Source organism: Chiloscyllium plagiosum, unplaced genomic scaffold (assembly GCF_037043375.1).
Source record: "Chiloscyllium plagiosum isolate Xiang-an unplaced genomic scaffold, Cpla_swu_hap1 HiC_scaffold_9, whole genome shotgun sequence".
In the NCBI taxonomy this organism is placed as follows: Eukaryota; Metazoa; Chordata; class Chondrichthyes; order Orectolobiformes; family Hemiscylliidae; genus Chiloscyllium; species Chiloscyllium plagiosum.
Genome location: NW_028270147.1, coordinates 96,917,922 through 97,206,279, shown reverse-complemented (window position 1 = coordinate 97,206,279; position 288,358 = coordinate 96,917,922). Strand labels below are relative to the sequence as shown.

General features: G+C 46.7%; 3 long non-coding RNA genes across 4 annotated transcripts; 1 reads left to right on the top strand and 2 right to left on the bottom strand.

Annotated features, from left to right (window-relative positions):
* Positions 1 to 81,837: 81,837 nt before the first annotated feature.
* On the bottom strand, positions 81,838 to 201,268 carry LOC122545898 (uncharacterized). Of its 2 annotated transcripts, none has more exons than XR_015758223.1 (3): positions 201,209 to 201,268; positions 200,695 to 201,022; positions 81,838 to 82,704 (listed from the first exon to the last, which is right to left on the bottom strand). It is a non-coding gene; the product is annotated as an uncharacterized LOC122545898 (long non-coding RNA). The 2 variants fall into 2 exon arrangements; XR_015758222.1 differs by lacking the exon at positions 81,838 to 82,704 and adding an exon at positions 188,296 to 188,583.
* On the top strand, positions 132,576 to 138,977 carry LOC148149196 (uncharacterized). Its single transcript, XR_015758220.1, has 2 exons — positions 132,576 to 132,610; positions 138,102 to 138,977. It is a non-coding gene; the product is annotated as an uncharacterized LOC148149196 (long non-coding RNA).
* A 48,830-nt stretch (positions 201,269 to 250,098) lies between the features above and the next one.
* On the bottom strand, positions 250,099 to 262,186 carry LOC148149195 (uncharacterized). The gene is made up of 2 exons (XR_015758221.1): positions 262,072 to 262,186; positions 250,099 to 250,974 (listed from the first exon to the last, which is right to left on the bottom strand). It is a non-coding gene; the product is annotated as an uncharacterized LOC148149195 (long non-coding RNA).
* Between the last annotated feature and the right edge of the window lie 26,172 nt (positions 262,187 to 288,358).

The following is a 288,358-nucleotide window of genomic DNA, read 5'->3' as shown; positions in this document are numbered from 1 at the left end:
AGAGCGAGGGGGGCGAGCGATGGTGCAAGAGAGAGAGGGGGAGAGAGAGTGGGGAAGAGAGAGAAGGGAGAGAGAAAGGAGAGAGAGGGGAAAGAGGAGGAGGCGAGAGGGGAGACAGAGTGGGAGAGAAGGGGTTGAGGCTGGGGGCGGTGTTGGACGGGGTTGGGGATGGAGCGCTGTTGGATGGGGTTTGGGAGGGGGCGGTATTGGACAAGAGTGGGAAGGGTGTCGGTGTTGGACGGGGTTGAGGGACGGTGTGGTGTTTGATGGGATTTGGGAGGGGTCGGTGTTGTACAGGGTTAGGAGAGGGGGCAATGTTGGACAGGGTTGGGGAGGGGACGGTTTTGGATGGGTTTGGGGAAGAGTCAGTATTGGACGGGGTTGGGGAGGGGGCGGTGTTGGGGAGGGGATGGTGTTGGACGGAGTTGGGGGCAGGGGGCGGTATTGGATGGGGTTGGGGAGGGGCGGTGTTGGACGGGGTTGGAGGGGGCGGATTTGGACAGGGTTGGGGAGGGGGCAGTGTTAGATGGGTTTGGGGTGAGGGGGCGGTGCTGGTCGGGGTTGGGGGAGGGGGCGGAGTTGGACAGGGATGGGGTGGGGGCAGTGTTGGATGGTGTTATGGGAGGGGGAAGTGCTGGACAGGGTTCGGGAGTTGTTTCAGTGTTGAGTGGGAGCAGCGGGCATGGGTTTGGGTGTAGGGTGTAATGCTGAGTGCGGTAGGTTGGGATCCGTGTTGGACAATGGTGAGAGACAGGCTGGGGGCGGTGTGTGGATGGCGGTGAGTGTCAGCCTGGGGATGGTGCTGGATGGCATTGAGGGTCAGGCTGCGGGCGGTGTGTGGACGGTGGTGTGGGTTAGGCTGGGGCCAGTGTGTGGACGATGGTGAGAGTCGGGATGGGGGCGGTGTGTGGATGGTGGTGAGCATCAGGCTGGGGGCAGTATGAGGACGGCAGTGTGGGTCTGGCTGGGGCGGTGTGTGGAATGCAGTTGGGTTCAGGCTGGGGCAATGTGTGGATGGCGGTGAGGGTGAGGAAGGGGTCCGTGTTGGATGGCAGTGAGGTCAGGCTGAGGGTGATGCTGGATGGCAGTGAGGGTCAGGCTGGGGGCAGTATGTGGACAGCGGTGAGCGTCAGGCTGGGGGCGGTGCTGGACAGAAGTGAGGATCAAGCTGGGGGCAATGTGTGGAAAGCGGTGGGGATCAGGCTGGGTGCAGGGTGTGGGCGGTTGTGAGGGTCAGGCTGAGTGCGTTGTGTGGGTGGTGGTGGGGTTCCAGATGGGGACGTTGTGTGGACAGCAGTAGGGGTCAGTCTGGGGGCAGTGTATGGCCGGCTGTGCGATTCAGGTTGGGGGCAGTGTGTGGTTGGCGGTGTGGGTCATGCTGAGAGTGGCGTGTGGGCAGCATTGTGGGTCAGGTTGGGTTGGGTGTGTGGCCGCCGGTGAGGGTCTGGGTGGGGGTGGTGTGTGGACGGCAGTGGGTTTCAGGCAGGGGGCGGTGTGTGGATGGTGGTGAGGGTCAGGCTGGGTGTGGTGTTTCGACAGCAGTGAGGATCAGAGTGGGGCGGTGCTGGCCGGCGGTGAGGGTCCAGCTGCGGCAGTGTGTGTACAGTGTGAGCGTCAGGCTGGGGACGGTGTTGGACGGCCGTGAGTGTCAGGCTGGGGGCAGTGTGTGGAAGGCGGTGAGAGTCGGGCTGGGGGCAGTGAGTAGGCGATGGTGAGTTACAGTCTGGGGGCCGTGCATGGGCAGTGATGGGGGTCAGGCTGGGTGCAGTGTGTGGGCGGTTGTGAGGGTCAGGCTGAGTGCGTTGTGTGGATGGTGGTGGGGTTCCGGATTGGGGCATTGTGTGGACAGCAGTGGGGGTCAGCCTGGGGGCGGTGTGTGGCCGGCAGTGCGGTTCAGGTTCGGGGCAGTGTGTGGTTGGCGGTGAGGGTCATGCTGAGACTGGTGTGTGGGCAGCATTGTGGGTCAGGTTGGGTTGGGTGTGTGTCCGCCGGTGAGGGTCTGTGTGGGGGTGGTGTGTGGATGGCAGTGGGGTTCAGACTGGGGCGGTGTGTGGACGGCGGTGAGGGTCAGGCTGGGTGTGGTGTTTCGACGGCAGTGAGGATCAGACTAGGGGCGGTGCTGGCCGGCGGTGAGGGTCTGGCTGGGGAAGTGTGTGGATGGCGGTGAGTGTCAGGCTGGGGACGGTGCTGGACGGCCGTGATTGTCAGGCTGGGGGCAGTGTGTGGACGGCGGTGAGAGTTGGGCTGGGGGTGGTGAGTGGACGGTGGTGAGTTGCAGTATGGGGTGGTGTGTGGACAGCAGTGGGGGTCAGGCTGGGCGTGGTGTGTGGCCGGTGGTGGGGGTCAGTCTAGGGGCTGTGTGTGGACAGCAGTGGGGGTCAATCTGGGGGCAGTGTTGGACGGCGGGGAGGGTTAGGCTTGGGGCGGTGTGTGGTTAGTGGTGAGTGTCGTGCTGGGGGCGGTGTGTGGGCAGCATTGTTGGTCAGGTTGGGTTCGGTGTGTGGAAGGCGGTGAGGGTCAGACTGGGGCAGTGTGTGGACGGCGGTGAGGGTCAGGCTGGGGGTGGTGTGTGGATGACAGTGAGGATCAGGATTGGTGCGCTGTTTGGATGGCGGCGAGGGTCAGGCTTGGGGCAGTGTGTGGACGGTGGTGAGCGTCATGCTGGGGACGGTGCTGGACGGCCATGAGTAGCAGGCTGGTGGCAGTGCGTGTGGACGGAGGTGGGGTTCAGGATGGGGGTTGGTTTTGGACAGTGGTGAGGGTCAGTCTGGGGCAGTGTGTGGATGGCAGTGAGGGTCTGGCTGGGGCTGGTGTTGGACGGCAGTGAGGGTCAGGCGGGGGCGGTGTGTGGACGGCTGTGAGGGTCGGACTTGGTGTGGTGTACAGACAGCAGTGAGGATCAGGCTGGGGGCAGAGTGTGGACGGAGGTGAGAGTCAGTCTGTGGGCAGTGTGTGGACAGCAGTGGGATAAGGCTGGGGGTGGTGTGTGGACAGCGGTGAGGGTCAGGCTTGGGGCAGTGTGTGGTTGGCAGTGGGTTTCAGGCTGGGGGCAGTGTGTGGACTGTGGTGAGGGTCAGGCTGGGAGTGGTGTGCAGATGGTGGTGAGGATCAGGCTGGGGGCGGAGTTTGGACGGCCTTGAGAGTCAGGTTGTGGGCAGTGTGCGGACAGCAGTGGGGATAAGGCTGGGGGTGGTATTTGAATGGTGTGAGGGTCAGGCTGGGGGCGGTGTGTGGACGGTGGTGAGGGTTAGGCTGGGGACAGTGTGTGGACGATGGTGAGGGTCGGGATGGGGGCGGTGTGTGGATGGTGGTGAGCATCAGGCTGGGGGCGGTGTGAGGATGGTGGTGTGGGTCTGGCTGGGGCAGTGTGTGGAATGCAGTTAGGTTTAGGCTGGGGGCAGTGTGTGGATGGCGGTGAGTGTGAGGAAGGGGTCCGTGTTGGACGGCGATGAGGTCAGGCTGAGGGTGGTGCAGGATGGCAGTGAAGGTCAGGCTGGGGGCAATGTGTGGACGGTGGTGAGGGTCGGGCTGGGGACGGTGTGTGGACAGCAGTGTGGGTCTGGCTGTGTGCAGTGTGTGGATAGTGGTGGGGTTCAGTCTGGGGCAGTGGGTGGATGGCACTGAGGGTCAGGCTGGTGGCAGTATGTGGAAGGCGGTGAGGGTCGTGCTGGAGGTGGTTTGTGGACGGTGGTGGAGTTCAGGCTGGGGGCGGTGTGTGGACAGCAGTGGGGATCAATCTGGGGGCAGTGTCTGGATGGAGGTGTGTGGACGGCAGTGAGGGTCAGGCTGGGGTGGTGTTGGTTGACAGTGAGGTTCAGGCTGGGGGCGGTGTGTGGATGGTGGTGTGTGGACAGCAGTGGGGATAAGGCTGGGGGTGGTATTTGAATGGTGTGAGGGTCAGGCTGGGGGCGGTGTGTGGACGGTGGTGAGGGTTAGGCTGGGGACAGTGTGTGGACGATGGTGAGGGTCGGGATGGGGGCGGTGTGTGGATGGTGGTGAGCATCAGGCTAAGGGCGGTGTTTGGATGGCGATGAGGGTCAGGATGGGGGTGGTTTGTGGACGGCGCTGAGGGTCTGCCTGAGGGTGTTGTGTGGATGGTGGTGGTGTTTAGACTGGGGGCAGTGTGTGGACGTAGTGAGGGTCAGGCTGCGGGAAGCATTGTACGGTGGTGAGGGTCAGTCTGGGGGCAGGGTGTGGATGGCAGTGAGGGTAAGGCTTTGTGCGTTCTGTGGATTGTGGTGAGAGTCTGACTGGGAGTGGTGTGTGCATTGCGCTGAGTGTCAGGCTGGTGGAGGTGAGGGTCAGGCTGGAGGCAGTGTGTGGACGACAGTGAAGATCAGACTGGGGGTGGTGAGTGGATGGTGGTGAATTACAGTCTGGGGGCAGTGTGTGGACGGTAGTGAGGGTCAGGCTGGGGGCAGTGTGTGGACTGCGGTGGAGTTCCGGCTGGGCGCAGTGTGTGGACGCGGTGGGGATCAGTCTGGGGGCAGTGAGTGGCCAGTGGTGAGGGTCTGGCTGGGGGTGGTGTTAGATGGCAGTGAGGGTTTGCCTGGTCGTGGTATGTGGACAGCAGTGGGGTTCAGGCTGGGTGCAGTGTGTGGACGGTGGTGGGGGTCAGTCTGGGGTGGTGTGTGGCCGGCAGTGAGGGTCAGGCTGGGGATGCTGTTGGACGGTGGTGAGGGTCAGGGTGGGGGTGTTGAGCGGTTGGCAGTGAGGGTCGTGCTGGGGGTGGTGTGGGCAGCATTGTGGGTCAGGATGAATTCGGTGTGTGGACAGTGGTGAGGGTCAGGCTGGGGGCGGAGTTTGGTTGTTGGTGAGGGTCATGCTGGGGTTGGTGTGAGGGCAGCATTGTGGGTCAGGTTGGGTTCGGTGTGTGGACAGCGTGAGCATCTGGCTGGGGGTGGTGTGGATGGTGGGGGTTCAGGCTGGAGGCGGTGTGTGGACGGTGGTGAGGGTCAGGCTGGGGGCGGGATGTGGATGACGGTGAGGATCAGGCTGGGTGTGGTGTTTGGATAGTGGTGAGGGTCAGACTGGGGGCGGTGGTGGACAGCGGTGAGGGTCAGGCTGGGGACCGTGCTGGAAGGCCGTGAATGCCAGGCTGGGGGCAGTGCGTGTACGGTGGTGAGGGTCGGGCTGGGGGTGGTGAGTGGACAGTGGTGAGTTACAGTCTGTGGGTGGTGTGTGGACTGCAGTGGGGCCAGGCTGTGGGCGGTGTGTGGCCGGCGGTGCGGTTCATGCTGTGGCGGTGTTGGACGGCAGTGAGGGTTTGGCTGTTGGCGGTGTGTGGACTGCAGTGGGGTTCAGGCAGGAGGCGGTGTATGGCCGGCAGTAATGGTCAGGCTGGGTGCGGTGTTGGACGGTGGGGAGGTTCAGGCTTGGGGCGGTGTGTGGTTGGCAGTGAGTGTCGTGCTGGGGGCGGTGTATGGGTAGCATTGTGGGTCAGGTTGATTTCGGTGTGTGGACGGCGGTGAGGGTCAGGCTGCGGCAGTGTTTGGACGGTAGTGAGGGTCAGGCTGGGGGCGGGGTGTGGATGACGGTGAGGGTCAGGCTGGGGCAGTGTTTGGACGGTAGTGAGGGTCAGGCTGGGGTCGGGGTGTGGATGACAGTGAGGATCAGGCTGGGTGTGGTGTTTGGATAGTGCTGAGGGTCAGACTGGGGGCGGTGTGTGGACGGCAGTGAGGGTCAGGTTGGGGGCAGTGTGTGGACGGCGGTGACGGTCAGGCTGGGGGCGGTGTGTGGATGACAGTGAGAATCAGGATGGGTGCGGTGTTTGGACGGTGGTGAGCGTCAAACTGGAGGCTTTGCTGGATGGCGGTGAGGGTCAGGCTGGGGGCAGTGTGTGGACGGTGGTGAACGTCAGGCTGGGGACGGTGCTGGACGGCCATAATGGCAGGCTGGGGGCTGTGTATGTGAACAGTGGTGGGGTTCAGGCTGGGGGCGGTTTTGGATAGTGGTGAGGGTCAGTCTGGTGGCAGTGTGTGGATGGCAGTAAGGGTCTGGCTGGGGCTGGTATTGGACGGCAGTGAGGGTCAGGCGGGGGCGGTGTGTGCACGTCTGTGAGGGTCGGGCTTGGCGTGGTGTACCGACAGCAGTGAGGATCAGGCTAGGGGCAGCGTGTGGACGGAGGTGAGAGTCAGGCTATGGGCAGTATGTGGACAGCAGTGGGGATAAGGCTGGGGGTGGTGTGTGTACAGCGGTGAGGGTCAGGCTTGGGGCAGGATTGGACAGCAGTGAGGATCAGGCTTGGGGCAGTGTGTGGATGGCAGTGGGTTTCAGGCTGGGGGCAGTGTGTGGGCGACGTTGAGAGTCAGGCTGTGGGCGGTGTGCAGACTGCAGTGGGGATAAGGCTGGGTATGGTATATGGACGATGTGAGGGTCAGGCTGGGAGCAGTGTGTGGACGGTGGTGGGTGTCAGTCTGGGGTGGTTTGTGGCTGGCAGTGAGGGTCAGGCTGTGGGTGGTGTTGGATGGCGGTGAAGGTCAGGCTAGAGGCTGTGTACGGTTGGCAGTGAGGGTCGTGCTGGGAGTGGTGTGTGGGCAGCATTGTGGGTCAGGATGAGTTCAGTGTGTGGACAGTGGTGAGGGTCAGGCTGCGGGCAGTGTTGTACGGTGGTGAGGATCAGGCTGGGGCGGTGTGTGGAGAGAGGTGAGGGTCAGGCTTGGGGGATTCTGTGGATGGCGGTGAGGGTTAGGCTGGGGACAGTGTGTGGACAATGGTGAGGGTAGGGATGGGGGCGGTGTGTGAATGGTGGTAAGCATCAGGCTGGGGCAGTGTGAGGACGGCGGTGTGGGTCTGGCTGAGGGTGGTGCTGGATGGCGGTGAGCATCAGTCTGGGGGCAGTATGTGGACAGCGGTGAGCGTCAGTCTGGGGACGGTGCAGGACGGAGGTGAGGCTCGGGCTGGGGACGGTGTGTGGACAGCGGTGTGGATCTGGCTGTGTGCAGTGTGTGGACAGTTGTGGAGTTCAAGCTGGGGGCAGTGGGTGGATGGCACTGAAGGTCTGGCTGGGAGCAGTGTTGGATGGTGGTGAGGGTCAGGCTGGGGTGGTGTGTGGATAGCTATGAGGGTCTGTTTGGGTGTGGTGTGTGCACGGCGGTGGTGTTCAGTCTGGGGGCGTTGTGTGGACGGCAGTGAGGGTCAGGCTGGGGGCAGTGTGTGGACGGTGGTGAGGGTCACGCTGGTGGCGGTATGTGGAAGGCGGTGAGGGTCGTGCTGGGGGTAGTTGTGGACGGTGGTGGTGTTCAGGCTGGGGGCGGTGTGTGTACGGCGGTGGGGCTCAGTCTGGGGGAGGTGTGTGGACAGCAGTGGGGGTCAATCTAGGGGCGGTGTGTGGATGGCGGTGTTTGGACGGCAGTGAGGGTCAGGCGGGGGGCGGTGTTTGGATGGCGGTGATGGTCAGGATGGGGGTGGTTTGTGGACGGCGCTGAGGGTCTGTCTGAGGGTGGTTTGTGGATGGCGGTGGTGTTTAGGCTGGGGGCAGGTTGTGGACGCAGGGAGGGTCAGGCTGCAGGCAGCGTTGTACGTGGTGAGGGTCAGTCTGGGGGTGGTGTGTGGGTGGCAGTGAGGGTCAGGCTGAGTGAAGCGTGTGGACTGCGGTGGAGTTCTGGCTGGAAGCAGTGTGTGGACGGCAGTGGGGGTCAGACTGAGGTCAGTGTGTGGACGGCAGTGGAGGTCAGTCTGGGGGCAGTGTGTGGCCGGCAGTGAGGGTCAGGCTGGGGACGGTGTTGGACGGCGGTGAGGGTCAGGCTGGGGGCAGTATGTGGACAGCGGTGAGCGTCAGGCTTGGGGCCGTGCTGGTCGGCAGTGAGGGTCAGGCTGGGGGCAATGTGTGGACGGCGGTGAGGGTCGGGCTGGGGGCGGTGTGTGGACAGCAGTGTGGGTCTGGCTGTGTGCAGTGTGTGGACAGTGGTGGGGTTCAGGCTGTGGCCAGTGGGTGGATGGCACTGAGGGTCTGGCTGGGAGCAGTGTTGGATGGTGGTGAGGGTCAGGCTGGGGTGGTGTGTGGATAGCTATGAGGGTCTGTTTGGGTGTGGTGTGTGCACGGCGGTGGTGTTCAGTCTGGGGGCGTTGTGTGGACGGCGGTGAGGGTCAGGCTGGGGGCAGTGTGTGGATGGTGGTGAGGGTCAGGTTGGTGGCGGTATGTGGAAGGCGGTGAGGGTCGTGCTGGGGGTGATTCGTGGACGGTGGTGGAGTTCAGGCAGAGGTTGGTGTTTGTATGGCGGTGGGGGTCAGTCTGAGGGCAGTGTGTGGACAGCAGTGGGAGTCAATCTGGGGGCGGCGTCTGGACGGCGGTGTGTGGATGACAGTGAGGGTCAGGCTGGGGGCGGAGTTGGTTGACAGTGAGTTTCAGGCTGGGGCGGTGTGTGGATGGCAGTGTGTGGACAGCAGTGAGGGTCAGGCTGGGGGCGGTGTTGGATGGTGGTGAGGGTCAAGATGGGGGTGGTTTGTGGACGGCGCTGAGGGTCTGCCTGAGGGTGGTGTGTTGATGGCTGTGGTGTTCAGGCTGGGGGCAGGTTGTGGACGCAGTGAGGGTCAGGTGTGGGCAGCGTTGTATGGTGGTGAGGGTCAGTCAGCGGGCGGTGCGTGGATATCAGTGAGGGTCAGGCTTTGGGCGTTCTGTGGACGGTGGTGAGGGTCTGACTTGGGGTGGTGTGTGCATGGCATTGAGTGTCAGGCAGGTGGAGTTGCAGGATGGCGGTGAGGGTCAGGCTGGAGGCAGTGTGTGGACGACGGTGAAGATCAGGCTGTGGGTGGTGAGTGGATGGTGGTGAGTTACCGTCTGGGGGCAGTGTGTGGACGGTGGTGAGGGTCAGGCAGGGGATGGTGTGTGGATGGCGGTGAGGGTCAGGCTGGGGAAGGTGTGCGGTTGGCAGTGAGGGTCGTGCTGGGGGAGGTGTGTGGGCAGCATTGTGTGTCAGGATGAGTTCGGTGTGTGGACAGTGGTGAGGGTCAGGCTGGGGGCAGTGTTGTATGGTGGTGAGGGTCAGGCTGGTGGCGGTATGTGGAAGGCGGTGAGGGTCGTGCTGGGGGTGGTTTGTGGACGGTGGTGGAGTTCAGGCTGAGGGCGGTGTGTGTACGGCGGTGGGGGTCAGTCTGGGGGCAGTGTGTGGACAGCAGTGGGGCTCAATCTGGGGGCGGCATCTGGATGGCAGTGTGTGGATGACAGTGAGGATCAGGCTGGGGGCGGAGTTGATTGACAGTGAGTTTCAGGCTGGGGATGGTGTGTGGACGGCAGTGAGGGTCAGGCTGGGGGCGGTGTGCGGTTGGCAGTGAGGGTCGTGCTGGGGGTGGTGTGTGGGCAGCATTGTGTATCAGGATGAGTTCGGTGTGTGGACAATGGTGAGGATCAGGCTGCGGGCAGTGTTGTACGGTGGTGAGAGTCAGGCTGGGGGCGGTGTGTGGATAGAGGTGAAGGTCAGGCTTGGGGGATTCTGTGGATGACGGTGAGGGTCTGGCTGGGGGCGGTGTGTGGACAGCGGTAGGATTCAGGCTGGGGCGTTGTGTGGACGGCAGAGGGGGTAAGTCTGGGGGTGGTGTGTGGATGGCAGTGTGTGGTAGGCAGTGGGGGTATGTCTGGGGGTTGTGTGTGAACAGCGGTGTGTGAATGGCGGTAAGGGTCAGGCTGGTGGTGGTCTGTGGATGGTAGTGAGGGTCAGGCTGAGTGCAGTGTGTGGACTGCGGTGGAGTTCCGGGTGGAGGCACTGTGTGGATGGTAGTGGGGGTCAGACTGGGGGCAGTGTGTGGACGGCAGTGGAGGTCAGTCTGGGGCCAGCGTGTGGCTGGCAGTGAGGGTCAAGCTGGGGGCGGTGTGTGGACAGCAGTGGGGGTCAATCTGGGGGCGGCGTCTGGACGGCGGTGTGTGGACGACAGTGAGGGTCAGGCTGGGGGCGGTGTTGGACGATGGTGAGGGTCAGGCTGGGGGCGGAGTGTGTTTGGTAGTGAGGGTCGTGCTGGGGTTGGTGTGTGGACAGCATTGTGGGTCAGGTTGGGTTCGGTGTGTGGACAGCGTGAGCGTCTGGCTGGGGGTGGTGTGTGGACAGTGGGGGGTTCAGGCGAGGGGCGGTGTGGACGGTGGCGAGGGTCAGGCTGGGGGCAAGGTGTGGATGACGGTGACGTTCAGGCTGGGTGTGGTGTTTGGATAGTGGTGAGGGTCAGACTGGGGACGATGGTGGACAGCGGTGAGGGTCAGGCTGGTGGCGGTATGTGGAAGGCAGTGAGGGTCGTGCTGAGGGTGGTTTGTGGACGGTGGTGGAGTTCAGGCAGAGGTTGGTGTTTGTATGGTGGTGGGGGTCAGTCTGGCGGCAGTGTATGGACAGCAGTGGGGGTCAATCTGGGGGCGGCGTCTGGACGGCGGTGTGTGGACGACAGTGAGGGTCAGGCTGGGGGCGGTGTTGGACGATGGTGAGGGTCAGGCTGGGGACGGAGTGTGTTTGGTGGTGAGGGTCGTGCTGGGGTTGGTGTGTGGACAGCATAGTGGGTCAGGTTGGGTTCGGTGTGTGGACAGCGTGAGCGTCTGGCTGGGGGTGGTGTTTGGACAGTGGGGGGTTCAGGCTGGGGGCGGTGTGGACGGTGGCGAGGGTCAGGCTGGGGGCAAGGTGTGGATGACGGTGAGGTTCAGGCTGGGTGTGGTGTTTGGATAGTGGTGAGGGTCAGATTGGGGGCGATGGTGGACAGCGGTGAGTGTCAGGCTGGGGGCAGTGTGAGGACAGCGGTGAGTGTCAGGCTGGGGACCGTGCTGGAAGGCCATGAGTGCCAGCTGGGGGCAGTGTGTGGATGGTGGTGAGGGTCGGGCTGGGGGGTGGTGAGTGGACGACGGTGAGTTACAGTCTGAGGGCGGTGTTTGGACAGCGGGTAGGGTCAGGATGGGGGCGGTGTGTGGACGGCGGTGGGGACAGTCTGGGGCAGTGTGTAGACGGCAGTGGGGCTCAGTCTGGGGGTGTCTTGTGGCCGGCAGTGAGGGTTGGGCTGGGGTTGGTGCTGGACGACGGTGAGCGTCAGGCTGGAGGTGGTGTTTGGATGGCTGTGAAGATCAGGCTGTGGGCGGTGAGTGGATGCTGGTGAGTTACAGTTTGGGGATGGTGTACAGACGGCGGTGAGGGTTAGGATGGGCGTGGTGTATGGACGGTGGTGAGGGTCAGGTTGGGGGGTGTTGTGTGGACTGTGGTGGAGGTCCGGCGGGGTGTGGTGTGCGGAGGGCGGTCGGGGTGAGTCTGGGGGCATTGTTTGGCCAGCAGTGAGGGTCAGGCTGGGGGCGTTGTTGGATGGCAGTGAGGGTTTGGCTGGTGCCAGTGTGTGGATAGCAGTGGGTTTCAGGCTGGGGGCAGTGTGTGGACGGTGGCGGGGGTTAGTATGGGGCTGTGTGTGGCCGGCAGTGAGGGTCAGGCTGGGGATGGTGTTGGTCGACGGTGAGGGTCAGGCTGGGGGCAGTGTGCGGCTGGTGGCGAGGGTCATGCTGTGGGTGGTGTGTGGGCAGCATTGTGGGTCAGGTAGTGTTCGGTGTGTGGCCTCCGGTGAGGGTCTCGCTGGGGGTGGTGTGTGGACGGCGGTGATGGTCAGGCTGGGTGTGGTGTTTTGACAGCAGTAAGGATCAGACTTGGGGTGGTGCTGGCCGGTGGTGAGGGTCCGGCTGGGGCAGTGTGTGCACGGAGTGAGTATCAGGCTGGGGACGCTGTTGGACGGCCGTGAGTGTCAGGCTGGGGGCAGTGTGTGTCCGGCGGTGAGAGTCGGGCTGGGGACGGTGAGTGGACGGTGGTGAGTTACAGTCTGGGGGCGGTGTGTGGACAGCGGTGGGAGTCAGGCTTGGTGCAGAGTGTGGGCGGTTGTGAGGGTCAGGCTGAGTGCGTTCTGTGGATGGTGGTGGGGTTCAGGCTGGGGGCGGTTTTGGACAGTGGTGAGGGTCAGTCTGGGGGCAGTGTGTGGATGGCAGTGAGAGTCTGGCTGGGGCTGGTGTTGGACGGCAGTGAGGGTCAGGCAGGGGCGGTGTGTGGATGGCTGTGAGGGTCGGGCTGGGGGTGGTGTACAGACAGCATTGAGGATCAGGCTGGGGGCAGAGTGTGGATGGAGGTGAGAGTCAGATTGTGGGCAGTATGTGGACAGCAGTGGGGATAAGGCTGGGGGTGGTGTGTGGACAGCGGTGAGGGTCTGGCTTGGGGCAGGTTTGGATAGTGGTGAGGGTCAGGCTTGAGGTAGTGTGTGGATGGCAGTGGGTTTCAGGCTGGGGGCAGTGTGTGGACTGTGGTGAGGGTCAGGCTGGGGGCGATGTGCAGATGGTGGTGAGGATCAGGCTGGGGGCGGAGTGTGGACGGCATTGAGAGTCAGGGTGATGTGGAGACAGCAGTGGGGATGTGCAGACAGCAGTGGGGATAAGGCTGGGTGTGGAATGTGGACGGTGGTGAGGGTCAGGCTGGGGGTGGTGTGTGGACGGCGGTGAGGGTGAGGCTGGGGTGGTGTGTGGATGGCAGAGAGGGTCTGGCAAGGTCAGTGTATGGACAGTGGTGGGCTTCAGGCTGGGGGCATTGTGTGGACCGTGTTGGGGTGAGTCTGGGATGCTGTGTGGACGGCGGTGTATAGACGGCAGTGAAGTCAGGCAGGGGCCTGTGTTGGATGGCAGTGAGGTTGAGGCTGGGGGCGATGTTTGCATGGTGGTGAGGGTCGAGCTGGGGGCGGTGTGTGGATGGCAGTGAGGGTCAGGCTGGGGGTGGTGTGTGGGCAGCGTTGATGGTCAGCTTGTGGGTGCTGTGTGGACGGCAGTAAGGGTCTGCCTGGGGGCGGTGTGTGGATGACGGTGTTGTTCATGCTAGGGGCGGTGTGGAGGCAGCGGTGGGGGTTAGTCTGGGGGTGGTGTGTGGATGGCAGTGAGGGTCAGCCTGGAGGCAGTGTTATATGATTGTGAGATTCAGGCTGGGGGCGATGTGTGGACGGCTGTGAGGGTCAGGCTTGGGGCAAAGTTGGAGACTGGTGAGGGTCAGGCTCGGGGCAGTTGTGGATGGCAATGGGTTTCAGGCTGGGGGCGGTGTGTGGACTGCAGTGAGGGTCAGGCTGGGGGCGGAGTGTGTGGGGGCGGAGTGGGAATAAGGCTGGGGTTGGTGTGTGGACGGCGGTGTGGGTCTGCCTGGGGGTGGTGTGTGGATGACGGTGTCGTTCAGGCTGGGGGCAGTTTGTAGGTGGCAGTGGGGGTCAGTCTGGGGGCGGTGTGTGGATGGCAGTGAGAGTCAGGCTTGGGGTATTCTGTGAACAGTGGTGAGGGTCCGGCTGGGTGTGGTGTGTAGAGGGCGGTGAGGATCAGGCTGGGGGCAGGGAGCTGACGGCAGTGAGTGACAGTCTGTGGGCGGCATGTGTACGGCAGTGGGGGTCAGGCTGGGGGTGGTGTGTGGATGGCATTGGGGGTCAGTCTGGGGGCAGAGTGTGGCTGGCAGTGGGGGTCAGTCTGGGGGCGGTGTGTGGCTGGCAGTGAGAATCAGGCTGCAGGATTTGTTGGACGGCGGTGTCAGGCTGGGGGCAGTGTGTGGATGGCAGTGGGGGTCAGTCTGGGGGCAGTGTGTGGCTGGCGGTGAGAATCAGGCTGCAGGCTTTGTTGGACGGCGGTGTGTGTCAGGCTGGGGGCAGTGTGCAGACAGCAGTGAGGATCAGGCTGGAGGTGGAGTGTGGACGGTGGTGAGGGTCGTGCTGGGGTGGTGATTGGGCAGCGTTGTGGGTCAGGTTGGGTTCGGTGTGCGGACGGCAGTGAGGGTCTGGCTGCGGTTGGTGTGTGGACGGCAGTGGGGTTCAAGCTGAGGGCAGTGTGTGGACGGCAGCGAGGGTCAGGCTGGGGGCGGGGTGTGGACGGTGGTGAGGGTCAGGCTGGGGGCGGGGTGTGGACGGTGGTGAGGATCAGGCTAGGGGAGGTCTGTGAATGGTGGCAAGGGTCAGGCTGGTGGTGGTGTGTGGCTGGCGGTGACTGTCAGGGTGGGGCCGGTAATGGATGGCGGTGAGGGTTTGGCTGGTGGCAGTGTGTGGGCGGCAGTGGAGTTCAGGCTGTGGGCGGTGTGTGGATGACTATGAGGGTCAGGCTTGGGGCAGGGTTGGAAACTGGTGAGGGTCAGGCTCGGGACAGTGTGTGGATGGCGGTGGGTTTCAGGCTAGGGACGGTGTGTGGACTGCAGAGAGGGTCAGGCTGGGAGCAGTGTGCAGATGGCAGTGAGGATCACGCTGGGGACGGAGTGTGGACGGTGGTGAGCGTTAGGCTGTGGGCGGTGTGTGGGCAGCAGTGGGGATAAGGCTGGGGGTGGCGTGTGGACGGCAGTGAGCTCAGGTTGGGGGCGGTGGGTGGACGGCGGTGTGTGTCAGGCTGGGGCGGTGTGTTGATGGCGGTGAGGGTCAGGCTGGGGGCGGTGTGTGGATGGAAGTGAGTGTCTGGCAGGGTCAGTGTATGGACGGTGGTGGGGTTCAGGCTGGGGGCAGTGTGTGGACAGCAGTGGGGGTCAGTCTGAGGGTGGTGTGTGGACGGCGGTGTGTGGACGGCAGTGAGGTCAGGCTGGGGGCCATGTTGGATGGCAGTGAGGTTCAGGCTGGGGGCCATGTTTGGATGGCGGTGAGGATCGGCCTGAGGGCGGGGTGCGTGGATGGAGGTGAGGGTTAGGCTGGGGCTAGTGTGTGGGCAGCATTGATGGTCAGGTTGGTGACGGTGTGTGGACAGCAGTGTGGGTCTGCCTGGGTGCGGTGTGTCGATGCCAGTGTGTTTCAGACTGGGGGCAGTGTGTAGGCGGCAGTGGGGGTCAGTCTGGGAGCGGTGTGTGAATGGCAGTGAGGGTCAGGTTGGGCAAAGTGTGTGGATGGCAGTGAGGGTCAAGCTTGGGACATTCTGTGAATGGCGGTGAGGGTCTGGCTCGGTGTGGAGAGTGCACGGCGCTGTGTTTCAGGCTGGGAGTGGTGCTGGACAGTGAGGACGTTCAGCTTGGAGGTGGTGTGTGGATGGCGGTGAGGATCAAGCTGGGGGCAATGCATCGATGGCAGTGAGTGACAGTCTGTGGGCGGCCCTCCTCTCTCTCGCACTCCACTATCACGCCCACCCCCTATGTGCCCTCCCCTCTCTCACCCTACCGACTCCCTCGCCCTCCCCTCTCTCACGCACCCCACTCTCGCCATCTCTTCTAACGCTCTCCCCTGTCTCTGCCCTCTCGCCCTCCCCTCTCTCTCACCCTCCCCACTCTCGCCCTCCAACTCTCTCACCTCCGCACTCTCACTGTCCCATCTCTCGCCCTCATCTCTCTTGCCCTCCCTTCTCTCAACCTCCCTCTCGCTCTCCCTCCCCTCTCTCAAACTCCCCTCTCTCTCCCTCCCCTATCTCACCCCCTCACTATCCGCTCTCTTTCACCTTCCTCTCTGTCGCCCTCCCCGCTCTCGCACCCTCCTCCCTCATTCTTCCCTCTCTCATCCCACCCTCTCTCACCCTCCACTCTCACGCCCTCCCCTCTCTTGCACATCCCACTCTTTCCCTCCATTCTCTTGCCCGCCCCTCTCTCTCGCCCTCCCCACTCTCGCCCTCCCGTCTCTCTCCCACCACTCTCTTGCCCACCCCTCTCTCTCTCACCCTCCCCTCTCTCTATCCCTCCCATCTCTCTATCCCTCCCCTCTCTCACCCTCCCCTCTCTCTATCCCTCCCCTCTCTTACCCTCCCCTCTCTCTCGCCCTCCCCTCTCTCTCGCCCTCCCCTCTCTCGTCCTCCCGTCTCTCTCGCTCACCCCTCACTCGCTCTCCTCTCTTCTCTCATGCCCTCCCCTCTCTCGCCCTCCTGTCTCTCGCCCTTCGCACTCATGCCCTCCCCTCTGCCTATCCCTCCCCTCGCTCGCCCTCCCTTCTCTCTATCCCTCCCCTCTCTCGCCCTCCCCGCTCTCGCCCTCCTCCCTCTCACACCCACCCCTCTCTATCCCTCCCCTCTCTCGCCCCCCTCTCTTCCTTCCCTCTCTCTCTCCCCTCTCTCGCCCTCTCCTCTCTTGCCCTCCCCTCTCTCCTTCCCCACTCTCTCGCCCCCCTCTCTCGCTCTCCCCATTCCTGCCCTCCCTTTTCTCACTCCCCCACCCCTCTCTATCCCTCCCTCTCTCTCTCGCCCTCACCTCTCTCGCCATCCCCTCTCTCCCTCCCCTCTCTTGCGCTCCTGTAGCTCTCGCCCTCCCTCTCTCTATCATTCCCCTCTATCGCCCTCCCATCTCTCGCCCTCCCCCTCTCGCTCAACCCTCTCTCGCTATCCTCTTGTCTCATGCCCTCCCCTCTCTATCCCTCCCCTCTCTCGCCCTCCCCACTCACGCCCTCCCCTCTCCCTATCCCTCCCATCGCTCGCCCTCCCTTCTCTCTATCCCTCCCCTCTCTCGCCCTCCCTTTTCTCGCTCTCCCCATTCCTTCCCTCCCCTTTCTCTCCCCCACCCCTCTCTATCCCTCCCTCCCTCTCTCGCCCTCAACTCTCTTGCCATCCCCTCTCTCCCTCCCCTCTCTTGCGCTCCCATCTCTCCCGCCCTCCACTCTCTTGCGCTCCCCTCTCTCTTGTCCATCCCTCTCTTTCTCTCCTCTCTCATGCCCACCCCCTCTATCCCTCCCCTTTCTCACTCTCTCCTCTATCGCCCTTCCCTCTCCAACCCTCCCATCTCACGCCCTCCCCTCTATTGCCATTCCCTCTCGCGCGCCCACCTCTCTTGACCATCCCGCTCCCACAGACCCATCTCTCGTCCACCCCTCTCTTGCTCTTCCCTCTCTCGCCCTCCATTCTCACACCCTCCCCTCTCTCACCCTCCCTACACCCCAACCCCTCCCCTCTCTCTCCCTCCCCCCTGTCGCCCTCCCCTCTCTCGCCTTCCCCGCAATCTCCCCCTCCCCTCTCTCGCCCCCTCCTCTCCTGCACTTCCCTCTCAAGACCTCCCTTCTCTTTCTCCCTCCCATCTCTCGCCATCTGCCTCTCTCGCCCTCACCCTTTCTCGCCCTCCCCTCTCTCGCCCTCCCCTCTCTCGCCCTCCCCTCCTCCCTCCACTCTCTCTCCCACTGCCCTCACACTCTCCACGCCTCTCTCTCCCTCCCCTCTCTCCCATGTCTCTCTCACCCTCCCCTCTCTCACCCTGCCCCCCTCGCCCCTCCACTCTGCCCTCCCCTCTCTCGCCCTCCCCACTCTCTCGCCCTCCCCACTCTCTCGCCCTCCCCACTCTCTCGCCCTCCCCACTCTCGCTCTCCCCTTTCTCTGCATTTCCCCTCTCACCGTTCCCTCTGTCCAACCCTCCCCACTCTCGCCCTCACCTCTCTTGCCCTCCCCTCTCTCGCTCTCCCCTCTCTCGCCCTCCACTCTCTCACACCCTCCCACTCTTCCCCCCCCCTTTCTCTCGCCCATGCCCCTCTATCCCTTCCCTCTCACACTGACCTCTCTCGCCATCCCCCTTCTCTCCCTCCTCACTCTCGCGCTCGCCTCTCTCTCGACCTCCCCCCTCTCTCTCTCTCTCCCTTCTCTCCCTCCACTCTCTTGCCCTCCACTCTCTCTCGCCCTCCCCTCTCTCGCGCTCCACTCTCACGCCCACCCCCTATGTGCCCTCCCCTCTCTCACCCTCCCGACTCCCTCGCCCTCCCCTCTCTCACGCACTCCACTCTCGCCATCTATTCTAACGCTCTCCCCTGTCTCTGCCTTCTCTCCCTCACCTCTCTCTCACCTTCCCCACTCTCGCCCTCCCTCTCTCACTCTCCGCACTCTCACTGTCCCATCTCTCGCCCTCACCTCTCTTGCCCTCCCCTCTCAACCTCCCTCTCTCTCTCCCTCCCATCTCTCAAACTCCCCTCTCTCTCCCTCCCCTATCTCACCCCCTCACTATCAGCTCTCTGTCGCCCTCCTCTCTGTCGCCCTCCCCTCTCTCGCACCCTCCTCCCTCACTCTTCCCTCTCTCATCCCACCCTCTCTCACCCTCCCCTCTCTTGCACATCCACTCTTGCCCTCCATTCTCTTGCCCTCCCGTCTCTCGCCCTTCCTGTTCACGCCCTCCCCTCTCTCACCCACCACTTTCTTGCCCACCCCTCTCTCTATCTCTCCCTACTGTCGCTCGTCCTCCCTTCTCTCTATCCCTCCCCTCTCTCGCCCTCCCCTCTATCTCACCCTCCACCTCTCGGCCTCCCCTCTCTCTATCCCTCCCCTCTCTCACCCTCCCTTCTCTCTCGCCCTCCCCTCTATCGTCCTCCCGTCTCTCTCGCTTACCCCCTCTCGCTCTCCTCTCTTCTCTCATGCCCTTCGCACTCACGCCCTCCCCTCTGCCTATCCCTCCCCTCGCTCGCCCTCCCTTCTCTCTATCCCTCCCCTCTCTCGCCCTCCCCTCTATCTCGCCCTCTCCTTTCTTGCTCTCCTCCCTCTCACACCCACCCCTCTCTATCCCTCCCCTCTCTCGCCCCCCTCTCTTCCTTCCCTCTCTCACTGTCCCCTCTCTCGCCCTCTCCTCTCTTGCCCTCCCCTCTCTCCTTCCCCACTCTCTCGCCTCCCTCTCTCTCTACCCTCTCTCGCTCTCCCCATTCCTGCCCTCCCCTTTCTCTCCCCCACCCCTCTCTATCCCTCCCTCTATCTCTCGCCCTCACCTCTCTCACCATCCCCTCTCCCTCTCTCGCCCTCCCCTCTCTCGCCCTCCCCACTCTCGCCCTCCCCTCTCTCTATCATTCCCCTCTATCGCCCTCCCTTCTCTCTCGCTCTCCTCTTCTGTCTCATGCCCTCCCCTCTCTATCCCTCCCCTCTCTCGCCCTCCTGTCTCTCGTCCTCCCGTCTCTCGCCCTCCGCACTCATGCCCTCCCCTCTCCCTACTGTCGCTCGCCCTCCCTTCTCTCTATCCCTCCCCTCTCTCTCACCCTCTCCTCTCTTGCCCTCCCCTCTCTCGCCCTCCCTTTTCTCGCTGTCCTCCCTCTCCCACGCACCCCTCTCTACCCCTCCCCACTCTCGCCCTTCCCTCTCTCTCCCCCTCCCCAGTCTCTTGCCCCCTCTCTCTCCCTCCCCTTTCTCACTCTCCCCTCTCTCGCCCTCTCCTCTCTTGCCCTCCCCACTCTCTCGCCGCCCTCTCTCTCCCTACCCTCTCTCGCTCTCCCCGTTCCCGCCCTCCCCTTTCTCTCCCCCACCCCTCTCTATCCCTCCCTCTCTCTCTCGCCCTCACCTCTCTCGCCATCCCCTCTCTCTCCTTCCCCTCTCTTGCGCTCCCGTCTCTCTCCACTTCCCCTCTCTCTCGCCCGCTCCTCTCTCTCCCCCTCGCTCTCTCTCCCACTCCCTTCTCTTGCCCTCCCCTATCTCTCACCCTCCCACTCTCACCCTCCACTTTCTCTCACCCACCCCTCTCTTGTGCTCCCCTCTCTCGCCCTCCCCTCTCTCACTCCCCCCATGCCCTCCCCTTCACGCCCTCCCCTCTCTCACCCTCCCCACTATCCCGCCCTCCCCTCTCTCGCCTTCCCTCTCTCTCACACTCCCTACTCTCGCTCTCCCTTCCATCGCCCTCCCCTGTCTCTGCCCTCCCTTCTCTCGCCCTACCCTCTCTCTCACCCTCCCCACTCTCGCCCTCCCTCTCTCTCACCCTCCGCAATCTCACCGTCCCCTCTCTCGCCCTCACCTCGCTATCCTCAATCTCGCCGCCCCATCTGTCGCCCTCCTCTCTGTCGCCCTGCCCTCTCTTGCCCTCCCCTCTCTCGCCCTCCGCTCTCTCGCCCACCCCACTGTCGCCCACCCCACTCTCGTCCTCCCTTCTCTCTTCATCATCCCTCTCGCCCCCTCCCCTCTCTCCAACACACGTCTCTCTCGCCCGCCCCTCTCTTCCTCCTCTCTCTCCCCCCTCTCTCCCACTCCCCTGTCTCCCCTCGCCTCTCTCGCCCTCCCCTCTCTCGCCCTCCCCTCTCTTGCCCACTCTGCTAACACCCTCACCTCTCTCTCCCACCACTCTCTCTCCCTCCCCTCTCTCTATCCCTCCACTCTCTCATTCTCCCCTCTGTCTTTCCATCCCCTCTCTTGTCCTCCCCTCTCTCTCACCCTCCCTTCTCTCGCCATCCCCTCTCATGCCCTCCCCTCTCATGCCATCCCCCTCTCACCGTCTCCTCACTCATGCCCACCCCTCTCTATCCCTCCCCTCTCTCGCTATCTCCTCTCTCGCACCCTCCTCCATCACCCTTCCCTCTCCTTCATTCCCATCTCGCACCCTCCCCTGTCTCACCCTTCCCTATCGATCCCCCACATCTCTCACCCTTCCCGGTGCCACCCTCCCATCTCTCGCCCACCCCTCTCTTGCTGTTTCCTCTTTCGCCCTCAATTATTTCGCCCTCTCCACTCTCATCCTCACTCACCCTACACCCCAACCCCTCCCCCCTCTCTCTCCTTCCCCCTCTCTCGCCCTCCCCTCTCTCGCCTTTCCCTCACTCTCTCCCTCCTCTCTCTCGCCCCACTCTCCCACCTTTCCCTTTCAAGTTCTCCCCTCTATCTCCCTCCTTTCTCTCGCTCTCCCCCTCTCGCCCTCTCCCTTTCTCGCTTCCCCTTTATTGCCCTCCCTGTCTCGCACTCCTCTCTCTCACTCCCTCCTCTCTCACCATCCCTCTCTCTCTCCCTCTTCTCTCGCCCTACACTCTCCCGCCCTCCCATCTCTCCCCCTCCCCTCACTCTCTTCCCTCACTCAACTGCCCCTCTCTATCCCTCCCCTCTCTCTCCCTCCCCATCTTGCCCCCTAAGCGTCCCCTCTCTCGCCCACCCCTCTCTCCCCCTCCCCTCTCTCACACTCCTATCTCTATCCCTCCCATCTCTCGCACTCTCCTCTCGCGCCCTCCCCTCTCTACCCCTCCCCTCTCTCGTCCTCCCCTCTCTTTCCCTCCCATCTGTCGACAACCCATCTCTCCCTCCTTTCTCTCACCCTCCACTCTCGCCCTCCTCTCTCACACCCTCCCCTCTCTATCCCTCCCCTCTCTCTCCCTCCCTTCTCTCGCCCTCCCCTTTCTCACTCTCCTATTTTCCATCCACCCCTCTCTTTTCCTCCCTTCTCTCCCCACTCTCTCGCCCTACAATATCTCGCCCTCCCCTTTCTCACTCTCCTATTTTCCACCCACCCCTCTCTACCCCTCCCTCTCTCGCCCTCCCCTCTCTCGCCCTCCCCCTATCTGCTCTCTCTCACCCTCCCCTCTCTTGCCCTCACCTCTCTCCCTCCCCACACTCTAGCCCCCTCTCTCCCTCTCCTCTCTCGCTCTCCTCACTCTCGCCCTCCCCTTTCTTTCACCCACCCTTGCCTATCCCTTCTCTCTCTCTTGGCCTAACCTCTCTCGCCCTCCCCTCTCTCTCCCTCCCCTCTCTCGCCCTCCCCTCTCTCTCATCCTCCCCTGTCACGCCCTCCCGTTCTCGCCCTCCCCTCTCTCACCCTCCCCACACTATCGCCCTCCCCTCTCTCTATCCCTCCCCTCTCTCGCCCTCCCCGTCTCTCGCCCTCCCCTCTCTCGTCCTCCACTTTCACAATTACTCACCTATCTCGCCCTCCCCTCTCTCGCCCGCCCTTCTCCCTCGCCCTCCCCTCTCTCACCCTCCCCTCTCTCACCCTGCCCTGCAGACGCCCTCCCTTCTCTATCCCTCACCTCTCTCACCCACCCCTCTCGCTCCATCCCCTCTCTCTTGCCCTCCCCTCTCTTGCGCTCCCCTCTCACGCCCTCCCCACTCTCACTCTCCCCTCTCACGCCCTCCACTCTCTATCCCTCCCCTCTTTCGCCCTCCCCATCTTTTGTGCACTCCTCTCTTGCTCTTACCTCTCTCGCCCTCCATTCTCACGTCCTCCTCTCCCTCGCCCTCACCCTCTTTACACCCTTTCCTCTCCCCCCTCTCTCCCTCCCCCTGCCTCGCCCCCTCCTCTCTCGCCCTCCCCCTCACACTCTCATCTCTATCCCTCCCATCTCTCGCACTCCCCTCCCTCTCTGTCACTCCCCTCTGTCGCCAACCCATCTCTCCACCTCCACTCTATCGTCCTCCACTGTCTCTCCCTCCCCTCTGTAGCCCTCCCTTCTCTCACCCTCCCTTCTCTCACCCTCCCTTCTCTCTCGCCCTCCCCTCTCTCACTCTCCTATCTTCCACCCACCCCTCTCTATTCCTCCGCTCTCTTGCTCTCCCCTCTCTCGCCCTCCCCTCTCTCTCACCCTCCCCACTGTCGCCCTCTCTCTCTCTCACCCTCCCCTCTCTCGCCCTCCCCTCTCTCGCCCTCCCCAGTCTTTCGCCATCCCCTGTCTCACCCACCCATTCCCCCTCCCTTCTCTCGCCCTACCCTCTCTATCCCTTCTCTCTCTGTCCGCTCTCACGCCCTCTTCTCTCTAGCCCTCCCGTCTCTCGCCCTACCCTATCTTGCCCACCCCTCTCTCTCCCTCCCCTCTCTCACCCTCGCCACTCTCGACCTCCCCTCTCTTGCCCTCACCACTCTTGCCGTCCACACTCTCTCCCTCCCCTCTCTCACCCTCCCCTCTCTTGCCCTCCCCTCTCGCGTCCTCCCTTCTCTCGCCCTCCCGTCTGTCGACAACCCATCTCTCCCCCTCCCTTCTCTCGCCCTATCCTATCCCTTCTCTCTCTCTGTCCGCTCTCACGCTCTCTTCTCTCTAGCCCTCCCGTCTCTCGCCCTACCCTATCTTGCCCACCCCTCTCTATCCCTCCCCTAACCTTTCTCTCCCTCCCCCACTCTCCCCACCCTCACTCTCGCCCTTTCCTCTCCCGCCCTCTCCTCTCTCGCCCTCCCCCTCTTTCGCCCTCCCCCTTTCTCGCCCTCCCCTCTCAAGCCCGCCCCTCTCTCACCCTGCCCTGTCTCTCACTCACATCTCTCCCCCTCCCCTCTCTCGCTCCCTCCTCTCTCTATCCCTCCCCTCTCTCTCTCACCCCATCTCATCCCCTCACTGCCCTCTCTCTAGCCCCCTCCACTCTTGCCCTCCCCTCTCTCGCAGGCCCCACTCCCCTCCCATCTCTGCTCTTCACAATCTCTCCCCCCTCTCTCGCACTCCCCTCTCTCCCCCTCCCCTCTCTCTAGACCCCTCCTCTCTCGCCCTCTCCTCTCTCGCCCCTTCCTCTCTTGCCCTCCTTTCTCTCGCACTCCCCTCTCTCGCCCTCCACTCTCTCCCCTCCCCTCTCACGCACTCCCCTCTCTCGTCTTCCTCCACTCGCTCCTCTCTCTCGCCCTTCCCCTCTCCACTCCGCTTCTCACCATCGCCCCTCTCTGCTCTACACTCTCTCGCCCTCCCCTCTCTCGCCCTCCCCTCATTCGCCCTCCTCCTCTCACCCTCCCCTCTCTCACCCTGCCCTGTACACACCCTCCCTTCTCTATCCCTCACCTCTCTCACCCACCCCTCTCGCTCCATCCCCTCTCTCTTGCCCTCCCCTCACTTGCGCTACCCTCTCACGCCCTTCCCACTCTCACTCTCCCCTCTCTCCCTCCCCCTTTCTCGCCCTCCCCTCTCAAGCCCGCCCCTCTCTCACCCTGCCCTGTCTCTCACTCACATCTCTCCCCCTCCCCTCTCTCGCCCTCCACTCTCTCTCGCCCTCCCACCTCTCTTTCCCTCCCCTCTCTCCACAACCCTTTCTCTCCCACCCCTCTCTCCCCTTCCCCTCTCTTTCGCCCTCTCCACTCTTCCCCTCTCTCACCCTCCCCCTCTCTCTCCCTCCCCTCTCTCTCCCTCCCCTCTCTCGCCCTCCTCTCTCTCGCCCTCCCCTCTCTCCCTCCTTTCTCTCGCCCTCCCCTCTCTCCACCCTTTCTCCCCTCCCCTCTCCCTCCCTCCCCCCTCTCCCCTCTCTCCCCTCCTGTCTCCACTCCCCTCTCTCCCCTCCTGTCTCCACTCCCCTCTCTCCCCTCCTGTCTCCACTCCCCTCTCTCCCCTCCTGTCTCCACTCCCCTCTCTCCCCTCCTGTCTCCACTCCCCTCTCTCCCTCCCCCTCTCTCCCCTCCTGTCTCCACTCCCCTGTCTCCCCTCCCCTCTCTCCCTCCCCCTCTCTCCCCTCCTGTCTCCACTCCCCTCTCTCCCTCACCCCCTCCCCTCCTGTCTCCACTCCCCCTCTCCCTCCGCCCTCTCCCCCCTCCTGTCTCCACTCCCCTCTCTCCCTCCCCCTCTCTCCCTCCCCTGTCTCCACTCCCCTCTCTCCCTCCCCTGTCTCCACTCCCCTCTCTCCCTCCCCCTCTCTCCCTCCCCTGTCTCCACTCCCCTCTCTCCCTCCCCCTCTCTCCCTCCCCTCTCTCCCTCCCCCTCTCTCCCTCCCCTGTCTCCACTCCCCTCTCTCCCTCCCCCTCTCTCCCTCCCCTCTCTCCCTCCCCCTCTCTCCCTCCCCTGTCTCCACTCCCCTCTCTCCCTCCCCCTCTCTCCCCTCCTCTCTCCACTCCCCTCTCTCCCTCCCCTCTCTCCACTCCCCTCTCTCCCTCCCCTCTCTCCCTCCCCTCTCTCCACTCCCCTCTCTCCCTCCCCCTCTCTCCCTCCCCTCTCTCCCTCCCCCTCTCTCCCTCCCCTGTCTCCACTCCCCTCTCTCCCTCCCCCTCTCTCCCCTCCTCTCTCCACTCCCCTCTCTCCCTCCCCTCTCTCCACTCCCCTCTCTCCCTCCCCTCTCTCCACTCCCCTCTCTCCCTCCCCTCTCTCCACTCCCCTCTCTCCCTCCCCTCTCTCCACTCCCCTCTCTCCCTCCCCTCTCTCCACTCCCCTCTCTCCCTCCCCTGTCTCCACTCCCCTCTCTCCCTCCCCTGTCTCCACTCCCCTCTCTCCCTCCCCTGTCTCCACTCCCCTCTCTCCCTCCCCTGTCTCCACTCCCCTCTCTCCCTCCCCTGTCTCCACTCCCCTCTCTCCCTCCCCTGTCTCCACTCCCCTCTCTCCCTCCCCTGTCTCCACTCCCCTCTCTCCCTCCCCTGTCTCCACTCCCCTCTCTCCCTCCCCTGTCTCCACTCCCCTCTCTCCCTCCCCTGTCTCCACTCCCCTCTCTCCCTCCCCTGTCTCCACTCCCCTCTCTCCCTCCCCTGTCTCCACTCCCCTCTCTCCCTCCCCTGTCTCCACTCCCCTCTCTCCCTCCCCTGTCTCCACTCCCCTCTCTCCCTCCCCTATCTCTCTCCCTTCCCTCCCCTCCCCCCACCCTCCCCTCTCTCACCCTCCCCTCTCTCGCCCTCCCCATTCTTGCCCGCCCCTCTCTCCCCCTTCCGGCTCTCCCCCCACGTCTCTCTCACCTCCCTTCTATCCCTCACCACCCTATCCACGCCCATCTCTCTCCCCCTCACCACTCTCTCCAACTCCCCTCTCTCGCCATCCCCTCTCTCCCTCCCCGTCTCCACCTCCCCTCTCTCCCCTCCCCACTCATTCCCTCCTCTCTCTCCCCTTTCCGTCTCTCGCACTCCCCTCTCTCTCGCCTGCCCCTCTCTCACCCAAACATCTCTGCCCCTCGCTTCTCTCGCCCTACCCTCTCTATCCCTCCTCGCACTGTCTACTCTCTCTCGCCCTCTTGTCTCTAGTCCTCCCGTCTCTCGCCCTACCCTATCTTGCCCACCCCTCTCTCTCCCTCCCCTCTCTCATTTACCCTTTCTCTCCCTCCCCATTCTCCCCACCCCGCACTCTCACCTTTCCCTCTCCCACCCTCTCCTCTCTCGCCCTCCCTCTTTCTCGCTCTCCCCTCTATTGCCCGCCCCGTTCTTGCCCACCCCTCTCTCTCCCTCCTCTCTCCCCTGTACCCTTTCTTTCCCTCCCCTCTCCCCACAACTCCCTCTCGCCCTGCCCTTCCCCCCTCTCGCCCTCCACCTTTCTCGCCCTCCTCTCTCTCTCTCCCCTCTCTCGCCCTCCTCTCTCTCTCTCCCCTCTCCTCTCCAGCCCGCCCCTCTCTTGCCCTTCCCTCACTCTGGCCCTCCCATCTCCTGCCCGCCCCTCACATGGCATTGACTTGCTCGCCCTGTCATGTCTCTCACTCCTCTCTCTCTCTCCCACCCCTCTGTCTCGCCCTCCCTGTCTATCACCCTCCACTCTCTATCCCTCCCATCTCTATCTCTCCCCTCTCTCGCCCTCATCTCTCGCTCCCTCCTCTCTCGACCTTCACTCTCCCACCCTCCCATCAATCCCACTCCCCTCTCTCGATTTTCCCTCTCTCGCCCTCCCCTCTCTAACCCACCCCTCTCTCCCCCTCCCGTCTCTCCCCCTGCCTTCTCTCTCACCCTCCCCTCTATACGTCACCTCCCTCCCATGCCCATCTCTCTCCCCCTCCCCTCTTTCTCCCACTCCCCTCCCTCCCTCCCCTCACTCGCTCTCCCCTCTCTCACCCTCACCTCTCTCACCCTCCCTCTTTCCTCCCCTCTCGTTGCCACCTCTCTCCTCCTCCCCCGTATCACCGTCCCCTCTCTCGCTTTCCCCTCACTCGCCTTCCCCTTTCTCGCCTTACCCTCAATCTCACCCTTCCGTCACAAGCCCTCCCCTCTCTCTCCCTACCCTCTATCATTCTCCCCTATCTTGCCCTCCCCCTCTTGTCCTCCCCTCTCTTGCCCTTACCTCTCTCTCGCCCTCCCACATCTCGCCCTCCCCTCTCTCGCCCGCCTCTCTCTCGCCCCTCTCTTCCTCCACTTTCTCACCCTGCCCCTCCACTCTGCCCACCCCTCTCTCCCCTTCTCTCTCTTACCCCCTCCTCTCTCACCCTCCCCTCTCTCCATCCCCTATGTCGTCCTCCCGCTCTCTCTCCCTCCCCTACCCTCTCTCTCCCTCCGCCACTCTCCCCACCCCTTTCACTCGCCCTTCCCTCTCCCACTCTCCCCTCTCTCGCCCTCCTCCTCTCTCTCTCCATCTCTTGCCCTCCATTCTCTCGCCCTCCCCTCCCTTGCCCACCCATCTCTCACCCTCCCCTCTCTTGCCCTCCGCTCTTTCTCGCCTTCCACGCTCTCTATCCATCCCCTCACTCTCGCCCTCCCCTCTCTCGCCCTCCCCTTTCACGTCCTCACCTCTCTCGCCCAACACTCTCTCACCCTCGCGTCTCTCTATCCCACACCTCTCTCTCGCCCTCCCGTCTCTCGCTCTCCCCTCTCCCACCCTCCCCTCTCCCACCCTCCCACTCTCTCGGCCGCCCCTCTCTCGCCGTACCCCCACTCTCGCCCTCCCCTCTCTCCCTCCTCTCTCTCACCCTCCCTGCTCCTTCCCTCCCCCCTCTCTCACTCCCCTCTCTCACCTTCTCATCTCGCGCCCTCCCCTCTCCCGCACTCCCCCTCTCTCACCCTCCCCTCTCTCTCACTCCCCTCTCTCTCACTCCCCTCTCTCTCACTCCCCTCTCTCTCCTTCTCATCTCTCGCCCTCCCCTCTCCCGCACTCCCCCTCTCTCGCCCTCCCCCTCTCTCGCCCTCCCCTTTCTCACCCTCCCCTCTTTCTCTCGCCATGCCCTCTCTCGCCCTCCCCTCTCTCTTATACCCCCTCTCTCTCACTCCCCCTCTCTCTCACTCCCCCTCTCTCTCGCCCTCCACTCTCTCGCCCTCCACTCTCTCGCCCTCCACCTCTATCCCTCCCCTCTCTCGCTCTCCCCACTCTCTCGCCCACCCCTCTCGCCCAACCCTCTCACCCTCCACTCTCTCACCCTCCCAGCTCCTGCCTTCCCCTCTCTCACCCTTCCCTCGCTCTCGCCCTGCCCTCTCTCGCCTTCCCGTCTCTCTCTCTCACCATCCCTTATCTCGCTCTCCCCACTCTCTCCCTCCCCTCTCTAACCCTCCCAACTCCTAACCGTCCCTTCTCTCGCCCTCCCATCTCTTACCGTCGCCCTCCCCTCTGCAGCCCTCTCCCTCTGCAGCCCTCCCCTCTCTCTCGCCCTCCCCTCTCACCCACTCCCCTCCCTCTCAATCTCCCCTCTGCAGCCCTCCACTCTCTCCCTCTCCCATCCTCTCTCCCTCCCCTCTCTCACCCGCCCTTCTGTCTCCCTCCTCTCTCTTCCTCCCCTCTCTCTCGCCTTCCCCTCTACCTCACCCTCCCCTCTCTCCCTCCTCTATCTCGCCCTCCCCAATCTTGTGCTCCACTCTCTCGCTTTCCACTCTCTCACCTTCCCCTCGCTCTACTTCCCCTCCCTCGCCCACCGCTCCCTCTCTCTCCCCTCTCTCTTCCTCCCATCTCTCAGCCTCCCCCCTCTCTCCCTCCCCTATCTCGCCCTCCCCCTCACGTCATCCACTCTCTCTCCCTCCTCTTTTTCTCCCTCCCCCACTCTCCCCCCTTCTCTCGCCCTCCACCCTCTCTCGGTCTCCTCACTCTCGCCAGCCTCTCTCTCGCCCTCCCCTCTCTCCCACCCTCTCATCTCTCTCTCGCTGTACCCTCTCTCGCCCTCCCTCTCTCTCCCACCCTCTCATCTCTCTCTCACCCTCCCTCTCTCTGTCCCTCCCCTCTCTCTCCCTCCCCTCTCTCTTCCGCCCTCCCCTCTGTCGCCCTCCCGTCTCTCTCCTCTCTCAATCTATTCCCACTCTCACGCCCTTCCTCTCTCTCCCTCCCCCCTTTCTCGCCCTCGCCCTCCACCCTCTTGCCAGTCTCTCACGCCCTCCCCTCTCTCCCTCCATCCCCACATTCTCTCCCACCCCTTTCTCACTCTCTCTCACCGTATCCTCTCTCGCCCTCCCTCTCTCTGTCCCTCCCTCTCTCTCGCACCCCCACTCTCCCCTCCCTTCTCTCGCCCTCTCCTCTGTCGCCCTTCCCTCTCGCTTTTCCCTCTCTCACCCTCCCCTCTCCCGCCTCTCTGCCGCCCTGCCCTCTCACCCCTCCCTTTCTCTGTCCCTCCCCCTCTCTTGCATTCCCTTCACTCTCGCCCTCCCCCCTCTCTCACCCTCCCTTCTATATCCCTGCCCTCTCTCTCCCTCCCATCTCCTGCCCTCCCCGATCTCTCGGCCCACCTCGTGCTTCCCACACTCTCCCTCCCCTCTCTCGCCCTCCCCCTCTCTCGCCCTCCCCCTCTCTCTCGCCCTCCCCCTCTCTCTCGCCCTCCCCCTCTATCCCGCCCACCCATCTCTCTCGCCCTCCTCTCTCCTGCCATCCCCTCTCTCGCCCACCCCTCTTTCGCTCGTCCCTCTCTCTCCCTCACCCCTCTCTCGCCCTCCCCTCTCTCTTCCTCCCCTCTGTCGCCCATGCCTCTCTCTTGCCCACCCCTCTCTCTCCCTCCTCCCACTCACCATCCCATCTCTCTTGCCCTGCCCACTCTCTCACCCTCATCTCTCTCTTTCTCCGCTCTCTCTTCCTCCACTCTCTCTCCCTCGTCGCTCTCTCGCCATACCCCTCTCCCGCCCTCACACCTCTCTCCCCTCCCCTTTCTTCCCTCCCCTCTCTCGCCCTTCCCTCTCACCCTCCCCGCTCCTGCCCTCCCCTCTCTCTCTTCCTCCCCTCTCTTGCCCACTCCCCTCTCCCCCTGCCTCTCTCCCCTCCCCTCTCTCTTCCTCCATTCTCTCTCTCCCTCCCCTTCTTCTTGCCCTATTCCTCTCCCGCCCTCACACCTCTCTCCCTCTTTCTTTCCCTCCCCTCTCTCACCCTACCATCTCTCTCCCTCCGCTCTCTCGCCCTCCCCTGTCTCTCGCCTTACCCTCTCTCTCGCCATCCCATCTCTCGCTCTCCCCTCTCTCTCCCTCCCTTCTCTCACCCTCCCAGCTCCTGCCCTCCGCTCTCTCGCCCTCCCCTGTCTCTCGCCCTTCCCTCTCTCTCGCCATCCCATCTCTCGCTCTCCCCTCTCTCTCCCTCCCTTCTCTCGCCTTCCCCGCTCTCTCGCCTTCCCCGCTCTCTCGCCTTCCCCGCTCTCTCGCCTTCCCCGCTCTCTCGCCATCCCATCTCTCGCTCTTTCCGCTCTCACCCTCCCTGCTCCTGCCCACCCCTCTCTCCCTCCGCGCTCTCGCCCTCCCTCTCTCGCCCACCTCCTCTTGCCTTCCCCTGTCTCTCTCGCCATCCCCTGTCTCTCCCTCCCCTGTCTCGCCTGCACTTCTCTCACCCTCCTCTCTTTCTTCCTCCCCTCTCTCTCACCCTCCCCTCTCTCCTCTCTCTCACCCTCCCCTCTCTCCTCTCTCTCACCCTTCCCTCTCTCGCCCGCACTTCTCTCACCCTCCTCTCTTTCTTCCTCCCCTCTCTCTCACCCTCCCCATTTCTCGCCTTCCCCTCTCTCTCTTGCCATCCTGTCTCCCCTTCCCACTCTCACCCTCCCCTCTCTCGCCCACCCCCTCTTTTGTCCTCCCCTCTCTCACCCTTCCCTCACTCACCCTTCCTTCTCTCTCCCTCCCCCTCTCCCTCCCCTCCCTCTCCTCTATCTTTCTCTTGCCCACGCTCTCCCTCTCTCTCACGCCTTTTCTCCCTCACTCGCTTCCTCTTGCTCTGTCTCTCTCCCTCTCTCTTTCTCTGTCTTGTCCTCTTCTGCCCTCTCGCGCTCACACTCGCTCTCTCACTCTCTCTCTCTCTCTCCCGCTACCCTCTCTCTCGACCCTCTCTCACACTCTTCTCTCCTTCTTGTCCTTCCTCTCTCTCGTCCCTTCTCTCGCTCTGTCTCACTCTCTCTCTTGCCCCCTATCCCTATCGTCCCTCTCTCTTCTCCCGCCTCTATTTCTCTCTTTGCCCTCTCTCTTTCTCTCTCTGTCTCTCTCTCCTTCCTCTTTCCTCCCTGTTGCCCTCTTTTCTCACTCCTCTCTCTCTCTAGGTCTTGCCCCCTTTCTTGCTCTTGCTGTCTCTCTCCCTGCTCTCTCTGTCTCTTTCTTTCTCGTCACCTCTCTCGCTCCTCTCTGATTCACGCTTTCTCTTGCCCCTCTCATTATCTCCTCCCGTCTCTCTCTCTCCCTCACCCACCCTATCTCTCTCGTGCCCCTTCTTTCTCCCTGCTCCTTCATTCTCTCTCCCCGTTCTCTCACTCTCGATCCCTCTCCCTCTGTGTCTCTCCTTCTCCACCTCCTTCCGTTTCTCTTTGACTGTATCGGTCTCCCTCCTGTCCCTCCCTCCCTCTCTCTGACACACTCTGTCTCCCTGATCCTTCCCTCTCCCTCTGACCCAGAGACTGGGGGTGGTTTGTGGGTGAGGCTGCTTGTGTGTTTGCGTGGGTGGGGTGGGTTGGGGTGAGATGTGGGAGAAGGGGGAAAATGGGGTAGAGACGGAATTGCAGGAGGGAGACAGAGACGGCAGGAGAGAGAGAGAGTGAGGGGAGGGGGAGAGGGAAGAGTGGAGGTAAGTGGAGAAACCGGGGTTGGGGGTGTGCGCGATAGAAAGGGGGATGATGGAGAGTGAAAGGGAGGGGTGGTGGAAGAGAGAGAGAGGGAGAGAAATGTGGAGTAAGAGTCAGGGAGAGGAAATGGGGAGGCCAGGTTGGAGTGGGGGGGCAGAGGGAGTTAAACCCAGCTCCTGAGCTCAGGGTGCGGTGCCCCCCGCTTCCCTGAGGACCAGGACTTGGGGCTGAGTCTGTCTCTCTCCAGTTCAGCTTCTCCAACACAAAGACAGACAAAAACATCGTTCACTCTGCTGCTCGGCATGTTTTAATTGACATTTTTATTGTTTAAAAATGGAAGTGATGGGCACAGTCAGTGGGATGGTGCCTTTTCTCACTGGCCCCTGAGTTATGAGAAACATTGAAATATTTCCCTATAACCCCCCTGTGGGATAAGGATGGACAAACCAGCTCTACCCTCAGTCTGTTACCACAGTGATAGGCTGCTCCATCGCTGAAACACTGAACTGAAATGAGAAAATCCCGGCTTGATTAATGAGGGAATTTGATTGGTGGATGGATCTGGGTGAAGGGATATTTCAGCACATTCTTCAGCTGCTGCCTGAACTTAGTCTGGGTCACGGCATAAATCGCGGTGTATGTGCAGCAACTGAGGAGCTGCAGCATGAAACCCAATTCCCTCACAAAGCAATGGAGAATCACAGACCGATACCCAATATACAACATCCGGGCCCATATAGAATACAGCATTAACGTTGACCATAACAGGATGAAATTGGTCAAGATCACAAACAGTAAAATGATGGATATTTTCGGTTTCTCATTTCAGTGTCAGGTTGAGCGTCCCCATTGGTGTGAGTGCGGAAGAATTCCTGCGGGCTCTGTTGGTCACCAAAATGTGTCTGATGGTGAGAACATTGAGCAGCAGAATCTGGAGAAATGGGACACACGGGGTTAGAATGTGGTGGAAGAACTCGATTGTGACCCAGGCACTGGAGAATAAAACAGCGTCTGTTACATCACAAAACCAGGGGCAGTTCACCAGCCAATACCGAGCCGTGAACATAAAATACCAGGAAATGTTCTTTAAACAGCTCAGCACAGTCACTGCTCCCAAAACCAAGCCGCCGTTTTCTCACTGCAATATTTACTTTTCAGCTTCTGGCAACAAATGGCCACAAACCGATCAAAGGTGAAAGTGACGGTGAACCAGACAGAGCAGTCAGTGGTTGCATAAAGCAGGACGGCGTGGATGTTACACACGGGGACGGACACCAGGAAATAAAACTGTTCCCGATAAACATTGGGAATGTGTCTCAGTATTAGGTCGAGGATAATGACCAGGAGATCCGCCGCTGCCATGGCCCCCAGGTAACGTCTGACACATGGAGACAACCCACAATCTTTATAAAGCAGGACGTAGATGGTCACTACGTTAACTGTGAGGAAGGAAAACAAACCCATTATCCATCAGCCTGGAGGCAAAGGGACCCGTTTGATTGGGGACCCAGTGGGATTTTCAAATGTGTCCCTGTATTCTGGGATTTATTAAAATAATTAGAGCTGGAATAACAAATGGGAAGGTCGGAATTACTGACAAAAATTTGACAAAAAACACAAGAAACCCTCCCTCCCCAAACACAGAGAGACACATCCATAAGGACAGATGGTTTCTAGAACATTCCCACACACTCGATCACTCGAGAGCAGACACAGGTCACTCCTTCCCAATTCCTAATACGAAGGGTGAAAACGTTGCTGTCCTGAAGAATTCTCTCTCAGTTTCCTGAAGACAAACGGAGTTTGGGAATTTCTGTATTTTGGTCTAAATTGTGGTCGATCCTGTGTCGTGAAGAAATGTAAACGCATGGGAAACGTATTCACCCCTTTAACTGCCCGAGGGGCTTTCGAAACAGTGTCTCCTTCTCCCGGGAACAGGATCTCTTCCCTCGGGATCTTATAGTTTATTCAATTCACTGATGTCCGGCCGTTCACAAACAATGTCAGGGATAGAACGTTACGGGGAATGTCAGTTATAGAATGTCGGTGACAGAACGTTCCGGGGAATTCCTTGACCTGTCCATCACCTTTCCCCCCTATCCACCCCACCAACATGATGTACTGCCTGGGCTCTCTGTAACATTAATGGGGTGAGAGACTGATGGTCCAATCACAGGAATGGGAACTAACGGCATTGCCAGATCAGCTGAAATGGTTAAATATTCCACAATCTCAATCCACCTCACAGAACCATCCAAGACACCATCAACCCATAGGACATAGAACATACAGCACAGAACATTTGTTCTAGCTTAAGCACCTATCCATGTACCTATCCAATTGCCGCTTAAAGGTCACCAAAGATTCTGACTCTACCACTCCCACATGCAGCCCATTCCATGCCACCAAAACTCTCTGGGTAAAGAACCCACCCCTGACATCTCCCCTATACCTTCCACCCTTCACCTTAAATTTATGTCCCCTTGTAACACTCTGTTGCACCCGGGGAAAAAGTTTCTGACTGTCTACTCTATCTATTCCGCTGATCATCTTATAAACCTCTATCAAGTCACCCCTCATCCTTCGCTGTTCCAACGAGAAAAGGCCTAGCACTCTCAACCTATCCTCGTACGACCTATTCTCCATTCCAGGCAACATCCTGGTAAATCTCCTCTGCACCCTCTCCAAAGCTTCCACATCTTTCCTAAAGTGAAGTGACCAGAACTGCACACTGTACTCCAAATGTGGCCTAACCAAAGTCCTGTACAGTTGCAACATCACTTAACGACTCTTGAATTCAATCCCTCTGCTAATGAACGCTAATACACCATAGGCCTTCTTACAAGCTCTATCCACCTGAGTGGCAACTTTCAAAGATCTATGAATATAGATCCCAAGATCCCTCTGTTCCTCCACCTCACTAAGAACCCTACCGTTAACCCTGTATTCCTCATTCTTATTTGTCTTTCCAAAATGGACAACCTCACACTTGGCAGGGTTGAACTCCATCTGCCACTCCTCAGCCCAGCTCTGCATCATATCTAAGTCTCTTTGCAGCCAACAACAGCCCTCCTCACTATCCACAACTCCACCAATCTTCGTATCATCTGCAAATTTACTGACCCACCCTTCGAATCCCTCATCCAAGTCATTAATAAACATTACAAACAGCAGAGGACCCAGAACTGATCCCTGTGGAACTCCACTTGTAACTGGGCTCCAGGCTGAATATTTGCCATCTACCACCACTCTCTGACTTCGACCGGTTAGCCAGTTTTCTATCCAATTGGCCAAATTTCCCTCTATCCCATGCCTCCTGACTTTCTGCATAAGCCTACCATGGGGAACCTTATCAAATGCCTTACTAAAATCCATGTATACTACATCCACTGCTTTACCCTCATCCACATGCTTGGTCACCTCCTCAAAGAATTCAATAAGACTTGTAAGGCAAGACCTACCCCTCACAATTCCGTGCTGGCTGTCCCTAATCAAGCAGTGTCTTTCCAGATACTCATAAATCCTATCCCTCAGTACCCTTTCCATTACTTTACCTACCACCGAAGTAAGACTAACTGGCCTGTAATTCCCGGGGTTATCCCTATTCCCTTTTTTGAACAGGGGCACAACATTCGCCACTCTCCAGTCCCCTGGTACCACCCCCGTTGAGAGTGAAGACGAAAAGATCATTGCCAACGGTACTGCAATTTCCTCTCTTGCTTCCCACATAATCCTAGGATATATCCCGTCAGGCCCGGGGGACTTGTCTATCCTCAAGTTGTTCAAAATGTCCAACACATCTTCCTTCCTAACAAGTATCTCCTCTAGCTTACCAGTCCGTTTCACACTCTCCTCTTCAACAATACGGTCCCTCTCGTTCGTAAATACTAAAGAAAAGTACTCATTCAAGACCTCTCCTATCTCTTCCGACTCAATACACAGTCTCCCACTACTGTCCTTGATCGGACTTACCCTCGTTCTCGTCATTCTCGTGTTTCTCACATATGCATAAAATGCCTTTGGGTTATCCTTGATCCGATCCGCCAAAGATTTTTCATGCCCTCTCTTAGCTCTCCTAATCCCTTTCTTCAGGTCCCTTCTGGCTATCCTGTATCCCTCCACTGATCTATCTGAACCCTGTTTCCTCAACCTTATGTAAGCCTCCTTCTTCCTCTTTACAAGACATTCAACCTCCCTCGTCAACCAAGGTTCCCTCACACGACCATTTGTTTCCTGCCTGACCGGTACATACATATCAAGGTCACGTCGTATCTGTTCCTTGAAAAAGTTCCACATTTCCACGGCATCCTTCCCTGACAGCCTATGCTCCCAACTTATGCTCCTCAGTTCCTGTCTTACAGCATCGTTATTACCCTTCCCCCAATTGTAAAACCTACCCTGTTGCACGCACCTATCTCTCTCCATAACCAAGGTGAAAGTCACAGAATTGTGGTCACCATCACCAAAATGTTCACCCACTAACAATCCCGTCACTTGTCCCGGTTCATTACCGAGTACCAAATCCAATATGGCCTCCCCTCTGGGTTTGACATTTTCCCTTGCCTAAGACCGAGACTGAGAAATGAGTAATTATTCACTTATCAATTCACTGCATTACGTGGTTCAGCACTTTGCCAACAAGTGCTGGCCTCTGCTCTGTCAAATTCCAAAAATGTTCTGCCTTTAATAGACTGTTGGCAGACAACTGAAGATCAGTGCTGTGGGAGGTCTCACAATAAATATTGGGGCTGACGTGGATTCATACAGTGATCTCAGCATTTCAGGAAGGTCAAATCGTTCTCAGTTTAACAGATGAGTTCATCAAAGCTATATGACCTAGCCACTGACCACTGCCTCACATGGCTCCAGGCAGGAAGATTTTGATAGGTTTCTCGGCTAACACCGTCAAAGGCAAGTAACATGCCCAGAAATGTTGATGTGGGAAATAGTGCAGATCAGACTGAAGACACATTACAGTCGAGTTATAAAGACAAAGCAAAGGAAATGAACAGGGAATGAAAAGCTGATTTACACATGCCCATTCTCAGTCCCTGGCAAAGTGCAACACTTCACAAACTGTGCTCAAAGGGAAGTCAGGCTAGACAATGAGTTGCTTGATGTTGACTTTAGACCGTGGTAAAAAGTTCACATTGCAGTGTTGCAAGTCTGAGTTACTGGAAGGAGTGATCCAGTGTACACTTCAATGTCAGTGCCACAGTAAAATAGAAGTTGCATTGTTGCAATAGTAAAGAACTTGGTCTTCGTGCTGGACAATACTTTGTCACCAATGCTCAAGTCATCCACCTTAACCTCAAATTGCCAAAAAACTTGCAATATATATAACTTTTCACACTTGTAGCATGTTGTTCTCAGCCTTTGAAGTATAGCCACTAATTATAATATCGTCAAAAGCTGCAACAAACTTTCACACAGCAAGTTCCCATAAATTAGACAAATGGTTCAGTAAACGTTGAGCCATACTGACTCATGTAGTAGATTGACCAGCACCATGAGGGAGAACTCCACTCCTCTTCAACGTCACATCAAAACGCTTTTAAAAAACTCACCCAAGGGGGAAAATGGGGCCTCACTTTGAAAACAATACTTCAGTACTGCACCAGGACCGTCATCCAGGATTTCACTTCAGCGTTTGCTTAATCCCGTCTGCTGACTGAGGAAGAGTGCCACTGAGCCATGGCTAACACTCAGAGCTATTACATTGTGTCTCCAGTTGGGAGTAAAATGAGGTTCCTCGAGGATCACTGGGGAGATCAGAGTAAAATGGGGCTCCTCAGTTCCTGACCTGACTTCTATCATAAGGTCAGAAGTGCAGATTGTTGCACAATTTTCAATACCATTCATAGACTGCTTCAGTATCTGAGGAGTTATGTTCAAAGGCAACAAGATCTAGACGATATGCAGATTTGGACTGGTAAGAGGCAAGTAATCTTCGCATCAAAACTGCCAATTAATGACCATCTCCAGTAGGAGGCCTGTGACCAGTGGTGGCCCATAAGGATCGGTGTTGGGTTCACTGCTTTTCGTCATTTACGTAAATGATTTGAATGTGAACATGGAACATAGTATGGTTAGTAAGTTTGCAAATGACACCAAAATTAGCGGTGCAGTGGACAGTGATGAAGGTTCAGAATACAACAGGATCTCGAACAGATGGGCTGAGGAGTGGCAGATGAAGTTTAATTCAGATAAATGTGAGGTGCTGCATTTTGGAAAGGCAAATCAGGTCAGGACTTATACACTCAATGGTAAAGCACTGGGGTGTGTTGCTGAGCAAAGAGACCTTGGAGTGCAGGTTCATAGTTCCTTGAAAGTGGAGTGACAAGTAAGCAGGATTGTGAAGGTGGTGTTTGGTATGTTTGACTTTATTGGTCAGAGCATTGAGTATAGGAGTTGGAAGGTCATGTTGCGGCTGAATAGGACACTGATTCGGCATCTTTTAGAATACTCTGTGCAATTCTGGACTCCCTGCTCTTGGAAAGATGTTGTGAATCTTGAAAGGATTATGCAAAGATTTACAAGGGTGTTGCCAGGGTTGGGGGGGTTTCTGATATAGGAAGAAGATGAATTGGTTGGGGTTACTTTTCCTGGAGCATCAGAGGCTGAGGGAACTGTGAAAAGATTTATAAAATTATGAGTGGTATAGATAGGGTAAATAGACAAGTCTTTTCCCTGGTGAAGGCAAATCCAAAACTAGAGGGCAGAGGTGAGAGGGGAAACCTTTAAAAGGTACGTAACGGGTAACTATTTCATGCAGAGGGTGGTGTGTACATGGAATGAGCTGCCAGCAGAAGTGGAGGCGGCTGGCATAATGACGATATTTAAAAGGCATCTGGCTGCGTATATGAATAGGAAGGGTTTAAGAGGGAAATGGACCAAATGCTGGCAAATGGGACTAGATTTTATGTAGGATAACTGGTCTGTATGGACAAGTAGAACCGAAGGGTCTGTTTCGGAGCTGTACATCTCTACGACTCTAAGAGACAATTTAACCAATGGCCCTTGACATTCAATGGTGTTACCATTACTGAATCTTCCACAATGAACATCATCGGGGTTACCATGGACCAGAAACTCATCTGGACTCATTATATAAACACTGTGGGCTACAAGGGCAGGTCAGAGGCTTGGAATACTGTGGTGTATAACTCACCTCCTGATTCCCCATAGCAAATCCACCGAGTGAATAAATGCTGGCCAGCCGGCGATGCCCAGAGCCTGTGAGTCATTTAAAAAATGTTCATTGAGGAGTTTAGAGTTAAAATGGGGTTCCTTGGTACTCAATGGGCATAGAGGAATTTTTTTTGTTCATTCATGAAATGAGGGCGTCACTGGCTGGCCAGCACTTATTGCCCCTTCCTAGTTGTCCTTGACAAGATTCCTGAAGAAGGGCTTATGCCCGAAACGTCGATTCTCCTGTTCCCTGGATGCTGCCTGACCTGCTGCGCTTTTCCAGCAACACATTTTCAGCTCTGATCTCCAGCATCTGCAGACCTCACTTTCTCCTCCTTGACAAGATGGTGCTGAGGTAGACCCACAATCTCATTAGCGAGGGACTTCCAAGATGCAGTGGCAGATTTCCAAGTCAGGATAATGGCCACTGTTTACAAGTTGAGTCACTCACTTACTTAATCCACATATTTTAACTCCAACCAGCATCACGTTTGCAACATTATTACTGACAAGTAGGAAAAAAGGATTACGTGGAGTTATTACCTTTACTTCATTTAAATTCTGTGGGTTCCTCACTCGTTTGAAGAATGAAGAGCTAATTCGGCTTGGCTTCATCCACAGGGCTGGGCTGGCATGGAGGTCGTCAGAAAAGATGTCAACAAAAATTTCTCTTGGAACATTAAGGACAAGCTGGAAGAAGTAAAAGACTAACAGAGAAAAGATTATATTAGATGCGTCCTCTCCACTCAGCAAAAAGCTTATGAGATCATTACAGTGAAAACAAAAGGGAATCCTGTTCAAAATATATAAAATATCAACTGTTTGCTCCACAATCTGAACCAAGGATACATTTCGAAGTTCATTGATTGCAGGAGCCAAGGCAAAAGAGAGATTAGAGAAGGGGTTTAAAAGGATTGCAGAACTACCAAGGGTAGGTGCAGATGTATTAGACAAGATTTCCTGCATAATACTGAGGAAGGCACCACAACATAAAAGGAGGCAAATCTTTGAAACAAAATGAATGACATCTGTGGGACATCATGGCTCCAATTATTAAGGTGAATAATAATCAAATATTGCATTATCAACCAATGGAAACAGCAATAGAAAATCAGAAACGATAGAGAAGAATTTGAAAAAAATACTGAGTGGCTGGAAGGAACACCATATATTATGTAAATAGAAACAGAATCTATAGATTCTCAGATTGGGCAAAGTTATGACAGATGGGATTTAACGCATAACAGTATGATGATGATGAGGATGATAAATTAATAATGGGAGAGTACAAACAGTGGAGGAGAAAGTGGTTTGGATTTTTAGGGAAGGGGCAAAATGGTAAATTGAATTTAATGCAGTCATCAGGATCGAGATAATGTTTTTAACATGCTCTGTTACACATATCATCAATCAGAGCTGCTGTGGAGCACTCTTCACCCATACCTTTCTTGCTTAACTAAGAAAAAATAATTTTGTTTTCAAATGCAAAATCTGGGTCTCACCTCACAATAAACTCTTCTGCTGACACTCTCGTCATCCTTCCATTTATAATTCCCAAAGTCTGGGGGTATTTGCAAATCCCCCAGATCATGGCCAAGTTCCTGCCATTTGCACAGCTCCTCAGCTGCTGCATGAACCAATGTCTCAATCTCTACAGCATCTTGAGCGAAAGCAAAGTTATTTTCCCCTTGGATGTTTCGGGGCACATCTTTTAGGGACTGGGGCTCCTGCACTGGGCTGCCCTGTTGCAAAGTACACAAACTGTTGGTCAATCTAGATACTGAAGGTCAGGAACAAAAATGATGGAATTCATTTCAAAACATTAATGAACAATACATGGTTTTAATAAACTGTGAAATAAAAGCATGAAAACAGGAGACAAACAAATGAGAACCTTTGTTTTATATCTCAGAGTATGTCTGACGTGTCAGACACAGGCTGGAATTCATTTTCAATTTATTCTCAGCCATGTAATGAAAGTCAAGGTTTCCACATGGAGTGAGATCCAGAACATTAAACAGTATATTTTATTAGACTGAGTACTCAAACTCAATACAAAATTTACTTGATGGAGTCAGAACAAATGTTTTATACTCCCTTTTAAGTTTTAAAAGTTTTTGGCCTTAATCAAGGTGGTGAAAATAATCTTTACAAAATTTCAAAGTATCACAAGTTGTTTCCCTGAGCTTGAAATATAAACTTAGTATGAAAAGAACACGTCACAGTTATCCATTAGGTGGAATCAATATTCCATTCGGCTCACAAAGGGAGATATCATGGACAATCATGGAGTGTGGTGGGTGAGAAGAATACAGTTATTGAATTGAAAAGAATACTTTTGGACAGTTCAGGATCAGATACATTGTGATGAAAACAATGAATATTCTTCAAAGTATGCAATCAAAAACATATGGCTTGTTACAAGTAACCATAGAGAAAGTAATGGCCATTTTAAGAAACTGATATAGACTGTTCAAATCTTTCCTGGTTCACAGTATAAGTATGGAGAATCTCTTTATCTTCTAACTGTTGTGTACTTCGGGGAATGAACAATTTCAGACTGAACGTTCGGAGCTTCAGCTTTCCAAAATCAGATCACCTTCAGTTGACTGCTGCACCCCTTTTTATTCCTGCACTTTACAGGGAAACACAAATATTTACAAATCAGAAGAGCACGTGTCAGTTTAGTCAGGATGTTGCTGTGTCAAATTAAAGTGACCCAAACACCTATTTCAGTGATTTCCGATATTGAAAGGAATGGATAGCATGAGAACTTGTCAAGCACTTTTATGAAAGAGCTGCTTGTCCAATCAATGTTAATATGTGCAAACCATAAACCCTTCTGTTCTTCTTATCAGATGATCATTCAGTCTCAGGACTTTGCTTCAGAATACTACGCTGGAAAAATTGCGTGCGAACTGAAAAAGCCAGAGATGATTCAAAACTTAGTTTTAAAGATCCTCTTTAAAAACACTGCCTCCCTTTTAGGGAAGGACAGAAAAGTGCGGTGGAAAAGGTTTGAATTTCAATAGCAATCCATCAGTTCTAAACTCAGTCATTACACAGTGGAAATAGTCACTAAATCCTTGAGAAATAATCAGGCGTACTTACACTTATTTTGAGAATTGATGGGCAAGGTAGAAAATACTGAGACAACAGAAATTTTAAGACTATCCCCCACAGCTTGGTTTTATCACCCACAAATATATTAACAATTTATCAAGATATTCCTCACAACAGTCTTTTGGGAAAGTGTCCTTGGTAAAGGGGAACACTCAGGGAAATTTATGAAAATGTGACTTGCAAAATGTGCCTAAATAAAGTGGAGTTGTATTTTGACATTTGTGACGGAAACAATCACAATCCGACAATTATGTTAAAATATGGGAATTTAATATGCTCTGGGATTATTCATCAAACAATCACATCAATGCTTCAAGACAAATAACACATCTCCAATTCTTAAAATTAAAATCCATCCCAAAACTGGCTCAAAATTAATACTTACAGGTCGAGGACAAGGATCTTGAGATAGTACTTCCTCTTTATCATCAACACTGTCATCTCTTTCAGATGTCTCCAATTGGATGACAGTCTTCTGTTCCTCCTCAAGATCCTTGGAAGATGACCTGGGTGAGGATTCAACATCCAATTTGAACTTTAATCCTTGATTAGTAAACTGGATCTTCTCAGCTCTTCTCTTCTCTAATATCCCAAGTTGCCAGCATTTAGCCCATATCCTTCTCAACCCTTCCTTTTCATATATCCAACTCAAAGCCTGTTATAAGTTAAAAGTTGTAATTGTACCCCTCTCTACCACTCTGGCAGCTCATTCCATGTATGCAGCACGCTCAGCCTGAAAATGTTAATCCTCAGGCCCTTTTTAGACCTTCCCCTCTCACCTTAAACCTATGCCCTCTAGTTTTGGACTCCCAAAACCTGAGAAAAAGATCTCGGCTATTCACCCTATCCAACCCCCTCTACAAAAATCCTTCAGCCTCCAATCATCCAGGGAAAAAATGCTTCAGCCTATTCAGCCTCTCCCTGTAACTCAGTCCCAGCAACATCCTTGTAAATCCTTTCTGCACACTCTCAAGTTTAACATCCTTCCTGTAGAAAGGCGATCAGAACTGTGTGCAGTATTCTAGAAATGGCCTCACCAATGTCCTGTACAGCTGCAACGGAATGCCTCAAGCCCGACAGTCAATGTTCTGACCAATGAAGGCAAGCATGCCAAATGTCTCCTTCGCCACTCTTTCTACCTGCAACTCCACTTTCAAGGAACAATGCACCTGCATCCCGAGGTCTCTTTGCTCAGCAACACACCCAGGGCCCGACCATTAACTGTATAAGCTAGTGACCGGATAGAGAACTTAAAAAATAAAATTTGATAGAGAACTTTAAAAATGAAGCAGCCCAAACTGCATGGAGGGAGAATGTCTTCACTTGTGAGGCTGACCTGGACAGGAAGTTAACATTAATGAATCGAATCAGAAACTAAAAACAAAACTTTCTTCCTTGGAAAGGGGACAACATGGAACAACATGACAACCAGTACTGGGAATGCTGAAGTTCAATAGCATGAATATGTTTCGGGGGAAATTGGATAAGTACCTCAGGGGGAAACATACAGAAGGACGCACTGATGGAATGAAACAAAGTGGGAATAGACTTGCATGGAGACGAAATAACTGCACAAATCTGTTGGGCCAAAAGGCACATTTCTCTGATGTAAAGTCACTGCAAAATGTACTGGTCTCCTTAATAAAAGAACAATTTAATCACCAACTAATTTGGACAAAAGGGGTCCCTCTAGGGTATAAAAGACAAATACAAGAGGCATCCCTTCAGAAGGTTACGCAATTAACATCCATTTCTGAAAGTACCTCTGCAGAGAGCACGGTTTAACCTTTGCCTTCTCAGTTTCAGTGGTGCACAGAGTTTTATTTTGTGGTTTGGTGGAGTTTGAGCTGCCAACATCGAGATCTCCACTGACTTCAGCTTGGGCCTTTGCAATAAACTCATCATAGAACTGAAAGAAACATGGAGAGAAGGTGAAATCAAACATTGGGATGATAAGAAGTACACATAACACCACTTTAGTAACTGCATAAGACAAAATCTTTTTTGAATGAACAAATCTAATTTTAGCAATCTGTAAAACAAGTTAACCACAAAATTTAGAAAGATTAACAGGGAGACCAAGAAGCCCAGTTGGTTGAATGCGATCAAAACAAGTTTGTTTATTCCTCTCAAGCCACTGCACACACCATTCAACATTACAACAACCTATTTATGCAGCACTTAACAAGTAATAGGCCCCAACGCTGTTTTAATAAAGAATACTGGGACATTGCTCAGGAAGAAGTATAAGGACAGAATACCCAAGACACCATTGGAAAAAGGAAGCTCTTGAAAGTCGGATGAGATGAAGATATGAAGAGGAAATTGGGATGAAAGGTTTGAATGAATGTTTGGAAGAATATAAAAACTCTTATAAATGGCAGAGAAAAAAATCAGACAGAAAAAGCAACCCTGCTCAACCACTTTTCCTTAAGATGGCAAGAATAAAAGTCAACAGCCCCCAACAATTTTTAGTTCAAGGAAATGGATGCTGATTTGGTTTTGAGAACGCAGTATGCAACATGTGAAATGCTCTGAACTCAACCTCTGCAAGGTCACATGTTCCAACCATCCCCAGCTGAAACCTGCAGGGCAGTGGAGGGTTCAATCTCACCTCTAGCTGTTTGATGAGGCTGGCCTCCTGTGCTTTCAACCGCTCCTGTTGACGTTCCTCCTGCTCTTTCTTCAGCTTGTCCACTAAGGACTTGCGCTTCTTAAGTTCGTCCTTCAGTGCATGGATCCTGACCTCAATATCACTCTGGTCTGACGTAATTTCTGTTGAAGATCCACCCAATGGATGTTAACAGGTCTCCTTACAATCAAATTCAACTTGGACACTAACATTAGCGGATAAGAGATATATGCAAACCTGCATAACTCTTGGTGACACTTCTCACAACCTGTTCAACAACTTTAATCAAACCTGCTGAACCTCGTGCAATGGACACATTGATCACTTGGGAGCCACAGTGTCACCAAACACATCAACTCCTCAGACCTACAGTATCACCGTACACACCGGCCGATCACACAGCAGGACTATCTGGGCAGTTAGTAACGGTGAGCATGGTTAGAACCATTTTGAGGAAAAAGCCAAAATGAGAAGCTGGAGACTAAAAGCTTGCAAAAGATGTGCATTTGAAGGACAGGAGAGGTATGGGCTTTGGAAATGAATTCTGCCATCGGGCTACTATACATGGCCATTATTTACGTTAACTCTGGAAGGGATGCAACAGTCAGAGAAATTAAGACCACAAGAGGTTGAAGGATGATGTTAGACTAAAAGTCACAAAGAGAGACAGGGATTCATCGTGAAGGGCTTTCTTAACTGTGAAAATTAGATTGGAGATGTTGAAAAATTGGGAGGCAAAGTTCAATAAAGGATAAAATGATAATTTTCAGATAAGCGCTCTTTCCAGACTTTTGGAAGTGCTCACATTCATGGAGTATTCAGAAATCTGACCAGAAGAGGATGGAATGGTCAAGTCTCTGGGTGAGAGTTGTGGATGATGAGGCAGGAGGCCTTGTAACTTTACAGAGACAGGTTTGTGATTAGTAAATGTTGGGTTTACTCGAGGCTGGAATATACTGCTGAGATATAAAGGATGTGGACCAGCTGGGGATAGCAAATGAGAGGCTGGAGTGGCAAAGGAACACAGCTGGAGAGTCAGAAACAGGCAAACCTGTTGGAGTTGACTTTTCTTTGTTGAATACTTCAGTGGTGTGCATTTTTTTCTGAAAGGCTGGTGACATTCTTTCTCCAATTTAGACAGGTGTAACATGACCGAAGTTACAGACCAATGAAATCAAACTTGCACAGGCATTCAGCTCTTACTGTTTCAACTTCAGAGATTCGAAAGGAAACTGACAGAAAGAGATGTTAACAGACAATCTACCACACCGATGCTGACTTAACTCTGGGCTGTCGGCCTCAATTACAGTGACAATACAGTAATAAGCAAAACTAGAGGGAAAACCTCCTGTGACAGAACTCATGTCATCATCCCACCATGCAAGATGGTGGAACTTGAATTCAATAAAATAAAAAGTCTGGAATTAAGATTCAAATGATAACCATAAATTCATTGTCGATTGTCAGAAAAATCCCATCTGATTCATTAATGTTCTTTCAGGAAGGAAAGTGCCATCTTTACCTGGTCTGGTCTCCATGTGACTCCAGACCCACAGCAATGTGGTTAACTCTTAACTGTTCTACGGACAATCATGGATGGGCAATAAATACTGGCCACCCAGCAATGCCCACATCCCACAAGTGAATTAAAACAAAATTCCCTTAATAAATCCAACAGCAAGGCCATTTGAGGCGTTATTTTCACTTTCACACAAGACAAAGTCTCAAGAATCACCACCCCTCGGTGTTGTGCTATACTCTCAGCCAAGCAACATTTTTAAACAAAAATTAATACACATCGTGTTTGAGTTTCGAAGCACATCAAATAATTTGAAGAACCTCTGTGAAGCTTGGTCATGTTTGAAATTTCCTACCTGACTGTGTCTCAGAAACAGTTTCATCAGACCAGCTGCCAGATGCTTGGTGGGATTTTAGAATAGGTCTGTCATGCACACGGATGCTGGAGCTGATTTTCTGGCCATCTTGCTTCGATGTACTCTCAGTCACTTTTGAGGAAGGAGACTGAAAAACCAGAGAAGAAAGCAAACATTAGTCCCAGTCTGACATTATTTTCCAAGTTTATGAAAAAGGAAGGAGGTAGGATAAGCCAGGAGATTGATTGTCAGCCGCCCTCTGGGTGTCACGATGTCTCAGTGGTTAGCACTGCTACCTCTGAGCACTATGTATCTGGGGACAAATTCCTCTCTTTAGCAACTGTGTGTGTGGAGTTTGCACATTTTCCCTGTGTCTGCATGGGTTTCCTCTCGTTCCAGTTTCCTTCCACAGTCCAAAGACGTGCGGTTAGGTGGATTAGTGACACCACCACTAGGCCATCTAGAATTATGGGAAGAATGAACAATCTCTCTTCCCAAGTTCTAGAATTCTACTTGCTCCATAATTAATAGCACAGCTTTTAAGGTCAAGCCTTTATTGCCCTTTGAACCTGCTTTTACAAATCACCATCCTTCATAGGCCTGCTCCCACTCAAATTACAATTGCTGCTAGTACGCTTAATCTAAAATTAAAAAAATACACTGCCACACACATACCCGCCAACCCAATTCTACCTGTCATCTTTAAACCATTCCTGCTTCTTATCAAACCTCCTCACAGCTTCCTTAACTTTTCCAAAACACTCATCATTCTTCTTATTTTACAATATTCTGATTTTCAACACCTTATGCTCTTGGCACATAATCAAATTATTAAATGAACACTGAAAATAAAAGTGCCCCCAGAAGCAAACCCAGAAACCACGACTTACTTGAACCACTCTGGAACTTCCCCAAATCCTTTCTATATTTCCACCCTTCTATCTGTTTAAATCCCGTTTGCTACCCCTGCCTTAATTCCTTGCCAATTAATCTTATGCATGACACCCATCATATCTCCACATCTGAAAGTTGGGGTTTTTAAGCATAGTCATCACTTTTGAAATCTGCTCTGACGCTTTATTTCACAGTTACCTGTTTTCTTCCTGTTTTATCTTTAAAAACTTGCATTTATAACAAATCTTTCATATGATAAAACAAACCAAGTCGCTTCACAGAAATAGAATAAAACATGATACTGAGCCTCAGAGATCCAAGGGCAGATGTGAAATCTGTCATACAGTTCTAGTGTCTTGAAGGAGGAAAGTGACATAGACAGAAGTAAAGTTCAGGGAGAGAATTAAAGAGGTCACTGTCTTAGTAACTGAAGGCTTTTCCATTAATGCAGCAATTAAAATTGAAATTCTCAAAGATTTAATTAAAGGAATACAAATAGCTTGCCTGCAATGTATAATCATGTAAATTAATTTAAATGGTGCAAAGACTGGTTCTGGTATTACCCTTCACCACCCGGCTTTCTGGAATAGAACAAGTAGTATAATACAATCGTCAAGTCTGGAAGTAAGACAGACATTGATGAGGCTCCTGCAGTGGAAGAACGGAGGTGGGGCAGAGACAGATAATCGGAGATTCCATAAAGTGCCGAAGCAGGCCATTTAGCCTTTTAAGTCCACATCAACCCTCCGAGGACCAGCCCACCCAGAGCCCCCTCCCCTCCAGCTGGATTTCCCATTGCTGATCCACCGAGCCTGCACATATTTCACATGCCTTCACAAAATTCCTATTCTTTCCCACATTACATTTCTCATTCCCCCTCAGAATTCCCATTCTCTGCCACTCCTGTTTCCCATTCCCCTCAGAATTCCCTTTCCCCCAACACCTATATTTTCCATTCATTCTCAGAACTCCCATTCCCTCAGATCTCCCACCCCCTCTCCAAACTGTTTCCCATTCTCTCCACTTCCTGTTTCCCTAGGACTGATTTTGAGCGAAGCCAATGATTTTCTATTCACTGCAGCCTTATATGATATTCTTTACTCATTAGAAATAGTTTTTGTAGAAAAAACAATGCAAAACATCTTTTTACCATTTTCCTGTGTGTTGCGACAAAATCCTGGGAATAAACATCATCTATGAAAATACGATGGTCAGGACTGGTGGTCATCCGAAGGGCTGCTGATGGTGATTCCAGAGTCTGAGCAGGGGAACATCTAACCTCCTCAGGAATTGAACTGTCACTGTGGGGCTGGGAGCAAAGTGGCGCAGGACATTCTTCCTCACTGGCTGTGTCTAGAGAAAATACCAATACTTAGAACATGTATACTGCAATAGGTTAACAGTGCTTAAAGTAGGATGCACAATTCAGTATGTCTGTCTTACATGTCCGTCCTCCTTTCAATGTATTCTTTATTTCAGATGCATGTAACAATATCATAAGGAGAGTAGGTTAGAAACAGTTAACCAGAGAAAGTTAAGTTTGCACAGGTCACTGATGAAAAGCACCTTGAGCTAATTCAGATTCTATCAGACATAACTGCTCATTGTCAAAATACTCCGATACAACATTCTGCGCAGTACTGCAGTTACATTCTGCTGCTAATGGTGAGGAATGAAATTAATTATCAATATTGCAAAGAAAATTAGATTTTTCCATGTAAACAAAGTGGCCACATAGTCTTGTGTAAACAACATCCAAGCTCTCTCACTGATTACAACTTTTGCTGCTTCTCAACTCTGCAAGTGATATGTAACCACCAGCAGTGAAAGGAATTAAAATCTGAAACTTCAGCCTCCCTGAGAGGGTGAGTGGGAAATTATACTGTGCTATTGTGTCAAGGTACCATTGAGAAAGATGATAATTCCAACATCTGACCTATGCTGATTAAATGGATCACGGCAGATGCTTGGGAAATGTGATTTCCTTGAATGAATGAGACAGGCAAAGTAAAAGGCCAGGTTTACACCTTGCTTCTTCTGCATTAATCCAGACTGATGACATTTACACATCAATATATCACCTCACACGTGCCATGACAATCAGCGATACCAAAGTGCAATTGAAAGTAGTCAGAACCACAGTAAATGCATTACTGCCTGGAAGAGAAAACAAACAAACAAGAAACAGAGGCTAACATTACCTTTCGATTCGGGAATCTTCTTCCTTGCCTCTCTCTTTCCCATGAGCTCCTTGTCCCAAGCAGCCAGAGCCTGATTTTCCATTCGCCGGATCGCAGCTTCCTCAGCATCGAGCCGCCGCTTCCACTCCAGCAGCTCCTCTGCATGTCGTCGCCGATGCATCAGTTTCTGCTCCCGTTTAGTGAGGAACCTGATGGACATGCAAGCAGGACGGGGGAGAGAGAAAGGAAGTGTCAGCTAGCTGCTGATATTCATTTCTAAAATCGGACATTAACCTGCAGCTCAAAATGTATAATTCTTACTTTTTAAATTCAACACTGTTTGGGTTATAGTTTCACAACACAAACAAAATTCAGGGCAAGGTCTCCTTGTACACTTCACACATCGTAGAACATTGCAGCACTACTGCATGTAAATAGGCTCAGTGCAGTTAATCAACACATTCAAAAGGATTTCCTCCAAGTTTGCTGACGCAATATTAGTCAAAACAGTCAACTTCAATCTGCAATGTTGATCTTCAAAAAAACTTCAATCTGTCATAAATTTCCCCACCCCACTGCAATTGGTAACCTGGCCCGGCCCAGGGATTGGTACTGGGACATTAGTGAACTGTGATCTCAAAGGAAGCGAGCAAACAAAATTCTGATAGCCTGGTCCTCAAAGTTTAGTAAGAGGTTTGAGACAAGTCAGATGCTATACCTTCTTGCATTTAGCTCAATATCATTTCCTATTTACAGTACAGTGTTTTGCAAAGTATAAAGAATTATGTGCTTTTTTTGCCATGGTGGGGGATTTTTATCCTAGTTTATCACAGTTGCTGCCTCTCGCTCCCCAACAGACACTGAGAGAAGCCCAGTGATGAGACGTAAAGACAGAGAAGTAGTGGTGACAGGAGATCAATGTTTACAAAAAAAGGAGCAAAACAAGAAAAACAAAACAGCTGAGTATCACCCCAAAATTGCTTTATCTTTAGATACTCAAGAAAACCTCACATTATTAAGGAGAAATTCCAAATATTCCATCAAACATTTCTAGCCAACTTCCCTACATCTCTACCTCAACACAACTTGAGGATTCATTAACTTCAAATGGCAACAGAGCTCATCAAAGCCAACCCCAGCTCCATTTCTCTTTCTGACTTAGATAGTGGGAGAATCTCAAGCACTGCCTTCCCAACAGTCCATCCAGAGCTTACAAACCCATCTGATGTTTGTTTAATGTTGTCATTATTGCTGCCTTCACCACCAACTCTGACAGCTCATTCCATACATGTGTGAAAAAATTGCCCCCGAGGTAACTTTTAAATTTTTCCTTTCTTACTTAAGCTCTCTAGTTTTTGACTCCGCTATTGGAACAAATCATAGAATCCCTCAGTGTGGAAACAGGCCATTTAGCCCATTGAGTCCATAATGACCCTTCGAACAGCAACCCACCCAGACTCACTCCCCTACGCTATCAGTGTAACTCTGCATTTCCCATGGCTAATTCACCTAGCCTGCATATCGCTAGGCACTATGGGCAATTTAGCATGGCCAATCCACCTGACATGCATATTTATGGACTGTGGAAGGAAACCCATGCAGACACAGGGAGAATGTGTAAACTCTACACCGTTGCCTGAACGTAGAATCGAACCTGGGTTCCTGGCACTGTGAGGCAGCAGGGCTCGCCATTGAGCCATGGTACTGCCCTCATAAGACCTGTTTACATCCTCTGTAGTGTACGCAATTGCCTTCATAGGATAAAAAAGCTTACACAATGATGTCAAGCTGATAATTCCACCAGGAAAAACAATTCCTGCAACATTGCATGTACCTCCAGTTTCCCAACACACTCCACTGAAAGGCAAAGCAAGTTTTGTACCAGTGAAAGTTTTCACATTGCAATCCCATTCTGAGACTGTTACACCAGGGCAATGGGTGTAAATAAAGAAGATGAGGGTAAGAAAAAAGCTCCACCACTTGGAGACCAGTAGCAGTGAGGCCATATTGATGTTTTGCTGCCCCAGTCACAGGGTCAAACATGACAACACCTCAGGGGGGATAATTAGAAACACCATATGCAGCAAACACACTGCCTTTGAAAAACACAGTTAAATGGACTTCTTCTATTTATCTCTGTTCAGAGCCACTCTGTCTCTCTCTTTCTCATCCTCTCTGTCACATCACCAGCTGACAAATGAGCTGGTTGGCTTGCCAGCCTTTCACAGCAATATGCCTTATAAGGGACCATAAGAGATATTACTTTTCATCCATCTGACTGCGCATCTTCTTCAGTTTTTGCATGATGCTGCTGGTCTCACTGCCTGAAATCGAAACAGAGGAGGGACTCCACATCTCCGTATCTGTTTGCAGGAGACTGGAAGTGGGGCTCACTTTGGAAACATTCTCCACTACTGGTTGTTCTGCATCCCGCTGCTCCTGTCGAGTTGGAACCTGAGAAGATACCAAGATGAATGCATGGAAAGTTAAGTTTGTTCCTAAAAGGAAACAGCTCTGGAATTCGTTGCAGTGAAACACAGATGAGATTCAAAGACTGGTTGCTGCAACTAAGCAACATCATTTCCTTTCAGGCAGGCAGAGCGTTTCATTAGTTTTGAATTAATTGAGCTTTAATTAATTGAAAATTTCAAAAGTGAGACTGATTTTTTTGATTGTTGGGAATGTTTATTCAGGGAAACTGATTAAGGGAGGGAGATGTAGATCAATTATAATAGAAGTAAGTGCAAACAGATGAGTGGCTCAACAACCTAGTCCCATTCCTATGCACATGATCAAGTGCAAAAATGTTTTGACACCTTTGTAGGATATGCTGATAACAGGTAGGAGCCAGATTACAGGGAGTGAAAGAACAGAAGCACAGATACATTGGGCTGAAAGCTCCATTTCTTGTGCTGTCACTTCTACAGAATGCAGAATAAAACACGATAGCGATGAATACAGAGGATGGTATTCTCGGCAGCAGCAGGTATTCCTGCATATACAGCTTTAGGTTGCAGAGATTCGGACTCTACATAAGGGAACATGTGAACATATTATCAACTTAATAAAAGTACCGAGGCTTAAGTTGATGTTTCTCAGTGGCAGACAAACCATTCTTACATCTTTTCTGTAAAATATTAAAAGTTTTATTTATATTGCAATGATAATATAGACCAGAAACCTGGCTGATAGCAAGCTTGGATTGAAAGTGATCACCCATCATTCATGCTGCTGAGTAAGTAATTCCTTACTTTAATAGTAACCTTGCATTGAAAAGTTCAGGAGTTTGCAAATGGTGGGATACGAACCAACTTGCTCTCCCCAGCGGATTTGAGTTTCTCCTGAATTTTGATGGTGGTCTGGAGCATATGTTGAATCTCCTCCTGCTGTTTCAGAATCAGCTGCCTCGCCCTGTGAGCAGCCTTGTTGGCTTCTTGAAGATGCCTGATTTCAGCCTGTGATGAAATTGGATGCAATGTATTACCATGTTAGAGACCAACCAAACCCGTCTTTACATCGTCAATAAATTTATTTTGACGACAGAGTACAGACAAAAATGAAGTCAGGGCACACAACTCCATAACCCATTAAGTTCTAAGTTGCACAGTTTCCAGGTGGCACTGTGCAACTTTTACAACTTATAATGCTTGGTCTTGATGAAAACTTTGTGTTTTTCTTCGACAAAATGTTTTGTTAACACAAACTCAAACAGTCAAGTACTCCAGGTGGAAAATCATCATGAAAGAGTTACTCACATTCTTTTTCGACAACTGATGCCTAACTTTGAGTGAGCATTTCTGATTTTATTTCAGGAGGTTGCTTCCTGGTCTGTGGTGAGTTAACCTGAGTTCTCAAACCTGAAAAACTGTCCTCAGCAGCCAAGTACTTTGCAGAAGAGAAAGATGATGAATAGCAGATTTCCGCTTTCGAGAACTGCACATTAGCTCTTGCAACTGGGCAAGTTGGAAAGTGTTTCTGGATTAGTGGTGCTGGAAGAGCACAGCAGTTCAGGCAGCATCCAAGGAGCTTCGAAATCGACGTTTCGGGCAAAAGCCCTTCATCAGGAATAAAGTTGGAAAGTGTGCCTCAGTTGAGTGAATACAGAATCTGGCAAATCTGTAGTGGGTCCAACAGCAAATAACGTAACATTCCAAGTCTGCGTGACACTGCCTGACACTGCGAGATTGGTAAAACCTCTGCCAACAAAAATCAGCAACTTGTTGAGACCATCACTATATTTTTCTCAGTTTTGGTTTGGAACTGTGAGCTGAAGTTAAGAATTGAACTTTGAAAAGCAACTTGTTTTAAAACAACCGAATAAGGCTCAGTCATTTATAATACCAGAGTTGATTTTACTCCCCTTCTTGAACAAGGGGACAACATTTGTTATCCTCCAGTCTTCTGGCACTATTCCTGTAGACAATGACAACATAAAGATCAAATCTCAAGGTTCTGCAATCTCCTGCCTCAATCCCGTCTAGTCTAATAGCCTGCATCGCAGTATTCTCCTCGACAACACTATCTTTTTCTGGTGTGAATACTAACAATATTCATTTAGTGCTTCCCCATCTCCTCGGACTCCATGCACAACATCCCACAACTATCCTTGATTGGCCCTGATCTTTCTCGTCATTCTTTTCTTCCTGATATACTTATAGAATGCTGTATGGTTTTCCTTGATCCTATCTGCCAGTGATTTTTCATGTTTCTTCCTGGCTCTTCGTAGCTCTCTCTTTAGGTCTTTCCTCATTAACTTGTAACTCTCAAGCTCCCTAACTGAGCTTCACGTCTCAACATAAGCCTTTTCTTCCTCTTGACAAGAGATTCAACTTCTTTAGTAAACCACAGCTCCCGACACATGTTATAATGATGCTGGAATTTACAGACAAACTTGGATAAATCTGCCCAAGTAGATCACACAGTTTCACCACTGCTGAATTAGCAACTAAACCAGAAAGAGAATGATCAAGGTTTTAAGATTTTATTAAACAGCAAATTCCTCTTAATATTTTATAACTTTAATGCCCCTCCATGCTTGTCATACTCAATTTGGAGAAAATTTCTTTCAACAAGATATTGCTTATGCTCACAAATTCAATAAGGGTATTTTAAAAGAAAATCTGGAAATAAAAGGTTGGTGTCAGTAAAAGTGTCCACAAAGATGTTGAGCAGCCATAAAAACCCAACTAATTCATGGAGGGACTTTGAAGAAGGAAATCTTCTGCCCACAGCTAGTATGGCATATGTGACTACAGTGTTACGGCAGCATGGATGGCATGCACACCATACCTACCAAGCATTGACCATCTCTTGCAATCCTTTTGATATGAAGTGGTATTATCATCACTGCTTCCCTCACAATTAACACATTAGAGTTACCCTCGACCTGAAACTGAACCTGATCAGCTATACAATACTGTGTCAACAAAACCAGGTCAGAAGCTGAAAGTTCTTCACTAAGTAACTCACTTCCTGTCTCCCCAATACATGCCCTAGAAACATAACATCAAATAGAATGTAGCAACCTGCTTGATCAGCATCACATTCACCAATCTCGACATTCACGTCCTTCACCAATAAACAGTGAGAGCTATGTGCACTACATGATGCACTGCAGGAACTCACTCAATTCCTTCAACAGCATCTTCAAAGCCTCTGACCTCTACCACCTAAAAGGACACAGACAATAGATAACATGGTAACACCATTACTTGTAAGTTCCTCTCCATGCCACACAACATCCTGACTTAGCAATATACCATTCCTTCACTGCTATCGGATCAAAATCCCAGGTACTCCTTTCCTGTCAGCATTGTGGTTGTACCTGTAGCAGGTGAACTGCAGATGTTTGAGGAAATGGCTCACTATCACCTTCCCAAGTGCAATGAAGGATGGACAACAATACTGGCCTTAACAGCGGCGAAGAAATCCATTGAAATAATTTGTTTAAATCTGTTCGCCGAGCTGGAAGTTTTTGTTGCAAACGTTTCGTCCCCTGGCTAGGCGACATCATCAGTGCTTGGGAGCCTCCTGCGAAGCTCTTCTTTGATGTTTCCTCCGGTGTTCATTGTGGTCTGTCCCTGCCGCTTCCGGTTGTCAGTTTCAGCTGTCCGCTGTAGTGGTTGGTATATTGGATCCAGGTCGATGTGTTTGTTGATGGAGTTTGTGGATGAATGCCATGCCTCTAGGAATTCCCTGGCTGTTCTCTGTCTGGCTTGCCCTATGATAGTAGTGTTGTCCCAGTCGAATTCATGTTGCTTGTTGTCTGCGTGTGTGGCTACTAAGGATAGCTGGTTGTGTCGTTTCGTGGCTAGTTGATGTTCATGTATGCGGATTGTTAGCTGTCTTCCTGTTTGTCCTATATAGTGTTTTGTGCAGTCCTTGCATGGTATTTTGTACACTACATTAGTTTTGCTCATGTTGGGTATCGGGTCCTTCGTTCTGGTGAGTTGTTGTCTGAGCGTGGCTGTTGGTTTGTGTGCCGTTATGAGTCCTGTAGTGTACAACATACAGTCTTGCATCAATCTGTTCCAGAGCCCTGAACTCCAAACCTAACAGCACTTGCAAGTTGATATGTTTATATTGACCAAGCAGACTGCAGTGGCTCAAGGCAGCTCACCACCATGACCATTTCGAGGATGAGGGATAGTAAATAAATACCAGCATTACCGGAAACATCCCAAATTCAAAGAACAAACTTAAAAATTCAAAAAAAATGTCAAAAATGCATTCATTTTACTCATTCCAAACAGTGATAAGGAGAAAGATGATGTGAATATCTAGATTCTGCACAACAGCCTCACTGCAATGAGAAAAGACAACAGCTTTCCCCCTTCTCCGGAAAGTATAACTAGAAGTATCTGCACATTCTTACATTGCATTTTTGAAAGGCTATTCAGCCTAACATCACTGCATAGGTCAGCTACTCACTTTTTCTGGTGCTCCAACCAGGCCAGCTGTGTTTGGTCTATTCCTTCAAGGCTTGTTCTCGCAGTTTGAGGAGTGATACCTGGTGCTGTGCACGCATCTCCTCCCCCTCCATGTATTGTCGCACCATCTCCATGGTGAATTTAGAGAAACTGTCTTGACCTCCTGAGAAGGGCATGCTCAAATCATGCTGAATAGTGAAAGACAGGAGAACAAACAGTACAGACTGAGGTGATCTGCTTCCCCTGACCCAAGCAAAACTTGCTCCATAATCCACGAAAACTCAGGACTGACTGCAGACAACAACAATTAAAAGTAGCTGGAGTATCATGAGACATGCCAATCATGCTGCATCACAAGTGATCCCATCAAACTATCCCAATATTTATCAGGATAAGTAAATGCTGACTGTCTTATTTCATCATCTGTAAAACACATTAAGACTGGCAAAGTCCCTCATACTGATAATTTTCTGGTCAGGACTCCAGTTACCAAATTGCTGCCGATAAAAAAACCAAAAACAGAATAGGAGTTGCACATACAGAGAATAAGGGTGTCATGGTTACATCAACATTAACCAGGAGGAGGCTATTTAGCTTCTTGAGCCTATTCCACCATTCACCCAAATCATGGTAATCTTCAACATCATGACAAATCCCTGTCTTTGTCCCATAATCCTTCAGCATTTTGGTTAAAAATCTACCAAGCTTGGAGTTAAAATTTGTAACTGATTTCATATCAATCACTGTTTGTGGAAGGGAGTTTCAAACTTCATCCATTTCCATGTGCAAAAGTGTTCCACAATATCACACCTCAATGTTCTGACTCTCACATTTTATCTATTCAATCTCTCTTCTTAAATTAAGCCTCGGAGCCCAAGTATCACTTCAGTAAGTCTACATTGCACTTCCACCAAGAGTGATACTCTTCTTAAGCCATGGTGCCCAGCCCTGACGGCTTGGACTGACTAGGTTTTGAACTGCTGAAGCATGACTTCTAATCCTTTGTTTTCGAGTCTTCTTTGGACATAAATGTCAACATTCCACTGGCCCCTTGATCACTTTTCTGAGCCTGTTTGTGACATTTTCATGAACTGTATGCAGCTGGATCACCCCCATCAAGTTTCTTTAAACTCCACTGTCTCTCAATTTTTACAATCAAGAAATATCCTATTTTGATCCAACCTCTCACTTGCCGACACAAACTCATCTGTAGATTTTTCATTTACTTAATCTATCAAGATTGCTTTCTGATTTTATGCTTCCATCTACCGACACTCGAGATCGCTGCTAATCTGTAGAGAGGCCCCAAATTTTGAATGTGGCTTTCCTTTCATTATGAATAGTGAATAGATAGGGCACCAACATAGATCCATGCAGAATATCACCAACCATATCCTTCCAATTAGAATATCTCTTATTATCTGCACAAATGTCTCTTGTTCAAATCAAATTCCTCTGCAAGCTCCACTTGTCTTTTACATCTTATTACCCCCACCTTTAATGGACAGTAGAAAGTTGTAAATTCAGGGACATTCTTAGCAATCAAATTTAGCTTGTGTTTACCTGACGAGGTGAGCAAGGAATCCCAGTAAATATTAATCTCTGTCTTCACTACATGGTAACTTGATCACAAAGATTAACAATGCAAAAGATTTATTCCTCTTCAAGATTTATAAACTCTGGTAATATTGTTAGCGAGTGGTACTTATCTTTTAAAAAAAACAGCCCCTGCCCAACACTTGCCTTACACTCATTGCCCCATCTACTCCTCATCCTCTACATCTGAATCTCATGGCAAGATACCTAGAACATGGAGAGGAGCAACTATTCCAAGCACTGAGATCCCACTAATTGGCACCACCACTCACCCTTGGCTAACCCATGGGAGAACTCACTTTTACAGCTACTGAAGCCGATTGATCCTGCAGTATGTCCTCATCAGAACCATCCAGCTGGCTGCGTTTCTTCCCCATATTAAAGCAGCGATGGCTCTTTGATGGCAGAAGGGAGATGGAAGGATTTCTCTTCAATCTCATCTTCAGTCATTGACTCATCGAACTTAAGGGAGTATTCAGTGGCAAGAGAAGCAGAGTCTGGACAATAAATGATTGACATTGTTCTTTGTTATTTTCCATTGCTCACTGAAAGATTTAGAACTTGAACATGAAGTTAAAGGCCGAGCTAGAATCCTTGGATTCGTTATCTGCTCAAGGAGCAGAGTTGGGTTACAATTATTGATTCAACACAACTGTTATGTTGAATCACACATTGTTTAAGGGGACATGAGGAAGTTTCCGTATGCATAACCACAGATCCAAGGGGAACACAAGAAAGTTGGATTGAATAGCTTAAGCATATGACTGAATAAAGGAATCTTGAAATAAATCAGTGCAAGACAGGTTACTATTTGACCCACATATCCTTTGGGTATGGAAGGGGTGCTTACGTGACAATTGATTTGGTTGATTTGAATCACCTAACTGAAGAGATACCATTCCCCATTTAAGTCATGAGATCAGGTGAAGGACAAAACATCATTTAGATTTGATTAAGTCTGTTTTTTTCCCACTTGTCGCACATTGAATGGGCTTCTTTCTCTCGGGGGACTGTGGGCTGTAGTGTGCGGTCATGGCTCGCAACTTACTGTCCCCCGGTGCATCCTCTCAAATTTTTAGTTGATGCAGTCTTTAAATTAATGGCTCCTGGGGTACGCCATATATTTATAGAAGGAGACTATAATTGTCTCATGGACCCTGGGGTGGACAGGATGCCAAGGGGGCTGTTGGGTACACCTCTGCAGGCGAGACAGTTAGTGGACTTTGTGAGGAGTTGGGGCGAGTGGATGTGTGGAGGTGCCCCCACCCAAATGGGAGGGACTTTACCTTTTACTCCAACCCACACAAGTGCCACACAAGAATTGAAATGGTCTTTGTACCATCGGTTTGTTTGGACTTGGTGTTAGCCTGCAGGATTGGGAACATAACTATTTCGGACCATCTGGCAGTATATTTAGATGTTAAGATTAAAGGTAGTGCAGGAGACACATGACAATGGTGCACGAATCCATTTCTGTTGAAGGATGACAACTTTGTACAGTATATCACAAGAGAGTTCAGGGTTTTTTGGGTCTTCAATCAGGCTACAGCGAGTCACCCATCAGTGCTCTGCGAGACCACCAAAGCATTCTTAAGGGTATGATTATTTCACACTTGACAATAAGAAGGAGGCAGAGAGGAGAGCAGCAGCTGATACTTGAGGCCTGGCTGAAGGCAGCCAAATCGGCACATTAACGCAGACCTTCCGGGTTCAAATTGCAACGGGTCACGGCTCTCCGGGCTGTTCTGGACTCAGCGCTCACACAAGTGGCTAAGAGAGGGGTCTCCTTTGCAAAGCAAAGGCTGTTTGAATATGGGGATAAGCCAGGTAGATCCCTGGCTTACCTGGCTCGGAAGGAAAGTGCTCCACAGTCCATTGTGTTTACCAGGGAGAGAACTGGCAATATCACTCGTGAACTGAGGAAAATCGATGCAAGATTCCAGGAGTTCAATGCAGAGTTATACCGGTCAGAGGGTAGGGGGATGGAGAAGTGAGAAGGGAATCCTTTTTTGAAAACTTGGACCTCCCTGGTATAAACACAGATCAGGCCTCCCTTTTAAATGTACCTCTGACAGTACAAGAGGCGGTAAGGCAACTCCAAGGTGGTAAGGCACCTGGTCCAGACAGATTCCCATGTGGATTTTATAAGGAGTTCATACACATGCCAGCTGAACCACTGCTGGAGCTGTATAGTCATTCCTATGGCCAGGACTGTCTTCTGCTCTCTCTTACAGAGGCTAATATCGCTCTTATTTTAAAGAAAGGAAAAGATACTGAGGATTGTGTATTGTATAGACCCATCTCGTTGTTGAACGTGGATTTAAAAATTCTATCAAAGGTGTTAGCTCTGAGACAGGAGAAGGTGCTGCCTGTTATTATAAATTAGACGGGTTTTATCAAAGGCTGCAGCTCCTCCAACAACATCAGGCGGGTATTGAACATAGTGCAACTATGTCAGCAGAGAATGATTCCGGGTTTGGTGGTCTCCCTGGAGGCAGAAAAGGCTTTTGATCGGGTGGAATGGTCGTATCTCTTTGCTGTTCTAGATCGTTTTAGTCTGGGAAGGGCCTTCGCCAGGTGGGTGGCAGTGTTATATAAAGACCCCAAGGTGGCAGTTATCACGAATGGGGTTAAATCGAGCAATTTTCATGTGGGGAAGAGCAGCTGACAGGGATATTCCCCTGTTATTGCTACTGTTTACCTTTGTACTTGAAGCACTGGCGGAGGCTGTCCAAAAAGACCCTGAAACACTGGCACCGACGGTGGGATTTGGGGATCAAAAATCACTCTCTATGCAGATGATGAGAGAGAAAAAGACCTTGACTATTTACACTATCCATGCCCCTTCTTGATTGTATAAACTTCTACAAAAACGCTTCAGTCTCCAATGCTCCATGGGAAAAATGCTTCAACCTATTCAGCCTCTCCCTGTAACTCAGTCCCAGCAATCTCCTTGTAAATCTTTTCTGCAACCTCTCAAGTTTAACATCCTTCCTAAAGAAAGGCGATCAGAACTGTATGCAGTATTCTAGACGAGGCCTCACCAATATCCTGTACAGCTGCAACGTAACACTTCAACCACTCCAGTCAATGTTCTGACCGATGAAGGCAAGCACGCCAAATGCCTTCTTCACCACCCTCTCTACGTGCAACTCCACTTTCAAGGAACTATGCACCTGCATCCCGAGGTCTCTTTGTGCAGCAACACACTCAGGGCCCGACCGTTAACTGTATAAGTTAGCGATTGGATAGAGAATTTTAAAAATTAGATTTGATAGAGAACTTTAAAAATGAAGGTGCTTGAAGTATATGGAGGGAGAAATGTTTTCACTTGCGTAGCTGACCTGAATAGGAAGTTAACATTAGTGGATCAAATCAGACATTCTTCCCTGAGAAAGGTGACAACATGGAACTTGCTAGTACCAGGAATGCTTTAGTTGAATAGCATGAATGTGTTCAAGGGGAAATTGGATAAGTACCTCTGGGAGAAATGTAATGAAGGATGCACTGATGGGATGAGACAAAGTGGGAGTACACTCACATGGAGACTAAATAACTGCACGAATCTGTTGGGCCAAAAGGCACTTTTCCCTGCTGTAAAGTCTCTGCAAATGTACTGCTCTCCTTCACTCAAGAAACATTTAATCACCAAATAATTTGGACAAAAGGGGTCCCACTCAGGTATAAAAGAGAAATACAAGAGGCATCCCTTCATAAGGTCACACAATTAACATCCATTACTGAAATTACTTCTGCTGAGACAGCGGTTTAATCTTCAGCTTCTCAGTAGCAGTGGAGTACAGAGTTTTAATCGGCGGTTTGGTGGAGGTTGAGCTGGCAACATCAAGATCTTTACTGAGTTCAGCTTCGGTCTTCTTCACAAATTCACCATACGACTGAAAGAAACATGGAGAGAAAGTGAAATCAAACATTGGGATTTAAAGTAGTACACATGACACTACTTTGCCTACTGCACTGAATTCAATGTACTTGTGAATATTCTTAAACTTTTGTGGCAACTAAGGAATAGTAGGCCTTGATTTTCGGCAAATTACTGCAGTGAGGACAAGTTTTCAATTCAACCAGAAAGTTGAAGATAAAGCCTTTGCCATTTGAAATAATAGAAAATTCAGATGTAGGACGCAGTGTTCATAGTCATGATGCAGTGGTACAATATAAAACTGAACAGTTGCTAAACTGAAACACTTACCAAAATATGGTCCATCCAATCACGTTTTCTCCTGTCAAATGTCTTCATCTTCTGTCAGCCTGTTTTCTGATATTGCTCCTGGTAGAATCCAAACAACTTCATAACCTCATTAGAAATGAAGAAATGGATAAAAACACCGGAGAAATGGCAGTTGTTGCACACACCCTAAATACACAGACAAAACAACCCACAATCCATTATCCTTGCCCAAAACTGCTCAGTCAAGCCTTTGACTCTTGGGCCTTTGGACTCTTTCCCCCATTCTGAATGATGTAAAATTGGATGAAACTCAAAGCATGTTCTATTCAACAAAAATCTACAGAATGCTTGAAAATGTAATTATAATTGAAGTGAACAATATCAGTGAGATCCAAAAGCATATTCTAAACAACTCTAAGGGAATATGCAATACTCCCAGACTGTGAGAAGGTTTGACATTTTACTTTGCCTCAGACCTAGACTGAGAAATGATTAATTATTCACTTAACGATTTACTGCATTATATGGTTCAGCACTTTGCCAACAGCATCTTCTAAGAGGTCTCTGCTCAGGCAAATTCCAAAAATGTTCCGCCTTTATAATAGACTGTAGATAGATAACTCAACATCAGCGCTGTGGGAAGTCTCACCATAAACATTGGGGCTGACATGGATTCATACAGTGGTCCCAGCATTTCAGGAAGGTCAAATCATTCTCAGTTTAACAGATGAGTTCATCTTAACTTCAGGAACTGAAGTTGAGTGAGATGAAGTAATACATTGAGTGGATAAGAAAAGGAATTACACCTGAAATTGTAAGTTCCTAATCAGGTCAGAGAAAAATGCCACAAAGTACTCAAACATACAGGCCATTTAAAGTGACAGATATGGCCATGAAAAGAAACCTGGCTCTTCTAACTGCACACAAACAATTTAAGCCACATTAAGTTGCATAAGATCTGAGAATATTTTGGTCAATTTTGGGAACCTCAACACATTACAAATTCAGACTGAAAAGTGCAACCTTTAAGGCTTTCTTCATCTGAAAATTATGGAGTGACCTGTGGAAGATAAGATTCTGGAGAGTTTTAAGATGATTAATAATCATATAGTGTATTATCAACCAAGAGAAAAACAGAGATGATACAGAAGAATTCAAAAAAGAGTGACTGGAAGAGACACCATATATTATGTAAATAGAAACAGAAAATATAGATTCTCAGAGTGGGCAAAGTTGTGACAGATGGGATTTAATGAATAACAGGATGATGATGATGATGATGATGCTAAATTAATAATGGGAGAGTACAAACAGTGGAGGATAAAGTGGTTTGGACTTTTAGGGAAGGGCAAAATGGTAAATTGAATTCAATGCTGTCATCAGAATGTTTTTAACATGCTCTGTTATACATATCATCAATCAGAGCTGCTGTGGAGCACTATTAACCCATATCTTTCTTGCTTAACTGAGAAAAAATAAGTTTGTGTTCAAATGCAAAAGCTGGATCTCACCTCACAAGAAACTCTTTTGCTCACACTCTCTACATCTTTCCACTTATTTTTCTCAAGATAGTCTGGGGGTATTTGTAGATCTCCTGGATCGTGGCCAAGATCCTGCAACTTCCTCAGCCGCTGCATGAACCATCTTCTCAACCTCTAAAGCATCATGATGTGCAGCAAAATGAGGTTCCCTTTGGATTTTTAGAGGCACATCCTTCGTAGACTGGGCCTCCTGCACTTTGCTACAGCGCAACCCAAAGTCCTCATCAAACCAATCTTGGTCATCTACCAGGTCATCGAGCATCTCACGACTCAATTCCAACTCTGCCAGGCGTTTGGCCAATTCTTCCTGCCCACGTGTGCCAAACATCAGGCTGCCTTGTTGCAAAGTACACAAACTGTTGGTCAATCTAGAAACTGAAGGTCAGGAACAAAAGTGATGAAATTCATTTCAAAACATTAATGAACAATACATGGTTTTAATAAACTGTGAAATCAAAGCATGAAAACGGTAGACAAACAAACGAGAACCTTCTTTTTATATCTCAGAGTATGTCTGACGAGTTAGACACAGCCTGGAATTCATTTTATAGGTAAACACAAATATCAACAAATCAGAAAAACGTGTCAGTTTAGTCAGGATGTTGTTGTGTAAAATCAAAGTGACCCAAGCTCCTCTTTCTGTGATTTCCTACACTGAATGCTCAGAAAGGAATGGACAGTATGAGCACTTGTCAAACACTTTCATGAAAAATGATACTAGTCCAGTGAATGTTAATATGTGCAAACCATAAACATTTCTGTTCTTCTAATCAGACGGTCATTCAGTCTCTGGACTTTGCTTCAGAACACTACACTGGAAAAACAGTGTGTGCACTAAAAAAGCCAGAGATTGAAAAGCATGATTCAAAACTTAGTTTAAAAGATCCTCTTTAAAAACACTGCCTTCCTTTAACCGAAGGACAGAAAAATGCAGGAGGAAAAGGGTTTGAATTTCAATAGCAATCTTTCAGTTCTGAACTCAATAATTACACAATGGAAATGGTCACTAAATCCTTGAGAAATAATCAGGCTACTCACACATATTTTGAGAATTGATGGGCAAGGTAGAAAACACCGAGACACCAGAAATTTTAAGAATATTCCCCACAGCTCAATTTTATCACCCTCAAATATATTTAACAATTTATCAAGATATTCCTCACAACAGTCTTTTGGTAAAGGGGAACACTCAGGATAATTTGTTAAAATGACGACCTGCAACATGTGCCTGAAAAAAGTGGAGTTGTATTTTGACATATTGTCTGGGAAATAATGATAATCCTAAAAGTATGTTAAAACATGGTACTTACAGGTCGAGGACAAAGATCTGAAGATAATACTTCCTCCTTATCATCATCACTATCATCTCTTTCAAATGTGTCCAATGGGATATCAGTCTTGTGTTCCTCCTCTAGATCCTTGGAAGGTGACCTGGGCCAGGATTCAACATCCAATTTGAACTGTAATCATTGATTAGTAAGCCAAACCTTCTCAGCTACAGACTTTGTGATTTCTTGCAATTGTTCAATAGCGGCCTTGACAAAGGAAGATAGTATCATATCAACCAAAGAATTGGCCTTTGAATCACTGCTCTTCAGATCATCTCCTTTAAAGTCTTCACTATCCTCACGATTGTCCTTGGGTTCCTCTGCTTTAATGTCCATGTGCTCCTCATGAATTTCCTCAGATTGAGGCTCGAGGAATGGTACTTTAAATTGAGCCTCGAGTTGGTCCTTTTCCCTGTTCAGTAAATCCAACAGAGGAGTTGAAGAGTTCTTGTGGATATTTAGTGAAAATCCTCCCTTTGTGTACTGGAAGAACACATCAGCGTTAATATTGGTGTCTGTCTCCAGTGCTGCCTTGGATGCCTTCTCTCTGAACACATCAGTCCGTTAATGCTTCCTTCATTCTTGTCTTTATTCAAGTTTGCCAATCGGTCCTCCTTACCAGATTTGGGCAAGCTCTCTTAAGTTTTGTTTGAGAAAGTCTATAGCCTTAAAACTTGTCCTGAAACTTTTAGACTAAAATGTAATGTTGAATTATAGAACACATTTGCTGTCCACCAGAAAATAGAGAGGCAGGAGGGTAAGGCAATTAAGAACATTTTCCTGAGCATCAGTGAATCTGCATGAAGAGGACACCAAGTGATAACATTCACAGCTGTCCCTTTGTGAAATTAATAACTTGGTATCAATTAACTTCTCTCCCGAATTATTGTCCTTCACTGTTATCTGTCTCATTTAGAACAAGCAGTGCTTTTGTTAACTTTTTGTCTAAAGAAAGCATATTCTTGACAGTACAGCATATGTAAACATTCGTATAACAGTAGCCTGTTTGTGATAGTACAACAGAGTAACCTGCCAGGGCTCTTGAAGGAAGAGCGATATCCTACTCTCCTGGGATTTTAGAATCCAGTCAGCCTGGCTTATAGGTGTCAGTGTTATGTTGTAACAGTGATGCTATTAGTAAATTAAGGGGATGACTAAAATTAAACTAAACTGTCTGGAAGAGGTTTTTGTTTTATTCCAGACTTCCATAAGTACGATCTCCAGGATGAACCGAGAAGGTTACAGGTTGAGTTCACAAGGGATTCCCTGGGCAGTCTCAAATCTGTACTTTACCAATTTGGCACTGCAAGCAGGGTTTCCAACAAGGGATACGTTTGAATGAAACTGGAAAAGAGGAGCTTCACCTAAGGGTCGGACTCGAGACCAATGGGTCCACGAGGTAAGATTATACCTCGATTGCTCTCGGTCTGCACCTTTATGTGCTGCTTCCCCCATTTCATTCTCACGGTACCCGGACGGAACCCTAAATGAGATCGTTTAAATAGGTACTAAAAACAGAATCTTGTGGGGTTAGAGGCCCCTGTGTTTTGTGAGATTGGAGCCCCTGTAGATCAGTCGTTCTGTGAAAATTTAAAATAAATAGGATAAATATGGGTGCACATTAAAAGTGAACAAGGGATTTGGGGGAAAAAAGGGAAGTAAACAGAAAGAAGCCATATCAGCTTGGAAAAAGGTAGATAGGGAAAAATGGGAAAAAGCCATGCAATCATCATGGAGACAAAACTGTATTAAAAGGGGAATTAGTCCATTAACTGAGGAAGGATCTGAACTAGATTGGACAGAACTAAAATGCAAATGTGAAGCACATGATTTAGAAGCAGAACTGGAATTGGCTAGGGAGAAAATAAAACAAAGTAAAGATTCAGAACCCTTGCTGAAATGTCAGGGGCCCCAAAGAAAAGGGAAACCGGTGAATAAACAACAGACTGCAACTGTAGCCGCGCAGGACCAGACTGACAACAAAGACAGTTCCTTATACCCCACCTCTCCCAAAGACCTGTTACTAAAGAATCCTGATCCATCTGTGGATGAGGAATGGGACACTGATTCTGAGGAGGAAATATTTTACGCCTCCCGTCCTGTCAGCCGACTTCCTCCGGGTCCCCCCTCAAAACTCACCCACAGTATGGCCAAGGCGAACACACTGCATAAAACAAAACATCGCCTGAACTCCCCACCCCACTCTGAGGATCAACGTGCCAAGGGCCATACACGTCCCCCAAGGAATCATTTGTCCCTGTGTGTTAGGAGTGCTACAATTGCACTGATAAGTGAACTTAAGGCCATTGATTTTGATCAAATCTAACTGGTGCTTTTAAAAGCAGCTCGTACTCTTTAACCAGATGGTGAAAGGAATTGATGCCCTGCTGAAAGAACCGAAACCTTGCTAGTTTTTCAAAAAAGAAATATTTCTGTTCGACTTTAAAACAACCAGAAGTGCAAGTTGAATTCAAACTAATACAATTTAAAATTCCGATGAGAAGGATTAGGCCAACGTACAGGCTGGCAATTCCAACCCTGCCTCCTAATTAGTAATTACAGACAGTCTGTGGCATTCTACTGGCACCGTGGATTCACAACATCCCAATGGATCTTGGGGTCCTCCTCTGTATCCTCCCCAACAGTCCACGATGTCCTTTACTCCCTATACATCCTCTCACTAGTCTTCACTGCCTCCCCCAGCCCCTCGAGTTCCCCAACAATCACACATTTGTTTCAACCGTAATCAACCTGGACATTGGTCCAAGAACTGCCCTTTCCCAAAGCAGCCTCCGGTTGATCGCTGGAGTGGAAGCAGCTGGCAACCTCTTGGTCACCCTCCCCAGGGACCTCAGCAGGTTTGCCCTTTTATTGCACAAAACCCTTTTCTATCCTTGACACCTGTGTTACAGCGGTTCTTACCCAGCAACATGACTCTTCTTGGTGCCCTGTTGCCTATTACTCCACTAAGATTGACCCTGCTTGCTCAGGATATGCCTTCCTGCACCCAGATTCTCCCCACTATCCATCCTATGGTATTGGCTGCCTCTAATAAAACTTTACATCAAAATGTAGAAGTCTGTACCTCGCATTCCATGGTATCCTTGCTTACTTCTAAACATACTCAACACCTAACTGCGGCTCATCTAAGTTGCTATGAGATTTCATTACTTCAGAATCCACTTCTCCCCTTTAAATACTGCTGTAACATTAACCACGCTACATTCGATGGTTCTTCTATATCTCCAGAGGGCAAACACATGTCAGGATATGCGATTGTCACTTTGTCCCATACAACAGAAGCTTATTCCGTCGATCCACCCTGCTCCGCCCAGCAAGCTGAACTCCTTGTTCTCACTTGTGCCTGCATACTTGCTGAAGGAAAGTCAGCTCATATCTATACTGATTCCCTTTGGATGTGCCCATGATGAACTCTGGCAGCAGCACAGCTTCCTTACCTCATCAGGAGCCCCGATCCTCAATGCTGTCTATGTTGCTAATCTCCTCAGTGCTCGTCAAGTTCCCTTTCAATTGGCAATTATCAAATGTTCGGCTCACTCCTCTGATGCTGCCAATGTCACTAAAAGCAACAATGCCGCTGACACAGCTGCTGAGAAACCAGTTTTTGAGCAAAGACATGGTTACTCAACTGACAAATCGGAAACCAAAGGGAGACTCTCCTATTTCCTCTTCTGACACCGAGAAAAATGCCTGACCAAGAAAAAATTCGGATCCATTGGGGGACGCCTCTGATTAGGGAAAACAAAAATGGATGAACCACGGTTGTTATGTAAATAGCTACAATAAGCTTTGGGTTGCGCTGGTAGAATAGACATGTCTGCCCGATTCACTTCTGCCTATTCTAGTTGATTGTGTTCATACACATACACATGTGGAGAAGGAGGGAATGGTGGACAGAATTCTCCAAACTTGGTGGAATCCCCAGCTGCAAGAAAAAGCAAAACAAGCAGCTTCAAATTGTCAAATTTGTCAAAACATTAATCTCAGGAAAGGAGTGAAGTGTCCCCCAGGTGAAATGCCCTTGCAAAGGGCACCTTCTGACACTATCCAGTGAGATTTTAGACAGTCACTTAGATGCCATTGTTATAAGTATTGCTGAGTGGTAATCAATGTATTTAATAAATGAGTTAAGTTTATCCCTTACTGACTGACAGCAACAACTACTTGTAAAATTCTGTTAAGGGAAATCATACCCAGATTTGGAATACCATTAACGGTCTTTTCCGATAACAGCTCCCACTTCTGCGCGGAGCTAACCAAGCCACTATGTAAGAGTTTGAATACGAGTCAGAAATTCCATTGTGCCAACCATCCCCAAGCAGCGAGAATTGTAGAAAGAGTCAAATGTAATTTAAAAGGTCAGCTAAGCAAGTTGGTAGAAGAAATTGGCCTTCATTGGCTGCAAGTACTCCCAAATGCTCTTTTTAATATGAGAAAACCATGACATAGAAAAAGACAGGATTCTCAGCGGCTGAACTGATATATGGAAAGCCCCTGAGGACTCCCTGGTCTGCACCATTAACTCCCCAACACCCTGTTGATGGGCATGTCATGGCAGAAGAAATGCACATGTACCTGATTAAGCTGACCAAAGCATTGCAGTCATATCATCAACAGGTCAAAGCAGCCTATCGAGTACTAGGGAAGGAAGAAGAAAGAGTTCCAACATTTAAAAACGTCAACCCTGGTGACTACGTATGATTGAGAGACTTTAATCATCAAAAATTGGGCCCTTGCTGGAAAGTCCTTATCAAGCTCTTCTGACAACTGAAACTGCAGTATGAGTAGAAGGATGTTCAACATGGGTCGATAAAGGACATTGCAAGCGTGTATCCCCCTCACAGTCCTGTGTTAGTACTGATACAGGTATCCGACGAAAACCCAACCCAAGTACATACGTCCAGATGTAACCGACCCATCTGTGATATCTCAGACTGGCTAAACTCCAATGTTACTGTATAAATGAAACCTGTACTGATACCATTGGAAGTTATGAATGCAGCTGCCCAGCTGAAGCTCAGTTAAACTGCTCACATTTCGTATCCAAACATCACTCTCGACCTTATTGTCATCCTCGCAACACTTCCATGCCAGCCGTCATGAGATGGCACAATTCCATAACCTCAGCCACTCCATCAACCGAAAACTGTTACTTTGAAATGTTTGTCTGTTCCCCTCTCAAAATGAACCGTACAGATTGCAGTATTGAGCACGTAGTACCGAAATCACCAAACCTTCAGCCACCTATTCCCATGAGACAGACAACCTATGCCTTCTCGATGGCATCTTCTCCTATCTGACCTACACCACTGACAGAAATACCTTTACACAGGTTCCTCAATTATCCGAATATCAGATTATCCGAAGGTGATCTTAAGGTCCCGATAGAAACATTACGTCAAAGAGCGGTTTCAACCCTGATCACGTCTTCTGTTTACAGGTACAATGATTAAAAGCAAACCCGGCTCACTGAAATGCTGCCGAGGACAGTCCTGACCAGTCCCGGCACCATCTTCAAATGACTGACCTCCTGCTCTCTCTCTCTCCCTCCCAACACTCTCCCTGGAGTTCTACACAGGGGTGAACCCCAAACCCCTCCATCCCCAGATTATCGCTCCAACATTGCCCTGTACAGGGCAGAGGCGGAACCTGTCAAAAAGTTGGGCGCTATTTGGAGATTTATCCCACAAAGGCAGCAGCAGTCTTCCTGTTGGTATACAGTCTGGCTGCCCCACGGCGGGGGCATGCTCAGGGATTCGGACGGTAGGTAGGGATCGATGGGAGTGCAGGGTTCGGGGAGTGGGATTGGGGCCGGGCGGTGGGACGCGGACAAGGTTGGGGGCGGCAATGGGGCTGCTGGGTGGGATCGGACGGGGTTGGAGTTGGGTGGAGGATGGGGTTGGGGTTGGGCAGGCAGGTTCCCACATGCAATGTGCTTTTGCTGAGTCTCCTGAATGGGGAACAGACTTCACAGAAAACTCCGCGCCCCAGAGGAAATCACTTAACCGAATAATCAATTATCCGAATGAAATAGCGCCTGCCCATCTCGTTCGGATAACTGAGGTTCCACTGTATACAGTTCCTATATTCAGTAGCTACTGTAATTAAGACGACAAGCTGGAAAGATGAACAAAGACCAAAAATACTATGTACTCCCAATCTCCCATCTGTTACCAATGGTTTCTTTATTCAAGCTAAACTCTCGATCCATGTGTTATTTGCTCACTCTTCCATCATTCTGATGTCCAGTGTATAAATGGGACTCTCACACTTATGCAACCCCTCACTTATGATGGCAAAACCCATTCGGTAGAAGTAGCACATCGCTGGGTGAAGTGCACTGACAAACGTCAAGGATTCAACGTTAAAGTTGTTCCGCTGTTAGAATGGTGTGTGGAAAAAAACTTCCGGTACCCACAACATGGGGAAAGTGAAGCCAGCACTGTGTAAAAAGGTTATCAAAGACACTGGTCATACTCCTGCTCTTCATCCATTAATACACTTGGACAACCAAACGTTTGATAGCACCCGCTGTTTACAAGATTCAGCTCTAGCCCTGAGTGGACTCATCATTCACTCACAGAAGTGCGCCTTTGGAACTCCTTTTAGCCTTCGTTGGCGATGTGAAAACAAAGGCGACCCATATTTACCCAGTACTGGTACGAATGTTGTGCCCCCGTACAAAATTTACCACTTTTTACCCTCCACCATGAAGTACCTGAGGTAGACAATGAATAGAATACCTACCAACATGTGAAGCAGTATGGAACAAAAAGGAGAGGAAAAACAAATGGGACTTAGACAACTTCTTCCATCAACAAACCTGGTGATCCAAGTTGCTGGGAGGACTTATTCCTGGCTGGGATGTTGAGGTGGCCCGAGATCAGATAAGTGACCTTGCATACGACATCGAAAAACTTGCTAACTCAACTTCCCACGCTTTGAAGCTGGTGAACAAAGAGTTACAGGAGACCCGGATGGTAACACTTCAGAATTGGCTGGTGCTAGATTTCCTCCTTGCTAAAGGAGGCGCTTGTTCTGTTATTGGCCCGCAATGTTGCACCTACATCAATGATTGCTCTGAAGACGTTTTGGACAACTTAGATGTTATCAACAAAACAGGTCAAGATGCAGGGAAGACACCTGCCGCACCATCGTCCGATCCATATGGATGGAGTATTACTTGCTAGCTTTGGTCGCTGTGTGGAACGTACTGATAGTCCCCAGTCTCATCCTAGGAATATACAGTGTCGTCCACTTATGCATGGAATGGACCGTACATTGCTTTTCGCCTAACCAAAGAGGAATCTTGTTAATCGACCCTTGTCTATCCCTGTAGCTCCAAATCCGAATGTCTATGCTGAAATCCAATATCTTTCCAACTCTGATCCTCTGGACAATGACTCGCAAGAGGAAGCACTCAAATTATTGACAATACAAATCGACTGAATGGACTAATTATACTTGTATAAGCTGTGTAGTTGCCATGAAATGACAAAAGGAGGGAATGAGAAAGTTTATAGCCTTAAAACTTGTCCTTAAACATTTTGACTAAATTTAATGTTGAATTATAGAACACATTTGTTGCACAGTAGAAACTAAACAGTACAGCCAGGGAGGTGCCAGGCCACAAAAGGGGGAACCCATGATGCAGAAGATAAAAACATCTGCTCTCACCAAGTGGTAACAGGATGCTCCAAGGCAATTAAGAACATTTGCCTTAACAGCAATGAATCTGTGTAAACAGGACACAGAGTGATAACATTCACGGGTATTCACTTGTGAAATTAATGACAGTGTTTGATTCTGATCTCCGATTTGGTATCATCCTGCAAGCATGTCAAAAGCCTTGTAATTAATGGTCAGGTCATATCAATTATACTGGATTCTTATTACCCTTGCAAAACAGGCAAACAGGAAGGGAAAAACATTATTCTGTTATAGTCCCTAACCTGGGCGTTCAAAAAGACACTAGAGAGAGAATGAGTGAAGAACATTTTAATGCTGAGATTGCCAAAGCCAATAGAAAATTAACTCTTTGTGATTTGGTTCAAATGCACGCTTACTTGCTGTGGATTCAATACAGAAAATAGGTGCAGGAATAGGCTATTCAGCCCTTCGAGCTACCACCACGATTTATTACGGCCATGGCTGATTATCCACAATCAGTAACCTGTTCTGGTCTTATCCCCATAATCCTTGTTTTAAATTTAATTGCATTTTGGGACTCTATGATTATTTTGAGTAACCAGCGCTGATTATGAAATGCAAACTCTGTAAAAGGTAATATTGATGAAGCTTTAACTTACTTGCTGTTCTTACAGACCAGGACTGCCCCACTGTCAATTCTAACGAGTCGGATCTTATGTCCTATTTGAATTTGAATCACAACTCTGAAAAGAAAAAATGTCTAATTCAAAACAAATGAATCATTTAAAATACAACCTTATAATAACAATTCAGCCTCAGGTTCAAAGTGATTCTTTTCTTAAGATAGAAAGCAAGAGTCTGCTCCTAGCTTAAAAATTATTCTCACCCTAATGTTGAAGAGATTCTGACACAATCTATGAGGAAGCCATTTTTTACGGTCAAAGTTTGCCCTCCTCGCTAAGAAGCCATTTTGTAAAACATGATACCTGACATGCGAGCAATGCAAGGTTACCTTACAACTTCTCCCGCTTAGACTGGTGCCTCCTTATAGTAGGGACTTGTCTCACGAACAAGCACCTGACTCGGCTGAATCTGTTTTCCCACCTGATGAATGGCTACAGGCCTGTAGGAGTGATCAATTAGGCACACACAGACCTGTCAATTAACTTCTCTTCCTTATGAATTATTGCCTTTCCAATGTTGTCTGTCTAATTAAGTGCTTAAATCTAATTAAATGCAGTGTTTTTGTAAAAGCTTGTATAAAGGAACCCTGTTGGTGACAGAAGGAGAAAGTAACCTGCGAGGGCTCTTCAAGGCAGAGCTGGTCGCTACTCTCCTAAGGTTTTAGAACCTTAGCTAGCCTGGCTATTAGGTACCAGTGTTATGTTGTACCAGTGATGCTTTTGGTAAATAAAGGGGAAGACTAAAATTCAACTAAACTGTCTGTAAGAGGTTTTTATTCCAGACTATTCCAGACTCAAAGAGTCCGATTGCCAGGACTATCCAAGAGAGACTTACAGGTCTGAGCTCACAAGGGATTCCCGGGACGATCTCAAATCTGTATTTTAACATCAGTGCCTGCTTACTTTCATATAACATATGTTGTTGCCTCAAATCTGTGCTCATCTTTCCCAAATTCTATGTGAATCCTTCCAATCAAGTTTGCGATTTGCCACATTTTTTAAATGACTCTTATCCAAATCACATCCAACATGATGACAGAAGTAAATTGTTTTTTTTCTCCGTTTCAATCTACACACATCTCCGTCTACCACACAATTCTCCTAAAATACCTCTCCACTAGTATCCAGCTGGCAGCTCTGGGGCTGTTCTCATTTAGTCCTAATTCTACAGATGTGATTGTAGACCAAAGAAGCCAATGAATTTAACCTTTATTCCCTCCTCCTCCTCAACTATGACAGTTAGTGAACAGCTCCTTCAAAAAAAAAACCTTCCATCTAAAAGAACAAAGGAAGATATATGGGAACACTACTACCTGCAAATTCCCCTTGTGGGAAATAGAACCCACTCACTTCAATCATTTCAGTCCGAGACAAGATCTAAAGCAGCAGTATCATTTATTATACTCTTGCAAGAGTGGTGCCTATAAGGTAGGCACATCGAGTTTACACAATTTATACAATTTATATACAATTCATTTAGGGCGGCACGGTGGCACAGCAGTTAGCACTGTTGCCTCACAACACCGGAGATCCGGGTTCAATTCCCGCCTCAGGCTGACTGTGTGGAGTTTGCACGTTCTCCCCGTGTCTGTGTGGGTTTCCTCCGGGTGCTCCGGTTTCCTCCCACAGTCCAAAGATGTGCAGGTCAGGTGAATTGGCCATGCTAAATTGCCCATAGTGTTAGGTTAGGAGTATGGGTGGGTGGCGGATCGGTGTGGACTTGTTGGGCCGAAGGGCCTGTTTCCACACTGTAATGTAATAATAAAATTTCTCTTTCCCTCCTCCCATTGTTCCTCCCCTGTTTACATCTCCCACTACTCTAAACCCGGCTGTTTACCTCTTGCCTCATTCGGCTTTGGGCATAACAAAGTACAAGTTTTGCTTGGCCATTTCATCACATCCTACTGTGGTCCACTGTTATATATCCTCCTCCAATGCCATCTGCTTCTTTGCTTGCTAAAGCAACATTTCCTTCCATACTTTGCCCATACTGAGCCTGTTGACCTCTTTTTTTTTTGCAGATGCTTGTAACTGTGTGTACAAGAAAATCCAGCTTAACCTACACCCCCTCCTCTCACAGCACCTTATCTATTTGTCTGTACTATCTACCATTGTTTGCAGGCACATTTCATTCTTGTATGCACATTTTAGCTAATGCAAATGCAATTATATATTTCCTTTACATAGTTTTCATTCTTGTTAACTCAGCTCTTGGCTGAACAATTATACACTAGTGTGAGTTCATTTACCTTACATAAGCAATTATGATTGCCAAAGTAACACTGCTTTACCTATATTCCACACCCTTCAAGCCACTCATCATCCTGACTTAGAAATATACTGACACTCCTTAACTATCACTGGTTCAAAATCCAGGAACTCCACCCAAGGGCACTGAGGGTCAACCTACAGCACACATACTGCAGTGGTTCAAGAAGGCAGCCCACTACCACCTATTCAAAGGTAACTGGGTATGAACAATAATGCTGGCCCAGCAGCGACACCCACATCCCCTACATTTTTGTTTTCCGTAATCACAAATGAGCAGGGATTTCCTGCAACTGTAGATTAAAGTAATTGCTTTGAATCCAGTCTCCATTGCAATAGCAGGTGAAGCCAGTCTGGACAATCTTGGTGTCAGATTTGACTCTGAGAGGAGCTCCGAGCCTCACAGGGCTGTTCTCTCTGAGACTGAGCCGTTCCATTTTGAATTGCCCGCGATCCAAAGACTCGTGCACCGTGGCCGGCCATACCGCGCCTGCGCACGACACCTTGGCCAGCTGCGGCGCGCCTGCGCATGACACCAGGCCGGTAATCCCACATCTGCGCGATGACGCCGCGGTCCGGCCGTACCGCGCCTGCGCAACGACAACAGGACGATCATCCCACGCCTGCGCAATGACACCGCCGCCGGTTGTACCGAGCGGCAAACCCACAGCTTTCTCTCAAACGTAATCCCCGCTGTCGCGGTCAACACCGGAGCCGGCATCGGCGGGTTCCCCACTCAAACCCCCCAACCGGTATATCCGACACCCGCTCGAAAAAAACGCGAGCGTATGGAAAACCCTCCCCTACTGAGGTAAAAGGGGGAATTCGTGCAAGGCAACGGAATTGGTCGCACTCCAATTATTATAAATTTTAAATATAAGTACAACTTGAAGACGCGGTTTCACTTCAGTCTGTTGAACTTTCTTTTACCGAATAAGCGGTGCAGTAGTAAAGTCAGAGGGGGGTGGGTTACTCCTCAGAGGGTCGGTATGGACTTATTGGGCCGAAGGGCCTGTTTCCACTCTGTAGGGAATCTAACCTAAAGTACCAAGCCACGGCCTCATTGCCGCCATGTTGAGGGGCAAGACCAGGAGGGGCGGGGCTCTGACCACGTGAGTAAAGACACGTGATGGACGGCATGACGTCAGTGGCTCCACCTCCAGCAGCACTGATGAATCAATGAACTCTTCCCTGGGAAGTCGTGACCATAATATGATTAAATTCTACTTTCAGTTTGAGGAGTGAAAAGTGATTAGTGTCTGCAACTTCGTTAAGACAGTGATGAGGGTATGAGAGTTAGGCTAGCTAAGGTGAAGGGGCAATAAACCGGAGAGGAATCTATTAGCAGCAATCATGGGAGAGAAATTGTGAATTGGAAAATCGTATAAAAGCTAAACCTTGCAGTCACATTTGCCTGTATCTTGTACAATGGCCTGATGGCTCATATGTTAGTAAAGCCTCCCTTAGTATCTACAAGTAAGATATAGGTCAGGAAAAGTTTGGAGAAAGGAACTCAGCGAGTTTTGAGAAGATTTGTAGCTCAGGTTGAGGTTCTAGATGTAGGTTTGCTCACTGAGCTGGAAGATTTGCTTTCTGCCATACTAGGTAACATCATCAGTGAACCACCAGATGAAACACTGGTAGAATAGCCTGCTATCTATTTATGGTCAAAGTTTGTGCGAAGATTTGTAGCTCGGGTGATCGTTGTTGTGGTTCTGTTCGCCGAGCTGGAAGTTTTTGTTGCAAACGTTTCGTCCCCTGGCTAGGCGACATCATCAGTGCTTGGGAGCCTCCTGCGAAGCGCTTCTTTGATGTTTCCTCCGGTGTTTATAGTGGTCTGTCCCTGCCGCTTCCGGTTGTCAGTTTCAGCTGTCCGCTGTAGTGGTTGGTATATTGGGTCCAGGTCAACGTGTTTGTTGATGGAGTTTGTGGATGAATGCCATGCCTCTAGGAATTCCCTGGCTGTTCTCTGTCTGGCTTGCCCTATTATGATAGTGTTGTTCCAGTCGAATTCATGTTGCTTGTTGTCTGCGTGTGTGGCTACTAAGGATAGCTGGTCGTGTCGTTTCGTGGCTAGTTGATGTTCATGTACTGCGACCCCTAGGACTCATAACGGCACACAAACCAACAGCCACGCTCAGACAACAACTCACCAGAACGAAAAACCTGATACCCAACATGAGCAAAACTAATGTAGTGTACAAAATACCATGCCACATACGCAGACAACAAGCAACATGAATTCGACTGGGACAACACTACTATCATAGGGCAAGCCAGACAGAGAACAGCCAGGGAATTCCTAGAGGCATGGCATTCATCCACAAACTCCATCAACAAACACGTCGACCTGGATCCAATATACCAACCACTACAGCGGACAGCTGAAACTGTCAACCGGAAGCGGCAGGGACAGACCACTATAAACACTGGAGGAAACATCAAAGAAGCGCTTCGCAGGAGGCTCCCAAGCACTGATTATGTCGCCTAGCCAGGGGACGAAATGTTTGCAACAAAAATTTCTATTTATGTGTTTAGGTTTTCTTGGGTTGGTGACATAATTTCCTGTTCTTTTTTCTCAGGGGGTGGTAAATGGGATCCAAGTCAATGTCTTTGTTGATAGAGGTCCAGTTGGAATGCCATGCTTCTAAGCATTCCAACTGGAACTCTATCAACAAAGACATTGACTTGGATCCCATTTACCACCCCCTGAGAAAAGAACAAGAAATGACATCACCAGAGGAAATGACATCACCAACCCAAGGAAACCAAAACACAAAAATCGAAAGCGGACCATGACACCAGTACTTCATCTCGAGGCTCACTGCTGATGTTACCTAGTATGGTGATGAAATGTCTGAAAATGAACCTTCCAGCTCAGCGAGCAAACCTACACACAGAAAGGAGCTCAAGAAAATTACAATCAGTGGAGGAAGAAGTAACAAAAGGATTGATGAGGGCAGAGTGGTGGATGTGATCTATATGGACTTTAGTATGGCATACGACAAAGTTGCCCATGGGAGACTTGTAGCAAGTTTAGATCTCATGGAATACAGGGAGGACTAGAGTATTTGGATACAGAACTGACTTGAAGGGAGAAGATAGAGGGTGGTGGTGGAGAGTTGCTTTTCAGACCTAGAGGCCTGGGACCAGTGGAGTGCCACAAGGATCAGTGCTGAGTCAACAGCTTTTCATCATTTATCCAAATGATTTGAAAGTGAATGTGGAAGGTGTAGTTAATAAGTTTGCAGATGATACCAAAATTGGATGTGTAGTGGACAGCAAATAAGTTTACCTCAGATTACAATGGGATCTTAATCAGATGGGCCAATGGGGTGAAAAGTGGCAGATGGAGTTTAATTTAGATAAATGCGAAGTGCTGCATTTTGGAAAAGCAAGTCAGAGCATGACCTAAACACTTAATGGTAAGGTCCTCGAGAGTGTTCCTGAACAAATAGAGCTTGAAGTGCAGGTCCATAGCTCCTTGAAAGAAGATTCACTGGCAGATAGGGTAGTGAAGAAGGTGTTTGGTATGGTTTCCTTTATTGGTCAGAGAATTGAGTATAGGAGTTGGGAGGTCATGTTGCGGTTTTACAGGATATTGGTTAGGTCACTTTTGAAATATTGCATGCAATTCTAGTCGCCTTCCGAACGGAAGGATGTTGTGAAACTTGAAAGGGTTCATAAAAGGTTTACAGGGATGATGCCAGGATTGGAGGGAGTTGAATGGAGTTGTCCTGCTCGCCTTTAAACAATCCCCAAACCTCAAGCAGATCATTGTTCGTAGCAAACTGCCCGGCTTTCAGGATAACTCCATACGACACTGTCACGGTAGACGCTGCAAGACGTATCAGAGTGTGAACATGGATATCATCATTACACGTGGGGACACCTCCCACTATGTACATGGCAGGTACTCGTGTGACTCAGCCAATGTTATCTATCTCATACGCTTCAGGCAAGGATGCCCTGAGGCATGGTACACTGGTGAAACCAAGCAGAGGCTACGGCAACGGATGAATGGGCACTGCACAACAATCAACAGGTAGGAGTGTGCCCTTCCGGTTGGAGAACACTTCAGCGGTTCGGGGCATTCGACTTTGGACCTTCGGGAAACCATCCTCCAAGGCGGACTTTGGGCCAGGCAGCAGCGAAAAGTGGCCAAGCAGAGGCTGATAGCTAAGTTCGGTACCCGGAGGGATGGCCTCAACCGGGACCATGGATTCATGTCACACTGCAGGTGACCACCATTGCACTATATGCACACACACATGCACACACATATGCACGTTCTCTCACAGACACTCACAAGGCCCCCCACTCACCCACACACACACACACACACACAAACCCACATGCATACATACACATGTACATTTGTGGGGTGAATTTGTACTTGCAGGGCTACATCGTACTTTGCTCAAAACCTGCATGAATCTATGTAAGATTCTGTTAATTCATTTTTCATAATGTTTAGAATCAGTCTAAACATTATGGCACAGATAGCAGCACACAGGGAGCTAACACCTTCAATACATTATCTGAGCTGACACCAATTGTTAAATTCACTTGAGAATGTAACTTTTAAAAAAGGCTTTGCAATTTACAAATGAAAGAAGTGAAACTAACATGGTCATTCTAACAGACAAGAGACTTAACAAACAATCAAGGTATTTTTCAATGTATAATTTCAGTTACATCACAACTGTAAACTTTTTCTATAAATTCTGTGTGTTACAATCATGTACTCTACAACCATCTGATGAAGGAGCAACACTCCGAAAGCTAGTGCTTCCAATTAAACCAGTTGGACTATAACCTGGTGTTGTGTGATTTTTAACTTTGTACGTCACAGTCCAACACTGGCATCTCCAAATCGTGTAAATATAAATTCAGCATTCTCCTGTATCTCCACAATGAAGTGTGCTAAACACAGAGGAGCTCTGGGGCGGCTTTCGTTGCAGCATAAGTGGGGGAAAAAGAGAAAAATTCACCTAATCTTTCTTGATCAGTATTGAGTGTTTCAAGAAATCGCAGAATTGTTATGGGGCAGAAAGAGGCTGTTCAGTCCATCCAGTATGCACATCTCTCTGAATAAGCATCATGACTCAGTGCCATTCCCCTCTGTTTTTTCCTGTGCCCTTACACATTATTTTCATTTAAATAACCATCTGATGCTTCTTGCCTGCCTCATTGAACCTACCTCCGTAACATTTCCAGGCAGCGCATTCCGCTGTGTGACACTTGCTTTCGGTCTGCTGTGTGAGAGAAGTTTTATTTTGCAAGTCACGTTTCCTTCTTTTGCAAATGACCTTATATCCCTTCCCCCAGGTTCTCCATCCTTTTATAAGGGGTAACAATTGCTCCCAATCTACTTTATCCTGCCCACTCATGACTTTGAAACCTTTTATCAAATCTCCTCTCAGTGTTCTTCTTCTGAGGAGGACATTGGCAACCTCTCTGATCTATCTGACACTGATGTGGTGATGTTTGCCAATGGTTGCACAGTGTTCAGCCACCAGTTGCGACTCCTCAGGTACTGAAGCAGTCCATGTTCAAATACAACACGATCTGGACAATATCCAGTCTCTAGCTGATAAGTGGCAAGTAACACCACACTGAACAAGGTGCCGCACAGGGCACTGTGACACAAGATAAACCCCACGGTGTAAGGGACAAGATACTGGCAAGGGTAGAGGATTGGCTGGTCGGAAGAAGGCAGAGAGTGGGGATAAAGGGGTCTTTTTCAGGAAGGCAGACTAGCAGAGTACCACAGGAGTCAGTGTTGGGACCACAACTATTCATGCTATACATTAATGATCTGGATGAAGGAACTGAGGGCATTGTTAGTACATTTAGAGATGACACCCATAATGTCTATCTCCTTTTGCATCCTAGGAGCACTGAATTTGTTTTCCCTAGCTGCGGATAGATCGCTCTGAATGTGCGTGTGTTACACAGTGCTGCCTGTAGGTGTCTCTCTGAGTGTGAGCATGTCACTCAGTGCTGCCTGTCGGTGTCTCTCTGAATGTGGGTGTGTTACTCAGTGCTGCCTGTAGGTGTCTCTCTGAGTAACATACCCACACTCAGTGAGACACCTGCAGGCAGCATTAAGTTAAACACTCACACTCAGAGAGACACAGCTGACAATTTCTGTGAATGGTCGAAGATTTTTTCAGGGGCTACCCAACAAGCAGCAGGGATTGCACAGTGCGATCCCTTCAGCTGGGCTTGGACCAACTGATTGAAGAGGGAATGTGTCAGATTGTACTTATTAAGTCCTAACAGCTTTCAGTTTTTGTTCTTTTCACCTGATGAAGGAGCGTCGCTCCGAAAGCAAGTGTGCATCCAATTAAACCTGTTGCACTATAACCTGGTGTTGTGTGATTTTTAACTTTATACACCCCAGTCCAACACTGTCATCTCCAAATCATGTTCGTATTGGAATCTTATAACCTACTTAAATTCCTGATCAAAGGGTTTATTTGAAAAGGATTGATGATTGATGATTATAATTGATGGACAGGCCAAGCAACCAATTGTGACAATGACCTACTGAAATGCAACCAATCAATAGGGGGAGGGGGAGGTTGTCTATTTTCAAAGCACACAGAGACAAAGACTGAATTTTCATCTTTATTCCCTTTTCCACATTCACATTGACAGAAAAAAAACAATTGGAATTAATAGCCCAGAGAGTAAGCTGCTCAAATTCACAGCCACAATGGAGCTTGAGGAAAACACTTGTGGAGATTTTCTCAACAACATGAGAATCCTGTCCCTTTAAACAGTGATAAAACCTTAAATTGGAACTGGCGGCTGAGCAGGAAGAAGATCTGGTCTACTGAAGCAGAGATTTCTGAGGTTCACATTGTTTTGTACAGCTGACAGTCTTCAGCAACTTCAAGTAATTTTATTTAGCATCACAAGTCAACCCTGTCCCCACCAAACACTCCCAGGACAAGGACAGCATGAGGTTTTTTTACAGCATTAAGCTCTCTCGACACTGTCCAAAGACCTGCTTTAACATCCAAACCTCGGGAGTGTCTCCAAGTCAGTCCCGAGAAGGAAGAGAGTTGAAATTCAGTACTAACAATGACCTTTGTCCTGCCAGCTCTGCCCTGTTCTATTTAAAGTTGTGTCGCCTCTGTGGACTGTCTCAAACACTCTACACACATTCTGATCTCCTGATGCTCTTGCTGAGGGGAGAGGAGAGGGTCACGTGGGTGAGGGCACAGGAGAAGTGAGCGTTGGACTCCCAGTCAGACCCAGAGAAGGTCAGCAGGCTGCTGACACTGTAGGTGCTGTCCGAAGCTCGCAGGTAGTTGCTGGTCTGAATCCCGTCCGAAATGACTGCACCGTCCTTCTTCCACTGCACCTCCAGCTCATCAGGATAGAAGTGATTGGCAAGGCACACCAGAGTGGCAGTGCCCTTGGCATTGACCTGCTCCGGGGAGGGAGGCAGCAGGGTCAGCTTGGGCTGAGAGTTCTCACAGCCTGAAAGACAAGAGAAATAATTTTAATCCCTGCCATTTGAAGGGAATTCAACCCTCACAATATTCACTGGCAACACAATCTTTTTGAACATTTTTGGTCAATACAGAATAAACACGACAAAAGTATAGGCATTGTTCACATTGCTTCTTGGGATGTGAGTGTCACTGGCAGGGCCAGCATTTATTATCCATCCCTAATTGCTCCTGAGAGGGTGATGATGAAAGAGAAGGGACAGTTTTAAACCATCGTTTATGGAATGAAAGAGGGCAGCTGGAAGGGCGATCAATGGGGGAGCATTTCAGTGACAGTGATCAGAACTCAGTGAGATTGAGAGGAGGGATGGAAATGGAGAATTATGGAGCAAGTGTAAAAGTTTTCATTCTATTAAACTGTGTGGAGCTTTGGTAAAAGTGGACCGGAAGCAGTGACATGATGGGAAATCAGTGTCAGGGCAGTGGGAGCCCTCAAAGGACGAGACAGAGATCGTTCAGAATCTGTTCCCACAATGAGTAAGGGTGGGACTCCCAAATCTCGACCGAATGAACAAAGGGATTAGGGGTCATGCACTGACATGGATTGGGAACTGGTTGGCAGACAGGACAGAAAGAAGGAGTCTTTTTCTGAATGACAGGTAGTTACAACTTAGAGTACCACATGTGTCAGTCCTTGGTACCCAGTTATGCATAATATATAATCATAGAGTCATCGAGTCAGAGAGACCCAAAAGGCCCATCAGCCCATTGCGTCCATACTGGTCAAAAAACAACAACTCAATAATTGTCATCCATTTTTCCAGCAAGAGGAATTAGATATAGTTCTTCGGATTAAAGGGATCAAAGAATGTGGGGAGAAAGCCGGAAAAGGGGAACGTGTTGGATAATCAGCCATGATCATATTGAATGGTGGAGCAGGCTTGAGGGGCCAAATGTCCTACTGCTGCTCCTAGTTTGGACGTTTCTATCTTTTTCTCACACAATGAAGGAATGTCTCTCATCAATTTGAAGCTGGAGGTCACATGAGTGTGGAGGTGGAAGATGTGGCCATGGTGATTAATGCGGGTCAGTAAGGTGATCAAGAAGACACATGGGAGAAAGTGTTTTTCTTTTACCCTTAATGGAATGAGGACATTGCTGGATCAGTAGCATTTATTGCCCATCCCTAATCACCCAGAGGGCAGTTTAAAGTCAACCACATTGCTGTAGTTCTGTAGTCACATGGTAAGGATGGCCGTTTCCTTTGCTAAAGGACATTAAGGAATCAGATGGCGTTTTTCTGACAATCAACAATGGTTTCATGGTTGTCATTAGACTCTTAATTACAGATTTTGTTTGATTGAATTTGAATGCCACCGTCTGCTGGATCCTAACCCTGGTCCCCAGAACATTATCTGGATCTCTGGATTAACAGCTCAGCAATAATACCATTAGACCATCGCCTCCCTTATCTCATTTTCGGTTGACAGTGAAAGCAAGGAGTTTGTTTATTCTGGAACTGTATATAACCCCAGTTAGAGCACAGTGAGAGAACAGTGTACGGTTCTGGTCACCACATTACAGGAAGGATGTGATCTCATTAGAGACGGGGATAGAGGAGGATTTTGTCAGGAATGGGGAGTTTCAGTTTTGAGGAATGATTGGATTGGCTGGGACTGTTTTCTTTGGAACAGAAGAGGCTGAGGGAAGATTTGATCGTAGTGTGTAAATAATGGGGGGCCTGGATAAGGTGTGTAGGAAGGACTGATTTCCACAAGCACAGAGGGCAATAACCATGATGAGAGATTGAAATAATTTGGGGGCAGGGTTTGAGGGGAGTTGACGGTAATTGTTTTCCACCAGAGGCTGGTGGGATCTGAGACTGTCTGTCTGAAGGGGTGGGAGAGGCAGAAACTCTCATCACATTGAAAAACACTTGGATATTCACTTGAACAGTGAAACCTCCAGAGCTATGGAGCAAGAGCTGGAAAGTGGGATGGAGCTCGATACGTCTTTAACAAATCTCCGATCACCCACAGATCAGGAGAACTTTATCCGAGAACATTGGAGCAGACTTGGATCTACACAATTCAGGAAAGAGTCACATTGGGTGTCTGTGTAGAAGGTTGTAGATTACATTCCAAGCCTTGCTGCACACCACTAGGCTGACGTCAAGGGTGAGGCTGCAAAGAGTCTCAGTGTCCTGGGGTCAGATATGGTCACTGCTCCTAATGAACCCTGGAAGGTGAGAGTGCGCAGACAATGGGTGAGGATCCGGATCAGGAGACTCAAACCTTAATGACAGACTTGCATTTGTGTAGGACCTGTCCCCATCTCAGGATGCCCCAATGGATCTTTCCAGCAGACTGTGCATAGCAAGATCCCAAACACGGTATGATAATTAACAGAGGAATATATTTTTAGTGATTTTGACTGTGGGATAAATATTGACCAGGGACACCAGGGGGAACTGCCTGCTCTTCATCCAAAAGTGTCATGGAATGGCATCTTTCACAACCGAAAGACTCCCAGTTCATCCAAAAACAAAAATAATAGTTCCTTGAATGTGGAGTTGCAGGCAGGTGGGGGGGGGGGAGTAAATAAATAATTTGGTTTGCTTTCCTTTATTGGTCAGTGCATTGAGTATTGGAGTTGGGAGCTGTTGCGGGTGTACAAGACATTGGTTCTGGAACTTTTGGAATACTGTGTGCAATTCTGGTCGCCTTGCTGTAGGAAAAATGTTGTGAATCTTAAAATGGTTCAGAAAAGATTTACAAGGGTGTTGCCAAGGTTGGAGGGTTTGAGCAAAAGGAAGAGGCTGAACAAGCTGAGGCCATTTTCCCTGCAGCATTGCTGGTTGATGGGTGACCGTATAGAGGTTTATAAAATCATGTAGGGTTCAGATAGGGTGAATAGAGAAGATCTTTTCTCCAGAGTGGGGGAGTCCAGAACTGGAGGGCATAGGCTGAAGGTGACAATGGAAAGATTTAAAATGGACCGAAGGGACAACGTTTTCATTCAGAGGGTGTTAATTGTGTGGAATGAGCTGCCAGAAGAAGTGGTGAAGGCTGGTACAATTACAACATTTAAAAGGCATGGGTATATAAATAGGAAGAGTTTAGAGGGATATGGGTTAAATGCTGACAAACGGGACTAGATTAATTTAGGATATCTGGTCAACATGGACAAGTTGGACCGAAAGGTCTGTTTCTGTGCTGTCTATCTCTCTGACTCTAATTGTATTTCAATGCAGCCCTTAATACTTCAGGCTCGCCCAAAGACATTTACAGACTGTTTTGTTTGACAAGCAGTCACTGTTGCAATGCCAGTAAAGTGGCAGCCAGTTTCTACACAGCACGATCCCACTAGAAGCAATGAGATCAAAGAGCAATAATGATGTTGGCTCAACGATAAATATTGGCCTGAACTCAACCCAAAGAGAAAGTAATTTGGTTCAGTTGGATGGAAAATGAGAAAATGGAAGGTAAAGGAGAAGGGAGGATTGCTGGTTAGTGATGGGATTGATTATTACCAGAAAATAAAAGGAAGGGACGGAATTTTTGAATATCAAAGGAACCATAAAAGTGCAGGGAAAATCAATAATAGAACAAACTTAAAGAGTTTGTATCTAAACACACGAAGCATTCCGAGTAAGGTCAACAAAGTGATGCCACAAATTGAGATAAATTAAGTTTCCAAAGTTAAAGTGGAGGAGGGCTCAGGAGAGGGTATTCAAGTTTTTAGAAGATGTAATAAGTTTGAGAGGATGGAAAGGATCAGAGATCAAATATCAAGCACAGCAGATAAGAGGACAATGATGAGAAGGAGCTTAAAAATGTGTTGCTGGACAAATGCAGCAGGTCAAGCAGCATCCAGCATCTGCAGTCCTCACTTTCTCCTAATGATGAGAAGGAGGGCAGTCAATGCAGGACTGAGGGTGTTGTACTTAAAAGCACACAGTATACACAATGAGCTTGTAGTGCAGATTGAAACTGGCAGGTACGATGTTGTGGGTATCACAGAGACATGGCTGTAAGGGGATCCGGGCTGGGAACTAAATATACAAGAATGCATGTCCCATCAAAAGGACAGGTAGATGGTCAGAGGGGGGAAGAGTTGCCTTGTTAGTGAGAAATTAAATGAAATCAATAGCAAGAAGTGATAGAGAGTCAGAAGGTGTAGAATCTGGGTGGGTAGAGTTGAGGAACCGCAAGAAATAAAGAATCTGATGCAAGTTTTGTTCAGGTCTCCAAGCAGTAATCAGGGTGTTGGGAAGGAAATATATCAGGAGACAGAAAAGCCATAAACTAAATGTCAGGGCAGACTTCAATGGATAGGTGGACTGGGTAGCGCGTCTCAAGGAAAGGATTTCATGGAATGTCTATGAGATGGTTTTTGGAGCAGCTTGTGGTTGAGCCATTATGGAACAGGCATTTCAGGATTCAGAGATGTGTAATGAGGCAAACTTGATTAGTGAGTTTAAGGTGAAAGTATCCCTATGGATACGTGACCATAATACGACAGAATTCCCCCTGTGGTTTGAGAGGGAGAAGCTGCAATCAGATGGAACAGGATTTCAATTGAGTAAAGGGAACTACAAAGACATGAGGAAGGAGCTGGGCAGAGTTGACTGTAAGGGGAGCCGAGCAGGTAAGATGGTGGGGCAGCAAACAGCAGAGTTTCTGGGGTTAATTCAGGAAGCAGAGTAGGAATTCATCCCAAAAAAGAAGAAACATAATAAGGGGAGGACAAGGCAACCATGGCTGATGAGGGAGGTCAAGGACAGCATAAAAGCAAAAGAAAAAGCACACAATGTGGTGGAGAATAGTGGGAAGTCAGAGAATTGGGAAGCCTTTAAAAACCTGTAGAGGAAACTGAAAAATCATTAAGGGTGGAGAAGGTGAAATGTGGGGGTAAGCTAGCCAGTAATATAAAAGAAGGTTGCAAGTGTTTTATCAAATATATAAAAAGGAAGAGGGAGGCAAAAATAGACTTTGGATCGCTGGAAAATTAGGCTGGAGAACGAAGAATAGGAAATGAAGGAATAGCCGAGGAATTGAATCGATACTTTACATCAGTCTGCACCATGGAAAGCACCAGCAGCATACCAGGACTTCAAGACTGTCAGGGGGCAGAGGGGAGTGTAGTGGCCATCACTAAGGAGGAGGTACTGGGGAAGCTGAAAGGTCTGAATGTGGATAAATCACCCAGACTGGATGAACTACACCAGTGTGTTCTGAAGGAGATCGCTGAGGAGATTGTGAGGGCATTGGTGATGATCTTTCAGGAATCAATGGAGTCAGGGTGTGGAGGTGGGGTGTGGTGGGATGTGGTGGGGGCAAGGGACAGGAAAATGGCTCACACAATATCACTGTTTAAGAAGGGAGGGAGGTAGACGATGGGACACTATAGGCCAGTTAGCCTGGACTAAGTTGTTGGTAAAGTTTTAGACTTCAATTTAAGGATGAAATTGTAGAGGACTTGGAAGTGCAATGGTAAAATAGGGCTGAGTCAACACAGCTTCATCAAGGGGAGGTCATGCCTGGCAAATCTGCTAGAATTCGTTGAGGTGGCAATGAGCCAGTCAGACAAAGGAGAGTCAGAGGAAGTAATCTACTTGGATTTCCAGAAAACATTTGACATACGATAAGCGCCCATAGTTTTAGGGGCAATGTACTGGCATGGACTGAGGACTGGCAGGTTAGCATAAAGCAAAGAGTGAGGAACAATGGCAGCTGGTGACCAGTGGAGTTCTGCAGGGGTCAATGTTGGGACCATAACTATTCACATTATACATGAACAATCTGGATGAAGGAAGTGAAGACATTTTTGCTAAGTTTGAAGATGACATGAGATAGGTGGAGGGACAGGTAGTGTTGAGGAAGTGGGGAGGCTGTAAAAGGTCCTGGATAGGCTCAGAGAGTGGGCAAAGAAGTGGCAGATAGAATACAATGTGTTACAATGTGAGGTTATGCACTTTGGGAGGAAGAAGAGATGCAAAGACTGTTTTCTAAATGAGGAAAGCCTTTGGAAATCTAAAGCACAAACCTCATTCAGGTTTCTCTTCAGGTTAACAGGCAGGTCCAATTTGTGCTTGGGAAGGTAAATGAAATGATAGCATTCATTTCAATAGGGCCAGAATACAAGAGCAGAGATGTACTGCTGAGGCTGTGTAAGGCTCTGGTCAGACTGCATTTGGAATATTGTGAGCAGATTTGGGACACATATTTTAAGAAACAATGTGTTGGCATTGGAAGAGTTTACAAGAATGATCCTGGGGATGAAGAGCTTGTCATAAGAGGCATGGTTGAGGACTCTGGGTCTGTACTCAATGGAGTTTGGAGGGATGAGGAGAGATCTTATTGAAATTTGCAGAATACTGATAGGCCTGGACAGAGTGGATGGGGATAAGATGTTTCCAAAAACAGGAGAGACTCGGTAACCAAGGCACAGCCTCAGAATGAAGGGCCGACCCTTTAGAGCTGAGATGAGGAGGAATTTCTTCATCCAAAGGGTGGTGAATCTGTGGAACTCATTGTTACAGAGGGCAGTGGAGGCCAAGTCACTGAGTGTACTTAAGACAGAGATAAATAGGTTCGTAATTGTTAAGGGGATTGAAAGTACCTGTGAGTAGGCAGGAGAATGGCGGTGAGAAGCATATCTGCCAAGATCAAATGGCAGAGCAGATTCCATGGGCTGAATGGTTGATTTCTGCTCCTGTTTCTTAAAGTCTTCTGGAGAGTTTCCCCAAACCCCTGGAACACTGAACCCACTGGACTGTGAGCCCTGCTGGAGCTGTTTCTCATCAGAAGTTTGTCAAGAGATAACCAAAGAGTGGAAGAGTGTGCATCCATGTGGGAACTTCAGAATGCTTCCCAGCTTCTGGAGTACCATGAGTACAGAAGTGTGATCAGTGACAGCAGTTGGAGCTCCAGGTTTCAGAGCTTGAGCAGCAGCTGGTGTCAGTGTGGAGCATCCGTGAGGCTGAGAGCTGCGTGGAGAGCACGTTTCTAGATGTGGTCACTCTGCAGCTTCAGAGTATGCAGGGAGAGAGAGAATGGTGGAGCAGCAGACCGTCCAAAAGGACCAAGCAGCTAGTGCAGGAATCCCATGAGTGCATCTCACTCTCCAACCAGGTTTCAGTTCAGAATCCTAATGAGAATGATGGTTCATCTGGAGAGTGCAGCCAGAGCCAAGTCCCTGGCACCACGGCGGGGGGGGCTCAGCTGTCCAGGGGGGCACAAGGAAGACTGGAAGAGCGATAGTGAGAGGAGATTCGAGAGTGAGGGCTATCGATAGGTGTTTCTGCAGCTGCAGATGGGAATCCAGGATGGTGTGTTGTCTCCCTGGTGCCAGGGTCAAGGATGTCACTGAACAGCTGCAGAGCACCCTGAGGGGAGAGGGGGAACAGGCAGCAATCGTTGTCCACATCGGTCCCAGTGATGGATGGAGAAAAAGAATGTGGTCCTGCAGTCAGAATTTAGGGAGCGTGGAAAGGAATTAGGAGCAGGAACTAAAAAGAAGGAATCTGCGCATTACTTCCAGTGACCCACGCAAGTGAGAAGAGGAACAGCAGGATAATACAAGTGACGGTGGGGCTGGAGAGAGGGTCCAGAAGGGAGAGCTTTAGATTCTTGGGACATTAGGAGTGGGTCTGGGAGAATAGGAACCTGGACAGACCAGACAGCATTGCTCCTGAACAGAGCTGGGACTGAGTTCCTTTGGGGTGATTTACTGGTGCTGTTGGAGCGGGTTTAAATGAACTTGGCAGGGCTGTGGGAGCCAGGAGGGAATATCAGAGAGGAACACCAAGGTCCACAGAATCCTCACCACCCATTGGGAAGGATGTGGATAATACAAATTCAAGGAATTTACAGAGACCTGCAAATATAATGGAGTCGGTATAAATGGGGTGACGGGGTCTTTAATTTCTGAATATGGACTGGGGTAGTAGCAATGTAAACAGGCAGAGAGGGGCCAGAGTTGTGAGAGTGTGATCAAGTGAATTTTCAGGTGGCATCGTGGCCAGTGAAGAAGGCTGTCTAAGAGTACGATGGAATCTTGACCAACTGGGCTGAGGAATGGAAGATGGAGTTTAATTCAGATAAATGTGAGTGCTGTATTTTTGTAAGACACAGGAGATGGGTGAGATCCTAAACAAATATTTCAGGTCAGTATTTATTGGGGAGAAGGACATGAAAGCGAGGGAATTTGGAAAAATAGTGATGTTTTGAAAAAGTCCACAATACAAAGGAGGAGATGCGAAAGATCTTAAAACATATAAAGGTAGATAAATCCCTAGGACCTGATCAGGTGTATCCCAGAACATTGTGGGAAACTAGGGAAGAGATTGCTGGGCCCCTTGCTGAGATATGTTTATCATCGACAGCTCCAGGTAAGGTGTTGGAGAACCAGAGAGGTTGGCTAATGTTGTATCATTATTTCAGAAAAGCTGTCAGGAAAAGCCAGGGAACTATAGACCAGTGAGCATGATGTCAGTGCTAGGTAAGATATTGGAGTGGATTCTGAGGGACAGGATTTACATCCACTTAGATAATCAGTGTGATTTTGTGCATGGGAAATTGTGTCTCCCTGATTTGATTGAGGAGGTGACAAAGAAGATTGATGAAGTCAGAACAGTAGACAGTGTCTGTATGGACTTCAGTAAAATGTTTGACAAGGTTCCACATGATAGACTGGTTAGTAAGGTTAGACCACATGGGATCCAGGGGGAGCTAGCCATTTGGGTAAAAAAATTAGCTTGAAGATAGGAGAGAGGGAGTGGTGGTAAAGGGTTGATTTTCAGATTGGAGATCTGTTAATATCTGTGTGCCGCAAGGAGTGGTGCTGGGTTCACTGCTTTTGGTCATTTAAATAAATGATTTCTCTGTGAATATAGGAGTTAACACAAGTTTGTAAATGACACCAAAATTGGTGGGACAGTGAATAGTGAAGAAGATTATCTCAGGGTACAGCGGGACCTTGATCACATGGGGCAATGTGCAGAGGTGTGGCAAATGGAGTTCAGTTTAGATAAATGTGAGGTGTTGCATTTTGAAAAGGCAAACCAGGGCAGGAGTTATACAGTTAATGGTAGGGCCCTGTGGAGTGTTGCTGAAATAGGAGACTGAGAGGTGAAGGTGAAGGTGAAGGTGAAGGTGAAGGTGAAGGTGAAGGTGAAGGTGAAGGGTGAGGGTGAGGGTAAAGGTAAAGGTGAAGGCAAAGGTGAAGGTGAAGGGTGAGGGTGAGGGTGAGTGTGAAGGTGAAGGTGAAGGTAAGGACATTATTCCTTAAAACTGGATCACAGGGAGACAGGGTGATAAAGAAGGTGTTGGGAACGTTTGCCTTTAGTGGTCACTGTATTGAGTATAGGAGTTGGGACATCATGTTGTAGCTGTACAGGAGATTGGTGAGGCCACTTTGGGAATAATGTGAACAAATCTGATCATTCTGTGATAGGAAAGATATTGTTAAACTTTAAAAAGGTGCAGAAAAAGATTGACAAAGATTTTGCTCGGAATTGGAGGGTTTGAACGATAGGGAGAGGATGAATAAATTGGGGTAATTTTCCCTGCAGCATCAGAGGCTGAGAAATTTATAAAACCATGAGGGACATGGATAATGTGAATAATTCAGGAAAAATGTGAATGTTTTGTGAGATGACAAATTATATTCTTAAAGATCATTCCAGAGATGATGAACATCAGTTATGAATATCCACTGGAGAATTTGGGACTGTCTTCTTTGAAGAAGGCTGAAAGGAGATATGTTCGAGGAATTCAAAATCAGGAGGGGCCTGGATACAGTAAATAGGGAGAAAATGTTCCCATATGAGAAAGGATTGAGACCGAGAGACCACAGATTGAAAGTAATTGGGAAAAGTAACAAAATGAGATGAGGAAAAACATTTTCGGCCAGTGAGTGGTTAAGGTGTGGAATTCGCTGCCTGAGAGTGTGGTGGAGGCAGCTTCAATTGAAACATTCCGAAGGGAATGAGACTGTTATTTGAAAAGGAACAATGTGCAGGGTGACAGGGCAGGAGAATGACACTCAGTGAATTGCTCATTCAGAGAGCCAGTACAGACAGGATGGACAGAATGGCCTCCTTGTGCACAGTAACAATTCTATGATTGTGTGATTGAGCAGAGTTAAAGCTGGGGGAGGTGGGAGCTCGGTGTCTCACTGTGCTGCTGCTGCTGCTGCTGCTGCTGCTGAGGTCAGTGAGATCAGAGACTGGGACAGGGAGTCAGAGCTCACATCAAACTCTGCCCGTGTCCGTCACACTGAGACTGGCAGGAGGCTACTCACTGATTTCACTCCATGCTGCAGGAATGGGACCACAGGCTGCAAATGGACAGAGCTCCTCCACACGGTGAGTAAAACTGACTGACTTAGATCTTGCTGCTTAAAGGGACAATGGAACTAAAGAAGTACAGCTGGACACCCTGTTAGACACAGTGCTCCTCAATCAAACATTTCATTCACTGCAGCTCCCCACTAACACCTTCAACAATTCAGCATTTGTGTTTTAGAAATTGTGTTTCAGTATTGACAGGGATAATACCGGAGGATTGAGGTTTATTTACTCAGTCTGAGCTTGGTTCCTTTACCGAACGTAAACCACAGTGAGAGCTCTCAGTGCAGAGGCTGCACAAAAACCTCTGCTCTCTGCTTCCCTCCATCACTCTCACCCTCTCCCTACCCTTCTCTCTCTCCTTCACTCATGGCTTTTGCTCTATCTGTCAGTGTATCTCTGGGTTGTGTCCAGCTAGGCTTGGGCAATTTGTGAAATTTATTTTTTGATGTTAAATCTTGCAGCTGCTCTTCAAGTGTGGCCATGGAGTGCAGGTGGAAACATGAGGCCTTCAGTGAGTGGTGAACACCACAGGGACTGGAGTGTGTTGTGGACAGTGACAATTCTGGCATGGGTTAGTTTATTCACTTTTATTTATATGTAACTGTGGATGTGTCAGTGCAGGTGGTGGGACGGTGTGTCCATTATTATACATTATATACAACTGTGGGTTGTGTCAGTACAGGAGGTGGTGCTGTGCACATTGAGGTTTTTGTACGGCTCTGTATCACCGTGAAGGCCAGCTGTAATACTGCTGACAGTAATAGTCAGCGACATCCTCATTCCGAACGTTGCTGATTGTCAGGGTGAAACTGGTCCCTTATCCACTGCCGGTGAATCGTTCGGAGACTCCTGTGATTCGAGTTGTTGCATTGTAGATCAGGAGAGAGGGTTTCTGACCTTCTCGCTGCTGGTACCAAGCAAGGTAGCTGCTAATACTTTGACTGGCCGTACAGGTGATGGTTGCAATCTGGCCCAGTCCCACTGACAGCACCAGGGAGACTGGGTCATGGTGATGTCCCCACTGATACCTGAGGGGTCAGAGAGAAACACAGTGAAGTCAGAACTGTCACAGAAAGAGCCGGTCAAATGAGAGATTGTTGGAGACACTGAGCATTCCTCTGGTTTCAGCATTTTCCCTTCAATCACAAGTCAGTGGAATTGGAGTGAAATGGAGAGCAGCTAAAGATTCAAAGCGGAAGGAGAGAGATTTGTACCTGCGACACAGAATGCCAGGGGCCAGATCAGCTGGATTTGTGAAATCATGGTGTGTGCTCCTGTCCCTGTGCCTGGTTCCTGATAAACTCTCCCTTCACTGGGCTCCGCTTTATAAAGCTGCAGCCTGTGAGAGTCTGACTGGGTGTTCCTCAGTATGTAAATGGCATCAGGCAGAGAGAGCCACGTCAGCCCCTCACACTTCCTCTTCTCTCTCTCTGTCTCTCTCTGTGTCTCTGTCTCAGACAGTGATTGATGTGAACAGCACTGACTGAGGCCATTTGGCCCATTGTGTCTGTGCTGGTAAACAGCGATCTGATGACACTAATCCCATCCTCCAGCTCTTGGCCCATTACCCTGGAGGCTACAGCAACACAAGGGAATATCTAAACACTGCTCCAATGTCACGACAGTTTGTGACTCAACCAGCCTTTCACGCAGTGATTTCCAGACTCCCACCACCCTCTGAGTTAAAACATTTGTCCTCAACTCTCCTCTCTCTCTCCAACTCGACTGGGCCTGGACTCACTCAAGTTTAGAAGGATGAGAGGGGATCAGATTGAAACATATAAAATTCTAAGAGGGCTGGGCAAGGAGGAGGTTTCCCCTGGTTGGGGAGTCTGGAACCAGGGGACCCAGTCTCAGGCGGATACCGGGTAGATCATTTAGGGCTGAGATGAGGAAACATTTCTTCACTCAAAGGGTGGTCAATCTATTGAATTCTCTACCACAGATGGCTGTGAAGGACAAGGAACTGAATATATTCAAGAAAAAGAGAGAGATAATTGTTTTGCATTTTAACAGCATGAAGGGAATGGGGAGAAAGCAGGAATATGGTTTTGAGATGGAGGGTCAGCCATGATCATACTGAATGACAGAGCAGACTCAAAGGGTTGAATGGCCAACTCCTGCTCTAGTTTCTGTGTGTCCATGTCTGTGTTACCATCAAACTCTGTCCCTGGTTACTGAGTCCCTTACTCTTGTAAAATGTCCCTTCCTACCCACCCTATCACTGCCCCAAATAATCTTATACCCCTCTATCATGTCCCCTCTCAACCTTCACTGCTCCATGCAAAACAACCCCAACCTTTCCAATCTTTCCTCACAGCTGGCCCTCCATCCCAGGCAGCATCCTGGGAAATCTCTGCACCGTCTCAAGTACAATCACATCCTTCTCAGAATGTGGTGACCACGACCTGTCCACCTCTCTCTCTCTATCTCCCTTTCTGACTCACATCTGCCACTTGTTTCTCTCTACTACTATCTCTTTCTCCCACTGTTAATCTCTTTCATATTCTCTCTCTCTCTTTCTTTCTCTCTTTCACTCTGTCTCATAACCACTCTCTCCAACTCACTCACGCTTCCTCACTCCGTCGGATATTCTCTATTTCTCCATCTCTCTCTGTCTCCGTCACCCGCTTCAATTGAAAGCCTCCAAATGTTAGCTGCCCCTTTCTTTTCCTCCCTCTGTCTCTCTCCCTATCTCTCCGTATCCCAATCTACAGTCTTTCTCCCTCCCTCTCGGTCATTTTGTCTCTAACCATACTCTTGTCTGTCTCTCTCTCTCTCTCACACACACACACACACACTCAACCCTACCCTCTCTCTCCCGATTCCCTTCATTCTTGGTCTCACTCCTCTTGTTCTTTCTGTCACTCTTTCCCTCACTCCATCCCTCTCAGTCACATCTTGTTTCTCTCCCTCTATCCCTCAACACCACCATTTCTACCTCTCTCGACCTCTCTCTTGGTCACCTCACATATCTCACACTGTCTCAGATGCTCCTCCCTCTATCCCTTGATCACACACGCGCAGACACTCTCGCTCTAACTCTCTCTGTCTCACTTCTCTCTCTTTCTCACAGTGTCCCGGGTGGTGATAGTTGAATGCAGGATAAATCTCCCTCTGCTCTGCCCCACTAATGGATGTTAACCCTTGACCCCAGAAGCATTTCTTCTCCTGGAGTAAGGCCCTATTTCTCACATTGACCAGGGTTTGACCTCTCTCAGGAAGATGAACAGATTCTTGTCAAATGAAGGGCAGTTCTGCGCTGTTGGCCTATTCTCACTGGGGACTGGTTTGGACACAAACCTCATTCCATGAAGGCCCAGCAGAGAGAGGAGATCCTCAGGCCATCAGTGTGAGCTGGAGGGACAGGACAGGCTCTGACCCACTGACCCATCCTGTCCATTCAAAACATTTCCAATCCCTTCCCCTCTCCTTTCCCTTCCATGATCAGTCTCTGAATCAGGGTGTTTCACTGGGATGAGTTACAACAGAAAGGAAGTGAACCACACAGCAACCATGATGTCTATGATACACTGAGCACTCCAACAGAGACCAGTAAACATGGGCCTCCTTCTGACTGGATCCTGCAATAGAAACCAGTAAACATGGGCCTCCTATTCACTGCACCTTCCAATGGAGATGAGCAGATGACTGAGTTTTTGACAAAGTAATCAAGAAGGTAGATTAAGGTAGAGCAGTACACATTGTCTACATGGACTTTAGCAAGGCTTATACATGGTTCCCCCTGGTAGACTGCTTAGTAAGATTATATCACATAGGATCCAGGGAGAGCTAGCCAATTGGATATAAAATTGGCCTGATGGTGGGAGGCAGAGGCTGGTGAGAGAGAGTTGTTCTTCAGACTGGAGGCCAGTGACCAGCCGTTTGCCACAAGAATCGATCCTGGATCCACCGTTGTTCATCATTTATATGAACAATTTGGATGAGAAAATAGTAGGAACGGTCAATAAGTTTGTGGCTGACATTAAAATTGTTGGCATCGTGGACAGGGAAGAAGGTTATCTAAGAGTGCAATGTCATCTTGATCAACTGGGCCAGTGGGTCAACAAATCCAGATGGAGTTTAATGTTGATAACTGCAAGGAATTGCATTTTCGTAAGACATACCAGGGCAGGAGTTACACAATTAATGGTAGAGCCATGGGGAGTGTTGTTGAACAGAGAGACTGAAGGGTACAGGTACATAGCTCCTTGAAAGTGGTGTCACAGATAGACAGGGTGGTGAAGAAGGTATTTGGCATGCTCACCTTCACTGGTCAAAGCAGGGAGTACAGGAGCTGGGACATCATGTTACAGCTGTACAAGGCATTGGGAAGCCACATTTGGACACTATGTACATTTCTGCTCACCCTACTATAGGAAGGAAGTTATTACACTGATTTGGGTAAAAGAAAGACTAACAGGGATGTTACCAAGATTGGAGGGTTTGAATTATAAGGCGAGGATGGATAGGCCGAGATGTTCCAGAAGAGACCAGTGAACAACAGCCTCCCTCAAATAGGACTGTCCAGTACCTGAGCTGCAAACCCACATCCTCTCTGTCATGTAGGTCTCTTATTTCATTCTCAGCAACATTGTCTGTCTCTCCACTACCTCAGCTCTTTGACCACAGAAACCCTAATTCCTGCTTGTCCCGCCTCCTAACTATATGATTCCAATGTCCTCTCCCAGCTTCCTAAAGCCATATTCCATAAACTCCGACTTGTCTGATATGGAGTGGGCCCTTCACTGTCTTACCTGTATGTCATTGCAGAATGACCCCTGACCTCACCATCAGCCAATTGCCTCCATGGCTTCCCTCCTCCCTCACTCTGTGTTCTACTGCAGACTTAAGTTCCCTCCCTTCCCCTTCCATCTCCTGTCTCTGGTCTCCTGTCCATTGCTGCTTCCTCCATCCCACCATTGACAGCAGAGCCTTCAGACCCCTAGAGCATGCTCTCTGACCTCGTGCCCTTCATCCCTCCCCCTCTCAATGGTTGTGCTGTTGAAGATATTGTTCAGTTCCTTCACTTTTGTTTCACGGTTCACTTGCCATGGATTTTTTTTAGATTAGATTACATTACAGTGTGGAAACAGGCCCCTCGGCCCAACAAGTCCACACCGACCCGTCGAAGTGCAACCCACCCATACTCCTACATTTGCCCCTTACCTAACATTACGGGCAATTCACCTGACCTGCACATCTTTGGACTGTGGGAGGAAACCGGAGCACCCAGAGGAAACCCACGCAGACACGGGGAGAATGTGCAAACTCCACACAGTCAGTCACCTGAGGCAGGAATTGAACCCGGGTCTCTGGCGCTGTGAGGCAGCAGTGCTAACCACTGTGCCACCGTGCCGCCCACTAATTTATTCCAGTAAATCTAGTCTGGCCTATTCCCTGAGTTGGTTCAAAACTGTTTTGTTTGAGAAAACACTCTTCTGTAAACTGGGTTGTCTGTTTCTCCCAGTCATTGTGTAAAGGTGAGTCTAAGAGTGTGTAAGCTCTTATACAACGCAGACAGAGGTCACTGGGCCTATTGTGACTGTTAGTCAAATGAGTCCAATGAGTCCCATTTACCCAGCCCTTCCTGTATAACCCTGCAATTGTTTCCTTTTCAGCTATTTCTCCAAATGCCCTTTTGAAAGTTGCTGTTAAATCCACTTCCACACACCTTGCAGACAGGCATCATGAACTCGCTGGATAAAAATGTTCCTAACTTCTCTCTTGTCCTTCAGACCCTTTCTGAAATGTGTGCCCTCTGGTTACTGACCCTCCTGCCTGGAGAAACAATTTGTCTTGTGTTTACTGCATCCAAACTCTCTAATTGTGAAACCCTCATTGAGTGAGACCTATTTTCAGCACAGGGGGAGAACATTCAGCCTGTCAGGTAAATGCTGTCATTTCATGGAGCAATCCAGTCAGTCCCACCCCCTCCCCTACTTGATCCCCAGGGCCTTGCAGGTTTATTTCCATCAAGAGCCCATCCAATCTGCCATTGCAATAACTGAGTGTCTTCACCTGCCTCACCTGAATGGGCACTAATTTCCAAGTCATTACCAATTGCTGGTAAAAACAAAGTTCTTCCTGACATCCTGTATCTCTTACCGAACAAAATGTAAGGTAATCTCAATGTGAAGATAGGATTTTGTCACCACACGGACTGTGCGGTGGTCACTCTTACTGATACTGTCATGGACAGATACACCAGCAGCAGACAGATTGGTGAGGGTGATAGTGAGTATGTTTTTCCCTCTTGTTGGTTCCCTCACCACCTGCCCTAGGTCCAGTCTAGCAGCTGAATCAGGTGGAGTGTGACCACCTTGCTCAGTAGTGATGCTTCTGAGCAGGTCCTGATGGTGGACTTTGAAGTCCCTGACTCAGAGTATATCCTGCATCCTTCCCACACTCAGTGCTCCCTCCAAGTGTTGTTCAAAATGGAAGAGGACTGACTGCTCAGTTGAGGTTGGAGGGGAGGGCGGTGCTATGTGGTAATCAGCAGGAGGTTTCCTTCCCCATGTTTGACCTGCTGTCATGAGGCTTCATGGGTTCCATAGTTAATGGTGAGGTCTCCCAGGGCAACTCCCTTCTGACTGTACACACCACTGTGTTGCCTCCCCTGCTTGGTCTATCCTGCCAGTTAAAAACTGAATGAGGGAACAATTCTGTGCAGGTTTCACAGCTTGGAGACAGAGCTGCTGCTGGATTCTGTTTCTGATCTCCGAGTGCAGGTGTGTGTGTTTGTGAGAGAGTGACTGACACTTTTTCCATCACTGTGCTGTTTCTGCAAACAATAAATCCCAGAACCAGCCTCCTGTGCTGTCAGGTTCCAGGGAGTGCAGACAGTTCACAGTTTTCTCCCATCTCAGTAATAAACGTCCAGCTGCTCCGAGCTCCTTCTTTCACTTCCTCTCTTGGTGAAGTTTCAACCTTGCGATCTGACAGTCTTTGCAGTTATTTTTTACACTGGGGCTTTCTGCTGTGGTCAGAATCTCTAATAATAAGTGTCCAATCAGTGACAATCACAGCAGCTAAGAGCAGTCAGGACTGAGGAGCCAGGCTCACTGGGAAACACATTGGGAAGATGAAACCCATCCTCTTCAGATCCCGGTACAACCTCCATCCCTCTCCCTGAGCATTGTCTGCTGCTCAACCAAACTCTTCATAAGCTTGGTCTCATCTTTGAGGTTGATTTGAGCCCCACATCCTCCACATCACAAAGATCAGTCACTGAAAATCTCAGCCATATCATGGGGACTCCAAGTATGACCATTCCAATGTTGTCCTGCCCCATATCACAGCCACCACACTCTGTAAATGTCAGCTCATCCCAAACTCTGCTGCCCATATCCAAACTCACACCGAGTCCCTTCCTCATCCCCCACCCATCCCTCCACCCCCCCCACCAATGCTCACTGACCTATATTGGCTCCCGGTCTCGCAACATGTCAATTTTCAAATTCTCATCCTTGTTCTCAAACCCCTCCTTGTCTTCTCTGCACAACCAGATCATGCTTCCTCAGATCAGGGGACCAAAACTGCACAGAATAGAATCATAAAATCACACAGTACAGAAGAGGCCCTTCAGCCCATTAAACCCATACCAGCCAAACAACACTAAACCTACATGAGTCCCGCTTTCCAATATTAGGCCCACAGCTTTGAATGTTATGACATTTCAGTGTTCACCCAATTACATTTTAAAGGTTATGAAGTTTCCTGCCTCAACTACCCTCCCAGTCAATGCATTCAGACCCTCACCATCTTCTGGGTGAAAATTATGTTCCTCAAATCCCCTCGAAAGCTCCTGCCTTTCACATTGAATGTGTGCCACCATGTTATTACCTCTCTGTCTAAGGAGAACTTTCTATCCACCCTATGCATTCCCCTCATAACCTTATATATCTCTATCAGAGATCCCCCTCAACCTTCTCTGCTACAAAGAAAACAACCTGAGCTTATCTAAACTCTCTTCATCATTGAAATGCTCCATCCCAGGCAACTTTCTGGTTAATCTCATCAGCACCCTGTCCAGTGTAATCACATCCTTCCTATAGTGTGGTGGCCAGAACTGCACACAGTACTTCAGCTCTCGCCTCCCCTCAGTTCTGTACAGCTCCAACATAACCTCCCTGTTTTTATCACCCACCCCTGAAATTAGAAAGCTAAGTGTCCCATATGTCTTCATTCCCGCCCTGTTGTGTCTTCCACAGTGCTTCACCTGACATTTAGCAGGGTTAAATTCCACCTGCCTTTGCTCTGCCTATCTGACCAATCCACTTATATCCTCCTGTAACACCTTCTTCCTCACAGTTAACCATCCTTCAATTTTCATGTCACACACAAACTTAGTTATCATTCACTGACCCCACCCCTCACCCCATCACATTCTCATCCACATTGTTTCTAAGTTTCACAAACAATAAGGGACCCAACAGTGATCCCTGTGGTATCCCACTGCACACTGGACTCCAGTCACACAAACAGCTTTCTGCCTCGACCCTCTGTCTCCTGTCACTGAGCGAAATTTTGATGGAATACTCCAGGTGTGATCTTACTGACACCCTGCAAAATTGCAGCAAGATATCCCTGCCCCTGTACTTGAATCCTGTCACTATGAAGGCCTCAATACCATTGGCCTTCTTCACTACTTGCTGCTCCTGCAATGCTTACTTTTAGCGACTGGTGTATAAAGACACCCAGGTCTTATTATACCTCCCCATTCCCAATCTATCCCCATTCAGATAATAACCTGCCTTCCTGTTTTTGATACTAAACAGGGTAACTTCACATTTATCCATATGATACTTCATCTGTGACTTACTCAACTCATCCAAATCACACAGAAGCATCTCTGCATCCTCCTGACAGCTCCCCCTCTCAACCAGCTTTGTGTCATCTGCTAACCTGGAGATATTAATCTTAATTCCATCATCTAAATCATTAACATATCATGTGAATCATTGGTATCCAGGCTTGCGGTCCAGACCTGAGCTCATCCAGCCCTTTCAGAAAAAGGCCCATTTATTCCTACATTACATCTGTATCAATGATTTGGATGAGAATGTACAAGGCATGATTCGTAAGTTTCCGGATGACACTAAAATAGGCGGTATCGTGGACAATGAGGCAGGTTATCAGAAAGTGCAGCAGGACCTGGGGAAGTAGGCAGAGAAATGGCTAATGGGGTTTAATGTAGACAAAGGTGAGGTCTCGCATTTTGGAAAGTCAAATCAGGGTAGGGGTTTCATGGCGAATGGTGAGGGAGTATAGTGGAGCAGAGGGACCTTGGAGTTCAGGTGCACGATTCTCTGAAAGTGGAGTCACTGTTGGACAAGGCAGTGAAGAAGGTTTTTGCCACACTGGCCTTCACAATTGAGTATAGAAGTTGGGAAGTTACGTTACAGTTACACAGGATGTTGGTGAGGCTGCACTTGGATTATTGTGTTCAGTTTTGGTCACCTTGTTATACAAAGGACATTATTCAGCTGGAAAGGGTGCAGAAGAAATTTACAAGAATGTTGCCAGAACTCAAGGGACTAAGTTATATAGAGAGGTTGGATAAGCTAGGACCTTTTTCTCTGGAGCATAGAAGACTGACAGGGGATCTTTTAGCAGTGTGTAAGACCATGAATGGCATGGATAGGGTGAATGCACTCAATCCTTTTCCCAGAGTTTGCGAATAGAGGACTAGAGGGCATCAGTTTAAAGTTAGAGCGGAAGGAATAAAAGGGAACCTGGGGTGCTCTTTTTAATACAGATGGTGGTCTGCATGTGGAATGAACTGCCAATGGAAGTGATTGAGGTGGGTGCATTGACAACGTTTAAAAGGCAATTGGCCAAATACATGGATAGGAAAGGTTCAGAAAGACATGGGCCAAGTGTATGGAAATTGGGTTAGTGTGGTCGGACATTTTGCTCGGTGTGGGCCAGTTTCGGCCGAAGGGCCTATCTCTGTGCTGTAGGACTCTATGACTCCATTACTTTGTTTTCTGTCTGCAATCAGTTTTCTATCTATGTCAGTACATGCCCGCAATCCCATGAGCCTTAATTTTATACGCAATTCACTTTTGTGGGATTTATCAGAAGCCTTTTGAAAGTGCAAATGAAGCACATTAGTCCAGAATTAAGAATCTAATGATGACTATGAATCCACTGTTGATTGTTGGAAAAATCCATCTGGTTCACTAATGTCCTTTAGGGAAGGAAACTGCCATCCTTACCTGGTCTGAAGTACATGTGTCTCCAGACCTACAACTATGTGGTTGACTTTAAACTGCTCTCTGGGCAATTAGAGATGGGCAATAAATGCTGCTGATCCAGTGACACCTTCATCCCGTGAATGAATAAAGAAAAAAGAATTCACTATCTCCCCTTATTAAATCTAATCCTTACATCATCAAACAATTCCAGTTGATTTGTTAAATATGATTTCCTTTCCCAAAATCCATGCTGACTCGATCCAATCCTGTCACTGTTTTTCATTCGCTCAGCTATTAAATCTTTTATAACGGACTAAAGCATTTTCCCCAATATCAATATCAGGTTGACTGGTCTAAAATTCCATGTTTTTTCTCTCCCTCCCATTTTAAGTGTGAGGTTACATCAGCAACTCTCCAATCTGAATGACCTGTTCCAGGATCAATAGAATCTTGGAAGATGACCACCAATTTTTCCAAAATTTTTGAGCCATTTCCTGAATACCTAGGATGTCGATTATCAAACTTTAATCCCATCAATTTTCCCAAAATCATTTCCTTTTAAAAACTGATTTTCTCCAGTTCCTCCCTTGCTCTAGACCCTGTGAACACAACAATCTGGGGATGTTTTAGAGTCTTCCTTTGTGTACAATAGTCCTGAATATGTATTTCATTATACTGCCATCTTTTTGTTCTCATTATAACATTGTAAATTTTGTGTGCAACTTTCTTGAATGCCTTCTGGAAGTTCATGTGAACAATACCCATTGACATTCCCTTATCTCACCTCTTTAATAAAATGTAGCCAGGTTAGGTGTTTAACCCTGAGAAATTCCATGCTGACTTTCTCGAATCAGTTCATATTTGTCAGACATTCTATCTCTAAAAAACAGATTCAATCACTTCCCAACAAGAGACATTCAATGGAGAGGTTCATTGTGAATGAATTAGTAAACAGCTAGCACTAACACAAGGGACTGAACAGCCTCCTACTGTGCTGGATCCTTCTCTGTCTCCTTGACTGAAACATTCCGATAGGAACAGGAGCTGGGCTGCAGCTTCAACAATAAGTTCAATGTGGACGGATGGAGTGTCATTAGTGGGGAATACACAGTGTACATTGTGTTCAGGAGCCCCTCGAAAAGACGTCTTTCTCTTTCTACCTTTTCAGCTCCAGAGCCATTATGAAGGAGCTGAAAGGATCTTTGGTGAAGGTGTTTCCGGACGGTGATGGCTGTGTGAAGGGTTTCAACAGTGATTAATGATTGCAGCTCGTTGTTAAGTCTGCTCCTCCCCCACTACTGATCAAACCATGTAACCTCCTGTCACACTGAGTGACATTGCAATCAATATCATAGTGTCAGTGCCAGCAAACAACAGCATCACAGTCTGACCCACTGGGACAGGCATCACTGCCTGACGTCAAAGAACGAAGCCTGTATCCCCTCCCCCACCACAATCATAAACCGTACAGCATCAAAAACATAATGAGACCCAATCCCTTCTATTAAATACTGACTCCCAGAGAACCCCAGTCAGCACCAAGACAGAGGGAGGGCTGGGGGGAGGGGAGTGTAGGGCGGTGAAGAGAGAGAGAGAGATGGAATGTCCTCCTACTGTCCCTATTCCTTCTGTTCTGATGATGGTGTTGGTGTGTGTTAATGAGAAATTGGGTTCCTCTGTTGAAACTGCTCCTGATTTAATGATGGAGCTGGAAGCCAGGAGAAGCTGCAGAAGCTTACATTTTCCCGGTTCTGGAGGAGATTCCCCCTCTCAGATTCACCATTTCCACTCACTCCCAAAACCTGACCCGAGATCTCCTATGATCCGGAGTGCACCTGTTCCTGTCCAATATCAAGTCGAATTATGACAATTGCTGTGGGGAAAGGATCTCTCTCTCTCTCTCTCTCTCTCTCTCTCTATCTCTATCTCTTTCTGCCCCCCCCCCGCCCCCCCCCCCACTCTCTCTCTCTCTTTCTATGAGCTCTATCCCTCTCTCCATTTGAGCTGCTGAGGGTCTGATCTGAGCGAATTCCAGTGAATCCCATGGAAAATAATGTGAGATATTTGGAGTGTAAGTGTGATGAAGTAAATGTGAACCATTGCAGCAAAGACATTACAGATGGTTTGTACAGACAGCAAAGCCCAAACCAGAGCATTGTGTCAATCAACACAGAACTAATGAAAGCTTCAATAAAAACGGTTATTAATGTGATTCTCAGAGATGTGTCATAATTCTCGATTCAAACAACTCTTACCCAGTGAGAGTCCTGAAAGGCCTCCTCCTGTTCCAGAGATCTGTGGAATGTGTTCTGAACTCAAATTTCCATACTTCAAGAGATATTCCCAGATCTGAATCCTGGGATCACTCAGATAGTTTACACACATACACACGCATGCACGCACACACAAACACACACACACCCCACATCAGAAGTGGTCCCTCGCAGATAAGGACGACCCTCAGGGTGAGTCCATATGTGGCTGGACAGACTGATGTGGCGACTGCAGGTTCTGCTATATGTGGGGCACGTGGCGATCACGGGAAGGGGTAGATGGGGCATTGGTGTCGCAGAATGTTCCTTTCCCTGTTTTCGTCTGGCTTCCATTGTTTCTCCCGGTGGCGAGTCTCAAGGTGCTCGATGCTCATCCTCCACTTTAGACAGTTTTGGGCCAATGAATCCCAGGTGTCTGTGGGAATGCTGCACTTTGCCAATGAGGCCCTGAGGGTATCCCTGAACCACTTCCTCTGTCCACCTGGGGCTTGCCTGCAGTTTCAAAGCTGGGAGTAGAGCACCTGCTTGGAGAGGCTTGTGTCGGTCATGCAGACGACATGTCCAGCCCATTGTGGCCAATCAAGGGTGGTCAGTGCCTCAATGCTGGGGATGTTGGCCTGGTCGAGCATTAACTGGTATTTGTGTGTCTGTCTTCCCTGCTGACTCACAGGATCTTGTGAAGGCAGCATTGGTGATACTACTCCAGTGCCTTGAGGTGCTTTCTCTGACAGTCCATGTCTCAGAGCCATATTGGAGGGTGGGAACCACCACAGCTCTGTAAACCATAAGCTTGGTGTCAGAACTGTTTTTGTTGTCCTTGAACACCCTTTTCCTCAGGCGGCTGAAGCCTGCGCTAACGCATTGGGGGTGATGTTGGATCTCTTCATCAACAAGTGCTTTGGCTAACAGAAGATTTCTCTGGTATTGGAAGTGGTGAACATTTTCCTTATGGACCTTGATGATCAGGAGTTTGCTCCACAATGCCAGGCCAGGTTGGTGTAGGACCTTCATCTTGTGAATGTTTAGGGTGATACCCATGCTCTCATGTGATTCACTAAAGATGCTGACAAAGGTCTGGAGTACATTCTCTGAGATTACACACACACACGCATCATCTACATACTGCAGCTCGATGACACTGGTTGAGGTAACTTAGGTTTTGCCTTGAAGGCAACAGAGGTTGAATAATTTCCAACACTCTCTGTAAGTTAGCTCCATTCCAGCAGAGTTTGCTGGTGGTGAGGTGAATCAGTGCAACGAGGTAGAATGAGAATAGTGTTGGGGCGATAATCCAGCCCTGCCTGACATTGGTCCAAATGGGGAATGGGTCGGCGATGAAGCCATTTGTGATTGTGGAGCAGGCAACGGATGGTGACAAATATAATGGTGCAAACAAAGTGGAGAATGTAGGGGTCTCTCCCTCTCACACATACACACACACACACAAACTCTCCTAGATTCTCTCACACTCTCTTCCACATACAGTGGGATAAGTGGAAGCAACAACTTGATAATAGACCACAGGATCTTTTCCAGCTGTAAGATGCAATGAATCCAGTGATGACTCTGAAACATTGACAAACGTCATAAAAACTCATCAGGTTCACTCATGTGCTCTGGGGAAGGAAATCTGACATTCTTATCTGGTCTGGCCTCCATGTGGTACCAGAGCCAATGATGAAGCAGGAGAAGCTCCTTGCAGGAAAATCTACATCAGAGCAGTGGGAGTCTTTCCAAATGAAATAGTGAGAGTGCAGGGCCAAAATGTTCCTGTAAAGGTGAAGAGTAGGACCAAGGCCAGAGAACCTTGGATGTCAAGGGATGGACAGGATTGGAGAAGGAAAAAGGGGAACGTTTATGGCAGTTGGTGAGGACTCAGCATTGTACTGAAGATTAGAGGGACCTCAGTGAGTATATCCAAAAATCTCTGAAGGTAGCAGGACAGGGTGATATGGTGGTTCAGAAGACAAATGGGATACTTTCCTTTATTAGAATATAAGAGCAAGGTTGGGGGGGAGGGGTGGGGAGGGAGATGGTTGGTGGTGGGGGGTTATGCTAGAACTCCATAAAACACTGGTTAGGCCATAACTGGAGTATTGTGTTTAGTTCTGGTCACCATATTATAGGAAGGGTGTGGTTGTACTCCAGAGGGGGCAGAGGGAATTTCCCAGGATGCAGCCTGGCCTGGAGGGTCTGAGCTATGAGGAAAGATTTGAAAGGCTGTGGTTGTTTTCCTTGGAGCAGTGAAGGCTCAGAGGGGACCTGATGGAGGGCTACAAGACTATGAGGGCAGAGAGAGAGTGGATAGGAATGCATTCTTTTCATAAATTGGCTAAACTGGGATTAAAAATAGGTTAATTACACGAACATCTGTTGTTTGAAAAATATTGGAATTAATTATTAAGGGAACAGTAATAATAATAGAAATATTAAGGCTGACTAATTTTTTAGAGTTTATCATAAAAGACCCACCAGAGTGGATAGAGGGGATCCAGTAGATGTGTTGTAATTGGATTTCCAGAAGGTGTTCAGCAAGGTGCCCAACAGAAAGTTAAATGATAAGAGCCCATGGAGTTTGAGGTTGTGTATTGACATGGATAGAGAACAGGCAAATGGACAGGAAACAGAGAGTGGGAATAAGGGGGTTCCTTTTCAGGTTGGTGACCTGTGACCAGTGATGTTACACAGGGATCAGTGCTGGGACCACAACTGTTTACAATATTTTCAATGACGTGGAAGAAGCAAGTGAATGTACTGTAGCCACAATTACAGGTGGCACAAACCGAGGTGGGAAAGGCAAGTTGCAAGAGTGATACAAACAGTTATCAGATATTTATTGGTGAGGTCAGTGAGGAAAGGTTGGCAGATGAAGTTTCATGTGGGACAATGTGAAGTTGTACCTTTTGGAAGGGAGAACAAAACAACAAAATATTATTTAAATGGAGAAAAACTGAGAAAGGTGCAACATGAACATGCCTGAAACACAGAAAGTTAGCGCACGGGAGCAGCAGGGAATCAGGAAAGCTATTGGGATGTTGGCCCTTATTTCAAGGGGATTTCAAGGGGAAGTGTAGGGAATTCTTACTGCCAATGTACAAGATGCTGGTGAGACCACAGCTGGAGTGGTGTGAACAGCTTTGGTTGCCTTTTTTATGAAACATATTATTTCACTGGAGGCAGATCAGAGAGTGTTCACTGGGATGATCCTCAGTGTGGAGGGGGCTGTCTTATGAGCAAAGGTCAAAGGTTTGAAATCTGCTTGCTGGAGTTTAGGAAAATGAATCGCAATCTCATTGAAACATATAGGATTCTTAAGGGTCTTGACAAGATAAACAGTAAGAGGATGTTTCCCTCATGGAGGGTAGGGTCTCCACAGACAGAAAAGCATTAGGTAACCACCAGGGAGACATAGGCAGGATACAGAACATGTGAGGACCTGAAAGCTAAATAGTATCTATTTTAAAACAAGGAGCTTGACTGGTAAGACAGATGAACATATAACATTGATCAGCACATGGGAATATGACATTGTTGCAATCACTGTGACACAGTTGGAGGAAGGACAGGACTGGCAGCTTAACATTCCAGAGTATAGAAGTCTCAGGTGGGATGGGGGGATGCAACAGGGAGTTGGGGGCATTGCATTATTCATAGAGGAAACCATCACTGCAGAAATGAGGGAGGATGTCTTAGAAGCGTCTTCAAATGAGGCCATCTGGGTTGACTAAGAAATAAAACAGGTGCCATCACTTTGCTGGGATTATACTGCAGGCTCCCCAATAGTCAGATGGAGATAGAAGAGCAGATATGCAGGCAAATCACAGAGAGATGTGAGAGGAATAGGGTTATATTAGGAGAGAATTTCAACTTTGTGAACATTAGCTGGGATCGCCTTTATGTGAAATGTGATTGCATTTGTGTGAAAGGATAAGAAAGAAGCATATGTCACATACAGAGAATTAAAAGCAGGGGAGACTCTTCAGAAGTATAGTGGGGTGCTTAAAAAGGAAATTCTGAGGACAAAGAGGGATCATCTTTGTGAGATAGGATCAAGCAGAACCCCAAAGAATTTTATCTGTATGTTAAGGGCAATAGGATGACTCGGGAAATAACAGAATCTATTAGAACCAGAGAGGCAATCTTTGTGTGGAGCCAATGGACATGGGTGAGATCTTAAATGAAATTTTCTCATCTGCATTCACAACAGAGAAAGACATTGTAGCTGGAGATTTTACTTCTGGTAACGAGGTTCTAGAGCATGTTAAGATTAGTAAGAACGAAGTATTGGATGTTTTAGCGAGCATAAAGGTGCGTGAATGCCTAGAGCCTAATGAAATGTATCCCAGGCTGCTCTGGGAGGCAAGGGAGGTGATTGGTGGAACCCTGGGGGAGATATTCAAATTTTGCTGGCCACAGGTGAAGTGCCAGGTGACTGGAGGATTGCTGACGTGGTTCCTTTGCTCAAGAAGAGTGACCGAGATAGGCCAGGAAATTACAGGCCAATTCGTCTGATTCCGGTGGGAGGGAAATTATTGGTAACAATTCTGAGGAACAGGATTAACCGACAGTAGAAAAGACAGGGATGCCAGCACAGATTTGTTAGAGGGCAATCCCCTTTGAATAAGTTAATTGAGTGTTTTGAAAAGGTGAATAAACATATTGATGAGGTCATGAAGTTGATGTGTTTTATATGGACTTCAGTGAGGCCTTTGACAAGGTCCCATGTGGAAGGCTGGCCCAAAGGCTAAGAGCCCATTGGAATCCAAGGCAGGTTAGGATCCAAAACCAGTTTCCAAATAAGAGCCAGAGAGGGATGGTGGAGGGGTGGAGGATTTGAGGCCTGTGACCAGTTTTGCACCGTAGGAAACAACGCTAGCACCCTTGTTGTTTGCTGTATACATTAATAACTGGATGTGATTGTACACGGCATAATTTGTAGATTTGCCGATGACATGAAAATTGTTGGTGTTGTTAATAGTGAAGAGGAAGGCTTCAAGCTACAGTCTGATATTAATCAGCTGGTAAACTGATGCAGCAATGGCAGATGGAATTTAATCCTGATAAGTGTGAGGTGATGCACGTTTGGAGGCCTAATACGTGAAGGATATACACAATAAATGGTAGGTCCTTAGGGATTGCTAAGAAACAAAGGGAACTGGGAGTACAAATCCATAGATTCCTGAAGGTGTCAGCACAGGTAGACAGGATGGGGAAGAAGGCATATGGGATGCGTGACTTCATCAGCCAGGGTGCAGAAGTTAGGAAAAAGGAAGTTTATTGATGCTTTACAGAGCCCTGATCAGGCCACAGCTGGAATACTGTGTGCAGTTCTGGTCACCACACCATCAGAAGGACATGGTTGCACTGAAGAGGGTACAGAGGAGATACACCAGGACGTTGCCTGGGATGGAAAGTCTCAGTTATGAGGAAAAACTGGATCAGCTGGGTTTGTTTTCCCTGGAGCAGGGGAGGCTAAGGGGTGCACCTGATTGAGGTACACAAAATTATGAAAGGCAAAGACAAAGTAGATCATGAGATTCTGCACTGGATGAATGGTGCTCTGGCTGGAGACTGCACTGAATGAGTGAGCCTTGACAGCAATCACTGGGCCCTGACTGATTCTTTCCCTACAGGAAGGGATCCAGTGGATTGTCATCATTGGACTCGATATTGGCCCGGAACAGGTCCACTCTGGGTCAAAAGGAAAATCAGGTCAGGTTTTGGGAATGACCGGGATGTCTGGATCTGAGAGCCAAAGACTGGCCGGATGTAAGAAGGAAGATTGTGGTTTTAGGTTCCAGGATGATGTAACCAAATTGGTCAGATGGGCATATCATGGAAGATGGAATTTAACCCTGATAAATGTGAGTTGATGCATTTTGGAAAAAGTAACAATGAGAATCCAGGAAAATGTAACAATGAGAATCCAGTCAGACAGAGACTCGTTAGGAAGGGAGGTGCTGGGCACAGTAAACCAGCTCATGATGTCCAAGAGGATGTGTGGGCAGTTTCTGGTTAGAAACTGAAGCTTCTGCATCTTCTCCTGGCTTCCAGCTCCATCATTAAATCAGAAGAAGTTTCAACAGAGGAATCCTATTCTCATCAACAGACACTGACATCATCATCAGAACAAAAGGAATAGGACAGCAGGAGGCCATTCAGCCCCTCTCCCCTCTCTCTCCCCCATTACTCCCTTGCTGTCTCCCTCTCTCTCCATGCTCTGTCTCTCTATTTTGTTGCTGAGTTCTATGTTTATGGGGATTCAGACTCTCTTCTTTGATGTCAGGCAGTGATGCCTGTCCCAGTGTGTCAGACTGTGATGCTGTTGTTTGCTGGCACTGACACTATGATATCGATTGCAATATTACTCAGTGTGACAGGAGGTTACATGGTTTGATCAGTGGTGGGGGAGGAGCAGACTGACCAAGGAGCTGCAATCATTAGTCACTGCTGAAAATCTTCACACAGCCCACACCGAGAGATTCAGTATGGATATAAAAGGGGTCAGACATATTTAACTCACTCAATTACATTTTTAAATGAGGTCACCAATGTGGGAGACAAGGGAATGTCATTGCATGCTTTTCCTATGAACTTCCAGAAGACATTCGAGCAAGTTTGGCACCAGAATGATAATGTTATAATGGGAACAAAAAGATGGCAGAATAATTAAATGTATATTCCGGATCTTTATACACAAAGGAAGACTCAAATATATCACAAACATGTTGGAATCACAGGGTCTAGGGTGAAGGAGGAACTGCAGGAAATGAGTTTTATTAGGTAAAAGGTTTTGGGAAAATTGATGGGATTAAACTTTGACAAATCCACAGGAACCAACAAGCTGCTTCTTAGAGTACCTGCGTAAGTGCCCAAGTACTGGACAGTCCTGACAGATTGGAGAGTTGATGATGTAACATCGCTATTTAAAATGAGAAGAAGAGAGAAAACAGGGAATTTTAGTCCAGTCAGCCTGACGTTGATATTGGGGAAAATACTCAAGTCCATTGTAAAGATTTAATAGCTGAGCATGTGGAAAACATTGACAGAATTGGACACAGTCAGCATGCATTGTTGAAAGGGAAATCATGCTTAACAAATTGACTGGAATTGTTTCAGGATATAACTAGTGGATTTGATAAGGGGGAGCCAGTGGGTATGGTTTATCTGGACTTTCAGAAAGTTTTTCATAAATCCCTGATAAGATGCCAGTGTGTAAAATTAAGGTAAAATTAATCGTATACAATGTACTGATATAGATAGAAAACTGGTTGAGGAGAAATAAAGAAGCCTTTTTCTGAAAGGATACTGCATGCCTTGACTCCAGCTATTCACAATATCTCCTACTGATTTAGATGAAGGAACTTCAGTATAACAGCTCCAAGTTTGCAGATGTCACAAAGCTGTGTGGGAGGGTCAGCTTTAAGGAGGATGCAGAGATGCTTCAGTGTGATTTGGACAAATTGAGTGAGGGACAGATAAAATACAATGTGGCTAATATGACATTAACCAGTTTAGTAGCAAAAACAGTGAGGAAGATTATTATTTGAATGGTGACAGATTGGGAATGGGATGTGCAATGAGACCTGGGTGTCCTTGTATATAGGTCGCTGAAAGTAAGTGTGCAGGAGCAGCAGGCGGTGAAGAAGGCAAATGGTACATTGGATTCGTCACAAGAGGATTCAAGTACAGGAGCAGGGATGTCTTGCTGCAGTTATACAGGGCTTTAGTGATATCATGCCTGGAGTATTCAATTCAAAATTAGTTCGGTGACAGGAGGCAGAGGGTGGAGGCAGAAAGCTGTCTGTGTGACTGGCTCCAGTGTGCAGTGTGATACTATAGGGATCAGTGCTGGGTGCCTTATTATATGGAAACAATGTTGATGAGCATGTGAGGGGGGAATAATCAGTAAATTTCGAAATGATGCAAAGATTGGCCAGTTGTACGAAGGAAGAAAGAAGGTGGTTTTAAGTTCCAGGATGATATAACCAGATTGGTCAGATGGGCACATCATAGCAGATGGAATTTAACCCTGATAAATGTCAGTAGATGCATGTTGGAAAAGATAACAAGATAAGGCATTACTCGATGAATGGCAGGACATGAGGAAGCTCACAGCAACAGAGGGAACCTGCAATGGCTGGACATGTTAATGGGACAATTAAGAAAAGAGGTGGGAGACCTGCCTTCATCAGTTGAAGCATAAATTAAAAGAGCAGGGAGGATGTATTAGAGCTAAACAGAACTTTGGTTAGGCCACAGCTGGAGTAGTGTGTGCAGCTCTGGTCACCACACTATAGGAAGGATGTGATTGTACTGGAAGAGGTGAAGAGGATATTCACCAGTAAGTTGCCTGGGATGGAGCAGTTCAGTATGGAAGAGAGGGCGGAGAAGCTTGGGTATTTTCTTGGAGCAGAATGTTGAGTGGGGACCTGATAGAGATGTATAAGGTTATGAGGGACATGGAGCAGATGGATAGAAAGCTGAAGGGTCAATAGCAAGTTGGCTCACATTCACTATGAAAGGCAGGAACTTTACAGAGGATTTGAGGAAATGTTTTTTCAACCAGAGGGTGGGGGTCTGGAACACACTGCCTGTGAGGGCAGTTGATGCGGGAAACCTCAAAATCTTTAAAAAGTACTTGGCTGAACACCTGAAATGTCCTGCCATTCAAGGCTATGGGACTCATGTTGGAATGTGGGATTAATGCAGGTTTAGTGCAGTTTGGCAGATACAGATTCAATGGGCTGAAGAGTCTCTTCTGTCCTGTATGATTTTATGATTTGATAGTGTGTGAGCACAGGTCTGAGCTGAATAAACGGCCATGATCATACTGAAGGGCAGACCAGGCACGAAGGGCTGAATGTTCAACTTCTGCCTCTAGTTTCAATCCTGACTGCTCTGAGCTGCTGTGATTATCACTGAATGGACACTTATTATTAGAGATTCTGACCACAGTAGAAAGCCCCAGTGTAAAAAATAACTGCAAAGACTGTCAGAGCGCAAGGTTGAAACTTCACCAATAGAGGAAGTGAAAAAGGAGCTCGGAGCAGCTGGATGTTTGTTACTGAGACGGGAGAAAACTGTGAACTGACAGCACTCCGTGGAATCTGACAGGACAGGAGGGGGCCATTCACCCCATTGTGCCTGTGAGTGGCCCAAGTAGTCCCACTGTCACTCTCTCTCCCCATAACACAGCAAATCTTTCCTTATCAGCTTGATTTCTAATTCTGCCTTTTAGATCTGGGTCCAAGGCATGATGCTATCCCTAACCTGGGCTCTAAATTTGCATCTCATTCATTCACTGGGAGCAAACTGCATGGATTTGGGAAATGGAGCTTTGGACTCTGAACATTTTCTCTTGTCGCCTGAAAGACATGGAGTCATACAGCACTGGGTCCAAATCATCCATGCTGAACAAGCATTCAATTTCACCTAGTCCCATTTGCCAACATTTGTCCCACATCTCTCTAAAAGCTTCCTATTCATATAACCATCCAGATACCTTTTAAATGTTGTAATTCTACCAACCTCCACCACTTCCTCTGGAAGCTCAATCCAGACATACACTGTGTGAAAAAATGGTTTTCGGTCTATTTCAAACCCTTCCTCTCTCACCTTAAGCCAATGCTCTCTTTTTTTGGACTCCCCCACCCTGGGGAAAAGACCTTGCCTATTTACCTTATCCATGCCTCTCATGATGTGATAAACCCCTGTAAAGTCACCCCTCAGCTTCAGCCCCAGTCTATTCAGCCCCTCCCGATAGCGCAATTTTGATGTCATCTGCAAATTTACTGACCATACCTCCTTATGTTCACATCCAAATCATGGACAGTTGATACGGCAAAGTTGCAGTAAGTATGATGGTTTGAAGTGTGGCTACCAGGTATTTTAATGCAAGAAGTTTCAGGAATAAGGGCGATGAACTTTGAGCATGGATCAGTACTTGGAACTATGATGTTGTGGCCATTATGAAGAGTCAGATATCACAAGGGCAAGAATGGTTGTTGGATGTTCCAGGGTTTAGATGTTTCAAAAAGAATAGGGAGAGAGGTAAAAGAGGTGGGGAAGTGTCATTGCTAATCAGGGATAGTATCACAGCTGCAGAAAGGAGGTTGGAAAGGAGGGTTTGTCTACAGAGTTAGTATGGGTGGAGGTCAGAAACAGGAAAGGAGTAGTCATTTTATTCAGAGTTTTTAACAGAACGCCCCAATTGCAACAGAGACACAGAGTAGCAGAGTGGGAGGCAGATTTTGGAACGGCGCAGAACTAACAGGGTTGTTGTCATGGGTGACTTTAACTTTCCAAATATTGATTGGAACCTCCTCAGTTCAAATAGTTTGGATGCAGCTGTTTTTGTCAGGTGTGTCCAGGAAGTATTCTTGACTCATTATGTAATTAGGCTGATTAGAGGGGAGGCCATATTGGATTTGGTTCTTGGCAACAAACTCGGCCACGTGTCAGATCTCTCGGTGGGAAAACATTTCGGTGATAGTGATCACAACTCCCTGACCTTTACTATCATCATGGAGAGGGATAGGAGCCGACAGTATAGAAAAGCATTTAATGGGGGAAGGGGGAATTACAATGTTATTAGGCAGGAACTAGGGCACCTAAATTGGGAACAGATGTTCTCAGGGAAATGCAGGACAGAAATGTGGAGGTTGTTTAGGTCGCACTTGCTGATTATACTGGATAGATTTATCCCACAGAGCAATGATGGGATAAAGGAACCTTGGGTGACAAGGGATGTGGAGCATCTAGTCAAGAGGACGAAGGAAGCTTACTTAAAGTTGACGAAGCAAGAATCAGACAGGGCTCATGAGGGTTACAACGTAGCCAGGAAGGAATTGAAAAATAGACTTAGGAGAGCGAGAAGGGGGCATGAAAAAGCTTTATTGTGTCGGATTCAGGAAAACCTCAATGTGTTCTATACTTCTGTGAGGAACAAAGGAATGGCCAGAGTGAGGGTAGGGCCAATCAGGGATCGTGAAGGGAACGTGTGCCTGGAGTCGGAAGAGGTAGCAGAGGTCATTAATGAATACTTTGCTTCAGTACTCACTACTGAGATAGACCTCGACCTTTGTGAGGACAGCGTGAAACAGGCTGATATGCTCAAATACGTTGATGATAAGAAGGAGGATGTTCTGAAATTTTGAAAAAAAATATCAGGATAGATAAGTCCCCTAAGCCCAGATGGGATATACCCAAGATTACTATCGGAAGTGAGAGAAGGGATTGCTGCACCGTTGGTGATGATCATTGCATCCTCACCGTCTACTGGAGTAGTGCCAGATGGTTGGAGGGTGGAAAATGTTATTCCCTTGTTCAAGAAAGCAATGATCCTGGGAATTATAGACCAGTCAGTCTTACATTTGTGGTGGACAAATTATTGAAGGGAAATCTGAGAGACAGGGATTTATGATGACTTGGAATACCATAGTTTGATTGGAGTTAGTCAGCATGGCTTTGGGAGGGCTAGGTCATGCCTGACAAGCCTTAGTGAATGCTTTGAGGATGTGACAAAACACACTGATGAAGGTAGAGCAGTGGATGTCGTGTGCATGGATTTTAGCAAGGCATTTGATATGGTTCTCTATGGTAAACATATTCCAAAAATAAGGTGGCATGGGTTACATGGAAATCTGGCTGTCTGATTATAGAATTGGCTGGCCCGTAGAAGACAGAGAGTGGGGTAGTAGATGGAAAATATTCAACCTGGAGCTTGGTAACCAATGGTGTTCTGCAGGGATCTATTCTGGGATCTCTGCTGTTTGTGATTTTTATAAATGACTTGAGTGAGGAAGTGGAAGAGTGGGTTAGTAAGTTAGCTGATGACATGAAGGTTTGTGGAGTGGGGATAGTGTGGAGGCTTTTGGAGTTTGCAACGGGATACTGACAGGATGCAGAGCTGGGCTGAGAAGCGGCAAATGGATTTAAACCTGGAAAAGTGTGAAGAGATTTGTCTTGGAAGGTTGAATTTGACTGCAGAATACAAGGTGGATGGCAGGATTCTTAGCAGTGTGGATGGACAGAGTAATCTTGGGGTCCATGTCCATAGTTCCCTAAAAGTTGGCACCGAAGTTGATAGGGTTGTAAAGAAGGCATATGGTGTATTGGCTTTCATTAGCAGCGGGATTGAGTTGAAGAGCCATGAGGTTATGCTACAGCTCTATAGAGCCGTAATTAGACGACACTTGGAATATTGTGTTCAGTTCTGGTTGCCTCATTATAGGAAGAATGTTGAAGCTATAGAGAGGATGCAGAGAAGATTTACCAGGATGCTACGTGGACTGGAGGGCATGTCTTATGAAGAAAGACTGAGGGAGCTAAGGCTTTCTCATTGGAACAAAGAAGGATTACAGGTGATTTGATAGCGGTGTATAAGGTAATGAGAAACATAGATCGAGTGAATCACCAGAGACAATTTTCCCAGGGCAGAAATGGCTATCATGAGGAGGCACAATTTAAGGTGATTGAAGGAAGGTTTAGGGGGGATGTTGGAGCTTAGTTCTTTACACAGACAGTGGGTGTTTGCGTGGAATGCACTGCCAGAGGCTGTAGTAGAGTCAGATACATTAGGGACATTTAAGCGACTCTTGAATAGGCACATGGATGATAATAAAATTAAAGGTATATCGGATAGATTGATCTTCGAATAGGAGAAAAGGTTGGCACAACCTCGAAGGCCAAAGGGACTGTACTGTGCTGTACTGTTCTGTGTTCTGTGTTCGATGTTCTACAAATGACAAAAAGCACTTTATCCTTCACTGATCCTTTTGGCACACCACTGGTCACAGGCCTCCAGTTCAGAAAGCATCCCTCCATCACTACCCAGTCTTCTGTTGCCTTCAAGCCAGTTTTCTATCCATGTGGCTTTTTGTCCCTGTATTCCATGTGATATAACCTTGCTCAGCAGAATATCAAGAGGAATCATGTCGAACACCTTAATGAAGACTATATAGACCACGTTCATCACTCTGCCTTCATCAATCCTATTACTTCTTCAAAAAGCATAATCAAGTTCATGAGACATGATTTTCCAGGCACAAAGCCATGTTGACTATCCCTGATCAGTCTTTGCCTTTCCAAATACATGCGCAACCTGTCCCTCAGGATTCCCTCCAATAATTTGGCCACCACCAAGATCAGACTTAGCAGTTTATAGTTCCCTGGCTTATCCTTCCCAACTTTCTTAAACAGTGGCATCAAGTTAGCCAACCTTCAGTCTTCCGGCACCTCATCTTTGGCCATTGAAGATACAAATATCTCGGCAAGGGGCCCAGCAATCCCTAGCTTCCAACAGTGTTCTAGTGCACACTTGATCAGGTCCCAGGGACGTATCCACCTTTATGAGGTTTAAGATTTCCAGCAGATCCTGCTCTGTAATATGGACATTTTTTCAAGAAGTCACAATTTATTTCCCCAAGTTCCCAATGTTCCATATCCTTCTCCATGGTAAACACTGATGCAAAATACTCATTTGTGATAGAAAAGGCTAAGTGATTCCCCAACCAGTTGCCCAGATCTCTGCTCTGTAGTCCTGCCACATCCACTCATGGATGGTTGCGGACAATTAAAGAACTCAGTGGAGACGGTGGGGTGGGGAGGGGGCACAAATCTCCCCATCCTCAATGATAGAAAAACCTCACACATCAGTGCAAAAGATAAGGCTTCAGAAACCGCAGCAATCTTCAGCCAGAATTGCCCAGTGGATGATCCATCTTGGCCTCGTTCAGTGATCCCCAGGATCACATACATCAGTGTTCACCCAATTCGATACACTCCACGCAACATCAAGAAATTGTTGGGGGCTGCAACCATTGGAGATGGTTGGAGACTGCAAAGGCTATGTGCCCTGACAATATTCTGGAAATAAGACTGAAGACTTGTGCTCCAGAACTTGCTTCTCCCCTACGCAAGCTATTCAAGGACAGCTAGAACACTGGTATCGAACTAACAATGTGAAAAATTGTCCAGATATGTCCTGGACGTAAAGAGTAGGACAAATCCAAATTACCACCTCATCAGCCAACGTTTGGTCATCAATAAAGCAATGGAAGGTTTCTCAACAGTGCTATGAAACAGGATCTGCTCAGCAATAAACTGGACAGTGATTCTCAGTTGGGTTCTGCCAGGGCCACTCAGCTCCTGACCTCATTACAGCCTTGGTGCAAACATGGGCAAAAGAGCTGAATTTCAAAGGTATGGTGAAAGTGACAGCCCTTGGTATCAACATCAAATTTTATTGAATGTGGTATCAAGGAGCCCAGGAAAAACTGGAATCAATGGATATCAGGGGACAAACTCATCACTGGTTAGAGTCCTACCTGGTACATAGGAAGATGTGGTTGTTGGAGGTCAGTCATCTCTGCAGGCGTTCCTCAGGATAGTGTCACAGGCCGAATCATCTTCAGCTGCTTTATCAATGACCTTTCCGCCATTATATGATCAGAGTAGCAATATTCGCCACTGATTGCACAATGTTCAACATCACTCATAATTGCTCAGATACTGAAGCAGTCCATGTTCAAGAATGTTAGGATCTGGACAAGTGCCAAGTAACATTCACACAACACAAATGCCAGCTAATGGCTAATCCAACAAGAGAGAATGTATCCGATATTTCTTGAAATTCAATGGCGTTACTACCATTGAGTGCCTCACCATCAATGTCTCAGCTGTAAACAAAAACCTGACTGATCTCACCAAGTAGTTAGAATGGCTTCATAAGGTGTGAGGTTAACAATCCTGCAGCAAGTAACTCAGCTCCTGCCTCCCCAAGGCTTGTTCACCATCTATAAGGCACAAGTCAGAGTGTGATGGAATATTCTCGATTTGCTTGGATGGGTGCAGTTCCATTAACATCCAAGAATCCTGACACCACCCTGGATATAGCAGCCCTCTTGATTGGCACCACATTCACAAATAAGTACTCCCTCCAAAACCAATGCTCAGTAACAGCAGTGCATACAGTCTACAAGATGCACTGCAGAAATTCATCAATGCTCATGAGACAGGATCTTCTAAATCCACAACCACATCCATTTAGAAGCTCAAACACATCAGATAAATGGGAACTACCTGAAAATTCCCCTCCAAGTCACTTACCATCCTAACTTGGAAATGCATCACATTCCTTTACTGCTGCTGGGTCAAAATCCTGGAATTCCCTCCCTAAAGGCATTGTGGTTATACATACTGCACATGGACTACATCTGTTCAAGAAGGCAGCTCTTCACCATCTTCTCCAAGGTAATTTGGGATGGTGAATAAAGATTGGCAGAACCAACAATATACTCATCCAGTGAATGAATTTAAAGAATTTATTAAAACAGAGAAATATGATTGGGAAATGGAGCTCAAGGTTCCAAACTTATCCTCTGCTGTTCTCAGGTCCATGTTTACTGGTCTCTGTTGGAGGGTCTAGTGCGACGTGGACACCATGATGGGTGTAGTGTTCAGTTCATTTATGTGTACTTGTGTGATGATCCAGCCCTCATCCCGGTAAAACAGTCTGACCCGGAGTCTAACCATGGAAGGGGAAGGAGAGGGGAAGGGATTAGAACATGTTGTGAATGGAGATAATGGGTCAGTGGGTCAGAGCCTGTCCTGTCCCTCCAGCTTACACTGATGGCCTAAGGATCTCTTCACTCTGCTGTGCCTTCATAGAATGAGGTTTGTGTCCAAACCAGTCCCCAGTCAGAATAGGCCAACAGCACAGAACTGCCCTTCATTTGACAAGAATCTGTCCATCTTCCTGAGAGAGGCTAAAGCCTGCTCAGTGTGGGAAATGGGGCCTTACTCCAGGAGAAGACATGCCTCTGGGGTCAAGGGTTAACATCCATGAGTGGGGCAGAGCAGAGGGAGATTTACAGTCACCAGCTGAGAGACTGTGGGAAAGGGAGACACAGGGAAAGAGAGAGGGAGAGAGAGAGAGAGATGGAGGGCGAGTGTGTGAGGGAGTGGAGGAGGAGAGTCTGGAAAGTGTGAGATGGATGGAAGGAGCAAGAGAGAGGTAAAGAGAGGTAGAGATTGTGGAATTGAGGGATAAAGCGAGAGAGAAATAGGATGTGAGACAGTGTCACTGAGAGGGACAAAGAGTCAGAAAGTGTTAGAGAAGGAGAAAAAGAGATATGGCAAGTGTAAGACAGAATGAGCGAGGAAGAGAGATTGAAAGTTATGAACAAAGGCAGGTAGAGAGGGAGGAAGAGAGAAAATGGGAGGAATAGAGAGGGACTGATATCCAGGTAGAAGTTTTCAATAGGAACAAGAGAAGTGAGATGGTAAGCGATGGAGAAATGGAGATTGTGAGACAGACTGAGGGAGAGTGAGGAAGTTGGAGAGACTAGCTATGGGACAGAGTGTGTGAGATGGGGAGAGAGAGAGAGAATGAAAGAGAGACTGAGAGAAAGGGAGAGAAAGAGATGGAAGATCAGAAACAGAGTCCACCTCGTCAATGCCGACCAGGTATCTGGAATTAATCTCGTCTCATTTGCCAGCATTTGACCCATATCCGTCTAAACCCTTCCTATTCATGTATCCACCAAGATGTATTTTAAAATATTATAATTCTACAAGCTTCCACCACTTCCTCTGGCATCTCATTCCATACAGGTATCACCCTCTGTGTGAAACAGTTGCCCCTTAGGTCCCTTTTAAATCTTTCTCCTCTTACTTTTAGTTTTGGTCTCCCTTACCATGGAATAAACAAACCATGCTATTGACCCTATCCATGCCCCATGAGTTTTTACACCTCTATAAAGTCACCCTTCAGCCTCCAATGCCCCGGGAAAATAGCTCCAACCTATTCAACCTCTCCCTAAAGCTCAATTCCTCCAAACCCTGGCAACATCCTTGTAAATCTTTTCTGAATAGTTTCAAGTTTAACAACATCTTTCCTGTAGCAGGGAGACCAGAATTTAATGATGTATTCCAAAAGTGGTATAACCAATATCCTCTACAGCCACAACATGACATCCCAACTCCTATAAAGTCCAAAATTACTTTGGATGCTGGAAAATCGGAAAATAATAGAAATTGCTATTGAGGGATGGTGTAGGAGAGAGGGGTTCAGATTTGTGGGACATTGGGACCGGTTCCGGGGAAGGTGGGACGATTACAGGTTGGACGGTCTACACCTGAACCGGACTGGAACTAATGTCCTTGGGGGAGTTTTTGCTACTGCTGTTGGGGAGGTTTCAAACAAATGTGGCAGGGGATTAGGAATCCGAAGAGAAGACTAGTAGACGGTGAGGTGGAAAGTGGAGACTGTAAGGATCATGAAGTTAGCATTACCAAGGGGAAGAGTAGGCAGAGAGCAGATGAATGCAAAAGAACTGGCAGCCTGAAGTGCATATACTTTAATGCAAGGAGTGTAGTGGGTAAGGCAGATGAACTTAAGGCTTGCATTGGTGCCTGGGCATATGACATTATTGCAATCACAGAGACTTGATTGAAGAAAGGACATGATTGGCAACTAAATTTTCCAGGATATAGATGCTTCAGACAGGACAGGGAGGGAAGTAAAAGGGGGGGAAGACTTTCATTACTGGTCAGGGATGATATCACAGCTATGCTAAATGAGGACACAATGGAGGGTTTGAGCAGCGAGGCATTATGGGTGGAGCTGAGAAAAAAGAAGGGTTCAATTACTTTGTTGGGGCTGTATTACAGGCTTCCCAACAGTGAGGGTGAGGTAGAAGAACAAATAGGTAAACAGATTATGGAAAGATATAGAGGCAAAAGGATGGTGGTGATGGCAGATTTTAATTTTCCCAACATTGACTGGTATACACTTAGTGTCAGAGGTCTGAATGGGGCAAAATTTGTAAGGAGCATCCAGGAATGTTTTCTAGAGCAGTATATCAATATTCTTATGAGGGGAGGGGCCATATTAGAGCTGGTGTTGGGGAATGAGCCAGGCCAGTTGGTAAAAGTTGCGGTCGGGGATTTCTTTGGGAATAGTGGCCACAATTCTGTAAGTTTTAGAATACTCCTAGACAAAGATGAGACTGGTCCAAAGGGAAGAGTACTAAACTGGGCCAAGGCCAATTATATCAAAATTGTGCAGGTACTGGGAAATGTGGATTGGACACAGCTATTTGAAGGGAAGTCCACATTTGATATATGAGAGGCTTTCAAAGATAGGTTCAAGATTGTGCAAGATAGGCATGTTCCTATGAAAACAAAGGATAGAAAAGGCAAGATTTGTGAGTCGTGAATGACAGGAGAAATCGTGCGACTAGCCAAGAGGAAAATGAAAGCATACATAAGGTCCAAGCAGCTAAGAACAGAACGGGCCTTGGAGGAATATCAGGAGAGTAGGAATTTTAAATGAGAAATCAAGCAGGATAAAAGGGATCATGAAATAACTTTAGTGAGCAGAATTAGGAAGAATCCCAAGGCCTTTCATTCTTATATAAGAAGCAAGAGGGTAACTAGAGAAAAGGTTTTCCCACAAAAGGATAAGGAAGAAAAGTTGTGTCGAACCTGAGAAAATGGGTGAGATTCTCAATGATTACTTTGCATCAGTGTTCACTGAGGAGAGGGAAATGATGAATGTTGAGATAGAAGTTTGTTTATTCTGATCATGTTGACATAAAGAGGGAAGATGTGTTGGGTAGGCAAAAGGATATTAGCCTACCCAGGACCAGATGTTAAAGGAGGTGAGAGAGGAAATAGCTGGGGCCCTGACAGATATCTTAGTAGCATCCTTAAACACAGGCGAGGTGCTGGAGGACTGGAGGGTTGATCATGTTGTCCCCATGTACAGGAAGTATAGTATGGACATTCCGGGTAACTACAGACCAGTGAGCCTGATGTCAGTGGTGGGAAAATTGCCGGAGAAGGTACTGAGGGATAAAATCTATTTATATTTGGAAAAGAATGGGCTTATCAGTGATAGGCAACACAGTTTTGTGCAGAGGAGATCGTGCCTTACCAAATTAATAGAGTTATTTGAGGAAGTAACCAAGTTGTTAGATGAAGAAAGGGCTGTCAATGTCATATACATGGACTTTAGTAAGGCATTTAATAAGGTTCCCAATGGTAAACTAATGGAGAAAGTGAAGTCACATGGTGTACAGGGTGTTCTAGCTAGGTGGATAAAGAACTGGTTGAGCAACAGGAGACAGAGAGTCGTGGTTGCAGAGAATTTCTCAAAATGGAGAAAGGTGACCAGTGGTGTTCCACAGTGATCAGTGCTAGGGCCACTGTTGTTTGTGATATATATACATGATCTGGAAGAGGGCATTGCTGGTCTGATCAGTAAGTTTGCAAACGACACGAAAATTGGTGGAGTAGCAGAAAGCATAGGAGACTTTCAAAGAATACAGGAGAATGTAGATAGGCTGGAGAGTTGGGCAGAGAAGTGGCAAATGGAGTTCAATCCAAACAAATGTGATGTAATGCATTTTGGGAAGTCTAATTCTAGAATAAACTGTACTGTAAACGGAAGAGCTTTGGGAAAATTTGATGACCAGAGAGATTTGGGAGTTCAGGTCCATTATATTCTGAAGATAGCTGCACAGGTGGATGGAGTGGTCAAGAAGGCATATGGTATGCTTGCCTTCATAGGATGGAGTATTGAGTAAAAGAGCTGGCAGGTCATGTTAAAATTGTACAAGACTTTGGTTCGGCCACATTTAGAATACTGTGTGCAGTTCTGGTCGCCACATTACCAAAAGGATGTGGATGCTTAGGAGAGGGTACAGAGAAGGTTTATGAGGTATGGAAGGTGCTAGCTAAGAAGAGAGGTTGAGTAGTCCAGGATTGTTTTCATTAGAAAAAAGGAGATTGGGGGGGTCTGACTGAGGTTTACAAAATCATGAAAGGGATAGAGACGGTAAATAGAGATAAGCTTTTTCCCAGGGTGAGGGATTCAATAATGAGAGGTTCCATGTTCAAGATGAGAGGTGGAAAGTTTAAGAGTGATTATACACAGCAAGTACTTCACACAGAGGGTGGTAGGTGCCTGGAACGTGTTGCCAGCAGAGGTGGTAGAGGCAGGCACGGTAGATTATTTAAGGTGCATCTTGACAGATGCATGAGTAGGTGGGGAACAAAGGGATACAGATGTTTAGGAATTGGGCGACAGGTTTAGACTGTGGATTTGAATCAGCTCAGGCTTGGAAGGCTGAAGGGCCTGTTCCTGGGCTGTAAATTTTCTTTGTTTTTTTGTCTTTGTACTTTGCTGGAAAAACTCAGTAGATCTGGCAGCATCTGTGTGTCCAATGACCCTTCCTCAGTTCTGAAAAAAGGATCACTGGACTTGAAACAATAACTGATTTCTGTCCACATATGCTGCCAGACGTGTTGAGCTTTTCCAGCAATTTCTAGTTTTGTTCCAATACTCAATGCTCTGACTAATAAAGGCCAGTATCCCAAATACCTTCTTCACTAACCTGTCAATCCATGACTCCGCTTTGAATGAACTATGAACCTGCGCCCCAAGATCTCTTTGTTTGGCAATACTCCCTGGGTCCCTCCCATTAAGTGTATAAGTCCTGCCCTGGTTTGTCTTACCAAACTGCAGCACCTCACATTTATCTAAATTAATCACCATCTGCCACTCCTCAGCCAATTGGCCCATCAGATCAAGATCCCATTATACCCTGATGTAACCTTCTTCACCGTCCATTACACTACAATTGCCCAAGGCTGGCATCAAACCTGGGTCCTTGGTGCAGTGAGGCAGCAGTGATAACCACTGAGCCACCATGCCACCCTGAATAGCTTCCCACCACGGCATGGACGAGGAAGATGGTCAGGAATCAAAATTGGCAGGAGAGCAGAAGAGAAAGAAATTGCTATTAAATTTCTTCCCTGAGTAACAAAGTATTCATAAACAGAACAATAACAAACCAGGCTAAAAATCTCCTTTCTCCTAACTATTTTTTAACCTCAGAACTTTCCTTAGTTACTAGTTCAAGTCCAGTTGCAAGAGTAATTTAAATGTGCAGCATTTCCATTTACAAATGAACCAGCCGCAACATAAAGCAATTTGCCAGCTTCCAAGTAACACTCATGTCCCTGGATGTTTAAGTTTCTTGTTAAATAGGGTCTCTTTTCACCTTTTGCATCTTTGGATTCAATTTTATTCTTTTTTTACTTTTCTTTTAAGAATGCACCATTTTGGTCATAGTTCATGTAACTTTTCAATGAAAAGTTAATTTTAAAGATCAATAATTAATTCCTCAAGAAGCACTGAATTAACCTCCAATACACTTCTCTAGCAGGAGTGTTGATCAAACAGCTCAATGTAACTGATAAATCAGCATGATATTCACATTGACCAGGATTGATTCTTTTTTTAAACAATGTTGTAGAGTCAATTTAACTTGAATTATCTGCAAGAGCATGAATATCTGCAACCATATATGAGCAGCTGCAAGTGTAAGTTACAAATACAGTTCCAAGAGACCAAAGTCGCTTCAGACCAGGAACATGAGTGCACTTCAATTTCTTTATCATGACAGAAGGTCGAAAATACTGAAACAATTCTTTTCCCTTTCAAATTGCTTTTCTGGGGAAGAAACGACATGAGACAGAAATGTCTGTATCAAGGCAATTATTCCTGCAATTTAAATGATAAAATAGTACAGGTTGTACAGCCAAAAAGAATATGGCATGATATTCGAGCAAGTCACAATGTTTGTGAATTGATTACAATGTTCCCAAAAAAGACATTTTCAGGCTGCAATTACTGCTATGAATGGAATTTATAAAAATACTTAATTGAGCACCAGAATTTTTTTTAAAAAGTCTACCATGGATCCAGCACATGAAGTCACTGCAAAAAATGCTAAATCTGAGACTCGGGTTCAATTCCCGACTCAGGCGACTGACTGTGTGGAGTTTGCACATTCTCCCCGTGTCTGCGTGGGTTTCCTCCAGGTGCTCCGGTTTCCTCCCACAGTCCAAAGATGTGCAGGTCAGGTGAATTGGCCATGCTAAATTGCCCCTAGTGCTAGGTGCAGGGGTAAATGTAGGGGAATGGGTGGGTTACGCTTCGGCGGGTCGGTGTGGACTTGTTGGGCCGAAGGGCCTGTTTCCACACTGTAAGTAATCTAATCTAATCTAAAGTCAGAGCAGTGCCAGAGGCCAAGGACAAATAGCTAATGAGCTTAATTGATCACATTACTCAATCATGAAAGAAAATAAAATTAAAATTAATTGAACATAGGATACTAACATTAAAGAGACACAATTTTACATTAAATTATCTCACAGCACCAGGGACCCCAGTTCAATTCCAGACTTGGGTGACTGTGTGTGTAGTTTACACATTCTGCCTTTGTCTGCGTGGGTTTCCTCTGGGTGCTCTGGATTCCAAAGTCCAGGTTAGGAGAATTTGACATTCTAAATTGCCCATACTGTTCAGGGATGTGTAGGTTAGGTCCATTAATCAGGGGTAAATGTATAATAAAATGGGGTAATGGGTCTGGGGAGGTTGCTCTTCGGAGGGCATTTGTTAGGTCGAATGGCTTGTTTCTACACTGTACAGATTCTGTAATTCTAAAACTTAAAATTTATAAATAGGAATTGAATAATAAAGGAATGAGTAACCATAGGAATCATTCCAGCTTAAAAAGGAGCCCTGAATTTTAACTTAAATTTTAATTCAATTAAATAAATAAAAAAGGATTGTTCAGAGGGTGGCAATGCAGGTTGGTATTTTATAACGGCAGCATGTGTGAGTTTGCAGAGAGCATCACAATCGTGTATTATTCCATGACATAACCTTAGCTATAAATACAATAAGTTAATTAATCAAGAAACTTTAACATGAAGCTGCTGAACTGGAATCCAGCATTTTAATAGATTAGCAGCCAGTTGGTGAGGTTGAAATCAAAACATATTTCCTTTTGTGGAAGGAGTTTACTGACTTCCTCAACCTTTCCCCTCTGATCCCACACTGATATGAAAGATGCTTTCTATTTTCATTTGCTCAATTAATAGCCATAACCTGTTTCTTCTGAGGCTTAAATAAATGCAGGGGTAACTTTAATGGTGTGATCCACCAGACATTAACAAGGCAGTCATATATTTTGAATCAGGGCTCTTATGGTGCATTGGTAATGTCCATATTTCTGTGCCACAGCCTTTGCTTTTATCTGAAAGGTACAGGATTCATGTTGCTTGTTGGATGAGGATAAAATCTTCAAAGTGGATGAGGAAAATAACTATAGTACAGTGGTCAGCATGGGATGAAATACAGATGGGGAAATGTTCACTGTATTTATAGCTAAGGTTATGACAGGCTTCTTGCAGCTGGAGAGAGCAAGGTAGAGAAGGGGGAAGATGCAGTTTCCATAATCCACATAGGAACTATCAGCGAGGGGAGACAGAGGTAGAATTAGTAATTGAGACCCCCCCCCCCCCCAGGTTAATCCTCTAGAGACATGGGATTGCATCCTCCCACGGCAGGTGGCTAAATTAATAATCTCAACTTAAAAGCTAATGTAATGGCAACAACAAAATCATTGTTAACAGTCATCATTTTTTTTTTTAAAAATCTGGTTCACAAATCTCCTTCAGGGAGGGAAATCTGCCATCCTGATGGAAATCTGGCCTACAAGTGACTCCCAACTGATAACAATGTGGGTGACTCTTAAATGAGCTCTGAAATGGTTGAGCAAGTCACTCAGTTACAGCAAACTGCTATGAGTCAAAGAAAAGGAATGAAACTAGACAGCATAGTAGGCATTGATCAAGACACTAGAAATGACAATAACAAACACAACCCTGTCGACCTTACAAAGTCCTCACTAGTATCTGGAGTGCTTATATCAATATTCGTAGTGCTGCCTCACAGACAAGTCAAGCAACAGCCTGACTGTACCTTCCTCTCAGAATCATAATTTGCAGACAAATGTCCCAGACACCACCATCAACAGTTGTTACTCTTACTGACAGATATACACATATCATACTTAGCTATCACAGGCATGCTTTATTCCAAAGGCAGGACAGACACTGCAGAATGTTGGCAGTGCAGTATACAGTTGGGAGGGAAGAGCAAGGAAACCCCTTGTTGTTTACCAGCTAATGCCTTCTCTTGGCTGATGAATCAGTAGTCCTTCATGCTGACCACCACCTGGAGGCACAAGTGAGAATGTACACTGTGCAGCAACAGAATTGTATTTACCCAAAAACTGTGAGTTGATCACCTGGAATATCCCACTCTACGATGACCATTAACTGCAGAGCAATCAACCCTGGTCTGATGAAGAGTGCTAGAGGCATGCCTGAAGTAGCACTGAATACTTAGAAATGAGATTTCAATCTGGTGATGTTAGGATTACTTGCATGCCAAACAATGGAAGCAGCAAGTGGTAGACAGCGCTAAGTGATCCCACCATGAAAAGAGCAGATCGATTACATTATGGGAAGGTCGTGATTGTCCTCAAGAGGGTACAGAGAAGATCTACCAGGATTCTGCCTGGTCTGGAGGCTCTCAGCAATGAGGAAAGATTGGAAAGGCTGGGGTTGTTTTCATTGGAGCTGTGAAGGTTGAGTGTGTACCTGGTAGAGGGGTGTAGGTTATGAGGGCAGAGATAGAGTGGGGAGGAAAACACATTTTCCATGAATAACGGGGTTAATCACCAGGTGCAGAGATTGAAGGCAACATAGGCATAAAACATAGAAACCCAGAGCAGGAGTAGGCCATTCAGCCCTTTGAGACGTGTCTATCATTACATATGATCATGACTGATCCTCTCTCAATGCCATATTTCTGCTTTCTCCCATCCTCCTTGATCTGTCAAAATGTAAAAATATTACCTCTTTATTTTTCTTAAATATATTCATCATCTTGTCCTCCACAGCCTTCAGTGTTAGAGGATTCCACAGGTTGACCACCGTCTGAATGAAGAAATGTTTCCTCATCTCAGTCCGAAATGCTCTACCCTCTATCTCTCTGAGCCTGTGTCCCCTGGTTCCAAACTCCCCAACCAGGGGAAACTTCCTCCCGGTCCAGCCCTGTTATAATTTTATATGTTTCAATCAGATCCCCTCTCATCCTTCTGAACTCGAGTGAGTCCAGGCCCAGTCGAGACAGAGGCTGAGAGGAGAGTTGAGGAGAAATGTTTTCATCCAGAGGATGTAGGAGACTGCAACGCACTGCCTGAAAGGCTGGTTGAGTCACGAACTCTTGGAACATTGGAGCAGTGTTTAGATATTCCCTTGTGTTGCTATAGCCTCCAGGGCTATCAACCAAGAGCTGGAGAATGGGATTACTGTTGTCAGATCTTTGTTGACCAGCACAGACACAATAGGCCAAATGGCCTCAAACAGTGTTGTTCAGGTCAATGATTGTCTGAGACAGAGAGAGAGAGAGAGAGAGAGGGGCGCATGTTGTGAGTTTGAGATAGTGAGAGAGGGAGGCATTTAACTGCTATCTCAGGACTCAGTGTTGCAGTACTATAGAGATCAGATCAAGAGTGACAGAGAAGGAGAGAGGGAGGCAGACAAAGAGAGACTGAGACAGTGAGAAACTGGAAACTCAGAGTACAGGGAAAAAAGGAGTGAGCAAACAGATCAAGAAAAGGGGGAAGGATAGGAAAAGATGCTAAGAAAGAGAGAGGGGGGCAGACAGACAGTGACCAACCAACATTGAGGGAGAAGGAGAGAGAGAGTGGCATCAAGACATGGAGAAAAAGAGACAGAGATGTGAAGTGACAATGTAACTGGGAGAGAGGGAAATGGAGAAAGAAAATGAAGCAATGAGTCAGTGTAAGACAGGCATAGATATAAATGGAAAGAGAGAGAGTGAGTGCAAGATGTGAAATGGAAAAGAGAGGGAAGAGGAAGTGCGAGGTGATGACGTGGCTCTCTCTGCCTGATGCCATTTACATACTGAGGAACACCCAGTCAGACTCTCACAGGCTGCAGCTTTATAAAGCAGAGCCCAGTGAAGGGAGAGTTTATCAGGAACCAGGCACAGGGACAGGAGCACACACCATGATTTCACACATCCAGCTGATCTGGCCCCTGGCATTCTGTGTCGCAGGTACAAATCTCTCTCCTTCCACCTTGAATCTTAAGCTGTTCTCCATTTCACTCCAATTCCACTGACTTGTGATTGAAGGGAAAATGCTGAAACCAGAGGAATGTTCAGTGTCTCCAACAATCTCTCATTTGACAGGCTCTTTCTACAACAGTTCTGACTTCACTGTGTTTCTCTCCAACCCCTCAGGTATCAGTGGGGACATCACCATGACCCAGTCTCCCCCGGTGCTGTCAGTGGGACTGGGCCAAACCGCAACAATCACCTGTACGGCCAGTCAAAGCATTAGCAATAATATTGCATGGTACCAGCAGCGAGAAGGTCAGAAACCCTCTCTCCTGATCTATGAAGCAAAAGATCGATTCACAGGAGTCTCCGATCGATTCACCGGCAGTGGATCAGGGACCAGTTTCACCCTGAAAATCAGCAATGTTCAGAATGAGGATGTCGCTGACTATTACTGTCAGCAGTATGACAGCTGGCCTTCACAGTGATACAGATCCGTACAAAAACCTCAATACACACAGCACCACCTCCTGTACTGACACATCCCAGTTATATATAATATATAATAATGGACACACAATCCCACCTCCTCTACTGATATGTCCCACAGTTACGTGTAAATAAAACTGAACAAATTACCTCATGCCGGGTTTGTCACTGCGCACTACTCACTCCAGTCCCTGTGGTGTCCACCGCTCACTGAAGGCCTCAAGTTTCCCTCTTATACTCCATCGCTACATGTGAAGAACAGTTGCAAGATTTAACATTGAAAAATAAAGTTCACAAACCTCCCGAGCTCAGCTGGGCACAACCCAGAGAGACAGAGAGATAGAGAGAGAAACAGCCTGAGAGAGGCAGAAAGAGAGAAAGACATGACTAAGTGAGGGAGAGTGGCAGGGAAATGGCAAGAATGAGTGAAAGATACAGAGAGACAGGGAGAGGGTGAGAGTGAGAGAGACAGACAGACAGTAAGAGACAGAGAGGCTTAGAGTGACAGAGGGAAACAGCTGAGGTTTTTGTACAGCCTCTGCACTGGGAGCTCTCCCTGTGGCTTATGTTCAGTAAAGGAACCAAGCTCAGACTGAGTAAGTAAACCTCAATCCTCTGCTATTAACCCTGTCAATACTGAAACTTTCTAAAACACAAATGCTAAATTGTTGAAGGTGTTCGTGGGGAGCTGCAGTGAATGAAATGGTTAATTGAGGAGCACTGTGTCTAACAGGGTGTCCAGCTGTATTTCTTTAGTTCCATTATCCCTTTAAGCAGCAAGATATAAGTCAGTCAGTTTTACTCACCGTGTGGAGGAGCTCTGTCCATTTGCAGCCTGTGGTCCCATTCCTGCAGCATGGAGTGAAATCAGTGAGTAGCCTCCTGCCAGTCTCAGTGTGTCGGACACGGGCAGAGTTTGATGTGAGCTCTGGCTCCCTGTTCCAGTCTCTGATCTCACTGACCTCAGCAGCAGCAGCAGCAGCAGCAGCAGCACAGTGAGACACCGAGCTCCCACCTCCCCCAGCTTTAACTCTGCTCAATCACACAATCTCAGAACTGTTACAGTGCACACGGAGACCATTCCGCCCATCCTGTCTAGACCGGCTCTCTGAATGAGTAATTCACTGAGTGTCATTCTCCTGCCTTCTCCCTGTTACCCTGCACATTGTTCCTTTTTAAATAACAGTTTCATTCCCTTCGGAATGTTCCATTTGAAGCTGCCTCCACCACATTCTCAGACAGTGCATTCCACACCTTAACCACTCACTGGCTGAAGAGGATTTCACCATCTTACTTTAGCTTCTTTACCCAATTACTCTCAGTCTATGGCCTCCCCCTCTCAATCCTTTCCTAAGTGGGAACATTTTCTCCCAATTTACTCTGTCCAGACCCCTCTGGATTTTGAATTTCTCGATCAAATCTCCTGTCAGCCTTCTCTTTGTAAAATATCCACATCCTTCCTGAATTATTCACTTTATCTATGCCCGTCATCCAATTTGCCTGGGTTAGGCCCATATCCCTTTAAACCTTTCCTAACCATGTACCTGTCCAATGGACTTTTAACTGTTGCAATTGTACTCACCTCTACCACTTCCTCTGGCAACACATTCCATATATTCACCACTGCCTGTGTGAAAAAGTTGCCCCTCAGTTCCCTTTTAAATCTTTCCTCTCTCACCTTAAACCTATGCCCTTCAGTTTTGGACTCCCTTACTCTGGGGAACAGACCTTGGCTATTCACCCTATGATTTTATAAACTTCAAAATGGTCACCCCTCAGCCTCCTACACTCCAGGGAATTTAGTGCAAGCAATAATCAGCCTTCCTCATAACTCAAATCTTCCAGTCTCAGAAACATGCTTGGAATTTTTTAAAATCCTTTCCAGTTTAATAACATCCTTCCTATAGTAGAGCGACCAGAATTGTATACAGTACTCCAAGTGTGGCTTTACCAATGTCTTGTACAGCCATAATATGATATCTGAATTCCTGTCCTAAATGCTCTCACTGATGAAGGCGTGTGCCAAATACTTACTTTCCCACTCTATCTATACCCGTGGTGCCACTTTCAAGGAATTATATACCTGCACCCCTAGGTCTCTGTCTTCGACAACACTCCACAGAGCCCAATCATTAACTGTGTACATCCTGCCCTGGTTTGTCTTAGAAAAATGCAATATCTCGCATTTATCTGAATTAAACTCCACCAGCCATTCCTCAGCCCACTGGCCCAGTTAATCGAGATCACATCGTACCCTTCACTGTTCACTGTGCCACCAATCTTGATTTCATTGGCAAACTTACTAACCATGTACAATGATTAGAACCAGGTGGATATTATTGACTATGAGATCCTTGATTGGGGTAGTTAACCTGGATCAATCATGGAGCTGTGGCTGACTGATATAAACAGGGGATTCAGAGAGTCTCCTGAGTTCAGGGACTGACTCCAAGCTGGCTGGCTGCAGCCAGTGTATTCTGTAAATAAAGGGTGACTTGGTGACAGGATACCAGCCTCTTCGTAGTTGTTTCACCATACCTCCAGGATTCTCATCCAAATGGCTGACGTATATGATGAATAATGGTGAAGTCAGAACTGATTCTGGCAGCATACCGCTGGTCACATGCTTCCAGTCTGAACAATACTTTCTACCAACACACTCTGGTCCTACTGTAAAGCCAACTTTGCATCAAACTGGCTAGTTGTAGCCATCCCTCGATTCAATGTGATCTAACCTTATTATCCAGTCAACCATATCAGACCTTCTTCCCTAAATGTCCTCTCACTGACACTTGATCTACTTGGGCCTCCTCATTCCCAAGATCCAGTTCTAGCAGAGCCGCCTTTCTCATTGGACTGGAAACAGACGGCTAGAGAAAATTCACCTGAACACACTCTCACAACTCTTGCCCCTCTCTGCCCTTCACAATGCTACTAACCCAGTTGAACTTTGTTTAATTAAATGTCTCCATTGTAATGACTATAATGTTTGCAACTCGTCGTAAATTTCTTGCAGATTTGTCCCTTGAATAGTCGGTGAGTTACAGACTGCACTGAACAATCTAATTGCACTTTTTTTGTTCCTTATCTTGAGCCAAATCGATTCTGTCCTTCACCCTTCTGGGGCATCCTCTTTCTCCAGCTCTGCACTGATCTCCTTAACTACTCCCACCAGACACCATCCTTTTCCCCCTTTTCTCTCTTTCCTGAACACCTTGTATCCAGGAATATTGAAGACACTGTCCTGCCCTTCTTTTAGTCCAATCTCTGTTCGAGCCACAACATCAGGTTTCCACTTGGCACTCTTTGTATGTAACTCCCTAGTCTGATTCCCTATACTTGGTGTAGGCTCATATATGCAGTCACCCAGAATTAGAATTTATTGCTCATTCCCTCACTCTGCCTGCTCAGTTACTATTCCTTATTCTGGTGTTATCTATCTTCCCAGGATTCTGTAGGCCTTGGTGTTCCTCTGTAATATTATCTCCTGGTTCCCACAGGCCTGCAAAGTTAGTTTAAACTCTCTCCAAAAGCACCAGCAAATCACCTACAAAAAACTCAGTCCCAATTCTGTTCAGGAGCAAACCCTCCAGTCTGTCCCATACCTCTTCTGGAGCCAACTCCAACTCCATAGAATTTAAAGCCTTCCCTCCTGGATCCTCTTTCCGGCTCCACATTCACATGAGTTATCCTTTGGTTCCTATTCTCACTTGCATGGGCCACTGGGAGTAATCCAAAGATTTCTACTTTCGTGCTCCTGCTGCTAATTCCCTGCTGAACTCCCTAAATTCTGACTGCGGGACCACGTCCTTTTTCTCCATCCATCACTGGGACCGGTGTGGACAACGACTGTTAACTATTCCCCCTCTCCCCTCAGGATGCTCTGCAGCTGCTCAGTGACATCCTTGACCCTGGCACCAGGGAGACAACACACCATCCTGGATTCCCATCTGCAGCTGCAGAAATACCTATCGATTGCCCTCACTCTCGAATCTCCTCTCACTGTCGCTCTTCCAGTCTTCCTTGTGCCCCCCTGTACAGCTGAGCCCCCCGTGGTGCCATGGACTTGGCTCTGGCTGCACTCCGCAGATGAACCATCATTCTCATCAGGAGTCTGAACTGAATCCTGGTTGGAGAGTGGGAAACACTCAGGGGATTCCTGTACGAGCTGCCTGGTCCTTTTGGACGGTCTGCTGCTCCCCCATTCCCTCTCTCCCTGCATACTCTGAAGCTGCAGAGTGACCACATCTAGAAACGTGCTCTCCATGGAGCTCTCAGCCTCACGGATGCTCCACACTGACACCAGCTGCTGCTCAAGCTCCGAAACCTGGAGCTCCAACTACTGTCACTGACCAGACTTCCTACTCTCATGGTATTCCAGGAGTGACTCTGGGAGTGCTCAGCATTGACTCTGGACCCCGTGAAGTCTTATAGCATCAGGTCAAGCATGGGCAAGGAAAACCAATCTGTCTCACATCAGTGGTAGGGATACGAATGGAGGAAGTTTTGAAGACAGAATGAATCTCCATTTCAGGGATAGTCCTTGTGGCTTTGTCAGAGGGAGACCAGGGCCAACAAATCTGGTGGAATTTTGTCGAGGTCACTAGGTGTGTAGATGCGGGTGGTGAAGTTGATATAGTATGCTTGTATTTCAGCAAAGCCTTTGACAAGGTCCCACATGGGAGACTGAAAAAGAAGGTAAAAGCAAATGGGATTCAGGGTAACTTGGCAAGTTGGATCCAAGCTTAGCTTTGGGACAGGTGACAGAGAGTGATGGGAAAAGGCTGTTTATGTGACTGGATCCAGTATGGAGCCGCATACCACAGGGATAAGTGCTGGGACCCTCACTGATTATAATATATACAAGCAATGTCAATGAGAATGCAGGAGGGGATGATACTGAGTTTGTGGACAACATGAAGATTGGCTGGATGGTTGAAAGTGAGGAAGATGGTCTTAGGATTCAGGATAGATCAGATGGGCAGATCAGAGGCAGCTGGAATTTAAATCTGTTAAATGTGAGATGTCACACTTTGGAGGAATTAACAAGACAATGGAGTACTCAATGAATGGCAGGACACTGGGAATCTGTGTGAGAACATAATCTTGGATTGATTGTCCACTGATACCTGAAAGTGCCAGGGCAGGTTATTAGAGCAGTTATGAAGGCATATTGGATAGCTGTCTTTGTAATTTCAGGTATAGATTATAAGAGCAGGAAGGATATGTTCGAGTGATGCAGAACTTTGGTTAGGCCTCAGCTGGAGGACTGTGTGCAGTTACAGTCACCACACTGTAGGAAGGATGTGATTATGCTGGAAGGGGTTGCAGAGGAGATTGACTAGGAAGTTGCCTGGGATGGAGTATCTGAGACGATGTGGTGAGAGGCTGGATACACTCGGATTGTTTACTTTGGAGCAGAGAAGGTTGAGGGGGAGGATCTGACAGAGAGGTGCAGGGTATGGGGGAAGTGCACACGTTAGGAAGATCATAACTGTTCCCCTCAGACAGAGGGGCAATAACAGGATGGCACACATTCAATGTGCAAGGTTTAGAGGGGATGTGAAGAAATGTTCCTTCCCCCAGAGGGTGGGGGTCTTGGATACATTGCCTTGGGAGTGTAGTTGAGGCAGCAAACCTCACAAATTTGAGCAGTACTTGGATAAGCACCCGAATTGTCATAATATTCAATGTTATGGGTCCAGTTCTAGAAAGTGGGTGGAGAGTAGATTTCCAGTATCTTAGTTGTAAAGACTTGATGGAGTGAATGGCCTCTTCTGTGCTGTATGATTGTATGGAACCACCTGCTTGTTAAAACATACTGCCCTCTCTTGTCTGATACATCAACCTCTCCTCCACGTTGAACACTTGGAGGAAGCACTCAGGGTGTTGATGGCACAAAATGAACTCTGAGTGGGGGACTTCAATGCCCAACATCAAAAAGAACGTTTAATAAATGTGCATTCGTTTGTCGGCTTTGTAAGTATTGTCTGCAAATGTTCAAATGAATTGTTTTGCCAATTAACGTTCTGAGAGTTGAAATACCTTCGAATGGCAGGGATTAAAATTGTTTCTCTTGTCTTTCAGGCCGTGAGAACTCTCAGCCCAAGCTGACCCTGCTGCCTCCCTCCCCGGAGCAGGTCAATGCCAAGGGCACTGCCACCCTGGTGTGCCTTGCCAATCACTTCTATCCCGATGAGCTGGAGGTGCAGTGGAAGAAGGACGGTGCAGTCATTTCGGACGGGGTTCAGACCAGCAACTACCTGCGAGCTTCGGACAGCACCTACAGTGTCAGCAGCCTGCTGACCCTCTCTGGGTCTGACTGGGAGTCCAACGCTCGCTTCTCCTGTGCCCTCACCCACGTGACCCTCCCCTCTCCCCTCAGCAAGAGCATCAGGAGATCAGAATGTGTGTAGAGTGTTTGAGACAGTCCACAGAGGAGACACAACTTTAAATAGAACAGGGCTGAGCTGGCAGGACAAAGGTCATTGTCAGCACTGAATTTCAACTCTCTTCCATCTTGGGACAGCTCGGGGACACTTCTGAGGTTCAGGAGTTAAGACAGATCATTGGACAGTGCAGGGGGAGAGCTTTACTCTGTATCTAACCCCATTCTGTCCCTGAACTGGTGATATTTGATGACAACGATGTTAACCTGTGATGCCAAGAAAAACCTCTCAAAGGTGCTGAAGACTGTCAGCTGTACAAAACAATGCGAACCTCCAAAGTCTCTGCTTCAGTAAACCAGATCTCCTTCCTGCTCAGCCACCAGTTCCAATTTACGGTTTTGTCACTGTTCAAAAGGACAGGCTTCTCATGTTATTGAAAAAATCTCCACAAGTGTTTTCCTCAAGCTCCATTGTGGCTGTGAATTTGAGCAGCTTCCTCTGTCTGGGCTGTTAATTGCAGTCAGTTTTCTGTCAATGTCAATCTGGAAAAGGGAATAAAGATGAAGAAGATTCAGTCTCTGTCTCGTGTCTGTTTTGAAAGTGGTCAGAGCTGAAGCCTTAGGGAAAGGGTGTGTGAAGTGAAAGGTTGCACCATCAAGGCATGGAACATGAGGGGGGCAAAAAGATGGGGTCCCCGAAACAGGAGGGCACTGCTACAATTGTGGCCAGAAGGGGCTCTTCAGCAGAAATGCAGGGCCCCAAGGAAACCTTCCCCAATAAATGGGGAAAAGAGGGAAGATGTGTTCAATTTCCAAAAGGCAGGGGACTGATGCTGAGAGGAAGCTGAACTCAGATTGTAGACAGGGAAGGTGCATACCCAGAATGGAGATGGCATCTCTCTCCTTCAATGATCCCCCCTTGGTGCTCTAAAGGGATAGTACCCACCTCAAATACATGTGCCCAATGGTGTATGATGAATGGGGAAAATCCTGTGCCCACGTGTGCGCAGGTGGAGAACAGGGAATGTGTCTCGTAGACACACTGATTCATCCATCGAAAGCACTGGGATCAGCTCTCTCCAGTACAGGACCAATTGGAGGGGTTCAGGTGGGTACATCGGCGATGGAAGAGCTAGCAAAACCCAAGAGTGTAAGGGTGGGCTCCCTGGGCACTTAATGGGAAAGCATCTGAACATAATACAGAGAGATCACTAACGGAGTGTTTGGAGCAGATTGGCTCTTTGTTGATGGACTGGCAATAGTTCTTTACACAGTTGGTCATTTCAAACATGTTCTGCTCCATATTGGGGAAGGAAGGGCTGATGACCGGGACATATTCACCTTCCTGTTTAAAAATCAACAATATTGATTGGTCTGTCTACCCCAAGGGTTCCCAACCTTCCAGCAGAGCATGGCACAAGGGCTACAAGAGTTCAGTTCAGCTCCCCCAAACACTTTGGACAGTGGATGGCTGACTTGCTGCTGTTATCCAGAACTGAGGAGGAGGACTTGTCCCTTCGGGATGACAGAACTCCCAGGAGCTGCTCGGAGGGATCCAAATATTGATGTGTTCCCTGGAACAGCAGGTGAAAAGCTGCTGCATTGCTCAGGCTCCTTGATGCCACATACCATCAAAGCGGCCTTGATGTCAAGTGCTGTCACTCTGCCCTCACCTCACTCGCATGGTCAGGGAGAGCTCAGTCCACTGACTCACATTTATCTGAATGAATTCCACTTGTTACTGATCAGCCCATCTATATCGTTTTGTATCTTCTACGGCTTCAGGTAACCTCAGTCAGGGAAGGTCAATAAATGGAAAGCATTAAAACTTTAATACAAATCCTGAAGACAATTTCTGGTTTAATAAAGGAATGGATACCTTTCATTTTTAAGTGAAATCAGCAGTTCTTTATTGAATTAAAGTGATTCAGGGTAAATACATCTGTAGTGAATGTGTAAAACTACAGCAACTCCCACTCAGGGTGTTTGGATTGGAGGCTGAGTTGAAATAATTGGTGACACATCAGGGAGGTGCGGAGATACCTGGAGACTTTGTTCCAGAAGGAGGTTATAAGCCTCAGGATCAGGCAGTCCAATTCCATGGTGTAGTAAGGGGCAGGAGGGTATGACTATGACGGGGTCAGATAAGGGTTTGGAGAATACTGTAGGACAGGGAAACCCCTTAATCTTCTCAACACGAGTGAGATCAAGGTCAGCCTTTCCAATCTTTCTTCATCACACAGCCCACACATTCCAGGGGTCAATAAAATAAACCTCCTCTGAACCACCTCCAATGCATTTATATTCTTCCTTCAATAAGGAGACCAAAACTGTGCACAGTTTTTGAGATGCAATTTCACCAGTAGCCAGGAATAACTGAAACATCACACACACTTTTGTTTTTAACTCCTCAGTTAGTCTCATTGCAATAATACACAACATTTTGTTACTTCTAATCAAACAACTTCACATTTTCCCAAATTTTCCACCATCTGCTGATTTCTGTCTCCTCATAGAACGTATCTCTATTGGTTTGGCCCCTGTCCTGTCATCTTCGGCAACCTACTTTCTCTCCATATTTGTGTCATCTGTGAATGTAATCCCCAAGCCTTCAATCCAGTGGGCGGCACGGTGGCACAGTGGTTAGCACTGCTGCCTCACAGCGCCTGAGACCCGGGTTCAATTCCCGCCTCAGGCAACTGACTGTGTGGAGTTTGCACGTTCTCCCCGTGTCTGCGTGGGTTTCCTCCGGGTGCTCCGGTTTCCTCCCACAGTCCAAAAGATGTGCAGGGTCAGGTGAATTGGCCATGCTAAATTGCCCGTAGTGTTAGGTAAGGGGTAAATGTAGGGGTAGGGGTGGGTTTCGCTTCGGCGGGTCGGTGTGGACTTGTTGGGCCGAAGGGCCTGTTTCCACACTGTAATGTAATCTAATCTAATGTAATCCCCACAGTGAGAGAGATTGGAAGTGAGGGCCCAACACTGAACACTTGGGGCACACTCGTCATATACGGCCAATCTGAAAACGGTTTCTTTCTGGACACTCTAGGTTCTGCTCGTCTCCCAGTTTTCTAATGGATATTTCCTTCAGGGTACACTGTTTCGAAAGTTCAACAACTGTATCAGAAGGTGGTGGAGGTAGGGGTAGTGAATATTTTGAAGTAGAGATAACAGATTTTTGTCACTCAGAAGGGTCGAGGCTGATACAGACTCAATGGGAATGTGGAATTGGAAACACAAACAGATCAGCCATGATCTTATTGAATGATGGAGATTTAAATCCAATTGGATTTTGTATCCTGGGCATATTTTAAATTAATTGTTAAAATTTGAATCCGGTTGGCGTAACTTCGAAAACTACCCAACCCAAACTAATGTTAATAACCTCACCGCCAATTGTTATGTACTTTCAATTCTCAGTATTCTCTGTGACACTGACAGCTAGTCACAGATTCATGTGAGCACCCTACTCTCCTAAAGGGACCACACACACTTTTGACATCATAACACCTCTCCTCTTAAAAAAAAACAACCATCAAATTGAAAAGATGGCTTTTTTATGCTCTCTAAATCTTAACTCCGCTATTATGAATTACACATGTCAGTAATATAGTTACATATTTCTTACTGATTTTGCATGTATATGTATCAGTTCTTTCTTATCTGTATCCTAATTCAATTTGTAAGTTTAAACCAACTGAATGTTCTGTTCTCTGTACTCACTCGTACCATGTCTGTGTAAAAAATTTATTCGACTCTTCATGCTTCCTCCTTCAGGTCTTAACCCTGCACTCTCAGTGTTGCTGGGAAATTTGAGAAGCACATTTATTCACTTGCTCATTCACTCCCTTGTCAGCCTCTCTTTATCTCCCGAAACTCCACTCAACACCAATCTGCTGGGTCAGGAGCAAGGCTTTCAGTTCAATGTATAAAGGAACCTTTTCCAGCACTAAACTGGTGAGTGTCGGCTGGAGAACAATATTCCATTGTTCATGTCTGCTTCAAAAACCAAAGTGTTCAGCCATTCCATGCAGCTTCACTCACTCCTGAAGGGATCAGGCAAAGAGGAAGAGTTTGTGGAGCTAGTGTTGACTTGCTGAGTTTTCAAACCCATTACAATGTCATTGTCTGCCCTGACACCGAGCAGATGTTCCCATCACAAGAGGCTCCATGGCCCTGAGGACTGTGAGAGTGAGCCCTGTCCATTCAGCTCAATCATCAAGCTCCAGCCTTCCTGATGTGGTGGCAGCCAGGAGAGCCTTGCCCATGGGAGATTCCCCACACACTCCCTCCCTCCCTGCAGGGAAAGATGGTTCCATGGCCCTGCTTTCTCTCCAAACAGATCCAAATTTGAGTGTTTCTGAAAAGAAGAGACATTTTGTCAAAGATTTTTGTCTTGTGCACATCAGGAGAATTTGCAAGAAATGCCACAGCAAAGGAAAACATCATTTATACTATTGTATTCATTGTGGCAACACTTCGTCCAATTAGGGCCCATTGGCCAACCAAACAGCATTGTCCTCTCATCCAGAATATATAGTTCTTTTCTGCTTAAATTTGTATTCTTGCAAATTGCCCTGATAAACGCAAAGCAAAAAGCTTCCACAAAATGGACATTTTCTCAGTCATGTTCTGTATTCTCAAATGACTATTTGATTATAATTTCCTCTTTTGCTTCAGATACGTTTAAATTCTAGTAAGTAATTTTGTACCTTTTTGAATGGAGGACTCAGTTTATTATCACTCACTAAACTCCAATAACTGCATCAAAATATTTTTCTCCTTTCTGTACCTGGTGTGTGACTGGAGAATGTGTCACTTTGTCTTTCTATTTGCCGACATTAACAGTAAATCTACATTTACTGTGCTTATTTCTTTTTCCTTGTGACCTAGATCCCCACTCCCTGTACCATTCTGCACTGCCCCTCAAAGAAGCACATAACTGTGTACCATATTCTCAAAGTGACCTAGCCATTCTTCAGTACAGCTGCCATGGTCGCTCTCCCCTCCATCTACTCACTTTCCAGAGTAATTTCGAAATTCACATTGGCCATTCCCATGTCTTTTTCTAAAGTGATTCCTAATTTTAAGGATCGATGTCACTAAACATCCTTTCTTCCTAGCCGCAGTGATTTGTTTACAAAATGAGCTGCACTTCATCCTTAATCATTCTCGGAGTCATTACAACCAGAAAGCTTTGTGCCTGCTCTCAGTAGAAAAATTCAATTAATCTCATTGTCCTGTTCTATCCAAATAGCTTCCGTTTATGTGTTACTGTATTTCTGGTGTATTCAACTGCATCTGATACTTGCCTACCTAATGCTCTTACACCCACTGATGCCTGTTGAGGTCTCCCAGATAAATTGCTGCTCTTTGCAGTTTGGTGACCCGCTTTGATAGCCGTGTGTTCGGTCTTTGAGTGGAATTCATTTTGTGCCTGATCCTAGTGTCAATCCGAAGGGCACTCCACTTTTCAGTCTGACAAACCAGGGTCACCCATGTCATGGCTCTATTTCTAGCCTAGGCTCCAGTCTTTAAGGCCTCACCAGTTTGATCATTTGAGTTGCTCATCATTTATTTTGATTTCTCCTGGGATGGGCCAGGCACTAACCGTGTCTGCTCTTGGTGGCCCTTCCTTAATTGTCCTGGAGAGGGCGGTGGTGAGCCATGTAATATCTGGGAAGGAAGGCGCTTGGATCTGAACAAATAAAACCCATCAAACTCCATGTCATGTTCATGAATGTTCTTTGGGCAAGGGAACTCAGTCATCACCCGGTCTGTGACTCCAGTCCCACAGTGACGGGATTCATTCTTAACAATCTCATGATCTGGCTCAGCAAAGAATTCGGTCCGAGCAGCTGGAGATGGGCAATAATTTTTTTTTTATTTTCAAAAATATACTTTATTCATATATATTTAATCTATACAATTGAACATGTCATCATTCTGTAAACATTCCATTTCTTTGCGTATCGAAACAGGGTAATCATTCCTATTCACAGGTTGGTGCGATTACATTGAGCTGAGGTGCCAGCGGAGCCCAAATGACTGCGTGGGTCCCCTGTTCTTAGGCAGGCAGATGTTAGACGGTGGTCTTTCCCCACCGCGCCTTGGCGGCAGCTACCCCAAGCTTCAGCGCGTCCCTCAACACGTAGTCCTGAACCTTGGAATGTGCCAGTCTGCAGCACTCAGTCGGGGTCAACTCCTTCAGCTGAAAGATCAGCAGGTTTCGGACCACCCAGAGAGCGTCCTTCACCGAGTTGATGATCCTCCAGGCACAGTTGATGTTCGTCTCGGTGTGCGTCCCGGGGAACAGGCTGTAGAGCACGGAGTCCCGCGTCACGGCGCTGCTCGGGACGAACCTTGACAAACACCACTGTATTCCTCTCCAGATTTCCTCTGCATAGGCACATTCCAGAAGGAGGTGTGTGACAGTCTCGTCCCCCCCGCAGCTGCTTCGAGGGCAGCGTGCGGTGCGGCAGAGAGTCCGGGCATACATAAAGGATCTCACAGGCAGTGCCCTTCTCACCACCAGCCAAGCCATGTCTTGGTGCTTGTTGGAAAGTTCTGGCGATGAGGCATTCTGCCAAATGGCTTTGACAGTCTGCTCAGGGAACCGCTCGATAGGATCCGCCCTCTCCTTTTCCTGAAGGGTCTCAAGGACACGACGTGCTGACCACTTCCTGATGGACTTGTGGTCAAAGGTGTTTTTCTTCATAAATTTCTCCACGAAGGACAGATGGTACGGAACGGTCCAACTACTCGGAGCGTTCCGCGGCAGCGAGGCCAGGCCCATCCTTCGCAACACCGGGGACAGGTAGAACCTCAGTACATAGTGACACTTGGTGTTTGCATACCGGGGATCCACGCACAGCTTGATGCAGCCACACACAAAGGTGGCCATCAGGGTGAGGGTTGCACTGAGTGTGTTTTTTCCCCCATTGCACCGGTCTTTGTACATTACATCTCTTCGGACCCGGTCCATCTTTGATCTCCACACGAAGTGGAAGATGGCCCGGGTGACTGCGGCGGCACAGGTTCTGGGGATAGGCCAGACCTGTGCCACGTATAACAATACTGAGAGTACCTCACACCTGATGACCAGGTTTTTACCTGCGATGGAGAGCGACCGTTGCTCCCATCTGCCCAGTTTCTGTCTCACCTTCCTGATCCGCTCCTCCCAGGTCTTGGCGCACACCCCAGCCCCCCCGAACCAAATACCCAGCACCTTCAGGTGGTCAGTCCTGATGGTGAAGGGGATAGAGGATTGGTCGGCCCAGTTCCCGAAGAGCCTGGCTTCACTCTTGCCTCGGCTTACCTTGGCCCCCGAGGCCCGTTCGAACTGGTCACAGATGCACATAAGTCTGTGCACGGACAGCGGATCCGAGCAGAAAACGGCGACGTCATCCATGTACAGGGTGGCCTTAACCTGCAGACCCCCGATGCCAGGAATAGTCACCATTCTCAGGCTCGCATCCTTCCTGATGGACTCGGCAAATGGCTCTATGCAACACACAAACAAGGCAGGAGAGAGAGGGCAGCCCTGCCTGACTCCAGATCTGACTGGGAAGCTATCCGATTCCCACCCATTGATTGAGACTGCACTGACAATGTTGGTGTAGAGCAGTCTGATCCAATTAGCGATTCCCTCCCCGAAGCCCATTTTGGAGAGGACATCCCTCATCCTCTCTATAACATCACCAGCTGACAAATGAGCTGGTTGGCTGGCCAGCCTTTCACAGCAATATGCCTTATAAGGAGCCATAAGAGATATTACTTTTCATCCATATGACTGCACATCTTCTTCAGTTTTTGCATGATGCTGCTGGTCTCACTGCCTGAAATCGAAACAGGGGAGGGACTCCACGTCTCCATATCAGTTTGCAGGAGACTGGAAGTGGGGCTCACTTTGGAAACATTCTCCTTCTGGTTGTTTTGCATTCCGCTGCTCCTGTCGAGTTGGAATCTGAGAATATACCAAGATGGATGCATGGAAAGTTAAGTTTGTTCCTAAAAGGAAACAACTCCAGAATTAGTTGCAATGAAACGCAGATGAGATTCAAAGACTGGTTTCTGCAACTGAGCAACATCATTTCCTTTCAGGCAGGCAGAGCGTTTCATTAGTTTTGAATTCATTGAGCTTTAATTAATTGAAAATTTCAAAAGTGAGACTGATTTTTTTGTTTGTTGGGAATGTTTATTCAGTGAAACCGATTAAGGGAGGGAGATGTAGATCAATTATAATAGTGGGCAAATCTGTAGTGGGTCCAACAGCAAATAATGTAACATTCCAAGTCTGCGTGACACTGCGTGACACTGCGTGATTGGTAAAACCTCTGCCAACAAAAATCAGCAACTTGTTGAGACCATCACTATATTTTTCTCAGTTTTGGTTTGGAACTGTGAGCTGAAGTTAAGAATTGAACTTTGAAAAGCAACTTGTTTTAACACAATCGAAAAAGGCTCAGTCGTTTATAATACCAGAGTTGATTTTACTCCCCTTCTTGAACAAGTGGACGACATTTGTTATCCTCCAGTCTTCTGGCACTATTCCTGTAGACAATGGCAACATAAAGATCAAAGCTCAAGGTTCTGCAATCTCCTCCCTGGCTTCCCAGAGAATCCTCAGATTAATCCCATCCAGCCTAGAGGCCTTATCCATTTTCACACTTTTCCGAATTGCTAACACCTCCTTATGAACCTCAATCCCGTCTAGTCTAATAGCCTGCATCGCAGTATTCTCCTCGACAACACTATCTTTTTCCGGTGTGAATACTAACAATATTCATTTAGTGCTTCCCCATCTCCTCGGACTCCATGCACAACATCCCACAACTACCCTTGATTGGCCCTGATCTTTCTCGTCATTCTTTTCTTCCTTATATACTTATAGAAAGCTGTATGGTTTTCCTTGATCCTATCTGCCAGTGATTTTTCATGTTTCCTCCTGGCTCTTCGTAGCTCTCTCTTTAGGTCTTTCCTCACTAACTTGTAACTCTCAAGCTCCCAAACTGAGTTTCACGTCTCAACTTAAGCCTTTTCTTCCTCTTGACAAGAGATTAGTAAACCACAGCTCCCGACACATGGTATAATGATGCTGGAATTTACAGACAAACTTGGATAAATCTGCCCAAGTAGATCACACAGTTTCACCACTGCTGAATTAGCAACTAAACCAGAAAGAGAATGATCAGGGTTTAAGATTTTGTTAAATAGCCAAATTCTTCTTAATATTTTATAACTTTAATGCCCCTCGATGCTTGTCATACTCAATTTGGAGAAAATTTATTTCAACAAGATATTGCTTATGCTCACAAAATTAGGGTATTTTAAAAGAAAATCTGGAAATAAAAGGTTGGTGTCAGTAAAAGTGTCCAGAAAGATGTTGAGCAGCCATAAAAACCCAACTAATTCATGGAGGAACTTTGAAGAAGGAAATCTTCTGCCCACAACTAGTATGGCATATGTGACTACAGTGTTACGGCAGTATGGATGGCATGCACACCATACCTACCAAGCATTGACCATCTCTTGCAATCCTTTTGATATGAAGTGGTATTATCATCACTGCTTCCCTCACAATTAACACATTAGAGTTACCCTCGACCTGAAACTGAACCGGATCAGCTATACAATACTGTGTCAACAAAACCAGGTCAGAAGCTGAAAGTTCTTCACTAAGTAACTCACTTCCTCTCTCCCCAATACATGCCCTAGAAACATAACATCAAATAGAATGGCCTGAACAGCGGCGAAGAAATCCATTGAAATAATTTGTTTAAAATCCGGACCCGTGGGTTAGGACAACATTCTTGCATCAATCTGTTCCAGAGCCCTGAACTCCAAACCTAACAGCACTTGCGAGTTGATATGTTTATATTGACCAAGCAGACTGCAGTGGCTCAAGGCAGCTCACCACTATGACCATTTTGAGGATGAGGGATAGTAAATAAATACCAGCACTACCGGAAACATCCCAAATTCAAAGAACAAACATAAAAATTCGAAAAAAATGTCAAAATTGCATTCATTCTACTCAATCCAAACAGTGATAAGGGGAAAGATGATGTGAATACCTAGATTCTGCACAACAGCCTCACTGCAATGAGAAAAGACAACAGCTTTCCCCCTTCTCCGGAAAGTATTACTAGAAGAATCTGCACATTCTTACATTGCATTTTTGAAAGGCTATTCAGCTTAACATCACTGCATAGGTCAGCTACTCACTTTGTCTGGTGCTCCAACCAGGCCAGCTCTGCTTTGGTCTTCTCCTTCAAGGCTTGTTCTCGCAGTTTGAGGAGTGACACCTGGTGCTGTGCACGCATCTCCTCCCCCTCCATGTATTGTCGCACCATCTCCATGGTGAATTTAGAGAAACTGTCTTGACCTCCTGAGAAGGGCATGCTCAAATCATGCTGAACAGTGAAAGACAGGAGAACAAACAGTACAGAGTGAGGTGAGCTGGTTCCCCGACCCAAGTAAAACTTGCCCCATAATCCACGAAAACTCAGGACTGAGTGCAGACAACAACAACAATTAAAAGTAGTTGGAGTATCATCAGACATGCCAATCATGCTGCATCACAAGTGATCCTATCAAACTATCCCAATATTTATCAGGATGAGTAAATGCTGACTGTCTCATTTCATCATCTGTAAAACACATTAAGACTGGCAAAGTCCCTCATCCTGATAGTTTTCTGGTCAGGACTCCAGTTACTAATTTGCTGCCAGGTTCTGATAAAAAACCAAAAACAGAATAGGAGTTGCACATACGGAGAATAAGGGTGTCATGGTTACATCAACATTAACCAGGAGGAGGCTATTTAGCTTCTTGAGCCTATTCCACCATTCACCCAAATCATGGTCATCTTCAACATCATGACAAATCCCTGTCTTTGTCCCATAATTCTTCAGCATTTTGGTTAAAAATCTACCAAGCTCGGATTTAAAATTTGTAACTGATTTTACATCAATCACTGTTTGTGGAAGTGAGTTTCAAACTTCATCCATTTCCATGTGCAAAAATGTTCCACAATATCACACCTCAATGTTCTGACTCTCACATTTTATCTATTCAATCTCTCTTCTTAAATTAAGCCTCGGAGCCCAAGTATCACTTCAGTAAGTCTACATTGCACTTCCACCAAGAGTGATACTCTTCTTAAGCCATGGTGCCCAGCCCTGACGGCTTGGACTGACTAGGTTTTGAACTGCTGAAGCATGACTTCTAATCCTTTGTTTTCGAGTCTTCTTTGGACATAAATGTCAACATTCCACTGGCCCCTTGATCACTTTTCTGAGCCTGTTTGTGACATTTTCATGAACTGTATGCAGCTGGATCACCCCCAAAAAGTTTCTTTGAACTCCACTGTCTCTCGATTTTCACAATCAAGAAATATCCTATTTTGATCCAACCTCTCACTTGCCGACACAAACTCATCTGTAGATTTTTCATTTACTTAATCTATCAAGATTGCTTTCTGATTTTATGCTTCCATCTACCGACACTCGAGATCGCTGCTAATCTGTACAGAGGCCCCAAATTTTGAATGTGGCTTTCCTTTCATTATGAATAGTGAATAGATAGGGCACCAACATAGATCCATGCAGAATATCACCAACCATATCCTTCCAATTAGAATATCTCTTATTATCTGCACAAATGTCTTTTGTTCAAATCAAATTCCTCTGCAAGCTCCACTTGTCTTTTGCATCTTATTACCCCCACCTTTAATGGACAGGAGAAAGTTGTAAATTCAGGGACATTCTTAGCAATCAAATTTAGCTTGTGTTTACCTGACGAGGTGTGCAAGGAATCCCAGTAAATATTAATCTCTGTCTTCACTACATGGTAACTTGATCACAAAGATTAACAATGCAAAAGATTTATTCCTCTTCAAGATTTATAAACTCTGGTAACATTGTTAGTGAGTGGTACTTATCATTTGAAAAAAACAGCCCCTGCCCAACACTTGCCTTACACTCATTGCCCCATCTACTCCTCATCCTCTACATCTGAATCTCATGGCAAGATACCTAGAACATGGAGAGGAGCAACTATTCCAAGCACTGAGATCCCACTAACTGGCACCACCACTCACCCTTGGCTAACCCATAGGAGAACTCACTTTTACAGCTATTGAAGCCAATTGATCCTGCAGTATGTCCTCATCGGAATCATCCTGCTGGCTGCGTTTCTTCCTCATATTAAAGCAGCAATGGCTCTCTGATGGCAGAAGGAGATGGAAGGATTTCTCTTCAATCTCATCTTCAGTCATTGACTCATCGAACTGAAGGGAGTACTCAGTGGCAAGAGAAGCAGAGTCTGGAGAGACAATAAATGATTGACATTGTTCTTTGTTATTTTCCATTGCTCACTGAAAGATTTAGAACTTGAACATGAAGTTAAAGGCGAAGCTGGAATCCTTGGATTAGTTATCTGCCCAAAGAGCAGAGTTGGGTTACAATTATTGATTCAACACAACTGTTATGTTGAATCACACATTATTTCAGGGGACAGGAGGAAGTTTCCTTATGCATAACCACAGATCCAAGGGGAACACAAGAAAGTTGGATTGAATAGCTTAAGCATATGACTGAATAAAGGAATCTTGAAATAAATCAGTGCAAGACATGTTACTATTTGACCCACATATCCTTTGGGTATGGAAGGAGTGCTTACGTGACAATTGATTTGGTTGATTTGAATCACCTAACTGAAGAGATACCATTCCCCATTTAAGTCATGAGATCAGTTGAAGGACAAAACATCATTTAGATTTGATGAAGTCTGTTTTTTTCCCACTGGTCGCACATTGAATGGGCTTCTTTCTCTTGGGGGAATGTGGGCTGTAGTGTGCAGTCATGGCTCGCGATTTACTGTCCCCCGGTGCATCCTCTCAAATTTTTAGTTGATGCAGTCTTTAAATTAATGGCTCCTGGGGTACGCCATATATTTATAGAAGGAGACTTTAATTGGTCTCATGGACCCTGGGGTGGACAGGATGCCAAGGGGGCTGTTGGATACACCTCTGCAGGCAAGACAGTTAGTGGACTTGTGTGAGGAGTTGGGGCTAGTGGATGTGTGGAGGTGCCCCCACCCAAATGGGAGGGACTTTACCTTTTACTCCAACCCGCACAAGTGCCACACAAGAATTGAAATGTTCTTTGTTCCGTCAGTTTGTTTGGACTTGGTATTAACCGCAGGATTGGGAACATAACTATTTCGGACCATCTGGCAGTATATTTAGATGTTAAGATCAAAGGTAGTGCAGGAGACACATGACAATGGTGCACGAATTCATTTCTGTTGAAGGATGACAACTTTGCACAGTATATCACAAGGGAGTTCAGGGTTTTTTGGGTCTTCAATCAGGCTACAGCCGGTAACCCATCAGTGCTCTGGGAGACCACCAAAGCATTCTTAAGGGGTATGATTATTTCACACTTGACGATGAGAAGGAGGCAGAGAGGACAGCAGCAGCTGGTACTTGAGGCCTGGCTGAAGACAGCCAAATCAGCACATTATCCTAGACCATCCGGGGTCAAATTGCAATGGGTCATGGCTCTCTGGGCTGCTCTGGACTCAGCGCTCACACAAGTGGCAAAGAGAGGGGTCTCCTTTACAAAGCAAAGGTTGTTTGAATATGGGTATAAGCCAGGTAGATCCCTGGCTTCCCCGGCTAGGAAGGAAAGTGCTCCACAGTCCATTGTGTTTACCAGGGAGAGAACTGGCAATATCACTCGTGAACTGAGGAAGATCGATGCCAGATTCCAGGAGTTCAATGCAGAGTTATACCGGTCAGAGGGAATGGGGATGGAGAAGTGAGAATGGAATCCTTTTTTGAAAACTTGGACCTCCCTGGTATAAACGCAGATCAGGCCTCCCTTTTAAATGTACCACTGACAGTACAAGAGGTGCAAAAGGCGGTAAGGCAGCTCCAAGGTGGTAAGGCACCTGGTCCAGACAGATTCCCATGTGGATTTTATAAGGAGTTCATACACATGTCAGCTGAACCAGTGCTGGAGCTGTAGTCATTTCTATGGCCAGGACTGTCTTCTGCTCTCTCTTACAGAGGCTAATATCGCTCTTCTTTTAAAAAAAGGAAAAGACCCTGAGGATTGTGCATTGTATAGACCCATCTCGTTGTTGAACGTGGATTTTAAAATTCTATCAAAGGTGTTAGGTCTGAGACAGGAGAAGGTACTGCCTGTTATTATAAAAGAGACGGGTTTTATCAAGGGCTGCAGCTCCTCCAACAACTTCAGGCAAGTATTGAACATAGTGCAACTATGTCAGCAGAGAATGATTCCGGGTTTGGTGGTCTCCCTGGAGGCAGAAAAAGCTTTTGATCGGGTGGAATGGTTGTATCTCTTTGCTGTTCGAGATCGTTTTAGTCTGGGAAGGGCCTTCGCCAGGTGGGTGGCAGTGTTATATAAAGACCCCAAGATGGCAGTTATCATGAATGGGGTTAAATCGAGCAATTTTCATGTGGGGAAGAGCAGCTGACAGGGATATTCCCCTGTTATTGCTACTGTTTACCTTTGTACTTGAAGCACTGGCGGAGGCTGTCCAAAAAGACCCTGAAACACTGGCACCGACGGTGGGATTTGGGGATCAAAAATCACTCTCTGTGCAGATGTTGAGAGAGAAAAAGATCTTGACTATTTACACTATCCATGCCCCTTCTTGATTGTATAAACCTTGACAAAAATCCTTCAGTCTCCAATGCTCCATGGGAAAAATGCTTCAACCTATTCAGCCTCTCCCTGTAACTCAGCCCCGGCAACATCCTTGTAAATCTTTTTTGAAACCTCTCAAGTTTAACATCCTTCCTATAGAAAGGCGATCAGAACTGTATGCAGTATTCTAGACGAGGCCTCACCAATGTCCTGTACAGCTGCAATGTAACACTTCAACCACTGCAGTCAATGTTCTGACCGATGAAGGCAATCATGCCAAATGCCTTCTTCACCACCCTCTCTACGTGCAACTCCACTTTCAAGGAACTATGCACCTGCATTCCGAGGTCTCTTTGTGCAGCAACACACCCAGGGCCCGACCGTTAACTGTATAAGTTAGCGATTGGATAGAGAATTTTAAAAATTAGATTTGATAGAGAACTTTAAAAATGAAGGTGCTTGAAGTACATGGAGGGAGAAATGTTTTCACTTGCGTAGCTGACCTGAATAGGAAGTTAACATTAGTGGATCAAATCAGACATTCAAAACAAACTATTCTTCCCTGAGAAAGGTGACAACATGGAACTTGCTAGTACCAGGAATGCTTTATTTGAAAAGCATGAATGTGTTCAAGGGGAAATTGGATAAGTACCTCTGGGAGAAATGTACAGAAGGATGCACTGATGGAATGAGACAAAGTGGGAGTAGACTCACATGGAGGCTAAATAACTGCACGAGTCTGTTGGGCCAAAAGGCACTTTTCCCTGCTGTAAAGTATCTGCAAATGTACTGCTCTCCTTCACTAAAGAACCATTTAATCACCAAATAATTTGGACAAAAGGGGTCCCACTCGGGTATAAAAGAGGCATCCCTTCATAAGGTCACACAATGAACATCCATTACTGAAATTACTTCTGCTGAGACAGCGGTTTAATCTTCAGCTTCTCAGTAGCAGTGGAGTACAGAGTTTTAATCGGCGGTTTGGTGGAGGTTGAGCTGGCAACATCAAGATCTTTACTGAGTTCAGTTTCGGTCTTCTTCACAAATTCACCATACGACTGAAAGAAACATGGAGAGAAAGTGAAATCAAACATTGGGATTTAAAGAAGTACACATGACACTACTTTGCCAACTGCACTGAATTCAATGTACTTCTGAATATTTTTAAACTTTTGTGGCAACTAAGGAATAGTAGGCATTGATTTTCGGCAAATTACTGCAGTGAGGACAAGTTTTCAATTCAACCAGAAAGTTGAAGATAAAGCATTTGCCATTTGAAATAATAGAAAATTCAGATGTAGGACGCAGTGTTCATAGTCGTGATGCAGTGGTACAATATAAAACTGAACAGTTGCTAAACTGAAGCACTTACCAAAATATGGTCCACCCGATCACGTTTTCTCCTGTCAAATGTCTTCATCTTCTGTCAGCCTGTCTTCTGATATTGCTCCTGGTAGAATCCAAACAACTTCATAACCTCATTAGAAATGAAGAAATGGATAAAAACACAGGAGAAATGGCAGTTGTTGCACACACCCTAAATACACAGACAAAACAACCCACAATCCATTATCCTTGCCCAAAACTGCTCAGTGAAGCCTTTGATTCTTGGGCCTTTGGACTCTTTCCCCCATTCTGAATGATGTGAAACTCAAAGCATGTTCTATTCAACAAAAATCTCCGGAATGCTTGAAAATGTAATTATAATTGAAGTGAACAATATCAGTGAGATCCAAAAGCATATTCTAAACAACTCTAAGGGAATATGCAATACTCCCAGACGGTGAGAAGGTTTGACATTTTACTTTGCTTCAGACCTAGACTGAGAAATGATTAATTATTCACTTAATGATTCACTACATGACATGGTTCAGCACTTTGCCAACAGCATCTTCTAAGAGGTCTCTGCTCAGGCAAATTCCAAAAATGTTCCGCCTTTATAATAGACTGTAGGTAGATAACTCAACATCAGTGCTGTGGGAAGTCTCACCATAAACATTGGGGCTGACGTGGATTCATACAGCGGTCCCAGCATTTCAGGAAGGTCAAATCATTCTCAGTTTAACAGATGAGTTCATCTTAACTTCAGGAACTGAAGTTGAGTGAGATGAAGTAATACATTGAGTGGATAAGAAAAGGAATTACACCTGAAATTCTAAGATCCTAATCAGGTCAGAGAAAAATGCCACAAAGTACTCAAACATACAGGCCATTTAAAGTGACAGATATGACCATTAAAAGAAACCTGGCTCTTCCAACTGCACACAAACAATTTAAGCCACATTAAGTTGCATAAGATCTGAGAATATTTTGGTCAATTTTGGGAACCTCAACACATTACAAATTCAGACTGAAAAGTGCAACCTTTAAGGCTTTCTTCATCTGAAAATTATGGAGTGACCTGTGGAAGATAAGATTCTGGAGAGTTTTAAGATGATTAATAATCATATAGTGTATTATCAACCAATGGAAAGACAGAGATGATACAGAAGAATTCAAAAAATGAGTGACTGGAAGAGACACCATATATTATGTAAATAGAAACAGAAAATATAGATTCTCAGAGTGGGCAAAGTTGTGACAGATGGGATTTAATGAATAACAGGATGATGATGATGATGATGCTGATAAATTAATAATGGGAGAGTACAAACAGTGGAGGATAAAGTGGATTGGACTTTTAGGGAAGGGCAAAATGGTAAATTGAACTCAATACAGTCATCAGAATGTTTTTAACATGCTCTGTTATACATATCATCAATCAGAGCTGCTGTGGAGCACTATTAACCCATATCTTTCTTGCTTAACTGAGAAAAAATAAGTTTGTGTTCAAATGCAAAAGCTGGATCTCACCCACAAGAAACTCTTTTGCTCACACTCTCTACATCTATCCACTTATTATTCTCAAGATAGTCTGGGGGTATTTGTAGATCTCCTGGATCGTGGCCAAGATCCTGCAACTTCCTCAGCCGCTGCATGAACCATCTTCTCCACCTCTAAAGCATTATGATTTACAGCAAAATGAGGTTCCCTTTGGATTTTTAGAGGCACATCCTTCGTAGACTGGGCCTCCTGCACTGGCTGCTGCACTTTGCTACAGCGCAGCCCAAAGTCCTCATCAAACCAATCTTGGTCATCTACCAGGTCATCGAGCATCTCACAACTCAATTCCAACTCTGCCAGGCATTTGGCCAATTCTTCCTGCCCACGTGTGCCAAACATCAGGCTGCCTTGTTGCAAAGTACACAAACTGTTGGTCAATCTAGAAACCGAAGGTCAGGAACAAAAGTGATGAAATTCATTTCAAAACATGAATGAACAATACATGGTTTTAATAAACTGTGAAATCAAAGCAAGAAAATGGTAGACAAACAAACAAGAACCTTCTTTTTATATCTCAGAGTATGTCTGACGAGTTAGACACAAGCTGGAATTCATTTTATAGGTAAACACAAATATCGAAAAATCAGAAAAGCATGTGTCAGTTTAGTCAGGATGTTGCTGTGTCAAATCAAAGTGACCCAAGCTCCTCTTTCTGTGATTTCCTACTCTGAATGCTCAGAAAGAAATGGAGAGTATGAGCACTTGTCAAACACTTTCATGAAAAATGCAACTAGTCCAATGAATGTTAATATGTGCAAACCATATACACTTCTGTTCTTCTAAACAGATGGTCATTCAGCCTCTAGACTTTGCTTCAGAACACTATGCTGGAAAAACAGTGTGTGCACTAAAAAAGCCAGAGATTGAAAAGCATGATTCAAAACTTAGTTTAAACGATCCTCTTTAAAAACACTGCCTTCCTTTAACTGAAGGACAGAAAAGTGCAGGAGGAAAAGGGTTTGAATTTCAATAGCAATCTTTCAGTTCTAAACTCAGTAATTACACAGTGGAAATGGTCACTAAATCCTTGAGAAATAATCAGGCGTACTCACACATATTTTGAGAATTGATGGGCAAGGTAGAAAACACCGAGACACGAGTAATTTTAAGAATATTCCCCACAGCTCGATTTTATCATCCAAAAATATATTTAACAATTTATCAAGATATTCCTCACGACAGTCTTTTGGTAAAGGGTCCTTGGTAAAGGGGAACACTCAGGGTAATTTCTAAAAATGATGACCTGCAACATGTGCCTGAAAAAAGTGGAGTTGTATTTTGACATATTGTGTGGGAAATAATGATAATCCTATAAGTATGTTAGAACATGGTACTTACAGGTCGAGGACAAAGATCTGAAGATAATACTTCCTCCTTATCATTATCACTATCATCTCTTTCAAATGTGTCCAATGGGATATCAGTCTTGTGTTCCTCCTCTCGATCCTTGAAAGGTGACCTGGGCCAGGATTCAACATCCAATTTGAACCGTAATCATTGATTAGTAAGCCAAACCTTCTCAGCTACAAACTTTGTGATTTCTTGCAATTGTTCAATAGCGGCCTTGACAAAGGAAGATAGTATTATATCAACCAAAGAATTGGCCTTTGAATCACTGCTCTTCAGAGCATCTCCTTTAAAGTCTTCACTATCCTCACGATTGTCCTTGGGTTCCACTACTTTAATGTCCATGTGCTCCTCATGAATTTCCTCAGATTGAGGCTCGAGGAATGGTACTTTAAATTGAGCCTAGAGTTGGTCCTTTTCCCTGTTCAGTAAATCCAACAGAGGAGTTGAAAAATTCTTGTGGATATTTAGTGAAAAGTCCTCCCTTTGTGTACTGGAAGAACACACAGACACATCAGCGTTAATATTGGTGTCTGTCTCCAGTGCTGCCTTGGATGCCTTCTCGCTGAACACATCAGTCCGTTAATGCTTTCTTCATTCTTGTCTTTATTCAAGTTTGCCAATCCGTCCTCCTTACCAGACTTGGGCAAGCTCTCTTAAATTTTGTTTGAGAAAGTCTATAGCCTTAAAACTTGTCCTGAAACTTTTAGACTAAAATGTGATGTTGAATTATGGAACACATTTGCTGTCCACCAGAAAATAGAGAGGCAGGAGGGTAAGGCAATTAAGAAGATTTTCCTGAGCATCAGTGAATCTGCATGAAGAGGACACCAAGTGATAACATTCACAGCTGTCCCTTTATGAAATTAATAACTTGGTATCAATTACCTTCTCTCCCAAATTATTGTCCTTCACTGTTACCTGTCTCATTTAGAACAAGTAGTGCTTTTGTTAACGTTTTGTCCAAAGAAAGCCTGTTCTTGACAGTACAGTGTATGTAAACATTCGTATAACAGTAGCCTGTTTGTGATAGTACAACAGAGTAACCTGCCAGGGCTCTTGAAGGAAGAGCAATATCCTACTCTCCTGGGATTTTAGAATCCAGTCAGCCTGGCTTATAGGTGTCAGTGTTATGTTGTAACAGTGATGCTATTAGTAAATTAAGGGGATGACTAAAATTAAACTAAACTGTCTGGAAGAGGTTTATGTTTTATTCCAGACTTCCAAAAGTACGATCTCCGGGATGAACCAAGAGGCTTACAGGTTGAGTTCACAAGGGATTCCCTGGGCAATCTCAAATCTGTACTTTATCAATTGGGAGCTGCAAGCAGGGTTTCCAACAAGGGATACGTTTGAATGAAACTGGAAAAGAGGAGCTTCACCTAAGGGTCGGACTAGAGACCAATGGGTCCACAAGGTAAGATTATACCTCGATTGCTCTCGGTCTGCACCTTTGTGTGCTGCTTCCCCCATTTCATTCTCACGGTACCCGGACGGAACCCTAAATGAGATTGTTTAAATAGGTACTAAAAACAGAATCTTGTGGGGTTAGAGGCCCCTGTGTTTTGTGGGGTTGGAGCCCCTATAGATCAGTAGTTCTGTGAAGATTTAAAATAAATAGGATAAATATGGGTGCACGTTAAAAGTGAACAAGGGATTTGGGAAAAAAGGGAAGTAAACAGAAAGAAGCCGTATCAGCGTGGAAAAAGGTAGATAGGGGAAAAATAGGAAAAAGCCATGCAATTATCATGGAGACAAAACTGTATTAAAAGGGGAATTAGTCCATTAACTGAGGAAGGATCTGAACTAGTTTGGACAGAACTAAAATGCAAATGTGAAGCACATGATTTAGAAGCAGAACTGGAATTGGCTAGGGAGAAAATAAAACAAAGTAAAGATTCAGAACCCTTGCTGAAATGTCAGGGGCCCCAAAGAAAAGGGAAATCGGTGAATAAACAACAGACTGCAGCTGTAGCCGCGCAGGACCAGACTGATGACAAAGACAGTTCCTTTTACCTCACCTCTCCCAAAGACCAGTTACTAAAGAATCCTGATCCATCTGTGGATGAGGAATGGGACACTGATTCGGAGGAGGAAATATTTTACGCCTCCCGTCCCGTCAGCCGACTTCCTCCGGGTCCCCCCTCAAAACTCACCCACAGTACGGCCAAGGCGAACACACTGCATAAAACAAAACATCGCCTGAACTCCCCTCCCGACTCTGAGGATGAACGTCCCAAGGGCCATGCACGTTCCCCAATGAATCATTTGTCCCTGTGTGTTCGGAGTGCTAAATTGCACTGATAAGTGAACTTAAGGCCATTGATTTTGATCAAATCTAACTGCTGCTTTCAAAACCAGCTCGTACTCTTTAACCAGATGGTGAAAGGAATTGATGCCCTGCTGAAAGAACCAAAACCTTGTTTGTTTTTTCAAAAAAGGAGTATTTCAGTTCAACTTTAAAACAACCAGAAGTGCAAGTTGAATTCAAACTAATACAATTTAAAATTCCGATGGGAAGGATTAGGCCAACGTACAGGCTGGCAATTCCAACCCTGCCTCCTAATTAGTAATTACAGACAGTCTGTGGCATTCTACTGGTACCGTGGATTCACAACATCCCAATGGATCTTGGGGTCCTCCACTGTATCCTCCCCAACAGTCCACGATGTCCTTTACTCCCTATACATCCTCTCACTAGTCTTCACTGCCTCCCCCAACCCCTTGAGTTCCCCAACAATCACACATTTGTTTCAACCGTAATCAACCTGGACATTGGTCCAAGAACTGCCCTTTCCCAAAGCAGCCTCCGGTTGATCGCTGGAGTGGAAGCAGCTGGCAACCTCTTGGTCACCCTCCCCAGGGACCTCAGCAGGTTTGCCCTTTTATTGCACAAAACCCTTTTCTATCCTTGACACCTGTGCTACAGCGGTTCTTACCCAGCAACATGACTCCTCTTGGTGCCCTGTTGCCTATTACTCCACTAAGATTGACCCTGTTTGCTCAGGGTATGCCTTCCTGCACCCAGATTCTCCCCACTATCCATCCTATGGTATTGGCTGCCTCTAATATAACTTTACATCAAAATGTAGAAGTCTGTACCTCGCATTCCGTGGTATCCTTGCTTACTTCTAAACATACTCAACACCTAACTGCGGCTCATCTAAGTTGCTATGAGATTTCATTACTTCAGAATCCACTTCTCCCCTTTAAATACTGCTGTAACATTAACCACGCTACATTCGATGGTTCTTCTTTTATATCTCCAGAGGGCAAACACATGTCAGGATATGCGATTGTCACTTTGTCCCATACAACAGAAGCTTATTCCGTCGATCCACCCTGCTCCGCCCAGCAAGCTGAACTCCTTGTTCTCACTTGTCCCTGCATACTTGCTGAAGGAAAGTCAGCTCATATCTATACTGATTCCCTATGGATGTGCCCATGAAGAACTCTGGCAGCAGCACAGCTTCCTTACCTCATCAGGGACCCCGATCCTCAATGCTGCCTATGTTGCTAATCTCCTCAATGCTAGTCAACTTCCCTTTCAATTGGCAATTATCAAATGTTCGGCTCACTCCTCTGATGCTGCCAATGTCACTAAAAGCAACAATGCCACTGACACAGCTGCTGAGAAACCAGTTTTTGAGCAAAGACATGGTAACTCAACTGACGAATTGGAAACCAAAGGGAGACTCTCCTACTTCCTCTTCTGACAACTAGAAAAATGCCTGACCAAGAAAAAATTCGGATCCACTGGGGGACGCCTCTGATGAGGGAAAACAAAAATGGATGAACCATGGTTGTTATGTAAATAGCTACAATAAGCTTTGGGTTACGCTGGGAGAATAGACATGTCTGCCCGATTCACTTCTGCCTATTCTAGTTGATTATGTTCATACACATACACATGTGGAGAAGGAGGGAATGGTGGACAGAATTCTCCAAACTTGGTGGAATCCCCACCTGCAAGAAAAAGCAAAACAAGCAGCTTCAAATTGCCAAATTTGTCAAAACATTAATCTCGGGAAAGGAGTGAAGTGTCCCCCAGGTGAAATGCCCTTGCCAAGTGCACCTTCTGACACTATCCAGTGAGATTTTAGACAGTCCCCTAGATGCCATTGTTATCAGTATTGCTGAGTGGTAATTAATGTATTTAATAAAGGGTTGGAGTTTATCCCTGTACTGACTGACAGCAACAACGACTTGTTGTTGTTCTGTTAAGGAAAATCATACCCAGACTTGGAATACCATTGACGGTCTTTTCTGATAATGGCTCTCACTTCTGTGCGGAGCTAACCAAGCCACTATCTAAGATTTGAATACGAGTCAGAAATTCCATTGAGCCAACCATCCCCAAGCAGCGAGAATTGTAGAAAGAGCCAAATGTAATTTAAAAGGTCAGCTAAGCAAGTTGGTAGAAGAAATTGGCCTTCATTGGCTGCAAGTACTCCCAAATGCTCTTTTTAATATGAGAAAACCATGACATAGAAAAAGACAGGATTCTCAGCGGATGAACTGATATATGGAAAGCCCCTGAGGACTCCCTGGTCTGCACCATTAACTCCCCAACACCCTATTGAAGGGCATGTCATGGCAGAAGAAATGCACATGTACCTGATTAAGCTGACCAAAGCATTGCAGTCGTATCATCAACAGGTCAAAGCAGCCTATCGAGTACGTGGAAAGGAAGAAGAAAGAGTTCCAACGTATAAAAACGTCACCCCTGGTGACTACGTATGATTGAGAGACTTTAATCATCAAAAATTGGGCCCGTGCTGGAAAGGTCCGAATCAAGCTCTTCTGACAACTGAAACTGCAGTAAAAGTAGAAGCATGTTCAACATGGATCGACAAAGGACATTGCAAGCGTGTATCCCCCTCACAGTCCTGTGTTAGTACTGATACAGGTATCCGACGAAAACCAAACCCAAGTGCATGTGTCCAGATGTATCCGACCCATCTGTGATATCTCAGACTGGCTAAACTCCAATGTAACTGTATAAATGAAACCTGTACTAATACCATTGGAAGTTATGAATGCAGCTGCCCAGCTGAAACTCAGTTAAACTGCTCACATTTTGTATCCAAACATCACTCTCGACCTTATTGTCATCCTCGCAACACTTCCATGCCAGCCATCATGAGATGGCACAATTCCATATCCTCAGCCACTCCATCAACCGAAAACTGTCACTTTGAAATGTTTGTCTGTTCCCCTCTCAAAATGAACCGTACAGATTGCAGTATTGAGCACATAGTACCGAAATCACCAAACCCTCAGCCACCTATTCCCATGAGACAGACAACCTATGCCTTCTCGATGGCACCTTCTCCTATCCGACCTACACCACTGACAGAAATACCTTCACACAGGTTCCTCAATTATCCGATAATCAGATTATCCGAAGGTGATCTTAAGGTCCCGATAGAAACATTACGTCAAAGAGCGGTTTCAACCCTGATCATGTCTTCTGTTTACAGGTACAATGATTAAAAGCAAACCCGGCTCACTGAAATGCTGCCGAGGACAGTCCTGACCAGTCCAGGCACCATCTTCAAATGACTGACCTCCTGCCCTCTCTCTCTCTCCCCCAACACTCTCCCTGGAGTTCTACACAGCGGTGAACCCCAAACCCTCCATCCCCAGATTATCGCTCCAACATTGCCCTGTACAGGGCAGAGGCAGAACCTGTCAAAAAGTTGTGCGCTATTTGGAGATTTATCCCACAAAGGCAGCAGCAGTCTTCCTGTTAGTGTACAGTCGGCTGCTCCACAGGGGGCTTGGTGGGGGCGTGCTCAGGGGTTCGGACAGTAGGTAGGGATCGACGGGAGTGCAGGGTTCGGGGAGTGGGACTGGGGCCGGGCGGTGGGATGCGGACAAGGTTGGGGGCAGCAATGGGCTGCTGGGTGGGATCGGACGGGGTTGGAGTTGGGTGGAGGATGGGGTTGGGGTTGGGCAGGCAGGTTCCCACGTGCAATGTCCTTTTGCTGAGTCTCCTGAATGGGGAACAGACTTCACAGAAAACTCCGCGCCCCAGAGGAAATCAATTAACCGAATAATCAGTTAGCCAAATGAAATAGCGCCTGCCCATCTCGTTCGGATAACTGAGGTTCCTCTGTATACAGTTCCTATATTCAGTAGCTACTGTAATTAAGAAGACAAGATGGAAAGATGAACAAAGACCAAAAATACTATGTACTCCCAATCTCCCATCTGTTACCAATGGTTTCTTTATTCAAGCTAAACCCTCAATCCATGTGTTATTTGCTCACTCTTCCATCATTCTGATGTCCAGTGTATAAATGGGACTCACACACTTATGCAACCCCTCACTTATGATGGCAAAATCCATTCGGTAGAAGTAGCACATTGCTGGGTGAAGTGCACTGACAAAAGTCAAGGATTCAACGTTAACGTTGTTCCGCTGTTAGAATGGTGCGTTGAAAGAACTTCCGGTACCCACGACATGGGGAAAGTGAAGCCAGCACTGTGTAAAAAGGTTATCAAAGACATTGGTCATACTCCTGCTCTTAATCCACTAATACACTTGGACAACCAAACGTTTGATAGCACCCGCTGTTTACAAGATTCAGCTCTAGCCCTGAGTGGACTCATCACTCACTCACAGAAGTGCGCCTTTGGGACGCCTTTTCGCCTTCATTGGTCTTGTGAAAACAAAGGCTACCCACATTTATCCAATGACTGGTACGAATGTTGTGCCCCCGTACAAAATTTACCACTTTTTACCCTCCACCATGAAGTACCTGAGGGAGATGATGAATAGAATGCCTCCCAACATGTGAAGCAATATGGAACAAAAAGGAGAGGAAAAACAAATGGGACTTAGACAACTTCTTCCATCAACAAACCTGGTGATCCAAGTTGCTGGGAGAACTTATTCCTGGCTGGGATGTTGAGATGGTCCGAGATCAGATAAGTGACCTTGCATACGACATCGAAAAACTTGCCAACTCAACTGCCCATGCTTTGAAGCTGGTGAACAAAGAGTTACAGGAGACCCGGATGGTAACCCTTCAGAATTGGCTCGTGCTAGATTTCCTCCTTGCTAAAGGAGGCGCTTGTTTTGTTATTGGCCCGCAATGTTGCACCTACATCAATGATTGCTCTGAAGACAACTTAGATGTTATCAACAAAACGGGTCAAGATGCAGGGAAGACACCTGCCGCACCATTGTCCGATCCATACGGATGGAGTATTACTTGCTGGCTTTGGTCGCTGTGTGGAACGTACTGATAGTCCCCAGTCTCATCCTAGGAATATACAGTGTCGTCCACTTATGCATGGAATGGACCATACATTGCTTTTCGCCTAAGCCAAAGAGGAATCTTGTTAATCGACCCTTGTCTATCCCCGTAGCTCCACGTCCGAATGTCTATGCTGAAATCCAGTGTCTTTCTGACTCTGATCCTCTGGACAATGACTCACAAGAGGAAGCACTCAAATTATTGAGAATACAAATCGACTAAATGCACTAATTATGCTTGTATAAGCTGTGTAGTTGCCATGAAATGAAAAAAGGAGGGAATGAGAAAGTTTATAGCCTTAAAACTTGTCCTTAAACATTTTGACTAAATGTAATGTTGAATTATAGAACACATTTGTTGCACAGTAGAAAATAAACAGGTCAGCCAGGGAGGCGCCAGGCCACAAAAGGGGGAACCCAGGATGTGCAGAAGATAAAAACATCTGTTCTCACCAAGTGGTAATTGGATGCACCAAGGCAACTAAGAACATTTGCCTTAACAGCAATGAATCTGTGTAAACAGGACACAGAGTGATAACATTCACGGGTATTCACTTGTGAAATTAATGACAGTGTTTGATTGTGATCTTCGACTTGGTATCATCCTGCAAGCATGTCAAAAGCCTTGTAATTAATGGTCAGGTCATATCAATTATACTGTATTATTATTATCCTTGCAAGACAGGCAGACAGAAAGGGAAAAACATTATTCTGTTATAGTCCCTAACCTGGGCGTTCAAAAAGACACTAGAGAGAGAATGAGTGAAGAACATTTTAATGCTGAGATTGCCAAAGCCAATAGAAAATTAACTCTTTGTGGTTTGGTTCAAATGCACGCTTACTTGCTGTGGATTCAATACAGAAAATAGGTGCAGGAATAGGCTATTCGGCCCTTCGAGCTACTACCACGATTTATTACGGCCATGGCTGATTATCCACAATCAGTAACCTGTTCCGGTCTTATCCCCACACTCGTTGTTTTAAATTTAATTGCATTTTGGGACTTTATGATTATTTTGAGTAACCATCGCTGATTATGAAATGCAAACTCTGTAAAAGGTAATATTGATGAAGCTTTAACTTACTTGCTGTTCTTACAGACCAGGACTGCCCCACTGTCAATTCTAACGAGTCGGATCTTATGTCCTATTTGAATTTGAATCACAACTCTGAAAAGAAAAAATGTCTAATTCGAAACAAATGAATCATTTAAAATACAACCTTACAGTAACAATTCAGCCTCAGGTTCAGAATTATTCTTTTCTACAGATAAAAAGCAAGAGTCTGCTCCTAGCTTAAAAATTATTCTCACCCTAACATTGAAGAGATTCTGACACAATCTATGAGGAAGCCATTTTTTATGGTCAAAGTTTGCACTCCTCGCTAAGAAGCCATTTTGTAAAACATGATACCTGACATGCGAGCAATGCAAGGTTACCTTACAACCTCGAGAGAAAGTGAGGGCTGCAGATGCTGGAGATCAGAGCTGAAAATGTGTTGCTGGAAAAGCGCAGCAGGTCTGGCAGCATCCAAGGAACAGGAGAATCGATGTTTCGGGCATAAGCCCTTCTTCAGGAATCATAGATTGAAGAAGGGCTTATGCCCAAAACCTCGATTCTCCTGTTCCTTGGATGCTGCCTGACCTGCTGCGCTTTTCCAGCAACACATTTTCAGCTACCTTACAACTTCTCCCACTTAGACTGGTGCCTCCTTATAGTAGGGACTTGTCTCACCAACAGGCACCTGACTCGGCTGAATCTGTTTTTCCCACCTGATGAATGGCTGCAGGCCTGTAGGAGTGATCAATTAGGCACACACATACCTGTCAATTAACTTCTCTTCCTTATGAATTATTGCCTTGCCTATGTTGTCTGTCTAATTAAGTGCTTAAATCTAATTAAATGCAATGTTTTTGTAAAAGTTTGTTTTAAGGAACGTTGTTGGTGACAGAAGGAGAAAGTAACCTGCGAGGGCTCTTGAAGGCAGAGCTGGTCGCTACTCTCCTCAGGTTTTAGAACCTTAGCTAGCCTGGCAAATAGGTACCAGTGTGATGTTGTAACAGTGACGCTATTGGTAAATAAAGGGGAAGACTAAAATTAAACTGAACTGTCTGTAAGAGGTTTTTATTCCAGACTATAAAGAGTACGATTGCCGGGACAAACCAAGAGAGGCTTACAGGTCTGAGCCCACAAGGGATTCCCTGGACCATCTCAAATCTGTACTTTAACATCAGTGCCTGTTAACTTTCATATTACATATGTTGTTGCCTCAAATCTGTGCTCATCTTTCCCAAATTCTACGTGAATCCTTCCAATCAAGTTTGCGATTTGCCACATTTTTGAAATGACTCTTATCCAAGTCACACCCAACATGATGACAGAAGTAAATTGTTTTTTTTCTCTGTTTCAATCTACACACATCTCCGTCCACCACACAATTCTCCTAAAATACCTCTCCACTGGTATCCAGCTCGCAGCTCCGGGGCTGTTCTCATTTAGTCCTAATTCTACGGATGTGTTTGTAGAAGCCAATGAATTTAACCTTTAATCCCTCCTCCTCCTCCCCCCCTCCTCAACTATGACAGTTATTGAACAGCTCCTTCAAAAAAAACCTTCCATCTAAAAGAACAAAGGCAGATATATGGGAACACTACTACCTGCAAATTCCCCTTGTGGGAAATAGAACCCACTCACTTCAATCATTTCAGTCCGAGACAAGATCTAAAGCAGCAGTATCGTTTATTATACTCTTGCAAGAGTGGTGCCTATAAGTTAGGGACATCAAGTTTAACAAATACACAACTTATATACAATTCATTTCTCTTTCCCTCCTCCCATTGTTCCTCCCCTGTTTACATCTCCCACTACTCTAAACCCGGCTGTTTACCTCTTGCCTCACCCGGCCTTGGGCACAACAAAGTACAAGTTTTGCTTGGCCATTTCATCACATCCTGCTGTGGTCCACTGTTATATATCCGCCTCCACTGCCATCTGCTTCTTTGCTTGCTAAAGCAACATTTCCTTCCATACTTTGCCCATACTGAGCCTGTTGACCTCTTGATTGTGTTTTATTTTTGTTTTTACAGAAGCAGGAAACAGACGCTTGTAACTATGTGTCCAAGCATATCCAGCTTAACCTACACCCACTCCCCTCACAGCACCTTATCTATTTGTCTGTAACATCTACCATTGTTTGCAGGCACATTTCATTCTTGTATGCACATTTTAGCTAATGCAAAAGCAATTATATATTTCCTTTACATAGTTTTCATTCTTGTTAACTCAGCTCTTGGCTGAACAATTATACACTAGTGTGAGTTCATTTACCTTACATAAGTAATTATGATTGCCGAAGTAACACTGCTTTACCTATATCCCACACCCTTCAAGCCACTCATTATCCTCACTTAGAAATATATTGACACTCCTTAACTATCACTGATTCAAAATCCAGGAACTCCACCCAAGGGCACTGAGGGTCAACCTACAGCACACATACTGCAGTGGTTCAAGAAGGCAGCCCACTACCACCTATTCAAAGGTAACTAGGTATGAACAATAATGCTGGCCCAGCAGCGACACCCACATCCCCGACATTTTTGTTTTCCGTAATCACAGATGAGCAGGGATTTCCTGAAACTGTAGATTAAAGTTATTGCTTTGAATCGAGTCTCCATTGCAATAGCAGGTGAAGCCAGTCTGGACAATCTTGGTGTCAGATTTGACTCTGAGAGGAGCTCCGAGCCTCACAGGGCTGTTCTCCCCGAGACTGAGCCGTTACATTTTGAATTGCCCGCGATCCAAATACTCGTGCACCGTGGCCGGCCATACCGCGCCTGCGCAACGACACATTTTCAGCTGCGCACGACCCCAGGCCGGTCATCCCACGTCTGCGCGATGACACCGCGTCAGGCCGCACCACGACAACAGGCCGATTATCCCACGCCTGCGCAGTTACACCGCCGCCAGTTGTCCCGAGCGGCAAACCCACAGCTTTCTCTCAAACGTAATCCCCGCTGTCGGGGTCAACACCGGAGCCGGCATCGGCGGGTTCACCCGCACAAAAAAAACGCGAGCGGACGGAAAACCCTCCCCTACTGAGGTAAAAGGGGGAATTCGTGCAAGGCAACGGAATTGGTCGCACTCCAATTATTATAAATTTTAAATATAAGTACAACTTGAAGACGCGGTTTCACTTCAGTCTGTTGAACTTTTTTTTACCGAATAAGCGGTGCAGTAGTAAAGTCAGAGCGGGGTGGGTTACTCCTCAGAGGGTCAGTATGGACCTATTGGGCCGAAGGGCCTGTCTCCACTCTGTAGGGAATCTAACCTAAAGTACCAAGCCACGGCCTCATTGCCGCCATGTTGAGGGGCAAGACCAGGAGGGGGCGGGGCTCTGATCACGTGAGTAAAGACACGTGATGGACGACATGACGTCAGTGGCCCCGCCTCCAGCAGCGCTGATGAATCAATGAACTCTTCCCTGGGAAGTAGTGACCATAATATGATTAAATTCTACTTTCAGTTTGAGGAGTGAAAAGTGACTCGTGTCTGCAACTTAGTTAAGACAGTTATGAGGGTATGAGAGTTAGGCTAGCTAAGGTGAAGGGGCAATAAACCGAGAGGAATCCATTAGCAGCAATCATGGGAGAGAAATTGTGAATTGGAAAATCGTATAAAAGCTAAACCTTGCAGTTACATTTGCCTGTATCTTGTCCAATGGCCTGATGGCTCATATGTTAGTGAAGCCTGCCTTAGCATCTACAAGTAAGATATAGGTCAGGAAAAGTTTGGAGAAAGGAACTCAGCGAGTTTTGAGAAGATTTGTAGCTCAGGTTGAGGTCCTGGATGTAGGTTTGCTCACTGAGCTGGAAGATTTGTTTTCTACCATACTAGGTAACGTCATCAGTGAGCCTCCGGATGAAACACTGGTGGCATGGCCTGCTTTCTATTTATGTTCAAAGTTTGTGCGAAGATTTGTAGCTCTGGTGCTCGTTGTTGTAGTTCTGTTCGCCGAGCTGGAAGTTTTTGTTGCAAACGTTTCGTCCCCTGGCTAGGCGACATCATCAGTGCTTGGGAGCCTCCTGCGAAGCGCTTCTTTGATGTTTCCTCCGGTGTTTATAGTGGCCTGTCCCTGCCGCTTCCGGTTGTCAGTTTCAGCTGTCCGCTATAGTGGTTGGTATATTGGGTCCAGGTCGACGTGTTTGTTGATGGAGTTTGTGGGTGAATGCCATGCCTCTAGGAATTCCCTGGCTGTTCTCTGTCTGGCTTGCCCTATGATAGTAGTGTTGTCCCAGTCGAATTCATGTTGCTTGTTGTCTGCGTGTGTGGCTACTAACGATGGCTGGTCGTGTCGTTTCGTGGCTAGTTGATCATGTACTGCGACCCCTAGGACTCATAACGGCACACAAACCAACAGCCACGCTCAGACAACAACTCACCAGAACGAAGGACCTGGTACCCAACATGAGCAAAACTAATGTAGTGTACAAAATGCCATGCAAGGACTGCACAAAACACTATATAGGACAAACAGGAAGACAGCTAACAATCCGCATACATGAACATCAACTAGCCACAAAACGACACGACCAGCTATCCTTAGTAGCCACACACGCAGACAACAAGCAACATGAATTCGACTGGGACAACACTACTATCATAGGGCAAGCCAGACAGAGAACAGCCAGGGAATTCCTAGAGGCATGGCATTCATCCACAAACTCCATCAACAAACACACCGACCTGGACCCAATATACCAACCACTACAGCGGACAGCTGAAACTGTCAACTGGAAGCAGCAGGGACAGACTACTATAAACACCGGAGGAAACATCAAAGAAGCGCTTCGCAGGAGGCTCCCAAGCACTGATGTCGCCTAGCCAGGGGACGAAACATTTGCAACAAAAATTTCTATTTATGTGTTTAGGTTTGCTTGGGTTGGTGACATAATTTCCTGTTCTTTTTTCTCAGGGGGTTGTAAATGGGATCCAAGTCAATGTCTTTGTTGATAGAGGTCCAGTTGGAATGCCATGCTTCTAAGCATTCCAACTGGAACTCTATCAACAAAGACATTGACTTGGATCCCATTTACCACCCCCTGAGAAAAGAACAAGAAATGACATTACCAGAGGAAATGACATCACCAACTCAAGGAAACCCAACATAAAAATAGAAAGCGGACCATGACACCAGTACTTCATCTCGAGGCTCACTGATGATGTTACCTAGTATGGTGATGAAATGTCTGAAAATGAACCTTCCAGCTCAGCGAGCAAACCGACACACAGAAAGGAACTCAAGAAAATTACAATCAGTGGAGGAAGAAGTAACAAAAGGATTGGTGAGGGCAGAGTGGTGGATGTGATCTATATGGACTTCAGTAAGGCATACGACAAAGTTGCCCATGGGAGACTTGTAGCAAGTTTAGATCTCATGGAATACAGGGAGGACTAGAGTATTTGGATATAGAACTGACTTGAAGGGAGAAGATAGAGGGTGGTGGTGGAGAGTTGTTTTTCAGACCTTGATGCCTGGGACCAGTGGAGTGCCACAAGGATCAGTGCTGAGTCAACAGCTTTTCATCATTTATCCAAATGATTTGAAAGTGAATGTGGAAGGTGTAGTTAATAAGTTTGCAGATGATACCAAAATTGGATGTGTAGTGGACAGCAAAGAAGTTTACCTCAGATTACAATGGGATCTTAATCAGATGGGCCAATGGGCTGAAAAGTGGCAGATGGAGTTTAATTTAGATAAATGCGAGGTGCTGCATTTTGGAAAAGCAAGTCAGAGCATGACCTAAACACTTAATGGTAAGGTCCTCGAGAGTGTTCCTGAACAAATAGACCTTGAAGTGCAGGTTCATAGCTCCTTGAAAGTAGAGTCACTGGCAGATAGGATAGTGAAGAAGGTGTTTGGTATGGTTTCCTTTATTGGTCAGAGAATTAAGTATAGGAGTTGGGAGGTCATATTACGGTTTTACAGGATATTGGTTAGGTCACTTTTGAAATATTGCATGCATTTCTAGTCGCCTTCCTATCGGAAGGATGTTGTGAAACTTGAAAGGTTCATAAAAGGTTTACAAGGATGATGCCAGGATTGGAGGGAGTTGAATGGAGTTGTCCTGCTCGCCTTTAAACAATCCCCAAACCTCAAGCAGATCATTGTTCATAGCAAACTGTCCGGCTTTCAGGATAACTCCATACGACACTGTCACGGTAGACGCTGCAAGATGTATCAGAGTGTGAACATGGATATCATCATTACACGTGGGGACACCTCCCACTATGTACATGGCAGGTAGTCGTGTGACTCAGCCAACGTTATCTATCTCATACGTTTCAGGCAAGGATGCCCTGAGGCATGGTACACTGGTGAAACCGAGCAGAGGCTACAGCATTGGATGAATGGGCACTGCACAACAATCAACAGATAGGAGTGTGCCCTTCCAGTTGGAGAACACTTCAGCGGTTCGGGACATTCGACTTTGGACCTTCGGGAAACCATCCTCCAAGGCGGACTTTGGGCCAGGCAGCAGCGAAAAGTGGCCAAGCAGAGGCTGATAACTAAGTTCGGTACCCGTAGGGATGGCCTCAACCGGGACCATGGATTTATGTCACACTGCAGGTGACCACCATTGCACTATATGCACACACACATATGCACGTTCTCTCACAGGCACTCACAAGCCCCCCCCCCCACACACACACACACACACACAAACCCAAACCCACATGCACATATACACATGTACATTTATGGGGTGAATTTGTACTTGCAGAGCTACATCGTACTTTGCTCAAAACCTGCATGAATCCATTTAAGATTCTGTTAATTCATTTTTCATAATGTTTAGAATCAGTCTAAACATTATGGCACGGATAGCAGCACACAGGGAGCTAACACCTTCAATACATTTTCTGAGCTGACACCAATTGTTAAATTCACTTGAGAATGTAACTTTTAAAAAAGGTTTTGCAATTTACAAATGAAAGAAATGAAACTAACATGGTCATTCTAACAGACGAGACTTAACAAACAATCAAGGTATTTTTCAATGTATAATTTCAGTTACATCACACTGTAAACTTTTTCTATAAATTCTGTGTGTTACACTCATGTACTCTTCAACCATCTGATGAAGGAGCAACACTCCGAAAGCTAGTGCTTCCAATTAAACTAGTTGGACTATAACCTGGTGTTGTGTGATTTTTAACTTTGTACGTCACAGTCCAACACTGGCATCTCCAAATCGTGTCAATATAAATTCAGCATTCTCCTGTATCTCCACAATGAAGTGTGCTAAACACAGAGGAGCTCTGGGGCGGCTTTCGATGCAGCATAAGTGGGTGGAAAAGAGAAAAATTCACGTAATCTTTCTTCATCAGTATTGAGTGTTTCAAGAAATCGCAGAATTGTTATGGGGCAGAAGGAGGCTGTTCAGTCCATCCAGTATGCACATCTCTCTGAATGAGCATCATGACTCAGTGCCATTCCCCTCTGTTTTTTCCTGTGCCCTTACACATTATTTTCATTTAAATAACCATCTGATGCTTCTTGCCTGCCTCATTGAACCTACCTCCGTCACATTTCCAGGCTGCGCATTCCAGACTCTGCTGTGTGAGTGAAGTTTTATTTTGCAAGTCACAGTTTCCTTCTTTTGCAAATGACCTTATATCCCTTCCCCCAGGTTCTCCATCCTTTTATAAGGGGTAACAGTTCCTCCCAATCTACTTTATCCTGCCCACTCATGACTTTGAAACCTTCTATCAAATCTCCTCTCAGCGTTCTTCTTCTGAGGAGGACAGTGGCAACCTCTCTGATCTATCTGACACTGATGTGGTGATGTTTGCCAATGGTTGCACAGTGTTCAGCCACCAGTTGCGACTCCTCAGGTACTGAAGCAGTCCATGTTCAAATGCAACAAGATCTGGACAATATCCAGTCTCTAGCTGATAAATGGCAAGTAACACCACACTGAACAAGGTGCCGCACAGGGCACTGCGACACAAGATAAATCCCACGGTGTAAGGGACAAGATACTGGCAAGGGAGGAGGATTGGCTGGTCGGAAGAAGGCAGAGAGTGGGGATAAAGGGGTCTTTTTCAGGAAGGCAGACTAGCAGAGTACCGCAGGAGTCAGTGTTGGGACCACAACTATTCATGCTATACATTAATGATCTGGATGAAGGAACTGGGGGCATTGTTAGTACATTTATAGATGACACCCATAATGTCTATCTCCTTTTGCATCCTAGGAGCACTGAATTTGTTTTCCCTACCTTCTATTTTTAAGGGAATGTACCTCAACTGTCCCCCTACCCATCTGTGCTTTGAAGGTAACCCATTGCTCAGCTGCTGGTTTTCTTGCCAGTCTTCGGATCCAGTCTATTCAATCCAGCTCTGCTTTTGCCCTGTTGATCTCAGCTCTCTCTCAGTTAATTATTCTTACTCTGGGCTGTGCTTTGTTCTTTTTTTAAAAAATCATTTTCCTAAATATTACAATACAATGATCACTGTTCTGCAAATACTTCCCATGACACTTGATCTACTTGGCCTAACTCATTACCAAGATCCAGGCCGAGCACAAACTCTTGTCCTGCATGCCCTCAATACAATCTTGGAATGAAAATAGAAAATCAAACAGTACAGCACATCCAGGCCCTTTGGCTCGTGATGTTGTGCCGGCCTTTTATCCTACTCTAAGATCAGACTTGCCCCGTCTGTCCTTCATTGCTACTATCCCAGTCTATATTCAGATAATTTAAGTTTCCCCTTATAATGACTTGTTTGCATCTCTCTGTAAGTTCCTTGTAAGTTTGTTCCTATCCATCCTTCCCACTGGTTGGTGACCTGTAGTCTGCTCTGAACAATCTGATTGCACCATTTTTGTTCCTTATCTCAAGCCAAATCGATCCTGTCCTTGACCCCTCAGAGGCACACTCTTCCTCCAGCACTGATCTCCTTAACCAATCGTACCACTTCTCACAATTGTCCCCCTCTCCTATCTTTACTGAACACCTTGTATCCAGGAATACCCAGTCCCACCCGGTCTCTGTCAGAGCCATACATCAGATTTCCACTTCGCAATCTGTGTCTGTAACTCCCAAATCTTATTGACCCATTTCAGTCTGTTTCCCATCAATCAAGGTCCCTAACTTGCAAAGGTAGTCAAAGGCTTTGTCAGTGACTGTAGAGACCTGGTGAGGTTGGGAAAAATCAGAAGGATCAGCCATACCATTTGCATTATGTACTGGGCCAGTGACGCAACAACCAGTGCCTGGGACACCAGGGGGAGTCTGTAATCTCTTATCGCTGTCCCTGGTTTGTGGGTCCTCTCTGATGGAGACCATTGTCAAATCCATAGTCAAGATCACCACCTCCTGACCTGGAGAAGCAAGAACATGAAGCAAGAACGTGGGAATAACCTGAATGTGATCAGAGGACAAGGTCAAAAATCACACGACACCAGGTTACAGTCCAACACGTTTATTAGAAAACACAACCTTTCAGAGCCTTGCCCCTTCTTCGATTCTCAGAGGAACAAGCAAGGTGAATTTAATCAACAGTGAAAATAAACTCTGCTGTTCATTTCCTTTGAGGTTAACTCCGTTCTCCTCAATGACATGAACAAGAGACAAGGCAAGAGTAAAGAATATAAAGACACCACCAGTGACCTCCTGCAATGCAGTTTCCTGCTTTTTCAGTTTTTAGCATCGATTCAAAGTGGAAAGAGTCTTTCTTTCTCCTTCACGTCTTGAAACTCTTACTGAGATGATCAAACCCAGCCACAGTTCATGTGATGGGTTGAGGGGATTGTCTAATGATAGAGAGAGGGGACTGGGTCAGGAATGGGATTTATCCTTGGACCTTCTGGGAAGCCAGGACAGATTGCAGATCTCATCCCTGGAATTTAGAAGGTTGGGAGGAGATTACATTGAAATATTTCAAATTATCCAGGGCCCTGACAGGGGAGATTTTGGAAGAATGTGCCCCAACCTAGGGATTCTAAAGCAGAGTCACAATCTGGGAATAAGGGATTGATATTTATCTCAGAGATAAGGAATGGGTGGCACAGTGGCTAGCACCACTGCTTTACAACACGAGGGACCTGGGTTCGAATCCACCCTCAGGCGTCTATCTGTGTGGAGTTTGCATATTCTCCCTGTGTCTGCGTGGGTTTCCTCTGAGTGCCGCAATTTGCTTTCAGTCCAAAGATCCACGGGTTAGGTGGATTAGCCATGGGAAGTGTAGGGTTACAAGAATAGGAGGGGGAGTGTTTCTGGGTGAGATGCTGCTTGGACTTGATGGGCTGAATGGCCTTCTTCCACACAGGAGGGATTCAATGATTCTACGTTGCTGTGGGTCTGGAGTGATATGTTGGTTAGTTTGGGCAAGGACAACAATCTAAAGTACGTTAGTGGGCCCGATGAGGTTCTCCTCCAACAATGGTCATCATTCGACATTGAATTCCAGAGTTTTCTTTTCAATTTAAATTCCACTCTGTGCCTTGCCAGGATTTGAACCCAGGTCCCCCAGAACATTACTGGGCTCTCTGGATTAAGAATCTCGTGATAATACCACTAGGCCATTGCCTCCCCACATGTGGATGATCTCCATCTTGAATTTATTCAAATGCCTAAGTATCGACAACTGTCTGGGGATGAGTATCCCAAAGATTCAAAACCCTCTGAGTGAAGAAATTCATAGAATCCCTACAATGTGGAAACAGGCCATTCAGCCCGTACCGCCTCTCCAAAGAGCATCCCACCCAAACTCACTCCCCTATAACCTTGCATTTCCCATGGCCATTCCACCCAACCTGCACATTTTTGAACAGTGGGAGGAAACCAGATCACCTGGAGGGAACCCAGGCAGACACAGGGACAATGTGCAAACGCCACACAGTCAGTTGCTCGAGGGTGGAATCAAATCCGGACCCCTGTGCTATGAGGCAGCAGTGCCAGCCACAGTGCCTCCCCATTTGATTCTGAGCAATAAATGCTGGTGTACCAAGTGATGCCCAATCCTGTAAATGAATGAAGAAAAGATCAGTCAAATTTGGATAGGACTGTGATGGGTTACTCCCCACATGCCTGGAGGGTGCAGCTCCAAAAAGAGTCAAGAAGCTTGATATCATGCAGTACAAAGCAGCCTGCTTGATTGGCACCACATCGACAAACATCAACTCCCTCCATCACTGATGTTCAGTAACAGCCGTGTGCACCATCTACAAGGTGGGCTGCAGAAATCCACCAAATCTCCTGAGACAGCACCTTCCAAACCCACAACCATTTCCATCGAGAAGGACAAGAGCAGCAGATACACAGAACACCACCACTTACAGGTTCCCCTCCAATCCATATGCATCCTGATTTGAAAATATAATACTGTTCTTTCAGTGTTGCTGGGTCAAAATCCTGGACTTCCCTCCCTCTGGGCATTATAGGTTTATCTATGGCACATGGACGGCAGCAGTTCAAGAAGGCAGCTCACCACCACCTTGCAAAGGGCAGGATTGTGGCTCAGTGCTGCTATGTCACAGCGCCAGGGACTTGAGTTCAATTTCACCCTGGGATAACTGTGTGAAGTTTGCACATTTTCCCCATGTCTGTGTGGGTTTCCTCCACACAGTCCATAGATGTGTCGGTTAGATGGATTAGCCATGCTAAATTGCACATAGTGTCGAGGGATGTGCAGGCTGGGTGGGTTAGCCAAGGGAAATGTAGCATTACAGGGATGGGGTCGGTCCAGGTGGGATGCTCTTTGGTGGCTTGGTGTGAACTTGATGGGCTGAATGGCCTGCTTCCACCCTGTATAATGATTCCATGATTCTCAAGGGAAACTCAGAGTGTGTAATAAATGCTGGCCAAGATAGCAACACCCATGTGCTCGGATTGAGTTTTAAACAAAAAGACCATCTGCACTGCTTACTATTCCATCAGTCTTTGTGTTAATGTGGAACTATGATTCTCATTAATACATACAGTAATTAGTTAAGGCCTCACCACAGAATCTTTGTGGAACACCACACGTCACTTTCTTTCTCTGTTGTCTGTCACTAAACCAGCCTCCGAACCAAGTCAAACATTCATTTTCAATCCCGTGGGTTTTAACTTTGGTCAGCAGACTGTTTTGTGAAAATTATCATCAATTCTGAAAGTTGATAAGTCTATATGCATCAAATATTTTAGTTCATGCATTTGGTTTGTTAGTTAGAATCTACCCATCACAAATCTATGTGGGCTATTTCCAATTCTCTACATGTTCATTCTCTCACCTATTAATTATAGATTCCAATGAAACCTTCAAAAGAGATGTTAGATTGACCAGGATATAATTTTCTTGGTTCCCTCTCTCATCTTTCCTGAACTCATGGAGTTACAGCAAGATATTTTCCAAACTAAAGAAATGGTTGCTGCTTTAGAACCTGATGGAAAAAGCTTCTGAAACCTCTTCCCCCACCCTCCTCCTTTAAACCCCTGAGGTCCTGGAGATCTGTCAGCCTTTAGAGCTGCTCACTCTCCAATGCTGTTTTCTGGCACGCATCAAGTTTTGTGAATTCCAGTCTTCCATTCATTATTAACCTCCCTGGAATGGAAGCTGCATTATCCTGTTCCTTGATTGTGAAAACTGACACAACTAATTATTGTACATATTGGCCAGTCCCTTAGTTTCATTCGTGGAATTCCCAGTTTGTTTTTAAAGGGTTCTGATTACACTGGAGCTGCCTTGATTTTCTAATTTTCGTGTAAAACATTTGTGTTATTCTTGTGACCCCTTGCAGGTCTCTCTCTCAATCACTTTTTTGTAACTCTTGCTTCCTTTTTGTCTTCCTTTGCAGTTCTTCATATCTTCCTTCAGTTTCCTGAGTTCACACTGATATTCCCACATTCGAGTGTTCTCGTCTTTAGTTTTCTGTGTTCTTTCACTTATTTTGTCAGTGACGATGTGCTAACAAGTGGGGACCTGTTCCATACTGAGCTGAATTCATCTTTAACCATCTCCCCATCTCATTGAGAGTCTGATCTGACAATTTTGGCTGACACCAATCTCTGTTGCCTTCTGTTTTCTGGGAGGTGGGTGTCACTAGCATAGATCAGCATTTGTTACCCAAGACTAATTGTCCTTGAACTGCTGGCCTTGCTGTGGCCTTGTTGTGGAGTCACATGAAGTCCAGACTGGGTAAGGCTGAGGCTGGACAGCAATCAGGGATCATTATTGTGATCACCATTAATGAGGCTTGCTTTGTGATTTGAATTCAAATGCCAGCACTTGTCACTGGGGGAGATAGTACAGTTGGATATTTTGTGGCAGGACCCCTGTTTTGTATCTCACCTGAAAGACAACAGCTCCCTCAGTTTTGCAGTGTCAGCCTTGACTGTGTGTTCAACATAGGAATTAGGAGCGGGAGGAGGCAATTCAGCCCTTCGAGCCCGCTCTGCCATTTAACATGACTGTGACTGATCTTATCCTGGTCTCAACTCCACTCTCCAGCCTGCTCCCCATCGCTCTTTATCTCACTTTCCATCAGAAACACATCTTTCTTGAACCTGTGGATTGATTCTGCCTCCACTGCACTCTGGGGCATTGAGTTTCACAGATTCACAACCCTCTGGGAGATGTAGTTTCTCCTCAGCTCAGTTCTGAACCGACCTCCTCTCACTCTATATCGATGACCTCTTGTTCCAGACTGTCCTGCAAGGGGGAGCATCTATTCAACATCCACCTTCTCAATCCCCTTTCACATTTTCTATTCCTCAATCAGATCCCTCCTCATTCTTTTGAACTCCAGCGAGTACAAGCCCAAGCTATTTAACTGCTCCATCATAGGACAGCCCTTTCATCCCTGGAATCAGTCTGGGGAACATCCTCTGAACAGCCTCCAGTGCCCCCACATCCTTCCTCAAATAAGGAGAGACAATGCCCAGGTGTGGTCACACCAATGCCTTATCGATGCTCAGGTTTATTATATATGATCAATGCTTGATCAGTTGGGCCAATGGACGAGGAGTGAGAGATGGAGTTTATTTAGATAAATGACAGGCTTTGCATTTTGGGAAGGCAAATTAGCCTTCTTCTCTCCAATGAAAACAGCCTCAGTTCCCTCAGCCCTTCCTTGTAAGACCTTCCTTCCATACCAAGCAACATCCTAGTAAATCTCCTCTGAACCCTTTCCAAAGCTTCCACATCCTTCCTATAATGCGGTGAGCAGAACTGTATGCAATACTCCAGGTGTGGCCGTACCAATGTATTGTACAGCTGAAGCATGATCTTGTGGCTCCGAAATTCAATCCCCCTCCCAATAAAAACCAACACACCATATGCCTTCAACCTGGCTCGCAACCTTCAGGGATTTATGCACCTGGACACCGAGATCTCTCTGTTTATATAAACTGCCGAGAATTTTACCATTAGCCCAGTACTCTGCATTCCTGTTATTTCTTCCAAAGTGAACTACCTCACACTTTTCTGCATTAAACTCATTTGCCACTTCTCAGCCCAGCTCTGCATTTTATCTATGTCCCTCTGCAACCCATAACATCATTCGGCACTATCTACAACTCTGCCTACTTTAGTGTCATCCGCAAATTTACTAACCCATCCTTCTATGTTCATGTCCACATCATTTATAAAAATGACAAACACCAGTGGCCCCAAAACAGATCCTTGCAGCACACCACTGGTAACTGAGCTCCAGAATGAACATTTCCCATCAACCACCACCCTCTGTCTTCTTTCAGCTAGCTAATTCCTGATCCAATTCGCTAAATCACCTTCAATCCCGAAGTTCCGTATTTTGTGCAATAGCCTACCATGTGGAACTTTATCAAATGCCTTACTGAAGTCCATATACACCACATCAACCACTTTACCTTGGTTCACCATTTTTGTCACCTTGTCGAAGAGCTCAATAAGATTAGTTCAGCACGAGCTACCCTTCATAAAACCGTGTTGACTATCTGTAATCAAATTATTTCTTTCCAGATGATTATAAATCCTATCTCTCACAATCTTTTCCAACACCTTACCTACAACCAAAGTAAGGTTCACTGGCCTATAATTGCCAGAGTTGTCTCGATTCCCCTTCTTCAACAAGGGAATAACATTTGTTATCTTCCAAAATTCTGACACTATTCCTTTCGACAATGATGACATAAAGACCAAAGACAAAGGCTCTGCAATCTCCACCTGACTTCCCAGAGAATCAAAGGATAAATTCCATCAGGCTCAGGGGTCTTATCTGTTTTCAGATCTTCTAACATTGCTAAAACCACCTCGTTATCAACCACAATCCCGTCTAATCTAGTAGTCTATAACTCAGTATTCTCACTAGCATTGCCCTTTTCCAATGAGAATACTGACGAAAAATATTCATTAAGCACTTCCTCATATCCTCAGATTCCTCACATAACTTTCCACTCCTATCTTTGATTGGCCCTAATCTAGTCATTCTTTTATTCCTGATGTACCTAGAGAAGGCCTTAAGGTTTTCCTTGACCCTATCCACTAACAATTTCTCATGTTTCTCCCTGGCTCTTCTTAGCCCTCTTTTTCAATCTTTTCTGGCTAACCTATAACTCTCAAGCCTCCTAACTGAGCCTTCATGCCTCATCCTCACATAAACCGCCTTCTTCCTCTTGACAAGAGCTTCAACTTCTTTAGAAAACCATGGCTCCCTCTCTCAACAACTACCTCCCTGCCTGATAAATATATGCCTATCAAGGACCCACAGTAGCTGTTCCTTGAAAAAGCTCCACATTTCAAGTGTGTCCACGCCCTGCAGTTTCCTTCCCCATCTGTTGCATCCTAAATCTTGCCTAATCACATCATAATTGCCTTTCCCCCAGTTATACATCTTTCCCTGCAGTATATACCTATCACTGCCCAATGCTATTGTAAACATAACCAAATTGTGGTCACTGTTGCCAAAATGTTCACCTACCTCCAAATCTAACACCTGGCCAATTAGGCATTGCCACTTGTTGGCCTGTCTACATACTGTGTCAGGAAACCCTCCTCCACACGTTGAACAAAAACTGACCCATCTAAACTGCTTGAACTATAGTATTCCCAGTCAATATTGGGGAAGTTAAAGTCCCTCATAACAACTACCCTGTTACACTCACTCCTATCGAGAATCATCTTTGCCATCCTCTCCTCTATATCCCTGGATCAATTCGGAGGCCTACAGAAAGTTCCAAACAGGGTGACCTCTCCTTTCCTGTTTCTAATCTCAGCCCAAACTACCTCAGTGGATGTGTCCTCACATGTTTTCTCAGCTGCTGTAATAATACCCTTAATTAACAATGCCACACCCCTCCCTCTGTTACCATCTTCTCTGTTCTTGCTGAAACGTCTCAATCCAGGAACCTGCAACAAAGTCCTCTAACCATATCTCTGAAATGGCCGCAACATCGAAATCCCAGATACCAACCCATGCTACAAGTTCACCCACCTTATTCCGGATGCTCCTGGCATTGAAGTACACACATTTCAAACCAACACCCTGATTGCTGGTGCCCTCTCATGACCTCACAACCAAGGATGTTGCTAGGGTTGGAGGTTTTGAGCTGCAGGGAGAGGCTGAATAGACTGGGGCTGTTTTCCCTGGAGCATTGGAGGCTGAGGGGTGACTTTATAGAGGTTTATAAAATCCTGAGTGACATAGATAAGGTGAATAGCCAAGATCTTTTGCCCGCGGTATGTGAGTCCAAAACTAGAGAGCATAGGTTTAAGGTGAGAGAGGAAGGATTTGGTAGAGATCTAAGGAGAAATTTTTTCATGCAGAGGGTGGTACGTGTATGGAATGAGCTGCCAGAGGAAGTGCTGGAGGCTGGTACAATTACAACATTTAAAAGGCACCTGGATGTGTAAATGAATCGGAAGGGATTAGAGGGACATAGGCCAAATCCTGGCAAATGGGACTAGATTAATTTCGGATATCTGATTGGCATGGGTGAGTTGAACCAAAGGGTCTGTTTCCGTGCCGAATGACTCTCTAAGTCAGAGAGTCTCTGGTTTAAATAGGCAAAGCTTCTGAGACAGAGGTGACAGTGCTCCCAGTGACCAGGTTCCAGTTTGTACAGGGCTCTGCTCTCAGCTGGATGGTTGGGAGTTGGAGCTAATTTTAAGCTGTATATTGGAGAGGAGTAAACAACCTTTTTAATCAAAGCCTCCAGAAATGTGAAGATGACATTTATAAGCAATTCAGAGCAATGATCTACTCAGTTAGTTTGACTCCTGGGGCCTGCTGAGTACTAAAATTCAGCATTTAGGGATTGCTGAGAAATATCTTCATTGACTTGGACATTAATTGTACTTTTCAGGTTCCACAGTTTAATGAAGAGCACAGAAGATTATAGCTTTGGGTTATTTCCCGATCTCATTGTTGCTGTCTACAAGGCTGTGAAGAACACAGAGTGGAAGAAGTACTTTCCAAAAGAATAGAGGCTGCTGCTGTCTTCAAAGGGTTGCCATCCCTTGAGTGGATATGCGACAGAACCACATGCTTCAGGGCTAGAATGGAAAGCAGGAACTTAAATTTGTATCATAGAATCCCTATAATGTGGAAGTAGGCCATTCAGCCCATTGAGTCCATACTGCCCCTTCGAAGGGCATTCCACCCAGCCATCTATTCTATCCCTGTATTTTCCAATGGCTAATCCACCTAGCCTGCATATCCCTGGACACTATTGGCAATTTAGCATGGCCAATTTATCCAGCCTGCAGATCTTTGGACTGTGGGAGGAAACCAGACCACCCGACAGAAACCCACACAGACTCAGTGAGAATGTGCAGACTCCACATAGACCTGCCTGAGGTGGGTCCCTGGCGCTGTGATGCAGCAGTGCTAACCACTGAGCCATTGTACCACCCCAGAAGTATAGCACCTTTTGTCACCTGAGGATGTTCCAAAGCATTTTACTACCAGAGCTGAGGGCTTGAAACATGAATAAGGTTACATTTGTGCCACACAACTGCCAGGCAATGACTGTCTCCAACAAAAGAGAATGTAACAATCTCCCCTTGATGTTCAGTGGCTGTGTGATGTGTGCACACATTGCCTTTAAGAAAGTCCACCCTTGTGTATGTACAGTGTTGCACTCTACCTACCAGTTAGAAATCTGTGAGCCTGCAAGCTGCACAGACCGAGATCAATTCACAGAATCCCTGCAGTGTGGAAACAGGCCAGCTGGCCCAACAAGTCCAGACCGAATCTTCCAAGTGCATCCCACTCCCTCACCCCATTACTTTACATTTTCCCTGACTACTGCACCTAACCCACACATCCCTGAACACCATGGGTAATTTAGCTTGGCCAATTCTCCCAACCTGCACATCTTTGCACCATAGCAGGAAACCAGAGCATCCGGAGGAAACCCACACTGTCACAGGGAGAATGTGCAAACTCCACACAGACAATCACCTGAGGCTGGTATTGAACCCAGGTCCCTGGTGCTGTGAGACAGCAGTGCTAACCACTGAGCCAACATGCTGAACATTATTGCTTGCTGTAATGTCTGCTTCATGACTTGTAACATGTTTTATTGTTTTAAACAAATCAACTCACAGAGTTAATGGATTGATTATGGGACCATTATCTTTAATATGTCCTGGTGAAAAGCAGGAGAAAACACTGCGCAGATGAAGCATATCGTACAAGCAGCTTAATCTGCAGGTAGAAAATATAAACTACATTCTCTGATCGTGTGAAAGTGTATGAGGCAACAAATGAGCAAGGAACAAAAGTAGACCACTCGGCCCTTTGAACCCACTCCCCCATTCAATAAGATTAAGGTTGATCTGATTTTAGCCTCAACTCTACATTCTCTGATAATGTTTCATCCCTTCAGTCATCAAGAATCTATCTATGGTCATGGCTAATCATTGAGCACTGTACTGTAATCCCTCCCTAGCCCATATGGCTTGAATCTTTAGCCACAAGAGCTATCTCTACCTCCTTCTTGAAAACGTAATGTTTTGGCCTCAACCACTTTCTGTGACAGAGAATTCCACAGGCTCACCACTCTCCGGGTGAAAACATTTTTCCTCATCTCTGTCCTATAGGGTTTACCCCTTAACCTTAAACTATGAGCCTGGTTCTGGACTTCTCCAGCATTGGGAACATCCTTCCTCCATCTAATTTGTCTCGTCCTGTACCAATTTTGCAGCTTTCTCCAAGATTCCCTTCCTTCATTCTTCTAAACTCCAGTGAACACAATCCTCACCAACTCAACCTCTCTTTATACGTCAGGCCTGCCAACACAGAAATCAAATGGCATTCAGTAATTAATATTAATCAGCCCATTGTGGAAGACAGACTTTGAAGGTCAGGGTTATAAGACAATCTTTGCCAGTTCTAAAATTCAGGTTTCTGTTGCAGTAATCTCAATGGAATCATTGGATACAATCTTACAACAGCAGAAAGATGGGAGGTGTGGATGGAGGATGCAGACAGTGGTGTAGACAGTGGGTGTAGATGGTGGTTGCAGACTGAGTCTGCAGACAGTTGGTGTAGATGGTGATGTAGACGGTAGTGTAGACATGAGCAAGACTTTGTGTGGTAACCAGAAGAGTGGCTGAGTGCAATCACACAAAGAGCAGCCAGTGACACAGACAGGGACACCCCCTGGTGCTGAAGGTCATGCTGCTGCTGGCAAAGGTCGCTTTTCATCTGGAACTGCGCTCCCTCTCTCCACACTCATCTCTTGTCCACACATGCCTCACTACAACCTCTGGAGATGCCAGCCAGCACCTTGTGCCCTCACTCAGTCTCCATTGACCTTGTCTCCATGAGCCTTGACCCTCCTTCCAAGCATCTACTTGGGCCTTCACTGAAACTTGAGTCATTTCCTCTGAGCTTAGATCATGTATTTGCCATCTTGTGACTGCCTCATCTAGTCACCATTAACCTGCACTGCCCTCTCAGCATGGAGAGTAGATTGATTCAGCGCAGAAAAGGCCCTTTGGCCCATTGAGCCTGCACAGACATAACTACTGCTAAGGGCACTCTAATCCCAATTTCCTGCGCTTATCCCAAATCCTTGAATGATATGATATTTAAAGGTTGTGAGGTTTCCAGCATCCACTACCTTCCCTGACAGAGGGTTGTGTGTTTATAGTTTATATCACATCAGACTCACGGAACTTAACAAAAGCTCAACGCTTTGGGCTTTTTGTATGGGTGGCATGGTGGCTCAGGCACCAGGTTCAATTCCAGCCCCAGGTGACTGTTTGTGTGGAGTTTGCACATTCTCTCTGTGTTGGTGTGGGTTTCCTCGGTGTGCTCCAGTTTCCTCCCACAATCCAAAGATGTGCAGGTTAGGCTGAATTGGACATGTTGCAATTGCCATAGTGTTCAGGAATGTGTCGGTTAGGTGCCTTAGTTTGGGTAATGGGTCTAGGTGAGTCTCTCTTCGGAGGGTCGTTGTGGACTTGTTGGGCCAAATGGCCTGTTTCTACACTGTTGGAATTCTGTGACAGTCCATTCCAGATTCCCACCACCCACTGAGTGAAAATATTATTTCCCAAATCTCATTTGTGATGTTTCTAGTGAAATCCTTCAAACCATTCATTTTGTCTCGTGTTGTTTACTTCTTGAGCTCCTTTTGATAAAATATGAATTCCTGGACAGGGGCTGTTAACCTTGTCCAATCAGGGAGCCCTGGCTGACAGATTAAAAAAGGGAGTGTCAGAAGTACTGATACTCTGGTACCTGACTCTGAATAACAACCTGCCAACCAACCCCCTCCTTCTGTCACCCTCAATCTCCCCATGCTTACTCTAGATGCCCCTTCAATCCAGCTTGTGCTGCCTTTGGGAGAGATTGGCCTTCCGTCCATCACCCAGGAACGTGGTCATCATCCCAGAGGAGCATAGTCCCACTCATTACAGACAGAGACGACTGATGGTGTGATTAACCTGAGGGTCACTACAGCTGAGGCAAGGGGAGAGAAGGTGGCACCTTCATGGTGGTAGCACCCTTCATTAATCCACTGCAACCCTTCTTGGAATTCAAGAATTCTACCTCTCTTGTTCAGACAACTCCCGTCCCTGTAACGCAATATTGCTGCACCTAGTTTAGGGCTAATTGACCATTGAAATATGACTATGGCTAGTCAGCATTGGCTGGACAGGCAGCCACTACGGCAATGACCCCAGCTCCAGAATATCCCCTTGTAATCGGGCAACACATTAGGGAATACAGTGTGCACTGCCTCTGAAATCCCTCCCTTACTGAGAATACACTCTCAGCATTCACCTTTCTCAGCTACCATCTCAATTTACTATAAATTCTGTGTCCAATGATTCAGCCCCACTAGCTACCAGATGAAGGAGCAGCGCTCCGAAAGCTTGTATTTCCAAAGAAGCCTGTTTGACTATAAGCTGGTGTTGTGTAAATTTTAATAAAGACTGAATTGTTTTTCATCTGAGATTTGGGAAGATTAAATCTTCAATCTCCATCACAAAGCCCATTCTCTGTCCATCACTCAGAGACAAATGCCTTAGCGACACCTACAGGCAGCACAGAGTGACACTCACACTCAGTGCGATACCTACAGGCAGTACAGAATAGCACGCACACACTCAGAGCCACTTACAGGCAACACTGACTAACATACACACTGAAAGTCAGACAGCACTGAGTAACATGCTCACACTCCATGCTGCCTGGAGGTGTCTCTCTGAATAACACACCCACACTCAGAGTGACATCTACAGGCAGCATTATGTAGTACACTCGCACTCAGAGAGACACAGCCTGCAGTGACAGCGATTGGCCTAAGATCATTTCAGGTACTATCCAGCATGCAGCAGAGAGTGCACAGTGCAATCCCAGCAACTGGGCCTGGACCAACAGAGTGAAGGGGAATGCCTTATATTGTAATCATTGAGTCCCAACAGATTTCAGTTTCTGTTCTGTTTGGAATCTTGTAACCTCCACAGATTCCAGATCAAAGAGATCATTTGAAAGTGATTGATGATTGGCTGTCAGTCTATAGGACAACAGATGTCTTATTGATTGACAGGCCACGCAGCCAATTGTGAGAATGTCATGCTGAAATGCAGCCAATCAGCTGAACGGAGTGGTCCATTTCCAAAACACACAGAGGTGAATCTTCTTCACCTTTACTCCCTTTTCCAGATTGACATTGACAGAAAACAGACTGCAATTAACAGCCCAGACAGAGGAAGCTGCTCAAATTCACAGCCAGAATGGAGCTTGAGGAAAAGACTTGTGGAGATTTTCTCAATAACATGAGAATCTTGTCCCTTTAAGCAGTGATAAAAACCTTAAATTGGAGCTGGTGGCTGAGCAGGAAGGAGATCTGGTTTACTGAAGCAGAAACTTCTGAGGTTCACATTGTTTTGTACAGCTGACAATCTTTAGCAACTTGAAGAGATTTTACTTGGCATCACAAATCACCCCTGTTCCCATCAAACACTCACAGGACAAGGACAGCATGAGATTTGACACAGCGTAAAGCTCTCTCTACACTGTCCCAATGACCGGCCTGAACTTCTGAACCTCAGAAATGCCTCTGAGGAGTTCTGAAAAGGAAAAGAATTGAAATTTAATGCTCACAATGATCTTTGTCCTGCCAGCTCATCCCTATCCTATTTAAAGTTGTGTCTCCTCTGTGGACTGTCTCAAACACTCTGCACACATTCTGATCTCCTGATGCTCTTTTGCTGAGGGGAGGGGGAGGGTCACGTGGGTGAGGGCACAGGAGAAGCGAGCGTTGGACTCCCAGTCAGACCCAGAGAGGGTCAGCAGGCTGCTGACACTGTAAGTGCTGTCTGAAGCTCGCAGGTAGTTACTGGTCTGAACCCCGTCCGAAATGACTGCACCGTCCTTCTTCCACTGCACCTCCAGCTCATCGGGATAGAAGTGATTGGCAAGGCACACCAGGGTGGCAGTGCCCTTGGCATTGACCTGCTCCGCGGAGGGGGGGGGGGGGCAGCAGGGTCAGCTTGGGCTGAGAGTTCTCACGGCCTGAAAGACAAGAAAAACAATTTTAATCCCTGCCAGTTTCAACTTTCAGAATATTCACTGGGAAAACATTTGAACATTTGTAGCCAATACCTAACGAACCCGACGAAAGAACAGGCATTGTTTAAATTGCTTCTTGGGATGTGGGTGTCACTGGCAGGGCCAGCATTTATTGCCCATCCCTCATTGCCCCTGAGAAGGTGATGGTGAAAGAGAAGGGACAGTTTTGGACCATAATTTAGGAAATGAATGTGGGCAGCTGGAAGGGCGATCAATGGGGGAGCATTTCAGTGACAGTGATCAGAACTCAGTGAGATTGAGAGGAGGGATGGAAATGGAGAACAATGGAGCAAGTGTAAAAGTTTTCATTTGGGAGTGAAATATTTTACTAAACTGTGCGGTGCTTTGGTAAAAGTGGACTGGAACCAGCAACATGATGGGAAATCAGTGTCAGGGCAGTAGGATCCCTCAAAGGAGGAGAAGGAGATCGTTCAGAATCTGTTCCCACAATGAGTAAGGGTGGGACTCCCAAATCTAGACTTTCAGCCTGGGATGTCAAAAGGCAGCCAGAGTAGGGCAGACCAAACAGGGAAGGTGATGTTGGTTATCTGGAGTTCAAACCTGCAGAAAGCTGAGAGGAGGATAGAAAATGCAGGAGTGACATTGAACAGGACCTGAGGAAAGCAAAGAGCTGACAGGATGAAATTGAATAATAGAATTTACAGTACAGAAGGAGGCTATTCAACCCATCATGTCTGTGCTGGCTCTAGAAAGAGCTGTCCAGCCAGTCCCACTCTCCAGACTGATCTCTGTTGCTCTCTAACTTCATCAATTTCAAATATACACATTGAAACCTTCAACAGAATCCACCTCCACCATCCTGTCAGGTAGCATGTTCCAAATCCTAACAACTCCCTCATCTCACTCCAAGCTGTCTTGTTGACCATCTTGAAATTGTTGCCTCTAGTTACAGACATACCAACTCATGGAAAGAAAATATCCTCCTTAACCCTGTCAAAAATTGTTCAAAACAGTGAACAACTCTATAAGATCACCTCTTAATCTCCTCTGCTCTGAGGGGAATAAGCCCAATCTCTCTAAACTTTCCTTGTATCTAAAATCACTCATTCCTGGTATCATTTCGATAAAACTCCTTTGATCTCTCTCCAGGGTTTTAATATGGCTCTTTAAATAAGGTGTTCATAACTGAACACAATCTTCCAAATCTGGTCTCATCAGTGATCTGTAGAGGTGTAGCATTGCTTCCTTGCTTTTTTACTCTGTGCTGTATTTTAAAACCCAAGGATTCTGTAAGTTTATAACTAAAAATACAAAAAGGGGTTAGAAGATGAAATATGAAAGTTTGCCAGCCAGTAATATAAAAGAAGATTGCAAGACTGTTTTTTTTTGTCGAAATATAAAAGCTAAGAGGAAGGCAAGACTGGATGTTGGACTGCTGGAAAATGAGGCTGGAAAAGTACTAATGGGGAACAAGGAAATGGCAGAGGATCTGAATAGTGACTTTACATCAGTCTTCACAGTAGAAGACACCAGTAGTATACCAGAACTTAAAGAGATTCAGGGGCAGAGATGAGAGTAATGGTGATCACTGAGGAGAAGTTGCTGGGGAAGCTGAAAGTTCTGAGATGGATAAATCAGCCGGACTGGATCGACTACACCCCAGAGTTTGAAGGAGATAGCTGAGCAGATTGTGGAAGCATTGGTGGTGATCTTTCAGGAATCACTGGAGTCAGGGAGAGTCCAAGAGGACTGTAAAATGGCTAATGTAACGCCCCTGTTTCAGAAAGGAGGGAGGCAGAAGATGGGAAGTTATAGGCTGGTTAGTCTGACCTCAGTCTTTAGTCAGATCGTAGACTTCAGTTTAAGGATGAGATTGCAGCGGAGTTGGAAGTGCATGGTCAAGTCGGGCTGTGTCAGCATGGCTTCATCAAGGGATGGCCTGACAAATCTGTTCGAATTCTTGGAGGAAGGAATGAACAAGTTAGATAAAGGAGAGCCAGTGGACGTGATCTATTTGGATTTACAGACAGCCTTTGACAATGTGCCATACAGGAGGCTACTAAAGAAGAGAAAAGCCCGTGGTGTTAGGGACAAGGTCCTGGCATGGATAGAAGGTTGGCCGCCTGGCAGAAGGCAGAGAGTGGGATAAAAGGATCTTTTTCAGGATGGTAACCGGTGACTAGTGTGATCCTGCAATGGTCCGTGCTGCGACTACAGCTATTCACCAAAAATGAATGATTCATTAATGATCTGGATGAAGGATCTGAGGACATTGTTGCTCAATCTGCAGGTAACCCAAAGATAAGTGGAGGGACAGGTCGTGTTGAGGAAGTGGAGAAGCTGAAGAAGGAGATGATCAGGCTCAGAGAGTGGACAAAGAAGTGGCAGATGGAATACAGTGTGGGAAAGTGTGAGCTTATGCACTTTAGTAAGAAGGATAAAGGCATAGACTGTTTTTTAAATGAGGAAAGGATTCACAAATCTGAATCACAAAGGGACTGAGGAGTCATAATCAGGTTTTTCTTAACGTTACCATGTAGGTTCAGTTGGCAGTTAGGAGCACAAATGCAATGTTAGCATTCATTTACAGAAGGCCAGAACATGTGGCACGGTGGCTCAGTGGTTAGCACTGCTGCCTCACAGTGCCAGGGACCCGGGTTCAATTCCTGTCTCGGGCAACTGTCTGTGTGGAGTTTGCACATTCTCCTCGTGTCTGCGTGGGTTTCCTCCGGGTGCTCCGGTTTCCTCCCACAGTCCAAAGATGTGCAGGTTAGGTGAATTGGCCATGCTAAATTGCCCGTCGTGCTATGTGCGTTAGTCAGGGATAAATATAGGGGAAAGGGTCTGGGTTGGTTGCTCTTCAGAGGGTCGGTGTGGATTTATTGGGCCGAAGGGCCTGTTTCCATACTGTAGGGAATCTAATCACAAGAAAAGAGGTGTACCGCTGAAGCTGTATAAGGCTCTGGTCAGAACACAATTCATGTATTGTGAGCAGTTTTGGGCCCTGTATATAAGGAAGAATGTGCAGGCATTGGAGGGTGTACAGAAGAGTTTTACAAGAATGATCTTGGGGATGAAGGGCTATCATATGAGGAACAGTTGAGGACTCGATGGAGTTTAGAAGGATGCAGGGAATCTCATTAAAACTTACAGAATACTGAGAGACTTGTCTCGAGTGGATGTGGAGAAGATGTTTCCAACAGGGGAAGAGACCGGGACCTGACGGCACAGACTCAGAGTGAAGGGAAGACCCTTTTGAACTAAGATAAGGAGGAATTGCTTCCGCTATAGGGTTGTGAATCTGTGGAACTCACTGCTGCAGAAAGATAGGGAGGCCCTGTCATTGAGTGTACTTCACACAGAGGTAGCTAGGAGCTAAATGCTTCCCACCATGAGTGTAGGAAGTGTGGTCAGTGACAGCAGTTGGAGATCCAGGTTTCGGAGCTTGAGCAGCAGCTGGTGTCAGTGCGGAGTGTCCGTGAGGCTGAGAGCTCCGTGGAGAGCACGTTTCTAGATGTGGTCACTCTGCAGCTTCAGAGTATGCAGGGAGAGAGGGAATGGGGAAGCAGCAGACAGTCCAAAAGGACCAGGCAGCTAGTACAGGAATCCCCTGAGTGCATCCCACTCTCCAACCAGGATTCAGTTTGGAATCCTGATGAGAATGATGGTACATCTGGGAAGTGCAGCCAGAGACAAGTCCACGGCACCACGGGGATTTCAGCTGTTCAGGGGGACACAAGGAAGACTCTGAAGAGCGATAGTGAGAGCAGATTCGAGAGCGAGGGCAATCGATAGGTGTTTCTGCAGCTGCAGATGGGAATCCAGGATGGTGTGTTGTCTCCCTGGTGCCAGGGTCAAGGATGTCACTGAACAGCTGCAGAGCACCCTGAGGGGAGAGGGGGAATAGGCAGCAGTGGTGGTCCACATCGGTCCCAGTGACAGAGGGAGAAAAGGGATGTGGTCCTGCAGTCAGAATTTAAGGAGCTTGGGAGGGAATTAGCAGCAGGAACTATAATGTAGGAATCTCCGGATTACTCCCAGTTTCCCCCACAAGTGAGAAGAGGAACGGGAGAGTACAACAGGTGAATGTGGGGCTTGAAAGAGGATTCAGGAGGGCGGGCTTCAGATTCTTGGGACATTGGGACTGGGTCTTGGGGAGATGGGACCTGGACAGACCAGACAGTGTTGCTCCTGAACAGAGCTGGCACTGAGCTCCTTTGGAATAATTTACTAGTGCTGTTGGAGAGAATTTAAACTAACTTGGCAGGACTGTGGGAGCCAGGAGGGATATCAGTGAGGAACACCAAGGTCCACAGAATTCTCAGTGCAGTCAATAAGTCACCACCCAGTGGGAAGGATGTGGAGGAATACAAATGCAAGGAATTTACAGAGACCTGAGAGTGTGACAGAGTCATTTTAATGTGGGGGAAAGGGGGTATTTAATTTCTGAATATAGACTGGGGTAGTAGCAGTGTAACAGGCAGAGAGGGGCCAGAGTTGTGAGAGTGTGTTCAGGTGAAGTTTCAGGTGGCATCGTGGACAGTAAAGAAGGCTGTGTAAGAGTACAATGGGATCTTGACCAACTGGGCCAGTGGGCTGAGGAATGGCAGATGGAGTTTAATTCAGATAAATGTGAGTGCTGTATTTTGGTAAGACACAGGAGATGGGTGAGATCCTAAACAAATATTTCAGGTCAGTATTTATTGTGGAGAAGGGCATGAAAGCTCAGGATTTTCGAAAAATAGTGATGTCTTGAAAAGAGTCCACATACAAATGAGGAGATGCTAAAGGTCATATAAAGGTCAATAAATCCCAAGGACCTGATCAGGTGTATCCCAGAACATTTTGGGAAATGAGGGAAAAGATTGTTGAGCCCCTGACTGAGATATTTTCATCATTGACAAGCATAGGTAAGGTGCTGGAGAACCAGAGAGGTTGGCTAATGTTATGCCATTATTGAAGAAAGGCTGTAAGGAAAAGCCAGGGAACTATAGACCAGTGAGCCTGATGTCAGTGCTGGGTAAGATGTTGGAGTGGATTCTGAGGGACAGGATTTATATCCATTTAGATAATCAGTGTGGTTTTGTACATGGAAAATTATGTCTCCCTAATTTGATTGAGGAGGTGACAAGGAAGATTGATGAAGGCAGAACAGTAGACACTGTCTATATGGAGGAGAAAGTGAGGTCTGCAGATGCTGGAGATCAGAGCTGAAAATGTGTTGCTGGAAAAGCGCAGCAGGTCAGGCAGCATCCAGGGAACAGGAGAATCGACGTTTTGGGCATAAGCCCTTCTTCAGGGACCTTCTTTCATTGTCTATATGGACTTGAGAAAGTGTTTGACAAGGTTCCACATGAGAAACTGGTTTGTAAAGTTAGACCACATGGGATCCAGGGGGAGCTAGCCATTTGAGTAAAAAATTGGCTTGAAGATAGGAAACAGAGAGTGGTGGTAAAGTGTTGCTTTTCAGACTGGATAGAGAGATAGGTAGAACAATACAGCGCAGAACGGGCTCTTCAGCCCTCGATGTTGCACCGACCTATGAACCAATCTAAGCTCATGCTCTATGTTATCCCATCATCATCCATGTACTTATCCAAGGATTGTTTAAATCTCCCTAATGTGGTTGAGATAACTACATTGGCAGGCAGGACATTCCATGTCCTTACTACTGTCTGAGTAAAGAACCTGCCTCTGACATTTGTCTTAACTCTATTATCCCTCAATTTATAGTTATGCCCCCTCATACAAGCTGACATCATCATCTGAGGGAAAGGACTTCACTGTCTACCCTATCTAATCCTCTGATCATCTTGTATGTCTCTATCAAATCCCCTCTTAGCCTTCTTCTTTCCAATGAGAACAGACCCAAGTCTCTCAGCCTTTCCTCATAAGACCTTCCCTCCAGACCAGGCAACGTCCTGGTAAATCTCCTCTGCACCTTTTCCAATGCTCCCACATCCTTCCTGTAATGAGGCGACCAGAACTGTACACAGTATTCCAAGTGCAGCTGCACTAACGTTTTGTATAGTTGCAGCATGACATTATGGCTCTGGAACTCAATCCCTCTCCCAATAAAACTTAACACACACTCTGCCTTCTTAATAGCATTATCAACCTGGGCAGCAACTTTCAGGGATCTATGTAAATGGACTTCAAGATTCCGCGATACATCCACACTACCAAGAATCTTTCCGTTGACCCAGTCCTCTGCCTTCCTGTTATTCTTCCTAAAATGAATCACCTCATATTTAGCTGCATTGAACTCCATTTGCCACCTCTCAGCCCAATTTTGCAGCTTATCCAAGACCCCCAGCAACATGCAACATTCTTCCACAATGTCCACCACTCCACCAACTTTAGTGTCATCTGCAAATTTACTAATCTATCCACCTGTGCCTGTGTCCAAGTCATTTATAAAAATGACAAACAGCAGTGGTCCCAAAACAGATCCTTGTGGCACACCACTCGTAACCGGACTCCAGACTAAATATTTTCCATCAACCATCACTCGCTGCCTTCTTTCAGAAAGCCAGTTTCTAATCCAAACTGCTGAATCACCCTCAATCCCAAGCCTCTGCATTTTATCCAACAGCCTACCATGTGGAACCTTATCAAAGGCTTTACTGAAGTCCAGATACACCATGTCAACTGCTCTACCCTTGTTAACATGCTTGGTCACCTTCTCAAAAACCTCAATGAGGTTTATGACATGACCTGCACTTGACAAAATCATGTTGACTATCTGAAATCAAGTTGTGCTTGCTAGATGGTTATAAATCCTATCTCTTATAATCCTTTCCAAATCTTTTCCTACAATGGATGTAAGGCTCACTGGTCTATAATTACCTGGGTCATCTCTGCTGCCCTTCTTCAACAAGGGCACAACATTCGTAATCCTCCAGTCCTCTGGTACTAAACATGTAGACAATGATGATTCAAAGATCAAAGCCAAAGGCTCCTCCATCTCCTCCACAACTTGCCAGAGAATCCTCGGATAAATCCCATGGGGCCCAAGGGGCTTGTCGACTTTCACTCCATCTAGAATAGGTAACACCTCTTCCCTACTCACCTTGATCCTTTCTCGTCTAATATCTCGTATCTCATTCTTTTCCTCTACAATATTCTCCTTTCCCTGAGTGAAAACCAATGAGAAATATTCATTTAGCACCTCTCTGACCTCCACAGGGTACATACACAACTTCCCAATTCTGTCTTTGACTGGCCCTATTCCTACCCTAGTCAACCTTTTATTCATCACGTACCTATAGAAAGCTTAAGGGTCCTACCTGCTAAAGACTGCTCATGTCTTCTCTTTGCTCTTCTTAACTCTTTCTTTAAATCCTTCCTAATTAGCTAATCTGCTAATCTCTATCACCTCGTCTGAACCATCTTGTCTCATTGTCACAGAAGCCTCTTTCTTCTGCTTAACAAGAGATGCAATTTCTATAGTAAACCACAGTTCCCTTACCTTATCACTTCCTCCCTGCCTGACAGGGACATACCTATCAAGGACATGCAATATCTGTTCCTGAAGCCAGCTCCACACTTTGATTGGCCCCATCCCCTGCATTTTTCTCCCTCTTTCTATGTATCCTAAGTCTTGCCTAATCACATTATAATTGCCCTTGCCCCATCGATAACTCTTGCCCTATGGCATGTATCTGTCCCTTTCCATCGATAAACTAAATGTAACTGGATTTTGGTCACTCTCTCAAAGTGCTTACCTACAACTAAATCAAACACCTGACCTGGTTCATTACCAAGCACCAGATCCACTGTGGCCTCCCGTCTTGTCAGCCCTTCGACATACTGTGTCAGGAAACCCTCCTGCACACATTCGACAAAACCTGATCCATCCGACATACTAGATCAGATTACTCAGTATGGAAACAGGCCCTCCAGCCCAACAAGTCCACACCGACCCTCCGAAGAGCAACCCACCCAGACCCATTCCCCTACATTTACCCCTTCACCTAACATTACGGGCTATCCAGCATGGCCAATTCACCTAACCTGCACATTTTTTGGATTGTGGGAGGAAACCTGAGCACCCGGACGAAACCTATGCAGACACGGGGAGAATGTGCAAACTCCACACAGACAGTTGCCCGAGGCGGGAACTGAACCCCGGTCTCTGGCGCTGTGAGGCTGCAGTGCTAATCACTGTGCCACCATGCCGCCCAGAGCCAAGTTATAGCATTTCCAGTCAATGTTGGAGAAAAGTCTCCATAATGACCACCCTGTTCCTTTCACTCCGAGCCAGAATCATTTTGTCAATCCTCTCCTCCACCTCCATGAAACTCTGCAGAGGCCAATAAAAAACTCCCAGGAGTGTGACCTCTTCTGTACCTGTTTCTAACCTCAGCCCATACTACCTCATCAAAACTTCTTTCAGCCACCATTATGCTGTTCTTGACTAACAAAGCCACACCTCCCCCTCTTTTACCATCTTGCCTGTTCTTAACGAAAGATCTAAACCTTGGTACTTGCAATATTCCTGACCCTGTTCTATCCATGTCTCTGAAATGGCCACAACATCAAAGCACCAGATACCTATCCATGCTGCAAGCTCACCTAACTTATTTTGGATACTTCTGGCATTGAAGTAGACACACAACAAACCAGCTTGCTATCTACCAGCACATTCCTATGACCGTGAAATTCTGTCCATGCCCTCCCTACTCTCATCCTCCTTTGCACTGGAACGACACCTCAGGTTCCCATCCCCCTGCTGCGCTGGTTTAAACCCACCCAAATAGCACCAGCAAATTTCCCAGCCAGGATATTAGTACCCCTCTGGTTCAAGTGATGACCGTCCTGTTTGTAGAGGTCCCACCTTCCTCAGAATGAGCCCCAAGGGAGGGAGTACTTGAAACCCTCCCTCCTGCACCATCCCTGCAGCCACGTGTTCAACTGATATCTCTCTCTATTCCTTGCCTTGCTATCATGTGGCCCGGGCAACAAACCAGAGAAAACAACTGTGTTTGTTTTAACTCTCAGCTTCCACCCTAGCCCCCTGAAATCCTGCCTTACATCCCTATCCCTCTTTCTGCCTATGTCGTTGGTACCTATTTGAAGCATGACTTGGGGCTGGGCACCCTCTCCCTTCAGGACCCCAAAGACAGGATCCGAGATATCCTGGCATTTGGGAGGCAACGCACCAACTGTGAGTCTCGTTCTCAGTGGAGATCTGTGAAATGAGGAAGCTGGAGAAATCTACATTCATCCTGTGTGGTTGGAGGGTTCTTAGATGGAAGATGAGGCGCTCTTCCTCCTCGATGGAGGGTTCAAGGCGGAAGTTGAGATGCTGGAGCCAGAGCGCCTCATCTTCTGCCTAGGAACCCTCCAACCCTCCAAGGGTGGCACGGTGGCACAGTGGTTAGCACTGTTGCCTCACAGTGCCAGAGACCCGGGTTCAATTCCCGCCTCAGGCGACTGACAGTGTGGAGTTTGCACGTTCTCCCCGTGTCTGCGTGGGTTTCCTCCGGGTGCTCCGGTTTCCTCCCACAATTCAAAGATGTGCAGGTCAGGTGAATTGGCCATGCTAAATTGCCTGTAGTGTTAGGTAAGGGGTAAATGTAGGAGTATGGGTGGGTTGCGCTTCGGCGGGGCGGTGTGGACTTGTTGGGCCGAAGGGCATGTTTCCACACTGTAATGTAATCTAATCTAATCTAATCTAACCAGGAGGAAGAGCGCCTCATCTTCCGCCTCGGAACCCTCCAACCACACGGGATGAATGTAGATTTCTCCAGCTTCCTCATTTCCCCTCCCCCCACATTATCTCAGTCCCAACCCCTGAATTCAGCACTGCCCTCTTGACCTGCAATCCTCTTCCCGATCTTTCCATCCCCACCCCCTCTCCGGCCTATCACCCTCACCCTCACCTCCTTCCACCTATCGTATTCCCGGCGCCCCTCCCCCAAATTCCCTCACCTCTACCTTTAATCTCAGCTTGCTTGGCACACCAGCCTAATTCCTGAAGAAGGGCTTATGCCCGAAACGTCGATTCTCCTGCTCCTCGGATGCTGCCTGGTCTGCTGCGCTTTTCCAGCACCACACTTTTCAACAAGAATTGGTGCTTCATCCATTGCTTTTCGTCATTTAAGTAAATGATTTGGGTGTGAACATAGGAGTAATGTTAAGTTTGTAAATGACACCAAAACTGGTGCAACAGTGGATAGTGACGAAGGTGATCTCAGGGTTCCACGGGACCTTGATCACATGGGGCAATGGGCAGAGGAGTGGCAAATGGAGTTCAGTTTAGACAAATGTGAGATGTTGCATTTTGGAAAGACAAACCAGGGCAGGAGTTATACAGTTAATGGTAGGGCCCTGTGGAGTGTTGCTGAACGTAAAGACCTCAAGGTGCAGGTGCATTATTCCTTGAAAGTGGAGTCTCAGGGAGACAGGGTGATGAAGAAGGTGTTGGGTACGTTTGCCTTTATTGGTCATTGCACTAAGTATCAGAGTTGGGACATCATGTTGCAGCTGGACAGGAGACTGGTGAGGCCACTTTGGGAACAATGTGAACAATTCCTCATCATGCGATAGGAAGGATGTTGTTAAATTTAAAAAGCTGTGGAAAAGATTTACCAGGACATGACCAGGAACTGGAGGGTTTGAGCTACAGGAAAAGGCTGAATAGACTGGGGCTATTTTCCCTGGAGCATTGGAGGCTGAGGATTGACCTTATACATGTTTATAAAATAATGAGGGGCATGGACAGGATGTAAATCCAAGGTATTTTCCTTCAGTAAGGGAGTCCAAAACAAGATGGTATGGGTTTAAAGTGAGAAGCAAAAGATTCAAAAGGGACCTGAGGGGTAACTTGTCACACAGAGGGTGGTATGTGTATGGATCGAGCTGCCAGAGAAAGTGTTGGAGGCAGATACAATTACAGCATTTAAAACACATTGGGATGGGTACATGGATAGGAAGGGTTTCGAGGGATGTAAGCCAAATGCTGGCAAATGGGATGAGGTCAGTTTAGGATATCTGGTTAGTATGGACAAGTTGAACTGACAGGTCTGTTTCCACGCTGTATGACTCCAGAACTATGAGAGGCTGGAAAAGCTGAGACTTTTTACCCTGAAGCAGAAGGTTCTGAGGAGTGACCTTCCAGAGGTTTAGAAAATCATGAGAGACATAGATGATGTGAAGAATTCAAGAAGGAGGTGAATGTTTTGTAGCGATGGCAAAAAATATTCCCAAAGATCATTCAGGGATGAGGAACATCAGTTATGAAGATTAATTGGAGAATTTGAGACTGTCTTCTTTGGAGAAGGCTGAGAGGAGATTTGTTTGAGGAATTCAAAACCAGGAGGGGCCTGGACAGAGTAAATAGGGAGAAAATGTTCCCAGTTGAGAAAGGATTGAGACCGAGAGACCACAGATTGAAAGTGATTGGGAAAAGTAACAAAAGTGAGATGGGGAACAACATGTTCAGCCAGTGAGTGGTTAAGATGTGGAATGCACTGCCTGAGAGTGTGGTGGAGGCAGCTTCTATTGAAACATTCCGAAGGGAATGAGACTGTTATTTGAAAAGGAACAATGTGCAGGGTGACAGGGAGAAGGCAGGAGGAACTCAGTGAATTGCTCATTCAGAGAGCCAGTACAGACAGGATGAGCAGAATGGCCTCCTTGTGCACTGTAACAATTCTGTGATTGTGTGATTGAGCAGAGTTAAAGCTGGGGGAGGTGGGAGCTCGGTGTCTCACTATGCTGCTGCTGAGGTCAGTGAGATCAGAGACTGGGACAGGGAGCCAGAGCTCACATCAAACTCTGCCGGTGTCCGTCACACTGAGACCGGCAGGAGGCTACTCACTGATTTCACTCCATGCTGCAGGAATGGGACCACAGGCTGCAAATGGGCAGACCTCCTCCACACGGTGAGTAAAACTAACTGACTTAGATCTTGCTGCTTAAAGGGGGCAATGGAACTAAAGAAATACAGCTGGACACCCTGTTAGACACAGTGCTCCTCAATCAACCATTTCATTCACTGCAGCTCCCCACTAACACCTTCAACAATTCAGCATTTGTGTTTTAGAAATTGAAAGGGTTAATAACGGAGGATTGAGGTTTACTTACTCAGTCTGAGCTTGGTTCCTTTACCAAACATAAGAGTAGCTGTTATACTACATACAGTAATAGTCAGCGACATCCTCATTCTGAACGTTGCTGATTGTCAGGGTGAAACTGATCCCATATCCTCTGCCAGTGAATCACTCGGAGACTCCTGTGTTTCGAGTTGTTGTTTCATAGATCAGGAGAGAGGGTTTCTGACCTTCTCACTGCTGGTACCAGTTAACCCACTTGCTAACAGATTGACTGGCCGTACAGGTGATGGTTGCGGTCTGGCCCAGTCCCACTGACAGCACCGGGGGAGACCGGCTCATGATGATGTCCCCACTGATACCTGAGGGGTCAGAGAGAAACACAGTGAAGTCAGAACTGTCACAGAAAGAGCCTGTCAAATGAGAGATTGTTGGAGACACTGAGCTTTCCTCTGGTTTCAGCATTTTCCCTTCAATCACAAGTCAGTGGAATTGGAGTGAAATGGAGAGCAGCTAAAGATTCAAGGTGGAAGGAGAGAGATTTGTACCTGCGACGCAGAATTCCAGGGGCCAGATCAGCTAGATGTGTGAAATCATGGTGTGTGCTCCTGTCCCTGGGCCTGGTTCCTGATAAACTCTCCCTTCACTGGGCTCTGCTTTATAAAGCTGCAGCCTGTGAGAGTCTGACTGGGTGTTCCTCAGTATGAAAATGGCGTCAGACAGAGAGAGCCACGTCAGCCCCTCACACTTCCTCTTCTCTCTCTCTCTCTGTCACAGAGAATCATTGATGTGAACAACACTGAATGAGGCCATTTGGCCCATTGTGTCTGTATTGGTCGACAAAAATATCTAAATACTGCTCCAATGTCATGAGAGTTTGTGACTCAACCAGCCTTTCAGGCAGTGAGTTCCAGACTCCTACCACCCTCTGAGCGAAAACATTTCTCAATTCTCTTCTCAGGGTCTACCTCAACTGAACCTGAACTCACTTGAGTTGAGAAGGATGAGAGGAGATCTGACTGCAATGTATAACATTCTAACAGGGCTGGACAGATTTGATGCTGGAAGGAGGTTTCCCCTGGTTGGGGAGTCTGGAACCAGGGGACACAGTCTCGGGGGGTACAGGGTAGACCTTTCGGACTGAGATGAGGAAACATTTCTTCAGAAAGAGGATGGTCAACCTGTGGAATTCTGTTCAAGTTGTTGAGGACAAAGGACTGAATATGTTCAAGAAAAAGACAGAGGTAATTGTTTTGCATTTTAACAACATCAAAGGATATGGGAAGATGATAGGAATATGGCATTAAGACAGAGGAACATCCATGGACATATTGAATGACAGAGATACTCAAAGGGCCGAATGGCCTATTCCTACTCTGAGTTTCTATGTCTCTATGTTGGTGTTACCTTCAATCTCTGCCACTTGGTCTTGTTCCCTCTACTCATGGAAAAGGTGCCTTCCTACCAATCCTATATCTGCATCTCATAATCTTACAGCCCTCTGTCAGGTCCCCTCTCAACCTTCACTGCTCCAAGGAAAACAATTCCAGTCTTTCTAATCTTTCCTCATCGCTCAGACCCTCCAGGCCAGGCAGCGTCCTGGGAAATCTCCTCTGTACCCTCTCGAGTACAATCACATCCTTCCCAGAATGTGGTGTCCAGAACGTGTCTCGCTCTCTCTCTATCACTGTCTCTCTGTCTCTCATCTGCCATGTCTTTCTCTCTACATCTCTCTCCCACTCTTAATTTCTCTCATATTCTATCTCTCCCACTCTGTCTCATAGCCACACTCTCGAACTCTCTTTTGCTTCTTCACTCTGTCTCACAATCTCCATTTCTTCACCTGTCACTGTTTCCCTCATTCACTCCCTCACTCCCTCCAGTTGTGATCTGCCCCTCTCTATTCCTTCCTCTTTTACTCTTCCTCCCTCTCTTTTGTCTCTACAGTCTCCCTCTCTCTCTCTCTCCAGCACTCTGTCTCAAATCCTACTCTTGTCTCTCTCTCTCTCACTCACAACCCAACCCTTCTATCCTGATTCCCTTTACTCTTCGTCTCACACTCTCTTTCTCTGTCTGTTTCTCTCTTTCTCTTTCTCCATCCCTCTCAGTAACACCTTATTTCTCTCTCTATCCCTCAACCTCACCATCTCTACCTCCCTCTACCTCTCACTCACTCGCTTCACACATCTCACACTGTCCCAGACACTCCTCATTCTCTATCTCTCACCCTCTCACGCATACCGTCTCCCTCTATCTCTCTCACTGACTCTCTTCTCTCTCTTTTCCAGTCTGCCAGGTAGCAATATTTAAATGCAGGGTAAATCCCCGTCTGCTTTGCCTCATGAGTGGATGTTAACCATTGACCCCAGAGGCATGTCTTCTCCTGGAGTAAGGCCCCATTTCCCACACTGAGCAGGCTTTAGCCTCTCTCAGGAAGATGGTCAGATTCTTGTCAAATTAAGGGCAGTTCTGTGCTGTTGGCCTATTCTCACTGGGGACTGGTTTGGACACAAACCTCATTCCATGAAGGCCCAGCAGAGAGAGGAGACCCTCAGGCCATCAGTGTGAGCTGGAGGGACAGGACAGGCTCTGACCCATTGACCCAGCCTGACAATCACAACATGTTCCAATCCTTTCCCCTGTCCTTCCCCTTCCATGATCAGTCTCCAGGTCAGGGTGTTCCACTGCGATGAGAGCTGGATAATCACATAGTTACAACAGAATGGAACTCAGCCCCATACCCACCATGGTGTCCATGACCCACTGGACTCTCCAAAAGGGACCAGTAAACATGGAACTCCTTCCACTGGACAGTCTGCTAATAAGTATGGACCACCCTGCAATAGACACTATTAAACATGGGCATCCTTCCCACTGGACCCTCCAATAGAAACCAGCAAACTGGGACTTCCTTCCCAATGGACAGTCCAATGGAGACCAGTAAACATGGACATCCATACCATTGGATCATCCAATTAATACCAGCAAACATGGGCCTCCTTTCCACTGGACTGTCCAGTAGAGACCAGTAAACACGAGCCTCCTTCCTACTGGATGTTCCAACAGATAACAGGAACCATGGGCCTCCTTCCCCCTGTACCTTCCAATAGAGACCACTAGATATGTGTCTCATTCCCGCGGGAAGCTCCAACTGAGATCAATAAACATGGGCCTTTTTCCCATTAGACTTTCCAGTATCTCAGCATTAAACGCCAAATCGGCCTCTGATTTCCATTCCCACAACATTGTCCGCCTCTGCATTACATCAGCCCCTTGAACACAGAAACCTTCATTCCTGTTTTTCCCACTCCATGCTTCTGATGTCCTCTCCCAGCTTCCCCCATCCATACTCCATAAATCCCAACTGTCTGAAATGGAGTGGTCCCTTCCCTGTCTCACATCAAGGAGGAGATGGACAGATTTTTAGTTGGTAATGGGTTAAAATATGATGGAGAGTGGGCAGGAAAGTGGAGTTGAGGCTGAGATGGGATCAGCCATGATTGTATTAAATGGTGGAGCGGGCTCGAGGGGCTGAATTGCCTGCTCCTGCTCCTAGTTCTTATGTTCATCCACCCCCTCCCAATTGCTGCAACTTTGTGAATCATCTTGGAATGTTTTGGACATTGAAGGTGCTATGTGAATTCAAGATCTGTGTGGATTTTATGTGGGGACAGAATTGTGCGGGTGGGGGAGGTGATAGCTCCAGCAAGTGAATATCCCGCTGAGAGGCTCCAGCCTTCCATATACAGAATGGGGAAGTGGGGGAGTCAGAATATACTGTCAGGGTCCATGGCACTCTCCCCCACAATGTGGTTGGCTCTGAACTGCCCTCTGAACTGGCCAAGCAAGGCTCTCAGTTGTATAAATCGTGATGACGTCTCGACAAAGAAATAAGATGGGACAGACCACCCAGCATTGATCTAAACACCAAAAAGACAATGACAGAAATAGCCCTGTCTACCCTGTTCCATCCTCCTTACTGACATCTGGGAGCTAGTGCCAAATTCAGGAGAGCTGTCTCACAGACTAGTCAAGCAACAGCCTGACACAGTCACACTCACAGAATCATACCTTACAGACAATGTCCCAGACACCACCATCACTGTCCCTGAATGTGTCCTGTCCCACCAGAAGGGCAGACCCAGCAGAGCTGGCAGCACAGTGGTGTACAGCCAGGAGGGAGTTACCTTGGGAGTCCTCTCTGCTGACTCCAGACGCCATGGAGTCTCATGACACCAGGTTAAACATGGGTGAGGAAACCCCCTGTTGATCATCACATACTACCCTCCCTCGGCTGATGAATCAGCGTCTCCTCCATGTTGAACAGCACATGGTGGAAGCACTGAGGGTGATGACAGCACAGAATGTACTCTGCGTGGGGGATTTCAATGCCCACCACTGAGAGTGGTTCTGCAGCAGCATTACTGATCGAGCTGGTCGGGTCCTAAAGGACAAAGCTGCAGGACTGGGCCTGCAGCTGATAGTGAAGGAAACAACAAGAGGGAAAAATCTATTTGCCACCATCTTCACCAATCTTGTGGCTGTAGTTGCATCTGTCCTGTATGTGTAAGAGTGACCATCACAGAGTCCTTGTGGAAATAAAGTCTGACCATCACATCGAGAATACCCTCCATTGTGCTGTGTGGTACTATCACTGTGCTAAATAGGACAGACTTTGAACAGATAGAGCAACTCAAGGCAAGCTCAGAAGTGGTGATGATTGCCAATGATTTCATAATGTTCAGCATCATTCACAACTCCTCAAAAACTGAAGCAGTCCATGATCAGATGCACCAACATGTGGACAATATCCAGGTTTCGTCTGAAAAGCGACATTTCACATTGGTTCCATGCAAATGCCAGGCCAATAAGAGACAATTCAACCATCACCCCTTGACAGTGAATGGCATTATTATCATTGAATCCCCACTGTCAACATCCAGAAACTCAATTGGCTTACCACGGAAACACAATGGTTACAAGAGCAGGCTCGAGGCTAGCAATACTGCATTTAGTAACTCACCTCCTGATTCCCCCAAAGCCTGTCGATCATCAACAAGGCACAAGTCAGAATTGTGATAGAATACCCCCCATTGTCTGGATGGGTGCAGTTCCAACAACATTCATAGAGTGATGGTGTCATAGAATCACAGGCCCTACAGCCAAACTTGTCCATGCCGACCAGGTTTCCAAACCTGAACGAGTCCCATTTGCCTGTGTTTTGCCCATATCTCTCTACCCTTTCCTATCCATGTCAATCATATCCTCTGTCTCCCTTATCCACTCAAAAAGCTTGATACTGTTCAGAGCAAAGCAGCCTGCTTGATTGCCATCACATCCACAAAGCAGCCATCTTACCACCATTGACACTTAGTCGCAGCAGTGTGTATTATCTATAAGATACACTGCAGAGATTCACCAAAGATCCTCATACAACACCTTCCAAACCCAAAAATAGAAATTGTACGAAAAGATCAAGTATGAAGGGTCACGTGCCCCAAAGCTTTAACTCTGATTTCTCTTCACAGATGCTGCCAGATCTGCTGAGCTTTCCAGCAATTTCTGTTTTTGTCTCTGATTTACAGCAGCTGCAGTTCTTTTGGTACCTTCCAAACACATGAACAGCTCCAGTTAGAAGGACAAGAGCAGCAGATATATGGGAACAGCATGTCTGCAAATTCATCTCCAAGGCACATAACATCCTGACTTGGAAATATATCACTGTCCCATCACTGTAAGTGGGTCAAAATCCTGGAATTGCCTCCCTAAGGACATTGTGGGTCAACATACCGTATGTGATCTATAGCGGTTCAATAAGGCAGCACCTTCTCAAAGGCAACTAGGGACGGGTAGCAAATGCTGACCCAGCCAGTGACGCCCACATCCAATGAGTGAATATATGAAAACAAATGAAGTGTCCCTCAGGAGGGGAGAGGGAATGTTTAAGGTCCTGAACTCCATTCCCCAGCCCAGGCAGCTTGTCTACCAATGAATGAATGAGATGACAGATTACGGACAGCCTCATGCTGTGGACCCAGGTCTGTAAGAGGGAATTAGAGATCAAGCTGAAAAGGAAAGATTTGCTGGGTTATGGGGAGAAAGATGGAGAGTGAGACTAACTGGGTCACTCACAGGCACAATGGGCTGAATGGCCATCCCCCCGTGCTGTTAGATTCCAGGGAGTGCAGACAGTCACAGTTTTCTCCCGTCTCAGTAACAAACATCCAGCTGCTCCGAGCTCCTTCTTTCACTTCCTCTCTTGGTGAAGTTTCAACCTTGCACTCTGACAGTCTTTGCAGTTATTTTTTGCACTGTGGCTTTCTGCTGTGGTCAGAATCTCTAATAATAAGTGTCCAATTAGTGACAATCACAGCAGCTAAGAGCAGTCAGGACTGAGGAGCCAGGCTCACTGTGAAACATCTTGGGAAGATCAAAGCCATCCTCTTCAGCTCCCGGTACAAACTCCATCCCTCTCCCTGAGCACTATCTGCTGCTCAACCAGACTCTTTACAACCTTGACTTCATTTCTGAGAATGATCTGAGCCTTATATCCCCCATATTACAAAGATCTGCCACTGAAAATCTCAGCCATGTCTTTTGGACTCCAAACATGACCATTCCAATGTTGTCCTGAACCGTATCATAGCCAGTGCCCTTCATAAACTTCAGCTCATCCCAAACTGTGCTGCTTGTACCTGAACTCACACCAAGTCCCATTCTCCCATCCCACACCGTGCTCGCTGACCGACATTTGCTCCTGGTCCAGCAACATCTGATTTTAAAATTCTCATCCTTGTTCTCAACCTCCTCCATGTCCTCCACCCTCCCTTTCCTCCACCCTCCCTCTCCTCAGTCAGTGTGGTCAGCAACCTTAGATATATGGCTTTCTATGCGTTCATCTAAGTTATTGAGAAATATCATAAAAAGCTGAGGTCCCAGCACAGATCCCTGGCAATACCACTATTCACATATTGCTCAATGGAGGAAACACACATCCCCAATTGGTCCCACCTCCTTCTTTCTCACTATAACCCAGCTAATTTTTTTTCTCCAGCTCAATCTCCAGTTCCCTATTGAAGACCTGAGTTCACAGCCTGAGCCTGCCCCTAACGTGGTCTCCAATTTGGCATCTTATTCAATCATTGGGAGACAAGCTGCCGAGGCTTGGGGCGTAGAACAGAGAAAATAGAATATAGGACATAGTGCATAGAACAGTACAGTACAGTAGAGACCCTTCAGCCCTCGATGTTGTGCCAACATTTTATCCCACTCTAAGATCAAACTAACCTTCATATCCTGCATTTTACTATCATCCATGTGCCTATCCATCAGTCATTTAAATGTCTCTAATCTATCTGATTCTACTACCACTCTGGCAGTGCATTCCATGCACCCACCACACTCTGTGTAAAGAACGTACCTCCGACGTCTCCCCTAAACCTTCCTTCAATCACCTTAAAATTATGCCCCCTCATGATAGCCATTTCTGCCCTGGGAAAAGTCTCTGGTATCCACTCTATCTATGCCTGTCATCATCTTTTTTACCTCTATCAAGTTACCTCTCATCCTTTTTCACTTCAATGAGAAAAACCCTAACATTTCTTCATAAGACATGCTCTCCAGTCCAGGCAGCATCCTGGTAAATCTCCACTGCACCCTCTCTAAAGCTTCCACATTCTTCCTATAGTGAGGCAACCAGAACTGAACACAATATTCCTAGTGTGGTTTAACCAAGGCTTTATTGGACTGCAGCATAACCTTGCTGCTCTTGAACGCAATTCCCCCCAGCTACCGAAACACACCATATACCTTCTTAACAACTCGATCAACTTGTGCGGCAACTTTAAGGGATCTCTGGATGTGGACCCCAAGATCCCTCTGTTCCTTCACACTGAAGAATCATGCCTTTAACCTTGTCATCTGCATTCAAATTCAATCTTCCAAAATGAATCACTTCACACTTTTCCAGTTTGAACTCCATCTGTCACTTCTCAGCAAAACCCTGCATCCTGTCAATATCCAATCTTCATAAAGTTGTTTTGTCACACCCTCAAAAAATTGAATAAGGCTTGTGAGACATTACCTGCCCCTCACAAAGCCATGCTGAGTATTTCTAATCAAGCTTTGCTTTTACAAACCTCAGAATCTTCTCCAATAATTTGCCCACCACTGATGAAAGACTGACTGGTCTGTAATTCCCAGGGTTATCCCAAATCCCTTTCTTGAACAAGGGAATAACATTTGCCACACTCCAATCATCTGGTACTACTCCAGTGGACAGGATGCAAACATCATCACCAAAGGCACAGCAATCTCTTCCTTCACTTCCTGTAGTAACGTTAGGTATATCCAGTCTGGGCCAGGGGACTTATCTAGTTTTATGCTTATCAAAATTATCAGCACATCCTCCTTCTTAACATCTGTTTGAGTGTATCAGCCTGTATCACGCTGTCCTCACAAATGACAAAGTCCCTCTCACTAGTGACTATTGAAACAAAGTATTCATTAAGGACTTACTGTACAACACGGCACAAGCTCCCTCCACTATCCCTGATCGGCCCTACCCTCACTCTAACCATCATGTTTTTCCTCACATTAGTATAGAATGCCTGAGGGTTTTCCTTAATCTTACCCACCAAGGCTTTCTCATGCCTGCCCTGCATGACAGCTATGGAGCTTTGGATGGACTCACTTTGGAGCATCCATGATGCTGAGGAGAGCGTGGATAGCATGTTTAGTGAATGGGTCACACCAAAGATTAGGATTGCTTAGGTAAAAAGGGAATGGGTGACCAAAAGGCAGAGAAAGAGCAGAAAGGCAGTGCAGGTGTCCTCTGCGGTCATCTCCCTCCAAAAGAGATATACCGTTTTGGACACTGTTGGGGGAGATGGCTCACCAGGGGAAAGCAGCAGGAGCCAGATTCATGGCACCATGGCTGGCTGTACTGTCCAGAAGGGTGGGAAAAAGAGTGGAAGGGGAATAGTCATTGGGGATTCAATTGTAAGGGGAGTATACAGTTGGTTCTGTGGTGGAGAACGAGACTCCCAAATGATATGTTGCCTCCCAGATGCATGGGTCAGAGACATTTCAGATCGGTTATAGGACATTCTGAAGGGGGAGGTTGAACACCCAACTGTCGTGGTGCACATAGGCACCAATGATATCGGTAATAAACGGGCTGAGATCCGACAAGTAGAATTTAGGGAGTTAGGAGTCAAGTTAAAAAGTACAACCTCAGAGGTAGTAATCTCAGGATTGCTACCAGTGCCATGTGCTAGTCAGAGTAGAAATGAAAAAATAGGCTGGATTACTGAGTGGCTTGAGAGATGGTGCAGTCGGGAGGTTTTCAGATTTTTGGGACATTAGAACCGGTTCTGGGGGAAATGGGACTATTACAAATCAGACAGTCTATACCTGAGTAAGGCTGGAACCAATGTCCTTGGGGGTGCTTTTGTTACCGCTGTTGGGGAGGGTTTAAGCTAATATGACCGGGGATGGGAACAAAATAAGGAGGTTAGTGGACAGTTAGGAGGTAGTAACTAAAGCCTGTAAGAAACTAGATAATGAAGGCAGCGTGACTAAGGGGAAGAATAGGTAGGGAGCAGATGATGAAAACAAAGGGACAAGTGGTCTTAAGTACATTTGTTTTAATGCAGTAAGTAAGGCAGAGAAAATTAGGGCTTAGATTAGTACCTGGCAGTATAATGATTAGATTATTATACTGCCAGTCGGGAATTGAACCCGGGTCTCTGGCGCTGTGAGGCAGCAGTGCTAACCACTGTGCCACCGTGGGCGGCACGGTGGCACAGTGGTTAGCACTGCTGCCTCACAGCGCCAGAGACCCGGGTTCAATTCCCGACTCAGGCGACTGACTGTGTGGAGTTTGCACATTCTCCCCGTGTCTGCGTGGGTTTCCTCCGGGTGCTCCGGTTTCCTCCCACAGTCACAAAGATGTGCGGGTCAGGTGAATTGGCCATGCTAAATTGCCCGTAATGTTAGGTTAAAGGGGCAAATGTAGGGGTATGGGTGGGTTGCGCTTCGGCGGGTCGGTGTGGACTTGTTGGGCCGAAGGGCCTGTTTCCACACTGTAAGTAATCTAATCTAATCTAATCTAATCTAATTAGATTCCCTACAGTGCAGAAACAGGCCCTCTGGCCCAGCAAGTCCACACCAACCCTCCAAAGAGTAACTCATCCAGACCCATTCCCATACTCTGTATTTACTCCTGACTAATACAGTGAGTAATTTAGCACGGCCAATTCACCTAACCTGCACATCTTTGGATTGTGGGCGGTAACCAGAGCACCGGAGGAAACCCATGCAGACATGGGGAGAATGTGCAAACTCCATATGGACAGTCACCCAAGGTTGGAATCGAAACCGCGTTCCTGGCACTGTGAGGCAGCAGTGCTAACCAGTGAGACACCGGGCCACCCCGGCTATGATGTTATTGCTATTACTGAGACTTGGTTGAGGGAAGGGCAAGATTGGCAACTAAATATCCAGAGGATACAGATACTTCAAGTGGGATAGAAAGGGAGGCAAAAGGGGTGGAGGAGTTGCGTTACTGGTCAGAGAGGATATCACAGCTGTGCTGAAGGAGGGCACTATGGAGGACTCGAGCAGTGAGGCAATATGGGCAGAGCTCAGAAACAGGAAGGGAGTGGGAACAATGTTGGGGCTGAATTATATGCCTCCCAACAGTGAATATGAGGTACAAATATGTGAACGCATCATGGAAAGATGTAGGATCAAGAAGGTGGTGGTGATGGGAGATTTTAATTTTCCCAACATTGACTGGGATTCACTTTGTGTTCAAGATTTAGATGGAGCAGAATTTGTAAGGAGTATCCGGGAGGATTTTATAGAGCAGTATGTAAATAGTCCAACTCAGGAAGGGGCCATACTGGACTTGGTGTTGGGGAATGAGCCCGGCCAGGTGGTTGAAATTTCAGTCAGGGATTTCTTTGGAAACAGTGATCACAATTCTATAAGTTTTAGAATACTCACAAGAGTGGTCCTAAAGGAAGAGGGCTAAACTAGGGTCAGGTCAACTATAGCAAAATTCAGCAGGAGCTGGGGAATGTGGATGAGGAGCAGCTGTTTGAGGGTAAATCCACATTTGATATGTGGGAGGCTTTTAAAGAAAGGTTGGTTCGAGTTAGGACAGACATGTCCCTGTAAAAATGAGGGATTGAAATCAAGATTAGGGAACCCTGGATGACAGGTGAAATTGTGAGACTAGCTAAGAGGAAAAAGGATGCATACATAAGGTCTAGGTGGCTGAAAACAGACAAAGCTTTGGAAGAATATCGGGAAAATAGGACCAATCTGAAATGAGGAATTTAAAGGGGTCATGAAATCTCATTAACAAACAGGGTTAAGGAAAATCCCAAAACCTTTTATTCATATATAAGGAGCAAGAGGGTGACTAGAGAAAGGGTTGGCCCACTCAAGGACAAAGGAGGAATGTTATGTGTGTAGTCAGAGAAAATGGCTGAGATTCTCAATGAGTACTTTGTTTCAGTATTCACCAAGGAGAGGGACATGACAGATGTTGAGGTGAGGGATACATGTTTGATTACTCTAGGTCAAGTCGCCATAAGGAAGGGAGAAGTGTTGGGTATTCTAAAAGGCATAAAGGTGGACAACATTTGAAGGACATGGATGGGATCTATCCCAGGTTACTGAGGGAAGCAACAGAGGAAATAGCTGAGGCCTTAACAGGTATCTTTGTCACAATCTTGAACCTGGGTGAGGTCCCAGAGGACTGGAGAATTGCTGATGTTGTCCCCTTGTTTAAGAAGCATTGCAAGGATAATCCAGGTAATTTTAGACTGGAGAGCCTGACGTCAGTGGTCGGGAAGTTGCTGGAGAAGATACTGAGGGATAGGATCTAATTATATTTGGAAGGAAATGGGCTTATCAGTGATAGGCAGCAAGGCTTTCTGCAGGGAATGTTATGTCTTACTAACCTAATAGAATTCTTTGAAGAAATGACAAAGTTGATTGATAAGGGAAGGGCTGTCATTGTCATATACATGGACTTCAGTAAGGTGTTTGATCAGGTTCCCCATGGTAACCGGATGAAGAAAGTGAAGTTGCATGAGGCCCAGGGTGTACTAGCTAGATGGATAGAGAACAGGCTGGGCAACAGGAGACAGAGAGTAGTAGTGGAAATGAGTTTCTCAAAATGGAGAACTGTGACTAATGGTGTTCCACAGGGATCCGTGCACAAACCACTCTTGTTTGTGATATACATCAATGATCTGGAGGAAGGTATAGGTCTGATTAACGAGTCTGCAGATGACACGAAGATTGGTGGAGGAGCAGATAGTGAAGGGGACTGTCAGAGAATACAGCAGAATATAGATAGATTGGAGAGTTGGGCTGAGAAACGGACACATGGAGTTCAATCCGGTCAAATGCGAGCTGATGAATCTTGGAAGATCCAATTCTAGAGTGAACTATACAGTGAATAGAAAGCCCTGAGGAAAAGTAATGTGCAGAGAGATCTGGGTGTTTAGGTCCATTGTACCCTGATGGTGGCAACGCAGGTCAATAGAGTGGTCAAGAAGGCATATGGCATGCTTTCCTTCATTGGACGAGGTACTGCGTACAAGAGTTGGCAGGTCATATTACAATTGTATCGGAGTTTGGCTTGGCCACATTTGGAATACTACGTACAGTTCTGGTTGCTACATTACTAGAAGGATGTGGATGCTTTGGAGAGGGTGCAGAGGAGATTCACCAAGATTGCCTGGTAGGGAGGGCGCTAGCTATGAAGAGAGGTTGAGTAGATTAGGATTATTTTCATTAGAATGTTGAAGATTGTGGGGGGCCCTACAAAATCATGAGAGGCGTAAACAGGGTGGATAGCAAGAAGCTCTTTCCCAGAGTGGAGGACTCAATTACTAGGAGTCATGAGTTCAAGGTGAGAGGCGAAAGGTTTAAGGGAGATATGCATGGAAAGTTCTTTACGCAGAGGGTGGTTGGTGCCTGGAATGCGTTGCCAGTGGAGGTGGTAGAGGCCAGCATGATAGCATAATTAAAGGTGTATCTAGACAGATACATGAATGGGCAGGGAGCACAGGGATACAGGTCCTTGGAAAATAGGTGACAGGTTTAGATAGAGGATCTGGATCGGTGCAGGCTTAGAGGGCCGAAGGGCCTGTTCCTGTGCTTTTCTTTGTTCTTTGTTCTTTGAACTGAGGAAGCTTAAAGGAACAGAGTGATCTTGGGGTGCTTGTCCACTGATTCCTGAATGTGGCAAAACAGGTTAACAGAGCAGTTATGAAGGCACAGGGGACACTTGCCTTGGTCATTTCAGGTATTGGGTTATAAAAACAGGAGGATATGCTGCAGTTAAGCAGAACATTGGTTAGGCTACAGCTGGAGTACTGTGTGCAGTTCAGGTCACCACACTGTAGGTAGGAGGTGGTTGCACTGGATGGAGTACAGAGGAGAATCACCAGGATGTTGCGTGGGATGGAATTTCTCAGTGATGAAGAGAAATTGGATCAGCTCGGGGTTATTTTCTTCAGAGCAGAGAAAATGGAGGGGGGATCTGATAGAGGTGTATAAGGTTATGAGGGGAATGGACAGGGAGGAGAGAAAGCAGCTGTTCTCCTTCATGGGAGGGTCAATAACAAGTTGGCTCACATTCAATGTGAAAGATAGGAGGTTTCAATATGTTTTGAGGAAAATGTTTTTCACCCAGACGGTGGTGTGGGTCTGGAAGGCACAGCCTGGGAGGCTAGTTGATGTAGGAAACCACACAAACTTTAAAAAGTACTTGGGTGAGCAGTTGAAATGTCATAACATTCAAGCTATGGGCCTCATGTTGGAAAGTGGGACTGGTGTAGGTTTAGTGTAGTTTGGCTGGTACACAGTTAATGGGCTGAAGGGCCTCTTCTGTACTGTGTGATTTTATGATTCTGTTGGGTGCAGTTTTGATCTCCTTATCTGAGGAAGGATGTTTTGGCTGTGGAGGGAGGGCAGTGAAGTTATACCAGACTGATTCCTGGGATTCCTTAGATCTGATGAGAAACTGGATCAGTTAGGACTATATTTACTGGAGGTTAGAAGATTGAGAGGAATCACATTGAAACCTTCAAAATGTGAACAAGACAAAACTGGAAAAACGCAGGAAAGGTGTTCCTGATGACTGGGGAATCCAGAACCAGGAATTACAGTTTAAAGAAAAGGGAAAGGCCATTTCAGACTGAAATGAGGAGACATTTCTTTAGCCAGAGAGTGCGAAGCTAGTGGGATATTCTGTCACAGGAAGCACCTGAGCCTAAAACATTCAATGTTTTCAAGAAGAGGATAGATATAGTTCTTAGGACGAAAGGAATTAAAAGTTATGGGGAAGAAAGTGGGAATAGGGACTAAGTTGAATGATCAGCCATGGTCATATTGAATGGCAGAGCTGACTCGAAGGGCTGAATGGCCTCCTCCTGCTCCTAGTTCCTTTGTTTCTATGTTTGAGTGACTGTTCATAAACATGGAAATGTATGGAATTATAGAGTCATCAAGTCCTACAGCACAGAGACAGCCCTTTGGCCCAAACTGGACCGTGCTGACCAAAATATCCATCCACGCTAACCCCATTTCCTAGCCCTTGGCCCATGTCCTTCAAAGGTTTTCCTCTCTATGTATTTATCCAAGTGCCTTTTAAATGTGTTAATGTACCCACCTCATCACTTCCACCGGCAGCTCATTCCATATGCGTGCCACCCTCTGTGTAAAAATATTTTCCCTCAGATTCTCTTTTCGTCTTTCCCCTCCAACCTTAAACTGATACCCTCTCGTCCTCGATTCCCCAACCCTGGAAAAAAGACTGAGTGCATTCACCCTGTCCATGTCTCTCATGACCTTATACACTTCTAAAAGATCCACCATCAGTCTCACACGCTTTAAGAAAAACGTCCTAATTTGTCCAACCTCTCCTGAAAACTCAGATCGTTGAGTCCAGGCAACATTCTTGTAAATTTCTTCTGTACTCTTTCTGGTTTAATAAGATCCTTCCTATAACAAGGTGACCAAAACTGAACACAATACTCCAAGTGCGACCTCATCGATGTCCTGTACAACTGTAACATAACTTCCCAACTTCTGGATGCAGTACCCTGAGTGATGAAGGCCAGTACACCAAAAGCCTTCTTCACTACCCTGTCTAACTGTGACTCAACTTTCAGAGAACCATGTACCTGAACTGCAAGATCCCTTTGTTCCACTACAGTCCTTAAGACCCTACCATTCACCATGAAACTTCGACCTTGATTTGACTTTCTAAAATGCAAGAGCTCACACTTATCTACATTAACCTCAATTTGTCATTTCTGTTCCCACTTCCCCAGCTGATCAAGGTCCTGCTGCAATATCTGATACCCTCCATGATACCGCCTCTTGTAATGTCATCTACAAACTTACTAATCATGCCTTGCAGATTTTCATCCAAATCATTGATATAGATAACAAACAGTAATGGGCCCAGCACTGAACCCTGAGGAACTCCACAAGTCTCAGGCCTCCAGTCTGGCGAGCATCCTTCCACTATTACCCGCTGCTTCCTACCATCAAGCCAATTAGAGAAAAGTATTTGTCTTCATTCAGGAATTAGTTTGGAGGTAGGAGACAGAGAAGAGGATGATGCGTGTGCTCTCCAATGAACAAGATGTGAATAGTGTTGTCCCCAGGGATCTGGGCTGGGACCTCAGCATTTCATGATATTTCTCAATGACTTGGATGAAGGAATAGAGAACCAATTATCCAAGATTGTTGATCACACTGACTGAAGCAGCTTGGAGGAGATAACAGAGATAAGGAGGGTGGAGGACAGGGACGGATTTCTGAACAAGGATGAGAATTTGAAAATCAAGGTGTTGTTGGTCCAGGAGCCAATGTAGGCTTCGGGATGCAGGGGGTTTGGGGAATGGGGCTTGGTACAAGTTTGGATATAGGCAGCAGAATTTGAGATGAGCTGAAGGTTCGGAGGGCGGTTGCTGTGAAGTGTGCGAATACAGCATTGGAATTGTCATGTTTGGAGTCACATAGACATGGCTTAGATTTTCAGTGGCTGATCTTTGCGATATGGAGGATATGGGGATCAGATCAATCTCAAAGATGAGATCCAGTTTGTAACGAGTCTGGTTGAGCAGCAGACAGTGCTCAGAGAGAGGGATGGAGTTTGGACCAAGATCTGAAGAGGATGGCTTTGATCTTCCCAATGTGTTTCCCAGTGAGCCTGGCTCCTCAGTCCTGACTGCTCTTAGCTGCTGTGATTGTCACTGATTGGACACTAATTATTAGAGATTCTGACCACAGCAGAAAGCCCCAGTGTAAAAAATAACTGCAAAGACTCAGATCGCAAGGTTGAAACTTCACCAAGAGAGGAAGTGAAAGAAGGAGCTCGGAGCAGCTGGACGATTGTTACTGAGACGGGAGAAAACTGTGAACTCTCTTCATTCCCTGGAATCTGACAGCACAGGAGGCTGGTTCTGGGATTTTTTTGCAGAAACAGCACAGTTTTGGAAAAAGTTTCAGTCACTCTCTCACAAACACACACACATGCACTCGGAGATCAGAAACAGAATCCAGCAGCAGCTCTGTCTCCAAGCTGTGAAACCTGCACAGAATTGTTCCCTCATTCAGTTTTTAACTGGCTGGATAGACCAAGCAGGGGAGGCAACACAGTGGTGTGTACAGTCGGAAGGGAGTTGCCCTGGAAGTCCTCACCATTAACTATGGAACGCATGAAGCCTCATGACAGCAGGTCAAATATGGGGAAGGAAATTACCACACAGCACCGACCTCCCCTCCAACCTCAACTGAGCAGTCAGTCCTCCTCCATGTTGAACAGTACATACAGGGAGCACTGAGGGTGGGAAGAATGCAGGATATACCCTGAGTAAGGGACTTCAAAGCCCACGATCAAGAGCTACTCAGAAGCATCACTACTGAGCAAGGTGGTCAAGTTCCACCTGATTCAGCTGCTAGACTGGACCTGGGGCAGGTGGTGAGGGAACTAACAAGAGGGAAAAACATACTCACTATCACCCTCACCAATCTGCCTGCTGCTTGTGTATCTGTCCATGACAGTACCAGTAAGGGTGACCACTGTACAGTCCGTGTGGAGACAAAATCCCATCTTCACAATGAGAATACCTTACATTTTGTTAGGTAAGAGATACAGGATGTCAGGAAGAACTTTGTTTTTAGCAGCAATTGGTAATGACATGGAAATTAGTGCCCAGTCAGGTGAGGCAGGTGAAGACACTCAGTGATTGCAATGGCAGGTTGGATGGGCTCTTGATGGAAATAAACCTGCAAGGCTCTGGGGGTCGGGTAGGGGAGGGGGTGAGACTGACTGGATTGTTCCATGAAATGACAGCATTTACCTGACAGGCTGAATGTTCTCCCCCTGTGCTGGAAATAGGTCTCACTCAATGAGGGGTTCACAATTGGAGAGTTTGGATGCAGTAAATACAGGACAAATTGTTTCTCCAGGCAGGAGGGTCAGTAACCAGAGGGCACACATTTCAGAAAGGGTCTGAAGAACTAGAGAGAAGATGGAACATTTTTATCCAGCGAGTCATGATTACTGTCTGCAAGGTGAGTGGAAGTGGATTCAACAGCAACTTTCAAAAGGGCATTTGGAGAAATAGCTGAAAAGGAAACAATTGCAGGGTAATACAGGAAGGGCTGGGTAAATGGGACTCATTGGACTAATTTGACTAACAGTCACAATAGGCCCAGTGACCTTTGTCTGTGCTGTATAAGAGCTTATACACACTTCGTCTCACCTTTACACAAAGTCTGGGAGAAACAGACAACCCAGTTTACAGAAAAGTGTTTTCTCAAGCAAAATGTACACAGTGTCCAAATGTGGCCTTGCCAATGCCTTGTACAGCTGTAACATGATGTCCCAGCTCCTGTACTCCCTGCTTTAACCAGTGAAGGTGAGCATGTCAAATACCCTCTTCACCATCCTGTCTACCTGTGACACCACTTCCAAGGAACTATGTACCTGTACCCCTCAGTCTCTCTGTTCAACAACACTCCCCATGGCTCTACCATTAATTGTGTAATTCCTGTCCTGGTATGTCTTACCAAAATGCAATTCCTTGCAGTTATCAACATTAAACTCCATCTGGATTTGTTGACCCACTGGCCCAGTTGATCAAGATGACATCACACTCTTGGATAACCTTCTTCCCTGTCCACGATGCCAACAATTTTAATGTCAGCCACAAACTTCCTGACCGTTCCTGCTATTTTCTCATCCAAATTCTTCATATAAATGATGAACAACAGTGGATCCAGGATTGATTCTTGTGGCAGACGGCTGGTCACTGGCCTCCAGTCTGAAGAACAACCCTCTCTCACCAGTCTCTGCCTCCCAATTTTCTATCCAATTGGCGAGCTCTCCCTGGATCCTATGTGATATAATCTTACTAAACAGTCTACCATGGGGAACATTGTCTAAGGCCTTGCTACAGCCCACATAGACAGTGTGTACTGCTCTACCTTACCTATCTGCTTGATTATGTCTTCATAAACGCAGCCATCTACTCATCTCCATTGGAATGTCCAGTGAAAAGGAGGCCCATGATTACTGGCCTGTCTTGGGAGGATCCAGTCAGAAGCAGGTCCATGTTTACTGGTCTCTCTTGGAGAATCCAGTCAGAAGGAGGTCTATGTTTAACGGTCTCTCTTGGATGATCCAGTCAGAAGGAGGCCCATGTTTACTGGTCTCTCTTGAAGGATCCAGTCAGAAGGAGGCCCATGTTTACTTGTCTCTCTTGAAGGATCCAGTCAGAAGGAGGCCCATGTTTACTGGTCTCTCTTGGAGAATCCATTCAGAAGGAGGTCCATATTTACTGGTCTCTCTTGGAGAATCCATTCAGAAGGAGGTCCATGTTTACTGGTCTCTCTTGGAGAATCCATTCAGAAGGAGGCCCATGTTTACTGGTCTCTCTTGGAGAATCCATTCAGAAGGAGGCCCATGTTTACTGGTCTCTCTTGGAGAATCCATTCAGAAGGAGGTCCATGTTTACTGGTCTCTCTTGGAGAATCCATTCAGAAGGAGGTCCATGTTTACTGGTCTCTCTTGGAGAATCCATTCAGAAGGAGGCCCATGTTTAATGGTCTCTCTTGGAGAATCCATTCAGAAGGAGGCCCATGTTTAATGGTCTCTCTTGGAGGATCCATTCAGAAGGAGGCCCATGTTTACTGGTCTCTCTTGAAGGATCCAGTCAGAAGGAGGCACATGTTTACTGGTCTCTCTTGAAGGATCCTGTCAGAAGGAGGCCCATGTTTACTGGTCTCTCTTGGAGGATCCAGTCAGAAGGAGGTCCATGTTTACTGGTCTCTCTTGAATGATCCAGTCAGATGGAGGCCCATGTTTACTGGTCTCTCTTGAAGGATCCAGTCAGAAGGAGGCCCATGTTTACTGGTCTCTCTTGGAGGATCCAGTCAGAAGGAGGTCCATGTTTACTGGTCTCTATTGGGGACTTCAGTGAGAAGGAGGTCCTCATGAACTGAGTTCCATGTTTACTGGACTCTGTTGGAGTTTCCAGTGCATCATGGACACCATGGTGGGTTCAGTTCCTTTCTGTTGTAACTGATGCTCTGACCCTCATCCCATTGAAACACCCTGACTCAGAGACTGATCATAGAAGGGGAAGGAAAGGTGAAAGGATTGGAACATGTTGTGAATGGACAGGATGGGTCAATGGGTCAGAGCCTGTCCTGTCCCTCCAGCTCACACTGATGGCCTGAGGATCTCCTCTCTCTGCTGGGCCTTCATGGAATGAGGTTTGTGTCCAAACCAGTCCCCAGTGAGAGTAGGCCAACAGCACAGAACTGTCCTTCATTTGACAAGAATCTGTCAAGAATCTCTCCCCCACCCATTTATAACGACTCTATCATGTTTGCAGGTCTCTGTAAATTCCTTGCATTTGTATTCCTCCACATCCTTCCCACTGGGTGGTGACTTATTGACTGCACTGAGGATTCTATGGTCATAGAGTCATAGAGACATAGAGATGTATAGCACGGAAACAGACCCTTCAGTCCAACCCGTCCATGCCGACCAGATATCCCAACCCAATCTAGTCCCACCTGCCAGCATCCAGCTCATATCCCTCCAAACCCTTCCTATTCATATACCCATCCAAATGCCTTTTAAATGTTGCAATTGTACCAGCCTCCACCACTTCCTCTGGCAGCTCATTCCATACATGTACCACCTTCTGTGTGAAAACGTTGCCCCTTAGGTCTCTTTTATATCTTTCCCCTCTCACCCTAAACCTATGCCCTCTAGTTCTGGACTCCCTGACACCAGGGAAAAGACTTTGCCTATTTATCATATCCATGCCCTTCATAATTTTATAAACCTCGAGAAGGTCACCCCTCAGCCTTCGACGCTCCAGGGTAAATGGCCCAGCCTGTTTAGCCTCTCCCTGTAGCACAAAATCCTCCAACCCTGGCAACATCCTTGTAAATCTTTTCTGAACCCTTTCAAGTTTCACAACATCTTCCCGATATGAAGGAGACCAAAATTGCACGCAATATTCCAACAGTGGCCTAAACAATTACCTGTACAGCCACAACATGACCTCCCAACTCCTGTACTCAATACTCTGACCGATAAAGGAAAGCATACCAAACACTTTCCTCACTATCCTATCTACCTGCGACTCCACTTTCAAGGACCTATGACCCTGCACTCCAAGGTCTCTTTGTTCAGCAACACTCCCTAAGACCTTACCATAAAGTGTATAAGTCCTGCTAAGATTTGCTTTCCCAAAATGCAGCACCTCGCATTTATCTGAATTAAACTCCATCTGCTACTTCTCAGCCCATTGACCCATTTGATCAAGATCCCGTTGTACTCTGAGGTAACCTTCTTCACTGTCCACTACATCTCCAATTTTGGTGTCATCTGCAAACTTTCTAACCATACCTCTTATGCTTGTATCCAAATCATTTATGTAAATGACAAAAGGTAGAGGACCCAGCATCGATCCTTGTGGCACTCCACTGGTCACAGGCCTCTAGTCTGAAAAACAACCCTCCACTACCACCCTCTGTCTTCTACCTTTGAGCCAGTTCTGTGTCCAAATGGCTAGTTCTCCCTGTACTCTGTGAGATCTAACCTTGCTCACCAGTCTCCCATGGGGAACCTTGTTGAATGCCTTACTGAAGTCCATATAGATCACATCTACCACTCTGCCCTCATCAATCCTCTTTGTTACTTTGTGAGACATGATTTCTCACACACAAAGCCATGTTGACTATCCCGATTCAGTCTTGCCTTTTCAAATACATGTACATCCTGTCCCTCAGGGTTCCCTCCAACAACTTGCCCACCACTGGAGTCAGGCTCACTGGTCTATAGTTCCTGGCTTGTCCTTACCACCTTACTTAAACAGTGGCACCATGGTAGCCAACCTGCGGTCTTCCAGCACCTCACCTGTGCCTATCAATGATTCAAATATCTCAGTAAGAGGCCCAGCAATCACTTCTCTTGCTTCCCACAGAGCTCTCAGGTATACCTGATCAGGTCCTGGGGATTTATCTACCTTTATGCATTTCAAGACATCCAGCACTTCCTCCTCTATAATATGGACATTTTTCAAGGTGTCACCATCTATTTCCCGACATTCTATACCTTCCATATCCTTTTCCTGAGTAAATACTGATGCAAAATACTTATTTAGTATCTCCTCCATTTTCTGGTGTTCCTTGGTGTTCCTCTCTGATATTCCCGCCTGGCTCCCACAGTCCTGCCAAGTTACTTTAAACCCTCTCCAACAGCATTAGTAAACCACCTTATAAGAATCTAAGGACCTCCTTCCTGGACCCTCTTTCCAGCTCCACAGTCACCTGTGTTAACCTCCTGTTCCTATTTTCACTTGCACTGGGGCACTGGGAGTAATCCAGAGATTCCTACATTATAGTTCCTGCTGCTAATTCCCTCCTGAACCCCCTAAATTCTGACTGCAGGACCACATCCCTTTTTTCCCTCTGTCACTGGGACCGATGTGGACCAGGAATGCTGCCTGTTCCCCCTCTCCCCTCAGGGTGCTCTGCAGCTGCTCAGTGACATCCTTAACCCTGGCACCAGGGAGACAACACACCATCCTGGATTCCCATCTGCAGCTGCAGAAATACCAATTGATTACCCTCACTCTCGAATCTCCTCTCACTATCGCTCTTCCAGTCTTCCTTGTGCCCCCCGCCCGTATAGCTGTGCCCCCGTGGTGCCATGGATTTGGCCCAGATGAACCATCATTCTGATCAGGATTCCAAACTGAATCCTGGTTGGAGAGCGGGATGCACTCAGGGGATTCCTGTACTAGCTGCCTGGTCCTTTTGGACTGTCTGCTGCTCCCCCATTCCCTCTCTCCCTGCATACTCTGAAGCTGCAGAGTGACCACATCTAGAAACATGCTCTCCACGGAGCTCTCAGCCTCACGGACTCTCTGCACCTGACACCAGCTGCTGCTCAAGCTCCGAAACCTGGAGCTCCAACTGCTGTCACTGATCACACTTCCTGTACTTCATGGTATTCCAGGAGCTGGGAAGCATTCTGAAGTTCCCACATGGAAGCACACTCTCTCCACTCTTTGGTCATCCCTTGGCAAAGTTCTGATGACAAACAGCTCCAGCAAGGCTCACAGTCCAGTGGGTTCAGTGTTCCAGGGGTTTGGGGAAACTCTCCAGACGACTTTAAGAAACAGGAGCAGAAATCAGCCATTCAGCCCATGGAATCTGCTCTGCCATTTGATCTTGGCAGATATGCTTCTCACCCCCATTCTCCTGCCTACTCCTCAGGAACGGTCAATCCCCTTAACAATCACAAACCTATCTATCTCTGTCTTAAATACACTCAGTGACTTGGCCTCCACTGCCCTCTGTAACAATGAGTTCCACAGATTCCCCACCCTCTGGCTGAAGAAATTCCTCCTCATCTCTGCTCTAAAGGGTTGGCCCTTCATTCTGAGGCTGTGCCCTGGTTACCGAGTCTCTCCGGTTTTTGGAAACATCTTCTCTGCATCCACTCTATCCAGGCTGTCAGTATTCTTCAAATTTCAATAAGGTCCATCCTCATCCTTCTAAATTCCATCGAGTACAGGCCCAAAGTCCTCAACCGCGCCTCATATGACAAGTCCTTCAACCCCAGGATCATTCTTGTAAACCCTTCCAATGACAGCACATCATTTCTTAGAATATGTGTCCCAAATCTACTCACAATACTCCAAATGCAGTCTGACCAGAGCCTTACACAGCTTCAGCAGTACATCTCTGCTCTTGTATTCTAGCTCTATTGAAATGAATGCTATCTTTTCATTTGCCTTCCCAAGCACAAACTGGACCTGCCTGTTAACCTGAAGAGAAAGCTGAACGAGGTTTGTGCTTTAGATTTCCAAAGGTTTTCCTCATTTAGAAAACAGTCTTTGCATCTCTTCTTCCTACCAAAGTGCATAACCACACACTCTAACACATTGTATTCTATCTTCCACTTCTTTGCCCCCTCTCTGAGCCTATTCAGGACCTTTTGCAGCCTTCCCACTTCCTCAACACTACCTGTCCCTCCACCTATCTCATGCCATCTGCCAACTTAGCAACAATGTCTTCACTTCCTTCATCCAGGTTGTTAATGTATAACGTGAATAGTTATGGTCCCAACATTGACCCCTTCAGGACTCTACCAGTCACCAGCTGCAATTGTTCCTCACTCACTGCTTTATGCCAACCTGCCAGTCCCCAGTCCACACCAGGAACTTTCCCCCAACACCATGGCCCTTACCTTATGTCAAAGGTCTTCTGGAAATCCAAATAGATTACTTCTTCGGACTCTCCTTTGTCTGACTGGTTCATTGTCTCCTCAAAGAATACTAACAGATTGCCAGGCATGACCTCCCCTTGATGAAGCCGTGTTGACTCAGCCCTATTTTCCCATTTCACTTCAAGTCCTCTGCAATTTCATCCTTAAATTGAAGTCTAAAACCTTACCAACAACTGAATCCAGGCTAATTGGCCTATAATTTCTCATCTTCTCCCTCTTTCCCTTCTTAAACAGGGGTGTTTATCAGCCATTTTCCAGTCCCTTGCCCCCATCAAATCCCTCCCCACCCCACCTTCATGCCTCTAATTCACAGATTCCTGAAAGATCATCACCAATGCCTCCACAATCTCCTCAGTGATCTCCTTCAGAACACACTGGTGTAGTTCATCCAGTCTGGGTGAGTTATCCACATTCAGACCTTCCAGCTTCCCCAGTACCTCCTCCTTCGTGATGGCACCTACACTCACCCCTGACAGTCTTGAAGTATTGGTATGCTGCTGATGTTTTCCATTGTGCAGACTGATGCAAAGTATTGATTCAATTCCTCTGTTATTGCTTAATTTCCTATTATTCTTTCTCCAGCCTCATTTTCCAGTGATCTAATGTCTATTTTTGCCTCTCTTTTCCTTTTTATATATCTAAAGAAACTCTTGCAATCTTCTTTTGTATTACTGGCTAGCTTACCCCCACATTTCACCTTCTTGACCATTAATGCTTTTCTCATTATCCTCTCCAAGCTTTGAAATATTTCCTAATCCTTTGGCTTCCCACGAATTCTTCATCACATTGTGTGATTTTTCTTTTGCTTTTATGCTGTCCTTGACCTCCCTCATCAGCCATGGTTGTCTTGTCCTCCCCTTTGTATATTTCTTCTTTTTTGGGATCACTTCCTACTCTGCTTCCTGAATTACCCCCAGAAACTCTGCTGTTTGCTGCCCCACCATCTTACCTGCTCGGCTCCCCTTCCAATCAACTCTGGTCAGCTCCTTCCTCATATATTTGGAGTTAACTTTACTCATTCTCCCTCTCAAACTACAGCAGAAAATCTATCATATTATGGTCACATATCCATAGGGATACTTTCACCTTAGCTCACTAATCAAGTTTGCCTCATTACACATCACTGGATCCTGAACTGCCTGTTCCATAATGGCTCAACCACAAACTGCTCCAAAAATCATCTCATAGAGATTCCATGAAATCCTTTTCTTGTGACGTGCTACCCAGTCCACCTATCCATTGAAGTCTGCCATAACGTCCTGATTGATTTCCTTCCCCACACCCTGATTACTGCTTGGAGACCTGAACATAACTTGCATCAAATTCTTTATTTTTTGTGGTTCGTCAACTCTACCCACACAAATTCTACCCTTTCTGACTCTATATCCCTACTTGCTACTGATTTAATTTCATTTCTTACTAACAATGTGACTCTTCTCCCTCTGTCCATCTGCCTGTCCTTTTGATGGGACATGTATTCTTGGATATTTAGTTCCCAGCCCGGATCCCCTTACAGCCATGTCTCTGTGATACCCACAACATTGTACCTGCCAGTTTCAATCTGCACTACAAGCTCATTGTGTATACTGTGTGCTTTTAAGTACAACTCTCTCAGTCCTGCATTGACTGCCCTCCTTCCCATCATTGTCCCCTTATCTGCTGTGCTTTACGTTCGATATCTGATCCTTTCCACACTCTCTGTCCCATTATGTCCCTTCCATCCCTTCCTTTTATTTTCTGGTAACAATCAATTCCATCACAAACCAACAATTCTACCTTCTCCTTTACCTTCCATTTTCTCATTTTCCATCCAGCTGAACCAAATTACTTTGTCTTTGGGTTAAGTTCAGGGCAGTAGTTATCCTTGAACCAACATCAATAAGAGTGATCCTTGATCTCATTGTTTCCAGTGGGATCTTGCTGTGTAGAAACTGGCTGCCACAATCCTGACATTGCAGCAGTGACAGGTTTTCAAACAAAGCTGTCTGTAAATGTCTTTGGGAGAGTCTCAGGTGTTAATGGTTTGATTGAATTTCAATTGGAGTTATGGAAACATACAGCACAGAAACAGACCCTTCGATCCAACTTGTCCATGCTGACCAGATATCCTAAATTAATCTAGTCCCATTTACCAGCATTTGGTCCATATCCCTCTAAACTCTTCCTATTCATATACCCATTCAGATGCCTTTTAAATGCTGTAATTCTACCAGCCTCCACCACTTCCTCTGGCAGCTCATTCCATACATCTACCACCCTCCGCATGAAAAGGTTGCCCCTTAGGTCCCTTTCAAATCTTTCCCCTGTCACCTTCACCTATGCCTTCTAGTTTTCAACTGCCCCACAGAGGAGAAAAGATCTTCTCTATTCACCCTATCTATGCCCCTCATGATTTTATGAACCACAATATGGTCACCCCTCAGCCTCCAAAGTTGCAGGAAAAATAGCCTCAGCCTATTCAGCCTCTCCAGATAGCTCAAACCCTCCAGCCCTGGCAACATTGTTGTAAATCTTTTCTGAACCATTTTAGGATTCACAACATTTTTCCTATAGCAGGGCGACCAGAATTGCACACAGTATTCCAAAAGTGCCCTAAACAATGTCCTATACAGCCGCAACAGCTTCCAACTGCAATACGCAATTCACTGACCAACAAAGGAAACATACCAAATGGCTTCTTTACAACATCCCCCCCCAACCAACCTGCAACTCCACTTTCAAGGAACTATTCCTTTTTTTTTGGATGAACTGTGAGTCTTTCAGTTATGAAAGATGCAATTCCATGGCACTATTGGATGAAAAGCAGGAAATTCCCCCTGGTGTCCCTGGTCAATATTTATCCCCCAGTCAAAATCAATAAAAAATCTATTTTCCTGCTAATTATCAGAATGTGTTTGGGATCTTGCTGTGCACAGCCTGCTGGAAAGAGCCATTGGGGCATCCTGAGTTGGTGACAGGTGCTACACAAATGCAAGTCTTTCTTTATGTTTGGAGTCCCCTGATCCTGACCCTCACCCATTATCTGCAAACTCTCACCTTCCAGGGGTCATGGAGTTATTTGGAGGAGTGACCTTGGCTGACCCTGGGACACTGAGACTCTTTGTAGCCTCATCCTTGACCTCAGCCCATTGGTGTGCAGCAAGGTTTGAAATGTAATCTGGAACCTTCCACATGGACATACAATGTGACTCTTTCCTGAAGTGTGTGGATCCATGTCTGCTCCAATGTTATCGGATAAAGTTCTTCTGATCTGTGGGTGATCGGAGTTTCGTTAATGATGTATCGAGCTCCATCCCACTTTCCAGCTCTTGCTCCATAGCTCTGGAGGTTTCAATGTTTCAAGTGAATATCCAAGTGTTTTTTCAATGTGATGAGGGTTTCTGCCTCTCCCATCCTTTCAGACAGATAGTCTCAGATCCCAACAGCCTCTGGGTGAAAACAAACATCCACAACTCCCCTCTAATCCTGCCCCCAAATCATTTCAATCTCTCTCCATGGTTATTGCCCTCTCTGCTGATGGAAATCAGTCCTCCCTATCTACTCTATCCAGGCCCCTCATCATTTTACACATCTCAATCAATCTCGCCTCAGCCTCCTCTGTTCCAAAGAAAACAGTCCCAGCCAAACCAATCATTTCTCAAACTCCCCATTCCTGACAAAATCCTCCTCTGTCCCTGTCTCAAGTGGGATCACATCCTTCCTGTAATGTGGTGACCAGAAGCGTACACTGTTCTCTCACTGTGCTCTAACTGGGATTTCATACAGTTCCAGAATAAACAAACTCCTTGATTTCACTCTCAAACAAAAATGAGATGAGGGAGGTGATGGTCTAATGGTGTTATTGCTGAGCTGTTAATCCACAGATCCAGATTAATGTTCTGGGGACCAGGGTTAGAATCCTGCCACAGCAGATGGTGGAATTTGAATTCAATAAAAGAAATCTGCAATTAAGAGTTTAATGATGACCATGAAACAATTGTTGATTGTCAGGAAAAAGCCATCTGATTCCTTAATGTCCTTTAGGGAAGGAAACTGCCATCCTTACCATGTGACTCCAGACCCACGGCAATGTGGTTGACTTTAAACTGCCGTCTGGGTGACTAGGGATGGGCAATAAATGCTGCCGATCCAGCAATGCCCTCATTCCATCAGGGGAAAAAAAAATGTACCCCATGTGTCTTCTTAACCACCTTACTGACCCGCATTCATTAATCACCATGACCACATCTTCCACTTCCAGCTTCAAACTGATGAGAGACATTCCTTCATTATCTGAGCAATAGGGAGAAACATCAAAAATCGCAGCAGGAATAGGCCATTCAGCCTCTAAAGCCTGCACCACCATTTAATATGATCATGGCTGATCATCCAACACAGTCCCTGTTCCTGCTTTCTCCCCACATTCTTTAATCCATTTAATCCTAAGAACCAAATCTAATTCCTTCTTGAACACATACCACATCTAATTCCCTCATGCTGGAAAAATGGATGAGAATTTTTGGGTTGTTGTGTTTTGACACAATGGTCTGATGGGCCTTTTGGGTCTCGCTGACTCTATGACTGTATTATTATATATTATGAATAACTAGGTACCAAGGACTGATCCCTGTGGTACGACAACTGGTAACTACCTGCCATTCAGAAACAGACTTGTCGTTTCTGTCCTGCCTGCCAACCAGTTCCCAATCCATGTCAGTACATGACCCCCAATCCTCTTGTTCGTTGGGATTACCCTGATTCACTTGGACATACTTCATCCTGTCAGCTCTTTGCTTTACTCAGATCCTGTTTAATTTCATCCATGCATCCTCGATCCTCCTCTCAGCTTTCTGCAGGTTTGAACTCCAGATAACCAACATCACCTTCCCTGTGTGGTCTTCCCTACTCTGGCTGCCTTTTGACATCCCAGGCTGAGAGTCTAGATTTGGGAGTCCCACCCTTACTCCTTGTGGGAACAGATTCTGAATGGTCTCTGTCTAATCCTGCGAGGGCTTCCACTGCCCTGATACTGATTTCCCATCATGTCGCTGGTGCCAGTCCACTTTTGCTAAATCACCACACAGTTTATTAAAATAGTTCATTCGCCAATGAAAACTTTTACACTTGCTCCATGGTTCTCCATTTCCATCCCTCCTCTCAATCTCACTGAGTTCTGATCACTGGTACTGAAATGCTCCCCCATTGATAGCCCTTCCAGCTGCCCACATTCATTCCATAAACGATGGTCCAAAACTGTCCCTTCTCTTTCACCATCACCTTCTCAGGGGCAATTAGGGATAGGCAATAAATGCTGGCCCTGCTAGTGACACTCAAATCCCAAGAAGCAATGTGAACAATGTCTGTTCTTTTGGGGTCTGGTTTATTCTGTATTGACTAAAATGTTCAATAAGATTGATTTGCCAGTGAATATGCTGAGAGTCAAAATCCATTTGTTTGGCAGGGATTAAAATTGCTTCTCTTGTCTTTCAGGCCGTGAGAACTCTCAGCCAAAGCTCACCCTGCTGACCCCCTTCCGGGACCAGGTCAATGCCAAGGGCACTGCCACCCTGGTGTGCCTTGCCAATCACTTCTATCCCGATGAGCTGGAGGTGCAGTGGAAGAAGGACGGTGCAGTCATTTCGGACGGGGTTCAGACCAGCAACTACCTGCGAGCTTCGGACAGCACCTACAGTGTCAGCAGCCTGCTGACCCTCTCTGGGTCTGACTGGGAGTCCAACGCTCGCTTCTCCTGTGCCCTCACCCACGGGAACCTCCCCTCTCCCTTCAGCAAGAGCATCAGGAGATCAGAATGTGTGTAGAGGGTTTGAGACAGTCCACAGAGGAGACACAACTTTAAAATAGAACAGGGCTGAGCTGGCAGGACAAAGATCATTGTCAGCACTGAATTTCAAGTCTCTTCCATCTCAGGACTGCTCGGGGCAAATTCTGAGGTTCAGTAGTGAAAACAGGTTGTTGCAATAGTATAGAGAGACCTTTATGCTGTGTCAAACAGTATGCTGTCCCTGTTCTGGGAGTATGTGATAGGGATAGGGTTGACTTGTGATACCAAGTCAAACCTCTCAAAGATGCTCACAGCAGAGAGCGGCGCGAGCTGGGCGGAAGTGAGGTTGGAGTGCAGAGCTGGTTGGGAAGGTAAGTGACTGATATATAAAGAACTTACCTCGACGCCAACGGTCTTCTCACAGCAGAGAGCGGCGCGAGCTGGGCGGAAGTGAGGTTGGAGCGCAGAGCTGGTCGGGAAGGTAAGTGATTGATATTTGAGTGGAATGTTCCTCCTGCAGGATATTCGAGGTAGGGGTGACCACCGATACTCCTGCCGAATTCATCTGCAGGAAATGCAGTCAGATCCTGCTCCTCTCAGAACGAGTTAGGGAACTGGAACTGGAGTTGGATGAACTGAGGATTATTCGAGAGGCTGAGAGGGTGATAGATAGAAGCTACAGGGACATAGCTATGCCAGAGAACAGAGGTAGCTGGGTAACAGTTAGAGGTGGGAAGGGGAGGAAGCAGGCAGTGCAGGGATCCCCTGTGGTCGTTCCCCTAAACAATAAGTATACCGCTTTGGATACTGTTGGGTTAGCAGGGGTAAGCTTCAGTGACCGGGTCTGTGGCGCGAGGTCTGGCTCTGAGACTCAGAAGGGAAAGGGGGAGAGGAGGAGAGCGCTAGTTATAGGAGAATCTCTAGTTAGAGGGACAGACAGGCAGTTCTGTGGACATGGGCGAGACTCTCAGATGGTTTGTTGCCTCCCGGGTGCCAGGGTCCGAGACGTCTTGGACCGTGTCTTCAGAATCCTTAAGGGGGAGGGTGTGCAACCAGAAGTCGTGGTGCACGTTGGCACCAACGACATAGGTAGGAAGAGGGGTGGGAAGGTCACTCAAGAGCTCAGGGAGTTAGGCTGGAAGCTAAAAGCTATGACAGACAGAGTCGTCATCTCTGGGTTGTTGCCGGTGCCACGTGACAGTGAGGCAAGGAATAGGGAGAGAGTGCAGTTGTACACATGGCTGCAAGGATGGTGTAGGAGAGAGGGCTTCAGGTATTTGGACAATTGGACTGCATTCTGGGGAAGGTGGGACCTGTACAAGCAAGACGGTTTGCACCTGAACCAGAAGGGCACCAATATCCTGGGGGGTAGGTTTGCTAGCACTCTTCAGGGGGGTTTAAACTAATTTGGCAGGGGGATGGGATCTGGACTTGTAGTCCAGCAAGTAGGCTAGCTGTTTGTCAGGATGTCCAAGAATGTAGGAAGGCTGTGAAGAAGGTAGCACAGACAGGGAATACTTGCGGACACAGAGATGGGTTCAAGTGCGTATACTTCAACGCAAGGAGTATCAGAAATAAGGTGGGTGAACTTATGGCGTGGATCGATACCTGGGACGACGATGTTGTGGCCATCACAGAAAGGGACAGGAATGGTTGTTGGAGGTTCCTGGTTACAGATGTTTCAGTAAGATTAGGGAGGGTGGTAAAAAAGGAGGGGGGGGTGGCGTTGCTAATTAGAAATGGTATAACGGCTGCAGAAAGGCAGTTCGAGGGGGATCTGCCTTTGGAGGTAGTATGGGCTGAAGTCAGAAATAGGAAAGGTGCAGTCACCTTGTTGGGTGTTTACTATAGGCCCCCCAATAGCAGCAGAGATGTGGAGAAACAGATTGGGAAACAGATTTTGGAAAGCTGCAGAAGCCATAGGGTAGTAGTCATGGGCGATTTCAACTTCCCAAATATTAGATTAGATTAGATTAATTACAGTGTGGAAACAGGCCCTTCGGCCCAACAAGTCCACACCGACCCGCCGAAGCGCAACCCACCCATACCCCTACATTTACCCCATACAATTTAGCATGGCCAATTCACCTGACCTGCACATCTTTGGACTGTGGGAGGAAACCGGAGCACCCGGAGGAAACCCACGCAGACACGGGGAGAACGTGCAAACTCCACACAGTCAGTCGCTTGAGGCGGGAATTGAACCCGGGTCTCTAGCGCTGTGAGGCAGCAGTGCTAACCACTGTGCCACCGTGCCGCCCACAATTGATTGGAAGCTCTTTAGATCAAGTAGATTGGATGGGGCGGTGTTTGCGCAGTGTGTCCAGGAAGCTTTTCTAACTCAGTATGTAGATTTTCCGACCAGAGGGGAGGCCATATTGGATTTGGTACTCGGTAATGAACCGGGACAAGTGATGGGCTTGTTAGTGGGTGAACATTTTGGTGATGGTGACCACAATTCTGTGACTTTCACCTTGGTTATGGAGAGAGATAGGTGCGTGCAACAGGGTAGGTTTTACAATTGGGGGAAGGGTAATTACGATGCTGTAAGACAGGATCTGAGGAGCATAAGTTGGGAGCATAGGCTGTCAGGGAAGGATGTCATGGAAATGTGGAACATTTTCAAGGAACAGATACGATGTGTCCTTGATATGTATGTACCTGTCAGGCAGGAAAGAAATGGTCGTGTGAGGGAACCTTGGTTGATGAGGGAGGTTGAATGTCTTGTAAAGAGGAAGAAGGAGGCTTACATCAAGTTGAGGAAACAGGGTTCAGACAGAGCAGTGGAGGGATACAGGATAGCCAGAAGGGACCTGAAGAAAGGGATTAGGAGAGCTAAGAGAGGGCATGAAAAATCTTTGGCGGATAGGATCAAGGATAACTCAAAGGTATTTTATGCGTATGTGAGAAACATGAGAATGACGAGAACGAGGGTAGGTCCGATGAAGGACAGTAGTGGGAGACTGTGTATTGAGTCGGAAGAGATAGGAGAGGTCTTGAATGAGTACTTTTCTTCAGTGTTTACGAACGAGAGGGACCGTATTGTTGAAGAGGAGAGTGTGAAACGGACTGGTAAGCTAGAGGAGATACTTGTTAGGAAGGAAGATGTGTTGGACATTTTGAACAACTTGAGGATAGACAAGTCCCCCGGGCCTGATGGGATATATCCTAGGATTATGTGGGAAGCAAGAGAGGAAATTGCAGTACCGTTGGCAATGATCTTTTCGTCTTCACTGTCAACGGGGGTGGTACCAGGGGACTGGAGAGTGGCGAATGTTGTGCCCCTGTTCAAAAAAGGGAATAGGGATAACCCCGGGAATTACAGGCCAGTTAGTCTTACTTCGGTGGTAGGCAAAGTAATGGAAAGGGTACTGAGGGATAGGATTTATGAGTATCTGGAAAGAGACTGCTTGATTAGGGACAGCCAGCACGGATTTGTGAAGGTTGGGTCTTGCCTTACAAGTCTTATTGAATTCTTTGAGGAGGTGACCAAGCATGTGGATGAGGGTAGAGCAGTGGATGTAGTATACATGGATTTTAGTAAGGCATTTGATAAGGTTCCCCATGGTAGGCTTATGCGGAAAGTCAGGAGGCATGGCATAGAGGGAAATTGGGCCAATTGGATAGAAAACTGGCTAACCGGTCGAAGTCAGAGAATGGTGGTAGATGGCAAATATTCAGCCTGGAGCCCAGTTACAAGTGGAGTTCCGCAGGGATCAGTTCTGCTGTTTGTAATTTTTATTAATGACTTGGATGAGGGAGTCGAAGGGTGGGTCAGTAAATTTGCAGATGATACGAAGATTGGTGGATTTGTGGATAGTGAGGAGGGCTGTTGTCGGCTGCAAAGAGACTTAGATATGATGCAGAGCTGGACTGAGGAGTGGCAGATGGAGTTCAACCCTACCAAGTGTGAGGTTGTCCATTTTGGAAAGACAAATAAGAATGCGGAATACAGAGTTAACGGTAGGGTTCTTAGTGAGGTGGAGGAACAGAGGGATCTTGGGGTCTATGTTCATATATTTTTGAAAGTTGCCACTCAGGTGGATAGAGCTTGTAAGAAGGCCTATGGTGTATTAGCGTTCATTAGCAGAGGGATTGAATTCAAGAGTCGTGAAGTGATGTTGCAACTATACAGGACTTTGGTTAGGCCACATTTGGAGTACTGTGTGCAGTTCTGGTCGCCTCACTTTAGGAAAGATGTGGAAGCTTTGGAGAGGGTGCAGAGAAGATTTACCAGGATGTTGCCTGGAATGGAGAATAGGTCGTACGAGGATAGGTTGGGAGTGCTAGGCCTTATCTCGTTGGAACGGCGAAGGATGAGGGGTGACTTGATAGAAGTTTATAAGATGATCAGAGGAATAGATAGAGTAGACAGTCAGAAACTTTTTCCCCAGGTGCAACAGAGTGTTACAAGGGGACATAAATTTAAGGTGAAGGGTGGAAGGTATAGGAGAGATGTCAGGGGTGGGTTCTTTACCCAGAGAGTGGTGGGTGCATGGAATGCGCTGCCTGTGGGAGTGGTAGAGTCAGAATCTTTGGTGACCTTTAAGCGGCAATTGGATAGGTACATGGATGGGTACTTAAGCTAGGACAAATGTTCGGCACAACATCGTGGGCCGAAGGGTCTGTTCTGTGCTGTATTGTTTTATGTTCTATTTTCTATGCTGAAGACTGTCAGCTGTACAAAAACAATGTGAACCTCAGAAGTCTCTGCTTCAGTAAACCAGATCACCTTCCTGCTCAGTCATCAGTTCCAATTTAAGGTCTTGTCACTGTTTAAAGGGACAGGATTCTAACATTATTGAGAAAATCTCCTCAAGTGTTTTCCTCAAGATCCATTGTGGCTGTGAATTTGTGCAGCTTCCTCTGTCTGGGCTGTTAATTGCAGTCTGTTTTCAGTCAATGTCAATCTGGAAAAGGAAACAAAGATAAAGAATATTGGGTCTCTGTCCCTGTGTGCTTTGGACTTATTTTCTCCCCAGCCCCCATGTTGTGTGTGTACAGGTGTGAGACACAGTGAAAGACACAAGGTGCACGAATTTTTATTCAGTTTCCACACCAGGAAGAAAGGAAACACGCGAGTGGCCAGTGACAAGCAGAGCCCTTCACATCAAAGGGCAATGCTGTCTGTGTACTTTGGATATATTATTTTATTAAACAAATTACAAAAACAGTTTACAACAAACAGTTACATTTACAGCTGCATACAAGAGACAGCAATTTTACAAGGGAGAGGAGCAGCAAAGCCAGGCCCCAAACCCTACCATACAGTTTACAGGGACATGAGGACAAACCTCAAATCCCAGTTTCACAAAGATATAAAGAGACAACAGCAGTGACAGTTGTACATTAGACAGTACTGTTACATACAAAAGTGCAGACAATACAGACCCAGCAAGCCCCCATCCCTCCCACCTTCCGACCACTCTAAGGCAGCCCGCCCCTACCCACCTTCCGGTTCTCGGTTCACCCCATGCCCCTTCCAGTTCTCGGTCTGCCCTGACACGCCTTTCGCTGTGCACTTTGGAAATGGACAACTGCCCTTAGCTGATTGGCTGCATTTCAGCAAGTCATTGTCACAATTAGCTATTGGCCTGTCAATCAATGACACATCAGTTGTAGATGATACTGACAGTCTTTCACCAATCACTTTCAAATGATCCCTTTGATCCGGAATCTGAGGAGGTTAAATGATTCCAAACAGAACAGAAACTGAAAGCTGTTGTGACTCAACAATTACAATCTGAGGCATTCACTCATCACTCTGTGGTCCAAACCCAGCTGGTGGGATTGCACTGTGCACTCTCTGCTGCATGCTGGGTAGCATCAGAAAATGATGTTCGGCCTTTCACAGACACTGTGTAGGCTGTGTGTCTGTCTAAGTGTGAGTGTATTACTTAATGCTGTCTGCTGGTGTCTCTCTGAGGTTTGAGTTTGAGTTTGAGTGTGTGTGTTATTCAGAGAGACACCTGCCGGCAGCACTGACAAACACACTCACATTCGGAGAGACATTTGCAGGTAGCATGAAGTAACACTCCCATATTTGGAGAGACACCTTCAGACAGCACTGAGTAAAATGCTCACACGCAGAGAGACACCTACAGGCAGTACTGAGTAACACACCCACATTCAGAGAGACACCTACAGGCAGTACTGAGTAACACACCCACATTCAGAGAGACATCTACAGGCAGCACTGAGTGACATGCTCACACTGAGACACCTACAGGCAGCATGGAGTGTGAGCATGTTACTCAGTGACTCAGTGCTACCTGTGTATGTTACTTAGTGCAGCCTGTCAGTATCTCTCTGAGGTACTTGTCTCATAACGATGCTGAGAGAATGGGCTTTGTGCTGGGGATTGAAGATTAGGCTTTAAGCTTCTCAAATCATGAACGAACAACAATTCAGCTGATCCAGTCTGAGATGGCACCTCGTTGAGATGGCCATAGTTAAAAATTACACAACACCAGGTTAGATTCAAACAGGTTTATTTGGAAGTACAAGCTTTCAGAGCCCTCCTTCTTCATCAGGTAGCTACTGGGGCAGGATCATAGGACATAGAATTGATAATAAATTGAGATAGCAGCTGAGAAAGGTGAATGCTGAGAGTGTATTCTCAGTAAAGGAGGCATTTCAGAGGCAGTGTGCACTGTGCTCCCTAATGTGCTCCCCAATTACAAGGGGACTTTCTGGAGCCAGGGTCATGGTCACAGTGATTGCCTGCTCAGCCAATGCTGGCGAGACATAGTCATATTTTAGTGGTCAATTAGCCCTCAACGAGGTGCAGCAATATTACCTTACAGGGAGGGGTGCTTCTCTCCCCCTGCCTCAGCTGTGGTGACCCTCAGGTTAAACCTACCACCATTCGTCTATGTCTCGAATGGGCAAGTGGGACTATGCTTCTCTGGGATGATGACCACATTACAGGGTGATGGAGCGAAGGTCAACCTCTCCCAAAGGCAGCACAAGCTGGATCGAAGGGGCATCAAGAGTAAGCATGGGGAGATTGAGGGTGACAGAAGGAGGGGGTTGGTTGGCAGGTTGTTATTCAGAGTCAGGTCCCAGAGTATCAGTTCTTCTGACACTCCCCTTTTTATTTCTTTTTCTTTTCTTCCCCTTTTTTTTCTTTTGCCTTTATCACACTGTCATGTGAACCACTCTATGGAGAGAGCTGCATTCCACAGCAGTGTCAGGCTCAGAGGCGAGGACACTACTGGGATAGGAGAAGGCCGAGTGGTATCATTGCTGGACTGTAAACCTGAAGAACCAAGTAAAGTTCTGGGGACCTGTGTTTGAATCCCACCTGCAGGTGGAGGAATTTTAATTCACTATCAATCTGGAAATCAGATGGCCATGAAGCCATTGGTGATTGTCAGAAACAAAAATCATCTGGTTCACTACTGTCCTTGAGGGAAGGAGGACTGCTGTCCTTACCTGGTCTGGCCTACACGTATCACCAGACCCAAGGAGTAACCCACCCAGAACCACTCCCCTCCCCTATATTTCCCCTGACTAATGTGCCTAACTGAACACTATGGGCAATTTTAGCATGGCCAATCCACATACCCTGCATATGTTTGGATTGTGGGAGGAAACCAGAGCACCCAGAGGTACCCCACACAGACACGAGGAGAATGTGCAAACGCCCCAGTCAGTCACGTGAGACTGCAATCAAACCCAGATCGCTGGTGCTGTCAAGCAGCAGTGCTAACCACCGAGCCACCAACCCACCCACAGCAAAAACACAAAGAGTTGAGCTTTTGTTAACCTCCTTGAGCCTGACATGATAAAAGCAATAAACATGAACCCTCTGTCAAGGAAGGTAGTGGAGGGTGGAAAGCTTACAACATTTAAATATCATAACATTCACAGATTTGGGACAAGTGCAGGAAATTGGGATTACAGTGCCTTTAGTGATAGTTATGCCGGTGCCGACTCAATGGGCCATAGGGCCTTCTCTGTGCTGAATCAATCTATGCACCCTGCTGACAGGGCAGTGCAGGTTAATGGTGACCAGGTTAGTCAGTTCCAAGATGGCAGACACATGATCAAGGGTCAGAGGAAATGGCTCAAGCTTCAGTGTGAAGGAGGTTCAAGGCTAATGGAGACAAGGTCAATGAAGACTGAGCGAGGGCACAAGGTGCTGGATGGCATCTCTAGGGGTTGTAGTGAGGCATGTGGGGACATGAGGGGAGAGTGTAGGGAGGGAGTGCAGTTTCAGTTGAAATGCGACCTTTACCAGCAGCAGCATGACCTTCAGCACCAGGGGGTGTCCCTGACTGTGTCAGGCTCACTGGCTGCTCTCTGTGTGATTCCGCACTGCCACTGATCTGGTCAAACACAATAATATACTGGTCAATCTAACATCTCTTTTGAGGGTTTCATTGAAATTTATAATTAACAGCAGATAGAATGAAGATTAGATTACTTATGATGTGAAAACAGGCCCTTTGGCCAACAAGTCCACACCGACCTTCTGAAGACCAACCCACCCAGCCCATTCCCCTAACACTATGGGCAATTTAGCATGGCCAATTCACCTAACCAGCACATTTTTGGACTGTGGGAGGAAACCCACACAGACACGGGGAGAATGTGCAAACTCCACATAGAAAGTTACCTGAGGTGGGAATTGAACCCAGGTCTCTGGCGCTTTGAGGCAGCAGCACTAACCACTGTGCCACTGTGCCACCGTGCCGCACCTTCTCATATAGAGAATTGGAAATTGTCCACATAGATTTGTGATGGGTAATTTCTAACTAACAAACCAAATGCATTAACTAAAATAGTTGATAGGAAGTGTAATCTTAGCAACTTTCAGAAATACGCAATAATTTTCCACAAAACAATCTGCTGACCAAAGTTAAAATCCAAGAGATTGAAGATGAATGTTTGACTTGGTTAGGAGACTGGTGACAGACGACAGGGAAAAAAAAACACATTTTGAATGGTGTTCCACAAGGATTCTGTGATGAGGCCTTAACAGGGTACAAATGCTGCAGGAAGGATAGAAAGGGAGGCAAGCGAGGAGGAGGGGGAGTGGCATATTTGATAAGGGATAGCATTACAGCTGTACTGAGGGAGGATATTCTTGGAAATACATCCAGGGAAGTTATTTGGGTGGAACTGAGAAATAAGAAAGGGATTATGACTTTATTCGGATTGTATTGCAAACAATACCCTCTGATAGTCAAAGGGTAATTGAGAATCAAATTTGTAAGGAGATTTCAGCTATCTGTAAGAATAATAGGATGGTTATGGTAGGGGATTTTAACTTTCCAACATAGACTGGGACTGTCATCATGTTCAGGGTTTAGATGGAGAAGAAGTTGTTAAGTGTGTACAAGAAAACTTTCTGATTCAGTACGTGGATGTACCCAGTAGAGAAGGTGAAAACCTTGACGTACTCTTGGGAAATAAGGCAAGGCAGGTGACTGAGGTGTCAATGGGGGAGCATTTTGGGCCAGCAACCATAATTCTATTAGTTTTAAATTAGTGATGGAAAAGTATAGACTAGATCTAAAAGATGAAGTTCTAAACTGCCAATTTTGACGGTATTAGGCAAGAACTTTCAAAAGCTGATTGGGTACAGATGTTCGCAGGTAAAGGAACGACTGGAAAACGGGAAGCCTTCAGAAATGAGATAACAAGAATCCAGAGAAAGCATATTCCTGTGAGGGTGAAAGGAAAGGCTGGTAGGTATTGGAAATGCTGGATGACTAAAGATATTGAGTGTTTGATTAAGGAAAAGAAGGAAGCATATGTCAGGTATAGACAGGATAGATCGAGGGAATCATGAGAAGGGTATAAAGGCAGTAGGAGTATACTTAAGAGGGAAATCGGGAGGGTAAAAAAGGGACATGAGATAGCTTTGGCAAATAGAATTAAGGAGAATCCAAATAAATTTTACAAATACATCAAGGACAAAAAGGTAACTAGGGAGAGAATAGGGCCCTTCAAAGATCAGCAAGGCAGCCTTTGTGTGGAGCTGCAGGAGACGGGGGAGAAACTATTTTGCATCAGTATTTACTGTGGAAAAGGATATGGAAGGTATAGAATGTAGGGAAATAAATGGTAACATCTTGTGAAATGTCCATTTTACAGAGGAGGAAGTGCTGGATGTCTTGAAACGCATAAAGGTGAATAGATCCCCGGGACCTGATCAGGTGTACCCTAGAACTTTGTGGGAAGCTAAGGAAGTAATTGCTGGGCCTCTTGCTGAGATACTTGTATCATCGATAGTCACAGGTGAGGTGCTGGAAGACTGGAGACTGGCTAACGTGGTGCCGCTTTTTAAGAAAGCTGGTAAGGATAAACCAGGGAACTATAGACCAGTGAGCCTGAAGTCGGTGGTGGGCAAGTTGTTGGAGGAAATCCTGAGGGACAGGAGGTATATGTATTTGGAAAGGCAAGGACTGATTAGCGATAGTCAACATGGCTTTGTGCGTGGGAAATCATGTCTCATAAACACAATTTAGTTTTTTGAAGAAGTAACAAAGAGGATTGATGAGGGCAGAGTGGTAGATGTGACCTATATGGACTTCAGTAAGGCATTCAACAAGGTTCCCCATGAGAGATTGGTTAGCAAAGTTAGATTTCACATGGACAACTAGCCATTTGGATACAGAACTGGCTCAAAGCTAGAAGACAGAGGGTGGTGGTGAAGGGATGCTTTTGAGAGTGGACGTCTGTGACCAGTGGAGTGTCACAAGGATCAGTGCTGGGTCCTCTACTTTTCGTAATTTATATAAATGATTTGGATATGAGCATAAGAGGTACAGTTAGTAAGTTTGCAGACGACACCAAAATTGGAGGTGTGGTGGACAACGAAGAAGGTTACCTCAGATTACAACAGGATCTTGATCAGATGGGCCAATGGGCTGAGAAGTGGCAGATGGAGTTTAATTCAGATAAATGCGAGATGCTGCATTTTGGGAAAGCAAATCTTAGCAGGACTTATACACTTAATGGTAAGGCTCTAGGGAATGTTGCTGAACAAAAAGACCTTGGAGGGCAGGTCCATAGCTCCTTGAAAGTAGAGTCGCAGGGAGAAAGGAAAGAGAAGGTGTTTGGTATGCTTTCATTTATCGGTCAGAGTATTGAGTACTGGAATTGGGAAACTTGAAAGGGTTCAGAAAAGATTTACAAGAATGTTGCCAGGGTTGGAGGATTTGCGCTATAGGGAGAGGCTGAGCAGGCTGGGGCTGTTTTCTCTGGAGCATCGGAGCCTGAGAGGAGGCCTTATAGATGTTTACAAAATTATGAGGGGCATGGATAGGATAAATAGAATTCCTACGTTGTGGAAGAAGGCCAACAAGTCCAAGCAGCATTCCACCCAGAACCACACCACTCTCCTATTGCTGTAACCCTACACTTCCCATGGCCAGTTCACCTAACCTGCACATCCTTGGACTGAGAATGGAGACTAGCGCACCTGGAGGAAACCCACTCAGACATGGGGAGAACATGCAAACTCCACAAAGAAAATCACCTCAGGGTGGAATGGAAGCCAGCTCCCTGGTGCTGTAAGACAGTGGTGCTAGTCACTGTGCCACCCATTCCTCCTCTTTGATCTAAATGCCTAATCCCTTATTCCCAGACTGCGACTCTGCTTTAGAATCCCCAGGTAGGGGGGACAAAGTTAAAAATCACACAACACCAGGTTATAGTCCAACAGGTTTAATTGGAAGCACAAGCTTTTGGAGCGTTGCTCCTTCACCAACCTTCACCTGAGGAAGGAGCGGCACTCCGAAAGCTAGTGCTTCCAATTAAACCTGTTGGACTATAACCTGGTGTTGTGTGGTTTGTAAATTTGTACACCCCAGTCCAACCCCGGCATCTCCAAACCCTGGTAGGGGCACATCCTTCCAAACTCTACCCTGTCAGGGCCCTGGAGAATTTAAAATGTTTCAGTGAAATCTCCTCCCAACCTTCTAAATTCCAGGGAATCCTGACCCAGTCCCCTCCCTCGATCATTAGACAAACCCCTCAACCCATCACATGAACTGTTGCTGTGTTTGATCATCTCAGTAAACGTTTCAAGGAGGGAAGGAGAGAGAAAGACTCTTTCTGCTTTGAATTGATACTAAACATTGAAAAAGCAGGAAAATATTCTCACCAAGTATTGTTCACATACTCGGAGGTCACTGGTGTGGTGTCCTTATGTTCTTTATTCTTGCCTTTTCTCTTGTTCATGTCATTTAGGAGAACAGAGTCAACCGAGAAGGAAATGAACAGCAGAGTTTGTTTTCTCTGTCAATTAAATTCACCTTGTTTGCTCCTCTGAGCATCTGAAAGAAGGGGCAAGGCTCCGAAAGATTGTATTTTCTAATAAACCTGTTGGACTATAACCTGGTGTCGTATGATTTTTGACCTTGTCCCCTGATCACATTCAGGTTATTCCCACAAGCACTGCATGTTCTTGCATCTCCAGGTCAGCAGATGGCGATGTTGACTATGGCTTTCACAATGGTCTCCATCAGAGAGGACCCACAAATCAGGGACAGCGACCAGAGATTACAGGCCCTGCTCTTGCTCCTCAGTCCCAGACCCGAGCACAATGGGCCCCCTGGAATCCCGAGCCCTGTGCATAATGCAAATGGTGTGACTGATCCTGCTGATTGTTCCCAACCTCACCAGGTCTCCACAGTCACTGAGATTATTTGAATACAGCCTTTGCCTATTAGGGACCCTGATTGATGGGATACAGACTGAAATGGGTTAATAATACAGTATTGGGGGTTTACAGATGCAGATTGTTAAGTGGAAATCTGATCTTGTGGCTCTAACAGAGATCCGGGATTGGGGATACCTGGATACAAGGTGTCCAGTAAAGATAGGAACGAGGGAAAACTGTGGGAAGTGGTTTGACTGATCTGGTGCCAGACAGTACTGACCAACCTTAGGCCCTGAGATATGATGGAGATGAAGGGTGAACTGTGCCAGCGTTTAACTCACTTTTACCAGAGTAAAACAGGGATTACCCATTTCACAAGAGAGTAAATGGAACTGACAAACCAGGCGGATGTGAAACACCCAGCCCGTCCCTGAGAGAGGGAGGGACAAGAACAATGACATTCTCAGACAGAAAGGATGCTAAAAATGGTATCACCCCGAGAGTGAAGGGTGGGGTGAGGATAGTGACAGCAACATCCCCCAGAGAGTGGGGAAAGTAACACTGACACATTTAAAACAAGCGAGAATTCAACCAGACACCCACTCCGTCACATGGTGTTGAAGATGCACTGTCCTCATCAAACCACATTTGCAAACCTCTTCATACCACGTAAGGGGAGAGAAACATTGAAAACTGTATTATCACGAGTGAGAGATGGTGCATTTAAATCTTGGATCATGATGGTAAATGTTCCGAGCCGTAAACAACACTGGTGTATTGACGTCATTATCTTATTAAATAACATTAAAACCTCAGCCAAACATTTTCCTGCAGAGAGTGTATTTAAAATATCAAGAGGCTTCCCACATTGTTGGTTTGATCAGTGACGTAGCAAGGAAGCAGCAGCTGCCCCATGAACTCCAACAAAAGAATGGGAACAGGCTCTTCATACGGAGCTGGCTCCCGAGAATCCAATTCAACAGCAGGGACCAAAGAACAAGGAACAATACAGCACAGGAACAGGCCCTTCGGCCCTCCAAGCCTGTGCTGGCACATTTTTGCCCTTCCATACTGAAACTGTCTTCACCTACAGGATTCATATCCCTCTATTCCCTTCCTATTCATACATTAGTGCAAGTATTTCTTGAATACTTCTATTGTGTCTGCTTCCACCCCCTCCTCTGGCAGTGTGTTCCAGGTACTCAACTCCCTTTGTGTGAAATACTTCCCTCACACATCTCTTTTAAATTCCCCCGCCCCTTGAACCTCTGTCCCTGAGTAAGTGACGCATACACCCTGAACAAATCCTCATATTTTCCATGCTACCAATGCCGTTCACAACTCTGTAATCTTCTATCAGGACACACCTCATTTTCCCATATTCCAATGAAAAAAAAACAGTCTATCCAACTTTTCTTCAGCACTACAATCCCCCATACCAGACAATACCCTGGTAAACATTTTCTGCACCATCTTCAAAATACCCACATCCTTCTGGTAGTGTGCTGACCGGAACTGCATGCAATTTTCCAAGTGTGGCCTAACTAATGTTCGATAAAACTACAGAATAACTTGTCAATCCTTATACTCAGTGTCCCTTCCAATGAAGGCAAGCAGGCCATCAGCCTTTTTTACTGCCTTATCTCCCTGTGCTGCCACCTGTGATCTGTGAACATGCACACCCAGATTTCTCTGCATATCAATAGTCCAGAGGATTCTGCCATTCACGGTATAATTCCCACCTGTACATCACCTTTCAAAATGCATCACCTCACATTTGTCTGGATTAAGCTACATCTGCCATTTTTCTGTCCAAGCAGCCAACTGATCGATATACTGCAGTATCCTGTGACAAACCTTCCCATTCTCCACAACTCTACCAATCTTTGTATTAACTGTAAACTTACTAATTAGACCAGCTATGCCCTCCTCCAATTCATCTATGTAGACCACCATTGAACCCTGTGGAACATCATGAGTCTCCACCCTCTATTCTGAAAACTATCCTTCCATCACTGCCCTCTGTCTCCTGTGACTAAGCCAGTTCTGTGCCCAATGCTGGGAACATTTTAGACAAGACACCTTGTTGCCAGCTCGTTACTGCAACTTGACCCAGTTCATTCAGAAAGAGAAAAAGGACAATGTGCAGATTGTTGAACATCCCCTGCACCTGGGCCTGAGGCAGGGGCCCAAGTTCCAACACATTGGCCTTACTTCACACCAATCTTCACACAGTGCGGGGTCATGATCTCAGGCCATCAATTCCTCTGGGACCGGGACAGAGTGAGAGTGTAGGGGGAATGTCCAAGAATCAAAAAGGCTGAAAGCAAGATGGAGAGAGTGTGTTGGAAAGTGTTCAATGGAGGAAACATACTTTGTGATACCAAACATGCTTTGTGATACCCAATACTGACATAGTCCACGTGTATCATAGAATGAAAAAAGCACAATCTGGAGATAATCAAAAATCACACCAAAATACTCCGTTTGGATATATCATAGCATGCAGGGCATTTTCATTGTGATGCGATAAGTATCCTGGTCCGAAAGCTGTTCTCTCTTTTTCTCTCTCTCTCCCCACGATTCTCCAGATGGAGCCGGTAAGATCCTCTCAAAGCCCCAGTTTATTTGTACTGTTCAGTAATGTGGGGATGTCGATGGTGGACTGGGGTACATCTGATGAAGGAGCAGCGTTTCGGAAGCTTGTGATTTAAAATGAACCTGTTGGCTAGAACCTGCTTTTGTGTGACTTCTGACTTTGTATTTTTCAGGCAGAGAGATACAAATGCCTTCTAGTAACTATAGAGTACTTGCACAGCAGCTGAGGATTATGGGTAAGGGCTCCTTCCATTAGCCAAGAATAAACCCACATTCATTCCAGTCGATTCCAGTGGGAATGACCTGACAGTTGCTTCCCAGATATTACATAGCTCACCACCGCCATCTCCAGGACAATTAGGGAAGGGCAACAAATAACCGACACGTCAACGCCCACCCCATCCCAGGAGAAATCAAAATAAATGGCATACAATTCAAATGATCAAACTGGTGAGGCGTGAATTCATCTCTTTGAAAGACTGCAGCCTCGGCCAGAAACAGAGCCATGACATGGGTGACCCTGGTTTGTCAGACTGAAAGGTGGAGTGTCCTTTGGATTATCACTGGGATCAGCAAAAAATGAATTATACTCAAAGATCTAACAAACGGCTATCAAAGCGTGCCCCCAAACTGCAGAGAACAGCACTTGAGGCTTCGCGTCCCCATCTCCATCCTTGCTTGTTGCCATTCCCCTCTGTCCTGCAGAGGGCGGTGGTGATCCATGAGTTTCTCGAAGAGGATCTGACAGAGGGACAAGGTTCATGTCCTCAGCCTGAGCCCAACTGCCTGACCTGCTGTGCTTTTCCAGCCCCACACTTCTCGACTCCAAGCACAACTATCCCTCAGGAGAACGAACTGTGACACAAGAGGAAATGTGGGAGTGTTGGGAAGGCACTGGCAGCCTGGTCAGCCTGCAGAGGGGCAGAAACAGATTTGATGAATGAACTGATATCCTCCCGAGCTGAGATGCAGACTCAGGCTTTCAGAGCCACACAGTTTACATTGTTATTGACCATGGCTCCATGGGCAATGCTCCTGCCTCATCATCAAAATGGTCATCGGATTGAAAGCCACCTCAGAAATGAGAGCACAGAATCCAGACTGAGACCGAGGTGCACTGCTGAAAGTTGCACAGTCTCTGGCTCCATCATTTGACGCTCCACCACCACCACACCACGACCACCCCCACCCCCACCTCTGGGGGCTCGACAAGATCCCATTCTGAAGAGATTCCCTCGGGTATCCTGCTCGCTATTGAACGAGTGCCAACAGAACAGATTTGTCTCGTCATTCATTTCCTGCCTGCAGGACCTCACCATCTTGTCCGGGAACGTGACTGCTCTGTGCTCACAGCTTTGAATATTCTGAGATGATGAAAAAAAACTGCACCAACAAGAGTTCTTTCCTCATTATCATGTAAAAGGGAGGAGTTAATATTTGGGGTTCAGTGATGTTTTATCAAAAAAGCAGCAACATTTTATTTTATTTCATTTTAGGTTGTTTTATATTATTTTATTTAAATTTTGTTTATCAAATTTTAGCCCGCTTGTTTGGCACCACTTCCACACATATCCATCCCCTCCACACCAACATTCAGTCACATTTGTGTGTACTCTCTACAAGATGCTTTGCAGAAATTCACCAAAGGTCCTGAGACAACACCTTCTAAACCCATGATTACTTGAATCAAGAAGGACAAGGGCAGCATCACCCCAGCAAGTTCCTCTCCAAGCCATTCACCAGTTTGACTTGGAAACATCGTCACTGGGTCAGAATCCTGGAATTCCCTTCCTAAGGACATTATGAGTCTACCTCCAGCACACAGACTGCAGCGGTTGAAGAAGGCAGCTCAGCACCATCTTGTCCAGGACAATTAAAGATGGACAGTAAAAATGCTGGGAAAATTAAGAGTAGGCGTGATTTGGGACCAGAAAGTGAGACTGTGATGTCTCAGTTATTCCTGGGCATTGGTGTGATCACATCTCAAATACTGTAGTTTTGATCTCCTTATTGAAGGAAGAATATAAATGCATTGGAGGTGGTTCAGAGGGGTTTTACCCGATTGATCGCTGGAATGAGGGGACTGTGTGATGAGGAAAGATTGGAAAAGCTGGCCTTGTTCTCACTGGGGTTTAGAAGAGTGAGGGGTTTTCCTGTCCCACAGTATTCTCCAACTCCCTATCTGCCTCCCTCGTGTGTCGTACCCTCCTGCCCCTTACAACACATGGAATTGAACTGTGCAGTCCTGAGGCCTATAACTTCCTTCTGGAACTAAGTCTCCAGGTATCTCCGGCACTCCCTGATATATCACTGCTTTTTCAATTCAGCCTTCATTCCAAACTCCCTGAATTGGAGTTCCTATTGTTTTATACATTCACTGCAGATGTATTTACCCTGAATCATTTCAATGCAATAAAGAAATGTTGATCTTACTTACAACTGAAAAATATCCATTCCTTCATTGGTCCAGTAATTGTCTTCAGTCTCTGTTTTGAAGTTTCAGTACTTGCATTTATTAACCTTCCCTGATGGACATGTCCTGAAGCAGTCTGTTTATACAGTCTCTCTAACTAAACAATTCCCAGATTCCTATTTTCTTGTTTACCATTTTGTTTCATTCAAACCAAGTGCATGTGCAGGCTCCCAGCAGCTGAAGTGACAGTTCCAAATCACTTTGGAAAAGCAAAGGTGGACTCGTTCCCTGAGTTCACCAAACTCCCACACTGACCAAACCTCCCAGCATTCCCCTCTATGCTGGCTGCACTCAGTGCGAGCTGCAGTATACAAGCTGCCCTGTATTTATATTGCTTCTGATTTATATCACTCCATTCTGAAGTGCTGTTGTTCAGGATCTGGGTTAAGCTCACTCATTTCTCAATCGAAAGCTTCCTTCTTTCAGCCTGAAAGAGACTTTACATTTGCAACCAGCAAATGGGACTTCAATGTTGGAATCTGTTTTCAGGATTGATGGGCTCGATGGTTTGATTCCATGAAATAACCTCGTCTAATCTCTTCAGAGGTTGACGTTTCAGGTGTAACCCTTCTTCAGGAAGTGGGGGGGGGGGGGGGGGTGTAGGTGTCAGGGGAGTTGCAGATAAAGGGGTGGGTGGGAGCGAGGTGGTAAGGTGGAGATAGGTTGAGAAGGATAGAGAGTATGACCTGATTGGTCGATGGGAGAGATGAATCCAGAATTATCCCTCCCTTCGACAACCATGTCCTACCCTCGTCCTGTCTCCACCTATCCCCACCTAACCACCCTGCCCCAGGCACTCCCTTTATCTGCAGCTCCCCCAACACCCATCCATCCCACTTCCTGAAGAAGGTTTACACCCAAAACGTTGACTTCTCTTCTTCCTGATGCTGCCTGGCTTGCTGTGTTCTCCCAGCCTCCTGTTTGTCAACCTTGGATTCCAGCATTTGCAGTTTGTCTCTAATCTCTTCAGGGGCCAGGATGAGTGTGAGGAGATTGGGTTTTGATGGAACTACCCACAGACTGAAGTCAAAAAAAGCAAAGTAAGGAAGGCAAGTGGATCAAATTCGAGAGAGCAAATTGTGAGCAAAAAGTAATTGTTACCAGTTTAGCAATTGCAAAGGAGAGAGTGACAACATTGAATTGTTTCTGGTGTCATTCTCTGTGCCCTAACATTTCACAGAGCCAGCTCCACATCCTTCCATTGGCTTGTCATTGAGAGGCAACATTTCCCTTCCCACAGCCCTTTTTAAAATGCCCTGTCCCAGGGAATCACTGAGGCAGAGAATACTTCACCTTTTCTGGGAAAGATAGAGAAATATAGGGTGTCAAGGAGCAGTTTCTCTACCTTCAGGGTCTGATAGAAGGATGTGTGTAGTGTGTGAATTCTGGAGACAGACAACTGAGATATTCCTCACTCCCATCAACACTTGACTTTATTCTAACAACAGTTTCTATTCTTCATTATAAAGTACCAGTTTCAGACTAGACATTTCACACCCAACCCCCATTTCCTCACACTGGAATCAAGAACCAAACTTGCCCCATCTCAGGATTGCCCTCTGAATGTGGTGTCAGTGTGTTAATGCTGTGTTTGAATGAAAGAGCCATGGTGGAATCTGGGACTGAATCCAAGGGGTTTCTGAGCCACCAGCAGTCTCCCCGCTGTGTGAGGGTCTGTTTGGATAAGATTTCAGCCCCATTGGTTCCCACTGATACTAAAGCTCTAGAGTGAGATTACTGGAGTCATATGTGGACTAAGGAGCACAACAATCAGGTCAATGATCTGCTCTGGAATCCACCCTGAGCCCTGGATGACTCTCACTGAGATGGCCCCAGGGGTTACAGAATATGACAGCAGAACGTGGAACCAGTTTATCATTGACTGCCCTCCCCAGCCGTGACTCCCAGACTCCCCAGATTTAACATTCTCAATCTGACTCCAGGGACACACGGGACCAATGCATCGCACTTTAAGAGTGAAGAAAACCCAAGTCTAATTTAAGTAATATTTATTTCCCAAAACCTGTGAAATTGTTATTCTGAGTAACAAGATGCTGCCGATCATATTCATCAATGCAGGGTTCCCAGTAGCTCTGGCCATTTCCAAAGCACACACGAGACAGAGACTGAATCTTTTTGATCTTTATTCCTTTTTCCAGATTTACATTGACAGAAAAAAGACTGAAATTAACAGCCCAGACAGAGGAAGCTGCTCAAAATCACAGCCACAATGGAGCTTGAGGAAAACACTTGTGGAGATTTTCTCAATAACCTGAGAATCCTGTCCCTTAAAGTAGTGACAGAAGCTTAAATTCGAACTGACGGCTGAGCAGGAAGGAGATCTGGTTTACTGAAGCAGAAATTTCAGAGATTCACATTGTTTTGTACAGCTGACAGTTTTCAGCATCTTCAAGAGGTTTTACTTGGCATCACAAGTCATCACTGTCCCCATAAAACGGTCCCAGGACAGGGTCAGCGCGAGGTTTCATACAGAGTAAAGCTTCCTTTTGATGATCCAAATGACCTGCCTTAACCCTTGAACCTCAGAAATGTCACTGAGTCAATCTCAAGAAGGAAGAGAGTTGAAATTCAGTGCTGACAATGACCTTTGTCCTGCCAGCTCAGCCCTGTTCTATTTAAAGTTGTGTCTCCTCTGTGGACTGTCTCAAACACTCTACACACACTCTGATCTCCTGATGCTCTTGCTGAGGGGAGAGGGGAGGGTCACGTGGGTGAGGGCACAAGAGAAGCGAGCGTTAGACTCCCAGTCAGACCCAGAGAGGGTCAGCAGGCTGCTGACACTGTAGGTGCTGTCCGAAGCTCGCAGGTAGTTGCTGGTCTGAACCCCGTCCGAAATGACTGCACCGTCCTTCTTCCACTGCACCTCCAGCTCATCGGGATAGAAGTGATTGGCAAGGCACACCAGGGTGGCAGTGCCCTTGGCATTGACCTGCTCCGGGGAGGGGGGCAGCAGGGTCAGCTTGGGCTGAGAGTTCTCACGGCCTGAAAGACAAGAGAAACAATTTTAATCCCTGCCATTCAAAGGGATTTCAACTCTGAACATTCACTGGCAAAACAATCCATTTGAACATTTGTATTCAATACCTAACAGACCCCATAAAAGGACAGACATTGGTTAAAGTGCATCTTGGGATGTGGGTGTCACTGGTAGGGCCAGCATTTATTGCGCATCCCTAATTGCCCCTGAGAAGGTGATGGTGAAAGAGAAGGGACAGTCTTGGACCATTGTTTAGGGAATGAATGTGGGCAGATGGAAGGGCTCTCAATGGGGGAGCATTTGAGTGACAGTGATCAGAACTCAGTGAGAATGAGAGTGTGGATGGAAATGGAGAACCACGGAGCAAGTGGAAAAGTTTTCATTTGGGAACAAACCATTTTACTGAACTGGGCAGGGATTGGGTAAAAGTGGGCTGAAAGACAAAATGCAGGGGTGAAATTAACCAGGACCTGAGGAAAGCAAAGAGCTAACTGGATGAAATGTGTCCAAATGAAGTCAGGGAAATCCCAGTGATGTTTTATAATCACAGAAAGAACAAGAGAATGAAAGAATGTATGAGGCCCATTCGAGAGCAGGAAGGGAACTTGTGTGCAGTGGTGGAAGATGGAGCAATGGTTCCTCGTGAAAACGTTTGGTCTGTTTTCACAAAAGAGAGGGACATATATAGCAGTAACTGTAGTTCAGGAGGAGGACTGTGCCATGTTGGAACATCATCTTTCACACCTGAAAGACTCCCAGTTCATCCAATGAAAAGAAAGATCCATTCTGTCCTGAAGATATTTGCAGACAGTGTGGGACTTGTTTGAAATGTGGTCACTGTTGTAATGTAGGAAATGTGGAAGCCAGATTGTACACAGCAAGATCCCACAAGTAACAATGAACCAAGGAACATTTTGAGTGATGTTTGTTCAGGAATAAGTATCAGCCTGAATATGATTCAAAGAGAAAGTAACTAGAACAGTTCGATAGAAAATGAGGAAATGAAAGTTAAAGGAGAAGGGAGGATTACTGGTTAGTGATGGGATTGATTGTTACTAGAAAATAAAAGGAAAGGGACAGAGTATTGTGAATGTCATATTGTACTGAGGAAACTTAAAAGTGCAGGGAAGCTCAATATAGAACAAACTTAAAGGTTTTGTCTCTTAACACATGAACCATTCGGAATAATGTAGACAAAGTGGTACCACACAAACCAAGGGAAATCAAGTTTGTGAGGAGTTTAAACTAACTAAAGAAGGTAGGAGCTCAGGAGAAGTTATTAAAGTATCCAGACCAAGTAATAGGATCGAGATTATGGAAAGGATCAGGAATCGAACTTGAGGCACCGCAGGGTGGAATGGTAGACAATAGACAATAGACAATAGACAATAGATAGACAATAGACAATAGACAATAGACAATAGGTGCAGGAGTAGGCCATTCAGCCCTTCGAGCCTGCACCGCCATTCAATATAATCATGGCTGATCATTCCTAATCAGTATCCTGTTCCTGCCTTATCTCCATAACCCTTGATTCCACTATCTTTGAGAGCTCTATCCAACTCCTTCTTATATGAATCCAGAGAGTGGGCCTCCACTGCCCCCTGTGGCAGAGCATTCCACACAGCCACCACTCTCTGGGTGAAGAAGTTTCTCCTGAGCTCTGTCCTAAATGGTCTACCCCGTATTTTTAAGCTGTGTCCTCTGGTTCGGCACTCACCCATCAGTGGAAATATGTTTCCTACTGCCAGAGTGTCCAATCCTTTCATAATCTTATACGTCTCCATCAGATCCCCTCTCAATCTTCGAAACTAAAGGGTATACAAGCCCAGTCGCTTCAGTCTTTCAGTGTAAGGTAATCCTGCCATTCCAGGAATTGACCTCGTGAACCTATGCTGCACTCCCTCAATAGCCAAAATGTCTTTTCTCAAATTTGGAGACCAGAACTGCACACAGTACTCCAGGTGTGGTCTCACCAGGGCCCTGTACAGCTGCAGAAGCACCTCTTTGCTTCTATACTCAATTCCTCTTGTTATGAAGGCCAGCATGCTGTTAGCCTTCTTCACTACCTGCTGTACCTACATGCTTGCCTTCATTGACTGGTGTACAAGAACACACAGATCTCTCTGTACTGCCCCTTTACATAAATTGATTCCATTGAGGTAGTAGTCTGCCTTCCTGTTCTTGCTACCAAAGTGGATAACCATACATTTATCCACATTAAACTGCATCTGCCATGCATCTGCCCACTCACCTAACTTGTCCAGGTCACCCTGTAATCTCTTAACATCCTCATCACTTTTCACCCTGCCACCCAGCTTTGTATCATCAGCAAATTTGCTAATGTTATTGCTGATACCATCTTCTATATCATTAACATATATTGTAAAAAGCTGTGATCCCAGCACGGATCCCTGCGGTACCCCACTGGTCACTGCCTGCCATTCCGAAATGGAGCCGTTTATCACTACCCTTTGTTTCCTATTAGCCAACCAATTTTCAATCCAATCTAGTACTTTGCCCCCAATACCATGCATCCTAATTTTAATCACTAACCTCCTGTGTGGGACTTTATCAAAAGCTTTTTGAAAGGCCAGGTACACTACATCTACTGGATTTCCCTCGTCCAACTTCATAGTTACATCCTCAAAAAATTCAAGAAAATTAGTCAAGCATGATTTCCCCTTCATAAATCCATGCTGACTCTGTCCTATCCTGTTACTACTATCCAGATGTGCAGTAATTTCATCCTTTATAATAGACTCCAGCATCTTTCCCACCACTGAGGTCAGACTAACTGGTCTATAATTACCTGCTTTCTCTCACCCACCTTTCTTAAAAAGTGGTATAACATTTGCCACCCACCAATCCTCAGGAACCGACCCCGAATCTATTGAACTCTGGAAAATAATCACCAACGCATCCACGATTTCTGTGGTTAGCACTGCTGTCTCACAGCTTCGGAGACACAGACTCAATTCCAATTGACTGTCTGTGTGGGATTTACACATTCTCCCCCTGTCCACTTGGGTTTCCTCCCATTGTCACAAAGATGTGTAGGTTAGGAGGATTATCCATGGGAATTGTAGGGTGGGTGGGATGCTTTTTGGAGGGTCAGTCTGGGCTGAATGGCCTGCTTCCACACTGTAGGGATTCTATGATTTCTAAAGGAGATAACTATGAGAAGGAGGCAGTCAGTGCATGACTGAGGGTGTTGTACTTTGATGCATCGAGTTTATGAAACAAGGTAAATGAGCCTGTAGTGCAGGGACGTGGCTGCAAGGGGATCAGGGCTGGGAACTAAATATCCAGGGATGCACATCCTATTGAAAGGAAATGTGAGGGGATAGTAGGTCAAGAGTGAAGGAGGAACTGAAGGTAATCCTTGTTAAACAGGAAATGGTTTTGGGGAGACTGATGGTATCAAAACTTGTAAGTCCCCAGGAGCCAGCAAGTCATCAGAGTATTTAAGAAAGTGGGTGTAGAAATAATGGACACATTGTTGATCATTTTCCAACATTCTGTCGACTCTGACAGAGTTCCAATGGACTGGACAGTATCCAATGTAACCCCACTTTTTAATAAAAGGAGGGAGAGTGAAAATGAGGAATTATACATGAGGAAAACGCTGGAGTCAGTTATTAAAGATACAATAACCGAGCATTTGGAAAGCAGTGACAGGATCGGTCCAAGTCAGCATGGATTCACTAAAGGGAAATCAGGCCTGACACATCTTCTGGAAGGTTTTGAGGATGTGATCAGTGGAGAATGGACAAGGCTGAATCAGTGGACAACAAAAATTCATGAAAAAGTTCAGCAGGTCTGGCAGCATCTGTGGACAGCAATTGAAGTTAACATTTCAGATTGAGTGACCCTCCCTCAGGACCCAGTGGATGTTGTGTTCTGGACTTTCAAAAGGCTTTTGACAAGGTCCCATACAAGAGATTAGTGAGCAAAATTAAACCTCATGGTATTGGAGGTAATGTATTGACATGGAGAGAGAACTCGTTGGCAGATAGAAAGCAGAGAGTTGGAATAAATGGGTCCCTTTCAGCGTGGCAGGCAGTGATGAGTGGGGTACCACAGGATTCAGTGCTGGGACCCCAGCTGTTCACAATATACATAAATGATATGGACAAAGGAATTGAATGCAATCCCTCCAAATTTGCAGATGACACTCAGCTGGGTGGCAATGTGTGCTGTGAGGAGGATGTTAAGAGGCTGCATAGTGACTTGGAAAGGCTGGCTGAGTGGACAAATACTTGGCAAATGCAATATAATTTGGGTAAGTGTGAGATTATCCACTTTGATGGTAAAACAGGAAGTCAGATTATTAGTGAATGGTGAAAGTTTAGGAAAAGGTGAGGTGCAATGTGAGTTGGGTGTCATGGTGGAACAGTAACTGAAAGGGGGCATGCAGGTGCAGCAGGCAGTGAGGAAAGCTAATGGCATGCTGGCCTTCACAGTGAGAGGATTTGTGTACTGGAGTAAGGATGTCTTGCGGAATTAAGGCCTCAGCTTGAGTATTGTGTGCAGTTTTGGTCTCCTCGTCTGAGGAAGGACATTCTTGCTATTGAGGGAGCCCAGCGAAGGTTCACCAGACTGATTCCCGGGCCGGCAGGACTGACATATGAGGAAAGACTCGATCAACTGGGCTTGTCCTCACTGGGATTTAGAAGAATGAGAGGAATCTCACAGAAACATATAAAATCCTGATGGGAATTGACAGGCTTGATGCTGGAAGAATGTTCTTGACATTAGGAAATCCAAAACTAGGGGTCACAGTCGAAGATTAAGGGTTAAGTTATTCCGATGTTGTGAACCTGTGGAATCAAGGGATATGGGGGTGGAGTGAGAATAGGATAATGAGATTGGGTAATCAGCCACGATCATATTGAACGGTGGTGCAGACTCAAAGGGCTGAGTGGCCGATTCCTGCAGCCATTTTCTATGTTTCTATGTTTCTAATGATAGGTACATGTGAAGGGGGTGAGAGTGGGGTGAGGGAGGAGCAGGTTTATCCTGTCAGGAAGAACTGAAATTACATCGACAGTAAGAGGAAATATGGATTTGGAAAGCATAGAATCTGTGTGAGTCAACTTCAGGACCCACAAAATAGCAAAGGGCTTGATGGGAATTATGTACAAGTCTCCTCTCAGTTGTCAGGATGTGGGGCAGAAAATAAATCAGGAGATAGAAAACGCATGTAAGAAAGGGATTATTACAATAATCATGGGGACTGCAATATGCAGGTGGACTGGGAAAGACAGGTTGGGAATGGATCTCAAGGAAAGGAATTCATGGAATGTCTGCGAGAGGATTTTTTTGGAACAGTTTGTGGTAGACCCACTAGGAAACAGGTAATTCCGGATTCGGTGATGTGTAATGAAGCAGCCCTGATTGGGGAGCTGAAGGTGAGTGAACCCTGAGGGGGCAGTGACCATAATGCGTTAGAATTCACCGCACAGTTCGAGAGGGAGAAGCTGGACTTCGACGTAATAATCGGAGTCAATGAGCAAGTTAGACAAAGGAGAGCCAATGGACATGATCTATTTGAGTTTCCAGAAGGCCTTTGACAAGTTGCCACACAGGAGGCTGCTAAACAACATAAGAGCCCATGGGGTTTGGGGCCCGGAACTGACATGGGATAGAGGGTGGAAATAAATAGGTCTTTTGCAGGATGGCAGCTGGTGCCTTGTGCAGTTCAGCAGGGGGCAGTGTTGGGACCTCAGCTATTCATGTAACAATTAATTATATATTAACGATCTGGGAAAAGGGACTGAGGGCATTGTTGCTAAATTTGCTGATGACACAAAGATGAGGGGAGGGACAGAGGGAGTTGAGGAACCAGAGAGGCTGCAGAAGGACTTGGAAAGGCTCAGAGAGCGGGCAACGAAGTGACAGATGGAATACAAAGTGGGAAAGTATGAGGTTATGCCCTTAGTTTGGAAGAACAGAGACTCAAACTGTTTTCTAAATGGGGAAAATGTGGAATTCTGAAACATAAAGGGACTTAGGAGTCCTCTTTCAGATTTCACTTAAGGTTAATATGTAGGTTCAGTTAGCAATTAGGAAGACAAATGCAATGTTAGCATTCATTTCAACTGAGTTAGAATACAAGAGCAGGTGTGTACTGCTGAGGCTGTATGAAACTCTGGCCAGACTGCATTTGGAATATTGTGAACAGTTTTGGGACCTGTATCTAAGGAGGGATGTGCTTGTATTGGGGGAGGTCCAGAGGAGGTTTATGAGAATGACCCTGGGGGTGACAGCCTGGTCTGTCGAGGAGAGATTGAGGACTGTGGATGTGTACTTGATAGAGTTCTTAAGGACATGCGGAGATCACATTGAAATTTACAGAATACTGAGAGACCTGGATAGAGTGGGCGGGGATGAGATGTTTCCACCAGTAAGAGAAACATGGACCAGAGGGCACAGCCACAGAATTTAGGAATAATCCATTAGGACTGAGATGAGGAGGAATTTCTTCTGCCAGAGGGTGGTTAATCTGTGGAACTCATGCTGTGGAGGTGAAGGCATTGAGTGTGTTTCGGACGGACATTGATAGGTTCCTGATTGGGAAGGTGATCAAAGATAATGGGAAGAAGGCAGGAGAATGGTCATGAGAAACACTTCAGCCATGACCAAACGGCACAGCAGACCTGATAGGCCAAATGGCCCAATTCTGCTCTGTTATCATATTGTCTTTTGAACAGACTCTGCAAAACCCTGGAACACTGAAAGGCCTGGACTTGAGCCCAGCTGGAGCTGTTTGTCATCAGAACTTTATCAAGGGATAACCAGGGAGTGGTGAGAGTGTGCACCCTGTTCCATGTGTGAACTTCAGGATGCTTCCCAGCTCCTGGAATACCATGAATACAGGAAGTGTGGTCAGTGACAGCAGTTGGAGCTCTGGATTTCGGAGCTTGAGCAGCAGCTGGTGTCAGTGTGGAGCATCCGTGAGGCTGAGAGCTCCGTGGAGAGCACCTTTCTAGATGTGGTCACTCTGCAGCTTCAGAGTATGCAGGGAGAGAGGGAATGGGGGAGCAGCAGACAGTCCAACAGGACTAGGCTGCGAGTACATGAATCCCCTGAGTGCATCCCACTCTCCAACCAGGATTCAGTTTGGAATTCTGATGAGAATGATGGTTCATCTGGGGAGTGCAGCCGGAGCCAAGTCCATGGCACCAAGGGGACTCAGCTGTACAGGGAGGCACAAGGAAGACTGGAAGAGCAATAGTGAGAGGAGATTCGAGAGTGAGGGCAATCGATAGGTATTTCTGCAGTTGCAGATGGGATTCCAGGATGGTGTGTTGTCTTCCACCCTGAGGGGAGAGGGGGAACAGGCAGCAGTTGAGGTCCCAGTGACAGAGGGAGAAAAGGGATGTGGTCCTGCAGTCAGAACTTAGGGAGCTCTGGAGGCAATTAGCAACAGCAGCTCATAATTGTGAATCTCTGGACTACTCCCAGTGACCAATGCAAGTGAGGATAGGAACAGAAGGATAAGGCAGGGTGTATCTGAGGCTGGAAAGTTGGTCCAGGAGGGAGTGTTTGAGATTCTTGGGACATTGGGAATGACTTTGTGGGAGATGTGACCTCTATAGACCAGATGGGTTGCTCCTGAACAGAACTGAGCTCCTTGTGGGGTGATTTGCTGGTGCTGTTGGAGAGGGTTTAAATGAACATGGAAGGGGGGCTGTGGGAACCAGGAGGAAATACCAGGGAGGAACACCAAGGAAAACAGAATAATGCAAGAGATGGATACTCTAAAGTAAGGAAGAGTAACTTATTTGGCCAGGTCACAGTGAGGGATAGAGTAATAATGTCTAAATCCAACTGACTGTGTGCATGTATGGGCCTTCGTGGAGTATGGGGAGTAATATTGGGGAGTTACAGATGCATATTACCAAGTGGAAATCTGGTGTTGTTGCTCTTACAGATGAGGCTCAAATGAGGACAGGACTGGGTGTTAAATATTCCTGGATACAAGGTGTTCAACAAAGATAGGAAAAGGGATTGGTTAAGATCGGTGCAGAACTGGAGAAAGAGGATGTCCCAGAGGGGTCAAGGGCAGAATGGATTTGGTTTGAGATAAGGAACAAAAAAGGTGCAATCAGGTTGTTCAGTGCAGTCTGTCGGTCACCAACTAGAGGGAAGGATGTAGAGGAAGAAATCTGCAAGAAATTCACAGCACACATTTGGGTAACTTTAATTATCAGAATGTAGAATGAAATCGGAGCAGTGTGAAGGGCAGAGAGGGGCCAGAGTTGTGAGAGTGTGCTCGGGTGAATTTTCTCCAGTCGTGTGTTCCCATTCCAATCAGAAAGGAAGCTCTGCCAGACCTGGATCTTGGGAATGAGGAGGCCCAAGTAGATCGAGTGTCAGTAAGAGGACATTTAGGGAAGAGTGATAATTGTATCACAAGGATTAGGGAGACAGTGGAAAAGGACAAAGGACAATCCAGAGTAAAGTCATGACCATGGATCATATCCCATGGATCACCTCCAAATGTCTCACTCTTAGAATTTTCATATTTTATTTTAAAACAGAATATGAATGAGTTACCAATCTAATATTTTGCTGCAGTATTTATGGTTGAGAAGGACATCGAAATGAAGGAAATTCGGGAAATAAATGTTGATGTCTTGAGAAGAGTCCATATTACAGGAGAAGAGCTGCAGTAATCTGTTCTTTAAACTCATAAAGGTAGATAAATCCCCAGGAGCTGATCAGCTCCATCCCAGTACTTTGTGGGAAGCTTGGGAAGAGACTTTGACACCCCTTGGTGAGATGTTTGTATCATCAACAGCCACAGGTGATGTGCTGGAAGACTGGAGCATGGCTAATTTTGTGCTGATATTTAGGAAGGTCTGCAAGGAATACCCTGGGAATTATAGACCGGTGAGTCTGATAGTGGTAAGTTGTTGGAGGGGATTTTGACAGACAGGATCTAAATGCATTTGGAAAGACAAGGATTGATTAAGAATAATCCACAAAGCTTTGTCAGTGGGAAAACATGTCTCACAAATTTGATTGAGTTTTTGAAGACATGACCAAGAAGATAGCTGAGGGCAGAGGGTAGACATTGTCTACATGGACTTAACAAGACCTTTGACAAGGTGCTGCATGGTCAATTGGTTAGTAAGTTAGATCAAGTTGGATCCAGGGAGGGCAAGCTAACTGATACAAAGTTGGCTTAATGGTTGGAGACAGAGAGTGGTGGTAGATAATGGTTGTTCAGACTGGAAGCCTGTGACCAGCGATGTGGCAAAAGGATTGGTTCTGGGTTCATCATTGTTCATCATTTATAGAAACAAATTGAATGAGAATATAGGAGGCATGGTTTGTGAGTTTGCAGATGGCACTAACATTGGTGGTTTCATGGACAGAGAAGAAGGCTATTTGAGAGTACATTTACATTACACATTGAGATAATAGCGAGGTGTTGCCTTTTGGTACAAAAACCAGGCCAGGGCTAACACAGTTAATTGTGGGGCCATGGGGAGTGTTGTCAAACAGGGAGACCAAGGGGTGGAGGCACATAGAGGATTGAAACTGGTGTCACATGGAGACAGGGTGGTGAAGAAAGCAATCGGTACAATTGCTTCTATCGGTCAGAGCATTACGTGTGGGAGTAGTTACGATTCTCCAAGGTATTGATCAGGCCCATTCCCAGTCACCCTGCTATTGGAAGGATGTCATTAAATTGGAAAGGGTGTAAAAAGGATGACAACGATGTCACCGAGACTGGAGGGTTTGAGTTATAAGGAGAGGCTGGTTAGGCCTGGGCTATTTCCCTTGGAAGGTCAGAGACTGCTGGGTGACATTTTAGAGGTTAATAAAATCATAATGGGCATAGATAAGATGACTAGCTCAGGTTTATTCCCCAGAGTAAGGGAGTCCAAAACTAAACAGCAGAGGTTTAAAGCAAGAGGGGAAAGATTCAAAAGGGACCTGAGGTGCATCTCGTTCACATAGAGGGTGGTGTGTGTATTGAATGAGCTGCCAGAGGAAGTCGTAGAGGTGAGTATGATAACAACATTTAAAAGACATTTGAACAGGTACATGGACAGGAACGGTATGGGGGAAATTAGCGAAATGCAAGCAAATGGGACTACAGGAATAGATAAGGGGAATAATTCATGAAGGATGTGAATATTTTGGAGATGGGGTAAACAAATTCCCATAGAAGGTTCAGGGATGAGGAATGTCAGTTATGAACAAACTTTGGAGAAGTTTGGACTGTCTTCCTTGGAGAAGTGAAGGCTGAGAGGACATTTTTTTGAGGAATTCAAAATCAGGAGGTGTCTGGCCAGAGGAAATAGGGAAAAAATGTTCCCACTCATGAAAGTATTGAGGAGAGGGCACAGATTTAAAGTAATTAGTGAGAGAATCAAAAGTGAGATGAGGAAAAACATTCTCAGCCAGTGAGTGGTTAAGGTGTGGAATGCACTGCCTGAGAGTGTGGTGGAGGCAGCTTCAATTGAAACATTCCAAAGGGAATGAGACTGTTATTCGAAAAGGAACAATGTGCAGGGTGACAGGGAGAAGGCAGGAGAATGACACTCAGTGAAATGCCCATTCGGAGAGCCGGTCCAGACAGGATGGGCGGAACGGCCTCCGTGTGCACTGTAACAACTCTGTGATTGTGTGATTGAGCAGAGTTAAAGCTGGGGGAGGTGGGAGCTCGGTGTCTCACTGTGCTGCTGCTGCTGCTGCTGCTGCTGCTGAGGTCAGTGAGATCAGAGACTGGGACAGGGAGCCAGAGCTCACATCAAACTCTGCCCGTGTCTGACACACTGAGACTGGCAGGAGGCTACTCACTGATTTCATTCCATGCTGCAGGAATGGGACCACAGGCTGCAAATGGACAGAGCTCCTCCACACGGTGAGTAAAACTAATTGACTTATATCTTGCTGCTTAAAGGGACAATGGAACGAAAGAAATACAGCTGGACACCCTGTTAGACACAGTGCTCCTTAATCAACTATTTCATTCACTGCAGCTTCTCACTAATACCTTCAACAATTCAGCATTTGTGTTTTAGAAAGTGTGTTTCAGTATTGACAGGGTTAATAACGGAGGATGGAGGTTTACTTACTCAGTCGGAGCTTGGTTCCTTTCCCGAACGTAAGCCACAGTGAGAGCTCCCAGTGCAGAGGCTGTACAAAAATCTCTGCTCTTTGCTTCCCTTTCTCACTCACTCTCACACTCTCCCTCTCACTCTCTTTCTCTCTCCCTCATTCATGTGTCTTTCTGTCTCTGTCTCTCTGGGTTGTGTCCAGCTGGGCTCGGGCGGTTTGTCAAATGTATTTTTCAATGTTAAGTTTTGCAACTGTTCTTCACGTGTGGCGATGGAGTGTAAGAGGGAAACGTGAGGCCTTCAGTAAATGGTGGACACCACAGAGACTGGAGTGTGTAGTGGACAGTGACAATCCAGCATGGGTTAGTTTGTTCATTTACATTTATATATAATTGGATGTGTCAGTACAGGCAGTGGGACTGTGCCTATTGAGGTTTTTGTATGGCTCTGTAACACTGTGTAGGGGTAGCTGTTATACTGCATACAGTAATAGTCAGCGACATCCTGCGACAGAGAGAGGATATCCTCAGGCCATCAGTGTGAGCTGGAGGGACAGGACAGATTCTGACCCACTGACCCATCCTGTACATTCACAACATGTTCCAATCCTTTTCCCTTTCCTTCCACTTCCATGATGAGGCTCTGAGTCAGGGGTTTCACTGGGATGAGGGTCGGACTATCACACAGTTACAACAGAAAAGAACTGACCCCCATACCCAATAGCGACCAGTAAACATGGGCCTCCTTCCTGCTGGAACCTCCAACAGAGACAAGTAAACATGGGCCTCCTTCCTGCTGGAACCTCCAACAGAGACCAGTAAACATGGGCCTCCTATTCACTGGAGTTTCGGTTGGAGACGAGTAGATGACTGAGTTTTTGAAGAAGTAATCACGAAGATAGATAAAGGTACAGCAGTACACTCTGTCCACATGGACTTTAGCAAGGCCTTAGACAATGTTCCCCATGGTAGACTGTTTAGTAAGATTATATCACATAGGATCCAGGGAGAGCTCGCCAATTGGATAGAAAATTGGCCTGATGGTAGGAGGCAGAGGCTGGTGAGAGAGGGTTGTTATTCAGACTGAAGGCCAGTGACCAGCCATCTGCCACAAGAATCGATCCTGGATCCACTCTTGTTCATCATTTATATGAACAATTTGGATGAGAAAATAGCAAGAACGGTCAGGAAGTTTGTGGCTGACATTAAAATTGTTGGCATCGTGGACAGGGAAGAAGGTTATCCAACAGTGTGATGTCATCTTGATCAACTGGGCCAGTGGGTCAACAAATCCAGATGGAGTTTAATTTCGATAAATGGAAGGAGTTGCATTTTGGTAAGACCAACCAGGGCAGGAATTACACAATTAATGGTGGAGCCATGGGGAGTGTTGTTGAACAGAGAGACCGAGGGGTACAGGTACATAGTTCCTTGAAAGTGGTGTCACAGATAGACAGGGTGGTGAAGAGGGTATTTGACGTGCTCACCTTCACTGGTCAAAGCAGTGAGTACAGGAGCTGGGACATCATGTTACAGCTGTGCAAGGCATTGGGAAGGCCATATTTGGACACTGTGTACATTTCTGCTCACCCTGCTTTAGGTAGGAAGTTATTACACTGGTTTGGGTAAAAGAAAGATTAATTGGAAGGTTTGAATCATAAGGCAAGGATGGATAGGCTGAAATGTTTTCCAGGGAATGCAGGAGATTGAGGGGTGACCTTATAGAGGTTTATATAATCATGAGGGTCATAGATAAGGTGAATAGCTAAAGTCTTTTCGCCAGTGCAGGGGAGTCCAGTACTAGAAGGAATAGGTTTAAGTCGAGAGAGGAAAGAATTTGATGGGGCCTGAGAGACAACCTTTTCACACAGAGGTTGGTGTGTATGTGTAATGAGCTGCCAGAGGAAGGAGTAGAGGTGAGTACAATTACTACATTTCAAGGACGTTTTTACAGGAACATGGATAGGAAGGATTTAGAGAGGATTGGGCCAAACACAGGCAAATGGGACTAGTTCAGTTTTGGAAACTTGGTCAGCATGGATGAGTAGAGCTGAAGGGCCTGATACCATGCTGTAAACCTCTATGACTCTATGATGATGTATACATGGGCCACCTTCCCATAGGACCAGTCAACATGGGCCTCCTTCCCACTGGATTGTCCAGTATCTGAGCTGCAAAACTGACATTGTGTCCACCACATATGTCTCTTATTTCAATCTCAATCATATTGTCTGTCTCTGCACAGAAACCCTAATTCCTGCTTGTCCCACCTCCTAAATCTATGATTCCAATGTCCTCTCCCATCTTCCTGGATCCACATTCCATAAATGCCAGCTTGTCTGATATGGAGTGGTCTCTTCCCTGTCTTACCATGTGTTGTTCCAGAATGACCCCCAACCTCACTGCCAGCCAATTGCCTCCATGGCCTCCCTCCTCCCTCACTCTGTGTCCTGCTGCAGACTCACATTCCCTCCCTCCCCCTTCCATCTTCTGTCTCTGGTCTCCTGCCCATTGCTGCTTCCTCCATCCCACCATTGACAGCAGAGCCTTCAAACCCCTACTGCGTGCTCTCTGCCCTTCATCCCTCCCCCTCTCGATGGCTGTGCTATTGAATTTCCTGTTCACTTCCATCACTTTTGGTTCACTGTTGCTTTGCCATTGATTTGCTGACTTATTCTGGTAAATCTAGTCTGGCCTGTTCCCTGAGTTGGTTCAAGAGTATTTTGCTTGAGAAAACACCCTTCTGTAAACTGGGTTGTCTGTTTCTCCCAGTCTTTGTGTAAAGGTGAGACTAAGTGTGTGTAAGCTCTTATACAACACAGGCAGAAGTCACTGAGCCGATTGTGACAGTCACATTAGTCCAATGAGTCCCATTTACCCAGCCCTTCCTGTATAACCCTGCAATTGTTTCCTTTTCAGCTATTTCTCCAAATGCCCTTTTGAAAGTTGCTGTTGAATCCACTTCCACTCACCTTGCAGACAGTCATCATGAACTCACTGGATAAAAATGTTCCTATCTTCTCTCTTGCTCTTCAGACCCTTTCTGAAATGTGTGCCCTTTGGTTACTGACCCTCCTGCCTGGAGAAACAATTTGTCCTGTATTTACTGCATCCAAACTCTCCAATTGTGAACCCTTCATTGAGTGAGACCTATTTCCAGCACAGGGGAAGAACATTCAGCCTGTCAGGTAAATGCTGTCATTTCATGGAGCAATCCAGTCAGTCCCACCCCCCTTCCCTACTCGACCCCCAGAGCTTTGCAGGCTTATTTCCATCAAGAGCCCATCCAACCTGCCATTGCAATCACTGAGTGTCTTCACCTGCCTCACCTGAATTGGCACTAATTTCCAAGTCATTACCAATTGCTGCTAAAAACAAAGTTCTTCCTGACATCCTGTATCTCTTACCGAACAAAATGTAAGGTATTCTCAATGTGAAGATGAGATTTTGTCTCCACACGGACTGTGCGGTGGTCACTCTTACTGATACTGTCATGGACAGATACACCAGCAGCAGGCAGATTGGTGAGGGTGATAGTGAGTATGTTTTTCCCTCTTGTTGGTTCCCTCACCACCTGCCCCAGGTCCAGTCGAGCAGCTGAATCAGGTGGAACTTGACCAGCTTGCTCAGTAGTGATGCTTCTGAGCAGCTCTTGATGGTGGACTTTGAAGTCCCTTACTCAGGGTATATCCTGCATCCTTCCCACCCTCAGTGCTCCCTCCAAGTGTTGTTCAACATGGAGGAGGACTGACTGCTTAGTTGAGGTTGGAGGGGAGGGCGGTGCTCTGTGGTAATCAGCAGGAGGTTTCCTTCCCCATGTTTGACCTGCTGTCATGTGGCTTCATGGGTTCCATAGTTAATGGTGAGGTCTCCCAGGGCAACTCCCTTCCGACTGTACACACCACTGTGTTGCCTCCCCTGCTTGGTCTACCCCGCCAGTTAAAAACTGAATGAGGGAAAAATTCTGTGCAGGTTTCACAGCTTGGAGACAGAGCTGCTACTGGATTCTGTTTCTGATCTCCGAGTGCAGGCGTGTGTGTCTGTGAGAGAATGACTGATATTTTTTCCATCACTGAGCTGTTTCTGCAAAACAAATCCCAGAACCAGCTTCCTGTGCTGTCAGATTCCAGGGAGTGCAGACAGTTCACAGTTTTCTCCCGTCTCAGTAACAAACGTCCAGCTGCTCCGAGCTCCTTCTTTCACTTCCTCTCTTGGTGAAGTTTCAACCTGGTGAGCTGACAGTCTTTGCAGTTATTTTTTACACTGGGGCTTTCTGCTGTGGTCAGAATCTCTAATAATAAGTGTCCAATCAGTGACAATCACAGCAGCTAAGAGCAGTCAGGACTGAGGAGCCAGGCTCACTGTGAAACACGTTGGGAAGATCAAAACCATCCTCCTCAGATTCTGGTATAAACTCCATCCCTCTCTCTGAGCACTGTCTGCTGCTCAAACAGACTCGTTACATCCTTGGCCACATCTATGTAAATGATCTGAACTCCATATCGAAAATCTCAGCCATGTCTGGGACTCCAAACATGACCATTCCAATGCTGTACTTGCACTCATCACAGTCACAGCCCTCCATAATCTTGAGCTCATTCCAAATTCTGCTGCCCATATCCCAACTTGCACCAAGTCCCATTCCACCAACCCCCTGCACCCCATGTTTACATTGGCTCCTGGCCCAGAAACACTTCAATTTTCAAATTCTTATCCTTGTTCTCAACTCTCTCCCTGTCCTCCACCTTCCCTGTCTCTGTGACCTCCTCCAAGCTGCCTCACTCAGTGTCGTTAGCAATCTTGGATATATGGCTCTCTAATCCTTTGCACATCATTGAGAAACATCGTGCATAGCTGAGCACAGATCCCTGGGGACACCACTATTCACATCTTGCTCATTAGAGGACACACACATTTTCCATCCTCTCTGACTCCTACCTCCAAACTAATTCCTGACATAAGACAAATACTTTTCACTAATTTGTTTGATGGGAGAAAGCAGAGGTTAATGGTGGAAAGATGCTTGTCAGACTGGACGCCTGAGTCTAGTGGAGTGCCGGAGGGCTAGGTGCTGGGCCCATTACTGTTGGTTATGTGTATCAATGATTTGGATGAAAATCTGTAAGGCATGATTAGTAAGTTTGCAGAAGACATTACAAAAGGTGGTATCATAGAAATTATCAGATATTGCGGCAGGACCTTGATCAGCGGGGGAAGTGGGAAGAGAAATGAAAATTAAATTTATGTAGATTAGTGTGAGGTCTTGAATTTTAGAAAATTAAATCAAGGTCGGGGTTTCATTGTGTAGGGCTTAAGGAGTGTAGTGGAACAGTGGGATCTTGCAGTTCAGGTACACGGTTTTCTGAAAGTTGAGTTACAATTAAACAGGGCAGTGAAGAAGGCTTTTGGTGCTCTGGCCATTATCAGTCGGGGCACTGGGTACAGGAGTTGAGAAATCTGAGTTTTTGGGAAAGGTTGGACAAGCTTGGACATTTTTCTAAGAGTGGAGGAGACTGAAGGGGAATCCTTTAGAAGTGTATAAGACCATGAGAGACATGGATAGGGTGAATGCACCCAGTCTTTTTCCCAGGGTTGGGGAATTAAGAGCGATAGGGCATCAGTTTAAGGTCAGAGGGGAAAGAGAAAAAGGGAACCTGAGTGGCTACATTTTTACACAGAGGGTGGTACACATGTGGAGTGAGCTGCTAGTCGAAGTGATTGAGGCGGGTGCATTAACAACATTTAAAAGGCATTTGGACAAATACATAGGTAAACGTTTGAAGGATATGGGCCAAGTGAAGGGAAACAGGTTTAGTGTGGATGGGCATTTTGGTCAGCACGGTCCAGTTTGGGCCAAAGGGCCTGTCTCTGTGCTGTAGGACTCGATGACTCTATGACTCTATAATTCCATATGTTTCCATGTTTATGAACAGTCTCTCAAACATAGAAACAAAGGAACTAGGAGCAGGAGGAGGCCATTCAGCCCTTCGAATGGGCTCTGCTATTCAATATGACCATGGCTGATCATCCAACTTAATCCCCTGTTCCCACTTTCTCCTCATAACCTTTAGTCCCTTTAGTCCTAAGAACAATACCTATCTCCTTCATGAAACTATTTAATGTTTTGGTCTCAACTGCTTTCTGTGACAGAATATTCCACTAGCTCCCCAGGCTCTGGCTAAAGAAATGTCTCCTCATCTCAGTCTGAAATGCCCTTTCCCTTTTCTGTAAACTGTAATTCCTGGTTCTGAATTCCCCAGTCATCAGGAACATCCTTCCTGTGTTTTTCCGGTCTTGTCCTGTTAGTACTTTACAGGTTTCAAAGTGATTCCTCTCAATCTTCTAACGTCCAGTGAATATAATCCTAACCAATCCAGTTTCTCCTCAGATTTAAGTGCTGTCATCCCCGGAATCAGTCTGGTAAACCTTCGCTGCCGTCCCCCCACAGCCAAAACATCCTTCCTCAGATAAGGCAACCAAAACTGCACACAATACAATCATAAAATCGTACAGTATAGAAGAGGTCCTTCAGCCCATTAACTGTGTACCAGCCAAACTACACTAAACCTACACCAGTCCAACTTTCCAACATGAGGCCCATAGTTTGAATGTTATGACATTTCAACTGCTCATCCAAGAACTTTTTAAATTTTGTGAGGCTTCCCAATTCAACTATACTCCCAGGCTCTGCATTCCAGACCCACACCGCCCTCTGGATGAAAAACATCTTGAAACCTCCTATCTTTCACACTGAATGTGAGCCAACTTGTTATTGACCCTCCCAAGAAGGAGGACAGCTGCTTTCTCTCCACCCTGTCCATTCCCCTCATAACCTTATACACCTCTATTAGGTCCCCCCTCCACCTTCTCTGCTCTGAAGAAAACAACCCGAGCTGATCCAATTTCTCTTCATCACTGAAAGGTTCCATCGCACACAACATCCTGGTGATTCCCCTCTGTACCACATCCAGTGCAATCACATCCTTCCTACAATGTGGTGACCTGAACAGCACACAGTACTCCAGCTGTGGCCTAACCAATGTTCTGCTTAACTGCAAAATATCCTCCTGCTTTTATAACCAATACCTGAAATGACAAAGGCAAGTGTCCCATATGCCTTCATAACCGCTCTGTTAACCTGTCTTGCCACATTCAGGAATTAGGAGAAAGTGAGGTCTGCAGATGCTGGAGATCAGAGATGGAAATGTGTTGCTGGAAAAGCGCAGCAGGTCAGGCAGCATCTAGGGAACAGGAGAATCGACGTTTCGGGCATTAGCCCTTCTTCAGGAAAAACATTCAGGAATTAGCTGACAAGTACACAAAGATCGCTCTGTTCATCTGAGCTTCCTCAGTTCAAAGAACAAAGAACAAAGAACAAAGAAAATTACAGCATAGCCACAGCCCTTTGGCCCTCCAAGCCTGTGCCAATCCAGATCTTCTATCTAAACCTATTTCCCAAGGATCTGTATCCCTTTGCTCCCTGAGCATTCATGTATCTGCCCTGGTACATCTTAAATGAGGTTGTCATGTCTATCTATATCATCTCCACTGGCAACATATTCCAGGCACCCACCACCCTCTGCGTAATCAACTTTCCATGCATATCTCCCTTAAATGTTTCCCCTCTCACCTTGAACTCATGACCCCTGGTCATTGAGTCCCGCATCCCGGGGAAAAGCTTCTTGCTATCTACCCTGTCTACACCTCTCACAGTTTTGTCGACCTCAATCTGGACCCCACTCAACCTTCATCTTTCAAATGAAAATAATCCTAATCTACTAAACCTCTCTTTATAACTAATGCCCTCCATACCTCAATTCTGATGAACCTCCTTTGCATACTCTCCCAAATATCCACAATCTTCTGATAATGTGGTGACCAGGATTCTACAGTTTTCCAAATGTGGCTGAACCAAAGTCCAATACAATTTTAACATGACCTGCCAACTCTTGTACTCAGTACCCTGTCCGATGAAGGAAAGCATGCCATCTACCTTTTTAACCACTCTATTGACTTGCATTGCCACTTTCAGGGAACAATGGACCTGAACACCCAGACCTCTCTGTACATCAATTTTCCCCAGGGCTTTCCATTTACCATATAGTTCACTCTGGAATTGCATTTTCCAAAATTCATCACCTCACATTTGACCAGATTGAACTCCATCTGTCTGTTTCTCTGCCCAATTCTCCAATCTATCTATGTTCTGCTGTATTCTCTGACAAACCCCTCCACTACCTGCTATTTCACCAATCTTAGTATCATCTGCAAACTTAATAATCAGTCAACCTATGCTTTCCTCCAGATCATTTGTGCATGTTACAAATAAGAGTGGTCCCAGCACAGATCCCTGTGGAACACCACTGGTCACAATTCTCCATTTTGAGCAACTCCCTTCCACTATTACTCTCTGTCTCCTGTTGCCCAGCCTGTTCTCTATCCATGTAGCTAGAACACCCTGGACCCATGTGACTTCAATTTTTTCATCAGGCTACCATGGGGAACCTGATCAAACACCTTACTGAAGTCCATGTATATGACATCTACAGCCCTTCCCTCATCAATCAGTTTTGTCATTTCTTCAAAGAATTTTATTGAGTTGCTGAGACATGACATTACCTGCACAAAATCATACTGCCTATCACTGATAAGTCTATTTTCATCCAAATGTACATTTATCCTATCCCTCAGTATCTTCTCCAGCAGCTTCCCTACCACTGACATCAGGCTCACTGGTCTATAATTACCTGGATTATCCTGGCTACCCTTCTTAAACAAGGGGACAATATAAGGAATTCTCCAGTTCTCTGGGACCTCACCCGTGTTCACGTTTGCGACAAGGCCCCAGCTATTTCCTCTCTCATTTCCCTCAGTAAACTGGGATAGCTCCCATCTGGGCCTGAGGACTTGTCCACCTTAAAGCCTTTTTGAATACCCCAAAATTCCTCCCTCCCTGTGCTGACTTGATTGAGAGTAATCAAACATCAATCCCTAACCACAACATTCATCATTTCCCTCTCCTTGGTGAATACCGATGTAAAGCACTCATTAAGAATCTCACCCATTTTCTCTGACTCCACGCATAACTTTCCTCCTTTGTCCTTGAGTGGGCCAACCCTTTCTCTCATCACCACCTTACTCCTTATATACAAATAAAAGCCTTTGGGATTTTCTTTAACCCTGTTTGGTAATGATATTTCATGACCCCGTTTAGCCCTTTGGATTTTCCATTTCAGATTCAGCCACCTAGAAATTATGTATGCATCCTTTTTCCACTTAGCCAGTCTCACAATTTCACATGTTATCCAGGGTTCCCTAATCTTGCCATTTCAATCCCTCATTTTCACAGGAACATGTCTGTCCTGCACTCTCATCAACCTCTTTTTAAAAGCCTCCCACATATCAAATGTGGATTTACCTCAGACTGCGGCTCCCAACCTACATTGCCCATCGCCTGCTGAATTTTGCTATAGTTGGCCTTCCCCCAGCTTAGCCCTCTTCCTTTAGGACCACTCTTGTCTTTGTCCATGAGCATTCTAAAACTTACGGAATTGTGAACACTGTTCCCAAGGTAATCGCCTACTGAAACTTTAACCACCTGGCCAGGCTCATTCCCCAACACCAGGTCCAGTATGGCCCCTTCCTGAGTTGGACTATTTACATACGGCTCTGTAAAACTCTCCTGGATGCTCCCTACAAATTTTGCTCCATCTAAACAGACTAACTCCCAGTGAATCCCACTCAATGTTGAGAAAGGTAAATTCTCCCATCACCACCATCCTGTTGCACCTATATCTTTCCTTAATCTGTTACATATTTGTACCGCTATCCCACGCTCGCTGTTGGGAGCCCCAATATTGTTATCACATCCTTCCTATTTCTGAGCTCTGCCCATATTGTCTCACTGCTTGAGTCCTCCATAGTGCCCTCCTTCAGTACAGCTGTGACCAGTAATGTAACTCTCTGACCAGTAATGTATCTCCTCCACCCCTTTTACCTCCCTCTCTATCCCACCTGAAGCATCTATATCCTGGGATATTTAGTTGCCAATCTTGCCCTTCCCTCAACAAGTCTCAGTCATAACAATAACATCATACTCCCAGATACTAATCCAAGTCCTAAATTCCTCTGCCTTACCTACTACACTTCTTGCATTAAAACAAATGCACCTCAGACCACCTGTTCCTTTGCGTTCCTCATCTGCTCCCTGTCTATTCTTCCTCTTAATCACACTGATTTCATTATCTAGTTCCTTACAGGCTTTAATTACTACCTCCTTACTGCTCACTAACCTCCTCATTTTGTTCCCATTCCCCTGACAGATATGAAAGACAGCATAAGGATTTGTTGGATTCATCAAAGGCAAAGTGCCAATTTCTAATTAGAGTGACAATCATGATGCTAGCCAACTATTCCCATCCCAACTGCTGGTATTATTGGACAACACAGATCTCAGACTGCAACACAAACAGAAACTGCTGAAGAAATGCAGTTGGTCTGCAGCATCTATGGAGCATAAGTGCACAATGCTGATGATTTAGATTTAGTAACAAGACCTCCTTACACAATCCAAATTAAGATAAAATAAAACATACTGACAGAAAACACAAATTCAAAAGATTTCAAAACACACAGCAAAATAAAATCCTTTCTGTTTGAATGTTATTGATTTATAGTTCTCAAATAACGGAGCAAAGGGGTTCATTTCTCTATCGCACCTTTAGGTTTAACTTAACTGTATTTTTCATTTCAGTGTCTTGAAAGTTTGATTGCCTTTTCCTTGATTAATACTTCGCTGGCCACAGGTGAAGTGCCAGACTGGAGGATTTTCAATGTGGTTCCTTTGTTCAAGAGGGCAGCAGGGATAGGCCAGGCAATTCCAGACCAGTTAGTCTGACGTCAGTGTGAGGCAAATTATTTGAAAAAATCCTGAAGTACAGGATTAACCAATACTTGGAGAGGTAGGGATGCCAGTATTGATTTGATTGACCAAGGCCCCACATGGAAGGCTGGTCCAGATGGTAAGAGCCCATGGGATCAAAGGCAAGTTGGCAAATTGGATCCAAACATGGCTTCCAAAAATGAGGCAAGCAGTGATGGTGGAGGGTTGTATTGTGATTGGAAGTCTGTGACTAGCGGTGCATTACAGGGATTGGGGCTTGGACCCTTTCTGTTTGTCACAAATTGGATGTGATTGTATAATTAGAAAGTTTTCAGATGCCACATAAATTGGTGGTGTTTTTGATATTGGTTTGATTTTTATTTTAGTTTATTGTCACGTGTACTCACATACAAACGTATAGGATTACAGTGAATGGTATGTCATGTCGCCTCACAAGGTGCCATCTTAGGTCCAAGGACCTAGGTACAGAATCTCAAGAGCAAGTTAGAAAGAAAGATTAAAGTTAAAAGTTACACGTTAAAGACCTTTTTAGTTTCAAGAAGAAAATAAAAAAATAAATCTGCAAGTTCAAACATTACAATATTTCTGAAGCGCTCAGCTACGATGGGATCATTTACTTTGAGTCATCACCTTGAGAGCGGAAGTCCACGCTGAGGCCGTGCTGGGCCGAGAGACCACCATATGCAGCAAAAGACCACCTTGTAGGCCTAGAGACAACCAAACTGGGCCACTGAGAGATCACCACACTCAGCCGAGAGTCAATCACGCTGGTCTCAGAGACCAGCATGCTGGGCCAAGAGGTCACCACATTGAACTGAGAGACCAGCATGTCTGACCAAGAGTCTGACTCACCAGGCTGGGAAGTCGCCCTGCCAGGCCAGGACACTGCCACACCAAGCCGATAGGTCACATCAGTGGGTCTGCACTGGGTCAGATGCCAGGCATCTGAGCTGGGAGTCTGTGGCTGGGAGAGAAAAGAGAGAAGGACAAAAGAAAAACACAAAAGAAAAGAAAAAATGGTGGAATAGAAAGAAGAAAAGGAAACAGGCAGATCAGATGAACTCGGTCTGAAGTGTCCTACTCTGCTGCCATCTTGGATCACCGGGTTTCAGGCTACAGTCTGATATTGATCAGCTGGTAATTGGGCAGAGCAATGGCAGATGGAATTTAATCCTGATAAGTGTAAGATGATCTGATTTGGGAGGTCTAATAAGGGAGGGATATACACAATGAAAGGTATGTGCCTTGGGTGTCCTTGTACATGGATCACAGAAGGTTGGTCTGCAGGTACAACAAGGAATTAGGAAGGCAAATGGAATGTTGTCCTTCATTGCTGAAGGGATTGAGTTTAAAAAGCAGGGAGGTTATGTTGCAGCTGTACAAGGTGTGAAGAGGCCACACCTGGAGTACTGCGTGCAGTTTTGGTGTCCTTATTTGAGAAAGGATGTACTGGCACACAAAGGGGTGTAGAGGAGTTTCACTAGGTTGATTCCGGAGTTGAGAGGGTTGCCTTATGAGGGGAGACTGAGTAGACTGGGATATATTCATTGAAACGTAGAAGAATGAGGGGGGTGGGGGATCTTACAGAAACATATAAAATAATGAAGAGAATAGATAAGACATAGGACGTTTCCACTGGTAGGTGAGACTAAAACAAGAGGGCATAGCCTCAAAATTAGGGGGAGCAGTTTTAGGACCAAATTGAGAAGGAACTTCTTCACCCACAGGATCATAAATCTCTGGAATTCCTTGCCCAATGAAGAAGTCGATGCTACTTCAGTGAACGTTTTCAAAGTTAAGATTTTTTTTTGAACAGTAAAGGAATTAAGAGATACAGTGAGAGCGTGGGTAAGGGGAGCTGAGTCCATGAAAAGATGAGCCATGATCTTATTGAATGGCGGAGCAGGCTTGAAGGGCCAGAAGGCCGACTCCTGCTCCTAGTTCTTATGTTCTTCTGTTCCTTGGGAGTAGTGAGGAACAAAGGGACCTTGGTGTACAACTCCATCGATCCCGGGAGGTATCAGCACAGCTAGACAGGGTGGTGAAGAAGGCACATGGGATGCTTGCCATCATTAGCCAGGGTGTAGAATATAGGAGCAAGGAAGTCTTGTTGTTAATTTACAGAGCATTGGTTAGGTCATATCTGAAATACTGTGTACAGTTCTGGTCATGACACAGTCAGAAGGATGTGATTGGAGTGGAGAGGGTGTAGAGGAGATTTACCAGGATGTTCCTGGGATTGAAAGTCTTTCCTATGAGGAAAGACTGGTTAGACTGGGTTTGTTTTCTCTGGAGCAGAGGAAGCATGGGGGGAGTCTGAAGAAGGGATACAAAATGGTGAGACACATAGACAAAGTCAATCGTGATCATCTTTTCCCCATGGCAGGCATTTCTAAGATCAGAGGGAATAAGCTTAATGTGAAGAAAATGTGTTTTAGAGGGGATTTGATGAAGCTTTTTTTTTCTCCCAGAGGGTGGTAGACATATGAAATATGCTGCCTGAGGTGGTGGTGGAGGCAGGTCCTCTGAAAAACATCCAGACGTGCACATAAAATGCCAGGGCATGGAAGGCTATAGACCAAGTGCAGGTAAATGGATTAGTGCAGTTTGATGTTTACTGATCGGCGTCAACATGGTGGGCAGAAGGGCCTGTTTGTTTGCTGTATGACTCTATAACTATGAAGAAGGAGGTGGAAACATTTTTCATGTTTATTGAGAAGATAGTTAAACAAGTGAGGTAGAGAAAAATAATAGAACTTGCCCATGCAAATATGAACTTGGGAAGCACACGAGGTGACTACATCCCTGTCAGAGGAACGTTCTCAGGATCACAACGATGTGTAAAGGTGAAAAGTGCACATGAGTTGGTCTCGGAAACAAACAGACAGAGGTTTCAGAACTTACAGAAACAGCCTCCACAAAACAGCTGAGAATACTTACAATGCTCTCAGAGAAATTATTCTTTGAGAAGAATTCAAAACTTCCTTCCCATCATGAATCGGAATTCATGTAGAAGACCAAAGGGGAACGACAGTAAGACAGGCAGCTAGAATGACTAATGATTATAGACTTCGGTAAAGCCAAAACCCTGCAGATGCTGGAATCCAAAGTATACAAACAGGAGGCTGGAAGAGCACAACAAGCCAAGCAGCATCAGGAGGTGGAGAAGTCACCTGATGGGAGACTGATCCAGAAACCTTATTCCCATCAGGCCCAGAATAGGGAGTAAAATAAAAATTGAGAGAGAGTGTGAGGAAGGCAGGTAGCCAGGGGAGAGAATGGACAGGAGGGAACAGCCCGAGAACTCCTCCTCAGATTAAGAAGGAAATTGCCGAGGGTGGAAGTGATGGTCAGAAGCTAAAATGTTTCTCTGGGAATAAGGTGGGCCATGTGTCTTTGGAATGTTGGAAGTTCTGAGGTAGACCCATGGGACTTACAGGAGTTAGTAAAAATGAGTCAGAGAAGGGAACACAAACAGATAATCCCACGGAGCAGGTTGTAGCTGTAACTATAACAAAAAGGCTGGAGGTGAATTCTGTCATTAGTAAAGGAAGTTGGAAGGTAGATGAGAGGTGGACAGGACTTTTATCAAAAGGAACGGTGACCACTTTTTCTTCAGCTAAACCCAGAACCAAACTGAGAGATACAGGGACAAGACAATCATTTTTACTGGAGAAAGAATTGATTTTCCCTCCAGAGAGCTCGATGGGAGCTAAGGTATTAATCAATGGGATTGGTGAGAATATATTCCACTTCAATTGTATAAAGTGCAACAGGAATGTGATTTGTTATCAGGAGAAGTAATTGTCGGAGTGGGGAAAACATTCCCTGTTGAGGGAGTCGATTTCCTTCTGGGGAATGATTTGTCAGGACTAAAGGCAGTAACTTCCCCAATAATTACAGAATGTCCAAAGGAGGGCCAAGAAACAGAACAATGACAGGGACAGGTTCCTGGTCTCTCTCCTTCGTGTGAGGTAACCAGGGCAATGGTTAAACAAAATTCATCAATAAGGGTTGATGTGACACCACAGCAAGTGAAAGGATCACTGAAACTTTCCGAAAGGGTGAAGATAATCCAGGTGGAGTGTTTGCTATGATGTCCCTAATTACAGCAGATCCAAAAAGCAGATCCTGAATGAAATAAATGAGCACAGTCAGCTCATACTGAGGTCGAGGCTGGAGGGATTTCAGAGTGTAATTACCTTCAGAATGGAGGCTGATGAGGAAGTGGAGACTCCCCCCGACCATAGACCCCCAGATGAAGAATGGTTGGTTAGACATTGGCTAGTGGACCCATCCAGCTATCATAGGGAGGTATTGTGAGGAGTACATCAGATTCCCATGACAGGACCATGGGGATTTGGAAAACATAGGCGTCCAGAATCACGTGTACTGAGCCAAAAGTATGTAAAGATGTGGTTCAGTTTTATAAAACGTGTCAGACTTGACCTCATCCTTAGAAATCTGTCAGTTACAGATGCATTTGCCCATGACAGTATCAATAAGAGTGACCACCACATAATCCTTGCGAAGATCAACTCTTGCATTCACATTGAGAATAATCTCTATTGTTTTGTGTGGCACTATCACCGTGCTAACTGGGACAGACTTACAACCAATCTCTCAACTCATGACTGGGCATCCATGAGGCACTGTGGGCCATCAACAGCAGCAGACTTCTGCTCCAGCACTATCTGAAACTTCATGGCCCAGTGTATCCCCCACTCAACCATTACCATCTAAGCAGAGGAACAATCCTGGTTCAATGGAAAATTGAGGAGGGCATGCCTGGAGCAGCACCAGCCATACGTCAAGATGAGGTGTCAACCTGGTGAAGCCACCAAGCAGGACTCCTTGCATGCCAAACAGCATAAGCAGAAAGTGATAGACAGAATGAAATAATCCCACAACCAATGGATCAGGTCTAAGCTTTGCAGTCCTGTCACATCCAGTCGTGAGTGGACCTCACTGGAGAAGGAGTCTTTCTCAATGATGGAAGAGCCCAGCACAACAGTGCAAAAGATAAGACTGAATCTTTCGCAGTAATCTTCAACCAGAAGTGCTGAGTGGATATCCATCTTGGCCTCCTCCAGTGGTGCCCAGCATTACAGATACCAGTCTTCAAGGTGGTAAAAACAATGACTGCAGATGCTGGAAACCAGATTCTGGATTAGTGGTGCTGGAAGAGCACAGCAGTTCAGGCAACATCCGAGGAGCAGTAAAAGCCCTTCATCAGGAATATAGACAGAGAACCTGAAGCGTGGAGAGATAAGCTAGAGGAGGGTGGGGGTGGGGAGAAAGTAGCATAGAGTACAATAGGTGAGTGGGGGAGGGGATATATCATTTATTGTATCCGTTGCTCCTGATGCGGTCTCCTCTGCATTGGGGAGACTGGATGCCTCCTAGCAGAGCGCTTTAGGGAACATCTCCGGGATACTGGCAGCAATCAACCCCACCGCCCTGTGGCCCAACATTTCAACTCTCCCTCCCAATCTGCCGAGGACATGGAGGTCCTGGGCCTCCTTCACCGCCGCTCCCTCACCACCAGATGCCTGGAGGAAGAACGCCTCATCTTCTGCTTCAGAACACTTCAACCCCAGGGTAGCAATGTGGACTTCAACAGTTTCCTCATTTCCCCTTCCCCCACCTCACCCCAGTTCCAAACTTTCAGCTCACCACTGTCCCCGTGACTTCTCCTGACTTGTCCTACCTGCCTATCTTCTTTTCCACCTATCCACTCCACCCTCCCCCCAACCTATCACCTTCATCCCCTCCCCCACTCATCTATTGTACTCTATGCTACTTTCTCCCCAGCCCCACCCTCCACTAACTTATCTCTCCACGCTTCAGGCTCTCTGCCTTTATTCCTGATGAAGGACTTTTGCCTGAAATGTCGATTTTAATGCGCCTCGGATGCTGCCTGAATTGCTGTGCTCTTCCAGCACCACTAATCCAGATACCAGTCTTCAGCCAATTTGATTCACTCCACATGATGTCAAGAAATGGTTGGAGGCCCGAACAAAACTGGAATCAATGGGTATTGGGGGCAAACTCTCCGGTGGTTAGCATCAGCCCTGACACATAGGAAGATGATCATGGTTGTTAGAGGTCAGTCATGTCAGCTCCAGGTCATCTCTGGAGGAGCTCCTCAGGGTCGTGTCCTTCAGTTGCTTCATCAATGACTTTCCCTCTATAAAGTCAGAAATGGAAATTTTCACTGATGATTGCACAATGTTCAGCACCATTTTTGACTCCTCAGATATTGAAACAGTCCATGTCCAAATGCAATAAGATCTGGACAATATCCAGGCTTGGGCTGACAAGTGGCAAGTAACATTCATGTCACACAAGTGCCAATCTATGACCATCACCAATAAGAGACAATCTAGCCACTGCCCCTTGACATTCAGTGGTGTGACCATCACTGAATCCCCCACTATCAACATCCTGGGAGTTACCATTGATCAGAAACTCAACTGGACTCACCAAATAGAAACTGTGGTTATATAAGCAGATCAGAGGCTAAGAATACTGCGGCAAGTACCTCACCTCCTGACTCCTGAAAGCCTGTCCACAATCTACAAGGCACAAGTTGGGAGTGTGATGGAATACTCTCCACTTGCCTGGATGTGTGCAGCCCCCAATATCACCCAAGAAGCTTAACACCATCCAGGACAAAGCAGCCCACTTGATTGGCACTGTATCCACATGCAACCATGCCGTCTGCCACCAACGCTCAGTAGCAGCAGTGTGTACCATCTACAAGATGCACTACAGAAATTTGCCAAAGATCCTCAGACAGCACCTTCAAGACACGCGACTAGTTCCATCGAGAAGGACAAAGGCAGCCGATATATTTTCAAGTTCCAAGCACCACTTTCAAGTTCCCCTCCAAACCACTCACCATCTTGACTTGGAATATATTGCTTTCCTTCACAGTTGCTGGCTCCAAATCCTGGAATTCCCTCCATAATGGCATTGACGGTCAGCCCACAGCAGGTGGACTGCAGCAGTTCAAGAAGGCAGCTCGCCACACCTTCTCAAGGAGCAACTAGGAATGAGCAATAATGCTGACCATCCAGCGCTGAAAACACATTCCACAAAATGAATAAATAAAAATAACTTGTCGAGTTGTAGGTAAACACGTGATGAAAGCAGGATCCTTAATTCCTCTCCTAGTGTTTGAGAAACCATTCAGTTGTGTACAGGTGTGTCAAGCAGTGAGGGAACAGAGAGGGATGAGAAAAACTGTGAGAGCCAAAGAGAATTGGACAATTCCCAAAGTGAACTTTCTCCTGTGAGGTGAACAAACTCAAAGGCATTAGAGAATTCAGACACTATTTTTGTATCTGGAGAAAGATTAACAGAGGGACAGAGGGAGATTGCTCAGAGAATACAAAGAAGTTTGTATGAGGAATGGTTGAGGCCTGTACTCGGTCTGTACTCGATGGAGTTTAGAAGGATGAGGGAGAATCTCAGTGAAACATACAGTAAACTGAGAGGCCTGGATAGAGGAGACATGGAGAAGATGTTTCCACTTGGCAGAGAGATTGGGACCTGATGGCACAGCCTCAGAAGGAGCCATCCTTTGAAAGTGAGATGAGGAGGAGATTCTTCATCCAGAGAGTGGTAAATCTGTGGATTAATCATCGCCGCATAATGCTGTGGAGGCCAGGTCCTTGAGTGTATTTAAGACAGAGATAGATATGTTCTTGATTAGTAAGGGGATCAAAGGTAACGGAGAGAAGGCAGGAGAATGGGATTGACAAACAAATCAACTGTGATGGAATTGCAGAGCAGACTTGATGGGCTGAATGGCCACATTCCGCACTGATATATGGTCTTTAAAAGATACACTTGGATGTTCCACATTAATCAAACATGACGTGGATGTAGGTAATTCAGACCCAATAAAACAAAACCCATTTGGGTTAAACCCAGAGAAACTGACCAAAGTAACAAAGGAAGCTCAATATTTGTTGGAGTATCAATTGTTTGAACTGTCAGAGTAATTGGAGTTCTCCCGTGTAGGATTGAGCAAAATTCCCTATTATTTAAACCCCTGGATTTTTAAAAATCTTTTAAAAATAAAGAGGCAGCTGGGCTGAGCTCTGGGGAAACACAGAGACACGGAGATGGCTGCCTGGAACCATTGTTCTGCCTGGAATTCCAGTTCACACCTCAACCCTTAAAGAGACACCAACCAGACCTCATTCTCCAGACTGAACCTCACTTTTACACCTCGGCCTACTAACACAGATATTTTGGAACCTGTACAGATACTGGACATTCAACACAATCAATATTTATTCACAGGGATATTGGGCATTCATCATCAATCAAGATACATTCACACACACTCTTAACTGTCAGGAAGCCAACTGACCCCAAAGGGAACACCAGAAACACATTGGCCAACACAGATCTGAGGGGAGATAACGGGGCACACAGTCTGTATAACAGACAGCCCCCTAATCTGAGGGCGAGCCTTTTCAACAACAAGTTTCTGCAGGAACAGCTTCAGCAAGTCCCAACAAACAGCTTCAGAACCAAGAACCACAGAGGCTGAACAGAGAAGCTGCATCCAGAAACCAAACCAAGAGCATCATCGCAACAAAGGACACCCGAGAGCAGGAACACCAACCAAACGCGATCTGAACAAGAGCTTCCAGAGACAGGCCTGTTCCGATCACATTCCCAGATACTTTCACCCCATCCCTACCCCCATTCCATTTATCTCTCAGCCCCGGGCCCACAGGTCTTATTCCTGATGAAGGGCTTATGCTCGAAACATTGATTCTCCTGCTCCTCGGATGCTGCCTGACCTGCTGTGCTTTTCCAGCACAGCACTCTCGACCCTGATCTCCAGCATCTGCAGTCCTCACTTTCTCACAGACCTGTCCTGAGCCAAGAGAACCGACAGCAAGAACCTCACCAACAGGACACATTTTAAACCTGTATTTTCCTCGGTGCTGAGCTGAAAATCCTGAGACCCCAAAGTTTCCCTCTGAGCTCGCAGGGAGGGGATGGCGGCTGGTGACAGTGCATTGGGACCCCAAGGGTAGGGAGCCTGATTAAAGTTTGTGTGATTCAAACTGTTTTGCTTCTAATTGTAGAAAGTGAGGACTGCAGATGCTGGAGATCAGAGTCGGAAAGTGAGGTGCTGGAAAAGCGCAGCAGGTCAGGCAGCATCCAGGGAGCAGAAGAACCGATGTTTTCGGCAGAAGCCCTTCATCAGGAATGTTGGGAAGGACAAACTTGCAGAACATTTCTCGGACACCTGCACCAAACAACCCCACCACCCTGTGGCCGGATACTTCCAATCCCCCTCCAACTCTGCCAAGGATATGCAAGTCCTGGGCCTCCTCCACTGCCAACTCCAAGCCATTCGACGTCTGATTGGATGAGATTAGATTCCCTATAGTATGGAAACAGGCCCTTCGTCCCAACATGTCCATACCAACCCTCCGAAGAGTAACCCACCCAGACTCATTCCCCGACCCTATATTTACCCCTGACTAATGCACATGACACTATGAGCAATTTAGTATCGCCAGTTCAGCTAACCTACACATTTTGATTAGATTAGGATCCCTAGAAGTTGGAAACAGGCCCTTCGACCCAACCAGGCACCGACTCTCCGAAGAGTAACCCACCCAGACCCATTTCCCTCTGACTAATGTACCTAACACTGCGTGCAATTTAGAATGGCCTATTCACATGACCTGCACATTTTTGGACTGTGGGAGGAAACCGGAGCACCTGGAGGAAACCCGCACATGGGGAGAATGTGCAACCTCCACACAGACAGTCGCCCAAGGCTGGAACCGAACCTGGGTCCCTCGTGCTGTGAGGCAGCAGTGCTTACCACTGAGCCACCATGTCTGGAAGAAGAATTTTCCACCTTGGGACCCCCCAACCACCCGGCATCAATGTTGTTTTCACCAGTTTCGTTATCTCCCCTCCCCCCACCCACCAACGAATATCCAATCCTCCAACTAGACACCACCCTCTTGAATTTTCCTATCTATCCATCATCCATCCCACCTATCTACTCCACCATCCCCTCTGAACTATCACTAACACCTCCACCCCCACCTGCATCTACCTATCCCCTCCCCAGCTACTTTCCTCCAGCCCCCGCCCCACCCTCCTATTTATCACTCAGCTCCCTTCCACTCCCCCAACCTTCCTGATGAAGAGCTTATGCCTGAATCGTCGATTCTCCTGTCCCTCAGATGCTGCTGTGCTTTTCCAGTGCCAAGCGTTTCCACTCTAACTTCTAATAGTGTTTAACCAGTGTTTAATTTGTTAGTGCATTTAATTGCTGTTCTCTGTATAATGGATACTGTTAATTTCACTGATTATTACATTTGCATTTGCTCCTGTATTATACTTACCTTTTGTATTGAATAAACTCAGAAATTCTTTTGCCCTGAAACACCCATCTACTGCCTTCTTCATTTGACATTTTTAAATAAATCCAGTGGCAGAACCAGGGATCTGGGGTTGATTCAAACCATCTAAAAATCAGCAAATTACTGATCATAAACTAGACAGGGTACCCTGATTGAACTGTAAGAGTAATTGGAGTTCTCTTGTAGTGTTGGTTCTGAAACCAAATGTTTCAATTAGATTCTGTGTAGACAGTTGGAAAGTGAATGGAGTCACAAAGATGGATTTGTACCCTATTCCCAGGTCAGGAGATTGCATTGATAGGATAGGTAATGTGTCATTCTTATCCAAAATTGATTTGTTAAAAGTACCACTGACAACAAGAGCAAAGGAAATTTCTGCATTTGTTGCATTCTGGATCTTTGTATACAATGGAAAACTCAAATACATTCTCAACATTTTGGGATGACAGGGTCTCGACTGACAGCAGAACTGAAGAAAACTAGCTTTATTAGGGAAATGGTTTTGGGAAATTTATGGGATTAAATTCTGATAAATCCACAGGATCCAATAATCTACACCTCAGATTACTTCAGAAAATGCCCAAAACGTTTGGAAACATTGATGTTCAAGATTCTATACATTCTGGAATAATTCCCACTGACTGGAGAGTTGCTCATGTAACATCACTATTTAAAATGGGAGGGGGAGAGAAACTGGACATCTTAGACAAATCAGCCTGAAAATACTCAAGTCTATTATGAAAGATTTAATCACTGCACACGTGAAAGACAGTGACAGGATTCGACAGAGTCAGCATGGTTTGTGGAAAGGGAAATCATGCTTAACAAATTGACAGGAATTGCTTGAGTATGTAAAGAGCGAATTTGACAAGAAGGAGGCAATTGACATGGTATATTCGGAACGTTTACAAGGTTTTTAATAAGTCCCACAGAAGAGAGCATAAAAAATTAAGATTCCTGGGACTGGGGGCAGTGTACTGACATGGATAGAGAACTGGTTGGCAGGCAGGAAACAAAGAGTAAAAATAAACTGGAATTTTTCTGAAAGGGTACCACAGGCCTGGATCCAGCTATTCACAATATTTGTTCATGGTTTAGATGAGGGAACTTAAGAGTAATATCTCCAAGTTTGCAGATGACACAAAGCTGGGTGGGAGGGGGAGCTGTGAGGAGGATGCAGAGATACCTCAGTGTGATTTGGAGATGTTGAGTGATGGCAGATGAAATACAATGAAGTTAAATGTGAGGTTACCCGGTTTAGTAGCAAAAAGTGGAAGGCAGATTATTATCTGAATGGTGATAGATTGGGAATGGGGAGGTGCAATAAGACCTGGGTGTCTGTGTATACCCGTCACTGAAAGTCAGTGTGCAGGTGCAGCAGGCAGTGAAGAAGGTAAATGATACGTTACGTTCATAGTGAGAGGATTTGAATACAGGTGCAGGGATGTCTTGCTGTAATTGTATGGGGACGTAGTGAGACCACACCTGGAATATTCAAACCAAAAATGGTTCAGTGACAGGAGACAGAAGGTGGAGGCAAGAAGTTATTTGTGTGACTGGGCCCAGTGTGCAGTGGGATACCACAGGGATCAGTGCTGGGTCCCTTATTGTTCAGGATGTATTGAAACAATGAAGATGAGAATGTGAGAGGTAAGGGGTGGGGGTGAGTGGATGGTGACTGAGTTTGTAGATGACACAAGGTTTGGCAGAAGGTTGACAGTGAGGAAGAAGGTCTTAGGTTACAGGAGGATCTAACTGGATTGGTCAGATGGGCAGATCAGCGTCAGATGGAACTTACCCCTGATAAATGTGAGGTGATGAACTTTGGAAGATATAACAGATGAATAAGGTATTTATGAAGGTAGACAGAACACTTGCCTTTATCATTTCAGGTATAGATGAGAAGACCAGGGAAGATATGTTAGAGCTATACAGAACTTTGGTTAGGCCACAGCTGGAGTACTGTGTGCAGTTCTGGTCACCACGCGATCGGAAGGATGGGATTGTCCTGGAGGGAATGCAGAGGGTATTCACCAGGATGTTGGTTGGGATGAAGCATTTCAGTGATGAAGAGAGGCCGGATAAGCTCGGATTGTTTTCTTTGAAGCAGAGAAGGTGGAAGGGGGACCTGATAGAGGTGTATAAAGGTATGAAGGGAATGGGCAAAATGAATAGAAAGCAGCTTTTCCCCTTACTCAGAGTTGGCACACATTCAATGTGAAAGACAGAAGGTTTAGAGGGGATTTGAAGAGCAGGTTTTCATTCAGAGAGTCGTGGGGGTCTGGTTTGCACTGCCTGGGATGGTAGGTGAGGTGGCAAATCTCTCAACCTTTAAAAACTACTTGGATGAACACTTGAAATTTCGTAACATTTAAAGCTATGGGCCACATGTTGGAAAGTGGGAATGGTGTAAGTTTAGTGTCGTTTGGCTGGTACACAGTTAATGGGCTGAAGGGCCTCTTCTGTACTGTGTAACTTTATGATTCTATTGCCTGCAGTTTTGTTCTCCTTATCTGTGGAAGGATGTTCTGGCTGTGGAGGGAGGGCAGCGAGGGTTTACCAGACTGATTCCTGGGATGACAGCACTTAGATCTGAGGAAAAATTGGATCGGTTATGATTATATTCACTGGAGTTTAGAAGATTGAGGGGGGGTCACATTGAAAACTCGAAAATCCTAACAGGATAAGGCAAGATGTTCCTGATAACTGGGGAGTCCAGAACCAAAGATTACAGTTTAAGGATACGGGAAAGGCCATGTAGGGCTGAGATGGAGAGAAATGTTTTCATTCAGTGAATGGGAAGCCTGTGGAAGTTTCTGTCACTGAAAGAAATTGAGCTCAAACCGCTGAATGCTTTCGAGAAAGGGCACGATATAGTTCTCAGGGTGGAAGGGTTCAAAGGTTACAGGGACAAAGTGGGAACAGGCGATTGTGTTGGATGATCAGTCATTATCACATTGAATGGCGGAACAAGCTCCAAGGGCTACTCCTGCTCCTAGTTTCACTGTTTGAGAGACTATTCATCAACATGGAAACATATTGATTGAGAAAACACATTTGCCTTGGATCAGGAATTAGTTTGGAGGCAGGAGGCAGAGAGGAAGGATAATGTGTGTGCTCTCCAATGAGCAAGATGTGAATAGTGGTGTCCCCAGGGACCTGTGCTGGGACCTCAGTGTTTCACAATATCTCTCAATGATGTTCATTAAGGATTAGACAGCCATATATGCAAGATTGCTAACCACACTGAATGAGGCAGCTAGGAGGAGGTTACAGAGATAGGGAGGGTTGAAGGACAGGTAGGGTTTGAAAATAAGGATGAGAATTTGTAAATCAAGATGTTGTTGGACCGGGAGCCAATGTCGGTTAGCGAGGATGATGGGGGATGGGGATGGGGCTTGGTGCAAGTTTGGATACGCGCAGCAGAGTTTGGGATGAGCTGAAGTTTACAGAGGGCAGTGGCTGTGATGTGGGCCAGAACAACATTGGATTGATCATGTTTGGAGTCCCAAAGCAAAGAGATTTTCAGTGGGTGATCTTTGTGTCATGGATGATTTGGGGCTCAGATCAGCCTCAAAGATAAGGCCAAGATAGCAAGGAGTCTGATACTAAATAAAAGCTGAAAAAGCTGTGGTTGTTGTAAATGAGAAACAGAAACAGAAATTGCTGGAAAAGCTCAGCAGGTCTGGCACCATCTGTGGAGAGAAAGCAGAGTTAACATTTTGGGTCAAGTGAACCTTTTTTAGAACTGTTCCGTTTTTGTAAAGAGTCTGGTTGAGCAGCAGACAGTGCTCAGTGAGAGGAATGAAGTTTTTAGTGGGATCTGCAAAGGATGGATTTGATCTTCCCAATGTGTTTCCCAGTGAGCCTGGCTCCTCAGTCCTGACTGCTCTTAGCTGCTGTGATTGTCACTGATTGGACACTTATTATTAGAGATTCTGACCACAGCAGAAAGCCCCGGTGTAAAAAATAACTGCAAAGACTGTCAGCTCACCAGGTTGAAACTTCACCAAGAGAGGAAGTGAAAGAAGGAGCTCGGAGCAGCTGGACATTTGTTACTGAGACAGGAGAAAACTGAACTGTCTACACTCCCTGGAATCTGACAGTACATAAGGATATTAAAACTAGGAGCAAGAGTAGGCTATCTGGCCCCTCAATCCCGCTCCGCCTTCAATAAGATCATGGCTGATCTTTTCCTGGCCTCAGCTCCACCTACCCGCCCCCTTACCTTAATTCTTTTACTGTTCAAAAAATATCCACCTTAGCTTCAAAAACATTTACTGAGGAAACCTCAACAACTCTGCTGGGCAGGGAATTCCATAGATTCACAACCCTCTGGGTGAAGAAGTTCCTTCTTAATCCAATCCGAAATCTGCTCCCCCGAGCACAGGTGGTGGCCATTCAGCCCATCATGTCTGTGAGTGGTCCAATTAATCCCACAGCCCCTCTCTCTCCATAGCCCAGCAAACCTTTCCTTTTCAGCTCAATCTCTAGTTGCCTGTTGTAAACCTGGGTCCACAGCAGAGACTTTTCTTCTAACCTGGGCTCAAAATTGGCGTCTTATTCATTCATTGGGAGACAAACTGCCTGGGCTGGGAAATGGAGCTCAGGACCCTGAACATTCCCTCTCCCCTCCTGAGGGACACTTGATGCTGAGGGATAGTTCCATGGAGCGCTACAATATATACCCTACCATACACACTTCCCCATTCTGTGTGTAAAAGGCTGGAGCTTGCCAGCAGGATATTCAACTGCAGAAGCCATCATCAGTTTGATCAATTCCGACCACATTCACTTTCCAGAATGTTTCAACTCGTTACTTATATAAAATCTGTCCATCTCCTCCTACGTGTGAGGCAGGGAAGGGGCCACTCCATTTCAGACAATTTGGAATTTATGGAACACAAATGGAGTAAGCTGAGAAAGGACATCGGAATCATGGAGTTTGGAGGTGGGATGAGCAGGAATAAGGATTTCTGTGGTCA